A 288,358-nucleotide genomic window follows, 5' to 3' on the forward strand; every position below is an offset into this window, starting at 1 on the left:
GTTCATCTGATCCTTGCAACAACCTTATAAGGTTATATTAGATAACTATTATAACTATTGGTAGTTATAATTTATAGGTAAATATTATTATCCCCTCTGAGGTTTGAAGAGATTAAGTTGTAAGTGACTTGCCCAAACTCACACAGCTTGAAAGTGATGGGGCTTAGATTTGGGTCTAGTTGTTTTTGCAGTCTGACTCCAGAGTCCTTCTAGACACAGCCTTCTAGACTTTTAATATCTTAGCTCTTCTGTTCAAGGAATCTGGTACTGCTCACCAAACATCAACAGACCATGTCCCTGGAGTGATCTTTCTTGGGTGTTGATAGAGTCACATGGATCTATTAATAACTTCTGGTCTGCTCCACTTTGTGGCCATACTTGTGGCCCATGCTTAATACATATAACTTACTTAATTTTTTACCTCGGGCTTGCATAGTTTTGAATGGGACCCAAAATGAGAAAGGGCATCTCAACAGGTCCAGGCTGCTGTGCAAGCTGCTTTGCCACTTAGGCTGTATGATCCAGCTTGTTCAACGGTGCCTGAAGTATCTGTGGCAGATTGGGCTGCTTCTTGTGAAGCCCGTGGCAGGCCTTAATTAGTGGATCACAGCAAAGATCATCAGCATTTTGAGCAGATAGGCCATCTTATATGGGTAACTATTTTCCTTTGAGAAAACAGCTTTGGCTTGCTCCTTGGCCCTAGCAGAAGCTAAACATACTTAACTATGAACCAACAAGTTACCACGTGACTCCAGTGGCCCATTATGCACTGGGTGTTAACTGCCTGATACGTTAAGCCATCAAGTTGGGCATGCATGCATCATTCCATCATCAAATGGAGGTGGTATACATGAAATTAGGTTCAGACAGGTCTTAAAGTACAAGTCAGCTGCATGTTGCATGAACAAGTAGCCCAGATGCCATGGCCCATACTCCTGCTGAGGATCAGCTTCGCGGGCGTGTGATCTGGACATTCTCACAGGGCCTATACTGGTTTAATGTTCTGCTGTCACTGTCTTGAAATTCTTAATAATTTTTGAATAAGGGGTCCTTCATTTTCATTTTGTTCTGGGCTCCACAAATGGTGTAGCCAGTCCTGTTCCTGCCACATTGCCTCCCCTCTTAACATACATCTGTGATTGCATGGGGGAGTTTTCAATGACCAATTGACTGAAGAAGAAAAAATTCAACTTAGTTTATATATGACTCTTGCAAGATGTCGACATTACCCAAGGATGGGTGGCTATAAAATTGTAGCCCCACTCTAGAGTGTCCCTGAAGGACAATGATGAAAAAATATCCTTTCGAGATACAGTTATTCATCTTTCCCGGAAGAAGAGGTTGCCAAAGGTTGGGATCTACACTTATTCATGCATAGTGGATAATGGTTTGGCTGGATGGTCAGGGACTTGACAAACTGGTGACAAGAAGGCCTGGGAAAGGGGTATATGGATTGCCTTCTCTGAATGGGCACACGATGTAAAGATATTTGTATCTTTGCCCACCAAAGAATAACCTCAGCAGAGGAGGAACTTAATAATCTGACAGACAAGATGACTCATTCTAGAGATCAGGTGGCCTCCTTCCTCAGTCACCTTTCCTTGACCAATTGGCTTGTGAAAAATGTGGCCATGGTGGTAGGAATGGAAGTTATGCATGGGCTCAGCAACATAGATTTCCCTTCACCAAGGCTAGTCTGACTATAGTCACTGCTGAGTGCCTGATATGGCCATAGCAGAAACTAACAATGAGCACTTGATAGTATACCATTTCCTGTGGGGCATCAGCCAGCCACCTGATGGCAGGTCAATTATAATGAACTGCTTCCATCATGGAAGGAGGTAGGACTTTGCTCTTACTGGAGTAAATACTTTCCTTGGATGTAGATTTGCCTTTCCTTCTCATAATGCTTCTGCCAAAACCACTCTATGTGGAATTACAAAGTGCCTTATTCACTGTCATGGTATTCAATACAGTATTGCTTCTGACCAAGGAAAGCATCTCATAGCCAATGAAGTAAAGTGATGAGCTCATGCTCATGGAGTTTCCTGATCTTACCCTGTTCTCCATCACTCTGAAGCAGCTGACCTGACAGAATGATGAAATGTCCTTTTGAAGACATAGTAACAGCATAAGCTGGGTGACAATACCTTGCAGAGATGAGGCAGTGTTCTACAAGACAAGGCATATGCCCTAAATCAGTGACCGATATATAGTTGACCCTTAAACAACACAAGGGTTAGTGGTGTCAAGGGGTGCCTACCCCTACGTGGTTGAAAATCTGTATATGACTTTTGACTTCCCCTAGACTTGACTACTAATAACCTACTGTTGACTGGAAGCCTTACTGATGATATAAATAGTTGATTAGCACATATTTCATATGTTATGTGCATTATGTACTGTATTCTTACAATAAAGTGAGCTAGAGAAAAGAAAATGTCATTAAGAAAATCACAGGGAAGAGAAAAATACATTTACAGCACTATACTGTATTTACTGGGAAAAAAACCCATGTGTAAGTGGACCTGTGAAGTTCAGACTGTGTTGTTCAAGGGTCAACTATACAGTGCTTTTTTTTTCCAGTCAGGATTCATGGGTTCTTGAAGCAAGGAGTGGGAGTGTGCTCTCTAACTATTACCACCCTGATATCACTAATGAAGCTTTTGCATTTTGTCCCTGCATATTTGGACTATTCTTGTCTGGAGACCCTAGTTTCCAAAAGAAAAATACATCCACCGCAGCAATGATTCCATTAAACTAGAAGTTGGGACTGCCTCCTGACCTCTTTAAGCTCTTCATGCTGAAGAATCAGTAGGCAAAAGACTACTGTGCTAGCATAAGTGATTTACCTTATCAAGGGGAAATTTGTTGCTAATATACAATGGGGGTAAAGGGGAATGTGCTCATATGCCTGCAGTGTAGGCGGTCCCCTGGGGCATCTCTTAGTTCTCCAATGTCCTGTGACAAAAATCAATGGTAAACTACAGCAACCTAGAACAGGCTGTACTTCTAGTGGTCCAGACCCTTTACGATAAAGATTGGGTCACACCCATCAGGTAAGAGATCTTGGCTACCTGAAAATGCTCATTGAGGCCAAAGGGAACATTGAATGGGTAGTAGACGAAGGTAGTTATAAATACCAACTACAACCACAGGACCAGTTGCAGAAATGAGGACTATAATATAATAGTTCCCCCTTATCTGTGATTTTGTTTTCTGCAGTTTCAGTTACCCATGGTCAACTGCCACCTAGAAGCAGATGATCTTCCAAATGTACCATCAGCCCAATGGTAGCCTAACACTACATCACACTGCCTATGTCATTCACCTCATTTCATCTCATCACGTACCCATTTTATTATCACACGTTATCACAAGAAGAAGGGTAAGTGCAGTATAATAAAGTGTTTTGAGAGAGAGAGACCACATTCATATAACCTTTATTAGAGTACATTATTGTAATTGCTCTATTTTATTAGTAGGTATTGTTGTTAATCTCTTACTGTGTCTAATTTATAAATAACTTTATCATAGGTATGTATGTATGTATAGGAGAAGACATGGCATATATGGAATTTTGTACCATCTGAGGTTTCAGGCATCCACTTGGATGGTCTTGGAACATATCCCCTAATAGTTATGAGAATTTCTTCCTTATTTTTCTATGAATACATTAACCTATTTTTCTCTTTTTCTTCCCCTCTTCCATTTATTTACCTCTAACATAAGATGAGTTAATAGTAGTTAGCTTGCTGTCTTAGTATTTTAGTTACAAGACAGCCCCAGATGAACTTGACTCAACTAGAGGAAGAATGAACATCACCTAAAGACAAGTAAAAGAACTCTGTATCTTCTTTTATAGAGAAAATACCTGTGTTTTTGGTGGTACATGAAAGAGTTGCATTGTGAGGCAAAGTTAATCTTGCTACTGTCTTTATTGAGACATTAATTGTGATTGCAAAAATATGTATGGATGCCAAGTTGTCATGGGATGGACTGTAGTGGCATTGTATTATGTCAACTTAAGTAAGTTGAAACTATGTTTCCCAGAATTCTCTTCTCTGCGTGGTTCCAGGTTAAGGTTGGCTGCAAGAGAAATGTGCATAAGGCTTGACAGGTAGAAGTGAAACTATAGTCATTTTGCTATGCTCTGAAGGTTGTTGTGAGGCAGATGCTGTTGCAACTCAAGTGCCTTGTGACTGATGTGCTGGCTGACCTTGTTGGTGAGAGGTAGAAGCTGAGCACACAGTTCTGCCATCTCCCACTGGGTACCCTCCTTCTTCTCTGAATCCTGAGCTAGGTACATGTGAAGCTGTGTGGTAAAAGTGCCAGCTTATACTGCAGGATGTTTGGGTCATTGAGAACAGAGGTGGTGAAATACAGACATGGTTCTAGTCTGCTCTTCTAAGTTCCAGCTGAATCTTAGTTTCCCCAATTCACATCCATCCTTCCTTTACAGCTTCTAGCTCTGCTGACTTTGGGCCCAACACAAGATATAGAAGTAACAGCCTTAAATAGATTGCATTACCATCCTCCACACTAGGTCTCATTCCTATAATAAATTTCTTATTCTATACCGTGCATAATGGTTCATCTTTCCTGAGTGAAACCTGACTGATACACCTAGACTGATTAAGTCCTCTCTCAAAATCCTTTTATATTCATTATCTACTTAATCTTAGAGTATCCCCTTGAGGTAGATATTACTATTGTTATTTTGAAGATAAGAAATTTGAAATCAGAGAGGTTAAGTAATATTCCTGAAGTTGTATAGCTATTAAATAGCCAAGCTAGGACTCCAAACCAGGTCTCAGCCTGAGTCCAAAATTCTTCTGTTTCCCAAACACTTTGAGTCTATAATTCATTATATAACTGAATTTGTGTTCTGTCGCTGTTTCTGATCCTTGTGGCACCAGAGGTAAAACTAAAAATTAGTTTTCATGAAGGTGATCATGAAATCAACTTTAACTTTGTCTCCTTCTACCCTTTCACACCTGCAACATGGAGGTGTCTTTTCCTGGCTGTCAGATAAAATCTCAGGTCCAGTGCCTTTCTCTTCATTAGTAGGCAACAGAACATTCTACAAACATGTTAGGGGGTAAAACATAGACTTGTTTTAAAGTATCTAATCCCGCATATTAATTGGCAATTTTCATTTATATTTAGAGTAAGACTCTCTTCTTCTCTGACCCCCAATACCCATCTCCTTCCACCTAACTGCCGTCTAACTGCCTATCTTTACTTTTTTTATTTTTTTTAAACCTTATTAAGCATTTATTGTGTGTCAGGTACTATCCTTTTTTTTTCTTTTTTTTTGCCTCAGTGTTTTTTTTACTATGTTATGTTAGTCACCATACAGTATATCCTTAGTTTTTGATGTAATGTTCCATGATTCATTATTTGCGTATAAACCCAGTTATACCTTTAGAGAAAGGATGTGGTTAGCATCCTTCTCTCTTTCTGGCCTGACTCTTCCCCTACTTGTCCCTCCAGGATTGGAGCTGGGAGGAGAGAAGACAGACAGGAAAAGCATTTTGTTTGTTTGTTTTTTAAGCAGTTTTGCATACCATTGTTTATATACCATAAAATTCATCTGTTATAAGTGTATAACTCAATGATTTTCAGTATATATGTAGAGATGTGCCACCACCATAATTTCAACTTTGTTGGAACATTTCCATTATTCCAAAAAGTGTTCTCGACCTTAATTTGCGGTTAAGCCCCATTCCTTCTCCCAGTCAAAGGCAACCACTGATATGCTTTCTGTCTTTATAAATTTGCCTTTTCTGGGTATTTCCTATAGATGGAATCATATACTGTGTACTATTTTGTATCTAGATTCTTTCACTTATCTTTGATATTTATCCATATCATGATATGAATCAGAAATCTGTTCTTTTTTATTGCTGAATAGTATTCTATTATATGGCTATATCATGTTATCTATTCACTCACCAGTTGATGAATATTTGGATTGTTTTGTTTTTGGCTATTATGAACAATGGCTGTTGTGAACATCCACATATGTGCCTTTGTGGATATATCTTTTTATTCTCTTGGGTTTGTTCCTAGAAAGGAATTTTTGAGTCTAATGATAAGTTTATATTTAAGTTTCTAAGAAACATGCCGACTGTCTTCCAAAGAGGCTGCACCATTTTCATCCCCATTAGCAATGTCTGATGAGTACAGGCTCTTCACATCTTCACCAAGTTCTTTATTTTAATACCATCATAGTTAACATACAGTCTTATACTGGTTTTGGGTGTACAATATAGTGTGTAGTCTATCTTCTTAATCCTAGCCACTCTAGGATGTATAGAGGTATCTCATTGTGGTTTTAATTCTCATTTCCCTAATGACCAGTGATGTTGAGTACCTCTTCATGTACTTATTAGCTGTCTGTGTAACTCCTCTCCTATAATGTCTATTCAGATCTTTTGTCCATTTTAAAATTGGGTTATTAGTCTTTTTCTTGTTGAGTTATATAATTTACTTATATTTTTGGATATAAGCCCTTTATCAGATATATGATTCACAAGTATTTTCTCCATATATGGTGTGTCTTTTCATCCCATAATGTCTTTTGAAATGCAAAAGTTGAAACTTTTAATGAAGCCCAATTTGTCACTTTTTTTCCTCCTGTGGATTATATTTTTAGTGCCATATTTAAGGACTCTTTGCTAAACACAAGGTCACAAATGTCTTCTCCTATTTTTATTCTTAGAAGTTCTATAGTTTTAGTTCATTCATGTAAGTCCATGATTCAAGTTAATTTTTTCATGTATATCTCCAATTGATCAGCACCATTTGTTGAAAAAAATATCCTTCCTCCATTGAATTGTTGGAAATCAATTGTACAGAAATGTAAAGTTTTATTTTTGGACCATCATTTCTGTCCCACTGATCCATAATATAGATTGTATGTAGATTCTATATGCCCATTCATCTGCCAACACCATGCTGTCTTGATATTGTAGATTTATAGTAGGTTTTGAAGTCTGATAATGTAAATCCTCCGACTTTGGTCTTCATTTTCCATTTTGTTTCGGTTATTCTAGTTCCTTTGCATTCCCTATGAATTTTAAGATAAGCCTGCCAATTTGTTTTTCTTTGCCAAAAACAAACAAATACACAAAGTTTGGTTAGATTTTTATAGGAGTGCATTGAATCTATACATCAATCTGGAGAGAAATATCATTTAATAATATTGAGTCTTTCAATCCATGAACACTTAGAAGCCTAGGAGTCTGCCCTTATCTGTGGTTTCACTTTCTGTGGCTTCAGTTACCCATGGTCGGTCACAGTCCCGAAGCAGATGATCTTCCTCTGACATATTGTCAATAGCAGCCGAATCCTATGTCATAATGCCTACATCATTCCCCTCACTTCATCTCATCATGTAGACATTTTATCATCTCACATCACCACAAGAAGGGTGAATATGGTACAACTGATACTTTGAGAGAGAGACCACATTCATATAACTTTTATTACAGTATATTGTTATAATTGTTCTATTTTATTATTGGTTGTTGCTAATCTCTCACTGTGTTTAATTTATAAATTAAACTTTATCCTAGGTATGCATGTTTAGGGAAAAACGTGCTATATATAGGGTTCAGCAATATGTGTGTCTTCAGGCTTCCACTAGGGGTCTTGGAACATATCCCCTACAGATAAAGGGGGGTACTACTGTATGTTAATTTCCAAACTTTTGGGGACTTCCCAGATTTCTTTTTGCTGTTGTTTCACAATGTAATTCCTTTGTGGTCAGATATCATACTTTGCATGATTTCAGCCCTTTCAAATTTATTGAAACTTATTTTGCCCCATATATGGTCTTTGCTGAAGAATGTTCCAAGTGCGCTAAAGAGAAATAGTATTAGAGAGGAAGGTAGCTCCTAAGGGTGAAATGGTCACCCAATGGCTGAAGATTATCAAGCACACTTGAAATATTCTTCAGGAAAGACCATACACTAGGCCATAAAACAAGTCTCAGTACGTTTAAAAAAAAAAGATTAAAATTGCACAAAATATGGTGTTTGACCACAAAGGAATTAAATTATCATATCAAAGTGGGCTTTAAGACACACACACATACATACACATACATACCAGATGTTAATTATGTCAAGTTGGTTGATAGAGCTGTTCAAGTCTTCTATATCCTTGTTAATTTACTCTCTAGGGATTTGATCACTATTATTATTGAATTTTCTATTTCTTCTTTCAATTCTGTTACTTTTTACTTTATGACTTTTGAGGTGCTGTAATTCTTTGTATCTTCCTGATATATTGACTGTTTTATCGTTGGAAATATTCTTTGCCCATAATACTATTTCTGGTTTTGAAGTATGGGTTGCCTGACATTAATACTGCCACTCCAGACTTTTTGAGGATGCTGTTTGCACAGAGTATTGTTTTTCCAAGCTTTTACTTTCCACCCGTTTGTGTCTTTGAATCTAAGATGCTTTTCTGGCGGGTCGTGTACAGTTGATTCTACGTGCTCATTCACATGCTATGTACTTATTTTTATGGTTGGATTCACATTGACCATTTTGCTATTCTTTTCATTCTTTTCGGTTTGTTTCCTGTTCCTCCTTGGCAGCTTTTTGCATGTGTTAAATAAGTCTTAAGGAGTATCATTTTAATTTCTTTTTATTTTAACTATGCTATGGGGATTATTTTGCCTAAATTTTTGAAGAATATTTTTGCTGGATTTAGAATTTATTAGTTAAGAATATTTTTCTTTCAGCTGTTTGAATATGTCATTTTACTGTCTTCTGGTCTCCAATGTTTCAGATGAGAAGCCAGCCATTATCCTATTGATACTCTTTGCATGTAATGAGTCTTTTTTCCCCACTTCTTTCAAGATTTTCTCTTTGTCTTGGCTTTGAAGAATTTGACTGTGATATGTCTATGTCTGAATTCCTTTGTGTTTACTCCACTTAGAGTTTTTGAAGTTCTTGGATCAGTAGCTTAAGTAGATCAGTAGATTTTCATTAGATTTTGGAACATTTATGCCACCATATATTCAAATTTTGGGGGAATCTATTTCTATCTTTTCTCTTTTGGGGGTTCCATTTTATGCATGTTGGCACAGTTGATGTTCCACAGGTCTCTGAGGCTTCATTGGTATTTCTTCTTTTTTTCCTCTCTGTTCATCAGATTGGTCATTTCTTTTCTTTTTCTTTTTTCTTTTTCAAAAAAAAGTTTATTTTACTTCTTTTTTTTTTAAGAGAGAGAGAGTGGGGAGGGCAGAGGGAGAGGGAGAATCTTAGGCAGGCTACACACCCAGCATGGGGCCTAACTCAGGGCTCAATCTCACAACCCTGAGATCGTGACCTGAACTGAAATCAAGAGTCAGACGCTTAACTGACTGAGCCACACAGCCACCCCCAGATTGGTAATTTCTATTCATCTATCCTCAAGTTCACTGATTCTTTCTTCTACCCTCTTGAATCTCCTATTGAGCTTTATAGTAGATTTTTCATTTTAGTTGCATTTTTTAAATCCAGAATTTTCATCTGGTTCTTTTTAAAACTATAATATCTACATCCTGATTAAGAATCCCTATTTGTTCATTCATTGTTGTCACTCTTTCTTTTAATTCTTTAAAGATGGTTTTCTTCAGTTCTTTAGACATATTTAGAATAGTTAATTTAAGTTTTTGCTAAACCCAGCATTTGAAGACACTTAGTTTCTATTGACTGCTTTTTTTTCTTGCATATGAGTTACACTTTAGTGTTTCTTTGCATGGCTTGTAAATTTTTTTTGTTGAAAATTAGACATTTTAGATGGGCTTTTGTAGGAACTTTGGATTCTTATCCCCTCCCCCACACTAAACTGTGGCTGTTATATTTGTTTGTTTGTTTTATAACTTGAAACCTGCAGCATATGAACACTAATGTCTCAGCTCAGTTTTGTTTTGAATATTCTTACTTCTATTTATAAATTTGGCTTCCCAAAGTTCACCCTTGTGTCATCTTAGTGCTCAGTCAGTGATTTCACACAGCCTCAAGCCAAAACATCAAAGATTCCCATTATTCTTACCCTAAGTTCATCAGTTTTTGAAGTATAAACACCTCTCAGATTGTCATATGCCTTTAGTTGATTTCCAGAGTGCTTAAATGGTTATTTTTGTCAATTTAATCCAGATTTATAGTTGCTTTGGGGACATAAGGTATGCTAATCTCCTTACTCAGCCATGGTTGGACGTCCCTCCTTTCATAGGGAAGTTTTTACTTGATTGGTATAATTGGGAAATGGCTTTGCATATATCAGATTCTTCTTCCTGTGAACCCTTTGGTGGATTCTTCGGAGATTACTCATTTGGGCCCTTGCAACTCCTATGATATGGGCTGTACATTTTCTTCCTCGATCTGCTTCTCCCCCACTTAGTTTGATTTTCCAATGGTCCACTCCACATCAACTCTTGATATTGTGGCCCCATAATTCTTCCAGGTAGTCCTCTTTGATAAGATCTAAAAAGGGCTCCTGGCTCACTTTCTCTCCCATGTGGCCCACATATGGTCCTCAGGAAACATGTATTAATCCATGTCCTAGCAAGCTTAGAGAATGCCAGCCTTCCCAATAAAGCAACTGCTGTCCTTTGATCCACCACGAAATCGATTCATCATCTGTCTCTTGCCCTCTTGGATTTCCAGGCTGGAGTCCAACACTGTCCACAATTCCCAGCTTGGGAAGCACTTAGTGAGGTCCTTGACTCATCACCCTCAAGCTGTTCTCGTTGTGGGGGTAAAAGGATGGAATTCTAGTGCAGGTCTCTCAAGAAATCCTCCCCATAACATTCTTTCTCAACTTCCACACTTCCAATTCTTTTAATAGGAAGGGGTTTTTGGAGGCATAAAATCAGTACCCAGATATTTCCTTTTGAAAATCTGCTTCTTACTCTGAAACATTATTTTAAAATTTCTTATCTATTGTATCTTGCTGCTTCATTAAAAATTCCAATTCAGCATCCTGTTATACTTGTGTTTATTTTTAGAAATTTCTTACGGTCCCCTTCAGACTAAACAGTGTTTCTTACAGTATGGAATGTTTGTAGATGTTATGTGAAAAATGGTTCCTATGAAGAAATAACTTTGGGGAATACTGTGCTAAGCAAAGATAAGCATATCTCTTTCTCTGCAGGCCTTCTCAGAACCTTCAATATGCTAACATAGAACTTATAATTTTTTTCAAACTTATTTGACCATGAGGAACTCTTCCCCCTACCTTTTTGGCAAGCCATTTAAAGGGATTAGCATTCTGTAGAACACAGTTTGAAAATATTGGCCTGGAAAGTACCGGTAAAGAGGGACAGTATTTTTTTTTCTTCATCCGGAGAACTCCCCTAAGGCAGGAAATGTGTCACTGCCTTTTACCTCCAGCTAATCAGAATTCTGAAAGTTCATTCACTTCTATTTTTTTCTTTTTACCTGAATGTAGTAGATCTTGATTGATAGGAACCCCATCTTGTTCATCTTTGCATCTCCAACGCTTACCACAGTGCTTGGCACCTAACAGGAATGAATGAAACAATAACATTAAAGGAAGATTTCTCCTCCTCCTTGTCCTCTTGCTCCTTGTCTTTCTTCTTCTTCTTTCTCTGCTCCTCCACCTCCCTCTCTTCCTCCTCCTTCTTTTTCCTCTTCTTTAAAGAAAGTAAGAAAAAAGTCTTCTCACCAGAGTCCCAAACCACATAGATACAGCAATCAAACACACCTATTGGGTGTCTATGAAACTCCCCAGTGTGTGAAAATCTGTGCTTCTGCACATTTACAGGAGAATTCATTAAGTATGCAAATGCCCTGTGCTTTTTCCAAGGGCAACCGGGGTGGGGTTTATCTTTCTTTTTATCTGTGTGTCTGATTGGGTACACACAGCTGAAAAGACGAGTTACTGAGAACTTTCCAAAAGAAATGAATGGGCTAAACCAGATTGCCAAGTTACTGAGTGGTAATTAAGAACAGACTCCTAACATCATCACTTTGCCATTTTTAAGATATTTTCCTTTAAAAGACAAAAACCACCGAATGATGAAACATGTCATGATTCTCCTGAAGTCCCTTCGTCTTACACAAGTTCCTGCTCAGTATACACCAGCTCAGAGTCACACGTGCTTGAAGATTGTAAGCAGTCTCAAATTAGTTTTCAATGGAGAAAAGTGTGTGTGTGTGTGTGTGTGTGTGTGTGTGTGTGTGTGTGACCCATCTTCACCCTCAGTAGAGATCAGTGGGAAGATTCCTTTCTCTCACATTTCAAAATACAACTTTACCCTGAAGCTTTACCCAAGCTAAACACTTGGCCCTGAGCATTATTTTTCACAGGGTTTTGAGCTACTGAAAATGGGACTAGAATGGGAGTTTGTATGCCGTTGTGAGTGTGCAAGTATTCTGACTCCAGAAATAACATGAGCAGCTGTGGCTACTAGTGGGCATGGCCTTCCCCAGCCTGGGGACCTCAGACTCTGATCACACATTGTGAAGGATGTTGGGAAGGAATCTCACCCCCTTCCCTGCCCACTCAAGCACTCTGCACACTGTGTGATATTCCATCCTCCATCTGGCCAGGTGCGGTGCCTCTCTAGCCCTGCTCGTGGGCCACATACCAGATTAGACACACGCGTGGCCTGACTCGCCATGGGGGTGGAGGGCTGCCGCCACCATGTCCCAGGATTGTGTGTCTTGTGGTTAAACACTTAGGGTTTTGACGTAGGCAAGGCAGCAGAGCCGACCCTCAAAGCTGCTGCAAACAACCTGAGAAGGCTTCTCAAAAAATGCAGTCCTGAGCCTCAGAAGGAGACAGCTTTTATGGGGCAATTTTCCAATCGCTGCCTATTTGGTGTGGTCATGTCTGATCCCAGGGAAGTTTCTTAACTCTGGGCAAAGATGTTTGCAGAGAACTGGAAACCAGGAACCTGGTGAATTGTACATTAATGTTAAGTGCATTCTTGGTATTAACTAACACAGGAGCCATGTGTGTGTTGGGGGGGGGGCGGGAAATGGGAAAGGACAAAGAGAAGGACAAGCATATAAGAATAATGGCCACCAGTAAGGTACAGTCTGCAATCCAGTTCTCACTGTGCACCATGGAGCTGATGCTCCCGTTAATCTGTGTTGTTCAGAGAAGTCAGGTGATGCTCTTACTCAGCTGTAAAAGCCAGAGCTGGAACTAGAAACCAAGTTTTCCTGATGCTGTGTTTGGAGGCTTTTCTACTGTAGACAACAATGAGGACCTAACCCACCCTTAAGCAATTCGCGTCCTACGGATCCTTCCCAGGAAGAAACTGCGGTAGCTCTGGACTTTTTCTCTCTTTAGTTGTATCCTCGGATATTCCTGTCTGATAATAGCAGGCCAGGAGGCCTGTTCTAAACAATGGAGATTACGTCCCTTATTATAAGTGAGAGAAGCGGGTTGGGGCCTATGATCAAAACTCCTGATGTGCGACGTGTCCCTGATGAACTGGGTCCAGTTTAGAACAAGCTTCTCCTGCCTTCTAGGCATTAACAGTGCCCTTGATACAGAGTTTGGCACTTTCCTGAGCAGAGCCTGGGGGGTCAGTGGGGCAAATCTGACAGCGTACATGGTGGGATCAGAGAAACCTCACAAATCAATGATCCTTTCCTTCTCACTTTCAGAAGAACTCATTGGGGTAGAGATTTTCAATCTGCTTTGCCTCATTTCAACATCCTTTGAGACAATGATCTTCCTCTCATGTTATTGCTGAGGAACATTGTACTAGGGTTCTCCAGAGAAACAAAACCAACAGGATGTGTGGTGTGTGTGTGTGTGTGTGTGTGTGTGTGTGCGCGCACGCTGATGGATAGATGGGTTTATTTTAAGAAACTGGCTCGTTTCTTGGCATCTTCGAAGTATATAAAACGGTGCAGTTGACTATGATCACGATTCTGTGCACTAGATCTCCAGAACTTATCCATCTTCTAACTGCAAGTTTGTACCCTTCGACATTTTTTTAAGATGTTATTTGTTTATGAGAGAGAGAGAGAGAGAGAGATTGAAAGAACAAGTGGGAGGAGGGGCAGAGGGGGGAAAAAAAAGAAATTGGCTCATGGGGCGCCTGGGTGGCTCAGTCAGTTAAGTGTTACATTTGGTTCAAGTCATGATCCCAGGGTCCTGGGATCGAGTCCTGAACCGGGCTCCCTGCAGAGCAGGGAGCCTTCTTCTCCCTCTGCCTGCCACTGCCCCTGCTTGTCCTCACACACTCTCTCTCTCTCCCCACCCCCGACAAATAAATAAATAAATAAAATCATTTTTAAAAAAGAAATTGGCTCATGCAATTGTACAGGGTTGAGAAGTACAAAATCTGATGGGGGAGGATTGCAGGCTGGAGACCCAGGGAAAACTTGCAGTTCAAGTCTGAAGGTCATCTGCTGGCAGAATCCTGGAGATCAATCTTTGTTCTATTGAGGCCTTCCACTGATTGGTTGAGGCCCACCCACCCACATTATGGAGGTTCCCCAATTTAATTGTTAATCTCATCCTAAAACATTCTTATAGGACATCTGGAATAATGGTTGACCAAATATCTGGGCATTGTGCCTGAGCCAATTTGACACATAAAATTAACCATCACAAACACTAAGCTTGCCAGTTACCTGCCATGCTGAGATCACGTAGCATTGAGAGGCAAGGCCGGGGATTTAACCAAGGGCTCTGATTCTAAGGAGTTCTCCTTGGATTCTAAGGGCTCTGATTCTAAGGAGCTCACGTCAGTAAATCAGGGAGAGGGGCATGTTGTCCATAGAGAGACTCATCTTGATTAGATGGCATATTCACAGGCTTCTCATTCATCCTCCAAAAGGTCTTCGCTCAGTGCTGCCAAGGTCCACACAGTATAGACTGGGAACTGTACCCCTGGGGAGTGAGCAAGGAGGGACCTTCATGAAGCTTACTTCTCCCCACGAATAGGCTGAGCCTTGAAAGTACCTGGTCGACTCTGGAAGCCGGGACAAGCTTGGTGAATTATTTGAGGATCTCTCAGGGAAGAGGCAGACTTTTCCAGATGAGCAGTGTGCTGCACAGAGTCTCACTATGTGTTCAGGGAACATGCCTGACACATGCTGATGACTGACGGGTGAAGAAAGATGGGGCTCCCTCCCTGGCAGTCTTGAGATAAGGAGACGCTTCCCTACCTTAGAACTCGAAGGGTTGGGGGTGGGGTAGAAGGTGAATCACATGACCTTGGAAAGGCCCCTCCCACTTTATGGACTCCTCAGGGCTCACCAGCCTCAAAAACAGCTTCTTGGCACTGAAATCTACATGTTTTATGAGCTTCTCCTGCTCCTTTTCCCAACAAAACCTGAGTGAGCTCCCCTGGGCAGAGATAGACTCCCTTCTTCCAGACCTGGAATATTCTGTTACACATGCCTCACTTCCCCTGTTCCCACCCACCACTGCTAAGTGTCTGGCCCTATCCCACCTCATCTTTAATTCCTTCCTTTCTCTCACTTTGCCTGGAATGAGTTAATGAAGATATTGTAAAAGAAATTAATTCTAAAAGGAGTTAATAAGGATATTCTGTTTCTCATTAGGTCTGCCACTTCATTTCTATTTGGACTGCTGCTGTTAATTTCCATGAATTACAGTACATCTCCTTATGACTGTGGACAATTCGATTGGCCTGGGGCATGATTTTCAAGGAAGAATGGTCACATCATAGTTCCTGATACTAGAAATGAGTGAGTCATAAGTCTCTTATGCCTTAGTACTTTCCTGCATCTTTTTTAAAACAATGATAATTAAAAATACATACCATTTATTTAATCATTGCCATGTACTGGGCAATAGGACGATAAAGAGTTGGAAAAGTGAGATCAAAGTTGAAAGGAAAATGGTAGTTGGCATATACATTTAGTTGTAGAAACAATGGTTGACTTTCCCCAAGAGCTTGTGGTGGAATTCACAAGAAAAGATGAAATCATAGGACAGTCTACAACTCTCAGAAGGAGAGCCGCTAACAGATTCTGGGAGAACGTCAACATCTAGGTGAAGGAAGAACCAGGAAGAGAAACCACACAACGAACTCGAAGTGATGGGAAGATATCCCTGAGAGAAAGGAGCCTCAAAAAAAGGGTGGTATAAGCATTTTAAAGGATGTGGGAATGAAGAAGGACAAGACCGATTCATAGAAAAGGTCATTGACTTTAGAAAGAGCAATTGCAGGGATTGAGGGCAGGATGCCAGAGGGGAGCTGGAAGGTGAAGGAGATCCGGGAACTTAATTCCCTAGTGAATGTGGCACTTTCCAGTTCCAGAATTTAGGTTGAAATAAATTGCTTCATCTAGGTTGAAATAAAATTCATGTCAGCTTCATAGGAATATGGATTCTTCATTGGACGTTTTGTTGCATTATTATAAAGATGTTGTGGAAAATCCACAGAATTGGAGTGGGAGGAGCTAGGTTAGTGTTCAAGGTAACTTATTTGCTGACTGTGTGATCTTGGGCAGGACATTTATCAGATCTGGCTTCTCTTATATTAAAAAAAAAATGGAGGTTATAGTGATAGCTCCCTAAATTGTGAGGTTCAGAGGAGATGTATGTGAATAGGCTTTGAAAAAAATAAAGAATTATGTCAGTGCAAATATTCGTGTTAAAAATAATCATCATACCTATAAGCTAATTCTTAGGAATTGTCCCAATATTATATCTCAGTGAGTTGATCAAGATGTATCGGGTAATAATGTTCATAGCAGCATTGTCCACAATAGCTAAATTGTGGAAGGAGCCGAGATGTCCTTCAACAGATGACTGGATTAAGAAGCTGTGGTCCATATATACAATGGAATATTACTCAGCCATCAGAACGAGTTCTCAACATTTGCTGCAACATGGACGGCACTGGATGAGATAATGCTAAGTGAAATAAGCCAAGCAGAGAAAGACAATTATCATATGATTTCTCTCATCTATGGAACATAAGAACTAGGAAGGTCGGTAGGGGAAGAAAGGGATAAAGAAAGGGGGGCAATCAGAAGGGGGAGTGAAGCATGGGAGACTATGGACTCTGAGAAACAAACTGAGGGCTTCAGAGGGGAGGGGGGTGGGGGAATGGGATAGACTGGTGATGGGTAGTAAGGAGGGCACATATTGCATGGTGCACTGGGTGTTATATGCAACTAATGAATCATCGAACCTTGCATCAGAAACCAGAGATGTACTGTATGGTGACTAACATAATGTAATAAAAAAAAAACATTAAAAAAAGTTAAAATAAAAAAAAATTAAAAAAAAAGATGTATCGGGTAAGATTATATTTGGCTGTAAGCAACAGAAGACTCAACTATAATTTAAACACATACAAGTTTATTTTTCTCACCTAACAAGAAGTCAGAGGAAGACACAGCCACTTATGGATGTCATCTAGGGCTTCAACTCCTTCTACCTTCCCGCTCCACCATCCTCAAGTGAGTGGCTTTTGTTCTCAAGGTTACAGGATGGCTGCTGTGTCTCCAGGCATCACATCCACATTCCAAAAGAGGAGAAATTGTGGACGGAGGAATAGGGAGCGTCAAAGGATCGATGGGGCATGCCATCTGAATCTGATCTTTTCTTAAGGAGTTTTTCCGGAAGCTGACTCTTGCCTTCTGCATGCCAACCTCACTGGCCAAAACTGGATTTCTTAGCTATCTCTAGCTACCAGGGAGTTCAGGGCGGTGAATATTATAGATTTCTGGTTTCTTTAGTTGAGGAAGGCAAGGGAGAAGGGGTCTGTCAATGGGTTTTGGAAGTTAATTTTTAATGTCTACTACAGAGCAGAGCTCATCTTACCAGTGGAACCTTGATATGAGGAAGGGGATGGAGGGAGGTGGCAGTGGGATATTATGCTCAGGAGGGCAAACTGACAGTGACCAAACAGCAGGGCTTTGGGCCCTCTGTGGCTTGGACCAAAACATTTTGGCTGTCCCCCACTAGGAGGCTCAGCCCCAAGACTTGGCTCCTTCTGGCAATCAGCCCTAACCAGCTCCTGCCAAAGGGGTAAACACATTCCAACTCCTTGAATCCCTGCTGCACTGTAACTGTGGTTAAGGCATCCCCCCACCTTTACCCCATCTGGGCTAATGGAAAGTTCACCAGAGTTGTGTTTTTTTAGCGATGCTTTGCGGTTATCCGTGCTCCTTCCCATTAACAGGGAGTTGAATACCTACACGTTTCTGTTATTGAACTACACAAGCGATTTGTACAATCATGTGTATCACGTTTATGTTTATTCTCCAGTCCGTGGGAATCATGAAGGGTAAAGTATTATACCTCTTTTTCTCCACTCTTGAAAGATGGCCCTTAAAGCCAAGCCATTTTCTTAAGTCCCTTTAGCTGTCTGGGGTGACAGATGACTGCTGGAACCCAGAATTAAACATCTAGAAAACTCTGCAAGGGTCATCACCTAGTGTGGGCACCGTCTGCTTGCACACTCCTGGGATTGGGGGGTGGGCTACAGAGATCGTCAAACACTCACCTTGACGATGGTGCCGATCATGGCGGACACGGTTGCTTTTGACTGGGGCGATTTCCAGTGGAGTCAAGGAGATGGATCACAATCACATTTACGAAAAAAAAAAAAATTAAAAGTAATTTTAAAAAGTATGAATAAGAGCTATTGTAAATGGTTCAAACTCTGTATATAAGCGGTGAAGCAAGATGAATTGACTGGCACTGCGTTGGAAAAACTATACAGAGGCAGGGAGTGTAGAACGTAATTTAATAAAAATAAACTTTTTTTTTAAATATACATACGCACTCCCAAAGAAGAAATGGAAAAGTTGTCAGGGTGTGGACCAGGGCTTCTAATTAGCTGTTCCGGTCTGCCTGATTTATCTCTGTCCTTGCCTCAGCACCTTCCTGGGACTTCTGTTCCCCAGGAGGGACACTTTGGGGAACCAGAGGCATCCCCGGGCACCTGACCGCCGCAGCCCAGCCGGCTCACACCGGGTCTTCTCGCCCTTTCCCCAGGGGAGGATCGGGCCGAAACACGCTGCCCAGGTCGCCACTCTTGCCCCCTTGACCCTCACTTGTTTCCCAAACAGGGGAGCCCTGAGAAGGCTCCTTGCCAAAGCTGGGAACAGCTACCCTCATTGTCTGCCTCGCCCTGCCGGCCGCGCTCGCCCTTCCTCCCTCCCCTCCTTTCTGTCTGAAAGTGTGAAAATTACAAATCCCAAGGAACTGCAATCAGAACTCTACCTAGGGAACATTCAGAGTATCCTTGCCATAAATATCCCGCTCCAAGACGCCTGACGTCAGAGCGGGGCGGGCGGGGGCGCGGGCCGGCCGGGCGGGGAGCCGCGCCGCCCGCTCTCGGAGCCCGGGGGCGCCCAGAGGAGCCAGGGCGAGCGGCGGCCGGCGGCGGCGGCTTCGGGGCTGCGGGGAGCGGCGGCCGCGCCATGGGGTCCTCGGAGTAAGTGCGCGGCCCTGCGTCTGCTCCGCGCCGGGCCGGGCGGGCCGGGCGGGCCGGGCGGGGCGGCGGGCGCTTTCTGCCGGCACCTCCACTCTTCTTCTCCCCCCGCTTTCTTTGCAGTGCTGAAAGGGGACGGGAGCGGCGGCCGCTGCGCAGGCTGCCTGTTTTGTTTCCGCCGAGGGTTTGCAGGAGCCACCGGTCCTTGAGTGGGCTCCCGGGGCCTGTGTGCGTGTCTGTGCGCGGAGGGGTGTGATTTGCGTGTGGGTCTGCGTCTGTCTGTATGGGCACATCTGGACACAGGAAATGTCTTTGGAAAACTTAGGGGAAAATGTTTTGTGTGTGTGTGTGTGTGTGTGTGTGTTTTTTTTTTGTGGCTTTGAAATCGATTCCTTGTTGTCACAAGTGGACGAACGTAGCCGGTGCCCCCCAACTGACAACTTTTTGGTAGTGTCTTTTCCCGGCTCAGCTTGTGCCTTCATTCGGGTGATTTAACTCTTCCCCAGCCCCAGCTCCCACTTGCAAGCCTGGCCTCTGGCCAGCAGGCAGGGCAGAGGGAGCGGGAGGTTCTTGCTCTCAGCCCCGGTGGGACCTCGGGCGAGGGAAGGAGCATCCCAGCAAGGGGGTCCTGACTCTGGGGACCTCAGCACCTGTGGCGGCTGCCCAGCCTCCTGCTGTGGCCCTGACATCGCCAGGCAATGGGGCTTTGACTTAACTGAGGAAGGAAGGATCCGGTCTGGAGGCAGGTAATTGTAAGGAGGATAAGGAAGAGAAGGCGTTGGTGGCCAGGACACTGAGGTGCGGTGGCCAGCCCTGCCCCAGGAGTGGGAGGGATGCGTCTGCCACATGGGCGCACGTGCCAGATTTTGGGGGAGCGCGGCGGTGCCCCAAACACGATGCAAGCTCCTAACATAAAGAGACATGTCTGAACTGTGGGGTGGAGGAAGGGGGGTGGTGGGGGAGAGGGAGAGAGATTTTTATCAAAATTGAACACAGATTGCTGAGGTCTGGGCTTGATTTAACTCTTCTCTCTCTGCCTGGCCACTTTCCCACAGCTCTGTGGTGGATTTGCAAGTTCCTGGGAAGGTAGGAAGGAAAATCACACCTCTCCAGGAAAGAGTCCCTGGAGGTTTTCCTTGAAGTCTACATGGCAATGAAAGCAACTTCCCATCTTTCAAGAGTTTTGTTTTGTGTTTCCCCTCTTCCGGGTTTGGTGTCAGTTTCTTGGATTTCTCTGAAAAGTGGGCTGCTGGAGGGTGTGGATTTTCCCTAGGAAGCAGAGGGGGATTGTGCTCTTAGAGGGGGGCACAAGGGGGTGCGGGCTGTAGGGCTTGGCTAGCCCCAGATTGCCCCATGTACGGTGGCCCAAGAACAAGGGACCACAGAGAGAGCCCTTTCCACTTTGCCCTCGCTGTGTCTCTGCTTTTATATTTTGCAATAGAGCCAACCTACAAAGCTGGGGTGGGAGGAAGATTGCCGGACTCTCCCTGAGTCCTCGAACAATGAAGAACTGAAGGGACAGGGAGGACATCTGGATATAAGAACGGACCCACAGGAAGTTCGAGATTTGGGGTGGATTTTAGAAATGATACTAATTGACCCCCCCGGGGAAGTGCTGTAAAGGACTGAGCAGACAGTGATGTCAGAAAGACTTCTTTCACTTCAGAAGTTCTGTCTTCAACTTAAATGTTATGAAGAAGAGGGAAACCATCCCAAGGGCAGGGTAAACAAAAGTGCGTGTAAACAAGGCTAGCTGGGCACCACGAGGTGCACGTGCAGGCACATGTTTGTGCCTTCGTGACTGTGCGGGGATGGTCCTGGCCTCAGGCATGAAAAGACAAACAGCCCAGTTCTCTCCCATTTCTTCCTTTACGAAAAACAACTGTGCTGTTACTGTCTTGCTGCCTGCTCCTGCTGCATGCTCTGGCTCCAAACTCCCGAGTTTTCAGAGCTTTGCCTCCAGATCCTGGGATGCTGAGTGAATACTCGTGCCCCCATCAGGACAGAAAGAGGAGAGAAACTTCTCCTGGGCCTTAGCACTCAGAAGAAAGTCAGGAGTTCAGGAAGCGGGAGGCGGAGAGGGCAGGACCAGTAGGAAGGCCTGTGAATGTGTTTTCTTTCGGTGAGTGTGGGGGAGGTTGAAAGCCTACTGCTTTCTGTGGGAACATGTTCTCTCCCCAGTCTGCGTTCCCAACCCCCTGCCCTCAGAGTTTTCGGAACTAAACAGGTTAAACTCTGCCTCTCACGGGGGAGCGCTTTGGATGCAGGGGTAAAGGAGAGGGCGAGCCTAAGGGCAGGTGGTCGGGAGGCTACAAAGATAATCAGTGAGGCAGAGCTCGCTTGGATTTTAGGGGAGCCCATGGAAATACCAATGTTAAATGTTCCCACTCATTCCTGCAAGGGGCAAATAGAAGGCTGAGGACTCCAGGCCACGGAGGACCCAGAGGAGGCGAGCGCTGAGAAATACTCCCCAGGGAGAGCTGGGGGCAAGAACTGGGCTTGCAACTCTTTAATCACGTGGGGTTTCTCTGGAGGGTCCATGGCATTCTTACCTTTCTGAGTTTGCTCTGGGAGACGTTTCACCAACTTAGACCCAGGTCAAGTTCCCAGGCCACGGACGCTTATGGGGATCTCATTGCCTCTTCTGTCAGCTCTGGCTTCTGGCCTGCTCTTGGGTCATCCCTGCGATCAGCATACTTAGAGAGGATACACCCTCAGGCTCTCTCCCGAAGGTCCGAAGGGCAGACGCACCTGGCAGGAAGAACAACTGGCTTTGATAGCAGAGGTGTCTCCACAGACAGAGTGTCTGTGTTTGGGGATCCGGTGTCCCTCAGGTCTGGACTTCAGATACACCCTGCATGGCAGAGAGAGTGCAGACCTCAGACCTCAGAACAGACTGCCCTGGGAGAGAATTCGGAACCTGGGGTATTCAGTACTTATTCCTTCTGAGCCTCAGCTTCCTCATCTGTGAAATGGAGATAATGACCTCACAAGGTTATTACAAAAATGACATTTATGCAAAAGACTAAGAACAGAGCTAGCGATGTTGTAGGTCCTTAATGAAGGGAATAGCGTAATTTTATTTTTTCATTTTTCAGCCGCCAGGAGTCCATGTGTTTTGGAAAGGACCTCTCCCCAAATCTGGCTACACGTTTTCCATTATTAAAGGCCAGTGCGTGGTAGTCCCAGGGCTCCGGTCACCCTTATTTCCTCCCTCTAGAGAAGGTGACCAGTGGGGGATGATCCGTGAGCATGCCTGGTCTGTTGCCCTGGGGTTGGGGGGGCGGCGACAGGCATCCTGGGTATCTGGCCTGGAAACCACTTCTGGTCTGGAGATCTCTCAGGAGGGAGGATGGCAGTGGAGCAGATCGTATGTGTCTGGTGGGAGTGGGACTGGAAGATCGAGAGCCAGGTGTGTCTCGAAGAACCAGCCTGAGGTCCAAGGTCGGTTAGGCAGCCACCGCTCCTCAGGGTGCTCGGGTCAGAGTAAGGGGAGACTGATGGGTTGTGAACCATGGAAGTTTTCGCCATCTATAAGCATCTCCGGCGTGTTATGGGGTGGGCTGACGGCCCCCGACGGACACCATGTCTCGGGGAGTGGGTAGTCCAACAGACAGAAGGAGCATCGGACGCTGGAGAGAGCAGCTGCAGTCTCTCCTGGCCCATCTCAGAGCTTCTAAGTTATCCGTCAAGTTGACAGTTAAGATGTTGAAGATCACGTTTGTTTCTGTTTTGTTCAAGCTCTCTGTTTAACCATGGCCTGGGATGACTTTTCAGCTTTTAAGAGGCTCAGCCAGTGGCCAGCTTCTCTTGAGATGGCCCAGATTGGGGGTCAGTGAATTCCTCACTCCTGGCAGTATCTAGTTCTCCAGCTCCCTTCTCACATTTTTTGGGTTTTTTTTTCCCTTTCATTATGAGGTTATAAAACTGCACTGTCAAGATGCCGTACAGAGATAGAAGGCCTTTTCTTTGGACTCGTGTATGCCATTCTGCCAGTAATGTGCAAGGCTTATCAGACTAAGGGTGTTAGCAGGTGTTGTGGGGTTCTTTCTGGGGCTCCCATCCAAAGGAAAAAAAAAAAGCAAATCAAAGAACAAAAAGAACCCGGAAAATATAAACTTTAGGCAGTTTGGTGTCTCTTTGGGTCTTAGCCAGAGAGGAGCTGAGTTATCTGTAGGCTGCCTTGCGGTTCTGTGGAAGGAGGCTCAGAATCAAGTAGATTCAGTTTGAGTTCAGCACCAGCAGGTAACAAGCTATTCGTCCTTTCTGATCCTTCTTCATCTGTCAAATGAAAACAATGACTCTTCTTACTTCCCAGGCTCGTTCTGAAGATGAGATGAAATAATATATGGCTAGGATCTAGCAAACTGCCCAGTGCTTAGCAAAATGCTAGTGACTTTTCCCCCTCTGGTTCTAAACTTAAGAAAGTACGTGGGTTTGGATATTTGTCCCCGAGTCAAAGCAAATAAGCTACTTATTCAAGGCTTAACAGCAGTGCTCAAAGATCAGCTAATCTCAGGCTGGAGATGGAGACCTTTAATACAAGAGTGGGGCGGCACAGGTCAGTGTTGCCCTTGCCGAACAAATGGCAGCCCCATGTGACCCTCTACGGGAAGAAAGGAAAGTCCACCAACTCACTGACCCACGAACATGGGCTATTGGTGAACACTCCATAGAGTGTGGTCTTGGTTCAAAGAATCAAAGTCAACACTGGGGAGAGAAGTCATTGAGGCAGTGCCTAGCATTGAAACAATAATAATGGCCCAATGACAACAGTACCTTATATTTGCGTAACCGCCTACAGTATGAAAAGCACATGGCCTCATTTCATCCTTAGGACAATCCTATGAGATTGGCATTGACCGTATTTTACAGCTCAAACTCTGAGGGCTTAAAAGATTTACCCTATTTCCCAGGGTACGTAAGTGGGGGAAAGAGGAAGGGAACAGCCCCCAGGCAGGCGGCACAACCCCGGCTGCCCATTCGAATCACCCGGGAAGTTTGTAAAAGTATCAAAACCTGGGCCCACCCCAGACCAATTAAATTAGAAACTCCGGAGAGTGGGGGCTCAGGCATGGATAGTTTTGCCTTGATAGTTCCCCAAGTGATCTGAAGTATAGGTGAGAGCCTAAGGTCTAAGTGAAGAGTGGGGAGTACCAACCTTAAGATTCAGGGTGTCAGGCATGGTTCAAACAGACAAACAAACAAACAGCCAACACTTTGCCTGGATTTAAGCTTCAAGAGGGCGGGCACTTGGGTGGTGTTTCCTGTAGACGCGTAACATGGAGCTGTGCCAGGCACAAGGTAAGTCACTCCGTGAATGTTGGCTACGTGAATGAATGAATGACCAAACTACTATAGATTAGGAGCCAGCAATTTCAACAACCAAATCCAGCCTGTCACCTTGTTTTATAAGTAAAGTTTTATTGGAACATAGCCATGACGTTTGTTGATATATTCTCTATGGCTGCTTTCACACTAAAAGGGCAAGAGTTCAGTGTTGTGACAGAGACTATAAGGTTGCAGAGTTGAGAATATTTACTGTCTGAACCTTTAACAGAAAAGGTTTGATGGCTCCTGCTCTGGATCTCAGACGGGGACAGAGGGTATATCTTGCGGAGGGACAGGACAGCGTGGTGGTCAAGAATAGGGGTTCTAGAATCAGGCAAACCTGTGCTTGCCTCCTGGCACCCCACTTACCTGTTGTAAGAACGTGCGTATTTTTTTTTTTAAGATTTTATTTATTTATTCGACAGAGATAGAGACAGCCAGCGAGAGAGGGAACACAAGCAGGGGGAGTGGGAGAGGAAGAAGCAGGCTCATAGCGGAGGAGCCTGACGTGGGGCTCGATCCCACAACGCCGGGATCACGCCCTGAGCCGAAGGCAGACGCTTAACCGCTGTGCCACCCAGGCGCCCCAGAACGTGCGTATTATTTACATCTCTGAGTCTCAGTTTTCTCGCCTGAAAAATGGGAACAATAATAAATCACACGTCCTTTGAAGGATGGTTGAGAGGATTGTCAGCCCCGGCCTAGAGGAAGAACTCAACCAATGTTAGCCGTTGCTATCATGGTTGTAGTTACTGGCAATTAACCAAGTGAAAGGAAAAGGAACTAGATTAAAGTAAAAATCCAAATCCAGTATTTTGGACAGAAAAGAAGGTTGTGGTGGGCAAAAAGAATCATTGGTGATTCTTCAAAATTCTTCAGATTCTTCAGAAAAACGAGTTTCTGAGGTTTCTGAGGTAACGGATGTCCTTTCAAGACAACAAAGGTCAGACCCCCGGGTGTGTGAGTGCGGTGCTCCTAAATGTCTGTTGTGTCGACCAGCAATCCCCATCACTCCTCCTGGATTCACTTAGTTTAATTCCACCTAATCTGGTCGTGAGCATATCCCATCTCTGCACCCTTGTTCATAGTTCTGTCTACCTGAGAGGCCCTTCCCCAGTCCTAATCTCCCTGCCGGGCTCACTCAGTTGTCTGCTTCTCTCTTTCAAATGCCCTCTGCAAGGCTTCCCCCAATTACTGTTTCCTCTTGACTCCCCCAAGCATGGCACCCAGCTCTGTCAGAACGTCTAACACATTGCATTAGCAGACAAGAACTGAGTCTCCGTCATGCCTTCTCCATTTGTGGAGCTCATAAAAGTCAATTTGCATCATTGACTCCACACCTGGTAGCCAAAAAATGTCAATTAGACCCTTGATTCAACGCAGTGATATCTGAATTAACTCTTGAGGAGTGAGTAGGGCTTACCCAGGCGCTAATGAGATTGCAAGAGCAAATCCCCAAAGCCAACCACATAGAGAAGAACCACCCAGTTTATAGACTATGGGGACCCTTTATGTCCTCATCCCTGTGCTCTCTGCTGTGCTCTCTGGAACACCTCTCCTAAGGGGTAGCCAGGAACAGGGAAAGATGGAAGAAACATAAAACCAACCCTTTGGCTTCTTGTCACCAGATGTGGTGAAAAGTTGGTTTCTGGCTTCTCTGGGCTCTGCATGTGTATGCGCCAGGATAATTGAGAGTTGGCTTGGTATGGTTAGCTTTCGCTAGCGCGATCCTAGAGAGAAGCCTGGTCGTGGATAATAGCAAACAGCGGTAATTGACAGCATTGTCAATTTGACTGCAGAACGTGTTGCATAGTTTTTTTAGAGATTTTAACGGCAGATTTATTTTGATGGCAGATACATATTGTGCATGGAAGAATATTAAAGTTGTCTTCTAATGAATAAGAGGAGGGCACAGGAAAATCATGGCCTTTTGATCAACCCCCAGTGAACCATTCAGAGCAGCCTAATTGAGGTGGGGATGGGGAGAGGGAATGAAATAATACTTTTATATAGGACCCCACTCTGCACCTGGCACTACGCTGATCATTTTATTTATTTATTTTTAAAGATTTTATTTATTTATTTGACAGAGATAGAGACAGCCAGCGAGAGAGGGAACACAAGCAGGGGGAGTGGGAGAGGAAGAAGCAGGCTCCTAGCGGAGGAGCCTGATGCGGGGCTCGATCCCAGAACGCCGGGATCACGCCCTGAGCCGAAGGCAGATGCTTAACCGCTGTGCCACCCAGGCGCCCCTACGCTGATCATTTTAAAATGCATATTCTTTGATTTTTCCTGGTTCTTAGTAATTCTCACTTAAACAAGTGCATCAATATCATGCAGAAAACAAAAAGACAAGTGGAAAATGAATAACATTACCCCCCTCCACACCCTCATCATTCATGTTAGTAGCCTAGAATTATAGCCATCTTATCTTATACTTTGTTCTTACAAATACCTACTGGTGCATTTGCAGGCATAGCGGTACCTGTTGTCTGAATGTTTGTTTTTCAAGAAACTGAATCTGATCTTACACGTTACTCGGCAGCATACTTTTCTTCCCCTTCATCATCCATCAGGTTACCCCCGGCATCAAGCTCCTTTTTATTTTTTCTGATTTCTTTAGGCCGAGACACACATCGCTCTATATATTTGAGATCATGCCTTTCTTGTAGGGATATTTATTTTTCCATCAGTCAGTTATTAAGCATGGTTTCATCCTGGATGGTCACCAATGTGGGTCCCTGCTTCTGACCTAGCAAGCATCCATCACCCAGGACCGCTGCATTCTGGCACTCAGACACAGTGATTGATGTACCTAGCCTGGCGACCATCTGCGATAGGGCTGCATGTTTTGTGTGGTCCTCCTTTGTGCCCTGGGGAAGCTATTGAGCATCAGGCCCTGTGGTGGCCCCACCGCTGTTCTCATCAGATTTAGCCTTCCCTGCTTGGTTCTCCTCCATCACTGACTGCGCAAGATGAAGCAGGAAAAATTAAAGACTGATGCATTAGATGGGAGAATCGTCCTGATGGAAACCCATCAGACAGTATAGTGTAACGGTCAGGTGTGCGGATGCTGCACTCAGATCATGGGACGGGGCCCAGACCCCTGCGTAGTGGACATATGTTGTGCCACCCTGACCCTCGCTCTGGACTGACGCCGGTGGCCAGCCCACTTTGGACCTGCCTCAGCTGAAGAGAGTTGCCCTGCCCATCATCACTCCTGCCCACGCTCCCCTCCTGGGTCAACTGCATCCAGTGATTGGTGGGAGTGATGAAGGCCTGGCCCCTCTATACCAATTCAGGGAGCTTCTAAAGGCATCCCAGCTTCAGGGCTCCATGTGGGGTTGATCAAGGCCTTCACTGAGAGCCCAGCAGCTGCCCTTCTCCCTCTGCCTAGTGCTCCCTCCTGTCCGTCCCTCTGTCCCACGGGGTGGGAGGAGCGGATTCTAAGAGGCCTTCTGAAGAAACCCATGCCTGCTCCAGAAATTTCGACTCTTTCACATGAAATTGTTTTGGAGCAGCCTGTTATTTTCTAGGTAATCATGGGTGGCTGTGTTGGAACACGAAAAAGTGCATTTTTTTTTCTTTTTCTCTATTTTGTGTGTTTTCTAGGTGAGGCCCAACTGATTTCCCTACACATAGCATTGTATCATAACTGGACAGAAGGAACAAGTATGTTGACTTTTATTGCCAAACTCGCATTTGCCCCTGTCCCCCTACCCACGTGGGTGTAGGTGTATGTGGGCAGAAGCAGGACCAGATGGAAAAAGGGGGTTGGACAAGTTGACCTTTGGGAATTCCTTTCCATATTACCAGTGCTTCTGTAATACAGAGGGCGGGGTGCAGTCTCAGAGAGCCCTGCTGGCTCACTGGGGGCTTCCTTCCCCCCTGCAGAGGTATTCACATCATGCCTGCGTGATCTCTGCCCAATCCGCTTCGCCCTTAGGGGTGTTTGTTTCACTCTGCTTTGTCCTAAGCACGGGCAGGCTTTGGTGCTGTGTTGAACCTTCTGTCCTTCGGGTCACATACACTGACAGCCTGCCCGAGCGCCAGAGCAAAGCTTGCCTGCGAGATGGATGCTCAATGTACCAGACTCAGGGACCTAGCCTCACAGCTCGAAGTCTGACCACATTCCTGGGGGGCCGCATCAACCCTCCCTCACTTCCTCCCAGACACCACAGTCCCGGGACTCACCAGCCTCAAGGTCCCAGGACCAGGCTGGGAGGGAAGGGAGTGACTCCAGGTCAGCAGGAAGATGGGTCAGTATTTCCAAACTGCCCGAGGCGGCTTTGAAGTTAGTTTGAAGCAAATTCAGATTTTCTGTGGACTTGGGGCGGTGGAAAGGCCAAGCCATTTTAACCTTCCCCTTCTTTTTTTAATCTCTGTCAATATATTTATCAGTCTGTCACCTGTCATGTGGCAGGGGGCTGGCAGCTGCCCAGAGTTAGGAACTGCCTTTCCAAGACACACAGTTGATGGTTTTCCATCGCTGCCGCCCTGAACAGGGATCACATTATCGATGTGTGCAGCTGTCTAAATGGGAGCTGGGGCTAACAGAGCCAAGAGACTGGATTTCTGAGGAGAATGCCATGGGTCAGAGCACCGGCCCTGGGTTCAGATTCAGGTTCCAGCTCTTACTAGCTGTGTGTCCATGCCCGAGTTACTTCACCTCTCTGTGCCTTAGTTTCCTTATCTGTAAAATGGGTTGTGATGAAGACAAAGTTCATGAATGATTTGATAAAAAGAGAAAAAGTAGAAAGAACGGCTTGAAGCCATGGCTGGCACATAGAGAACACTATGAAATGTTAGCGATGATGATGACGGAGAACAGGGACCCAGTCTCATTAGCTCTGTTTGCCCAGCATCCTGCACAGTGCCTGGCACAGAACGGGCAGGGGTGGCAACACATTTATTCAATGAAATATCCCACTGCTTTCTGCTAAGGGTCTACTGCCTACTTTGATCAATTCTCTACTGCAAAAGGAAATATATTTTGCGTTTTCAAGTTTTAAAAACTTTTTATTGAAGTTCAAGATGATTCAGAAAAATACACAGCTTATAAGGATATAGCTCACTGGATTTTCACCCACTGAACACACCTGCATAACCAGTGTCCAGATCATGAAACAGAATATTCTAAAGCTCCCTCCACTGTCTCTGCACTGAGAAGCCTGCATGCCCTCTTCTGGCTACTACCCTTCCATAATCCTGACTTCCAACACCGTGGGAGAGCTTCGCCGATTCTTGAATGTCCTATACATGGATCATGCGGTGTGTACTCATTTTTGTCTGGCTCCTTTTGCTCAGCATAGTGTTATTGCGTGGAGCACTCGTTCTCACTGTTGCATAGTATTCTGTTATGTGACCGTAACACACTTGATGCGTCCACCCTTCTGTGGATGGGCATGGGTTGGTTTCCAAGTTTGGGGTTGCTGTGAACAGTGTTGCTAGGAGCGTTTGTGCACTTGTCCTTGGTGAACCTATGAATGCATTCCTGTTGGTGTGTCCCCGGAGTGGGAATGCCGGATCCAGGGAATGCGTGTGGTCAGCTTCAGGAGCTACCGTCAGGTTTATGAAGTGATCATGCCATGTGTTCCATTATCTATAAAGATGAAGAAGTAGCTCCCACTTTGGTAGGACAGTGGCCTGAGTCCCAGTAATATACTGGGGTTCCCGAGATGTTCATATCCTCCATGCCCTTTACGTCTGAGAGCTCACGTGTTCCAGGAAGCCTGCTGCAGGTAGGTAGGTCCTGTAGACCAGGCACTGTGCTGGGTGTTTTCACTGCTACTGCTTCCCACAACAGTCCCATGAGGTGAGCTGGGTGTCACTGCCCTCTCTTATAGATGAGGTGACTGAGGCTCAGAGGGGTTGAGGGGCTTGCCTAAGATCACGCAGCAAGAAACTTTCAGAATCAGGCTATAAGACAGATATGCTTGAATCTACAGCTCATGCATTTGGGGATCTGATGGGGAATGGTTTTGGCTTCAGTGCTAACACTGAGTGGAAACGCAGACACCAATGTGGGGGCTGTTCCCCTTGAGCCTGTGCCGGTTGCTGGTTGATGGCTATGAGGAGAAGCTCTGTAAAAAGGAGCAGAAGGAAGGCAACTCAATGACCTTGAGAAGCCAAATTGTTTTCCTGCCCAGGGGCTGTTGGAAAAGGTCATAAATTTCCTGGAAGGCAAGGACGACCATGTAATTTACTGTCTAAACCAGGACTCTTTCAAGAGTGAAAGGGTCACTGGATGGGACACTGGGGAAGCAGGCATCCTTTGGCACTGTCCCAGGTCAACTGGGAGGCTGACTGAGCATTGCTCCCCTGGTCAGTGGGGTCTACAGGTGCTTTTTAACTCTTTCTGAACACTGTCTGTTTGGAGTTTGCCCTGACACGATGTACACTAGTTCTAGTCTCCTGTTTATTTTAAAACAGGGTCTGGCTTTCTTCTTCCCCTCTGCACACCATTTCCTGCTCAGAAGAGACTCTGACAAGGTGAGCTTCCTTTGACAGATCCAGTTATCATCAAGACGCATATGTAACAGACTAGAAGCTCCTAGAAGGCTAGGGCTGTGCTTTAGTCCCTGTAGTATTTGTGGCCCCTAGCTGGGTGACAGACACAGAGTTAGCACCCAGGGAATTGGATTAACTCTATGTATCATTTATCCATGTGCTCATTCATTCACGGTTCATAGAACAAGAGCTTAGTTTAGATTGCTTTCCTCTTTTTTTTTTTTTTTTTGATCTGACTCCTATTCCACTGGTCCAGAAAGAGAAGTCAGTTTTGTGTGCGGGCGTGCATACACACCAAGGACAAAAACTAAATAAGTAACAAGCGATGTTGTGTCATGGGAATCGAAGTCAGGATCTAGGTTTGAATATCAGCATCTGCTAAGTAGCTGAACTTCCTTAGGTCAGGGATTTGGTATTTCTGAGCCTGGAATTTTTGTCATGTGTAAAACGAAAATGTCAGCAGTACCTGTGGCATAGCAATGAAGTGAGTCTGCTGTAGGGTCTACGAAAAGTACAAAGTGCTGTGTAGTTACCAGTGGTGGTGGCTCAAGGATTATCTGAGAAGCACTGGTGCAAGGCGCTGCGTGGGGGAGCGGTGCTCTGTGAGCCACATTCGCTCTGCCTCCAGGCCTCCTTGGCCTCAAGTGAGGCGGACCTGGTGCGTATGTGGCCAGTCCATGTGACTGGGAACTTTCATTAATAAATAAGGAAGGGATCAGCAAATTCTTCAGGCCCTTGGGAATTGATGTGGGTGTCAGAGATAAGGATCCAAGGATAATTAATTTCTCATTGAGCGCACAGCTGCATTCTCACTAGAACAACAGCGAGAAGCATGTGAAGTGCTTCTGTGTGTCTAGCTAGTGGTAGCTTTGGTAGCATATAGCTTTTGGTACAGATCCTGGGTTAAACTTCTAGAATCCAACTTTAAATCCCACCACTTCTGGAACTGTATCCTCCCTGACACTACGTTTCCTCAACTATCAAATGGGGACATTAATAATAGTTACCTCCAAAGGAGGACAAAATTAATACTTGCACTTAAAATTGTGCCTGGAACATGGCATGCACTTTGTAAATCTTTATAATTGCTGTTTGCCAAATAAGTTTCTTTCCATCAGAATACTAAGGACTATGTGGTACTGATGTAATAGACAGAGGAGGCAAGATCGTTTTGAGGTGGGAGAAGCCAAGGAATGGTTCATAGAGAAGAAGATTTCCAAGGTATTTTCTGGAGTTCTACCTCTGAGCAAGAAGGTTTATTTCCATGATTATTCCGGTCTTCAGGCTTGGAAAAGAAGATTTAGTATGGAAGAAATGCCGTCCCTTAAAAAATATAAATTGAACATGTCCTGGAATTTCGATGCTGAATAAGATACAGTCCTGGCCCTTATGCATTTCCAAACTAGTTCATCCATCCTTGTGTCAGGGACAGGAGGCATTCAGATGAGTCCTCAAAGTACTAACAGCATTGTCAAAGAAAGATCTAGAAGTAAAGAGTACTATTCCATGACATCAATGCTATGAGAGGGAGGTGTTCAAAGTGGAGAAACTTAGCTGCCATTGAAGAGTGTTTGGGAATGTGAGGAAGTTGTGAAATCTCCTTCCAGGCTTGTGTTATTAGAGGAGTGATTTTATACGTTGGAATGGTAAATACATGGTGTTTCCTGCAACAGGAAGATGGACAGATCGTTCCTATGGTTCCTTCAGTCCATTCGTGGTGTCCACCTAGTGTGTGTCTTAAAGAGGCCAAGAGCACAGTGAAAACATTCTGAACTTTTCCTGGACAGTGTTGACGAGATCTAAAAAGATGTATTCCCCACATTGCCCAGGGATTGTTGGAATTCCTGCTTCTCGTGCTTGATCTCTAAAGTTAGGGCTCATCTGAAAAATCCCTGACTCAAAGCCAGTATGCAAAAGGATGTCTTCCCTGTGCCTGTATCCACAGCTCTTTCTCCCTATCCCAGTTTTCCAGTGAGGAAGTGATGAAATACCCAAGTTGTTCAGACTTTGATAAATTACAAGAATGAATCTTTTGGGTTTTCAGAGGATGCAAATGTAATTCTAACAGTGAAATGATGCTTTGGAATAATAAACATAGGAAAAGATGTTCAACTTGGAATTGGGGGAATACTATACATTGAAACCACAAGGAGACAATTTTACACTCATCAGATTGGCCCCCAAAATGATACTCCACACATTGGTTGTAGAGCCCCAAATAACTCCTATTCACTAATGGTGGGAGTTTAATTGGCTGCACTCTTTGGAGAGTAATTTGGTACTATCTAGTAAAATTGAAGATGACTTACCCTATGACCCAGCAGTTTCATTCCTAGGTAAATCTAACACCTATGAAAAGGAGCTGTGTTCAGGAATATTCGTTATAGCATGGCTTTTAAGAGTTAGAAAGCCACCCCAATTTCTGTTACCCAGAAGACCGGCTAAATAATTTGATATGTGCATACAATGGAATACTATGGATTACAGAGAAAAAAAAATCGATAGACTTTCTGTTGAGGTAAAATAATATTAAGTGGAAATAATGTTGAGTAGAAAAGCAAACTGTAGAAGGATGTCGTTAATATTGAATTTAAAATCCTACCAAATAACATTCTTTTATTTACAAATATTTACATATACAAGTAAAGTGTGAAAACATGTTTGGAATAACCAGTAAATTCAGAACAGTGTATCCCTCTAGGGAAGGCAGGCAGGAAGACCAGGGAGGGGTACAAAGAGACTCTGTTTAGACTTGTAAGATTTCATTTATTATACTGAGTAATAGCTACACAAATGTTTGTTTTATTACTCTCTATATATTTAGATAGCTAAAATACTATTTCATTTGAAAAAAGGTAGTTTTTACAAATGGGCACAAACCCCTAATGTGTCTCCTCCACCCATTGGCAAGTAGGCATGCTGAAAACCGAATAGGAAGGCACTTCCTCTTTGCACCAGGTTCTTCTGGGAAATTTTAGGTAGATACGATCATCTTCAAATGAGCTGTTCTCTAGACATCTACAGTGGGCCCTGTGGTAATCCCTGTTTTTGAGCAAAAAATCCTGACCTATTTTCCTCTGATATGTGGCTTTGTTGGGATCATATTTTGACATATTAGAAAAATGCAAAATAGGGTCATACTAATAGAAACCAAACACCAACTCTCTGGCTCATTTTCCATATCGCAGATTGCTGGAGCCTTCTCTCCTCCCACCCCTTCCTTGGGAGTTCCTGGGATTTCTTGCAAGTGCTGGCAAGTGGCCACAACCATCATCCTGACATCCTTTTGATAAGGACATGGGACCCACAATCTCAAGTACTTCTCATTGCCCCAGGGTGAAAAACTCTCCCTCTCTCCCCATAACTGCCTGGTTTCGATGAAGTTTGCCATCCTTCTGACTTTCGTTAACACAGCCACTTCTCTGTTCCTCTTGCAAACATCCTGCCCCAAAGTGGGAAAGTGTGCACGCCAGGAATTCCTTCACTTTCTTATACTGGACAATGAAGCCATGCTGGCTTCTTCTTTGGGTGCTTATTGAAATCCAGTTGATTTCAGCCTTACTCTTTGTTACAGCTCCCTCTCCCTTGGAATCTGGTCCAGACCCAATCCAAGTCACACAAACTGTGTTGGCCTTGAGTGCCCCATCCTTTATTATGCAGCCTCTGTCCTTGACCAAGCTCATGAGCCTCAGTGGTCAGTTCTGCAACAGTGAGCCCCTCATCTGGCTGGTATGGTGCTTGCACTGGGGCGTAAACCTGGGGGTGGCTTTCCTCTGCACCTCCTGTTGATTTATACATCATAATAATTCACTTTAATTAAAAGGAAGAAAATCACACAAAATTGGGACTCTTTGGAGCAAATCCTGGGTGGATGGTTGCTCTGAGGACGTACATTGCAATCCTATGTCAGTCAGGCTCTGGGCAGGAAACAGTTGGCACTCCCAAAAGGGTTTAATTGATAGGAATGTAAAGAAAGGACTATTTGCAGAGAGACAAGATCCTAGAGGAGATGTGAGACATGCAGGGATGAGCAACAGCAGGAAGACGTTAACACGCCTGCACCTGAAGGGGCAAGGGGGAGAAATGTTTTATCAGAGCCTTGTGGCAGCTGAAGCTGAGAAGTGAGGGCCTCTTTGCTGGAGCTCTGGCTCTCGAAGAACATCACCACTGTCAGACCCACAGCTAAGCAGAGACGGAATGGGGGAATAAACACCTGAGGTCTCTCTCCTTCTACCCTCTGGTCTCCAGAAAAGCTCCAACAAGTTTTCTGAAAGCTCCCTCCGGAAACTGGATAAAACCATGTTATGTAGTGACCTCAAACTGCAATGGAGTCTAGGGGGAAGCAGAACACTTTTTAATTAGGCATGTTGCTGCCTTACACAAAAGCAGGGACCTGTTAGTATGGGAGAAGGCGAGAACAGACATTAGGGGGCCAGTGCACACTGAACGCTGCATCGGTCACACCTTTGCTTCTCCAGCAGGATGATTCTAAAAGCATCCCATGCAAAAGAAAACAAAACCAAACAAACCAATAAACCTTTGTGGGTTTTTTTAGCTTTCATTTTTTTTAATAATAATTTTTTATTGTATTATGTTAGTCACCATACAGTACATCCCTAGTTTTTGATGTAAAGTTTGATGATTCATTACTTGCGTATAACACCCAGCGCTCCATGCAATACGTGCCCTCCTTACTACCCATCACCAGCCTATCCCATCCCCTACCCCCCTCCCCTCTGAAGCCCTCAGTTTGTTTCCCAGAGTCCGCAGTCTCTCATGGTTCATTCCCCCTTCTGTTTACCTCCCCTTTCTTTATCCCTTTATTCTCCTTCCTACTTCTTAAGTTCCATGAATGAGTGAAACCATATGATAGTTGTCTTTCTCTGCTTGACTTATTTCGCTTAGCATTATCTCCTCCAGTCCCGTCCATGTTGCAGCAAATGTTGAGAAATCATTCTTTTTGATGGCTGGGTAATATTCCATTGTATATATGGACCACAACTTCTTAATCCAGTCATCTGTTGAAGGAGCCATTGTAATCAATAGAAAATACAAATTCTTTTTTTTTTTTTTAAAGATTTTATTTATTTATTTGACAGAGATAGAGACAGCCAGCGAGAGAGGGAACACAAGCAGGAGGAGTGGGAGAGGAAGAAGCAGGCTCATAGCAGAGGAGCCTGATGTGGGGCTCGATCCCATAACGCCGGGATCACGCCCTGAGCCGAAGGCAGACGCTTAACTGCTGTGCCACCCAGGCGCCCCAGAAAATACAAATTCTAAGCAAGAAGCCCTTGGGCTCACAGACTCTATATAGAAGATGCTGTTGGTGTCCTGCCTGGATCCCTGGCTGCTGTGGGTGATCCAGCTAGCTAATGGCTTTCACCCATGTGGATTGTCCTGGGCTTCTTGAAGCTTCTTGTGCAGAAGTGCCTGGAGCTGCACCATGCTTGCCCTGCCCTTCCCCTGAATTCTGTGGCTAATGACTAACAGGGAGAAAGGTACAAAAGCCCCACTCCCTCGCCTGAAGGTAGGGTGCAATGTGGCAATGCAGTTCCCCTCCAGAGCTCCCCACAGGACTGAACTGAAGCCTAGAGCTCTCCAAATGCCACATCCTTGACAGATCATTCCTCTGCCCTCTTCTCTTTTCCTTATTCCCTTCCTGGTTTCTCCCAAGAGCATAGCCTCCATATATGACATCTATACAAATCTCTGTCTCAGACTCTGCTTCTAGGGAACTCAACGCAAGATGTCCAGGGTCAAGCAGGGTGCTCTCTATTTCCTTCTAAGGGGTTCCATCTAAAACCCTTCCCCTCAGTCCTGTTCATGGCCACTGGTGAGCTCTGACTTGGCCTGGGTGTTGTCGGGACAGCTCCGTGTTCCACTCTGGTGATGGCTGCAGGATAACTCCTTCCAAGTCCTGTCAGGTATATTTGGGGAGACAACCCTCAGTGCAAGACACTGAGCAAGGGGAGTCCAGGACTGCATCTTCTCAAGACAGATAGTCTTAGAAACATTGATTTGTACAAACTGTTTGAAGGGACGTGCGTGTGTGTGTGTGTGTGTGTGTGTGATTTTCCATCTTGTGGCAATGGCAGCTGGGTATTTATAGCTGGGTCTGCAGGGCCATTCTCACGTGGCTAAAGAAAATTAAAACCTCCTGTGGATTCTGTTTTGTTTTCCCGCTCTGCCTTTGCCATTGCAAACTCTCCAATCTTACCCTTGTTGTTGTAACTAGAGCCTCGCTGAGCGTCGCTACGATAGTGAGGTTATGTAAATTTACTATTTCAGGCAAAAGTGACTGTTCTTCGTCAGTCAGGCCACAGGGTCGGAGGGGGGAGCTTTTGGGGAGAACTTGTGGTGACACTAAGTGGCAGCCATACCCATTATCACCCTCTCTAGAAAGTCTCCCTGGATTAACCCCATGGAATGTGGATTCCTTAGACCACCTCATGATCCCTGTGCACATATGAGCTCCTTTGAAAGAAAATTATTTTCTTTCCCCCTTGTTTTTCTGTATTCTTAAGTCTTTTATGTCTGTGTTTTGCCTTCTCAGTTAGACTGAGAACACCCTGGGGGCCTGATCTGTTTGCCCAGGTTACCGGAGCTCTTGGCAGGGGGCGTGTGGGGAGGTGGAGGTCGGGGTGGGGGTGGCAGGAACTCAGCTGCTGCGTTCTTCAGGATGCCTTAAGAACTCATGGAGTTCTCTAGACAGCAAGGTTGGGGTGGTTTCCTGATCTTTACTGACAGGCCAGTATGCTTCCTGCCCCAGGACCCCTGTGGACCCTCTACCATTTCATTCTGGTGATCTGGAACCCACACATTCACACTTTGGATTCAAGCAGACCCTCTGCAGGTGGGGTGTGGGGTCAGGTGGCATGGCCCAAACCCACCAGAACCCATGAAGGCTCCTGAGGAGCCTGTGAAGGAAGGAACATAAGCTTACCTGCCATTATCCTAGGGAGCTAGGTCTTTTCACTGCCTGGTTGTCCCCAGGTCTGTCAGACCTTCCGCAGCCAGCCCACTACACAGACAGCTTTATGAATATCTGCTCTCCAAACTTGCCAAACAATACCTACCATTCTGAAGGCCTACTATGTGCCAGGCATGGGGCTCAGCACTTGCACACTTCGGCACATGCCTGTCTCATGGTAGATCTGCAAAGTGGCTGTTACCCCATTTTACAGAAGAGAAAACCAAGGTTCTGAGCGTGTAGGTGCCTTGCCTGAAGTCACATGACTAGTTAGAGGCACAGAGGGCATTCTGAATAATGTGTGCCTGACTCTAAGATCCACATTCTCTGTACTGCACCCCGATAAGTCACAACCACCTCCCACTGTGATAACCAAACAAGCAACTCCCTGACTTCCACCTGCTATAACACTTGAGCCCCAACAAACATTATTCAGTGTCCCCACCCCCCAGCCCACCTGTGCCAGCCTTCTAGTCGTAGGGTGGAAGGTGGCTTCTGACTTGGGAGTCGGTGGGCAGCTCCTGGAGTGGCTGCAGCTTGGACCCTGTGATCCTGTTTCTCCGCCCTGCGTCCTTCTCTCTGCTGCAAACACACCCACAGCCTCTCTCCCTGCCTCCCTTCTTCCCCCTTGCCTGTGAGTTCTAGAGGGTTTCCAAATCTCGGGTAGAGCCAGAAATTCATTAGTCTTTGTCCGGATTCCAAGAATCCCAAATATACAAGAATTGCTCATTGAGAAGTCCAGCATTCCTGGGGAAAGTGTGTGTCACCAAGAGAGAGCAAGGCTCCTCACATTGAGAAACAGGATCCTAGTCCAGTCCGGGAAAATAAGGTTGGATTTCAGAGCCAGGTTGAAGCGGATTGGCTGTGACGCCCCCCTCCCAGCTGCCCACCCTCTCGCAAACCACAACTGGGGGATTTGCCTTCCCAGTTCATCTGAGGGCACTAACCGCATGACATTTTCCTCCAGATATAGAAGGAACACAAGGCAGATTGGGGTGCATGGGTGTGTGTGTGTGTGCACGTGTGCACAGTTCTCACCTGCAGGTGTCCTTTGTTGCTCCTCTTGGCATGAACCATTTGCTTCAAGAAGAAGCATCTAGTGAGCTTGTTGAGGCTGGGAGTGGACGCCAGCATAGGGAATGGCAGGCAGTGAGCCTGCCGCTCTTCCAAGGAGGAAACATCTCCTCCCACTTTGGGGCAGCTCCACCTACCAGAGGATCTCAGGCCAACGCATAGGCAATCCGCTGAAGAACACGGAGAAGGAGCCCTCTCATGAGTACAAGTGCAAACTTACGGGCTAGAAACAGAGGACGAGAGCCAAGAGGCAGCATGTGAGCAGAGTGGACAGAGTGGCTGTGGAGTGGGTTGTAATTTTAAAAAGCTTTGGAAGGATATAAAGGCAAAAACCAAACAAAATAACTTTCCCTCCTTGATTATAAAAGAGATGCAGGTTCATTACAGAAAATGTGGAAAATATATAAAAAGCAGGAATTTTCTGCCCTTCCACCCATGCCTCCCAACTTCCCACCTGCTTACAAACCACACGTGGGGAGCTTGCTTTCCCGGTTGAGTTGACATTTGGTAATTCACATGCCAGTCTTTTCTCTCTGCGAACATTTCAAAGCAAAGTTGAGTCCATATTGTACGTGCAGATGTCAGAGAAGTTTATATTTCGATTTCATCCCCTTTCCTTAGTGTTACTAACTTTGTAAATGAAAGAAGTGTTGACCAAGGTGTGGAAAGGGGTCATTAGACATGATTTGATAGAGAGCAAGCTCAGAAGGAGGGAAAGGCCCTAAAACACTGGAGGGTGTCCACTGGGATGGAAGATCTTTTAAACAATGGACAGTGAGGGGGATCCAAAGTTCAACCTCTCAGCTTGTGAGCAGCCCAGAGCAAGTCTACCTTTGACTGTGGCTGATTCCCTGGCCACAGATAGAGCTCTAATGCCATTATTGGGGCTTGGTGTAGAGTGGGCACTGTCATGAGCATGTCACATACTATCAGTTTTTTGCAACTCTGAATTTTAGTTATGAATTGCTCCATTTTGCAGATTTGGAAACTAAGGCTTAGAATAGTTAAGATCTTTGAGGAGGGTCCATACCGCATAGCAGTAGCGCTGGAATTTGAACCTGTTCATCTTTCTTCTAACCGCCGTTCTGCACGGCTTCCCATTCTGTGAAATAGGTTGCCTGCCAGTTACAGTTTGCTGCTCAGACTTTCTGGAAGGACTCACCAAAGAACAAGGGGGTATCCTCTCAGCAGTTAGAGGGGATGCAGCTAATTGGAATTAATTGAGTTTCCCCTAGAGAAGAGCTCAAAACCTTGACCCCTGCTATCTGGAGTGTGTATCAAATGGTGATGCCAGTGTCACTTCCTCTTGCCTCATGGCTCTTCCTCCAGGAAGCCTTCCAGGTTGAATTCCACTTGACACTCTTTCTTTCCCTCCCTTCTCTCAGTACTAGCCTTCTTCAATTCATAGCTACTTAGTAGTTGATATTGTGACCAGACGTCTCCCTGTCTTTGAGATTCAGCATAAATTAGGTGACTCCAGTCTCCACAAGCAGAGTAAGCCCCACGTCTCTCCAAAGGAGCAGTGGTTCTTGAGGAGGGGTCCTCGGACCAGCAGAATCAGCATCACCTGGAACTTGTTAGGAATGCAAATCCTTGGGCCCACACCCCAGACCCACTAAAGCAAACCCTGGGGAGTGCAGCCCTGCTGTTAGTGTTGTATCAAGACTGGTCACACTCAAGTCTGGGAACCTCTGATCCAGAGATTCCAGAGTAAGAGGCTCATACATTTCTTGTTACCTCCCGCTCTGAGTTCCTATTTCCATCTAATGAGTTATGAGTATTAATTATTGCTGGTCACAAACAGAGGAGCCCAGAAGTGAAGAACATGGACTGTGGAGCTAAACCACTTACATCTGGGTTCAGTCTCTACTGATTGCTCATTGTGTGTCCCTGAGTGAGTGGCTTAAATTCCCCTGCCGGAGACTTCTTACCCCACAGGGCAGCTGGGAGCCTCCAGTGAGACCACACGCCGCTTACTGGCACACAGGAGATCTGAAGCACGTTTCCTAGGCCAACGGTGTTCACATCACAGCCACACAAATGATTTGAGATTGGATATTGGACAGCCTTGTGCTAGAAGCGGTTGATTGCTTGGCCAGAGGTCCTGTTGTTTGGCCTGGCTTCTCTCCTTCCTCTTGGTGCTCACTGCAGCTCACCCCTCTGTTCACGATGCTGGCTTTATTCCCCAGCCTCGCTCTGAACTTTTGCCCCTAACCTCACTTTGCAGATCTCTACTCTGACCCTCATGCTGGCTTCCTCCCTCATCAGAGGAGAGAGAGCAGCAAACCTTATTTCCCTACTGATGGGAACTGTGCTACGTCTCAGAAAGCTTCGTGGTCTAGTCAGTTTACGTGGATCTGTATGTGGATATGGGTATTTACGTAGATGCACATGTATATGACTCTGTACATCTCCCCGCGCCTTGGAGCGTTTCACTCCAGAGCGTGTATTCATGCTCTTTGTTCTTAACCCTCACACCCCACGGGGCGCCTGGGTGGCTCAGTCAGTTAAGCATCTGCCTTTGGCTCGGGTCTTGATCTTTAGGGTCCTGGGATCGAGCCCCGGGTTGGGCTCTCTGCTCAGTGGGGGGTCTGTTTCTCCCTCTCCCCACACCCCGCTCATACTTTCTTCTTGCTCTCTCTCTCTCAAATAAATAACTAAAATCTTTAAAAATAAATAAATAAACCTTCACACGCTAATAACTAGGGACTTCGTCTCAGGCAGGGTTTCTCAACCTTCATACTAGCCTGATAATTCTCTGTTGGGGGTGAGGGGCCATCCTGTGTGTCAGAAGATATTTAGCAGCATCACTGGCCTCTACACATTTGATACCAGTAGCATTGCCTCATCCTGACCACCGAAAAGGTCTCCCGACGTTGCCTCAAGTCCCTGGGAAATGTCCCTGCTGAGCGCCACTAGCCTAAGCTAAATTCTTCCTTGAAGAGTTTAGGTCTGTTATAGCCTTTTTTTTTTTTTTTTAGATTATTTATTTATTTATTTATTTATTTATTTATTTGAGAGAGAGAGCGGAGAGGGGCAGAGGGGAGAGAGAGGGGGGAAGCAGACTCCCCACTGAGCAGGGAGCCCAATGCAGGGCTTGATCCCAGGACCCTGGTGTCATAACTTGAGCGGAAATCAAGTCACAGGCTTAACTGACTGAGCCACCCAGGTGCCCCAGGTCTGTTATATCTTACTGTGTCCCTGAGTTCATCTCTGTAGCATATTTGAAGTTAGGAGACTGGGTTTATCCATTGAGAAGGAGATGCAGAGTCCCAGGAGCCTCTGGGTCACCCTGAGGAGAATCACCAGCACGCTGTGATAGCTTTCCTCAAAGGTCCCCCACTGACCCATCTGCATTCGAGCCAAGGACATCCTGCTCCCTTCTAATACCTTCTCTAATGCGCTTGACTCTCCCCATACAGCAGGAAACCTCACAGGAACCAGGGAATGGCCTTTGGGTTTTGGCTTATAAATACTCATGGTCTCATTTTTCTTACTGAGAAAAGATTTTTTTTTTTTTTTTTAAATCATGTTTAACATTCTTGTTGCCGTAGTGGAAACTTTTGTTCTTTGGAGAATTTCCCATTCAAGGCCCAGGGTCAGATTCCTCAGCCGAACTCTGAACATTTTCTAGGGAAGTTTCTTTCACCAGTGAGATTGTACCTTTGACGCATTTATACAACTGTGCTTGGATTGTGCGTTAAGATGTCCCAGGACCCCAGCATAGACTGTGAAGGAAGCTGTGTAGCTGGGGGGGAGCCATGTGTCTGGGACTCGGTGGCCAGCCAGGAGCAAAACCCTTTTATGATTCCATTACTTTTTTGGATGTCTTTCCTCACACTCCAGCACCTCAAATCTAAGACAAACAGTATAAGTTAAATTATGCTGTGGTAACACACAGTCCCCAAATTTCAGTGACTTCAAATAAGAGAGGCTTATTTCCTACTCATTCTATTGTTTGTGGTGGGTCAACACAGATCTCTACACATTATAGTCATTCAGGAACCCGGGCTGCAGAACAGGCACTTCCTTAAATGTTAATGATTGTTGTGCCAACAAGAAAGGGGGTTGTGTCCTGCTGATTGAACATTCTAGACCACTAATTAGTGACTGTGTTAGTCAGGGTTCTCCAGAGAAACGGAACCAGAAGAATGTATATATATCTCTATATCTATCTATCATCTATCTTTCTTTCTATCTTTCTATCATCTATCTATCTATCTGTCTATCTATCATCTACCCTACCTATCTATCTAGATTTACTTTAAGGAATTTGCTCACTTGACTGTGGGGCTGACACATCCAAAATCTGCAGGGCAGCCCTGTAGGCTGGAGACCCAGAGAAGAGTGCATGCTGCAGCTCTAGTTCAAAGTCAGTCTGGAGGGAGAATTCCCTCTTCCTTGCGGATGACAGTCTTTTCTTTAAGACCTTCAAATGATTAGATGCAGCCCACCGACATTATGGATGGTAATCTGCTTTACCCAAAGTCTATTGACTTCAATGTTTCTCTCATCTGAAAAATACCTTCACAGTGACATCAAGTTTGACCAAGTATCTGGTACCCTGGCCTAACCAAGTTGACCCGTACAATTAACCGTCACGACACTCAGCTTCTGCTTGCAGCTCATGGGCCAGAATTAGAGACGCGGCTGCACTCAAACACAAGTGGCCAGGAAGTACAATCTGCTTCATGCCTGCAGTGAGGGGCGGGGGCCAGTGATATTTGACTAAGTACCAATAACTATCACAACTATAAATAATGTTACTTGAGGATAAAAGAAAGTTATCACTCCATGGTATCCTCACTTCAATGCATTCTGCTAAAGTCAACCCAGAAATAGTTTTAGACTTTGACCCATGGGCCCTCTTTTGCTCATTACTTTCCTCTGTTTTTCCTTCATTAAGTGTTTTCTGTGTGTGGTATTGCGTTCAAATACCATTTGTATGTTGTGTACTTGAAGAATGTCCTACAAAATAATTTGGCCTTTGTGGCTTCCTTTTAATACAAAGTTGTGTTTTCCTTGGTTGGATCAGAGAGGGCTCAAGTGCCAGCCCTCCCTTTGCCACCGTTTCTCTCTGTGCCTCTGACAAGTCCCTCCCCAGTCTGTGCCCAATTTTCCAGGCTGTCTGGAAGGGGGTTGGGCAATGGAATCTCTAAGTTGCCTTCTGGCTCTAACACTCTGGGCACTTTCGGTCCACGCCCTGTCCCAGTGACCCCAAAGCCAGTTTGTGGACTGGCTGCCTGGTTGGGTATAGCCAGGACTGCATGACAGAGTTTTCTTCCATAAAAGTGGCAAGATCATTCTGGATTCTCACTAGAAGCTATGGCCTCATGAGTATCCTGGTGATGCTGCATTCACTCGTCCAGAGAGCATGCGTGCTACTCACCAGCTGGGAAGCATTATCTCCAGGCCCACTGGCCCTCGGGTGCCGCACTGCCTGGCTGATGGAGGAGCCTGGGGCAAGGAGATGTTGGGATGGAGTGCTGGTAAGCATGGGGAGGGCGGAGCAGGAGATGGGAACGGTCTGGCTTAGCTGAGAGTGAGGTGCAGGAGTCAGGCCAGCCCTTCAAGGCCATCTGGGCAAACTTAACCTTCAAAAGGTAGAGTTTCAAGGACCCCAGGCATTACTCACTTCCTTCCTTCCCATCTCAAACCTGTTTTGAAGCTCAAATGAGCTAATGTTGAAGGAAGTACCTGGAAAACTATACTTGCTCTTCAGACCGTATTATTATTATCATCATGTATTGCCGTATCCCATGGATATTTTGGTGCTAGGTGCTAGGGATAGAAAAGTGAGCGAAGACACTAACTTAATTAGAATCCAGTGTGGTGCCCGCTCTAACAGCATGTTCCAGATGAGCAAAGCTTGTGGGAGCTCAGAAAGAAGCAATTAATTCTGCTCGTGGGGGTGGCAGGCTCCATGGGAGCAGTGACAAGTAAGCTGGGACTTTATGGGAAGAAAAGGAAGTGCCAGGCAGGGAAGGCATTGCCTAAGCAAGCGTCAGAGTGCTGGGTAGGCTTAAGGAAAGCCCTGGAAGACTGGCCTGGCTGCTGGGGGTCGGGGGGATAAAGTGAGAGGAAACTGCCGAGGAGGGGGGTGATCAAATTAGGAAAGTTCTGGAATAACATATGAGCTGTTGGTTCTTAACGGAGTTTTGGAAATTACCAGGTTTGAAAACACTTTTTATTTTAGTTTTGGCTGAAAGAAGAAGCGATGGCTTTAATTTGACCCAAAACCAGCTTGTAGATTTATAACGGGCAAAACCGAACTCTGATAGACTTACTCTCAGTATTGCTGCGCTGACCTGCTAATGTCGCGGTTCTCCTTCCTCCTAGAATCCGTGTGGAGCGCTTAAATCGTCCTGCTCTATCTTGGTCATTTGAAATATTTGAGCAGGAAGTACAAAGTGGGATCTTTATTATGTTTTCCTCTTTATAAAAGGAAAGTGTGGAAAATAAAGAAATCTATAAAGATGAGAAAAAGCTCAGCGATACCGCCCTCCAGACAAGTCTCGTGTTACTGTTTGGGGAATTCCTTTTAGCGAGCGTTGAGAGGGCAGACACCTTGTCTCCCATGTTGCCTTTTCTATGGCATGAACCTGACTTCGGCAAGTGCTCCACCTGAAATTGGTTACTGTCATGATGCTCCCATAATCCTTCTAGAGAAAGGTTGGTGGTTGAGTGCGGGTAGAACCACTTCTATTCAGAACCTAACGTTTCCATCCATTACCTGTGAGACCTCAGCGATTTAGTCTCTCTACAGTTTCCTCATCTGTAAAATGGGAACAGTCCTAACATCCTAAACAATAACAATACCTACGTCCTCAAATTTGGGGACCAGAGCTCCTTTGGGCAAAGTACTTAGGACACTGCCTTGTGCATAGTAAGTGATTAATATTTGTTATTGGTTATTGTCCTGTCCTATGGGTCAGTTCAGCCCTGAGGGAGGAGCCACATGCAGGGAACCTTCCCCTGGAGAAGGGTCTTTCTGCATAAGTGTCTCACACATCAGGAGAGGGGACAAGTCTGTCGATCCTCAGAATTAGGCAACCAGTGAGCCAGGATCCTGGTGCTTGTTCACAGCTTTTCCCTGGAGGAAGCTGGCTCGTCCTTGCTCACTCCTTCCTGTCTAGCTTTTCCCCATGGGCTCTCTGGGCAGGCTGTCCCTTTAAGGCTGCCTCCCCTGCTGGGTGCCTCACTGGGCGGCAGCTGGGACCCTCCTGGGCTGGATTTGAGTGCTGGACCCTCCGGAAGAGGGGGGCTGCTTTGAATCAAGCGCACATCTCCCAGGAATCCATGCCCGAGGAAGAACTCCCTGTCATCAGCCCCCATTGTGGCCCCTGCCTCCCACTCCCCAGCCCTGGCTCTGGGACACACAAGGATCATTCTTAAAGACTGAGCTCAGGATCCCTAAAAAGAAAGTTGGAAACTAGCTGGATAAACTTGGTAAGTGAAAGAAACCCACGTTGCATCCTCCTCCTTTCTGTGGATTACAGATTTGGGTTTGAGTTTGGTGATTCTTGCTGGATGGAATCTGATGGGCAAATGTGGGAAGGAGGAGACAGAAGTGGGGTTTGGGATTCCTGGTGGGTAGTGAGTTTTGGATTGGGGATAGCCTCCGCCCCCTCCTCCCACTGCTTGTCACCCTTGAGGCAGGGAGCTGAGGGTTGACATCTGGAAGTATCTGGAGTATCTGGAGCCTGGTGGTTGGGGGGGGGGCAAGGGGGAAGCAGTGAAGATCAAGGAGGGGCTGGGGCTGATGTCAGATTTCTCTCATTTGGGGAAAACAAAGAGTGGCCAATGAAGGCTGTTTGCAAAGATGCCCGAGGCCAAATGACTCTTGCAGCCTGAGAGTGAAGGGAGCGACCCTGGGATTCTGTCTCAGCAGGGAACTCAAGCCAATTCCTCTTCCTCCTGGGGTAGAGGGAACACACCAGGCTCTGAGCGTGTTCTCCAGGCTCCAAAGAGGTCTGTTGGACTGGGGCAGCTGTCAGGAGCAGCAGCAGGCCGTGCTGGAGTGGGAGGGGGCAGGTCTGCAAAGGGCAGGGAAGAATGCCTGTTGTTCTGCAGCCTGGGAAGACCGTCCTGGGGGGAGGCTTACGATGCCCTGTGCTCAGGGCGAGAAGGAATGGGGAGAGAGATCTGTGCAGCGGGCAGAAAGGGTCTGAGCGGGCACCCTGCCTCTGCAGAGCCAAATGACCAGCCAGCCCCCGCATGGGCACAGGTGAGCTCCCTGGCCTTGAATGGCAGGTAGAGTTTGGAGGGCTGGGCTCCGGGCCCAAGGGTGGCCTCCCACGGAGGAGGCCGGATGTAGCAGCAGCCTTCACTCCTGTGCTCACCCAAGACTGTGAGTGAGCTCAGGATCAGAGTAGCTCTGTGCTGAATTCTGCCCTGGCAACTATTTCCTGTGCCCCCACTTGTGCCAGGCTCTAGCTGGGGGGTTGCTGAAACAAAAATGGAAGGATGGAGTCAGGAGGGTGTGAGGGTCGGGAAAGAGGTTTTCAATGTGGGGTTAAAGCCGTCTTTGAAAAGTAACAATAACAACTGCCATTTATCCTGGGCCGTGACTGTGCCTGTCACTGTGCCAGGGGCTTCATGAGCACGTCTCATTTGGTTCGTGCAGTCATTTTTTGAGTCATGAATATAAGCCTACTTCATTGTATTGCACTTTGCGGTTAGTGGCTTTTTTTTTTTTTTTTTTTTTTTTTTTTTTTTTTTTTTTTTTACAAATTGCAGGCTGTGGCAGCCCTGTGCGGGGCAGATCGATTGGTACATTTCTCCAACAGCATTTGCTCACTCTGTGTCTCTGTGTCACATTTAAAAACAATTCACATTTAATTGTCACAATACTTCAAACTTTTATTATTATATTTGTTACGGTGACCTGCAAGCAGTGATTATGACTTGCGGAAAGCTCAGAGGATGGATGGCAGTTTTTAGCAATAAAATATTTTTTAATTAAGGTCTGTACATTGTTTTTTTAGACATAATGCTATCGTATGCTTAACGGACTGCAGTATAGTGCAAGCATAGCTTTTGTAGGTGCTGGGAAGCCGCAGGATCTGCTTGACTCGCTGTATGGCTGTACTTGCTTTGTGGCAGTGGTCTGGGACCCAACTGGTGATATTTCTGAGTTGTGTAATTGGAGGGATTTTTACAAATGAAGAAACAGAGGCTCAGAGAGGTGCAGGGCCTTGCCTGGGGACACAGGGCTGGTAGATTTTGGAACCAGGATGTCTTCATTCAATCATTCCTTCATGCGTTTGTTCAGCAAAGTTGAGCCAATGGTCCCTGTTCGTCCCCTCTTCTGGTGGCACTGGAGACATGGACGGGCATAAGACTGGGGGAGGCCCCGGCCCACCTGGCTGCACAGCCTGGGTCCTCCTCTTGTCTTTCAGATGGGCCCAGAGACCCTGGACAGGAGTGTGTTGAGAACTCCGCTTGAGAGACTTCTTTTTCTTGAGAAATGTTTCCTTTTGTTTTCATTTTAATAGTAATCTAAAAACGGAATGCTTTCATTCCGCCTTGCCTGAATGGCTACCACATAACCTGCCACTGGCCTGCGATTTTAGTTCTGAGTTTGTTTCTGTGCGAGTTGGCACCAAGCGGTTTCCTAAAATGATAGTGTTTAACTTTTACTGCTTTGTTTCTGAAGCTGGGCTCCGCACCATGAGCTTGGACAGAAGAGAGCTGAGAGAAAGAAAGGCTCCATTGATCTAGTGCAAGAAGGGAGAGGTGCGGTCAGTGTGAGCAGGGGGAGATGGGTCTGCCATCCGCCCTCCTCGGGGCGGGGCAAGCCGGGCTCAGCGGCGGCAGCCCAGGGGGTTCCAGTCCACACAGGATCAGGGTGGACCCAGGGCAGAGACTCAGAGAGGAGCATGCAAGTCAGGAGAGTGGGAAGACCCTGAATTGGGAATTGGGACCCCCACTTCCGACACAGTGGCTCTGACCTGCAGTGCAAGGATGCCCCCTCTCAGCCTTGGCAGATGGGACAGGTTGGGCTAAGGCGAGGAAGAGTGTGTGTGGGGCTTCCCGGGGGCACTGTGTGGTCTCCTCTCAGAGAGAGGTCTTCTTGGTTCTTTCTAGAATTGCAGACCTTTCCCAGGATCCAGCTGTTAGGTGAGAAGGCTGAAGCAGCATCCCTGTGACTTGTAGGCACACCATGCTGGCTTGTGCCTTGGCTCTCGGATAGGGCTGGGTAACCAGCCCCCTGCAAGGATCACACATCCCACCAGTGCGGGTGGCTGGAGACAAGAGACCTGGGACCCAGACCTCCTCTTCTTCTTCCATCTCCTCTTCCTCCTACTGCTGAGATTTTGGGTCTGGCCGTAAGGTAGCTTGTGGTTGCGCCTACTTTTAAGTCATGCCCCCGTGTATCGTCACTCTCTGATTACTGTCCCTCACTTGGGTCCTGGACAGTCGTCTGGTCGTCCTTTCTCCAGACTTCTGTGGCCTGTCCATCTTCTGCGTTAGAAGCCATCAAACGTTTTCTGTGAGGGTCCTGAGAGCAAATATTTTGGCTTTGGTGGCCCCCCAGTCTCTGTTGTCATCACTTGACTCTGGTACCAAAGCAGCCCTGACAATATGTGAATGAATAGATGTGCCAGTGACACTGACAGTGGGCTAGACGGGGCCACCCTGGCCCAGATGGAGGTAGCGTCTGCTGAAAGACATTTGCTAGTTCCCCACGGCCTGCTGGACCCCTTCTCATGATGGGCCCACCCCGTTCTTCATCTCCAGGGGCATCTTCTGCACTGAGTCCTTCCTAAGCCCCCAGAAGCCCCACTCTGCAGCCCCCCTGCCCTGCGTGCCCTGCCTCGAACATGCTCTGTCTTTATGCCTCCTGGCCTTTGCCTCCGCTGTCCCCACCCCCTGGTGTGCCCTCCTCCTCCCACTCATGCAGCCTATCTACTCCTGAGATGTTGACTCCTTATGCAGATCAGATGTTCTTCTTTCTGTCCTGCCATGACCCTCTACCCCTCAGTCCTCTCCAACATGCTGAGTTCCTCCTCTGTGACCCTGTCACTTTGTGCTTACCTCGGGAGTGACTTTCCGTGTGCTACACGTCAGTAATTTGTTCCTGGTTTATCTCCTCAACGACAGGAATCAGTAGGACTTGGCCATCTCCCCCAGCCCCAACGCCAGGCCTGCCAGGCAGCAGACATTCAGGAAACTGCCTGGGCATAAACCCCATGACCTCCCCCTCCCCCACCCCCCCCCACCCCCGCAAAGAGCCCCAGCCACAGCAGGTGGCTTTTTGGGGTTTAGCTGAGCCATTTTGGGAAATCAAGATCTCCTTGTGAGTAGGACAATGAAGCCGCCTGGAGCTAAATCCGTCACTGGCCCTGAAACCTGAGCCTGCCCACTCCCTGTGCCCCACGATTGGTGTCCCACTTTGTTTTGACATCCCGTGCGGGGCATGAGGGGAGATGTGAGAGATCCAAATTTCAAAGCAAGAATTTTCTCTAGCAGCCGCTGAAGGGCAGGCCCCTGCCAGCGCCTGGGCTCCCATGTTAGCATTTTCAGTTAAATAAGAAAACAAGCCCCAAATCCCTGACAGAGATGGTTTTGCAGATTCAGGACATAGGGTTCACGTCAGCGTGCAGGAGAGGCCTCCCAGCTCCTGCAGGCAGGATGAGCTGGAAGAGGGGAAATCATGAGCCAGAGAGGACCTGCTCGTGCCTTCTCCTCGAGAGAAGGTGCCACGGAAGTCGTGTCATGGGGAGCCAGCTCCAGTCGGGGCCCAGACACAAATCTCTGCTCCTCCTTCCCCTTCCCCTATGGAGTGAGGCCAGCTGGGTCAGAATCAGAGAGGAGGATCCAAGAGAGTGAAGAAGCGGGTTCTCCAGAACCAGGTTATTCCAACTGCCTGGCTAGTGGGGAACAGTGGCGAGAGGTGACCTGGGCATGGGCTCAGGTGGAGCCCAGGTGGCTAACCTGCAAAGGGGAAGTTCTGGTCAGGGATGCTGCTTCCCCACGCAGAGGCTTGATGGGAAGTTAAAGAGTGTTGTTCCTCAGCGGGGAAAGTAAACCTGCTGTAGAAACAGCCAGCTCACCTGTTCCCATCCACACTCTCCATGTGGCATCAGGAGGTGCTGGGGCTCCACCGACGCCGTTCCCTGATGTGGGTGTTATTGGGCAGGTGGACTTGGACCTGGGCCTCTGGGCGTTGCAAGAGCACAGGTGCGCATGGTGTGGGTGCTAAGTGTCCAGCCTGTGCGTTCCCTCACAGGCCACGCACCCCTCGCAGGTCACAGCCTGAGCACCACATGCAGTGGTCCCAACCCCTCTTGGGCAGATTGCGGTAAGAGAGAGACCTAGTCCTGCTCTACTGGTACCAAATAATCTGGCCTTTGTGAACCTCCAATTTCTAGTGGGAAATAGGGACGAGGCTCACATCGTATGTGTGTCCTAAAGGGTAGGTGTCTTGGGTCCCTATGAGATAAGGCATATACTGGGCCTGGCTCAACGTCTGCCGTGGTTCAGCTTCTGCCTGCTGGCCAGGTGTCTGGTCAGTGGTAGGAAGAAAGGCCTGGGGAGAAAGTGGTTGTAGGGCCAGCTCCCGGGATCCAGTGTAACTGGTCTGAAGAACCAACAGTTGGTAGAGATGTTTTTTGGCTTTTGAGAGCCTTGCCCTTGTGCCCTTGGGAATTTCTGGGCTCCCTGCCTTCTGAAAGTCATTGCTTCATCACTCCCAAGACAGGACATATTCTGTGAGCCATTAGGACCATGTTGGGAAAGCAAGTCTCTCAAAAAGTGAGCATCTCTGTGGCACTCACAAGCTGGAGAGAAGTCATTTGGGGTGAGTCTCAAATCACTGTCTCTCTCTCTGTCTTTTTGCATTTCTACCCAAATCCTCGAGTTGTATAGCTGGCATGACCGATAGCTCTTCTTTTCTGGAAAACCAAAATACCATCTGATCCTCCTAAAATTCCCAAATCCCTGGGCACCAGGCAGGTTTGTTTGCTTTCTGCTGCTGCTGATTTCTCTCCCTGGGGCTTAGGAAGGAGCATACCGATGGCAGGCCGATAGCGATTTTCGCACACACACTTGCAGTTTCCAGAACTTCAACTTGGCAGATCCAAAACTTTTTGATGGACCGTTGCGAGCGCCTTCCCTTATTTAAATAGCATTTCTAAGTATTCTCCAGGCTTCAGAGGGAAAATTTGAGGTAAAGACCAGAAATTGTGAATTTGCTTCTGGAATATTAGGGAACACCATCCAAAGAAAGGGGTGGTATAGCTTGGGCCCTTGCAGGACTCTCAAAATGTTCACTGATGCATCTTGGCTAAGAATTTTGGAGGTTTTGGTTTGTTTTTAATTACACTTTTGTAGTTGTTGTTTCTACTATGGACACTACCTTCAGGAGAAAGCACTTAAGGGGAAGCTAAGAACCAAAGCAGGGTAAGCCTGTATAACTGTCCTCTAGCAGGAAAGGAGAGTTCTGTGCTGAAAATTGGGGGTTGGGGTTCTAGACACGCTCTGTCATGAGTTTGTCCTGGGGCAAGTGGCCTTGCTTCTCAAGCCTCAGTCTTCTGCCCTGTAACATGGTCTTGGTGAGGATAGCTACCCCCACGGCCAACATCCTGTGCCTCCCAACTGCTGTGTGGGAGACACCGATGGGGTACATCAGAGAAAAGTTGGGGCTGAGTTCATTGACACCAGGCAGTGGAAGTGTGGCCATTCAGGAGCAGAGCAGGGTGGTCTGCCCCAGAGTCAGGTGTTTGTACCTGAGCTTGTGGAATGGCCCTTGGTCGCTCCAGAGAGCAGTGGCCCTCTCACTTTGGCTCTCTGAGTGGGTGTCTGTCAAAGCAGCCCTGCGCCTGATGGGATGTGGGGCTTGGGAGAGGCTGCTGAGTTGCCTCTGTCTCTGGGTGTAGTGTGATCCCCCTTGACGTCCTTGGTCTGAAGATAGATTCTCTTAATGGATCAAAGGGAAATTTGGAAAATCCCAAACTCAGTTTCAGCATCCAGGGAGGGTAGTCCCGTCACGACCAAGTGCCGGACCACGTCTGCACACCCCACCTCTCACAGCCTGTGTTTAAACTCTTGCCCTTCCCTCTGTCTGGAGGTTGGTACCTGGTGAATATCTAGCATCCTTCAAAACTTAGTTCAAGCCCCACCACTCCTGTGTTTCTCCAACCCCTCTTCCCCCCACTTTCAGGGAAATGAGGTTCTCCCTCATCTCTGGCCCTGAAGACCTACCCTCATGTAGCACTTAGCACGGAGTGTGAAAACCACTCTTCTCCCTGTCTCTCCCTAGACTCTGAGCTTCAGAACACAGGGATTCTGATAGGACCAACTGTGCATTCCTAGTCCCAGCAACAGGGTCTAGCACATAGTAAGTCCTCATTAAATATTGGTCAAGCGAAAAATGAGGGGAGCCTGTGCTCTTCATCATCTCCCACTGAGAAGGAAACAAGATGGCTGGTGTTTGGGCCATTGGCCCAGGGGCCAGCTCCTTGGTGGTATCTGAACCAAGTGCTCTAATTGGTGTCTTCTCTGTGTATGCCTTCCAAGGCGGGGCTGGGGAGCAGTGTGTACACTGGCCTGCAATGTGCCCATGGCTGAGTATGGGTGGCAGCACCGTGTTTTTCTGTAGAGACCTAGGTGTGGACATTGGTGCCAGTTGCCTGCCCTTTCTGGCTTTTGTCCACATTGGCATGTGATTCTCATAGCTGTGCCCAGGGCTTTTGGAGGGGTATGGCCATGTGGGGAAGCTGGTGGCACTTTGGGAAACAGACAGACCCCACTGTCTATGCCTGGGACCGACACCTATGTTGGAGACTAAGATGGTACCTTGTTTGCACCAGCTAGAGAGTTGCAGCATGTGAGAGATCCAACAACAGAATTTTTGTGAATTCCAGTGAGATAAGAAGGGAGCAAGGGCTTTTCTGGGTCAGTAGCGATCTCACCTTCAGGGAGTTTATTTACTCGCTGGGGCAGTCAGGTACATTTGCCGAGTGCCTCCCACATGCATGTGCACCACTGCTCCAAGCTCTGGGATGCCGACTGACCATGTCCATGTCTCGGAGGGCTTCCCTCCCTCCCTTCCTTCCCCTTAATTTAAATTCAATTTAGTTAACATACAGTGTATTATTAGTTTCAGGGGTAGAGGTCAGTGATTCATCCGTCTTATATAACACCCAGTGCTCATTACATCACATGCCCTCCTTAATGGCCATCACCCAGTTACCCCATTCCCCCACCCTCTCCCCTCCAGCAATCGTCAGTTTGTTTCCTAGAGTTAAGAATCTCTTATGGTTTGCCTCCCTCTCTGTTTTTATCTTATTTTATTTTTCCTTCCCTTCCCCATGTTTCTCTGTTTTGTTTCTTAAATTCCACATATGAGTGAAATCATATGATAATTGTCTTTCTGACTGACTTATTTCACTTAGCATGATACCCTTTAGTTCCATCCATGTCATTGTAAATGGCAAGATTTCGTTCTTTTTGATGGTTGAGTAATATTCCACTATTGGAACATGTATACCCCCCCCCACATCTTCTCTATTCATCCATCTGTCTATAGACATCTGGACTCTTTCCATACTTGGCTGTTGTGGACATTGCTGCTATAAACATTAGGGTGCAGGTGCCCTTTCAAATCACTATGTTTGTATCCTTTGGGTAAATTGCTGGGTCATAGGGTAGTTCTATTTTTAACTTCTCAAGGAACCTCCATATTGTTTTCCAGAGTGGCTGCAAGATTTTATTTATTTATTTATTTATTTATTTATTTATTTATTTGAGAGAGAGAGAGAGCAGGGGGAGGAGCAGAGGGAGAGGGACACTGAGAGCAGAGTCTGAGGCAGGACTCAATCCTACCACCCTGAGTTCATGACCTGAGCTGAAATCAAGAGTCAAACACTTAACCAACCAAGGCACCCAGGCATCCCTTGGAGGGCTTATTTTCTAGTGAAAATCCCTGGAGAGTGAGGAGATGGGAGTGAAGACCACTGTCACCCTGGAGACAGTGTCCCCTGCAGATTCCAAGCCAGTGCCCTTGTGAGGGATATCATTTCTTCATTCATCAGCTCCTGTATTTCCCCCCAAGATGCTGCCTGCCAGACCTCTGTGGTATCATCCTTCCCAGATTCCTGGCTCTGCCTCCTTCCCCAGGCTGGGTTAGAGACCCCTCACCTATTCACCCACCATGCCCTGTGCAGCTCTACCCTGCACTCTACCCCTCCCCGACCTGCTCGCCACTTGCACCTGCTTCCCCAACAGAGAGCACTTTTGATGAGCAGGTCTGTTGTATTCACCACCATATCCCTCGGGGCCGTGCTTGGCACAGGGTGGAATCTCTGTATGTGATTGTGGAATGAATGAATTCACAGGACGGACACTAGTTTTCACTTAACTAATTTTCACCATCCATGCTAAGCTTGTGTGTCTATCTGTTTTCATTTCTTCCTGGGTCAGTTGTCAGAGGGATGGACACTAGGCAAAGTTGCTGGAAAGTTGGGGAATTGTGAGAAATGGGAAAAGCAGGAAACTGCTGGTTGAAACCAGCTCTTCACTGTGTCCCCTCCATGGCTTTGTCTTTGAACACACTCCCTCCCGCAGGCTGGGCAGGCAGGTCAGCTTCAGTGCTCACAGAGCTGGGCTCTAAATTCCACACCCTCCTTATGCTGAGGCCTGTGTCCTCCTCTTCGTGTGTGTGGGGGCGGGGCAGTGCTGAGAGACAGACCTGCCCCTACAGCCCTCGGGTTCAGTGGGCCCAGCTGGGCCGGCGGGAGAGCAGGCCACCCGGGAATGGATGGGAAGCGAGTCCAGGCCTCGGACCCACCTCCTCCAAGGCCAGGATGTGGCGTGGGACCCAGGCGGGTGGAGGTTCCCACCGCTCAGCTCCTGCACTGGCTCCCAAATGCTGCAGGCCCAGGCAGTGCCTCTCAGCAGCAGGGGGTGGGGAGAGACTCCAGCTGCCTGGGTCAAGACCCTGTATCAGGACCAGGGCAGCCCCGCAGGCACCCACCTCTGACATTCATCCTCCACCTGGACAGCTGCCAGTGGTCCTGCCGGCCAGCCTTGCCTCCCATGGGGGGAAGAGAGCCTGGAATTAACCATTGCAGGCTCTGCCCAAGTCAGGCCGAGCCTGTCCTCCGAGATCGGCCAGCACCCATCTGTCATGTATCCAGGGCTGGAGTGGGTATAGTCACAAATGGTATCTCATTTAATCCTCACATCAATTTGGGGATATGGGCACCAAACCCCATTTTCCAGATGAGTAAACTGAGGCATGTAAAGTTCCATAATCTGCCTAAGGTTATAAGTTATAAAGTTTCATAGGAATTCCTTCTTTATTACAAAGACCTACTCTGTGCTAGGCAGTGATTCTAGGCCCTGTGCATACAGCAAGGGATGATGAACAAAAACATCTCAAGGAGAGAGAATAAAAAAGTAGTACTGTCTCACACGGTACTAAGTCTACATGGAAAATGGGAGGGAGACAGTTTATTCAAATGGTCATGGAAATCATCCTTGAGAAAGCATGCCGTTGTCGATGCTGGCACAGTGCTCCCTCGTCACTGTACACGAGCCCCCTATGTAACCCCCATAAACCTTATAAAGCATGTTGCTGTGATTCTCATTCTCAGACGGGGACACTGAGGCACAGGGAGGCACAGGAACTCACCAGAGATGACAGCCGATGAGAAGCAGTGCTGGGACCTGTGCTCAGGCCGCCTGACACCACAGCTCAGGCTTGTGACCATGGCCAGGGGGTTGGCGGGAGTGGAGGGGCCCTGTAGCCCCTACCTCACAGGCGGGTACAGAGGCTAGGGCAGAAGAGTGGACAGATTTGTTAGCAGTAAACCTGGGTGCGAGGGGAGGGTTGACTCATTTGCAGGGAATGAGAACAGGAGAGGGGAAATACTCGGGTGAGGGGTAAGGCCCAAAGGCGGTCCCTTGCCCTTCTCTTCCCTTCCCTGCCCCTTGCCTCCAGCCAGCCGCCCTCAGTCCTGCGAGCACTCAGATCTGACACAAGCAGAGCTGTTTTTGTCCTTGCTCTCATCTTCCCTCCCTCTGTGTCAATCTGAGAATAACATTTTGTTGATGATGATGGTGATGATGATAGCAGCTAATATTGGCCGAAGTCGTACTGAAATGGGAGGCAAAAATATATACAACTCCCACGTGCAGGGAAAACCAATTATTTCCTGTAATCGGTCACCTGCCATAAAAATCTTAGCTCGATTAATAAAGGTGCTTTAACCTGTTCCGATGCGAGACCATGGCTCATGGTCCAGTGAGGTCCCAATTCAGACTCCCTGGGAGGGTGTCTCCCCATGGGGCCACAGGGTCCCTGCCGTTCTTCACTGATGTGTTCTGTGTTCCCCTCTGTGTCTGCTCCTGTGCTGAACCCTGCTGAAGGGGCCACTTCTGGTCTTGTTACCAGGGCTTTTGAAGGCAGACCTGGAACCTGTTGCTGAAGCGTTGGCTTCCCCAGGCCCCCTGGCTCTCCTGGGACCCCCACCTGTCCCTGGAGGGCTTGAGTGTCCAGCTCTTCTCTGGAGGTGAAGACTCTAGACGGGTGGGCCTGAGGGCAGCCCCTGGTCCTTGTGAACCTTCCCGTGGCAGAGCTGTGTGGCTCTGGGCCCCTCTGAAGGCTGGGCTTGTCCAAGGGGCATGGTATTTCCCTGTCCTGGGATTCTCTGAGACACTGGGTCGTTTCTAACGATGTCCCTCTCCCCAACCCCTGGTGGGGATGGGAGTAGTGAAATCCTGGCCATTGACTTCATTTCCCTCCCAGTCCTAGAAAGGTTCCTCCTCAATTCCCGACTAGAGAAAAGAGCATTACCTTTTGGCAGCCATTTCCAATTCTGTTGACCTTTGTGTTCTGGGGGCTCTCTGTGTGTTCTTTGCCTGGGGGAAAGAAGGGCGTGCCTTAGCTCTGATATTAAAACGGTACAAGAGAAAGGAAAGGGAAAAAAAATGAAACACCTGGATTTCCCAGGGACAAAATGTATTAGGAAATATTTTAAATATTTTCCTTGTAAAATACTGTGGGTCAGACATGCAGTGTTATTCCTGAATTGTCAGTTACTCCTCATGACTGTGTTACAGCACACGTCCTGTCATATTCTCTTTGTACAGATGAAAAAGATGAGACTCAGAGAAGTTAACTTTCCCAGGGTCTTCAGCTAGTTAGCAGCAGAGCCAAGTTTAGAAGGTAAAATTCTAGATTCTCAGCCCCATCCTATCCCTGAGGTCTTTGCTGCGTCTCAGAAAGGAGTCTCTGGGCCAAGGTTCTTCAGCCAGCGCTCAGTGAAATAAAATATCGTCCCTTGAATAATTAATAAAAACCCCAGAGAAACAGGGATTGGCCTCAGTCAACTCAACCAGGGGTAAATATCAGGGCAGACCGCTCGCGTCAGAGGAAATCTTGATTCATGTTAGCAAGGGCTATTTGGGCTTCTGGTTCTCTGCTGTTCCTATGCACACGAAAACCTACATCTTTCTGTTCTTCTTCAGTCTTTTTTTTTTTTTTTAAAGATTTTATTTATTCATTTGACAGAGAGAGAGACAGCCAGCGAGGGAGGGAACACAAGCAGGGGGAGTGGGAGAGGAAGAAGCAGGCTCCCAGTGGAGGAGCCTGATGTGGGGCTCAATCCCGGAATGCCGGGATCACGCCCTGAGCCGAAGGCAGACACTTAACGGCTGAGCCACCCAGACGCCCCTGTTCTTCTTCAGTCTTGACAAGAACAGTGATTTTCGCTACCTCTTTGGATCCCTGTGCTTGACCAAAGTGGGGGGGTGACACCTTCCTCCCCACTCTGCTTCCTAAGTTAAAGAGGCCTTTGACTTGCAGCCCAGCTCCTTCTTTGCAGGGCCTGGGCCAGCTCTGGCTCTCAGCCCTACCCCTTTTGGGCTAACAGGAGCCGGTTCCCGCTAGAAAAGACGGTAGTGCCACATTTGAAAACTCCGTTCTGTCCTTCGTTTGCACTGGAGTTGAAAGGCCAAGGCGGGTATCTGGGTACCACCTAAAAATAGCCAGGGGAAATAGCTTCTTGCTGTATAAATTTGGCTTTTATTACATAAGTAGTTCTTGGTATTGTAACATTAAGTCTAAATAAAAGGAGGGAGAAAGGGGCGCCTGGGTGGCACAGCGGTTAAGCGTCTGCCTTTGGCTCAGGGCGTGATCCCGGTGTTATGGGATCGAGCCCCACATCAGGCTCCTCTGCTATGAGCCTGCTTCTTCCTCTCCCACTCCCCCTGCTTGTGTTCCCTCTCTCACTGGCTATCTCTCTCTCTGTCAAATGAATAAATAAAATCTTTAAAAAAAAAAAAAAGGAGGGAGAAAATCCACCCACAATCACACCATTTGCACATGAATTTGTTTTTCCAAAAGCCCCAGTGTCCTGCGCATTCAGAGATGGAGGGGCAAGGAAGGGATGGGAGCAAAGTCAGTGGGAAATGATTAAGGTGGCCAGAAATGGCAGGCACTAAGCCAATGCACAGGCTTGATTTTAGACTTACTGCTTCTCTTGATTGCCTCCTCCAGGAAGCCTCCCTTGGTATCCTCCTTGTCAACAACTGGGATGTGTTAGATGCCTCCATATACTCACATCACAATGTCTTTTTTTTTTTTTTAAGATTTTATTTATTCATTTGACAGAGAGAGAGCCAGCGAGAGAGGGAACACAAGCAGGGGGAGTGGGAGAGTAAGAAGCAGGCTCCCGTGGAAGAGCCTGACGTGGGGCTTGATTCCAGAACTCCAGGATCACGCCCTGAGCCGAAGGCAGACGGTTAATGACTGAGCCACCCAGGCGCCCCTCACATCACAATGTCCATATTGTGTCATGACTGTTGAAGTGCCTGCCTCTCCCACTAGACTTGGATCTCTAGGTGTTCAGGAATATATCTTATTCTTCTCTGTATCTCCAGTGCCTGGGACATCCAAGCAGGTCAAAGAAGTTAAGTTGCCAGATAGAGGGGTCAGGGCTGTTACTGAAGAAGACCTTCACTGAGGCTCAGACAAATTTCTAAAGTCTATAGGATGGACAGCAACATGGAACCATGAAGTGTGTTATCTGTGTCTGATATGGGTGTGTTTTCTTTGGTGTGTTCTGTGTGTGCGAGAGAGAGAGAAGAGGAAGATTTGGCACACCCCGCTAGTGGCTGGGAGACCTCCTCTCACGTTAGAAGAGGGGGTCGAAGAGCATGAGCGCGACTTGAAGAGCATGACAAGAGGCCCCGTTTTCTCCTTCTGACCACACGCGCTCCAGATCTCGTGCTCTCTTCCTCGGCCCACAGGGGGGCAGGAACTGTGCCTTCTTCATGTTGGAATCCCCACTGCCCGGCACGGTGCCTGGTCATGGAATAGGTGGGCGGCGAACACTTGTGGAATGGATGGAAGGAATGGGTGTACACTTGGAGGGAGCAATTCTTGTTATCCCATGAAGTTTGGGGAGATGAGCCCTGAGTCTAGTTGTGAGAAAGGGAAGGGGCATGTGTTGGCGGAGACGGCGGAGGCGGCTTCATGGTTGGATGAGGGAAAGCCGGCCATTGGGGTCCCTGTTGGTTTGGATACTTCCAACCAGACGCTGACTCAAGATGGCCATCTCTTGAGGGAGAGGAGGACTGGGGGGCTGTGGGAAGTCCTACAATGAGGCAGGCCGACAGAGAGCATTTCCCCCCTTTTATTTTGCTTCTTTTCCTCCAGAATGAGAATTGGACACATTGCTAAGATTCCTTGAGTCCCTAGGGCAGGGGTGAGGGGGTAGTTCTAACAAATGAGCCTGGACAGGGGCATGTGGAGTATGGCCCAGAGATGGGGGTGGGGGGTGGAGTAAATTATGAGCTTGAAGAGAAGGAAGTTATATTTTGGGTGCCTTTGAATACCAGCCCCTCTCTCAGCCAGATCTCCAGCCGGCCCCACCCTCTGCCACTTCTGTGCATGGGCTTATGCTCCGTTTCTGGCTCCCCTCCCTGCATCCTCTAAGACTTGGCGCACTCTCTCCTTGGTGTTCTGCCTCTTGGTATTCTTGCCTGCACTCAAAACCTCCTCCCAGTCTTTTCGAAGGAGCCATCCCTAAATAACAATATCTATAAATAATAATTAACATCTACAGTTTATCCCCATTCCTACCATGGGCCGTGTACCACCCGAGGAGCTTTCCATATCCTCTGTCAGTTCCTGAGAAACACATGTGGCCATTGCTGCTGGGATGTCCGTTTAACAAACGAAGAAACAACCTCGGAAAGGTTGAGTGAGTCAGGCAAGGTCATCCTGCTAGTTGGCGGCAAAGCTGAGCCGTGGCTGGAGACCAAATCGGCCTATGTCTTTTCTTCCCACAGCTACACAGCCCTCCTTCTGAATCAGACTCTCAGGGGGTGGGGCTCAGTGAGCTGCATTTTAAGAAGCCCCCCCAGGAGATTCTAGAGCTGCTGCTTTAGCTGATCTGGCTCCCAACCGGCTGAAAACCCCCAAGTCTACCGATATTTGGAGGAAGCAGATCCATTCACTGCCATTACTCCTCCTTACAGTTCCGTCTGCTGGCTCTGGGCATAGGTGAGATATTCCTGAGCACTGGTTTCCCTGGTTGTGAGATAGGAACGCTCCGACCCTTAGAGAGGACATCCCTGGCTTCTCGTTTCCACAAGAGAATCTCCCTTGGGTGGTTACGCAGTCCTAATGGCACCTTAGCATCACCTGTGAGACTTTGACAAAACCTCAGTGCCTGGCCCCTCCCCAGACCAGGCCAGCATCTCTGGGGGGTGGGGGTGAGGACAGGAGTGACTCTAACATGCAGGGACAGAAGGCAGGGGACAGCCCTGGCTGTTTGCTCTCAGACCTCATCCTCTCAATCACTTCCTCAAGGGAGGAGGCGAGGCATCCCTAACCAGTGACTCTAGAAGAAGTTATGAGCTGGGCCTGCCAACACTTCACCCCTTTCTGGGATCTTCTGCAGGGTGGGTGCATCTGGCCGGTTCTGGGAGATGAGGTCAGGAACCGTCTCCTACGGGAGGTCCACAGACCACCCTCCTATTCCAGTGACAGGACCTGGGAGCTGGCCTCATTGGGTGGAATATCAGGCAGTCCATTGGGCCAGAGGCGTAAAGCCACATACTTGGACGGCTTTATCAGAGCATGGCTGATACTGTGACCTCCATCTGTCAGCTTCGTGCTTTAGTTTCTCAAATGGTCCTGAGCTCCAGCAAGATGAGGCAGGTTTTACCCAACACCATGTATTCGACAGTTAGTATTGAATTTAATGAACTGGCATGAACAAGCCAGCTGGTTAGTTAGTGGTCAGTAAACACTTGTTGCCTCTGAATCAAAGCCAAGCCCCCTCTGAGCACCACTGCAGCTCCCTGGGGACTGACCTCCCAGAGTCAAACCACCTCCACCACCAAGCCCTCTCTTGCCTGACAGTTAACTCCTTAAACCTCACTTCACTCAAATCGGTCAGTGCCACTGGCTCTCTGTAGGGGCTTGCCAAGGATCTACTGTTGCTGAGAGAAGAGCAAATGAGTTAGGATTGGCTCCATTTTTTCATTAACCAGTTCCCAGGTAATGGGATGCTGCTGGTCTAGAGACACATCCTAAAATGACCCAAGTTAAATGAAAACAAAAGGCAGGTGAACTCTGGCTTTAGGGAATGCCCCCAGGCAGTTGGCTGAGTGGGAGAGACATCTCTCAACCCAGATGTAGTCCAGTGTTTTGCAAATTAGAATCACCTAGGGAGACTTACAAATGCCAGAACCCTTGGGGTTCCTATTGTTTCAATTTTGCAGGACTGAGAGGTCCCCTGTGATGTAGAACTTTCATTATTAAAACCAGGATAATCTGGGGTAAAGCGGGATGAGCTGCTCACCCTGCTGGCTCCCTGACATCCACCCAGAGATTCTGTTTTAGTTGGTTCTGTCTGGGATCAGGCGTTGATGTTTTCCAGTGTACCCTGTGATTCTACAGGACAATGAGGTGTGGGGAGACCTGGAGGATTTGATCACAAGTTGGGAAAGAAGGGGTGAATTGTGAAGAAAGTTGATACAGATGCTGTTGTAAGAGGAGGTACGAGAACCTAGAGAGACTTAAACTACTTGCATCCTGGGTCACTCGGGGAGCTTGTTAGAATGCAGATTCCTGGGTCCTTGCTGACTCAAACTCTGAGACCAGGGCCCTGGAACTTGCATCTTTGCTAAGCCCCTTAGTATGCGCTGCCATTGGAGATCTGCTGGGAGTGGGCGAACCAAGAGCTAAATTGAGGGAAGATGGATGAGAACCCAGATGTGCTCCTAGCAGGGAGCTTATTGGCGGTTTGGGCCTGAGGCCAAGCAGAGGGTGTGAGCAGGGCGCAGGTGGAATCCCAAAGAAAAGGTTCAGGCTCAGCCTCAGCCTGGCCTGGGGATCAACCACACCTGTAAGAGAGGGTGGTGCCTCGAAGAACCCTTTCCGAGCTTAGAGCGTGTACCTGCTTACTGAGTGAGCGCGAGGCGAGGTCGGAGCTGCCAGCCAGACTCTGTGACCACACAGCTGCACCCTGTGTGTCTGAGTGGGGCCTGAGCGTCCCCATAGCAGAGCAAAGGGCTCATACAGGAAGCATTTCTGGGTAGACTTGACTGGGTGTCGAGAGTGATTGGGTAATGTATCAAGTAGAGAAGAGAGGTGTGCACGCATGTGCTGTGGGGAAGAGCAGGGGCTCTGGACAAATGGTCAAAATCTGCCTTTGATCCCAGCTCAGTGGATTATGTGCTCTCGACCTTGCGCAGGTCCCTTGACCTTGGGCAGGTCCCTTGACTTCTTGGAGACCCCCCCCCCTTGCCTCCTCTGTAAAATCAGGATGCGAATATCCACTTCTAAGGGTTTGTTGTGAGAACTGAGATAAGCCTATAAAATGCCGGCAGGCAGCAGTGCTGCAGACAAAGGAAGAGTTAAGGATGATTCTGTAGTTTTGAACCTCAGGACTGTGGCATCTTGCACAGAAAAAAGCCAGGGTGGTCTGAAGGGAGATGAAGTCCCTCTGAGAGGAAGTTGGTGGGATTGTGTGAGCACAGCCAAACAGAGATGTGGGGAGCTGGGCATATGGAGGCGGAGACGGCAGGGAGGTGGATCTGGGGGTGACCGTCACAGAACTAGTCTGCAATAGGGACACGGAAGGTTTGTCTGGAGGGAGGAAGGCTGAGAGAGAAGGACAGAGATCTGAGATATGAACCTTGGCAAAGTCTGAGCACTTCTGCTGTGTGCCAGGCTCGGTGCACATTCCTGATAAACTGTGTGGCACTGTCCCCAACCCCAAGAGGTCACAGCCCCATGACAGTGACTGTAGCTCAGGAAGCAAGAGCAGCTCTGTCTGATGTTTGATGGTGGGAGAGATGCAGGATGCCAGGGAGGGGTGCCTAAGCCACACCTGTGGGGAAGGGAGCGGGGCTTGCCCTGTGAGTGGCCAGGAGCCTGAGGAGGGCCAGAGACAAGCTGCTCCAGACAGAGAGAAGCAGCTGGTTGAAATCAGAGGCAAGAGAGCAGCCTGGAGTGTGGGGCCAGGTGTCAGCATTTCAGTGTTCTGAAACCCCAGGAGGAGGGCGAACGGGTTAGAGGGCCTCTGGAAGGGTACCCAGAAGTGTGGTTCCAGGGAGAGGTGGGTCATGGGCCTCCATTCCTGGGCACTAAGGGGGCAGATGAGGTGCCCTGCCGAGTCAATAAAGCCCCTTTGGTGGAGAGAATCAGGGCAGAGCTTGCAGGGACGTTAAGGTCAAACAAAGGGAGTTTAGAAATGGGAGAGTCCACACAAAGACTGCTCCCGGGGCTTGTAGCTGTTGGGAGGGGTGGCTTGGCTTCTAGAGCCTCAAGTCCTGGAGCCAGGGTCTCCATTCCCCTGGAAGATTACCATCCCATTCCTCAAAGCATAGAGGGGAAAAACATCTCTTACGCCTTTTATGCAAGATGCCTTTCGTTTGCAGGAAGGAGATGGCGAATAGACACAAACAGAAATGAAAATGTCCTGTGTTTTGTCTGGGAATGCCAAGATGGGATTTAACCACGCGGGTTTATAAAGGCGCATGCCTTTGCCTCTTGTTGAGTGCCACTTGAGACACCTCTTGAGGGTGTCTGGCCAAGGTCTGGATGCCTTTGACCTCCAGTAGACTCCAGAAGAGAAAGGATCGAAGTATCTGAGTTTATTGGGTTTGCCATGAGGATTTACTTCTGGGTGAATTAATAACTTTCTGTTCTTTTTCTACCCTACTTCCACTCGCTGTCATTCAATGTCTTTCCATCGGGGAGAGGACCTTCGGCATACATGGCTCTGTGCCGAGAACCATTCCTGTGGAGCTCAGAGCCTAGATAAGGGGAAAAGCTCACTGGTGTAAAAAATTTAAGTTAACACAAGAAATCAAATAACATGGGGTGCCATGAAGTGGTATATGATGAAGTGTCCTCCCAACAGAGCAAAGAGTGCTCAGTGCGTTTCGGAGAGCTCAAGAAGGTCAGGATGATCAGGAACGCTTCCCGAAGAGGATGGGACCTGCAGGGGGAGGAGAGGAGGGTGAGGATGCAGAGACCGGCTTGGGGACAATGGGATGGGGGAAATACTGTGAGCCCAGATGTAGAAGGAGCAGACTTGGAACTAACACAAGTCTCTTGCGTTTAGTATCTATCCCATTGCAGAAAGACATACAATCTTTGTGTATGTGTAATGTGATATCACACTGATATGTCTTATGATAGGGTCAAGAATTCAGGAAACACTGCAATTTATTTAAACCCATTCACTCTTATCATGTTCCTGCTGCGCGTGCTCAAAGAGCCCCGTGGGGGGGATTGGGGATATGAGTGGAAATGTCCATGCTCTCTGGGAATTTCAGTGAGCACCAGTGAGCCATGGTGCATTTCAGAGGAGAAGGACAACGTGGTTGGAAACCAGGGGACGTGGTGTCATGAAGGGGTGAAGCGGGATACAGAGGAGAGGTGGGGTGAGGAGCAGTCTAGCAGTTACTGAGTTGCCCATCAAGGCCATTTGGGCAGGAAGCCACTCCCGATTAAAGTAACTTGTCTCTGTTCCGTCCTGACCATTCAGGGACTGTGGGTAACATTTTTGGAAACACACAGGGAGTGGCTGGCTGGGCTGCTCTTCCTGGGAAAGAGTCCCTGAGCTGGCTGCCGGAGAAGATGGGCAGGGCCAGCTGCATGATTTGCGGGGCCCAGTGCAAAATGGAAATCCAAGGCTCCTTGTTCAAAACTTATCAAAGATTCAGGACAACAACAGGAGAGCCTTAAGGCAAGAAGGGGGCCCTTCTGAGGGTGCCCAGCTCACGCGCAGAGGAGGGGCCGCCTGGATCCTTCTGTGACTCAGTGTATGTGGTAAGAGAATGGGCCGGGTTGCTGTCTGTGGCTGGGGACAGGGTTTCTCTGTACTAGTAGTGCTGCGTTGTCCCCTGAGACTTGGCATGGGGTGATGGGGAAGAGACGGCACCGCAGGAGGCTGCCGTGGCTGTGGGGGTGCTGACTGTTTACACACCCTGCCATCTCAGTGCCACAGGAAGGCTATATCTGGGTTTCAGAATCAATCACACTGAGACTCACGTGTTTATGAGCTTTACTAACTTGGGCAGCTTGCTTACCATCTCCAAGCCCCAATTTCCCTATATGTAAAAATGCAGATCACAATATCATCTTTGCAGGATAATTAAGTAAAAATAAATGTGAAAGCTTGAGCCCAACCTAGTTTTTGTTAGTGAATGTTAGTATCCTTCTTTCTAGAAATGTATTGGATATCTATCTTATAAAAGTGTGGCGCATGGAACAGTTTGGGGATACATGTCAAATAGCAGAGGCAGAGAGGGTGTATGCCCTATTATAATATATCCCTAAAGGAAACCCAGTTATATCTGCTAGACGTACATATATATGCACACAAACACAGATACACGTATACGTGCATCCACGTGTATGCGTATGTGCACACACCTGGAGCGGAACTGAAACTGGGTTGGAATGAGATGGTGTGTCACAGGAAAGAACCCCAGTTTGGGTGTCATCCCCTCTTGGCCTTGAACCTCAGTGTCCTCTTCAGTCAAAAATCCTGACCACACTGGCTAGTCTTGAGATGAAATGAGATGATGAATGTGAATGTTTGGTCTCTGGTCCCTGGCAGGTACAGGCATCTTTGGAAGGGGTCTCTCCCCCCAGGGCGCAGTGTGGTGCACGGGGAACAGAAGGCAGGATGCTGCATTCCCCACGGTAACACTTCCTGACTAGTAGGCTTGGGGAGCTCCTTATAAACTAAGGGCGCTGATTTTCAGTGGTATTGCTCTTTCCTTTGCTTTGTACTTTGGGAAGCTAATTGGGTCTTCTTTCTGCTGACTCTTGAAAGTCAGTAGATTCCCATGTATTTGTTTCCTGGAGATGAGCACATATATACACACACCAAAAATACACATACACAAAGACATACACCACACATATTGCACATAACCAGCCCACACGGCCACCTCCGCATCACAGAGTCAAACCCTCTCACACACTCACACACATTAATGTCTTCTCTCCTTTTCTTCTTTGGTCAGTTCTGGGCCTTTCCTATCCCTGCTTGTGTAGTGTACAAGGGTCAAGTATCTCCCTCTTCCCACCCTACTCAATCCACATCCCTCCTAATCCCTTGTCCTGAAAACTCCATGTCTTCGCCACTGTTCTCAACCCCCCTCAGCATCTCTTCTGCTTCTAACAAATTCCAGGACTGTAACCAAGGCTTTGAGTGCCCTATTTTTACCCACCCAGAGGTCCTGGGCTGCTATCAACTCAGCCCTCCCCCCCAGAGACTTCCACATGGAATCAGGTTTGCGCCTGTTTGCATTTCACTGGGCTTCTAACCCCTCCTCGCTCAACTCCTGGGAGCCCCTCAGCTTCTCCTGCTTTCATGGTCTGAGTGCTGAACCTTAGCCGCCACTATGGGCAGCCTGGGGCTGGGAGATGAGGAGGGAACAGAATTTGAGGGCTTGGGATGTGCTGAGTGCTGTGCTGAGCACATGATATGTACCCCCCATTTGGTGCTCACAGTGGGTTTCAGCATCCGTGTGCCCACAGGGCAATGAGCCTCTTAGGGACTAAGTAATATAGCCACAGGCTTACTGAGAGCATATACTCTTTACAGTGTACCCCTACCCTGCCTCCTAAAAGATGAGACCAGACCAGCTGAGGTTTGGGTCTGGGGTGGGGGATTCCTTGTCCCCAACCCCAGGTCTTGGGTTTTTCCTAGAATCTTTACAGTAGCATATAATATTAGTAACGTTCTAGAGAGTACCCAGCTGTAGTGGCCAGAGCCGTTGGTGGTTTGATGATCTGAGGCTATAAATGGACCTGTTTTGTTTGTTTTTCATAACTTTATTGAGGTCTAATTGACGTACAATAATCTTATGTAATTGAAGTTCATCATTTGTTATGAACTTTTAACCTATGTATATACCTCTGAATACCCTACCACAATCAAGACTGTGGACGTGTTCGTCAACCCCAAAAGTTCCCTTATGCCCTAAAAATCACCCCTCCCTGCCTACCTTCCACTGTCTCCTTAGGCAACCACCCACCTGCGTTTAGTCACTATGGATTAGTTTACATTTTCTCAAGCTTTAGATAAACAGAATTGTACAATATGAATCCTTTTTTCCTCTAGCTTTTTTTTTACTTAGCATAATTATTTTGTGCTCCATCCTCACGTAGTATCAATAGTTCCTTTTTAATGATGAATAGTATAGTATTGTATTATATGGATAGCTAGACAACTTCTTTATGGATTCACCTGTTGATGGGCCTTTGGGTGCCTCCAGTGTGGAGCTATTACAAATAAAGCTGCTATGAACATCCATGAATAAGACTTTATAGGGGCATATGCTTTCATATCTCTTGGGTGAATACCCAGGATTGGAATAACCAAATCATATGGAGGTGTATGTTTAACATTTAAGACATGGTCAAACTGTTTTCCATAATAGCTATGCCAGTTTACATTCCCACCAGCAGGTGCAAGAGAGTTCCAGTTCTTCCATGCCCTCACTGGCGTGTAGGGTGTAGATCTGATTTCAAGGCTTGGTTGGTATGGAATTTGTGAGTCCCACCAAATGGCCAAACCTAATAATTAAAGCAGGTGGCTTTCAGTTTGGACTGGGGACTCTGAGGGATGCCGAACCGAGAGATGCAGAATCAGGTGCTCCTGGAGGCATTAGTCCAAAACTGTTTGCAGGGTGCTGAGAAGGGGGGAGACATGTGGGGTCAGCACTGGGCCCAGCATGAGACTACATGGGATTGGATCAGGTCTGGAGTGTGGTGTTTGGGAATGAAACACACATACCCAAGGCATTTTGGAAAAGTGGTGGCAAGCATCATTAACAGATAGGGCATAAGGGATGGAAGAGAAGATCAGTGGAAGGAGACCCTGAGCTTGGGAGACCTAGCTCTATGAGGGGAGAAGCTGTGTCTGTCTTGTTAGTTGCCCCTGCACCCTCAGCACCAAAAGCAGTGCCAGGCATGGGGGGGGGGAGGCTGACAACAGTGGTGGTTGAAGGAATGAGCACATGAGTGACTGATGAACTAATGGGAGCTCAGGGGAGAGGATCCAGTTGAACTAGCATCATTTAGCTCTTCATGTAGTCTGTGGCACAGAGCCTAGTGTCAGGGGCAGAAGAAGCTCTGGAGAGCATGTGGTTTGCCCTGCTCATTTACCGACAAGGTTTGGAGAAACTATGGTCTCTTGTCCCAGGTAGCCTGCAAGGGCAGAGACCGGATTCAATCTTTTTTTTTTTTTTTTTTTACTTACATCATCTCACTGCATGCCTTTATTTCTATTCTTTGGGGTTCACAAGAGGAATCTTCTATCAAAACATAGGTGCAGTTCAGATCACAGCACATTCTTTCAAGGTACCCAGTCTGGATACATCCTTTTTAAAAAATATATATCTTTTTATTATATTATGTAAGCCTCCTCTTCTGCAGTCTAGGGTTTATCTTCTTTAAAAAATAACATCATTTTTTTTTCTGATGAAAAGGAGAAATGCTCATTATAGGAAATTTGGAAAAATCCAGAAAAGTAAGAAAAATAACCCCAAACTCCAGCAACCCAAGTATAATCATTTTAGGCTGCTGTGTCTGTGTGTCTCTGTGTGTGTGTGTGTGCGTGTGTGTGTGTCTCTGTGTGTGTGTGCGTCTGTGTGTGTGTGTGTGTGTCTCTGGGTGTGTGTGTGTGTGTGTGTGTGTCTGTGTGTCTGTGTGTCTCTGGGTGTGTGTGTGTGTCTGGGTGTGTGTGTGTCTGGGTGTGTGTGTGTGTGTGTGTGTGCGTGCACATGTTTGGATATGTCTCTATGTCCATCTGTCTATCTAATCAATCCTTTATGTTTCAGTAGTTTGGGTGCCTTCAGTCTTTTATTATATTATGAGCCCTGGGATGGGCATCCGGCCCTGAATCTTGGATGCTCCCTGATTATTCCCAGCATTTACTCTCCTATAGGATGTCCCCGCTAAACCGCTAGGATGAGCAGAGGGCTCAGGGTGGAGTAGAATGCCCATTGGGAAGGAGTTCCACCAATATTCCTCACACTCATGCATTTGTACTTCTAACCATGTCCACGCTTTGTTATGTTGACTTGCTTGATTGTCTCCCTTCCCCACCAAACCGAGCTCTCGTTTACCATGGCATTTTTCCAGCCCTTAGCAAGGTACTTAGGTGCACAACGAGTATTTATTAGAATAAATGAAGGCAAAGAGGAAATTGTATAAACAAGAGTGAGGGGCAGGTGAGGGGTCACCTGGGTGTACATTTTCAATCACACTTGCCCTCTAGGTGTCGGCTCAGTTCCTATTCTCCCCTTCCCCAAGCCCTGTTCCCCGCCCCCTGCCTCCTACCCTGGAGAGATGGAATGGTCCTATGGTCCAGGATTTATGTGCAGCGAAGCCCTGAAGCACGCACAGGGCAGGACCCTGAGAGGGCCTAGCAGGATGACAAGGGGGCACCACGTCTGAGGAAGACTCAGCCCAGGGTCCAGAGTGTGACCATGTGCACAGCCCAGCTGGGGTCCCAGGGCTGACTGGCCCTGGCAACACCTCGGGGTTCTGCCTTCACGAGGGACAGAATGCTTCTGTGCCGGGACCCCAGGAGAAGAGGACCAGAAGGAGTGGACAGTGGGGAGCTTCTCCCCGCCCTGGGCTGCCTCGGGTGGTGTGGCTTCTCAGCATGTGGAGGTGCTCTGGTGCAGGAGTGCGCAGGCAGGATCTGTAGGCCGTTTTCCCCTGCACCCTCTCAGTAAGGACAGCACCATCTGTGTGAACCAGAGGAGGGGCTTGGCTTCCCGGAAGTGGGAGGGGGAAGGTGACCCGTGTCACGTGTAGGGTGGTTTCCCTTTGGCTGGGAGCCCCAGACCTCTGGCTCTAATGGGTAGCAGAGACTTGGTGTTGAAATTCCTTTTTCTCCTTTACTTCACAGCTGTTGCCCAAAGAGCTCCCCATCACTCCCACTCAATCTCAGCCCAAGTCCTTGTTTTCTGTGCCCAGTACATGTCTTGCCAAAGCCCCCTCATCAGCTCACACACGTGCTGGCGTGCACACCCCTCTGTGACATCTCCAGCATCCATCCCCTCCCCTCCATTCTTGGCAGTCCAGGGCCTCATTAACTCTTACTCAGACAGAGCTGCTGTCTACATCTTCTCTCTGATGTCCTTCTTTCCTATAATGCCCTCCATCCAGACCACCAGGAATTGCCTGTATAAATCCCAGCTCTGATCTGAATCCCAGCTCAAGCTCTCCTTCCTATCAGCCAGCCACCATCCTTCAGCAGCTTCCCCCTCCTTAACCCAGCATTCAAGGCCTTCCTTTATCTGGCCCCGATCTAGTTTCCCACTGCACCTCTCTAAGTCCTACATTTCAGCCATGGAAAACAATGGTTAACCCTTGAACAACACACATGTGAACTTCGAGGGTCCACTTAAACGTGGATGTTTTTCAATAAATCGATTGGAAAATTTTTTGGAGATTTGTTGCCATTTAAAAAAACTTGCAGATGAACTACACAACCTGGAAATCTCGAAAAACATTAAAAAGTTAGGTAGGTCAGGAGTGCATAAGTTTTGAAGTTGCTAGTCTGTTTTATCATATGCTGCCATAAAATAGACACAAATCTATCATAAAAAGTTAAAATGTACCAAAGCTTGCACAAACACAGACCATTCGTGGCGCCATTCACAGTTGAGAGAAATGTGAACAAATGAAAGATCCCATATTAAATCAGAACCTCATAGAATTAACGGTCGTGCGTGTTGTACTGCTGCAATCATTTCAAAGCCACCTCCTGTTGCCGTTGCGCTGAGCTCAAGTGTTGTGTCTGCTGAAAACACTGCGACACTAATCTCTGCGTGAGCAATTCCTCTCCTCGGTAAATGGTGAAGAGCAGCAAGAAGTGATCTCTCGTGGTTCTCACTATTAGGAATGACGTTTGGGGGAGTCGAAAGTTGTATGTGGATTTTCTACTGGGGGGAGGGGGGGGAGGAGTCCATGTCCCTAAAGCCCGTGTGGTTCAAAGGTCAGTTGTACTTCCTTCACCTCTTGCTCACCTGGGGTTTTTCTGGACACTCTAACACACCATTCATTGTGAATGACTTTTTGGACCCCCATGAGATGCACCAACATCCTTCCTTCTTCCGAGACTCAGGTTCACTGCCACTGGTGAACGTTGCAGATGACGCTAGCCAGAAGTCCCTTTTCCCTCCCTGCTGTCCCAGGCCTCCTCCTCCTCCCCTCCCTGGTATCCTGGGTGCTTAGGCCCGGGGCCTGTTTATGCCCACGCCTCCCCGGCAAGACTGTAGACCCAGTGGGGCTAGGATTTGATGTTGGTTCATCCAAAGCACCCAGAAAATTGCTTTGTACATGATGGCCAGTCAGGGTATAGATGGATGAATGAATGAACACAGGCTTGACTGGGACAAAGGAGAGCAATGAATTCCCTGTTTTCTACCCTGGTGAGACAAAGAAACCTATGTTCTCTTTATCATTTCTCAAAATAAGAAAAGTGATTGGAAAATCCACAACTGTGCCACAACACCCCCAAGTCAGAGAAATGTCACGCTGGGGAATTTTCAGTTTTGCTTTCCCAGAAAGACCCCTTTTCTCTTCATCCCCTTCTCCCCATCTCTGTACCCCCACTCCTCAGCCTGCACGGAGGGGACCCTAGGGCTGAGACAGTTTACTTTTGCTTTCTTTGCCTTTCCCAGAGCAAAGGGGGAAATCGTAATTTAGGCAACTGCTAAAAATAGCTCCCCCAGTCCTGGAAAGAGAGCTTGCTTATTTTTGAAAGTGCTCCCTGCCCCCTCCCCAGCCCTGCCCGAGGCTCTCATTACAAGTCAGATGCTTCTGAGCACTGTCCTGAGGCTGGCAGGGAAGTCACAGGACAGGGGACAGGGCCCCGTCAACCATGGAGTCTGAGCACTGGGAAATGGACCAGCAGAGAAGGGAGGAAGAGAGGGCCTTTGTGCTCTCCGTGTCCTCTCCTAATTAGATGGGTCTCATTCCCAGCAGCTTCTTGGGGAGCACCGTGTAGGGACAGTGTGCCAGATGTGGGGTCTATAGACCTGAGTCAAGTCCGAGGTTCACACATCGTAACTTTCCGAGCCTCAGATTTCCTTGCCTGTACAAGCGGGGTGCAGTGGTCATATTTACCTTGCAGGGGTGTGGTGAAAGTCTGAGATAACCCTTGACCATGGTAGGCGCTCAATGGATGATGACTGTAACTTCATTATGATTAGAATCACTGGATTTAGAGCACAGCCTTCTATTTTAACAGGCAAGGCAGTAGGACACATAATAAGCCAGTATCGTTCGCTAAATTGAACCACATGAAATTGATTATTTTGTAGACTAAGCATAATTGAATACGGTCACTTACATATGATTCAAGCTAATAACACAGAAATCAGCCAATTTTCTGTAAAGGGCCAGGTGCTGTAGACAATACTTACATGAATGGGTGTGGATGTGTTCTAGGAAAACCATATTTACAAAAATGAGCTGAATTTGGCCCCTAAATTATTTGCCAACCCCTGTCAGAATATGCCAGATTCATTCTTCTGTAGAGTGAATTTTCTGTGATACATACAGTCAGTGTTCAGGGGTCTTCCTAATTGTTACAGTAGCTTATCTGTAGAGTTCTTGCTGGTGTTTATTATTACCAGACACTGTTCCAAGCACTTTACAAATAGGAGCTAATTTAATTCTCATGACAGTTCTTTGAGGTATGTGATGTTGTTATTGCCCCATTTTATGGATGAGGAAAATGAGGCTCAGAGAGGCTGAGTGACTTGTTTGGAGTTCCGTAGTCAGAGCACATAGCAATTGAAAAGAACCCAACCGAGTCTGTAGGGTCAAGTTGGATGTCCACAATTCAGGATGGAAGCAGGAGGAGATAGGGTTATCAAGCCTGTTTGCTGCCCACGAAAAATGGTCATTAGGGCCTTAAAGGGGCAACAGGCATGGTAGAGGTGGGCAGGGGAGAGATGGGTGGGCAGAGGGCCTGGGATGGAAAAGCACAGACTCTTCTTTGGGGAGCTAAGCCCTGGGTCACGGCCCTGTGTCTGGGCTGTTTCCTCGGTGATCTGCAGGGACGCACGAAGGGTCAGTGTATAGGGAGGACTCTCTGGCCTGTGATTGTTTACATTCCTCATGTTCCATGCAGTATCTCTGGGGAGTCCTGGGCCCCATTCCCAGACCTGGGCCCCAGGGGACCTGGTAGAGAGAGGGGGCAAAGGAGCAGGCTCCCCAGAATGCCTGAGCTCTGCTGTCACGCCAAGGTCCTTATATTCCTTGTTGGCTCCCTTTGCCTATTAGTTTAGCCACAAATGAATAGGCCACTGGTCAGGGCCCTGGCCTTGTACACACCATGCTTTTTCTCATTATGCTGTTCCGCTTGCCCAGAAAGGCTTTTCTTGCCTCTGTACCTTGCCTTAGTTCTCTCACCTCTTTGAAGACTGGCTCAGTGCCACCTCCTGGAAGCCTTTTCTGATCTCTTCACAACCCAGGCTACACCAGGTCCCCCTTCTTCGTGCTGCCAAAGCCTTATTTGCTCTTATGTCCTCGCCACCAGAGTGACCCCAGTGTCCAGCATGGCCTCCACAGGCTAGAAGCTGGTTCAAAGCATGTTGTTTGAATGCAACATCATGATCCACAAGGGCCTGTCCCTTCCCCTGTAAGACGTGGCCCTTGGGCAATTTGCCTGAACTTTGGGAGTCTTAATGTCATCACCAGGAAGGGACGGTGATGTGATCTGAGGGTTGGGGGGAATAAAACATAAAGCAGAATGTTGCCAGCACAGTGACTGGCTCCTAGGAGGCACTTTAGAAGTGGCCGTAGCATATCCTTGTCCCCATTACCCCCATGCATGGAGGTAGGGGAAGGGGACAGGAAAAGACAGTTTGAATACTTCAAAGTCACAGCATTGGCCCAAGGTGCTAAAGGCAGGGTTTATGAATCAGCTTTGGTTCTGCAACAAGAGAACTGAGCTTGGAGTCAGAATATTTAGTTGTGAGTTCCTGCTCTGCCTCTTAGCAGTGATGGGCGCCATTGACAAGCCATGTAACTGCTAGTAATGTCATTATAAACCTCAATATTATTATCTGTCAGGGGGGATAGTAATAGTGACTTCACAAAGTCCTTGTGAGGCTGACATGAGATTGCAGAGCTATGAAAACACTTGGCTCAGCTCCAAGGGAATGCTCAATCATGAATTACTGAGTCTGGATCTATAGAACACTTGAGAAAGCTCTGAACAGGGCTAAACTTGTGTTCCTTGGGCATGTGCCATGTGGCTTAGTGGTTTACAGCTTTAGAGTCATGCAGTCATGGGCTTGAGTCCTATCCATGGTACTGACTAGCTGTGTGTCCTTAGGCAAGTTACTTAACCTTTCTGAACCACACATTGTCTTTTAATGACTTCTTTAAGATGATGCCACCTATCACGGGAGTTGTAATGGGGATGAAATGTGAATAGAACCCAGTCTCTGGTCGACACCAAATCTCAAGAATTAAAATTATTCTGCTTTTACTTATGACTTAGGAACAAGCATTGATGATATAGCATTTTTGAAGTCCTAGTTAGTATAAAAACTTGTGTATAGAGGGCCACAGTTTGGGGCTAAGTGTTAGTTTTTCATCCTTACAAACCAAATGGGAGTACTGCACTCACGTGATAGGAAGTACTTCCTGGCTTGGGGTGGAATGTGGGAGGGGCGCTCAGTGCAGATGAGGAGAGCCCCTGGGGAAATCTTTGGGATTGGGATCAAGCCAAACAGTATGGCTGACCCAGCCCTGCCATCGCACAGAGAGGAAACTGAGTCCCAGACAGGCTAAAACCATGGCCCCCCAATCCACATCTACATTGTGCCAGAGCTGGGACTAGCCCCGGTCTCCTGAGTTAGGTATGTGTTCTCCATGATGTGGAAGAATGTAAGAATAAGGAGATGAAGTCTGGCAGGAGCCAGAGGACTGGAGGAGACCCTTGAAGAGGGCCTTACAGTCCTCACAGCTGGGCTATTTCCTCACTGATGGTTTGCTCTTTTAAGCCAGTTAGTCCATGTTTAGGGATTCACAGGCCTGGAAAGACCTTGATCCCACAGGGAGAAGAGGAAGGGGCAAGGAGACAGGATGTGGAGTGCACGGAGGTGTTGGTGTTCAGTGAATTTTCATGGAGAGAAAGTGGGTGGTGGTAGGGGTGGGTTAAAGCCTTCTGCTGGAGTTTAAGTCCACTGGGTTTTGTTCTCTGGTTGCTTCTCATTTTTCCATATTGCTCCTCAATTGTTGTTGAGGTGGGTGCCTCCATTGCTTCTCTTTGTGAAGTGACGCTGCAGAAAGGAACACTCTGGCCCCCTTCACCTTTCCGCTCCCTGCCCAGGGTCAGGGACAAGGGTTTCCCCTTCCAACAAGAGCTAGCTTAGAGCCTGAGGAAAAACCCAGCCCCTCAGGTCCAGACTCACTAGTGGCCAAAGGCAAAACTGGGTGGCTTCTTAAATCAGGCGGGGCAGATTCCTACAATGCCAGGCCTCTGTGATCCCAGCTGTGCCTAGAGAGGGCTTATAGTTACAGGCTCTGTCTGGGCAAGGCAAGCATTGCCAGGCTGGCAGTAATGATAACAAAATCACAGCATCAGTGCTGGCCTCCTTTAGAGAGTGCCCAGTGTGCTCTAGACATCCTATCTACATTACTGCACTGAATCTTCACCACAACCCACTGAGGAAGGTGCTGTGATTATCTTGGTGTCATAGAACCTGAGGCTCTGAGAGGTTAAGACCTTATGAAATGTGCTTAGGGTCACCCAGCTGGGAAGTCAAAGCCAGAAGTCAAATCCCAGTCATCTGACTTGGAAGATTGCTGGGGTGAAGGAGGCCTTAGAATGGGATGTGCAAGAAATGGGGACAGTGGGAGGTGGAAGCCCTTCTCCTCACAGTGGAGAAGAAGGAAGCCTTCAGGATCTCTGTAACCCTCTTCTGGCCCAGACAGCATCTTCAGGACTGGAGATATTTCTAAACGAAGCTGTAGAGATTGGTCTTCTCTGGTGGAGTGAAATAATAGGGGGACTGGGAGAAGATGGTTCCGGAAAGGGGCCGCTGACATGAGAAGATGAGCCCTAGACTGCAGCCTGAACACTGGCATTTTGAGTTTCAATCCTAGCTCTGTCCCTAGCTGTATGACCTCAGATAAGACTTTTCCTCTTTTGACCTCAATTTTCTGATCTATGCTCTAAAGCTGCATGTGTTCCAGCTGAGAGCCTGTGGTTTTAGTCTTGGATGTTCAAGTGGGGCCCTGACAGACTTAAGAAAGGGTCATTGGGAGTAGGGCATCCTCAGGAGCATCAGCATAATGGGGAGCGGTCAGAGAAGCTGTCCCTTAAAAGGGCAAATATGCAGCAGTATCCCTGGTGGTCAGGCCCTTCTCTGTGGGGATGGTACTCCCTATTCGGAAAGTCAGGATCTCCATCTCCCATCCTCCTGAGACCACACCATCTCACTCTCCATACCCAGGGAAGATGTTTAAAGAGTATATAATGACAAGTATTGCATGGCATCAACTAATCAGAGAAGTCATGGTTGTAAACAGCTGGTGTGAGACTGTAATAGGGTGTGCCAACTGTATGCCCATCCTGCCCCCTGCTCCTGATTGTTCCTAGGAACGTCTGGCTCAAGAGCAAAGACAGACAAAGAGGGAGGCTAGGGAGCAAAAAGTTGAGGAGGTGAAGGCAGGAAGCAAGTTCACAAGTCCTCCCAGACATCAGCCCATCCCTCCCCTGAACCCCATCATACTTTTAACTCAGCCTCACTGTGGCCTCTGGGAGTGTCCTTTTCATGCTTTGTCCCCTGAAAAAACAGCCTCTCCACCAGCTGCAGCTGTATATTGGAGGCTGAAGAAACAAAGGGGACTTGGTTTGTACTCTGCAGCATTATCCGAAACTTGACAATGGGCAGATGACCCCAGGATGATTGACCCCAATCTGCCTGCAGAATTCGTGCTTTACTAAGCCTGATAGAGACCAGAGCTTTGTCTCACCTACTCTTGGCTACTGGCTATCAAGTCCCATGGAAAACCCCCAAAGCCTCCTTTCCTCTTTCATTTTTCTCAGCTACCAGCCTATTTTAGGTCTTTACCACCATGTACCAGGATTGCTGAGTTAGCCCACTGGCTTCTTCCCCTATCTCCAGCCTCAGGGTTGTCACCTTATCCCTTATAAATGTTCCTGATTGCTTATCAACTGCTAGGAGTCAGAGATTTCAATTAATATTTCTTGACTGATTGATGAGGGCTTGTCTTTTCTATAAGCACAGGCCATTTTCCAATTGATCTAGAAACACTTACTGAGCACCACAAAGTACAAAGCATTTTATTAGCTACAGAAATGGGAGGGGGATCAAAGAAGCAGGAAGCATGGCCTCTGCCCTCAAGAAATCTTCACTATAACTGTGGAGAGCCAATATATAAACACACACACAAAAAAGATAACCAGTAATAAAAGGCCACCTCAGTGTGTTATTTGAGGCTCTCCTGGGTCTATTAAAAAGCCCATCACAACGTTTATAAAGAAAGATAGAATGGAGCCAATAAAAAGCTCTAGAATGACAATGAAAATCATTATGATTTATGGAGAGGTCTGATCAGACTAGACTGTTACTAGCTAGATTGTTAGGGTTTAGGAAATAAAGCAATGTTCTCTAGAAGTTACCTTGGGTTCACTAAGAACAAGTTATGATCCGTATCCTTTTCTGATAAGGTTCTAGAGCTCTATTCTAAGGAATGCCTTAGATTTAGCATATTTCAAATTCCACAAGGCTTCAGGAAAAATCTCATATGATATCTTTATAGAAAAGAGGGCTAGATAAGAGCATGGGTTCATAGATTCCAAGCTGGTGGAAGGACTGTTCCCTGAAAGTGTTGATGACTAGTTCTTTGGCATTTCCAGATGAGGTGGCTATGTCATCTGGGTCTGTCTATATCTTTGTTGTGGTAAACATTTTTAGCAATGGTATGGGTAAAGACCATGCGTATATTCTGATCATTTCTGTTAATGACCAAATCGAGGAGAAATAGCTTAGAGTCAAGACTCAAAAATATCTCGACCCCTTGTGGGTATGCATACCAAAGCACTGAAAGAGGAAACATAAAGAGATATTTATATACCCATGTTCATAGTGGCATTATTCATAATAACCGAAAGGAGGAAGCAACCCAAGTGTCCATTGATAGGTGAACGGGTAAACAAAATGTATATAAATACAGAGAAATATTATTCAGCCTTAAAAAGAAAGGAAATTCTGACACGTGGTATAACACGAACCTTGAAGACATTATTTTAAGTGAAATAAGCCAGTCACAAAAGGGCAAATACTGTATGATTCTACTCCTATGATTCTACTCATACTACTACTAGAGTAGTCAAATTCATAGAGACAGAAAGTAAAGTGGTGGTTGCCAGGGGCTCGGGGGAGAGGAAAATGAGAAATTATTGCTTATATGAGTACAGAGTTTCTGTTTTGCAAGATGAAAAAATTATGGAGATATATGGTAGGGATGGTTGCACAGCAGTGTGAATGCACATAGTGCCACTGAACTGTACACATAAAAATGGTTAAAATGATAAATTTTGTGTTTTGTGTATTTTATAATTAAAAAAAATCATGACCCCAGACTTTGATAATAATAGGGGAAAAGGCAGAATCCTTTTTATGTTAAAAAAAATTAAGATATACAAATATTGGATGAGGAGAACATGGCTGGGCAGCAGTGTTGTGGGTAAGTTCTCCTGAACCCACCCAGGTTATCTGAAAGCATGTTGAGGAACCAGTAGAGATCAAGGGTGGTTTTAACCATTTTGGGAAGCCTATGTGCGGGTAGTTGGGCTTAATCTATATAGATGCTATGTGGCATCAACGACTAGGGCTGGCCAGTGTTTCTCCCCAGGCTGGGGCACCATTGAACGAGGCTCTCCTAGTGGCAAGCTAAAAACTTAACCCTTTCTGTTACAATGACCACTCAACTGTTGCATGTTCATGAGTTTTGGTCTCTGGCCAAAGTGGTGTCCTCTGTTCTTGGTTGGTATAGAAAACAAATCTGACCAGATTTCCTTCAGTATTGGCTGAACACTGTTCCAATGATCAGCCCCATTTCCTTACTCAGGGTTCACTGTGATGACTTGCCCAGGTTACCTCTCCTTCTGGATAGATGGGTGGTGAACCCATGCCCTACTGATATTTCATATTCATTCAAACATGCTTGGGGACAACAGACAAGACAGAAAACTCTGCAAGTCTCTGAAGACTTCTCTACTCCCCAGGAGCCATGCCATAAAATAAGCTTGCTATCTCTCCTGCCAGCCTACTTCAACCCTTCCCTCCCCACTGGATGAAACCTTTAAACCAGGCATCTGTAAACCTTAAAATGAATCTAGTGATTAAGTTGGCCCTGCTGAAAATGGCTCTGCTAGAGGACAGGGAATAGATACCCATCTGTACAGTCACGGAGAAGGTACAATTCATGTTCTGTGACTACCGCCCTCCTCTGTTCTCTGGGGGCATGGAGGGAGAATCTGAAAGTGTTTGTGGCAGGAAACACTGGAGGGCATGATGGGGAGGGAACACCTCCAGGTGGAAGGAGCTGGAGGGAACAGAAAGAAGCTGTGAGAGAAGGGAGGGTGGGACTGATTGTTGGGTTGAGGGCTCCTAACATTTGGGCAAAGAAGTTATAGTGGCTCAGAGACCACTGTCTCTGCCTACCTGGTTGCCATCGCCTGACCCCTCTGTGCTCCCTGTTCTCCTGCTCAGATCACGATGAGGACCTAGGGCATCTGCCTCCTGACTATCCCACCCTCGCCTGGAGTGACCATGGCCCCCCGCAAGAGGAGCCGCCATGGCCTGGGCTTCCTGTGCTGCTTTGGCGGCAGCGGCCTCCCTGAGATCAACCTCCGGGACAACCACCCTCTGCAGTATATGGAGTTTTCAAGTCCTATCCCGAACCCAGAGGAGCTCAACGTCCGCTTCGCAGAGCTGGTGGTCAGTGAGGGGACAGGGAAGGGAGGGTGTTGACAATGGGGAGGGGGATTCTGGAACAGGCAGAGCAGGACAGAGGGCGGGGATCCATGTGCCGGGATCTTTACCTATGAAACGCTGCTTGGGATGAGGGTCGGTGCCCCAGGACACCTCAGCTGTGAGGGAGAAACAAGTCATTTACTGGTGAGGATACCATGAAATATGTCCCCAGAAGAATGGACTTACCTCATGTCTCCAAGGGATTCTAGACCTCACAGTACAGCAATTAGGCCATCATGAAAGGAGCAGGTCCAGGCTTTTGTGAAATAAGGCAGTGAGGAGCTTCAAAGAATACCAGAACACTTGACACCTTCTCTCTGGAACTTCCCTGGGATTCTTTCAACTCATACAGGAACAAGCGACAAAGTGGGATTCTGCAGGCAGATAGATACCAGGTCCTCAAAGAAGGGGATGATTGACTAGAAATAGGGAGGTAGAGGTGCCTACAGTGCACCTGGTTCAGGGCTGGGTGATTAGATCCCATGTCTAGCTTATGGCAGTTGGAAGCTCTGTCTTTGACACTGATAGCAGCTCTTCCTGACTCTGTGATGCCCGTTCAGACTAGAGCAGCACTACACCTTTGTGAGAACCACTCACAAAGTGAGTGTGTGAAACTCTATACTCTGACCACAAAGAGAATAGGGAAGAAGTGTGATTCTTCTTCTAGGAGGTCTGGTAGTGAGACAAAGCCAAGGAGACTCCCAGATCAGGGATGCAGGGCCCACAGCCAGGACTCAGGGCTGAACCCTGCATAGAGCAATAAGCACAAGTGCTTCTACCATTAGCTCTTGGTCATTCATTCTCGTGGTTGGCCAGTAGTCAAGCCAGCAGAGAAACAATGCTATGTCGTTTGAAATGGGATTTCATACTTGAAATTGATAATGAATGTATTTGATTACGGCAATCTAGCTCTTCAGATAACTGGACCACTATAAGATAAGACCATGCAGGTTATGCGAAAATGTTATCCACCTTCCTCATCACGTCAGGCTCAGGGAAACTCATTGCTGTTCCTGAATTCAGGTTCAGGAAACCCTCATCCTTTCCTCAGGATGGAGCATGGATGGGAGAGAACAAACCGTTTACTAGTATAGAATGACATTTGGAACCTAATCGGTGTTAGAACCACTAAGATCTGTTTTGTTTTGTTCTGTTTTGTCTTTTTTGTTTTGTTTTTGGTTTTGTTTTTTTACTCCGAATACTACTGACACCAAATGTGTGGGTTTTCCACACCAAGCAATTCCCTAGTTTGCTGTGGGCACCAACTGGTGTCCTACAAATTAACTCCATGCTGACACTAACTACCCAGAGTTAACACAGACCCCACAGATGGAAGGCTAGATCCACAAGACGGCCCCCCACCCAGACACCAGTCAGAAGTAGTAGGTCCCCGTGTCACCCACACTTCAGAGAGACTTGGCTACAAGTCGGAACTTCCCATGATCCTCTCCTCAGGTTGGATAATTTGCTAGAATGGCTCACAGAATGTGGGTAAAGACGTCACTTACTGCCACCAGTGCATTATAAAGGATATTACAAAGAACACAAATGAACAGCCAGATGAAGGGGTACATTAGGTAAGGCCCAGAAGGGTAAGGCTCCTGCCCGAGCACAGGTGCTTCTGTCCTGTGGAATTTGTGTGCACCATCCCTCTGGCATGTGAAAGTGGTCACCAACCCAGAGACCCTCTGAGCCTTGTCATTTAGGGATTTTTATAGAGGTTTCATCAGGTAGGTATGATAGGTTTTTAACTTCACCTTCAGTCTCTCCTCTCTCCAGTTTGAGAAGTGGGGCTGAAAATTTTAGGCTTCTAATCAAGGCTTGATCTTTCTGGTGACCAGCCCTGTGAAGGTATTTAGGGTCCCACCAAGAGTTGCTTCACTAAAAGAACAGAGGCTCCTGCCATCCAGGAAATTGCAAGCGATTTAGGAGCTCTGTCTCAGGAACGAAAGATGCTCCTGTCGGTTTTATCACTCATAAAATTCCAAGGGATTTGGGAACTTTATGCCATGAACTGGGAACAAAGATAAAAACTATATTTCCTATATTATCACAGCACAGACATTTTCTTGAACAGAGCACATGAGTTTTGAAAGAAGGACAGGATGAAAAATGTTCCTCTCCTTGGCCCTTTTATTGAGCAAGTACTTATTGAGCATCTGTAGTGAGCAGGACTCCTTACAAAGTACTTTTTTTGTTTTTGTTTTTTTGAATCCCAGCATCCAGATATAATTTGCAATAAAATGTACTTACATATACATATGAATATACAAACATAAATGGCCCTATACTGCATATGCTATATGCTAACAGGCCTTATTCACTTAAAAACACATCATAAACATCTTTCTACTTCAATTAATAGTCTCCCATCTTTCTGATTTTTTACTATATAAACAGTTTTTATAATAATTTTTATTATATTATGTCAGTCACCATACAGTACATCCCTAGTTTTTGATGTAAAGTTCCATGATTCATTACTTGCGTATAACACCCAGTGCACCATGCAATATGTGCCCTCCTTACTACCCATCACCAGCCTATCCCATTCCCCCACCCCCCCCCTCCCCTCTGAAGCCCTCAGTTTGTTTCTCAGAGTCCATAGTCTCTCGTGCTTCATTCCCCCTTCTGATTATCCCCCTTTCTTCTTCCCTTTCTTCTCCTACTGATCTTCCTACTTCTTATGTTCCATAAATGAGTGAAACCATATGATAATTGTCTTTCTCTGCTGGACTTATTTCGCTTAGCATTATCTCCTCCAGTGTCGTCCATGTTGCAGCAAATGTTGAGAATTCATTCTTTTTGATGGCTAAGTAATATTCCATTGTATATATGGACCATATCTTCTTAATCCAGTCATCTGTTGAAGGGCATATCGGCTCCTTCCACGATTTAGCTATTGTGGACAATGCTGCTATGAACATTGGGGTGCATATGGCCCTTCTCTTCACTACGTCTGTATCTTTCGGGTAAATACCCAGTAGTGCAATGGCTGGATCATAGGGTAGCTCAGTTTTTAACTTTTTAAGGGACCTCCACACTGTTTTCCAGAGTGGCTGTACCAACTTGCATTCCCACCAACAATGTAGAACGGATCCCCTTTCTCCACATCCTCTCCAACATTTGTTGTTTCCTGCCTTGTCAATTTTTCCCATTCTAACTGGCGTAAGGTGGTATCTCAGTGCGGTTTTGATTTGAATTTCCCTGATGGCTACTGATTTTGAACATTTTTTCCTGTGTCTGTTAGCCATTTGTATGTCTTCATTGGAAAAGTGTCTGTTCATATCTTCTGCCCATTTTTTGATTTGATTATTTGTTTCCCGTGTATTGAGTTTGAGAAGTTCTTTGTGGATCTTGGATACCAGTCTTTTATCTATAGTGTCATTTGCAAATATCTTCTCCCATTCTGTGGGCTGCCCCTTAGTTTTTTTGACTGTTTCTGTGGCTGTGCAGAAGCTTTTTATCTTGATAAAGTCCCACAAGTTCATTTTTTCTTTTGTTTCTCTTGCCTTTGGAGATGTGTCATGAAAATGTTGCTGTGGCCGATGTCAAAGAGGTTGCAGCCTATGTTCTCCTCTAGGATTTTGATGGATTCCTGTCTCACATCGAGGTCTTTCATCCATTTGGAGTTTATCTTTGTGTATGGTGTGAGAGAGTGGTCACATTTCATTCTTTTGCATGTAGCTGTCCAATTTTCCCAGCACCTTACAAAGTACTTTGACACAAGCAAGGATGAGTCACACAAGTCTTGTCTGCAAGGAGACTGAAACAAACTGAGCAAACTAACATTGATCCAGTTTTGAGTATTGAGCTAGCATTGAGACTAGCATTGAGTAAACAAACGAAAAATATTGCTTGGGAGCCTGCTGTGTTCTGGGCCCTTTGGGGGTCCCAGGGATTTAGTGATGAACCAGAAGTCACAGTCCTTGCCTCCAAGGACGTAAAGTCTAAAAAGAAAGACTGATCTTGAGCAGTAATGACAAGTGTAGTGAGTATTTGGAAAGGCAACATTCATGGGCCTGCAGCAGTATCTACCCTAATTTTCAACTGAGGGTCACGATGGTTGCCCTGAAGAGTGACATTTCCACTGAGATCCAAAAGCAGAGTGATGGCTCGAGAAGTGAATGGGGTTGCATAGCAATGACAGAGGGTTGTCCCCAATAGGAGAAGCAGCATATGTGAAAATCTCCAGTCAGAAAAGAGCTGGGCCGTTAGGGGTTCACCATGGAAGATGAGAATAACTGGATTTCTTACTCACCCTTAAGGGTGATAGAAAGTCACCAAAGCAGGATGGTCTTCTAAAAGACTATTCAGGGTACTGTATTGAAGAAGGGTTATGGGTAGGATGTGAAGAGGGTTTTAGTGCAATCCAAGCTAGGAATAATGGTGGCTTAGACTAAATGTCATTAGTGAGGATGGAGAGGACAGATTGAAGAGCTATTTAGGAGGAAATATAAGACTTGTTGGGCTTGGGGAATGAGTAGGAATCAGGAAACACCCAAGTTTCTGCTGTGAGGAACTGGGTAGATATTGGGGCCCTGTAAAAGACAGGACATGCCAGAGGAAACTCAGGTTTAGGGGACTAGGACGATGAACTTAGTTTGCATATTGTCTCTGTGCATCACTTTCCACATCTGTAAAATGGGTTGTTGTAAGTTTAATAAGTCAACATTAAGCACTTAGAACATTAAACACTTAGACCCTGCACATAGTGATACTACATAAATGTGTGACGTACCTGAGGGACATCAAAATAGATAGGCACAGGAGGCAATTGGGTCCCAGGGTCTGGAGTTCAGGAAGCTGGTGGGCTAGAGGCACAGGTTTGAGAGTTTAGGATAGTAACAGTCCTTGAGAATGGCTGAGAAGTCTTTACTAGGGAAGCATACAGAAAGGAGACCCTAGGACCCAGGATGGTTCCCTGAGGGACCTCAACATTTGATGGTAGGAGAGAAGAGAAGAAGACATGAAGACATCAAGGCAGCCCAAGACAAGCATAAAGCAAAGCAGGAGGGATTGCCAGAGAGTGTGGTTGTCGCAGAAACCAGGGGAGATTCAATAAGGAGTGAATGGTCTGCTGTCAGTCATAGGCTACCTGGGCTGAGCCAAATCACCAAGAAATACCCATTGATTTAGTGACAGAGGTCACTGGTGAGAAAAGACAGGTGCATAAGTAACCAGAATCCAAGTTTGAATGTAACTGTTCTGAAGTTCAGGAAGGGAAAGATGGTCTTACCTGGGAATGGCTATAAAAGTCTTGCTGGAAGAGGCTTACCTTGAGCCTAGGTAAATTAGGCCAGGGTCCATGGGTGGATGGTCAGGGAGGGCAGTCCAGGTAGAACTGTGTAAGCAAAAGAAGAGATCCAGTTTGCACTGGGAAGCGTAAGATGCATTTATCTCTATTATTTTTTTGATTTCTGATTCTGACCATGAAAAAGAAATACTCTAGAAACTTTAGCAGGGCTTTGGGAATCTTGACTAAGTATGTTACTAGGATAAGTAGAGAATGATTCTAAGGAAGAACTTTTATTTAGCATTAGATTTGTAGGAGTCTTTGGTTCCAATGGGTATTGTTTCAAATTATCGTTGTATGTGCTGTCCGAGATGGCTGCTGCATATTTGAGTTGCGGCTGGTCTGAACTAAGAGGAGCTATAAGGGTGAAATATACACCAGATTTTGATGACTTATATACTTTATATTCCTTATTTTTCAAACTCACTGACAATTTTATCTATTGATTACATGTTGAAATGATTATATTTTATATATTTTGGGTTAAATGAAATATATTATTAAATTTAACTTCACCAATTCCTTCTCAATTTTTACTATGACTATAAGTTTTTTAAAAATATATTTGGCTCACATTATATTTCTATTGGACAGTTCTGATCTATGTAAAAGAAAGTCCTCAATGTTCTCCCTTAAATAAAAGTATAGGGAAAAGAGATATTGATATTTAAGACCCTTATACTTTCTTAGATATTACTTTCACTGTTTCTTATTTTTGAAAATATAAAGATTATTAATAGTATTCTTTATTGTCTTAATGCAACTATTGCTTTTGATTTAAAAAAAGAAAACTCTCACAATAATCGAGTCAAAAAGCAGGCTATGTTTCCTGTGGCCCATTAACTATTTCTTTGAGCCTTGGCATAGCTCATGAATCACAGGAGAAAAATCTTCAATAAGAGAGCTTTTTAGAGGCCATCTAGCACAGCCCAACCTATAGTGTCTCTCCAAGCTACCTATAGAACAACCTTAAATTTGATGACATCAGAACTACCCAATTCTACTCCTTGGGAAGTGTGGGTTAGCCTGATGGAGCCCCCAGCCTTGTGTGGGTGGAGAGGCTGCTTCTGACAGGCACACCTCCATGGGAAGCAGATCAGAATGGCATGGCACACTCTTCTTGCCAGGAAAGTTGCACAGCTTCTTGTCCTCACCAGCTCTTCTCAGCCTGTGCTGAGACCATGCTAAGGTTAGGGGGAGCTGGAGAATTTCTCAGGGAGAAACTCAAAGTGCAGGGAGATTTGCAGGATGGGGGCAAAAACTAGATCTGTAGACTGAGTGCTTTGTCTGGCTTTGACTTATGATGTTAACAAGCTTAAGAAGGATAAGGGAAGGAAGACCAGGGACCCGGAGCAAGAGGGTTAGGCACTAGCGAAGCAATGAAGGAAGGGAACAGGGAGCCTGGAAGAGGAGGGTGGATTTGTAGAGACAAGTGGGGGGTGGACAGGAAGTCAGGGAAGCATGGATAGAAGCAGCTCAGTCTTGGGTGGATATAAGGGAATTGGGGTAGGGGTGTAGGGCTGTATTTCTAGCAGAAGAAGAATTGCCCTATCATACCTTGCTACTCTCTGGAGGGAGACAGTAGGCTGAGGGATAGGTTTGGGGGAATTGCAATTTCCTGTAGCACTGAATATTCTGTCAACCATCTCTAGGTTTCAGACATATTTTTTGTCTTTGCAGGATGAATTGGATCTCACCGACAAAAACCGAGAGGCTGTGTTTGCACTACCTCCGGAGAAGAAATGGCAGATCTACTGCAGCAAGAAGAAGGTGCCATGTCTGACCCCTTCCACTGCCACTTCAGGGTCCCCAGCATGGGGCAGCTCTTGCCTCTATGCTTGCTCACTCATTCAACAGATATTTGTTATATACCAGCATTGTTCTAGGTGTCAGAGGCATGATCATGAATAAATTAGGACAAAAAATTCCCTGCTTTCATGGAGCTGACACTCAAGGAAATGGGATTCTGTTTTTCAAAAACCCTTGATGCAGGTGCCCACTGGGTTCCAAGAGTGGAGCTGGGTCAAGGAGATACCAGGATTACAAGTCTATATCCTCTTCCCATGCCAGCCTGGAGGGCATGTTGCCCTGTGCCATACCTAGGGGCAGCTTTGTTGCAATGACTCAGTTTGGGGCAGGAGTGGCCTCTTCCGGATCTTTGGCCCCTACCCATCCCCAGCTCAGTGTCACAAGGTAGCAGGTATATCAAGGTGACACATTAGTCCCCATTCTCCCCACCCTCTCCTCCCTCTCTTCTCCTTCATTAAGAGATGTCATCAGCCTCCCAATTATGGTCCTCCTGAGGAAGGGGTGTGCCAGGCTCCAGTTGGGGATTTCATTAGATCTTACCACCTCCCCTCTGCTTCCCTTGGTCTTTCTCCATATCAGTGTCTCTCTTACACATCTTTCTGTCTATATCTCTCTTGCCCACCTTCTATTTTAGCCTCTCTCTTTCTTGGCCCGCCCATCTTCCTTGTCTACCCTCCACCCTTTCATTTTTCAGGCTAGTAGCTTATTCCTTTGACCTCAGAGTATAGGAGTTTGGGAGTTCGGACCCAGTTATTCTTGCACCTGAGGCTAGGCCCTGTTCTCCATGGGGAGAAGACAGACAGGTCTGGGGCAGTTCTGAGCCATGGCTCCTTCATGTTCCCTGAGCCTATTTGTTCATGGCTCTTTTCTTCTTCTCCTCACCCAGGATATTTGTCTCATCTGGGGCTCCATGGCCTTATAAAATCAGAGGATTAGATGCTATACCATTCTAGATTTGGAAGGAGCTGAGAAGCAATTCAGTCTAGTCCTTTCTTCTGCATATGGAGCAAGGACAGCCTAGGGAGGCAGCAGACTCGCCCAAAAATCCCATGGCTGGTGGCTGCACCATCGCTAGAACATGAGTCCAAGACTCTGTGGCAAGATGCGGGGTTTGTGTACCTGAAGAATACTCTGCACTGTGTCCAGGACTCTCGTTGTGAGAAAGACCTTTAAAAAGTTCAAGTCATATGGGGTGCCTGGGTAGCGCAGTGGTTAAGCGTCTGCCTTCGGCTCAGGGCGTGATCCCGGCGTACTGGGATCGAGCCCCACATCAGGCTCCTCCGCTAGGAGCCTGCTTCTCCCTCTCCCACTCCCCCTGCTTGTGTTCCCTCTCTCGCTGGCTATCTCTATCTCTGTCAAATAAATAAATAAAATCTTTAAAAAAAAAGTTCAAGTCATAGGAGGGAGGACAAAATTAACTTCAGGAGTAGTTGATCATGTCTCATGCTTCTCCACTTTGCAAATGGGTTTACTATGGAGTTCCTATAAGCTGATCTCTTACACAACTAAAATAAAAAAATTTACTGAAATGTAAGGACAGCCTGTTCTGCCTTCCAAACTAAATTAAATGTTATCTCCCCTCACATTTTCACATGCCCCTCTCTTGCCATGTGGTGCTTCCTCTGTCTGTAACACCCTCCCTACCTGTCTTAGCTTCAGTAATCTTTAAAACTCTGTCCTCTCAGAGCCCCCCTCAAGAGTCTTCTGTGTTAGATGCCTCCGCCCTGGGCTTCCACAGCCCACTATGGACAGTTCTACCATAGGGCATATTTCACCCTGCCTCTGGCACTAGACTTTTCTATGGAAGACAGAGGCTGACTGGTTGCTCAGTACTTCCAGGGCTCAGTACAGTGATTGGCATGTAGTAGGTGCTCATTTAATGCACATGGAATGGATAAACGATGAGCTGGCAAAGGCAGGAAAGTATATATTTGATGGTGCATTTGTTTTCGGTTCTATGATCCCTTCCCCAAGGTCAGAAGATAGAATTTGGGAGCTTCAGTCATGAAGAGTTAATACACAGCCATGTGAAATCACAAAGACCAAATCAAGGAAGCTTTCCCACTGGTCTGAAATTTGGATTTTGCATTTTTTTAATGATTTTTTATTATATTATGTTAGTCACCATACAGTATATCCCCGGTTTCCGATGTAAGGCTCGATGATTCATTAGTTGTGTATAACAAAACAAAATTGTGAAGCTTGAGTAGATATAGCTGAGGGATGCAGGGCAAAGTCCAGCTCAGCAGGCAGACAGGTGGTTTGTCAGCGAGCTTCTGGAAGAGGAGGTAAGTTTTTGTGCAGATTTGAAAGCAGGAGATTAGAAGAAGGCAGGTGAAGGGGAACGTCCAAATGGGATGGGGACAGGAGGGAGTAGGGTGTGTGTAATGCCCAGAAGCAGATTCGTCGGCTGGAGGAGAGGGCTAGATCTTCAATCAACATTAATATTTATTTGACTCTCATTTTCTTGCCCATCCTTGGGAAGGAATTGAGCATTTCCCTTGGAAGCTGAGGACTGAGCCAAAGGCCCTGTGCTCTGGGCTCTGCCTCCCAGCTACACAGAGCCCTCCTGAGTCTCTCCAAAACCCAGGGCTTTGGGAGTCTCTTTCCCTCGTTTAGTAAAGTTACTATTCACTGAGCGCCTACCATGTGCCAAGGAACTGCACAAAATGCTTTATATCAGTGCTTCTGACATAAACAATCTGAGAGAAGAAAACAAGTTTTTAAAATTCCAAACTGTCAAAAGCCAACACTTCTGTAAAATACAATGAGAATGGTTTTAGAAAGTAAAATTTGAACAACCAGAAGTATAAGATATAAGCACAGATTTTTAATAGGTTCCACAGGCACAAAATTATATTTTCTTAAGAAGCAAACAAATAAAGAGAGAACAGGTATAATAGGGGGAAGAAAGAATTTATTTTTAATTATATATGTTGTTCATTGAAAGTGCATATAGCAGTGTGATTTCTGCCCGTGTCATTGGCTGGTCGGTGCTCATTCAGTGCTCATTATCTGCATTTCACCAAGGAAGAAATGGAAGCCTGGACAGATTTTGTAATTTCCTCAAAGTTATCCCTGTCTGGGTGGGGCTGGAAAGTGAATCTGCTAACACGAAATGAGCCTCAGGACCTCAGGCCATGGGCCTATCTTGCCAGTTGGTCCATACAGTCTTTCTTCTTGTTCCAGGAGCAGGAGGACCCCAACAAGCTGGCAACCAGCTGGCCTGATTATTACATCGACCGCATCAACTCTATGGCTGCTGTGAGCAATGGCTCCTCCCCTGCCCTCGCCCCCTCCCCGGAAAAGCCATGGGGAAGAGTGGTCCTCCCACATCTTTCACTGCACTTCACACCCCCCTCAGTGGGGATCAGCAGCTTTCCAGTTATACCCGAGATTTTTAAATCATAATCCCTCCCTTCTCTGTGTGACTCTAGAGGTCCCCAACCGTTTAAACATTTATTAACCATTTGTATATCACACAGTCTTGGGAAACAGGCTGAGCTAATAATTCTACCCATTCCACAGATGAGGAAAGTGAAGTCTGGCACTGGAATCTGGGTCTTCTCAGAATCTGACCTTCTTAGTGAACCATTCCTTGAGGCCCCACCCTTCCTGAGTCAAGGGTGGCTCCTGAGTCACACCTGGGCTGGGGGGTGCAGGGAGCTGGGGCTCAGGCAGCCCAGCAGGACCTCCGCCCCTTTCCACCTACCTCAGATGCAGAGTCTGTATGCCTTTGATGAGGAAGAGACAGAGATGAGGAACCAAGTTGTGGAAGACCTGAAGACTGCTCTCCGGACACAGCCCATGAGGTGACTCATTGTGTTTCCCCTCCCACTTCCTTCCACATCCTTTCACTTGGTGGTCCCCCTCAACTTCCTGAAGCTTCACTCAATGCTCTGCTCCCATCCCAGTCCCCTTGCCGGCTCCACCTTCCAGCATCCCCTAGAATTCCCTGCACTCTGCTCCACTTCCTGCCTCCTACAACTCTTTTCTCTGAGGAGGTGGGAGGCTGCCAGAGGTTGGGCATGTGAGGGACCAGGGCAGAGAGCAGAGGAATGTGGCATAAACCTCAGGTCCTGAAGAGCTATCTGGGCAGAAATTGAAGGCAGGTACTTGTTCTTCTTGGGAGAACAAAATGGGAGAGAAGGTGGCCTTATGGACGAGGTGTGTAAGAAAGAGCTCTGATGACTGCCCCGGCCATGAAGGAGAGCGGTGTGGGAGAGAGATACTCCAACCACTAGGGGGAGATGTGGTGTCTGTGGAGGTGATTCCACCACGTGCAGGAGTGATGCAGGCCAGGAAAAGGGAATGATTTTGAGAAGAGGGACCCTTCCCCCTTCCCCGACCACACTGCGCAAACGTCCAAAGTGGACCAAGAACCACAAGTTCTCCTCGTGCCTGGGAGCTGGCTTGTAGCTGCTTGTGGGAGTTGACTATTAAATTATCAGCAGTTTTGCAAGCTGCTTGTTAAACGTAGCTATGATTAGAATATAAGTTATATAAACTTAAAACGAAATAAATCATACCAAAACCAAAAGTAATAAATACTTGAAACTTTTCACTCCCTAATTACCTAATGGTCTTACTACACTTTAGTTTTATGTATGCTCTTGACTGTTATATATGCTCTTGAGTTTATATTCACTGTATATGCACGGTGGATACACAGCTGACCCTGAACAAGGTGGGTGTTTGGGATGCCAACCCCCATGCAGTCAAAAATATACATATAACTTTTGACTCCCCCAAAACCTAACTACTAACAGTCTACCATTGACCAGCAGCCTTACCAATAACATAAACAGTTGATTAACACATATTTTATATGTGATATGTATTATATACTGTATTCTTACAACAACATAAGCTAGAGAAAAGAAACTGGTAAGAAAATCATAAGGAAAATCTGCTCACAGTATTGTACTGTGTTGATTGAAACATTTCCATGTAAGTGGACCTACACAGTTCAAACCTGTTTTATTCAAGGATCAACTGCACTATGAATGTTGGGTCTCTTCCCAACTCCAAGTTCAATGATGTCACTTTGATAGCTTGAAATCAGCTATGCTGGGAATATTTATACTGTGGAAATTGGCAAACACTACAATCAATCCTTTTTTTCTTTCTCCAGAGAACCAGTTGTTAAATGTTTACCAGCATACCGGTCTGCGTGTGTGTGTGTGTGTGTGTGTGTGTGTGGTCTGGGCTGAGCTGCTACTTTGGGAGCCTGGGACTAGAGTCTCAGGAGAATGGGAGCACCTTAATTCCAGTTGTGGTTCAGGGGCTGGGGCGCTTATGGGAATGGGGTGCAGGAAGGATGAGGACATCGAGAAGGAGAGGGATTGAGGGAGGTTTGCCAGGTTTGTCTCCCACTTCAATTTACTTTTCTTTCCCTTAACAAAGTTCTGATTACAAAAGTTACACATAGTCATGGTGGAAATTCTGCAGAATATGGAAAAGCATGTAATAGAAACAAATAATACCTATTTTAACAACTTGAGAGTATATTCCATTTTGTAGACATATTTGTATAATAATATGGAAATACACAAATACACTTGGGACCAAATGCATTAACTATATGCAACAGTTCCCTCAGCTCCATTTATGACATTTCCTTAGGTCATTACTGTTTACAAAATCAAGTGTTCTAAGCCTCTTTGTGTGTATGCGTGTGTGAAAGCCCATGTGCCATGGATGACTTTGGCACCAGATGAAACCTATTGACTGCTTATCAGAATGATGTTTTAAAATAATAAAATAGATAAGATGAAAAGAAAGAACCAACTAAACTGAAATATAGTTACCAAATATGAAGCATTGTGAGATAGCTATTAATGTGTTTCTTTATGCCTTAAGCAGCAAGAACTAGCAACCACCATGATTTTGAAGTGCTGATGAGTGGAAATGATAGTCTGAGACACCTGCAACAACTACAATTTCATATTAAAATAGCTGATTTCTTTGGGTGACAAAGTCACAGGTTCTGCTAATACCACTGTAGTTTATTGCCCACATTCATCATAGGAGCAAATGATACATTTCAGGTAGACGTTACCAAAAATAAAAGTGTGACTTCTTTTTCCCATCCAAGTTTATGGACCCCTGCAAGTTAGCCATTGACTCCTTAGGGGAACACAGACTCTAGGTTAAGAACCCCTGAACTAAATGGTTTTTAATGCTTTCTGTTAATATTCAAGATGACTTAGCTATTTTCTTAAGGGTCTCTTGAAGAGCGCATTCCCCAGCCTTGGTCCCATGACTCAGTGACTCTGATGGTCCCCCTGTCTGGAAGTCTCTTTGTCTTCTGACTGTAATTCTCTTAATTCCCATCCTCTCTGGAGATGAATGTTCAGGTTTAACAGCCATGATAATTATAGTAATAATTACTACGATCATTCCCTTCACGTGTACAGCATCACAGTTATGCACCTGACAGTCAATGACCTGCAAATGCACAGTATTTGAGGTTCAAATAAGGCACGAGTCTCCTGTGAGGGTGATAGGATTTCAATGCCTTAGATAAACTCACTGAATGAACCGAGCGTCTGCTGAGCTGGGACACAGCGTTACACAGGTGCTGGGGTAACTATTTGCGAAGTGTATACAGAATAATATGCAAATTCGGGATACCTGTTGTGCTAATGGCATTGGCCTGGACAGGTTTGTGACACGCTTCATTGAGCTGGACGGTTTGACCTGTCTGCTGAATTTCCTCCGGAGCATGGACCACGCCACCTGCGAAAGTCGCATCCACACCTCCCTCATCGGTTGCATCAAGGCTCTGATGAACAACTCCCAGGGGCGGGCTCATGTGCTGGCACAGCCCGAGGCCATCAGCACCATTGCACAGAGTCTGCGCACAGAGAACAGCAAGACCAAGGTGGCCGTGCTGGAGATCCTGGGCGCCGTGTGCCTGGTGCCTGGCGGCCACAAGAAGGTGCTGCAGGCCATGCTCCACTACCAGGTGTATGCAGCTGAGCGGACACGCTTTCAGGTGAGGGGTCTAGCTGAGGGCTTACATAGAAAAGATGTACGGGACCTTAAGAGATATGGGTTTGCCTGGGAAAATGGACTCCTCACTAGACCATGGGTTCCTTGAGGCTGGATTATCAGTCTATGGCTTTACATCTCTGAGCCCAGTGCCTGGCAAATCACAGCGGCTCAGTCAAAAATTAAATTGAAGGACGTTGCTGGGGCCAAGATTTTAGCCCTATGCCTGGGCCAGCGCTTACTATGGGGACCCCGAGAACAGCGCTGGATACTTGGCCATGCTATTCTCCTTTCTTCTCCCTGAACTACCCCAGAAAAGTAATGAGATAGTAAGTATAAACTGTCTTATGTAGAGAAAGTATCAATAGATCTAAACGGTCACTACAAACGCTATGGTTCATCCACCAGTATAGGGTATTTGTATATTCTGTCATCAAACATTTGTAAGCACTTACTCTGTGCAGAAAGTGGCCCCTGACCCTTTGCGGAACATGCATAAAAGGCAGTGTCCATGCTGTCAAGGAGTGGGGCAGGAAGATTTATGAGCTATAAGCAGCTGGAGCTGTAAACAGCTCTGAAGTGCTGAAGCAGCATTTTGGCACTGCCCTACAAAATAAACTTAAGCCCTGGAGGTGAGTGGCAGGACTGAGACTGAGGTGTGGAGAGGCAAAGGACGCTCCTTGGAAAAGCTGAGCTTTCAGGAAGGTGCAGGGTGCAGGGTAAACTGGATAGATTGGGGAGAGTAAGCACGTGGGGGCACGCTAGGCAGTTGGAATGGTGGGAGCACAGGCACAGAGGCTGGACTTGTAGAATCCTGAGCCCGCCTTTCCTCTCTTGTCCTGCCTTTTCATCCAGACACTGCTGAATGAGCTAGACCGAAGTTTGGGCCGGTACCGGGATGAAGTGAATCTGAAAACAGCCATCATGTCCTTCATCAACGCCGTCCTCAATGCTGGAGCAGGAGAGGTGAGGCATCTTCTCTTTGCTCTTACCATTCCTGGACTTTCTGCCCATGGGGGAGTGTGTGCAAGTGCCTCCTGGGGATGTAGCAGAGGGAAGGGGCCAAGACTTCTGGTTGGCGCTACTGCCACTGCCATCATTGTCTTCAGAATAACTTTATCAACTCTTGCCTCCATCCCTGGGGGCTGAGAAAGAATAGATTGTCACGAATCTTGCTGTCATGAGGGGTTCTTGTGGAGTTTCTTGCATGGGTAGCATTGTGCATTATGTGCTGGCTTAGGGTGGTGGGAGGAGGGCAAGTGTAGGCCCTTCTCTCTAGAGTTTTCTAAAGACCTGCTTCTGGACTGGTTTCTGAGTTGGCTGGTCATGCCCTCTAGCACCTTCTGTGAGGAGGTATGGCTTCTGATTTTCCTTACTGTGGGGTCAGAATGGGATTCTCAGACTGTAAAAATAGCAACAGTTGAAGAAGAGCTTGAAGAGCAGATGAACTCCCCAAATTCTAAGGGAATCAGATGCCTCAATCAAAGTCACTTTGTTCAAGGTCAAAAGGGGCAATTTAATGATCTCTATTTTCTCCCTCTTATCTGCTAGCACACTTTTCTTGCAACCAGTCCTGATGAGTTAAGTTAGGAGAGGTGGGTTGGGAGAGCGATCTGTCCCCGAGATGCTGACATCACCCTTGTCAATACTAGCCATACTAATCTATTCTGATTAGTTGGTAACCATACTTCATCAGGTAATTCTTAATGTAATATCACCCCTGTCAGTAAGTAATATCATTCCCATTTTACAGAAGAGAAAACTAAGGCTTTCCCCAAATCACAAAACTAGTGAGTGTCAGAGCAGGGATTTGAACCAAGATCTGCCTGAAATCAAAGCTACGTTTTACATTACTCTACGCTGCCATTCTTTGATGCCAAAGGCTGAGAAAACTGGTAAGGGACTTGAAGGAAGTGAGGCAGGAGACCTAATGGGAATAAATAACAAGGTCAAGTGTGTCTCCTCCTGCCCTTTCTTGGAACTCTGGACTTGAGGCAGTTCCAGAGGGGTTGCTGCAGGGGATGTAGTGGGACCATGACTGGAGTGGGTCCACTGGGGACTCTTGTGGAAGAGCCACTAGCCAATAAGTCTGGCCTTCCCTTGGTGACCCCCAGGATAACCTAGAGTTCCGTCTTCATCTACGGTACGAGTTCCTGATGCTGGGGATCCAACCTGTGATTGACAAACTCCGGCAGCACGAGAATGCCATCCTGGACAAGTAAGGCTGTGGATGTATGGGGACAGTGCCTCAGCTGGGGATGATCAGGACTTTCAAGGAGGCTGCCCTTCCCACTGGAGACCACCTGCCATACCCAGTATCAACTCAGAATCAGCTCTGGCGGCGGGGAGGTGGACCGCTCTCCCACCCTCTTGTCCCACATCCTACTCATGTCCCTGCCTGCTCTCTTTGCTGACCTGCTTTCTCATCTCTGATGTTATAGGCGGGTGGCCCCAGTAGTCCTCAACCGTGGCAGTACTTCCCCAGGGTGGGGGGCATTTGGAAACATATGGGGGTGTTCTTTGGTTTTCAGACTGGCTGCTTGGGGGACACTAACTGGTATTAGTTGTTGGAAACCAGGAATACTAACCATCCTGAAGGGCACTCTTGCTGAACAAGGAAATTGCCATACTCCAAATGGAAGCCATAAAGGCCTTTGTTAATTAAAGGGCACAATTAAATTCCTATGTATTCCTTAATTCAAATTAAGTTCCTGTCTGTCCCCCCTGGTTCTGTCCCATTGGTACAGACTATTTTATTGCACTGGGTCTTAAGGGAGACAGGATGGGTCCTTTTGAAGTGGAGTTGGGGAGTGGATGGGGTAAAAAATGAGAGAGATTGGCTTTGAAGTTTGACATGGGGACAGTACGAGAACCCTGGTGAAGGCAAAGCACTAGTCCTTGACTGGGTGATTTTACCCCCAGGGAACATTTGGCTAAGCCTGGAGACATTTTTGTTGTCACGACTTGAAAGGTGGGGGCTGCTACTGGTATCTAGTGGGTAGAGATCAGAAATGCCATTGAACCTTCTGCCTCCCACAACCAAGGACAATCTAGCACCAGATAGCAATAGTGCCAAAATTGAGAAAGCCTGATATAATGTGATGGGACTCCAGGCTGGCCTCCCTGAGGAAGGGACATGGGATTATATAAAGGAGGAAAGTGTTGGCCTTCAGACAGGTGGCTTCTTTTCGGTTTTGCCTTGGCCTCACCTGAATGAGGCTTTCAGATTTAGTTCACTGGGGAGTTGAAGGGGCTAACCCTCAAACAAGGACATCATAGAATTAATATCTACTTTCTCTATCCCCCATCCTATCTAGGCATTTAGACTTCTTCGAGATGGTCCGGAATGAGGATGACCTGGAGCTAGCCAGGAGGTTTGACATGGTGAGAAGTCTACAGGGATGGGGCGACTGCAGTGGGGTCCCAGGTGGCCCCACTGCCTCTTCTCCAGATCCCGTGTTGTGGTAGGTCCAGTGTTGGCTGGTTTCCCTGGTGAGTGGCCCTATAACCAGGTCCTACTTCTGCAGCCTGGCAGTGTGTTGGCTCTGCGGGGGCCTCAGCTGGCAGGCCTTACCTGGTAGTGCATCTCCTCTGCTGGGAGATCGTAGCCCCCAAAGGAAAGAGGGCCATCTCTCACACAGGATTAGTGTCAAATGCCTCTCCTGAGCTGCTCTCTTCCTGCCTTCCAGCAATTTCCTGAGTGCCCTCTCCTGTTACCAACCAGATCATGCTTTGCAAACAGGACTGTCTTTTCATTCCAGCCTCAATAACCCTGAAAATACACAATTTTGCTGCTTAAATATTGTATTATAAAATCTCTATTCAAATAGAAACCTACTTCTGGTGGTGTTGCAGTCACCGAGCACCATCCCATTATATTGTCACACAAGCCCTGGATTTATAGTAAGGAGATTGAGATTAGCTTGCCTGTGGTCACACAGTGAGAGAGTAGATCTGGGGTTTAAACCCAGGTTGTGTGGAACTATGCTACGTGGTCCTTGAATCATCTATGCCCTTGTCCCCTTCCCTTAGTTTGAATCAGTAGTTCTCAACCAGGAGTGACTTTGCTTCCTCCTTCCCCTGTAGACAATTTGCAATACTTGGAGACATTTTTTGTTGTCACAACTGGTGCAGGGAGAATGCCACTGGCATCTGATAGATATGGTCCAAGGATGCTGTGGAACAGCTTACAGTGAACAGGACAGCTCCCAATGACAAAGAATGGTCTGGTCCAAGACCCCAATAGTGCTGAGATTGAGAAATCCTACTTCATATGATTAGGACATATCCTTCCTCCTTTTCTCTGTACCTCTCTTTTTAAGCCTGGGCCAGAAGCAGAAGAAGGAACGTCATCTGGGGGAATGGGGCTCAGTGGATAGAAGTAGGGTTTTCTCCCCTTTTCTTTCATGGCTTGCCCCCTCCCCATCCACTGTGCCCTCCACTCCCTCAGGTCCACATCGACACCAAGAGTGCTTCCCAGATGTTTGAACTGATCCACAAGAAGCTAAAGCACACCGAGGCCTACCCCTGCTTATTGTCTGTCCTACACCACTGCCTGCAGATGCCCTGTGAGTAGCCCGCACTTGCCACTTCCTCACCCAGTCTGAGACTTGGCCTGGGGCAGGTTGAGACAAGGTGTCAGGACTTCCCTGGATTGGTGAGTCTGACTGGGTCTCCCTCTGCCTCTGTCCCCAGGAGCCCTGGCCACAGGACTCAGGCCCTTGTTCTTCCCTATCTCTTTTGGGTCAGGACTTCCAATGTCATCCAGGGGTGACACCCAAGCTGGGGACTTAGCCCTGAAGAATGCTAATGTCCTGGCCTACCAAGCAGTAGCATGGTCACTGAAAATCCAAAGAGCCCTGGCTGTCAGCCTATGACAGGGGAGTGATCAGTCCTCTTGGGAAGCTCCAAAAAAGAAGATTTATGTTTGGGGGAGTAGCACAGATGTAGACTGAGCACACCTTTTTTCAAGGTTTTATCAACTCTTCCATCTAGGCCTTGTGAGCGCCACTTTAACACACTTGCCCCTGCCTCTCTTTGCAAATATCAGATGTCAGTATCCAAGCTTAGCAGATGCTAAGCTCTTAAGATCCAGGTGTGCACAGTGACTGAATAAATTACATATAATCACTAATAGCCACCCCAACATACAATTTGAAATGAGCTGTAACTGTAACATTTGATATTTAAGCTCCTCACAAAACTGAATATTTGGAAGATTAGTATGGCCAGCCATCATGGTCAATCTAGGCAGACTCTCTAGTGGTGGTGATGGTGACATTGGTATTCATGGTGATGGTGGTAATAACTACAGTTTACTATGTACCAACTCTGGGCCATGCATGATGCAAGACCCTTGGGCACAGTGTCTCCAAACCTCAAAATGACTTAAGGATTGTGCATTATTACATCAATTTATAGTGGGTGAACTTGAGGCTGGATGAGTCTGTACATATGAAGGAATTTTTGTTTCTTTGGGGTCACAGCCTTAGATGAAACATACTCTACTTCTGTGAGCCAGTGACCTGGCTTTAACCTGTTTTCCTGGGTGAAAGGCAAATGGAAAACTGTGCCACGTTGCAATGCCTGTGTCAGTGAAATGATGTTGGAAAGGAAAACGGACACAGTAACCTACACCAGGAAGCTATCAGTTCTCCAAAGCTCAGTCCAGAGATCTTCATGGAAGACCTAGGAAGTCCCTGAGAAACCCGACTTCTCCTCTCTCAAGTTCTTGTGTGCGGTGCTCCATGGGCAATGTCAACAGGTCTCTTCTGCCTCAAAACGGGGCTTTGCAGACATGACCTTCCACCTTGTAAGCGTGTGGTTTGGCTTTGAGGTCAGCACCATGCTGGTTGACCTTGTGTGGTGGTCAGTTGAGACAAAGTACTTGGGATCAAGAACTGAGGAAGAGGGGCTTGTGGCTAGCACATGAAAAGAAAGTCCACGTCCCACCAAACCATGGTTACAGAGGATGGAAGTGGGACCCCATGAGGTCAGACACTACACACAAGCTTTTGCCTTCACAGTTCAGGGTCACCTTCACTGAGAAATCTGCCTGGATTCCATTAGCACTTCTCCAACCCATTCTGACTCTCTCTTAGTGCATACCTGTAATGAGTTTCCATTCATCTTTCACTATAGAACAATAGCATAGATATTCCTAAAACCTTTTCTTTTTTTAAATTTCCCTGGAGACTTCATTATTTAGCAGGTAATAATTTTGGAGCAGATTTACTTTCTGAAAGGTGATTTTTTTTAGATAATGGAAAAGGCAATTTACATTTGCAAGGCATAGGCTCCTCAGGGTACCTACAGGGAAGAAAGGCAGCCAGGAAGCACTTCAGGGAGTAGAGAATGTGTCTAGAGGATTGACACATTCATAGGAAGTCAGTTGCAGATCACCAAGAAATGACCTCATTTGCGAATCTCCAGCATCAGCATCAGCATCAGTAGCATCATTGCCTCCCCCATCACACTGGGAGCTTGCCAAGGGAGGAAGAGGGCATGCTGCACCAGCTTGGGCCCAGGCAGTGACTCTAGGGCAGGGCCCCAGGGGGTTCAAGGGATCACTAAACTTATGATGCCTGTTGTCCTCACAGACAAGCGCAACGGTGGCTACTTCCAGCAGTGGCAGCTCCTGGACCGCATCCTTCAGCAGATTGTCCTCCAGGACGAGAGGGGTGTGGACCCTGACCTGGCTCCCTTGGAGAACTTCAACGTCAAGAACATCGTCAACATGTGAGCAGTGGCCAGCTCTTACCCGCCTTCCTCCTCTTTCCCTGTCTGTCTCCTGCGTGGACTCTCACCAGTGAAACCTCTGTTCCCTCTTATAAACCAGATGCCTCCAAATGCACCTTAAGTAACATGTCCAATAGAGTCCTCTGAGATAGTGGAAATGTTCCATATCTGCCCTATTCAAATGCGGCTACTGAACACTTGACATGTGGATAGTGTAACTAAGGAACTGAATTTAAAATTTTATTTCATTTTAATAAAATTCAGATAGCCATATGACGTGGCTAGTGACTACCATATTGAACAGCACAGGTTTATAGGGGGTGTACTCAGCTTTTTAAAAAAATTTTTTATTTACTTATTTGAGAGAGAGAGAGAATGAACACACAAGCTGGGGGTTGGGAGGAGAGGCAGAGGGAGAAGTAGACTCCCCACTGAGCAGGGAGTCTGACGTGGAGCTCCATCCCAGGATCATGAACTGAGCCAAAGGCAGACATTTAATGGACTGAGCCACCCAGGTGCCCCTGAACTCAGCTTTTAATGATCCATTGAATGGAGTGGGTAGAGGAAGAATTTAAACTTATTAACAACAGTCTGTGTGCTAACCAGTCCTCCAGCTTGATTTTGCATGACCCATGAGCTAAGAATAGTTTTTGCATTTTAAAAGAGTTTTTAGTCTGAGAAACAAACTGAGGGCTTCAGAGGGAGAGGGGTGAGGGACTGGGATAGGCTGGTGATGGGTAGTAAGGAGGGCACGTATTGCATGGTGCGCTGGGTGTTATACGCAACTAATGAATCATCGAACTTTACATCAAAAACCAGGGATGTACTGTATGGTGACTAACATAATATAATAAAAAATATTTAAAAAATAAAAAATAAAAACAAATGAGAATATGTGACAGAAACTGTACCTCATATATAAAACCCAAAATATTTATTCTACCCCTTTAGAGTAAGTTTGCTGATCACTGAAATAGAGCATGGCAATTTAACTAGAGCTGTTAGATAAAGATGTCAGAGCCTAAGGTCTTCTGGCTTATCCTTGACCCTGTGTACTGAGAAACACAGAGAACCAAGTTTAAAGTCACATCAACTAGTAATCAGATGTTATGTTAACACACTAATTTTTAATTTTAAACTTTTAATTAACTTTATTTTTTTTTTGAGTTTTAGTTTTATTTATTTATTTTTATTTTTTTAAATGATTTTTTATTATATTATGTTAGTCACCATACAGTACATCCCCGGTTTCCGATGTAAGGCTCGATGATTCATTAGTTGTGTATAACACCCAGTGCACCATGCAATATGTGCCCTCCTTACTACCCATCACCAGTCTATCCCGTTCCCCCAGCCCCCTCCCCTCTGAGGCCCTCAGGTTGTTTCTCATAGTCCATAGTCTCTCATGCTTCATTCCCCCTTCTGATTACCCCCCCTTTCTTTATCCCTTTCTTCTCCTACCGATCTTCCTAGTTTTTATGTTCCATAGATGAGAGAAATCATATGATAGTTGTCTTTCTCTGCTAGACTTATTTCACTTAGCATTATCTCCTCCAGTGCCGTCCATGTTGTAGCAAATGTTGAGAACTCGTTCTTTCTGATAGCTGAGTAATATTCCATTGTATATATGGACCACATCTTCTTAATCCAGTCATCTGTTGAAGGGCATCTCGGCTCTTTCCGCGATTTAGCTATTGTGGACATTGCTGCTATGAACATTGGGGTGTATATGGCCCTTCTCTTTACTACGTCTGTATCTTTGGGGTAAACACCCAGTAGTGCAATGGCTGGATCATAGGGTAGCTCAATTTTTAACTTTTTAAGGGACCTCCACACTGTTTTCCAGAGTGGCTGTACCAACTTGCATTCCCACCAACAATGTAGGAGGGATCCCCTTTCTCTACATCCTCTCCAACAATTGTTGTTTCTTGCCTTGTCTATTTTTGCCATTCTAACTGGCGTAAGGTGGTATCTCAGTGTGGTTTTGATTTGAATTTCCCTGATGGCTAATGATTTTGAACATTTTTTCATGTGTCTGTTAGCCATTTGTATGTCTTCATTGGAAAAGTGTCTGTTCATATCTTCTGCCCATTTTATGATTTGTTTATTTGTTTCTCGTGTGTTGAGTTTGAGAAGTTCTTTGTAGATCTTGGATACCAGTCCGTTATCCATAGTGTCATTTGCAAATATCTTCTCCCATTCCGTGGGCTGCCTCTTAGTTTTTCTGACTGTTTCCTTGGCTGTGCAGAAACTTTTAATCTTGATGAAGTCCCATAAATTCATTTTATCTTTTGTTTCTCTTGCCTTTGGGGATGTATCATGAAAAAGGTTGCTTTGGCCAATGTCATAGAGGTTGCTGCCTATGTTCTCCTCTAGAATTTTGATGGATTCCTGTCTCACATCGAGGTCTTTCATCCATTTGGAGTTTATTTTTGTGTATGGTGTGAGAGAGTGGTCAAGTTTCATTCTTTTGCATGTAGCTGTCCAATTTTCCCAGCACCATTTATTGAAGAGACTGTCTTTTTCCCACCGGATGTTTTTTCCTGCTTTATCAAAGATTAGTTGCCCAAAGAGCTGAGGGTCCATTTCTGGGCTCTCTATTCTGTTCCATTGGTCTATGTGTCTGTTTTTGTGCCAGTACCATGCTGTCTTTGTGATCACAGCTTTGTAGTATAGCTCGAAATCCGGCATTGTGATGCCCCCAGCTTTGTTTTTCCTTTTCAACAGTTCCTTGGAGATTCGGGGCCTTTTCTGTTTCCATACAAATTTAAGGACTATTTGTTCCAGTTCTTTGAAAAATGTCCTCGGTATTTTGATCGGGATAGCATTGAAAGTGTAGATTGCTCTGGGTAGCATGGACATTTTAACTATGTTAATTCTTCCGATCCATGAGCATGGAATATCTTTCCATCTTTTTATGTCTTCCTCAATGTCTTTCAAGAGTGATTTATAGTTTCTAGAATATAGGTCCTTTACATCTCTGGTTAAGTTAATTCCAAGGTAACGTATGGTTTTTGGTGCTATTGTAAATGGGATGGATTCCCTAATTTCTCTTTCTTCGTTCTCGTTATTCGTGTACAGAAATGCAACTGATTTCTGAGCATTGATTTTGTATCCCGCCACGTTACTGAATTGCTCTATAACTTCTAATAGTTTGGGAGTGGCTTCTTTTGGGTTTTCCGTATAGAGTATCACGTCATCTGCGAAGAGAGACATTTTGACTTCTTCTTTGCCGATTTGAATACCTTTGATCCCTTTTTGTCGTCTGATTGCTGTTGCAAGGACTTCTAGTACTATTTTGAATAATAGTGGCGAGAGTGGGCATCCTTGTTGAGTTCCTGATCTTAAGGGAAAGGCTTCCAGCTTTTCCCCATTGAGAATAATATTTGCAGTAGGCTTTTCATAGATGGCTTTTATGAGATTGAGAAATATACCTTCTATTCCTACACTCTGAAGGGTTTTAATCAGGAAAGGATGCTGTATTTTGTCAAATGCTTTTTCGGCATCGATTGAGAGGATCATATGGTTCCTGAGTCTTTTCTTGTTGATATGATGTATCACGCTGATTGATTTGCGAATATTGAACCACGCTTGCATCCCAGGTATGAATCCCACTTGATCGTGATGGATAATCCTTTTAATGTACTGTTGGATTCTATTAGCAAGTATCTTGTTGAGGATTTTGGCGTCCATATTCATTAGGGAGATCGGTCTGTAATTCTCCTTTTTGAGGGGGTCTTTGCCTGGTTTGGGGATCAAGGTAATATTGGCCTCATAGAATGAGTTTGGTAGTTTTCCTTCTGTTTCTATTTTTTGAAATAGCTTTAGGAGAATAGGTATTATTTCTTCTTTGAATGTTTGGTAGAATTCTCCAGGAAAACCGTCCGGGCCTGGAGTTTTGTTATTTGGAAGGTTGTTTATCACTGACTCAATTTCTTCATAATTAATTGGCCTGTTTAAGAAATCAATTTCTTCCTGTATCAATCTTGGTAGTTTATAGGTTTCCAGGAAGGATTCCATCTCTTCCAGATTGCTTAGTTTATTGGCATATAGCTGTTGATAAAAATTTCTAATAATCCTTCCAATTTCAATGGTGTTCGTCGTGACCTCTCCTTTTTCATTCATAATTTTAATAATCTGGGTCCTTTCTCTTTTCTTTTGGATAAGTGTTGCCAGTGGTCTGTCTATTTTATTGATTCTCTCAAAGAACCAGCTTCTAGTCCTGTTGATCTGCTCTACTGTACGTCTGGTTTCTGATTGATTGATTTCAGCTCTAATTTTGGTCAACTGCTTCCTCGTGGGTGGATTAGGCCTGTCCCTCTGTTGCTGTTCCAGCTTCTTCAGGTGAGAATATAAAAACTGCATTTTAGATTTTTTATTCTTTTGAGTGAGGCTTGGATGGCTATGTATTTCCCCCTTAGAACTGCCTTTGCAGTATCCCATAGGTTTTGGACTGTTGTATTTTCATTCTCATTGGTCTCCATAAATTGTTTAATTTGATTTTTGATTTCCTGGTTTATCAAGTCATTCCTGAGCAGGATGGTTCTTAGTCTCCAAGTGTTTGAGTTTCTTCCAAAATTTCCCTTGTGGTTGAGTTCCAATTTCAGAGCGTTGTGGTCTGAGAATATGCAGGGGATAATTTCAATCTTTTGGTATCGGTTGAGACCTGTTTTGTGTCCCAGAACATGGTCTATTCTTGAGAATGTTCCATGGGCATTAGAATAGAATGAGTATTCTTTGGTTCTGGGGTGTAGTGTTCTATATATATCTATGAGGTCCAACTCGTCGAGTATGGCATTCAAAGCCTTTGATTCTTTGCTTAGTTTTTGCCAGGGTGTTCTGTCTATTTCTGAGAGTGGAGTGTTGAGGTCCCCTACTATTAATGTATTTTTATTTATATGTCTCTTTATTCTGGTTAAGAGTTGGCTTGTGTATCTTGCTGCTCCCCTGTTGGGGGCATATATATTTATAATTGTCATATCCACTTGTTGAATACTTCCTTTAAGAATAATATAGTTTCCTTCTGCATCTCTAACTATAGTCTGTAGTTTAAAATCCAGTTTATCTGATATGAGAATTGCTACCCCAGCTTTCTTTTGAGGTCCATTTGCGTGAAAGATGGTACTCCATCCCCTTACTCTCAGTCTAAATGCATCTTTGGGTTCGAAATGAGTCTCTTGTAGACAGCAAATGGATGGGTCATTTCTTTTTATCCAATCTGCAACCTTGTGGCATTAAGCAAGAATTAAACCATTAATATTAAGACTGAATACTGAGAGATATGCTTTTAATGATGCCATGTTGCCAGTAAAGTCTTTGTTTGTATTGGCTGTGACTTTCTGTTCTGTATCACTCTTGGGGCCTTTTTACTTTTATAGAACCCCCCGTAATATCTCCTGTAGGGCTGGTTTTGTGGTTACAAAATTGGTTAGTGACTGGCGATTCTGAAATGTCTTTATTTCTCCATCAATTCTGAATGACAGCCTTGCTGGATAAAGGATCCTTGGTGCATGTTTTTCTCTGAAAGAGCTTTAAATATGCTCCCCCAACCCTTTCTCTCATTCCAGGTCTGTGTAGATAGGTCTGACGTAATTCAGATGCCTTTGCCTTGGTACGTGAGAAATTTCTTTGCCCTGGCCACTTTCAATACTGTATCCTTGGATCTAATATTTGCGAATTGCACTATGACGTGACGTGGCGTAGGTTTGTCGTGGTTGAGCTTGGGAGGGGTCCTCTCTGCCTCTTGGACACGAATGTTTGTTTCCCTCGCTAGATTAGGGAAGTTTTCAGCTACAATTTGCTCAAATATCTCTTCTAGACCTCTGGTTTTCTCCACACCCTCGGGGATGCCGATGATTCTAACATTGGATCCTTTCATTGAGTGTGTAATCTCCCGTAACCTACATTCGTGGGCTTGGATTTTTTTAAGACCACCTTCTATTTTGGTTTTTTCCTCTATTAACCCATCCTCCAATTCACTAACCCGTTCCTCTGCTTCTGTGACCCTGGCCATAAGAGCCTCTAGTTTTGCTTGCATTTGGCTCATAGAATTTTTAATTTCTGTCAGATTCGCTCTCATTTCTGTCCTTAGTGATTCTATATTCTCAGTAACCTTTTCGTTAATACTTTTTTCAATTCTACTCATCATTTTGACCATCGTTACTCTGAATTCCATTTCTGATAATTTTGTTACATCCATATCCATTATTTCTGTGGCAGAGGCCACAGACTCACTGTCTTTTCTTTGCTGGGTGGGGGGGGGCTTCTCCTTCTTGTCATTCTGATGAGAGAGGTTGCGGGGTTGTCCAGAGCCCAAATTATTGCCTGGGTCCCAGGCCGTGCCCCTTGTTTTATAGGGATCTTAGGGATGTGGGCTTCTTCTTTAAAGATTTTATTTATTTATTTATCTGAGAGAGAGAGACAGACAGTCAGCAAGAACGGGAACAGAAGCAGGGGAGTGGGAGAGGAAGAAGCAGGCTCCCAGCGGAGGAGCCCAATGAGGGACTCCTTTCCGGAACGCCGGGATCACACCCTAAGCCGGAGACAGGCGCTCAATGACTGCGCCACCCAGGCACCCCGGGTTGTGGGCTTCTTGATTTTTCAGCCTGCCTTCTGTGTTCTGGGGGAGGGGCCTGCTGCTCCGATACTCAGGCAACCCTGTTTGGGTAGAGTCTCCGTGTCACCTGCGAGGGGGGATGGGGACGGGCACGCTGTGAGCCGGTATTTCCAGGCTTTTGTTCTCTGGTGGCTTTCCCTCGCGGTCTGCTGTGCCTCTTCTGAGAGTCAGAGCAGCAGAGGCTGAATTGTCACAGAACAGAGGGATTGTGGCCCATTCTCCACTGATGGTCTGGCCACTTTAACTCCGTTACTGTTGGTGCTGCTCAACCCTGCAGTGTCCCGGGATGTGTGCCCCACACCTGGCGTCCCTGCCCTCACTTCCAGGGCTGGCGCGTCTCTGTCCTTTGTGTTTCTAACGCCGCCAGCTGCCCCCGCGCTCCCGGATCTCCCGGTCTCAGTCTATGCCCGGTGAGCACACCAGGATTCCGGAGTTCCGTGAGAAGCCTGGTGGCGCGTGCACCCGGTTCAGGGTCTCAGTCTGCTGTTTCGTGGGTGCCGACCGCGAGTCCACCCGCTCCCCTGTGCAGGTGGCCCACCAGCCGCCAGCCGCCCTGCGCGCACTCCGGGGGCTCCCGGTCTCAGTCTGGATCCAGTGAGTGCACCAGGATTCCGGTGTTCCACGAGATGCCTGGTGGCGCACGTTCCCGGCTCACGGTCTCAGTCCGCTCTCTCATGGTGCCGGTCCATGAGTCCGCCTGCTCCCCCGTGCAGGTGGCTGCCGCTTCCCGGTGCCCGAATGCAGCGACTCCCTCCCCCTTCCGTATATCTTCCGATATCTGTGCGCGGTTTACAGCTCCCCTCTTCGTACCTCAATACTCAGCGCTGGAGATGTTCATTTGTAGAGATCCAGATGCATCATCCTGCGTCTCAGGCTGATTCCGTGGTTATTTAGGCTGGTCTGGTACCTATCCAGCTCGACTCAGGGGACCGGCTGAAAAAGGGGTCCCCTACTGCTCCGCCATCTTAACTCTCTCTCCTGAGTTTTAGTTTTAATTTTCAGTTAGTTAACATAGAGTGTTACGTTAGTTTCAGGTGTGCAGTGTCGTGATTCAGCAATTCCTACATCACCCGGTGCTCATCATGACAAGTGCACTCCGTAATCCCCATCACCTATTTCATCCATCCCTCTGTCCCCTCCCCTCTGGCAGTTTCTCCTCTATAGTTAAGAGTCTGTTTCTTGATTTGTCCCTTTCTCTTTCTCTTTTTTCCCTTTGCTCATTTGATTTGTTTCTTAAATTCCATCTATGAGTGAAATCATATGATATTTGTCTTTCTCTGACTTATTTTATTTAGCATTATACTCTGTAGCTCCATCCATGTCATTGCATATGGCAAGATTTCATCCTTCTTATAACTGCATAATAGTCCATCGTTTAAATATACCACATTTTCTTTATCCAATCACCAATTGATGGACACTTGGGCTGCTTCCATACCTTGGCTTTTGTAAATAATGCTGCTGTGAATGAAAGTCTGATCCAGTTGCCCTTTGAGGAGATAAATTGGCTCTCAAGGATTCATGGTGTCACTTTCCAAAGCCAGATAGAAAATGATTTTTGAACTATTTGTGCTACTGTTTTCGTTTGCAGAAGTAGTTGGGTATTGATGTAGTTAATCTTATCTGGTATGCTGGACAAGTGCAACTAGCAAAGTAATCAAATGTAACTTTATTTCTGATTTTTATTTTTGTTTTCTACCAATTCTTTAGACTATTTAGTGGGGAAGCTTTTCCTCTGCCAGAGGATGAAAATGCCTCAGGTCCAATGAAGTTTTTCCTTCCTCTTGGGCAATGGAAGTCCTAAGATCATTTTAAGCCACCAACATAGTCTTAAATCTGCAACTAGAAGGACTAGTCCCAGATGTGAACCATGTGAATTCTAGATTTGATTTAGTCTTAAATCTCTCTCTTCCCTGGACTGGGGCTGGAAGGTGCAGTGGGAAGGGCATGTGTGATGATTGGCTTTCTTTCTCTGTTCTGTTTTTCTTCTAACACATTCTACAAACATACCCCCTTCTGTTAGCTAACCAGTTTTTAACCCCCTATCAGAGGCAGTGCAGGGGCAGGAAGGAGAAGTGGAAAAGACCTTACTTGATCAGGTAACTTAGTAAACAGGCTTCTTCCTATTCTCTGGCCTTAGACATGAGTAAAGACATGAATTATTTCTGGGATCTTCTGAAGCTCTTTGCTGCATGCCTCTCGCTATAAGACCCTGGTCAGTGGCCATTTAGGCCTTTTTATCCCCTGGGACTGGTTGGTACCATCCCTTCCATCAGCTCCTGATTCACTAGCAATCTAGTACACAGTGGCACAATGTTCAAGTGTCCTATTTTCTGCTAGGTGGACATTTTGGATAGGACTTAAAATGGCATCAGCCCGATTTCTCCATGATGCTTACATCCAGTCCATGAGAAACCCTCATGCAAACTCTGTGCCAACAAACAGCACCACTCTTCTGGTTAATGTTTCTTCACTCTTTGGACCTGCCTGGCCCCAAGTTGGACCCCAGTCCACCATGCCTCCCTCCTGACTTCAGGGAATGTGGGTCAGAACTCTCTGAATGTGTCCAAAGAAGCCAGTGGATGATGGTGAAGGAGGTAGCACCTCCAAGAAGGACAGCATTGGCTCTCTCCAAAGAACAGTCTTCACAAATTATGTCCCCTTCCATACTCTGTCCCCTCTTTATATCCTTGATCTGATTGAGGAGGCTAAGATCCATGGATCTAACTCTTCCACGTTTCAGAGTTACAAAAGCAAGCGAACAAACAAAAAACCCGATTATTGGGATCTTACTTTGGGATTTCATTTCTATTAAACTTTGGTGTCTAGGTAATAGCTTAATCCCCATTACAAGAGTTTGACATGAGTGAGGACTTCCTGTGATTTAGATACATCCCCTCTTTTCCCTCAACATATTCATTCTGCATTGGTGGGCAATTTCTCTTGCTCTTACACATTGGTCTTTGGAAGCCTGTACCATGGTAGGGCCAACATTTTGATCTCTCTCAGTGCAAAAAACTTATTTTTACAAAGGAGCACAAGTCATCAGACAACTAAAGGAAGCCTGAGATTTAGTCCTAGTTCTACCATTAGTTAAGCTGTTGTCTTCATCTCTGGTCTCAAGAGCTTCAACTATACCACAAGGGGTTGAATCATAAGTTATGTAAGGGTCTTTTCAGTTTTCACAGTGCACAGAGGGACACATGAGAACTGGGCAGGGCTGGGGACCTGGAAAGACATCTAGAGAGTCAAAATCCTAGCCTCCTTGATGTGGCTGAACAGATTGGAGATCACAGAAGCAATGTGGGGAAAAGGGGGAAGATATGTCTTCTGGGAAGTTATGAACCAATAATCAACAGACCCTTCCCTGTACTCCCCACCAGGCTCATCAATGAGAACGAAGTGAAACAGTGGCGAGACCAGGCAGAGAAGTTCCGGAAAGGTAAGGGGCTCTGCCTAAAGCCACTGCATGCTCTGCATAACCCCTCCCCTGCCCAGTCCAGGACCCGTTAGAGGTAGACAGACACATATTCATATTGTCTCTTCCCATTTTCTCTCCTATCCCACCCCCATCCCAGAACACATGGAGCTGGTGAGCAAGCTGGAGAGGAAGGAGCGAGAATGTGAGACAAAGACATTAGAGAAGGAAGAAATGATGCGGACACTGAACAAGATGAAGGACAAACTGGCCCGAGAATCCCAGGAGCTGCGCCAGGCTCGAGGACAAGTGGCAGAGCTGGTAGCCCAACTCAGTGAAATCTCAGTATGTGGACACCCTCCTCTCTTTACATATTGAGCTGAGACCTTCAGAATAAGGTGGGGAGAACAGGTGTGGGGAAGAGCTAAGGACCCCAGGTGAAGGAGAAATTAGAGGAAGACCTCAGGCCAGGATAGAGGGGAACTCTGAGGCTGTAAGAGTGGCTACCTTTGTGTTAATTAGAAAAACAGTGTTCTTTCCCCTGGGTGACACTGTCCCAGGAAGCACACCTGGGGAAACAGAATGCATATATCATTTTGTCCCCTGCCCCTGTGCAGGTGGATGCCCTTGAGCAGGCAATATCCTACACAACTATATGTAACATTCCTGCTATTGCATTGTGATAGCTATGGCTTTGTCCAGTGTTATGTGTGTGTGTTTTACCTAGGTGTAGTGTCTGTTTTTGTGTCTATGTGTATGTTGGATGTTTGGGATACAAAGAGGAAATGGGGGGCAAATTGTGTGTGGGAGGTGAGAGCAGGATTGGGGTTCTAGTGTAGATGAAGAATAAGGATAAGGAAAGGAATAGTGTGGTGGGGACCTGAAAGGCATCATTGCTGATGGCTTTGTCTTTGTGATTTTTCTGTCTTCCCACAGACAGGACCTGTATCTTCCCCACCTCCCCCTGGGGGCCCACTTACCTTGTCTTCCTCAATGACAACCAATGACCTGCCTCCACCTCCGCCCCCTCTCCCATTTGCCTGCTGTCCCCCACCTCCACCACCTCTTCCACCTGGTGGGCCTCCCACTCCCCCCGGTGCCCCACCGTGCTTCAGCATGGGCCTGCCTCTCCCTCCAGACCCCTGCCCTACCAGTGACATCCCACTCAGGAAGAAGTGTGTCCCCCAGCCTTCCCATCCACTGAAGTCCTTCAACTGGGTCAAGCTGAATGAGGTGAGTAACAAAGAAAAGATCACTGGGTCCATTCTCCTATAGCCAGTGCTAGTCAGCCCCATGGATTGCCTGCCCATTGTTTGTAGATCTGCCCTTCTGGGGTCTTTCTTTGGTGGGAGTAAAGGAGGGCACAGTAGATGCAGAAGATGGGACTGCTGATGCCAGACACCTCACTGTCCACTGAGAAGAACATCTATACTGGGAAGAGATAGCTTGGCCTATGCTAAGGCCTACATTGGCAAAGCCACTGGCAGATGGAATTTGTATGTGCTGAGGGGTTAATGGAAAGATGTCAATACTAGAGCATGGGCCAAGCAGGGTCACTTTCTAAACAATACAATGGCTGGGCTAGAATTTTAAGAATAGGGTGTCTTTGAGGAAAAGGGTGGAGGATATAGGCAAAGAACTTGGGCTAAGGTCTAAAAATGGTAAAGATCAGGGCAGTGTGTTCAAAGGACTGAAATGATGAGGCCATGGCAGCGGACAGGACAGCACCCTTGCCATGAAGAGTTTGATGTCAAGATGCCATTTTGGCATCCTCCTGGGGGAAGGTAGACACACTGGGTACTTTTCTAGACTGCTCAGCAGTGAGAGGCCCTCATGAATATTATCCACTAATAATCACCAATCCCAGGTGCACGTGTAGGTGTTGATTCCTCTGTTGAACTCTCATAAGCATGGAGTAGAGATGCCCTGGGTTGCATTAGACTGTTAGTAATTTAAGACCAGTTCCAGCCTGGGCCTAGCCCTGCCTCTGGTCTGTACTGAATCCTATTAGGGCCTGTGGCTTTGTCCTTGAGGTGTAACATACATGGTAACCGAGTTCAGTCAGCCTAACCCACACACATCAGCAGCAGCCATGCAGGTATCATTTTGGAGCTGGGCTAAAGGAGCCCTCTGACTTTGTTGTATGAACCTCGTGGTCTAGCTCCTGGGGAATTCATAACTGTACCATTCTATGCGAGCTCAAATGAGCTCAGATGGAGACTCAAGTGGGAAGAAGCGTGGGATTGTGAAGTAGGCGGCCAGCTCTGTGTTAACTGTCTCTCCTAATAGTAGACCAGCTAGCCAGTCAGTCCGAGGGCTGCTTTGTGTAAAGTTTTTGCTGGGGGTCGTGATGGAAAATTATAAAAGGTGAGACAAACCATTGCCCTGTAAGAGCTTTGAATCTGACAAATTAGGGATTTTGTTCAAGGAAACACCTAGAGATCCTAGGGAGAGTTTGAAGGGGAGGTTTTAACCTCCAATTAAACCAGGTTTGACTCTACTTAACTGTGCAACCTGCATAAATCACCCATTTTGTACCGCAGTTTGCTCATCTGTGAGATTTCTAAGATTCCTTCTACCTCTGGTTTTATAATTGAGGTGGAAAGACGAAGCATGAATATAGCCCATAGTCTCCTGGGCCTCTGATAACATCTCCAAGCTAAGTTGGTAAAATTTTAGAGCCACCTGTTAGCAGAATTCTGAAGCCACATGGTTGACATTTGTGACAACTGCACTGCACAGCTGCGGCCTGTGGGTCCTTCTCCACGGTTATGAGGCAAGTGGACAAATCGCTCTGCAGAACCAAAGGCCACAGGCTGTGTGGGAATGTTCGCTGTTCACTATCAGAAATAATATATATACTTCTTTGTGGTAAAAAACATTATCTCCTGTACTTACAACTTAAAACTTAAAGGGTTGTGGTTTTTTGTTTGTTTTTTGCTTGCTTGCTTTTAAAAAATGTTTAAATTTTATTATATTTGACACAAAATGTTACATTATTTTCAGGTGTACAACATAGTGATTTTGCAACTCTATAGGTTCTGCTATGGTAGTATTTCTATTTTTATTTTTTTGAGAAATCTCTATGCTGTCTTCCAAGTGGCTGCACCAGTTTGCATTCCTGCCAACGGCGCACAAGTGTTCCCTTTTCTCCACATCCTCACCAACACTTGTTATTTCTGGTCTTTTTGATTTTAGCCATTCTGACAGGTGTAAGGTGATATCTCATTGTGGTTTTAATTTGTATTTTCCTGATGATGAGTGATGTTGGGCATCTTTTCATATACGTGTTGACCATCTGTATATAATTATTATATGATTTCTCTCATCTATGGAACATAAGAACGAAGAAGATCGTTAGGGGAAGAAAGGGATAAAGAAAGGGGGGGTAATCAGAAGGGGGAATGAACCATGAGAGACTATGGACTCTGAGAAACAAACTGAGGGCTACAGAGGGGAGGGGGGTGGGGGAATGGGATAGGCTGGTGATGGGTAGTAAGGAGGGCACATATTGCATGGTGCACTGGGTGTTATATGCAACTAATGAATCATCGAGCCTTACATCGGAAACCGGGGATGTACTGTATGGTGACTAACATAATATAATAAAAAAATTAAAAATAAATAATAATAATAATAATAATAAAAGAAAAATGTCTGGTTAGGTCCTCTGCCTATTTTTTAATTGGATTATTTGGGGGTTTTTTGGTGTTGAGTTATGTAAGTTCTTTATATATTTTAGATATTAAGCCTTTACTGAATATATCATTTGCAGATATCTTCTCCCATTCAGTAGGTTGCCTTTTTGCATAATTTAAAATTTTTAAAAGGTAATGAAAAGTTGATTAGGCACCTCAGCAATTAAGGAAAATAGACAAGGCAACTTGCGTATTATAATACGCAAGTAATGAATCATGGAACTTTACATCAAAAACTAGGAATGTATTGTATGGTGATTAACATAATATAATAAAAATATTATATAAAAATAGACAAGGCAACTAATATTTTTGCAACATTTTCATCAAATAGAGCTTCGTACTTAGGATTTTCTCTGAGGTCCAGTAATAATAAAATCTATATAAATTCTTCAGGGACCTAAAGCAGGCCAGAGTTTCATTCCTGGACTGCAAAGTATGGGTCTGATGGAATGGGTAGTGGGGAGGATTCACAGGAGTTATAGACATTTCTCAGCAGGGGTGGGTGGAGGGGATTGAATAATATTTGTGGACCTATTAGCCCACTCCCAAGCTTTTAATCATGTGACCAGGAGTTAATTAAACATTTGGGCTTTAGGTTCCTGATCTATTAAATGGGGTAATTATGACATCTATATCAAAGGATTGTTGTGAGGATTAATTGACATATAAAGTACTTGGAACAGTGCCTGACACAGAAATTCATGATAATATTAGGTGAGTTATTAGTGGTGCAACCATGCATGCCTTTAAGTGTGTTATCTCACCCAGCCCTTCAACTCTGTAAGCAAGCATCACTGAAACCTGCTTCTGTTCATGTGAAATGAGCAGAGAGTAGTACCCCTCTACTTGCCAACGGTCCCACATAGTGATGAGGTTGGGAGTGCAAGCTAGCGTGCTCTGTTGGACCGCAAGTGCTCAGAGAAACACAACGAAAAGTGTTTCTGGAAAAAGATTTCTCTGGCATATAAAGGGTGTCTCTAGAGGGGCAGAAGCCCCAAGGATCTAGACTGGAGGTAATGGAGTTTTGGCCAGAGTGATGCAAAAATTAAAGTCAGGGATGATTCTACACGGTGGGCACATCAGGGTGACTTAGTGAAGTGTGGGATGTGGAGAATACTAGGAAATGGATTATGGCTCCAGAGCTCAGCTGGCTCTAGAGCTCGGCTACACCTCCAGAAGGGCTGCATATGGGATGGGGTGACATTTGTCAAGAAGGGTGGGAGAGCTGGGCACTCAGTCTGTTCTCTCAGGGGAAACTCTCCCCGGTGTTAACCATCCAGCTCTCGCATTCCAGCCCTTTCTTAGCCAGGCGTCACTGGGAGTAAAGAACAGTGGCAAGACGTACCTGTTTGGGATTTCCCGTGGACCCCACCTCCACCCCATGCCTAGACTCAGGTGGCAACCATGGAGAGCTTTTCCTTCCCTGCTTTCCTGATTCAGTTCCCCCTCCCATCTTCTCTCTGCCTCCCACATACGCCATTCCAGGAGCCTGGCTCTTTTCCCCAGTCCCCTTCCCCTACTCCACGCGTGCTCCCGTGTGTACACACACACACACAGAGTGGTTGTTTCTGCCATGAAAAGAATGTGTCTGTGTTGGGTTTGGCCAGTTGCCTGTATCCCTTGCTGCTCTGAGCTTCCCAGCCCGGCATTCCACAAGAGGGTCCCTGGCCTTAGGAAGGCCACAGGAATGTCCCCTCCCCTCCTACTCTGGCCTAGCCTTGCCTTTCCAGAGTTTAAGAAAATAAAAGTGAGTGAAAGGTATGTTTCTCTCTCTAAGCCTTGCTGAGGGGGAGATAGAGGGAGGAGGGGGTGGTGGCCTTAGGAAGGTTCCCCCGCTGCCCCCCAAGCACAGGAAGGTAGGAGATTCCATTTTAAAGGACAGCAAAGCTTGGAATGAGGCAAGGACTCCTGGGAGGACAGAAGTGAGCACCCTGGAAGGGCTGTGCTCTCTGCCCTCTGAGCCATTGTCAGGGTGCTGTGAGAACATTGGGGTGTTCTCAGCTTTGCTGAAGGAGCCTCTCCACGGGGTGGGGGTTCAGTGCCAGGGTCCCACAGAGAAGTGGGGCAGTGCTTAGGTGGAGAGACCTTGGACTGTAAACTCTTGGGCGCATCCCAACCATCCCAATGCTTGGCCACTTTTCCTGGGTCTGACCAACAGGAAGTTGTGGCAGTCTGCTGGCCTGAGCAGTCACTCTAGGGACCAGAGTGTCCCAGGCTTTGGCATTTGTCCACTTTCTGGGAATCTGGGAAAGTGGGAGGAAGACCCCCTGGGAGAGAAAATAACCATCTCAGATACGGGAAATATAGTGCGCACTGAGGATTTGAGGACCTCAAATATGTGTGGGCACTATTCCTTGCAGTGAATCTAGCCAACCCTGACCTTCAGGAAGTATGCCCTGAGAACACTGGTTTGGTTTTGTTTTTCTGGAAGGAGTTTCATACCCTCTTTTTTTTTTGTCATTGTAAATCTACATTTCTTTTTTTTTTTCAATTTTTTATTATGTTAGTCACCATACAGTACATCCTTAGTTTTTGATGTAGTGTTCCATGATTCATTGCGTATAACACCCAGTGCTCCATGCAATACGTGCCCTCCTTACTACCCATCACCGGCCAATCCCAATCCCCCACCCCCCTCCCCTCCAAAGCCCTCAGTTTGTTTCCCAGAGTCCATAGTCTCTCGTGGTTCATTCCCCCTTCTGTTTACTCCCCCTTCATTCTTCCCTTCCTTCTCCTACCGATCTCCCTGCTATTTCTTATGTTCCATAAATGAGTGAAACCATATGATAATTGTCTTTCTCTGCTTGACTTATTTCACTTAGCATTATCTCCTCCAGTTCCGTCCATGTTGCTGCAAATGTTGGGTAATCGTTCTTTCTGATGGCTGAGTAATATTCCATTGTATATATGGACCACATCTTAATCCTCTCGTCTGTTGAAGGGCATCTCGGCTCCTTCCACAATTTAGCTATTGTTGAGATACCACCTTACACCAGTTAGAATGGCAAAAACTGACAAGGCAAGAAACAACAAATGTTGGAGAGAATGTGGAGAAAGGGGAACCCTCTTCCACTGTTGGTGGGAATGCGAGTTGGTACAACCACTTTGGAAAACAGCGTGGAGGTCCCTCAAAAAGTTAAAAATAGAGCTACCCTATGATCCAGCAATTGCACTACTGGGTATTTACCCCAAAGATGCAGACGTAGTGAAGAGAAGGGCCGTATGCACCCCAATGTTCATATCCTCTTTCATACTTGCCTATCCATCACTTCTCCTTCCATTTGATTTCTGGAACACATGTCTATGTGGCCCCGTGAGAAAGGGAGAACAAGGAGGTTGTCTTTGGCCTCTGCCCTGGAAGAGTGTATCGAAGATTTGGGGAGATGAATTTACCCTTTTCTGAAGGCCTGAAAGCCTGACTATTGTAGTTTGTGCAGCTGGGAACAGGTAGAGTTAGGGAGGCATTGGATCTCTCCATCATGGAGGAGTCGAGTCAACCATTGGGTCTTCTCCCTGCCCTGAATCTTAGGAACGTGTCTCTGGCACCGTATGGAATGAGATTGATGACATGCAGGTATTTCAGATTCTGGACCTAGAGGACTTTGAAAAAATGTTTTCAGCTTATCAGAGGCACCAGGTAAGACCCTTCCCTACCCCCATCTTCTTGGGTCTTGACTTCTAGTTTTGACTTTACCTATGCCCCTTGAACCCAATCCTCAACCTCTCCTCTACCCCTCCCTTCCTCCCACATATACTGTATGATTTTATTCCTTCTTAGGTACCATGCTTGTTAGATACATAGATCAAAATTAGAGGTATGCAGTGCAGTAGGGAAATATCCTGTTGTATTACAGTTCTGGCACACAATTGTCTGTCTTTACACACTGGGTGATGAAGTAGTATTTTGTCCATTTCTCTTTCATCTTGGAGCACTGGAGATGGAGTCACAGGCCCTGGCCACTGTTGACCCCTGTTCTCTCTATGACCCCAGAATCTAGAGACTACACCTAGCAGGCATGATAACTGCTTTCTCCATGATACTATCCCAACACCCCCGTGAATCAGTTAGCTAAGGATGTCAATGTTTCCAGGAAGATGGAACTGCTCCAGGTCATGTTAGGGCGTTAAGGTTGGGTCTGGGCCTGGGCAGGGCTGGGAGAGCCCTGGGCTTTGCTCTGCAGACACTGCTTACAAATGGCTGGCCAGTCAGCCTGCTCTTCTAACAGCAGTAGGCGGAGTGGGACGGTGGCAGAATGCAGGGCACTCCCAAGGCGATGTGGTGAGGACTGCCAAATGTGCTGATTCTCACACCTCGTCCTCATATGAATGTGAGTCGGGAGATGAGTTGGGGCCGAGGAATCTGCACTTTAGCTGGCACATCTGGGGGCCATCCCCCCAAGTCCAGTTTGAGCATTCCCAGCCTCGAGGGTTTAGAGTGCATTTTCTCTGGCCTCCCTCTGAGGGTTGTTTCCTCTCCATGCTGTGCCACTTTCTCCAGTCTCCTCTGCTGAGCCCAGGGTGCCAGCCCTGAGGACACTGCAAGTGCCAGTGAGTGGGGTCTGTGTCTTCCTGGACCCTGGGTAGCAGCTGCATGTTATAAGCTCCCCACTGCTTTCTGCCAAGTTCAGACCTGTGGACAATCCTTCCTGAGGGTACATGAGACTCCTCTTAGGAGCCTTGCCAAAGGGACAGAGTTGGGGTGGAGCTCTGACCCTGACTTGGGATTCTAGAAAAAACAGATGGTTATTTAACTTAAATGTAGGTGTTCAAGGTATCTGATTCTTTACCCTAATTCCAGGCAACAATTTTAACCTCTGCCCATATCAGGCTGGCATGACCACAGGCAGCAGCTTTGGCCTAACTGGAGTGGGAAGGAGTTCTTCTAAGCCCTTGGTACTCCTGTGCACCGGTGCTCCCATGTGGGATGGAAGGAGCATGTGCAAGGGGTGTATCAGGCATGGTCAATCACACACCTCCCCCTTGTTGGAGAGTCTTCCTCTTGGCCGGGGTTCCAGGCCATCCCACCCAGTCTCTGGGCCCTGAGGTAGGGCTAGGAGGGGGACCAGTGGGGAAAAAGGGGCTATGGGGTTTAGAACAAACTGGGTTTGGGGCCTCTCAGTTTGGTGACTGGAGAAAAGTTAAGGTGGAAAGTCCTCCTTTGTACCCTGTTACCTCTCTTAACCCCCTATTTCAGGGCTGGTCTCACCCAGACTATTTTCACTTGGTGGGTCACCTAGACTTGGGCTGAATTCACAGCAGCAGAGCTGGAAAGATCCCAGAGGCTGTGTGGCCCTGGTCCCTGGAGGCCTCCTCTTCCTATCTTGGGTCCCAGGGTGCATGTGTTGGTGGGGAGGGGGTGGTCCTATGAGCTGTGGTCTTCCCTCTGTGTCCTATGCAGCTCCTGAGTTAGTGACTTCATCTCCATCAGGGTCCAGAAGGGAGAACTGGGTATGGGCCCTTCCCCCTTAGCTCCCTTGGAAATCAAAAGACAAAGGGAATGGGGTGAAATTCAGGGACACCTGCTTTCCTCTGCCTCAATGAATGTAACTTCTGCATGCTTCTGGCCCCTTCTGGTTGTATCTTCTCTCCTATTTAGAAAGATAAATTCATCCAACAGTAGAGAAATGCTCTCTGCTCTCTGGGCTGTTTCCCAACAGGGAAGAGGGGAGAATAGCAGCCAAGGCCTGGGGTTGGGAAGCTTGGGGGCCTGGCCTGCCCCAGCTGGGGAGTAGTGGCCCCACTGGGCCCAGGGCCTTCTCGCCACTTTGTGGCTTCTCTGTGAGTGCATGTCTGCTAGAAGCACCTCCTGTCCAGGGCTAATTGTTAGTCTCCATATCCAACCATGTGGGTCTCACTGGGATGGGGTGGACAGAGTAAATGCTCAGGGGTCCCCATGTCTCTCCTACTGTCCCTGGGGTCCCTGAACCTCTTGGCTAATATTGTGCATGTTTAATTCTCTGTTGGCTGTGGCTGCTACCTGCCTAGGAGCTGATAACTAATCCTTCTCAGCAGGTGAGTCACTCTTGGGGCTCTGGACACTCTAACTTCTAACCACTGTCCTGGGCTGCTGCCCTGTACTGGTCAAAAGAGAGGGCTTATTCATTCTGCCTTCTATCTTTATGACCCATCCCTATAAGCAACACAGGAAAGGGTTCCCAAAGAGAAAGCAGAAATGTAGGGGAGGGAAGTAATTCAAGCAGACCCCCCTACCAGCAATGGAGGTGAATATCTACTGGAGTAAGGAGAAACTTCCAGGTCTATTATCTTACCTACCTGGCCCAAGGCAAGGCCATCCCCTAAGCTGTACTGCATAATCCCAAGGGTACAATTCACAAGGATAATGATGTGAGTGTCAGCCTCTGGAATTGTGCAATATGGAGCATGTGCTTGGAGGGACCTCCCAGAGTAAAAACTAGTTTCCTGTCTACCTCACCAAAAACCCAACAGAAGGGAGGGAATCTGATTTTTGGGGAATCTGCTGCTGGAACCCCAGTGGAAAGAATTCTTCATGGAATTCTGCTTCAGTTTCCCCGCCTCTGAACTTGTGGATGCCCTCTACTTTGGGCACATTGGGCTGTGCCTGAAGTCCCCAGGAGTCCAGGAATTGTAGCCTGATGGGGATTTGGAACCAGCTTCTCATCATAAGCTTGGGGAAGCTCCCCGGGCAGCGTGGTGGAGTGGGGGCTGATTCTCTGGGATGCTGGGGATCATATAACATTGCCCAAAGCCATAGGGATCTGTCACTCTCCCTCCACTGGAACAGTTCCTTCTCTAGTTTTCCCAGAAAGAGCAGTCTTTAAAACGGGGGGCTGTTCATTTTCCCCAACCCATTCTAGCTCGTGGTAAAGTCTCAGATGCCTCCTAGTAGAGATGGTTATTAACCATCCTTCCTCTCTCTCTCCTGTCTTTTTCTTTCCCTTTCTTCCTCTCACACCAGGAGCATCCCCTGGTTGGTGTGGGAGTGGCTCCTGGGGGTGGGCAAGGAGAGGATTAGGGAACATACGCATACTTCAACATTTTTACTTGGTTTGCGTGGTTTCAGAAAGAGCTGGGCTCCACAGAGGACATCTACCTGGCCTCCCGCAAGGTCAAAGAGCTGTCAGTCATTGACGGCCGAAGGGCACAGAACTGCATCATCCTTCTCTCCAAGTATGTGCTTGTCCTGCCTTTTCAGACCCTGGTGGGAGGGATGGATCCCCCAAGGAAGTAGAGCCCTGAGAGGGCTAGAGCAAAAGCCTACAGTGGAACTGAATGCCTGGGGGACAGGGGTGGCAGGGGAATGGGGTGACAGCTCTGTCTCTGCTTCCCCTGCCCCCGCTGTCCCTTGGGAATGGTAGGAGACCACTGATCTAGAACCCTCTCTTGGGAGTCCATGTGCAGCAGCAGTGTGGGGCTTTGCAGACAGGAAACTGCCCCAGTCATGAGGTCCCTGACCAGCCTGGTCATCGTCTGGCAGCAGAATTACTCTAAGCCCATGGAGGGCCCCGCTAGGCTTAGGCCACAGAGCAACATGATCTCAGCCCCCAAGTATTTCCCGCGGCTGCAGAACAAACAGGGCAGTATCTGCACTAACAACACAGCTTCTATGCGGGGCCTCCCATCTGAGCCAGGGTCAGAGGGCACTGCTACCCATTACTATTCTTAGTGCTGTCCCAGCCATCTCTGGGACATCCATTCCCCTTTCTTCCAATAGGCCCCAGGCCTCAGTTTCTCTCTCTTGAAGGTGAGGGAGAGTTCTGTACCTCCAGGGCTCCAAATGGTGTGCATCTGGATGGGAAAGGGAAGGGCCATGTGTGTGTGTGTGTGTGTGTGTGTGTGTGTGTGTGTGTGTGGAGGGGGATGGCTTGTCCCTCACCCAGACAGCAAGACGTATGGGAACAGCTGTGTGGGAGCTGAGGCACTGTCAGAAGACTGAGAGCTATTCTGTCTTCTGACAATGAAGGAAGCAGGAAACAACCCCCTTCAGGGCCTGCTGATATTCCCATCCTCCCATGGAGATGCAGTAAATATTTTAGGCACGAGGAGAAGGATCAGAAACCTTTCACTCTGCATCTTTATCTACACTAAAGATGGCCCTTTTACTCCCAAATGTTCCTATCAGTTATGACAGACTCAAGCAAGATACCAGATTCAAGTCTATACTTAGAGATAAAATATCTCACTGTTGAGTTTATGGAGTGAACCATATGAGTTAAGTTAGAGAAGGCTTTGCAGAAGAGGTAAGGGGGGAGCACTAAGGAATATATTCCCATGTCCATGTGAGGGAGAGACTGCAGGGGAGGAGAATGGCTGGGGTCTGTCCTGAGCAGAGGAGCCAGGCCGGCTGCTCAAGGGGCAGGGTTTTGCCTTAGGTTGAAGCTTTCTAATGAGGAGATCCGGCAGGCCATCTTGAAGATGGATGAACAGGAGGACCTCGCTAAGGACATGCTGGAGCAGGTGAGGCCCCTACTGGGGAGGGGATGGGAGCTGAAACTAGGGGAAGCTGTACCCCTTCCTGCCCCCAGAGAGGCCAAGACTCTTAGGTCAAGGAGAAATCAGGCTGGAGGATGAAGAGTTGGGGAGAGATTTATAGATACTCCCTGGACCAGCCTTTCTGAGGGGAGGCTAAGAAAGGCTGCATCTTTTCCAGGGGATTGAGGTCCTTGACAGGAGATACGAGCTATGATCCCTCCCTGGGTCTCAAGGCAAAGTCAGAGTGACCCATAGTCGTATATTCCCCCAGTCTCTTCCACCTCAATTTATTGGGTCCTTCAAGAGAAACCTAGAAGACACCAAACAAACCACCATCAGTTGGACCTCATTAGAATTAAAAAGTCTGTTCATCAAAGGGTACCATTACTAGAGAGAAAAGACAAGCCAAACCTTAGAAGACATTTGCTTGATGTACATCTAGTATAGATCTCCTATTCAGAATAAAGAGCTCTACAAATCCAAGAGAGAAAATGACAAACAGCTCCACTGGAAAATGAGCAGAAGCCTTGAACGGGTACTTCATGAAAGAGAATTTCCAAGTGGCTTGACACTCTTAGTCATCAGAGAAATACAGTAAATCACAGTGAGGCAGAACCACACACCCGCAAGAATAGCTAAAGTTGAAAAGACTGACAATGCCAAATGTTGGCAAGGACTTGAAGCAACTGGAATTCTCATTGGGGACAATAATTTGGAAAACAATTTGGCAGTACACACAAAAGCTAAACATACCCTACTGTCTAGCAGTCCCACTGCTAGATACAGAAAAATGAGTGCAAACATTGACTATAAAAGATATATGCAAGAATATTTGTAACAGTTTTATTCATGGAACAACCCAACTGTCCATCAATAAGGAAGTGAATAAATATACTGTGGTATATTCCTACAATAGAATACTGTTCAATGTATAAAAAGCAAACTACCGATACTTAACAGCACGGATGAATCTCAGCCATTATGTTGTGCAAAAGAAATCAGACACCAAAGAAAACACACAGCACAAATCCATTTATATAAAGTTCAAGAACAGGCAAATCTAATCTAAGGTAGTAGAATTCAGTTGAGAGGCTATAATGGGGAGGGAAATGGGTTGGCTTATTGAAGCAATACAAGAGAACTTTCTTTTTCTTTTCTTTTTTTTAGATTATTTTTCATTATTTTTATTATGTTAGTCACCACAGAACTTTCTAGGGACTGGAAATATGTATCTTAATCTGGATGAGGATTCAGTGGGTGGTTTTGTCAAAACTCATTGAATTGCACACTTAAGATGATGCATTTTGGGGCACCTTGGTGGCTTAGTCAGTTAAGCATCTGACTCTTGATTTTGGCTCAGGTCATGATCTGAGGGTCCTGGGATTGAGCCCCATGTGGGGCTCTGTACTCAACGTGGAGTCTACTTGGGATTCTTCCTCTCCCTCTGCCCCTCCCCATGCTTGTGTGTATGCTCTCTCTCTAAAATAAATAAAATCTTTTAAAAAAAGATGGATGCATTTAATGTAAATTATACCTCAACAAACTTGGGTTTAAAAGAAAAAAGGCTGGTGATGGGTAGTAAGGAGGGCACGTATTGCATGGTGCACTGGGTGTTATACGCAAGTAATGAATCATGGAACTTTACATCAAAAACTAGGGATGCACTGTATGGTGACTAACATAATATAATAAAAAATATTATTATATAAAAAAAGAATCAAAGGAAATTCCACCTGCTGGGAGCTTAGATTTTGATAAGGAATTTAATCTATTTCTTACATTAAGTCCCATTTCAATATATGGTTGGAAGCTCTCAAAAAAAAAAGTCATTGAGTTGTGCACTTAAGAACAGAATACTTCACTATGTATTAGGTGCATCTCAGTTTTAACAAGTGAAAAAAGTCTAGAGCTGGGTGCCCTGTGGCCCCCTTTAGGCAGATGAAGCATAAACCCACCACATGAGAATGCCTCTCTCTTTTAAGGGCCCCTCCCCATCTGGAGCACGGTCAGTGTATGGGCATCCATGTATTGCACCACCATATCAGCTTCTCACCAGTTTCCTATCTGACCTTCATCTGCTCCTTGCAGCTCCTCAAGTTCATCCCAGAGAAAAGTGACATCGACCTCCTCGAGGAGCACAAGCATGAGATAGAGCGGATGGCCCGCGCTGACCGCTTCCTCTATGAAATGAGCAGGTCAGGGCAATGGGCATGGAGGAGGGGCTGGAGCTAGCGCCTGGGGCTGGAGGGAGCTGCCTCACCATGGAGCTTGCCCTGTCCACAGGATCGACCACTACCAGCAGCGACTGCAGGCTCTGTTCTTCAAGAAGAAGTTCCAGGAGCGGCTGGCTGAGGCCAAGCCCAAAGTGGAAGGTATGGTTGCGGGTGTGGGGAGGCCTAGAGTGAAGAGGCATCTGGGAGAACCCAGAGGGAGAAATCAATGAACAGGGTTGGAGGAAAACTTTCTCATTCTCAATCCCCGCACCCCCCCCAAACCCAAAGCCAAGGACAAATTTAAAACTATGATTATTGTAGATATATGCACTTGTTTATATTAGCACATGTTTCCTATGCCTCAGCCTGTATACTCTCCAGGGTGGGGTGTCTGTTGACATTTGTCCCAGCATGGGACAGAAATGCTGAACAGATGATGATAAGAGCAAATACCTAGAATGGGGTCTGGCATGTGTTGAGCTCATCAATCTTTACCCTGCCCAAGCAGGACTAAGTTCATAGAAGATCTCTGGGCACATTATTTTAAGTGTGAGCTATTCAGAAAAGTAGGAAATTAGCAAGGTAATCCCTGGACACATCTGGTTTTCTGGGTTAGGGAACCCTTCCTATTCAGGCCTTTTATAGATGGGTACTTTGTATTTCAGTGAGAACCATGTAGCAAGCAGTGCATGAAACGTTCCTCATGGATGGTCTCATTGGTTTTCACAACACCCCTGTGGGTGCATCCATTCTCTCATGTCTAAAATGGGGACATGCTGCCTCAGGCCATGTTTTAGGGAGTGGTGGAGCCAGGATTGGAACACAGATGTTGTTCTTCAGAATTCATCCCTCATTCTTGTCCTGTAGTATTTCTTAGATGATGGCAGAAGACAGAGAGGCAGGCAATCGGGGGAAAAGGCAGGCTGGTCCATGAAGACCCACGAGCAGAGAAGCAGGAGAGGCTGTGAGGCTCATTTGTGGGGAGGACAGGACAGCAGAGTGGAACAGGAGAGCCTGAGTCCAGGAGGGGGACAGGCTGGGGGCAGGGCAGGCTGGGGGCAGGGCAGAGCATGGGCCCCCTCTGCTGGACACCAGGGATGGCCAGCACTCCCTGGGATGCCCAGTCCAGAGAATGGCCCTTCCTGGAGTGGCTTCAGGGAGGTTTGGGGGTGGGGGTAGGTGGTGTGTGACAGAGCTGGAGGCAGACATTTTCTGCAATCTGGGCCCCCCTCACACACATACGCATTCACATACACAAGGGAACTGCAGGCTGGGTGTAATCATAAATATTAATTGTTCTGAGGGAGAAGGGTCAAGATCAGCAGTGACTCTATAGGTCTGAGGTCTGGCAGTACCTTCTGTGCTGGTGATGGGTGAATCCCTACCTTCATACAACCTTCTTTGTCCTCCTGCAGACTGCCTTTGGGGCATGAGGCACAGATAAAGGGATCGGCCAAGACATTTGCTCAACCATTTGTGTGTCTTGGGTCAGTGGAGCAAATGTGAGCAATTGCCATTTGGAGTTGTGGAACCAGAGTAGCTTAGCCACTGGGTAGGGTTAATCTCAGATAATCTTATAATATAATAAAAAAATTATTATTGAAAAAAATCTCAGATAATCTCAGCCCACTCCAAAACTCTCCCTAAGAGTTAGTCACTGAATGCTCAGGAGAGTCTCCCTTTAATATCAAGCTATGCAGAGCGAGTCATGTTTTGCATGGCGAAATCTGCTGGGGAGGTAATGATTGCTCTGCCATAGCAATGGCTACTAGCTATTCTAGAATGGGTTGGATGTCTCCTTCTGAGAGTCAGAAGGAGGTGGCTGAAATTGTATCCTACAGAATCGGGTCAGTGGCTTGACTAGGGGTGGAGACGAGAGGATTGTGCAGGAGTCAGAATTCATATTTTTCCTTCCAGTTCTGGGAAATATTCCTGATAAGCTAATATTTGGCCTGTCCCAGCTGGTGATTAGCTATTGACACCCTCCCCTCCCCACTTTCCAGCACGGCCTCTGGGCCAATTTGCCAAAAGCCAATTCACCAAATTTGACAGACTTACCAATTCTATGAATATATTCATGAAACATATTTTTCTTGAATATATTCTTACGAATATGTTCATTGCTGAATATACCAAATTTACTGATTCTCATTTTGAATACATTTACTGAATATAGTCAAGATGAATATGGTTTCAAATATAAACATTCTTATGAATATATTCACAAATATATTATTCTTATGACTTTATCTAGAATGTCTGCATTGCAATGGGAGTTTTCCCATTTATACTGATTTCCTTTGAACTCTTGTCAATTTCTGTTTTTGCCAACATTTTAGCATTTTTAGAAGGATTCTTTTGCAAACTTCTCAAATAGCATATCAACCTTAGAAAAACTATCCCAACCAATATGAATTGCCAAAAACTTTTAAAAACTACTTATAAAAGTAAACTTTCTATTCAAATATGCATATAGACATGTACATAAATCACAAGCGTCCTACTTGATGAATTATCATAAACTGAACTCACCTGTGAAATCAACACCCACGTCAAGAACTGGAATGTTGCCAGCCCCGAACAGCCCTTCCTCATGTCCTCTCTCAAACTTTTCCCCCTGCAACCATTGCTCCATCCATCTTCTCTAAAGGTTTTGTCTGTCTTGAACTTTATATAAACAGTATACTATAGTATGGATAATTTTATGCTGGTTCCTTTTGCTCAGCATTATGCTTATAAGTTACCCTATTGTTACATGTAGCAGTGAGTTATTCATTTTCAGTTCTGCATTTTATTCCATTGTATGAATACCATAATTTATTTAACCAATCTGTTTGTAATTTAAGGGGAAAAAATGACTAGAAACCACTCTAATACCCATCAAAAGTAATGCCGCTATTAGGTCATAGAATCTGTACTGACAAAACTTACTTATTCATTTTTATAGCTCCTTTTTTTTCAATTGAAACTTATACTTTTATTTTGTTGCTAATTTCATGACGGATATATAAAGTATAGTTGACACACAATGTTATCAGTTTCAGATGTACAATATAGAGATTAGACAAGTCTGAATATTATGCTATGTCCACCACAAGTGTAGCTACACTATATAAGACTATTATAATACCATTGACTATATTCCCCATGCTGTCCATTTTATCTCCATGATTTATTTAATGGAATCATTACTGGAAGCCTGTATCTATCACTTCCCTTCACTAATTTTGCCCATCCCCTCACCTCTCTCCCTTATGGCAACCATCAGTTTGTTCTCTGTTTTTATGAGTCTGTGTCTGGTTTTTGTTCATTTTGTTTTGTTTTTATTTTTTAAGTCTTTTTAAATTTAAATTTAATTAGCCAACGTATAGTACATCATTAGTTTTTGATACAATGTTCAATGATTCATTAGTTGCATGGAACACCCAGTGCTCATCCCATCACGTGCCCTCCTGAATGCCCATCACCAAGTTACCCCACCTCTCACCCACCTCCCTTTCTGCAACCCTCAGTCATTTTGTTTTTTAGGTTCCACATATAAGAAAAATCATATGGTGTTTGTCTTTCTCTGTCTGACTTATTTTACTTTAGCATTATACTCTCTAGATCCATCCATGCTGTCACAAATGGTAAGATCTCATTCATTTTCATGGATGAATAATATTCCATTGTATGTATCTTCTTTCTTTGTTGTGTACTGAAGAATTTCCACAGCTTTATTGAGCTATGATTGACAAATAAATATTGTCTATATTTAAGGTGTACAAGTGTGTATACTTAAGATTCACAATTGTATATATTTAAGGCAGTGGCTTTTTATTTTCTAAATTCCAGTATAATTAACATACAGTGTTATATTCAGTTTTAAGTGTACAGTATAGGGATTCAACAATTCTATACATTACTCAGTGCTATTCACAATAAGTGTACTCTTAATTCCCATTACCCATTTCACCCACCCACCCCACCTCCCCTCTGGCAACCACCAGTTTGTTCTTTATATTTAAGAGTCTGTTTTTTTGTTTGTCTCTTTTTTTCTTTGTTCATATGGTACTGGCACAGAAATAGACACATAGATCAATGGAACACGATAGAGAGCCCAGAAACAAACCCACAATTATATGGTCAATTAATCTACAAGGGGGTCAAGAATATACAATGAGAAAAAAGTCTCTTCAACAAATGGTGCTGAGAAAACTAGACAGCTACATGCAAAAGAGTGAAACTGGACAACTTTCTTACATCATACACAAAAATAAACTCAAAATGGATTAAATACCTAAATGTGAGACCTGAAACCATGAAAGTAAGAGAAGAAAACATAGTCAGTAATATCTTTAACATCAGCCTTAAACAACATTTTCCTAGATATGTCTCCTTTGGCAGTGGGAACAAAAGCAAAAATAAGCTATTGCAACTATACCAAAATAAAAACCACATTTGCACAACTGTGTCTTCTTTATCCATTCATCCCCTAGTGGACACTTAGGTTGCTTCCATATCTTGGCTATTGTAAATAATGCTGCAGTAAACATAGGGGTGTAGATACCTTTTTGAATAACTGTTTACATTTTCTTTGGGTAAATACTCAGTGGAATTATTGGATCATGTAGTATTTCTATTTTTAATTTTTGAGCAACCTCCATATTGTTATCCACAGTGGCGATACCAATTTACATTCCCACCAACAGTGCACAAGAGTTCCTTTTTCTCCACATCCTTGAAAACAGTTAATATTATTTTTTTGATTTTAGCCATTCTGACATGTGTAAGGTGATATCTCATTGTGGTTTTGATTTGCATTTCCTTCATAATCAGTGATGTTGAGCAGATGTGTCTGTTAACCATCTGTATGTCCTCTTTGGTGAAATGTCTGTTCAGGTCTTCTGCCCATTTTTAAATTGGATTGTTTTTTGATGTTGAGTTATATAAGCTCTTTATATATTTTGGATATTAACCCGTTATCAGATATCATTTGCTAATACCTTCTATTCAGTAGGTTGCCTTGTTGTTCTGTTGATGGTTTCATCTGCTTGCGAAAGATTTTTGTTTTGGTGTAGTCCCAATAGTTTATTTTTGTTTTTGTTCCTCTTACCTAAGGAGACATATCTAAAAAAAATGTTGCAAAGGCCAATGTCAAAGAGATTACTGTCCATGTTTTCTTCTAGGAGTTTTATGGTTTCTTTCTCTTTTTTTTCTGTTATAATCTTTTTTATTTTTGATGTAAAGCTCTATGATTCATTAGTTGAGTATAACACCCAGTGCACCATGCAATACGTGCCCTCCTTACTACCCATCACAAGTCTTACATTTAGGTGTTTAATCCATTTTGAGTTTATTTTTGTGTCTGATGGAAGAAATGGTCCAGTTTCCCCAGCACCATTTATAATCTTTTCCCCATTGTAAATTCTTGCCTCCTTTGTCATAGATTGACCATATAATTGTGGGTTTATATTTGGGCTCTCTAGACAATTCTATTGACCTATGTGTCTATTTTTGTGCCAGTATCATACTGTTTTGATTACTACAGCTTTGCAGGATATCTTGAAATCTGCAGTTGTGATACTTCCATCTGTGTTCTTCTTTCCCAAGATTGTTTTGGCTACTTGGAGTCTTTTGTGCTTCCATACAAATTTTAGGGTTATTTGTTCTAGTTCTGTGAAAAATGCTATTGGTATTTTGATAGGGATTGCACTGAATCTGTAGATTGCTTTGGGTATTATGGACATTTGAATAATATTAATTCTTCCAGTCCACAAGTGTGGAATATCTTTCCATTTGTTTTACTTTCAATGTCTTTCTTTCTTTTTGTTTGTTTGTACAAATCAAGAATGTTGATTAGATTTTTTTAATAATATTTTTTATTATATTATGTTAGTCACTTTCAATTTCTTTCATCAATATTTTATAGTTTTCAGCGTACAGATATTTTACCTCATTAGTTTATTCCCAGGTCTTTTTGGTACAATTGTAAATGGAATTATTTTCTTAATTTCTCTTCCTGCTTCATCATTAGCATATAGAAATGCAACCAATTTCTGTGTATTAATTTGAATCCTGCTACTTTATTGAATTCAATTATTCTAATAGATCTTTAGTGGAGTCTTTAGGGTTTTCTCTGTATAATATCATGTCATCTGCAAATAGTGGTAGTTTAACTTCTTCCTTATCAATTTGGATTCCTCTTATTTCTTGTCTGATTGCTATGGCTAGGACTTCCACTACTATGTTAAATAAAAGGGGTGAGAGTGCACATCCTTGTCTTATTCCTGATCTTAAAGGAAAAGCTTTGTTTTTCACCATAGAGTATGATGATAGCTGTGGGTTTTTCATATATGATCTTTATTATGTTGAGGTATGTTCCCTCTAAAACTACTTTGTTGTGAGTTTTTATCATGAACAGATGTTGAATTTTGTCAAATGCTTTTTCTACATCTACTGAAATGAACATATGGTTTTTATCCTTTCTCTTGTTGATGTGATGTATCATGTTGATTTATAAATATTGAACCATTGCCTCCCTGGAATGAAACCACTTGTTTGTGAATGATTTTTTAAAATGTATTGTTGAATGCAGTTTGCTAATATTTTGTTGAGGATTTTTACATCTATGTTCATCAGGGATATGGGCCTGTAGGGTGTTTTGTTTTGGTTTTGGTTTTGGTTTAGTTTGGTTTTTGTTTTTGTAGTGTCTTTGTCTGCTTTTGGTATCAGGGTAATGCTGTCTTCATAGAATATATTTGGAAGATTGCCTCCCTCTTCTATATTTCGAAGGAGCTTGAGAATAGTTATTAACCCTTCTTTAAATGGTTGGTAGAATTTACCTGTGGATCAGTCTGGTCCTGGACTTTTGTTTATTGGGGAGTATTTGGATTACTTATTCAATTTTGTTACTAGTAGGTGGTCTGTTCAGATTTTCTATTTCCTTTTGATTCAATTTTGGAAGATTATATGTTGCTAGGGCTTAATGCATGTCTTTTAGGTTGTGCAATTTGTTGGCATATAATTTTTCATAGTACTCTCATAATCTTTGGCATTTCTGTGGTGTCAGTTGTCACTTCTTTCTGATTTTATTCATTTGTGTCCTTTTTTTCTTGATGAATAGGACTAAAAGCTTATCAATTTTGCCCGTCTTTTCAAAAAATCAGCTCTCAGTTTCATTGATACTTTCCATTCTTTTAAAGGCTCTATTTCATTTATTTCTGCTCTTTTATTTCCTTCCTTCTATTCACCTTGGACTTTTTTTTCTAGTTCTTTTAGGTATAAGGTTAGGTTGAGATTTTTTTTTTTTAAATTTGAAGTATAACTGTACTGCTATAAATTTCCCTTTTTGACCTGCTTTTGCTGAGTCCCAAAGATTTTGGATAACTGTGGTTTCATTTTCACTTGTCTGCATGTATTTTTGTTATTTCCTGTCATTTCTTATTGACCCATTCGCTGTTCAGTACATGGGTTAGCTTCCATGTGTTTGTTTTTCCAGTTTTCTTCTTGTGATTGATTTCCAGTTTCATACCATTGTGTTCAGAAAAGATGCATGATATGATTTCAATCTTGAAATTATTAAGACTGTTTTGTGGCCTAACGTGATCTATCCTGGAAAATGTCCTATGTGCACTTGTAAAGTGTATTCTGTCATTTGGGGATGGAATGTTCTGTGTATATCTAAGTCCATCTGGTCTGATGTGTCACTGAGCAACACTATTTCCTTATTGATTTTTCTGCCTAGATTATCTATCCGTTGATGTGCGATGTTAAAGTCCCTGCTATTATTGTATTATTGTCAATTTCTCCTTTTATGTCTGTTAATATTTGCTTTATGTATTTAGGTGCTCCAATGTTGGGTGCCTAGATATTTACAATTGTTATATCCTCTTGTTGGATTGATCCCTTTATCATTATGTAATGCCCTTCTTTGTCTCGTATTGCAGTCTTTGGTTTAAAGTCATTTTGTGTAAGTATTGCTACCCTGGCTTTCTTTTTCTTCCATTTCATGGAATATCTTTTTCTATCCTTTCATTTTTAGTCTGTATGTCTTTATGTCTGAAGTGAATCTCTTATAAGCAGCATATAATTTTTTTAAATCCATCATGCCACTCTATGTCTTTTGATTAGAGCATTTAGACCATTTGCCTTTAAAGTAATTATCAAAAATTATATACTTATTGCCATTTTGTTATTTGTTTTCTGGTTGTTTCTGTAGTTTTTCTCTGTTCCTTTCTTCTTCTCTTGCTCTCTTTCCTTGTGATTAGTGACTTCCTTTAATGTTAATATCAGCTTTATCTTTGTTTTTTTGTGTGTGTACCTATTATAGATTTTGCATTTGTGGTTACCGTGAGGTTCATATATAACATCCTAAGTATATAGCAGTCTGTATTAAGCTGATGGTCACTTAAGTTTGAACATATTCTAAAATAATTTTTACTCCCCCCTCCACATCTTATGTATATGGTGTCATATTTTACATCTTTTCATTCATCTATATCTATCTATCCATATCTTCTAGATATATATAGATATAGATATAGATAGATATAGATAGCTTCTATGTGTTTGTGTTTGATATATATATAGCTTCTAGTTATGGCCTTTTCTTTTCCAGTTAAAGAAGTCCCTTTAACATTTCTTGTAAGGATGGTTTAGTGGTGATAAACACCTTTGGTTTTTGTTTGCCTGGGAAACTCTTTTCTCTTTCTATCCTGAATGATAATCTTGTTGGGTAAATTATTCTTGGTTATAGATTTTTCCCTTTCAGCACTTTAAATATATCCTGCCACTTCCTTCTGGCCTGCAAAGTTGCTGCTGAAAAATCAGCTGACAGTCTTATGGGGGTTTCCCTTGTATGTAACTTTCCTTCTGTCTCGCTGCTTTAAACTTCTCTATCTTTAATCTTTGACATTTTAGTTGTTATATGTCATGGTGTAGACCTCCTTGGGTTCATCTTATTTGGAACTCTCTGTTCTTCCTGAACCAGATGTCTGTTTCCTTCCCTAGGTTAGGGAAGTTTCAGCTATTATTTCTTCAAGTAAGTTTTCTACCCCTTTTCCTCTTTTTCTGGAACCCCTATAATGTGAATGTTTGTTCACTTGATGTTGTCCAAGAGATCCCATAACCTGTCCTAATTTAAAACCTTTTTCTTTTTGCTGTTCAGCTTGGTTGTTTTCCATTACCCTGTTTTGATTGCTGATCTCTTCTTCTTCATCTCCTCTCCTCCCTCTAGTGTATTTTTCATTTACGTTCTTTAACTTTGATTTTTTTTCCTATTCTCTCTTTGTTAAACTCTTTATTAGGCATATTGCTTATCTCCATTTCATTTTGCTCTTTTTCTGAGGTTTAGTTTTGTTTAGAGCATATTCCTCTGTCTCCCCATTTTGCTTGACTTTTAGTCTTTATTTCTATGAATAGGCAGAACAGCTACTTCTCTAAACCTTGAAGGAATGGTCTTGTGTATGGTCATCCCCTGTGTAGGCTATGTGTGTCTGGTGACTTTGGCTGGCTGGGGCTGTTGCTGTGTGGGCTGGGGTCACCCTGGTGGGATGGCCGGAGCTGAAGTGGTTGCAGGCCAGGGTGGTCATGGGGCTCTCTGCACAGAGAGTGTCCTGGAAGGACAGCTGACACTGAAGTGGGTACAAGCTGGGAGGTCCTGGGGAATCTCCACATTACAGCTGCTTTTTTAAAAATTACTTACTTTTAACTGCTTTTAGGATTTATGCAAACTTTTGGTCTGATGGTTCTCGTTTTAGATCCATAATAGCATCTTAAGGAATGTTCAATTTGGCATAAGCTGAAAATCATGGGATGGTTTGGTGTTCCTATCACCACACTAATAATCAAATAGCATATTCCATACTTAGTAGCCAAAATTTCAGTGTAGGATATGTATCCCAATTTTGTGCATCTGCCATAAGTGCATAATACCTGGAGATGGGCCAGAGCATCCACATTGGAATGCAATACTGAAGTTTCAATTACTGTTAACCTTAGTTTATATTTCTAGCAAATGTATCATTTAAGGCATTGGGGGGAAATTGTTTAAATGCCCAAAAGTTGGGGGGAAATGTAATGATATTCAACAAGATGTCAAGTAAACTATTAAATCAAAGATATCATCAACTACAAGGCATACCATCATCTTATAGAACAAAAATATAGGAATATTGGTGACATGTTATAATTTAATTGATAGGGATTTTTTCTTTCAAGAAAATAAAACAGCATTTCAAAAGAGGCAGAAACAGTCCCATAATATGTAAAATGCTGAAATTTAAAATTTTAATTGTTAAAAGAGTGAAAGTATTATATTCTTGCGTATATCCATAGAAAGAATTATTAATAATCTTTGGATATACGCAAGAAAAGATATTCTTACATATATTAAGAAGAATTGGCACCTTCTGAGAATGGATTATTTGTTGAATTGGCTTTTGGCAAGTTTACCTGCTTTGCCTGGAAGTGGGTGGGTATGGAGTAGATCATGAGGTGTGGGTATAGTCTCTGCCCCTCTGAGAGTTGAAGACTGGACTTTGTGGTGGCATCATCCTGGCATTCAAGGGGACCAGCTGCCCTGGCCCAGTTTCTGTGGGGTTCTGACCTGTCCTTCCTCTCTTAGCCATCCTGCTGGCCTCCAGAGAACTGATCCGCAGCAAGCGTCTAAGGCAAATGCTTGAGGTTGTCCTGGCCATTGGCAACTTCATGAACAAAGGGCAGCGTGGGGGTGCCTATGGGTTCCGGGTGGCCAGCCTCAACAAGATTGCAGATACCAAGTCCAGCATTGACAGGTGGGAACCTGTCTGCTTCCTTATCTTCCATCTCACCCCACCCTGGCCTCTCCCCTCCTCCTCCCATTTCCAACCCTAACTCCTTGCCTTTTCCCCTGCCCCTCCCCCTAGTTTCCTCTTGGCCCTCATTCCTTTACCCCTGACCTTTCATCCACAGAAACATTTCTCTGCTCCATTACCTGATCATGATCCTGGAGAAGCACTTCCCTGACATCCTGAACATGCCCTCAGAGCTACAGCATCTTCCAGAAGCTGCCAAAGTCAAGTGAGGGGCCCTTCCAAGTCTTCTTTCTCCCTGTGATCACAGCACTCTTGTCTAAATTTCCTTTCATCGCTACTATAGGATGACTAGGAATGGGCAGTGTCTCAGGGTCTGCTTTTAGGAGAACCAAATGAAGACTGGCTACTTGATCTCAAATCCTTATTTCAGAGATGCTCCTAGGAAACGCAGTGGGGAAGTAAGCCAGGGGTGGGAAGAATACCAATAACAGAGGACCAGCTACCCCTGGGACATCCCTCCAGGGAGGTCTGTGAGACAGCATAGGACATGTATTCAACTTATCCCAACTGAGAAGTGAGGGAGCTAGGATATCATACCCCATCTCCTGTCAGTCATTGGCTGAGTGTCTCTGGGCAGGGCATAACTCTGGCCATAGGTACAGGCAGAGGGAGCTCTGGGCTCCAGAGAAAGTGCTCACGTCATTGGAAGTCAGGATTGTACACTACAATGGGTGGTCCAAGGAGATAAGGATGTGGCACCAATGATATCTGCCTCAGGCAAGAAGTCAGACCTGAACAGCCATAGGCTGATAGAAGCATCTCCAATAGAAGCAGAAATGCAGTGGAAAATGGTTAATATGCAACATATGCTTACTGTATGCGGGACACCATGTTAAGAGTTTTAAGTGTTACTTGCTGGTATTAAAAATAATTCAAGTCAGAAGCCATGTGTTAGAAACCCAATATTCAACATAACATTTCTGATCTGGAAGGATCTTCAGAACATAAGTTTTATCCCTGTTATTTTATAGAAACACAGACAGAGCACAGAGGGGAGGTGATTTAGCAGGGCTGGAGCATGGGTACACTGACTCCAAAGCCATTGTGCTTTGCACTGCCATCTGCCTGAACCACCCTCAGCAATTCTCCCTTCCTGTGTGTCTCCCCACAGCCTGGCAGAGCTGGAGAAGGAGGTGGGCAACCTCAGGAGGGGCCTCAGAGCAGTTGAGGTGGTAAGTACATCATCTGTGCCTGCCTGGGTTTGAGGGGGTGCTGCCTGTGTCTGTGCTGTAGGCCATACCCTGTGCCAGTTATTCTAGCACCCCAGACAGGAACTTTGGGACACAGAAATGAATCAGACAGGGTCTGCCACCTGCGGGCCTGCTATCTGGGGGTCTATCATTTGACCAAGTGATAGGCAGCAACAGAGCTAGCCCTCAGGAAAGGGTGACTGGATTACTTAGGCTTAGACTCTCAATGAAGGGACATCTGAGACTAGCCAGGTCACTGTCCAGCATGTCTACTGGGTACCAGAGGAGAACGAATCATAAATTGGTCCCATGCTTAAGTCTAATTCAAGTGGATAGGAAAGAGTATCCACATCCCTTGGAAGCCAGTTAGGCACAGGTAGCACATAGTATGTGACACTGGGCACAGCTATCCCCAGAAATTCCTGCCTTATGTCTCTTCTCCCTGGGTCAGTAGAGGACCCAGGGGCTGCACCCAGGTGTCTAGTCATCACCATTCCTGCTCTGATGGCTTCTCAGATGATATGGTCTCTGGCCCTAGGCTAGACTAGTCCCATATGGCAATGGCCCCAATCCTTTGTCCTCCACATTTGGGAACTCAAGACCCTTCCCATCTTCACTGGGGGAAAGGGGAGGTAGGCAGCTAAAGGGAGAATGAGTTAGAGAATGAAGGTAAGTATGAGAAAGAACTTTTCATTGCCGCTATGGTGGGGGTGGGGTGGGGGCAATTTCCAATTTATAGCCCTTTAAAGTGCTACGCAAAGAATGGCCCATGACTAGCAGCATCCATATCGGCTAGGAGATTTAGCAATGCATCCCACACTCGAATCTGCACATGCATTACCTGCAGGTCTTACTAAAATGCAGATTCTAATTCCCTAGGTCTGGGCTAGAGCCTGAGAGTCTGTGTTTCTTCAGATGTCCCAGGTGATGCTGTTGCTGGTCCCAGACCACACTGGGAAGCAAGGATCTAGAGAAAGAAAGATGGCAGTGGTACATGAGGGATAGCTCTCAAATCTTTGCCGCCCTTAGAATTGTATGAGACTAGGCAGGTAAGGGTGGGAGATGTGGTGACCCTCAGAAGTCCTGACTTTTATGCTGGTGCCCGTCTAACCAGCACATCACTCTCCCTCCTCAGGAGCTGGAATATCAGAAGCGCCAGGCACGGGAACCAAATGACAAGTTTGTCCCAGTCATGAGTGACTTCATCACTGTCTCCAGCTTTAGCTTCTCAGAGCTGGAAGACCAGCTGAATGAGGCCAGGGATAAGGTAAGTGTGGCCCAAGGTCCCAGTCTGATCCCCATCCTAACCCCACCCCCCACTTTTTACATAGACACAGTTCCTTCACCCATTCCTATCCCAGATGGTCCAAAGGGATAAACTCAGAGTCATGGAGCTTTGAGGAAAAATAATTTCCTCATTCCCTTAAGAAAAGCAGTAGCAAGTCTGTTGCAAAGACCATAATCCATTTACCAGGTATAGGTACATGTAGTGTTTGATATTATTTATCTCATGACCTACCTTCTGGGCATCTTATAGGTTATTACCCCACTGTACAAGTATGTACACTGAGATCCAGAGAGGTTAAGAAACTTGCCCAAGGTTTCCCAGCTGTCATAGGCAGAGCTGGGTTAGATTCCTGACTCCAGAGCTCAGCTTTGGTCACAGAAGCTACGCTTCTTCCTGGCTCCTCACACTAACATCCCCATGGACCCCAGTGGGAGGGGTCCTCACTCAGGAGGTCTTGGGTGGGCCCGAGATGCCCATGCTGGTCCAGGCAGCACACTCTAGATTGAATTAGAGATGGTAGCTGTCAATAAAAGTCAGAACAGTGCCTGACACATATAATTAGAAGTAAGGCTTTACATCTATTAACTCACCTCACCCTCACAACACCATGAGGTAGAGTCTATTTTCCCCATTTTACAGCTGAGGAAACTGAGGCACAGAGGAGTTAAATTAGCCCAATAACTATGTGACCTCAGGGTCCTTTTGAGTTTGTGACCTTAGGAAGTACTTCCCAAGGTCTGCAGCTCCTGATTCCTTAACAGACCCAATGGTCGCTCTGGGCAGCCTCTGTCAGCCAGCTTGGATCCCCTACCTCCCCATGGTGTCAGCCTCAAGGTTTTTCTTCAGCTTTGTGCCTGCCCTGATGATAGCAGGCGTCTCCCTCTCTCCAGCCCTGCTCCCCTCTGTCAAAGGTCCCCGGTCTTGGACCAGACTCTGCTCTGACTGGAACCCAGCTCACTACATGGGCCAAACTCACCATTCTTGTGGAGGGGGAGGCAGAATCTCACCACCCCTTTCCCCCTAACAGTTCTCCAAGGCCCTGATGCACTTTGGGGAGCAGGACAGCAAGATGCAGCCAGACGAATTCTTTGGAATCTTCGACACCTTCCTGCAGGCCTTCTCAGAGGCCCGGCAGGACCTGGAGGCCATGAGGAAGAGGAAAGAGGAGGAGGAACGGCGGGCACGCATGGAAGCCATGGTGAGTGGGCTGGGCTGAGTGAGGTGCTACCAGGGGGAGAGTGGGAGGAGGCGGGGAGACACAGGGTGTCTTAGGAAGGAGGAAAATGGGGCCAGCTGGTCAACACAGGCATCAAGGTGCACAGCCTTGGTGTTAGTGCCCAGTTGGGAGGCCATTCGTTTGACAGTTGGCCTGTGGGTGGCTGCTGTGGCCTGAGCCCACCTCTCACTCTTCCTCCTCCTCCAGCTGAAGGAGCAAAGGGAGCGGGAGCGGTGGCAGCGGCAGCGGAAGGCCCACGCGGGCAGCGCGCTGGAGGAAGGCGGCGAGTTTGATGACCTGGTGTCAGCCCTGCGCTCAGGGGAAGTGTTTGACAAGGACTTATGCAAGCTGAAGCGCAGCCGCAAGCGGTCGGGGAGCCAGGCCCTGGAAGTCACCCGGGAACGGGCAATAAGCAGGCTAAATTATTGACCTGGGGACCGGCCACAGCAGGAAGCGGGAGATGGGGGTGGGCCAAGGGGCTGAGCGGCGGTAACCGCGATCCCTAGACAATTTGGTGCTCGGTTTAAACGAGCCCTGGGCTGGGCCCTGGGGTGGGGGCAGTGTGTGGGAGGACCAGGGGTCCCCACACTTACCTGAAGGGGCTCCTCACATCTCCTGTTCCGTTATCCTTTCTGCATCCTGGCCCCCCGGGGTCACTTCAAGGTGGACTTGGACATCCCTGGCAGGCCCTGCTGAAGGAGCCCTGCCCCCCACTCCCCCCACCCCCAGCAAGGGCACCTACATGTCGGCACGCAACTGTTCCAGATCTAGACTGGACAGGCTCATGGGCCTTCTCCAGATTTCAGGTGCAGTAGGGAGTTCATGGTGGGGTGGGCGCCCTGAGAGACAGGGTGACAGAATGCAGGCCCCCATTCCCCAAGAGGAGGCTTAATGGAACATGGATCTGGCGGCAAACTTTCTTCTTGGATGGAAAAAGAAGAGGCATTAGTCTAGCTAGATAGGTTTCAGAAAAAGTGCTAGGAGGACGATGCAGGGACCAAGTCATCAGGACACAGAGTAGCAGTGCCTGTTTCCTACGTCACAAGTCCTTTGGCCCCTCTCTCGCATGTTTTAAGTCCCTCTCTCTTCCTTCCCTCCTGCCATCTCCCTCCTATCTACTAATCCTGAATCTCAGAACTCACCTTTGGGCTCCCACAACTATGGCTCATGATCAGGTACTTGATGAATCTGGTAAGGGAAGGGGTTCAAGAAAGACCCCGATCATCACCACACCTCGTGCCTTGGGCCTAGGTACCCTGGAACAAAACTCTCCTCATACCTCCTCTGTACAACCCAACCATTGTTTTGAAGTGAGACAGTGACCACACGCGTTGGCTGGGAATTCTGATAGCCCCTCACTAGAGGGCAGCACTTGAACGCCTAGCTCCACTCCGGTGCTTCCCTGGTTGACCGCTTCCCCACTCTCTAAGGTCTGCCTCAGGGCAGAAGCCACAGGGACGTCCCCCTCTATCCAGCTGCAGAAGACCACTTTAAACCAAGTGGACCTGGCTAAGGCTGGCCTGGGGTGTCCATTCCTGAGATGGTCCTAAGGGCCAGAGCTGCCCTCTGCATTTACATGCGATCTCTGAGGCATTCAGACTGGGCACCAGAACAGGCGGGGGAAGCTAGAGAGATGGAATAATGTGGAGAAAGGCCAGTCTCCCTGGGGGTGCACTGCCTGAAGGAACCAAGGGCCGAAGGCTGGGTATCAGAGATGGGGGCTGGGACCCACCCCTCAATTCATTTCTTCAATCTGACTTCCAAGGGGTCCATTCTGGTCCTTCCATCCACTCCCACCTTCCATTCTGTCCATCTTGAGCTGTCCTTGAAGGGGGTGGGGGTGAGGGGGGGAAATGGCTGTGTCTGAACAAAACTTCTGTCTTCTAAAAGAAGGAAGGAGAGGTCAACTCCATCAAGGCTCTTCTTTCAGTCCATTTCTTCCCACTAGAGTTGACCTATCATCCTCGGATTTCAGCCTGCCTGACCCTCCATCAACCAGCTCTTTGTCATTCTATCTTCCGGCCCTTCTCGTCGTTTCTCACCTTCCAACCTACTCCTCCAGCTCAGGGTTATTGCCAGTGGCCACACTGGTGGGCTAGGCCCACTCTTCAGCTGCTTATCTTTTCCCTACATCAGATTCCTGGGGTAGGGCCAGAGTAGCTGTGGGGGGGGGGGGTGGACGACACATAGGGTTGGTGAGCCCAGCATGTGTGTTGGTTTGCGGGGGGAGGGATGTGCGTAAATGCAAGCCTGGCCAGGCTAGAGGGGAAGAGACCATCCTGGAGTCCAGGTGAAGGCAAGATGAAGGCTTCGAGGAAGAACAACTGCAGAGGGCTTTGTTATACTCATCTGTCTACCCGACAGCCCCCACTGCCAGACGCTGGCATTGGGATGATAGGAAGGTCGTGGGTGAGGTCTCTGAAGGTCCTCTCCCAGACTGGCTGGGCTGAGGTCAACCTCCCCTGCAGGGGTCAGGGGAGGGCTCCACTTCTATAACCAGCATGTCCAAATTGTGGCATTCCCACTCGCCATGGAAGACTGGATAGGCACCAGGAAAGACAAGGAATACAGAAGTTGTTCAAGACATTTGGGATCCACAGAAAAGCACACTTTGGTTTAACTGTTTACAGAGGACACATACCTTGTTCCAGGTCTCAGCCTTCTCACCCTGAAAGATTTTTTCCTTCTCTATTTATTATTTTCTAGCTCTGGCCAGTAGAATAGCCAGATCTACAACAGTGCCTTGGACCATGCGCCATCACAGTTGCTTCAGCAAGAAGGGCTGGTGCCCTGTGGAGATGGTGAAGTTGGTCCTGGATATGCTAAATGTTTACGCCTATTATATTTGTTCCTTAGTCTTTCCCCAGTGTCCTTCTCACCCCTCCTGCTTCCTTCAGGTAAATTTCTCCAGCTGTCTAATTTTGTGTCCAGTGTAAAATTCAGTTAATCTAACCTGTCCCCTTCTCAGCAGCAGCACCCACTCCTCCCCGGTGAGGGAAGTCAGGTGTGTTTGGGGCAGCAGGAGGGAAAAAAAATGCTCCAGGTGGAGAGGGAAGGGTCTAGTCCAGGCTCTCCCACCCCCATCCCACTTTTACCAACTGGGGTGCCATGACTGTTCCTCCAACCTCTACCAGGGACGTCTCCATGCCACGGCTGCTTTCACCAAGCTGTCTCAGATGACGTGATGCTGACGTACGAAGTCTGCAGCGTCCTTTTTACCTGCACCATTTTTCTAAGAGTATATTGTACTACTAAAAACTATTAAATCCATACCATCCCCATCCAGCCTGCCTTGAAACCTGTGCCTCCTTTCCGTGCGGGGACTTGAGGTGTGCTTGGGAGCAGTCACAGCTAGTGGGGGGTGGAGCCAGCTCACGTATACCCTGAGAGTACCAATCGTCACATTTTCAAAAGTTTTGCCAGCCAGTTCACATTGTACGGGTAGCTTGAAACTGGCCACGGAATTTGGCTTTTTCTTTTCCCAAGAGCTGGTTGCCAAACATTCGCCAACCCATGGGTGTAGGGCAGAGGGGAGGCAGGCAGGCAGGGGGTACCACTGAGGATAGACCCAAAGACGCCTATCCACAGGGGCAAACCCAGCCAACCAGCCCAGGGTTTGGGGATGTGCAGACCAGGAACCATCAAGTGCGTGCACCCCCTTGATCTCTAATAGCCAGCAAAACCCGTGATGAGCTTGGGACACCCCCAATGGATACTCACAGCAGGTGGTGCATTTCTAGGCCTCCCACTCCAGTCCTACCTTCTCCCACAGGGAGGATGGGGGAGCTACAGAGAATGTGCCCCTTTGGCTTTTATAGCATCCTTCCTGCTCCTCTTTCCCCGGGGGTGAGGGCGTGGGCATGAATTCATGGCAGCTCAGTGCCCTCTGCACAGACAGTCCTCATTTCTGCATCTCCAAAGTTGGCATCGTGGCTTTATTTTGTGCGCTGTGAGGGTGAAGGCAATCTTCAACTCTCTTCTTTCCCTGACATGTTCCGGAATAAAGGGGTGTGGGCAGTGGGTTGGACAGCAATGCACAGGGCCAGGTGTGGGATGTGTGCTTGGGGAAGGAGTCCTAAGGGCTGCTGCCTGTGTGTGTCCCATTCAAAAGGAAAAGGCTCAGGAAAGGGAGCTGCTAGCAGGACAAGAGCAATGGTGAAGCCAAATCCCTGCAAGTTTGGTGGGACCCAGACTCAGGCAAAAGGAGGGGAGGACTGGCCCTTTCAGAAGGGTGGCAGGGGGGTGGTTCCCCAACCCCGGGAAGGCAAAACTGCTTTAGAGAAGTAGTGGAACATTCTTAATGCAAACCATGCTCTTCCCTCCTCAAAGTGGGTTCCCTCTGCTTCATGAGCCCTTATTCTCTCCCAAGGCAGAAGAGGAAACCCAAAACAAGGAGTAGAAGTTATGGACCAGGCCGTTTGAAACTGCATGTGTTCTCTGGGGACTATTTCACACAATGGGATTTTTCGGTTCTGCAGCGCTGCTCCTGGTGACCCCCTCCCACGACTGGAGTGTCCAGGAAGGCTGACAGGAGACTGTGCAGCTCATTAGAGATAGTGTAGCGGTAAAGGGGGGGAGGGCTGACCTCAGGCTCCTACTGGCGGAGGTAAACAGGGACAGGGTTACAGGAACTTGCCGGAACTGCATCCCATCTTGACCTGGCTGGCTGGGCCGGGGGTGAGGGGCAAGAGCTCTAGGTCCGCTGGAAGTCCCCCCGCTGACCGCCGGTCTTGCTCAGGAGCTTGATCTCCCCCAACACAATGTCTCTGCTGACACCCTTGCACATGTCGTACACGGTGAGGGCGGCCACGGCAGCCGCGGTCAGGGCTTCCATCTCCACCCCAGTGGGGCCCCGAGCCCGGCAAGATGCCTGGATCCCCACAGCATGGCGTGTGCTGTCCAGCTCCAGCCGCACGTGGACGTGGCTCAGGGCCACGTGGTGGCAGAGAGGAATCAGCTGGCTGGTCAGCTTGGCCGCCTGGACTCCGGCAAGCTGGGCTACCACCAGGGCGTCACCCTTCTTTAGCTGGTTCTCCCGGACGAGTCTGAAGGCCACGGGCCCCAGCAGGACCACAGCTGAGGCCACAGCCACCCGCTCCGTGTCTGGCTTCCTGCCCACATCTACCATAGCTGCCCGTCCTTCCGTGTCCACATGGGTTAATTGGTCCGAGGGTGGCAGGGGTCCTGAGGGGGTGGCAGGAGCCTGGGACACTGAGCTAAGGCACTTCGGGTTGGCATTTGAGTCTAGGTGGGAACTGCAGTGTCTCTGAGGGCAGCCGGACCCCAGCCGCCACTGGGCAAGGACAGGGGTCCGGAGGAGCCAGCCTCCTTTCCACAAAGTTCCCATCTGGTTGGAGAAACTCACTCTGTGTCTTATACCCTGAATTTGAAAGGGGTCCTGGGAGGAAATGCTTGGAATGGCTGGTGGGGAATCTTGCAGCATCAAAAGTAACTCTGGAAAGCAAGAAGGAAAGAGAAAAAAGACTAAGCCCAAAAGGGGAGTTTTTTTCCCCACCTCTTCTCCCACCCCTTCCCTGCCCACCTCAAGTTCTCACTTCTGCACTGGGGAGAGAGAGGGGTGAAGGGCAAAGAGCACAGCAAGAAGAGAAAAAGCAGGAGGTATGCAGACAGAGGGTCCCAGGATACAGGAGTGCCACCCCTCACGGCAGGTGGTGCTCAGGGCACAGCCCCACCAGCATCTCTGGGCCCGCAGGGGGGGGGGTGGGGGCACTCCTGGGCTCCCCTCCTCACCAACTTCCTTGTCGCCAAAGTTCTCTTCAGAAACACCAACGGTCCGAAGACTGCAGCCCAATCACATGACCTCTCCCTGTCCCTGCATTTTTCTGGAAGCTACAGTGAGGTCTCAGTCTGAACTACCAATCACTACCAAACTCCTCTTCACATCCCCTATGAAGAGTTAATAGTAATTACCGAGTATACAGTGAAGATAGTAAGGGAAATATTGTATCTATTTCAACAATGTCTTTGAAGCCCCCTCAAGGACATCAGAAGTACCCGCAGAGCGACAGGCTGATCCAAATGGTGCCAAGGGCCTTGGGAGTCTTGCAGGCTTTCTTGTTAACCAAAGGGTGGTCCGATGCAGAGCCCCAGCCCAGACCTCCCAAACCTGACTCTGAAATGACAAGATCCCCAAGTGATTCATGTGCACATGAAAGTCAGAGGCCCTGTTCTAGGCAACTCCTAGTTTTATAGAAACCAAACCAGCTTATTACTCTATGTCCTTGAGAGGAATATTATACCTTATGAAGCAAATAACCCTCCCAAATTCCAGCTTCCCAGCTCTGGGCCCCCATCTGGCCAATGTCAGAGGCACAACCTCCCTCCTAGGGCGCCCAGGAAGGCATCCCCACTCCTTGCCATCAAGGTGTGTCAGCATGGATCAAGGCCCAACTGTAGGACTATGATACTGGAAAGGAGGGAAGAAGAGAGATGTTTTCTTCCCAGTGGAGAAGCTTCCTTCCCTTCTTGGGGAGGCTGGTAAGGGAGGTAGTCCTTGGGCTGTCTCTGGCCCACATCAACCTGCCTTCCTCTGGGCACCTGCACTCACTTGGCTCCAATCCCTGGAGAAGAGAATCCCTTCCCCTGGTTTTTCTCACTGCTTTCTCTTGCCTGCTGGTACACTTCGAAGCCCAGACATGGCTATGGCCAAGAGGGGCAAGGTGCCCCCTGATCTAGTTGGGATATCTGGTGGAGGGGTAGCAGCAGCCCTAAAGCTCCACGTGGACCAGCCAGTTTCCCAGAGAACACACAAGGCTTTATGCATGTAAGTTCCCAGGAGTTAAGGAGTTAGGCAGTTGAGATCCTGGCTGCCTCCTCCCTGAAAAGCACGAACATGCTTAGCTGGCCGCCCTAAGCTCTGCCCAGCTCCTGTAATGGCATCTAGGCTGGGAGGTCCCAGAGCCAAGGAAGGGTGTCCATCTTAACCAGGAGTTGCATTTTTAGGGTACAACCACCTTAGTGATAAGACAGAATGATGGTTTCTGTGGTACGTAGAGTGAGGGGGAGCAATGGCCGGGAGGAGAAGACAGGAAAGCTGGAGGGGCGAGAGAAGGTGGAGGATGAGCAGAAGAAACACAAGGAGGCGACCATCAGGATGAAATGCAGGATCTGGGGGGAGCCTTGGAGCAGGGCCCACCCGGCGGGATCCCCCAGGGACAAGGGTGAGCGGTTACGTACAGATGGGTCACCCACCGATGAGGATCATGGGCCGGTTCTTCATCTGGGCAATACTGAACATGCCTGGGGCAAGGGAAAGATGGGGAGGGAGGGGCGGGGAAAGGAGAGTGCACTGAAACCACGGTGGACACAGTGGTATGACAACCCGGGGACATGCACTCACCTAGACGCACCCCCGACAAAAAGCCCCCACTGCACACTGGAAGGTCACTCACGACAGAGCCAGAATGGGTGCCCTTGGGGGACACAGTGGATGCCCAGGACCCCACCCTCCCGACAGAAGGCAATGTGTGGGATGAGAGAGGTGCAGTGCCCCCCTCTTCCCCTCTACCCGCTAAAACAGCCGAGAGAATCCAGGGCACCCTCTCCTGCATAGGCTCTGCTGGGCCCACGCCCCCAGGGAGGAGAACCATTGCCACACCCTGGTCTACAGGCACCATGGGAGGGCCTGGGCGCCAGGACGGGCCAGAGTCCTGCTGGCTTCCTGCCAAGCTTTGCTCTGTCCCCTCCGCCCCTCGGGGCCACTCAGGAGCCAGCCCGGCCTTCCCTGTGCCCACTCCTTACCTGCATGCTGCCGCTTCTTCCTGCCCACAGCGGCTCCGACGATCCTCAGCAGCTCCTCCTCGGAGGCCCCTGCCCGCAGGTGATCCCGTAGAGACACCTCCGAGTTCCCGAAGAGGCAGACCTGGGACGGTCCCCGTGGGGGAGAGGAGAACATTCATCCCTTGGCCCCGAGCCTTGGCCCCCGTCCCTACCATTCCTGTGGGCTGAGCACCAGCACCCAGGCCTCCTGTGGCTGGGCCACACTCAAGGCAGGACTTCCTGGACAGTGAGGGACAGGAGCCAGGCAGTGAAGCCAGAGAGGCCGGAAGGGCAGGAAGCAAACTCAGACATCCCAAAGCCTGTGTTGGATTTACGGTCATGCTCCCCTCAGCTTATAGAGCACACCATCAAAAATTAAACAGCTGCCAACAGAGACAGCACATAAAAATCCAGCTCCATACCTTCTCCTGAGACATTCCACAGAGTATCCTCTTTGGTACCTTGAGAACAGACCCCATCAGCTGAGTCTCGGCAGTCTCCCCAGATGCGGCATGAACGTCCCATTTCACCTGTTCCCCCTTGGTCCCTGCACTCACGGACATTACCCACCTGCCTCTGCACCCTCTCCAGTTTGTGACCTGGACTGATGGCTGAACAGCACAGGCCCGGTGGAGGGGGCATCCTGAGGCCATTCAAACTCCACCCATCCCGGCTTCTGAGAGAGGCTGGCTGCTCTGGGGGCTCAGGGCTGGATGAGATGGTCCCAGCACGTGAGATACCCACCCTTCTCCCACAAAACTTTATAAAGCACCTACTACGTGCCAGCCTGTAGAAGGCACTGTGGACACAGAGGACAGAGGGCTGTCTGAGAACCCTCTGAGGGCAGAGAGCTCTAGAGGAGTCACAGAATCTAAGTGGAAGGTACACCTACTTCACACTACTGGCCATTCCCCATCCCTCGCTCCCCCACAGGCCCACAGGGCCCACCCTCTGCTCCCAGGGGCTCCACCTTCTGAGAGCCCCTCTAGCTGGCTCCTGCCTCAGTTGGCTGGTGGGAGATTGGAGAGTAAGGGGAAAGAAAGATCGGCCATTTCTGCCCTGCTTCTTCCAGGCTCTGCCATCTGAGGGGGTGACTGCTCCCCCCACAGCTGCAGCTCCAAGCAGGTGTCCGCTCCGCCGGGCTACAGTTCTCTGGGCACCCCGGGGACGCTGCTTCCTCCCCTTCCCCAGGGTCTCGGTATCCCTCTAAGTCCCCTTCACCCCACACTAGAGATAGCCTCTCTTCAGAGCCCCACCTTCCATGTCCTGCAGGAGCCCTGACTAGACTGATGCCACCCATATTTCATGGCAATTCCACATCTCCGGCCCAGAAAGATCGCCGGCTTTTGAACAAGAGCAGGATGGTCCCTTCTGGATGTCCAGCTTATGCCTCTGATCTCCTATCTCCCTCCTCCCCAATGCTAAACAGCTCCCAAAGCCGACTGGTTCCCCCTGGACGCCTTCTCGGGGCCCCCACATGCCTTTCCAATCTCCTTCATTCCTCCTTCCTAACCTTATTACCTCATACTCTTACCTGCACGGAATACTGTTAAAGGGCCAGCTGACTAGTCTTCCTGTTTCCAAATTCAACCAGTGGGTTATTCTTCCTCAAACATGAACAGGAGTCATGTCTCCCCTTGTGCAGAAACCGCACAGCACCCTACTGTCCACAGTACACACGCTGTACCTTTTACCTGGGCATTCAGGCCCCTGACCACATGGTCCCCCTGTGTCTGGCATTAATCTGCCCCAGCCACGTTAGTATGAACTCCAGACAAGTGTCACCCTCCCTCCTCCACCCTTCAAGTTCACTAGGGTCCACAATGTGCTCCCTCAAGGCCCACCACCCTCACAGGCTGTCTGGCCATGCATCTGACACAGAACAACACATGGCCACACATCAGCTCTCTGTTCGGTCTTATCCGTGAGACTTCACCTCTAAAGGGAGTGGGTATGTCAGCGCCTCACAGTCATTCCCCACAGGGCTGACCAGGTATGAGTAATGGACGCTGCTTTCAGAGCTGAGCCACTGGCCTGGAAAGGGGCCCATCCGGTGGGGGCTGGGGCCCAGTGCGCGCTGACCCTTCACCTCTCCCCTGCCCATCCTGGTAACACCGAGTCCCGGCAAGTGGCTCCCATCCACCAAAGCTACTTCAGGGGCCCCAGGAAGGAAGGCCATGAACCCCACTTTCACCTTCTGCCCCCACGCTCCCCCCACAACAGACCCTATTTTGCCAACCACGCCAGGTGTCCCCCTAGTCTCCCCCCCCCCGAACTGGGGGCACACGTGGGAAGAGAGATTCACAACACGGAAGTGGCAAGGGGGCCCTTGCAGGGAAGGGACGCTTACCTTGAGGTTCCCGTCCGCCGTGATTCGCAGTCGGTTACAGGTGCCGCAGAAATGCTCAGACATGGACGTAATAAAGCTGAGCTGGCCTCGGAAGCCAGGGATTTTAAAGGTCTGGGGGGGGGGGGGCCGGAAAAGAAGGGCAGCAGAGGGGATGGTGCTGCATGGGCCACCGAGGGCACTGGAGCCCCCACCCCACAGCCCTCTCAGGAGGACCCCCGGCCCCCAGCCACCAGAAGACTGACACGACGCATGACCTACAAGCTCTCTGCCTGCACCTGGCCTGCCCGACAGCAAACCTGCTATGGACTCGGAGGCCTGCGGGCCCTATGGCCAGAGCACCTGTCCACCGCTCACTGAAGCGCGGCCTAGGACGAGGTACAAACAGTCGCCCCATGCCCAGCCTGCTGCTCTGCCCGTGAGCAGGGAGGCAGCTGTGAAGGCACCACCCTGGCTCACTGCGTTCTAACCTCAGTGCCCACTCTCCCACGCTCCTCCTCCCAGCTCGGCCCCACCCACCCGCCCCCAACCTTGGCTGTACTGGATTCCTCCTCAGGCAGCTTCTCCAGCTCTGGCCACCGCTGCCGGAGGGTGTCCAGCATCTCCTTGTAGCTCACCAGCTTCTTGAAATTCCACCTGTTACCTGTATCGGGGTTGGAAGCCACTGCGTCAGAGTTGCAGGGGCCTGGGGTCTTCAGGTCCATTCTCCCACAGAACCCAGGAATCAGTTCCATCCCTTGGATGGGAGGTCAGGAGGCCTGGCCTAACACAGGTGGGTCAAACCGCACCAATGCTCGACTTGGAGGTGCCTCTGATTCCCCATCATAGCCCTAGCCCTGGCGCCTGCCCAGGCCCCTCCCCATCATCCTTGGAGAAATTCCTACACACACAGCAGCTCCCGGGGTCAGCAGCACCCACAGGGTCAGCCAGACCTTGTCCACCCCACTCAACCCTTCCCAGGATCCTCAGCATCCCCACACCATGCTCTCAGCATGGTGCTGAACCAGCTCTGCCTCTAGGCCCAAACTTCTCTTCCCTCCCTGTCTCAGGTCACTGACCATCAAAGGGCATGTACTCTATGAAGCGCACGTCCAGAGGGAGGCCCTCAGTCAAGGCCACGAAGTCCAGGAGCTCGTCCTCGTTCAGACCTCGCATCACCACACAGTTTACCTGGCCAGGGACAAGAGGACCACAAGGGCTGATCTCCCTGCATTCTTTTTCAGCAATGACCTTTGGGGGGTCTGGCGCCTGCCTAGGCTCTTCACTGGAGGGCCCATTCCTGATCTCTCTCCCCGTTCTTAAGTTGGGGATTCCAACGGGATCACTGGTTTTCTCCCCTCCCTTGTAGGGGGGTCAGGGGCACACTGGATGCAGGGGGCAAGGAAGGGTGGGGGTACAGTACAGTTAGCTGCACTGGCCAGGGCAGGGGGCTGCCATGGGCCCAGACACTGTCAGCGAATGGCCTAGCCAGGGTAGAGGGGCAGAAGTCAGAGGTCAAAAGCAGTAGCATGTGCTCACCTTCACAGGGCTATAGCCCAGCTCGATGGCCTTGTAGATGCCCTCCATGACCTTGTGGAAGCCTACAAGGAGGGAGAGATAGGTCTGGAAACTTTTTCCCTCTCCCCTGTCTCCCTTACACCCAGAGGGAAACACCAGAGCAATAGAGAGCCTCAGGGACCACCAAGTCCAGGGACCAGATAGTAAATATTTTAGGCTTTGTAGGCTAAGAGGTGAAAATGAGGACATTATTAAGTATATCCTGTAAAGACTGTATTGACTAATTTCAGAATCTGATAATTGAGTACATTTTTTTTAATAACACAGCTCTACAAATAGAATAGAATACAGCTCTTTTTGCTGGGATAATATTTTGCTTAACCGAGGGTTCATAGTTAAAGTTTCCTATCATTACGTTGATTATAAATACTATCTGTAAAATTCATTCTTGGCTCCCAGGCTATAGAACAAAAAACAAAAAACAAACAAAAAAATAAGCAGGGGGCTGCATTTGGCTGCTGGACTGTAGTGTGCCAACCCTGACCTAGATGACCCCTCTCATTGTTCAGATGGGGAAACCGGGGCCCTAAGGAGAGGCAGTCCCCAGCTGGAGGCCTCGTGCCGTGGGCCTTAGAATGCAGGTTTCTAGACTCAGTCCAGTCACTCCCTCTGTCCACGCTCACCATGCACTTACTATGTGCAGTGCCAGTGAGCGATTAGAACACATGTGGTTCTCCCATCTCTGTGGTTAACCCATAGTACCTGTGATCCCAGGTCGGCTTCCCCTCACTGTCCGGCTCACTCTCCCCTCACTCGTACGCCCAAACACTTGAGCGCCTCCCATGCGCTGGCCCACACCCACCCCGCACAGCCTGGTGGTTGTGGTGATTCACAGCTAGGCCAGCATCCTGGGAGAGGGTGACCACATGATGGCCTCCATGGTTTCCCTGCGGCATTGTTAGATTGCCCAGTGAGGGAGGGAAAAGGGAGGAAAGTGCGGCTTTCATAGAAAATGCTGTTATGATAATCTAGAAGTTTCTTCCTTTCTAAATCACTCTACCTCCAAAAGGAGGTGGTGGACACAAGAGTATAAACAGGAAGGCAGATCTGACGTCAAGATCTACTGTCTCCAATCCTCGTTCCAGGAAATGAGACAAGGAGGCAGGGGAGATGTGGATGTCAGGCAGGGAGGTGAAACCCACAATACAGTTTCCACTTTCCCGCCTCAGAGCCCTTGCAGGTTCCCGACTGACATTTCCTTTCCAAGTAAGCTCCTTTGATCCGACTCTTCTCCCCACTCCCCATTACTCAAGGCCCATGCCTCCCCCATGGAGCCCTCTAGGTCTTCCCTGGTAGGAGTTCTCTCTCCTTCTCTGTAGCACTTTATCGACACTACAAGACAGACAAAGATGGTCTAATGGCATCACACATTTGGCCTGTAAGGCAGAGCAATGTCGGGTGTGTCTTTCCCCACAGCACCTGGAACGGTTCTTTACAGAGGGCAAGGAATCCATGAGCTCGTCCTCAGCACATGGTTGGTATAAACAGGGAGTTACCACATGGAGCAGGGGAAACAGTGGGGCTGCAAGCTAGAAGCTGTTTCCAGAGAAGGGGAAGGATTGCTGAGTCTCTGATCCTGCAGAGAAGTCTCAGTTATGGACCACCCTCCCCAAATCAAAGGGTATCTGATCCTGGATGCTTCCTACCCCAAACTGAAGCCCATGGCCCGAGACACATCGGGGGCTGGTCTAATGAGACCTAGTGCTCAGGGCTGCTCTACCTCCCCGCCTGTGCCCTCCCTGATGAAGCCTGGTAGGGGAGGCCATGGCAGTGTTGATCTTGACCCTGGTACCCCAAAGCAGCTGCTTCCACCCTGGGCTACCCCACATTTCCTCAGAGTTCATTATAGAGTAACCAACTTGTCCCATCTGCCAGGGACTACCTTGGTTTTAAGATGCAAAGGCCTGCACACTAGCAACCCTCTCATTCATGGGGACACTGGGGGAAGGGCAGAAGGAGATTGGTCACCACAGGTCTTAGCATTTGATCCCCCAAATCTCCCAAGGGTGTGGTGATAGAGACAGAAGACATTTGGTGAAGGTGAGGGGTGAGGAATAAATGCCCATGTTTATCTGAGGCTCAGACACCAAAAGGGAGCAACCAGGCCCCTTGCCAGGGCTCCACCACTATGTGGGCCCTTGGAGGGCTACCCTCCACTGCAAACCACACTGGCTCACCTTTCCTGCGAACAATGAACTCAAATTTGGCTGGCACCAGCGTATCCAGGCTGATGTTGATGGCACTGAGACCAGCTTTCTGAAGCTGAGGGAGCAGCCGGGCTAGGTTGATGCCATTGGTGGTGATGCCAATGGTCCTCAGCCCTTCCAGCTGGTGGAGCTGAGCTGTAGAGAGAACAGGAGGGGACAGTCAGTCTGTTTATTCCTGGTGAGGCCAGGAGAAGGGCTGGAAGAAGAAACTCCAAGTTCAAATAAGATGGATGGAAAAGGGGTTCTCAGCACTCCTCTATTAACTGGGCTTAGCTTAATAAAAAACAGAAAAATAAAAACTCTGATAAAAATAACCAAATGATTGGGGCGCCTGGGTGGCGCAGTCGTTAAGCATCTGCCTTCAGCTCAGGGCATGATCCCGGTGTTCTGGGATCGAGCCCCACATCAGGCTCCTCCACTGGGAGCCTGCTTCTTCCTGCTTGTGTTCCCTCTCTCACTGGCTGTCTCTCTCTGTCAAATAAATAAATAAAATCTTAAAAAAAAAATAACCAAAAGAATAAACACTGAGTGCTCACTCTGCCAGAGGCCCTGCCAAAGGCTTTGCATGCCTTAGCTCACTGAAGCCTCACAACAAGGATTATCCCCATTTACTACACAAGGCAAGAGAGACTTGGAGAGAGGAAGAAAATTGCTTTAAAGTCACACAACTAGTAAGAACAGCTTAGATTCAAATCCCTGCGTACTTGACTCCAAGACTATGCTCTCAGTTAACCAACTCACAGGTGCTCATTCTCTGCGCAGGAGAAACAAAGAAGAGTTTGGAATTTTTGCTAAACCGCCTCCTCCATTCTACCCCAAGTCCCTAGACATAACAGAAGGATGAAAAAAAAGAGTCCACAATAGCATCAGAAAGCAAGACAGAATGCCTTCAATGGCCCAGACAAGTGGCGAAATCCTGAAAGATAGAAAGCAGATGGGCTCATGTGGATTGAAGAAACCATAGCCCAAAGCACATACAGAAGGTTCTGTACAAAGTAGGAGGGGGACTAGTGTGCCCCAAACTTACCAGTCACCTACGTAGGGTGTAGGAAGGACCCTGGGCATGTCAAGGAGATTACCAGTCTGGGGAACTGTATTTGCCTGAGCTGGGTAAGTTGGTCTCCCTCCATCCCTGCATGCAGGGGGAAGGCTGAGCTTCTACCCCAAGGCTAGAGTACTTAAGCTAGCTGGAGGGGGTGGGGGAAACCAGCATGAACAGAAACAGCACCGGCAGCCAGGCCAACAGAAGCCTTGGGCACTGACGTGAGTATAGAGCCAAGAGTCAGCACACATTTAAGGAGAATGTTGCAAAAGAAAGATAAATTCCACAAACAGAATTAAAGAGGAAGGAAAAGTGACAGAGATAACTAGAGGATTCTTTTAAAAATCAGTTAGTGCCCATGACCGTAATTTATTGAACAGTACATCTGAAATGAATGATGTGCTATCAGTTGGCTCATTGAATTAAAAAAAAATCAGGGTTAAATGAATATAGATGCAAAATTCTCAACAACATACTAGCAAATCATATTCAACAACATACTAAAAGGATCACACATTATGATCAAATGGAATTTATTCCAGGGATGCAAGGATGGTTCAACATTCACAAAATCAATGTGACATATGTCACATAAACAAAAGGAAGGATAAAAATCAGACGACCATCTCAAAAGATGCAGAAAAACACATGACAAAAATCTGACATCCTTTCATGATGAAAACTCTAAAAAAAATTTTTTTTTAAAGTGGGTGTAGAAGGAACATTCCTTAACATAATAGAAGCCATATATGACAAACCTACAACTAACATCTTAGTCAATGGTGAAAAGCTGAAAGCTCTTCCTCTAAGATCAGGAACGAGACAAGGATATCTGTTCCTGCCACTTTTATTCAACATAGCATTGGAGGTCTTAGCTAGACCTTAGTGGGGGAAAAAGAGATACAAGGCATCAGACTGGAAGGGAAGTATACAGAGAAAACCCTAAAGAAGTACCAAAAAAACGTTAGAACTAATAAACGAATTTAGAATAGTTACAGGATACAAAAATCAATATACAGAAATTTGTTGCATTTCTATATAGTAATACCAACTTATCAGAAAGAGAAATAAAGAAAACAATCCCATTTATAATTGTATCCAAAAGAATAAAATACCTAGAAATTAATTTAACCAAGGAGGTGAAAGACCTCTACACTGAAAACTCTAAGACATTAATGAAAGAAATTGAAGAAGACACAAATAAATGGAAAGATATTCTGTGCTCATGAACTGGAAGAATTAATATCATTAAAATGTTCATACTACCCAAAGCAATCTACAGAATCAATGCAACCTCCACCAAAATTCTGGCATTTTTCACAGAAATAAAACAAACCCAAAATATGTATAGAACCACAAAAAACTCTAAGTAGGCAAAGCCATCTTGAAAAAAAGAACAAAGTTGAAGGCATCATACCCCTTGATTTCAAACTGTATTATAAAGCTATAGTAATCAAAACAGTATGGTATTGGATAAAAACAGACACATAGCTCGATGGAACTGAATACAGAGCCCTTGCGTAAATCCATGCATATATAGCTAATGAATTTATGACAAAGGAGCCAAGAATATGCAATGGGGAAAGGAGAATCTTTCCAGTACATGGTGTTGGGAAAACTGGACAGCCACATGCAGAATTGAAACTGGACCACTACCTTACACCATGCGCAAAAATTAACTCAAAATATGATCTGAAACTGTAAAACTCCAAGAAGAAAACACGGTGGTAAGCTCCTTGACATCAGTGTTGGTGATGATTTTTTGGAGTTGACACCAAAAGCAAAGGCAACAAAGGCAAAAATAAACAAGTAGAAAAACATCAAACTAAAAAGCTTCCGTTTACAAAGGAAACCATCAACAAAACAAAAAGGCAACCTACTGTATGAAGGGAGATACTTGTAGATCATATATCTGGTAAGGGGTTAATACCCAAAATACATAAGGAACTCATACAACTTGACAACAAAAACCCAACAATCTAATTTACAATAGGCAGAGGATCTGAACATTTTTTCTAAAAGAGATATACATGATGGCCAACAGGTATATGAAAAAATGCTCAAAATCACTCATCATCAGGCAAATGCAAATTGAAACCACAATGAGAAATCACCTCACACCTCTTAGGGATGGCTATAATCAAAAAGACAAGAAATAACAAGTGTTGGTAAGGACATGGAGAAAAGAGAACCCTTGTACAATGTTGGTGGAAATGTAAACTGATGCAGCCACTATGGAAAACAGTACAGAGTTTCCTCAAAAACTTAAAATCAGAACTACCATATGATCCAACAATTCTACTTCCAGGTATTTATCTGGGAAAAAAAAAAACCCACAACAAAAACACTAACTCGAAAAGATATATGCACCCCCATTGTTCACTGCATTATTTACAAAAACTAAGACATGGAAACAACCTAAATGTCCACTGATGACGAATGGATAAAAAATAATGTGGTATATATATATATATATATACACACAGTAGGATGTTATTTCACCATAAAAAAGGAAGACTTGCCATCTGTAACAACATGGATGGACCTTGAAGGCATATGCTAAATGGAATAATTCAGACAAAGACAAATACCATGTGAGCTCACTTATATGGGGAATCTAAAACCAAAGAAAATGGAATTCACAGATAAAGAGAACAGAATGGTGGTTGCCAGAGGTGAGGAATAGGGGGTGAGTGAAATGGGTAAAGGGGGTCAAAAGGCACACTCATCATTTATAAAATAAATAAGTCACGGGAATGTAATGTACACCATGGTGACTATAGTTAATAATACTGTATTGTATATTTGAAAGGTGCTAAGACAGTAGATCTTAAAGGTTCTCATAATAAGGAAAATAATTATAATTATGTGTAGTGATAGATATTAACCAGATTTGTCGTGTTCATTTTGCAATATATACAAATATTGAATCACTGTGTTGTACACCCGAAATTAACAATGTTATATGTGAATTACAGGTCACAAAAATCAAAGTTAAGATCCTCAGGAGAATAACTATTGCATCCTGGAAACAAGAAAAGAATTAGAACTCTTGAAAATAAAAGTATATATCTCAAAAAAATAATAATAAAGGTATAGTTATAGAAAGAAAAAAAAAATTAGGGTGCCTGGGTGGCTCAGTCAGTTGAGCCTCCAACTCTTGATTTCAGCTCAGTCATGATCTGAGGGTCCTGGGATCGAGCCCCAAGTTGGACCCTGTGCTCAGTGGGCTGTCTGCTTGAGATTCTCTCTCTCCCTCTCCCTCTGCCTCCCCCCCCCCCCCCGCTTGTATTCTCTCCCCCTCTCGAATAAATAAATAAATCTTTAAAAAGAAAAAAAAAACAGGTAGAAAAACAGAATGGACACCTGTGAAGAACAAATGAGCAAGCTGGAATTGAGCAAAGGAATTCTCCCATAGTTGTATACAATAGTAAAATACCAACGGAATGGAACTAAAACAAAACAAAAAACCAAAGAGCTTTTATTTAGATGTAGAAAAAAGATACTGTGTAAAAATGTCCACGGTAGTTATCTTCAATAAGGAAGATTACAGGTGATTTTTATATTCACTTATCTAAAGGTAAAATTTATTTCAAACTACTTGAATGCATGAATCTTGGTGAACAAGCAGCTTAGCTCTACATGGAGTGCAGAAACCAGAAGTAAAGTGCCCAAGACAAGCTGGCTTGAGAAAAAGACAACAAAGTTAACATCCAGTTTAGGCAGGGGTGTGTGGAAATGCACGCGCTCATGATGAAATACTATAATTATATAACTTTTCTGAAGATAAGTTCTATAACTGGAGAGTAGCGTGTGGAACCTTATAAAGCCTGTGACCTGAAATTTCACTTCTGAGAATTTAACCGAAGGAGATAATTAAGGACGTGAACAATATTTATCCACAAGAATGTTTATTAGAGAACAATACATAATAAAAGGAAGAGGGAAACCATTCATATAGCCAACAACAGAAAACCGCTTAAATTATGCTTCGTCTGGATGATGGAATATTATATCACCAAAAATGACTGTAAAATCAGGTTAGGGATGTTGGGAAATAGACATGTGGAATTATAGTCCAGGTTGAAAACAGTAGTTAGAAACCAGATGCAAAGCAAAATGACAGGCAGGTCAAACCAAAATGTTGACAGTTGTTGTAATGGGGCAGCAGTGATATTCTTTTTTCTTATTTGAAATAAACATGCACTATTCTTGTAACAAGAAAATAAAAGTTTAAAAATAAGAGTTGTTTTAAAGTGTGAAAATTAATCATGGGAAGCCCCACTACAGTGAAGTTGGGAGGTTTCCGCAGGGGAGCTCTCAAGCTCTACCACTCAGAGTCACTTGCAGACCTAACAGGAAGAGGGACTTGACCTTGCAAATGGATACTTTACTTTGCCAGCTAGAGAAACACCTTCCTTTTCCCCCTGGCAACAGCTCAGCCAATGAGAAGCCACTATACTTCCAACTCCCTGTTGATTCCAATGGACTTTTCGGTTTATAGCAGCCTTCCTGACTTAACCGTTTTCTCCATAAAAATTAGCCTACCTCTCACTTTGTTCTCCAGACTCGCCTCTGGTTTTGCCACAGCTTGTCTGTCCCACATTGCAATTCTCTTTCATCCCCGAGTAAACCCATTTCTGCTGGTAAAATAACTAGCAGTTTTTATTTTTAATGTTAAAAAAAGAGAGAGAAGAGCTTTACTATGGGAAAGTAAAATATGGCAAATTAGCAGTAGTTGGCTCCCTTTAGCAAATCAGCTCTGAAGAAACACAGAATCTAGGAACTTTACAAAATGAAAATCTCAAGGAACACCAAAAGAGAGTGCTTTTGAACGGGGTGTGGGGGAGGGTGTTTGTAGCCTGGGGTTGAACGCAACTGGCAGAGAAAGCAAGCAGGTTAGGGAAAAACAAGGCCATTCAAGCTCGGTTCTTGCCTCACGCACTAATGCCTCAGAACAATCATCGTGTGTCCCTTCACTGAAGAAATCGGTGTCAACCACCCCAGAGCACTGCTGGGGAATCCACTGGAGGTAAACTCAGGGAATCTGCCAGGACCCTTCAGGAAGAGGAGTGGAAGACGACAGCCTTAGGCATTCATTCCTCCATCTACCCCCTCCAAAGCCCCAGAACTGGTGGATTAAAATCAAGGGTAACTGCCTCCTTCCAAATCTGCTTCTCCCTGCGGGGTTGCCATATTACAGAATGGTAGGGGTGCTGTTATCACCATCATCTGAATGAATACTAAGTCCCGGAGTCGGGTAGTCTACCATTCATGCAGTCATTCATGGCAGGGCCAGTTGGTGTGGAGATTACAAACACGAGTGGGTAACTGTGATATTCTCAGTTCTTTAGCCCTGTGGGCCTATCAGAGACTAAGATCTGGCCTTAAATCTTTTTCCATTCAGAAGTGCCATACAGAATAGCGAATATCCTCAGGAGACCAAATTCACCAGCCAAACTAAGGAGACTTTTGAGAAGGACAGCTAGGCTCCCTGAGTTCCACCCCCCCCAAAAAACTATAAAATATATACCAATAGAAGGAAAATGATTAAAATAGAATGATGTAAGAGAAACATAATACAGTAAAAGAAGTAATGAAGGATATTAAACATGTGAAAAAATTTTCATCATAAAAAACAAGGGTAAAGAAATAGTAGGTAAAAGCATAATCATGAAATAAAAAACACAAGAAATAAGATATACAGTAATATGGTGAGCTAGAAGCCAAGATTTAGGGCTCTCCCAGGAAAATATGGAAAAGAGGGGTGCCTGGGTAGCTTGGTGGGTTAAGCATCTGACTCTAGATCCAGTGGATCTCAGGGTCGTGAGACTGAACCCTGAGTCAGGCTCTGTGCTCAACGCGGAGTCTGCTTGATATTCTCTCCCTCTCCCTCTGCCCCTAGCCCTGCTTGCTTGCTCTCTCTCTCCAAAATAAAATAAATAAAATCTTTGAAAAAAAGAAAAGAGGATGAGAATAAGAAATCGCAATATAATTTAAAAACTGTGGAGGCTGTAAGTAGAAGGGACAACATCCAGATAACAGAGGTCCCAGGAAAAAAATTAAGCTGGCAAGGAGGAACTATCTGAAGAAATAGTGGAGAGAATTTCCCCAAATTTAAAACAAATGGCTTAGTACTGAAAGAGCAATTTCACTGAATGTCAACAGGACAAATGAGGAAAAACCTATTCTAGGGATGTTATAGTAAAATTTAAGAAAATCAGATACAAAGAAAACACTCTAATAACTTCCAGAGAGAAAGAATATAGCATCTAGCAAGAGCAAGAACCAGACTTTTCCTAACAGCAATACTGGCTGTCAGGGGACAATGTAGTGACATTCTTAACAGAACAAACAAATGAAACTTGAACCTAAAATTTTATATACATTCAAATAACATTATAAAACTACTACTCTACTAATTTAAAACATTATAAAAACTACTTGCCAGATTTAATTAGATCCACCACCAAAATTAGATTCACCATTAGACACACATCAAACAACTTGTAGAGAGAATACTCAAATAAGATGAGAAACAAATTCAGCAGATGCTGCAGGAATTATGGGACTATGGGATGAGCAAATGCCTTGGTAATTCCTTAAAAAACAAAAAACAAGAAAAACACTTTCTTTCTTTAACTCTTTCTTTCTTGGTTTTTTTGTTTTGTTTTGTTTTAAGAAAAACCAAAGGGAAGGGATCCTGCTCAGACCACCCACAGGGGAAATCTGCTCTTGATTAGGGTGGCCAGGACTGAGGGAGCAGAGTAGTAACTGCTGGGATAGACCAGTGTGAGACCTTGTGGGATCAGTAGGGGAGGATTGGGGAGAGCCAGGTCACTGGGGTTCCAGCTACGGCTGGCACAGGCCACACCCTCCCATCTCCTAGGGACTGTGCATTAGGGGAAAAAGAGAAACAGGCAAACCACAACACAGAGTCAGGAAGCGATGCAAGGATTTTACTAAACTGTATTACACAACTTCCTCAGGCCCCTGTGAGTGTCAGCATCCACTTGGTTTGCTGTTATCTTAAAGAACAGAGAGTGCTTACAAGAGACACAGAGGGGGGCGCCTGGGTGGCTCAGTCGATGAAGCATCCGACTCTTGATTTCAGCTCAAGTCATGATCTCAGGGTCATGGGCTCGAGCTCCACATCAGGCTTCATGCTCAGCGTGGAGTCAGGTTGTCCCTCTCCCTCTATTCTTCCCACTTGCTCTCTCTCTCCCCCAAATACATAAAATCATTAAAAAAATTTTTTTTAAAGAAGGGATGCCTGGGTGGCTCAATTATTTTTTTTTTTTTAAGATTTTATTTATTCATTCAACAGAGAGAGAGACAGCCAGCGAGAGAGGGAACACAAGCAGGGGGAGTGGGAGAGGAAGAAGCAGGCTCATAGCGGAGGAGCCTGATGTGGGGCTCAATCCCGGAACGCCAGGATCATGCCCTGGGCCGAAGGCAGACGCTTAATTGACTGAGCCACCCAGGCGCCCCTCGGGTGGCTCAGTCAATTAAGCATCTGCCTTTAGCTCAGGTCATGATCCTGGAATCCTGGGATCGAGCCCCATGTCAGGCTCCCTGCTCAGCGGGGAGTCTGCTTCTCCCTCTGTCCTTACCCCCAACTCATGCTTGCTCTCTCTCTTTCTCTCAAAAATAAATAAATAAAATCTTTAAAAAAGAGAGAGACACAGATGGGCAGCCTAGTCCTAATAACCTAAAGATAAAATGCTAGAAAATATCAACAGTAAGGGTGGAGCGAGGGGTGACAAAATCAAGGACCTGAGACTGTGCTACAGTTCTTGTCTTGTTAGGAGGGAGGAAGAAGGAGGCTTTTATTTAAAAGCCAAAAGAGAGGAAAAAGAAACATAGAAAAAGTATGACAGATAAAAGATTATAGAAACAAGTCCAAATATTTCAATAGTTACAATACAGTTACCTAGAATCAACTCACTTGTTGAGGGAGAGATTGTCAAATTTGCTAAAAGAAACACAAGTAATAGCTATGGGCTGTTATAATAAACAGATCTAAAGCATAAGAACATAAAAAGGTTTAAAGTAAAAAGGTGAAACCAGATACAATGGTCTTACTAAAGCCAAAAGCAAGCTGATATAACTTTAGTAAAATAAAATACATACAACTTAAAGACCCAAAGTATCATTATAGAGAGAGCTACTACATAGTGAAAAAAGATCCAGTTCATGAAGAAGACATAACAGTTCTAACCACATATGAATCTAATAAAATCACCTCTACCATATATAAAATAAAAAGAAATGGTGACCTCTGGGAGAAATTAACAAATCTACCCACTTGTTTATTACTGGCAGGCCAAACAGGTAGAAAGCCAGCAAATGGAGATAACCAAAGGTTTGAACAATAATAACAAGCTGGATCCAATGAACAAATATAGATGTCTCCATCCAAAAATTAAATAACCATTCTCTGTAAGCCCACAAAGAACATTTATAAAAAATGTCAATACACTAGGTCATAAAGAAAGCCTCAATAAATTTTAAAGAATTATCATACAGATAAGATCTGACTACTACATAATTAAATTATAATTTAATAAAATATACATGAAAAATCCTCATATATTTAGAATTAAAAACAGTACATAAATATGTCATAGACCAAAGAACAAATCAGAATAAAAGTTACTTATAACCAAATGTTATGAAAGCAATAGGCTACACCAGGATGGAAGGCAGAAATAATAAAACAGAATACAAATATACAATAAGATTCCACAAATCCAGAAGTTGGTTTGTTGAAGACTAGCACAACAGACAAACCTCTGGCAAGATCGATCAAGAAACAGAAAAGAGAGAAGGTACAAATAAAACATATTAAGATTAAAAAAAAAAACCTACAAATAAAACAGATTAAAAAATAAGAAAATACTATCAGCAATTTCATATCAATATATTTGAAATCAGAAATAATTACAAATGTCTTAAAAAAAAGAATTACCAAAACTGACTCTAAAAGAAGTCAAAAATTTGACTAGTGCAATAACTATTAAAAGAATTGAAGCATCAGTTAAAAATCTCCCTGCAAAGAATATACCAAGCACAATTTTACAGGTGAGATCAAATTTTCAAAGAAGTGATTATCATGGATTAACACAAACTCCTGCAGACGGAAGTATGAGTGCTATGGTTATATGTTTGTCCCCTGCCCCTCCCCCCAAATTCACATGTTGAATCCTAATGCTCAATGTGATGGTGTTAGAAGGTAGGGCCTTTGGGAGGTGACTAGGTCTTGAGGGTGGAGGGAGTAGTGCTCTGGTAAGAGAGATCCCACAGACCTCCTTCTGCCATGTGACGATACAACGATAAGATAAGAGAGCTTTCACCTGACCATGCTGGCACCTGATCTTGGATTTCCAGCCTCCAGAACTGTGAGAAATAAATGTTTGCTGTTTATAAGCTACCTAATCTATATTTTGTTAGAACAGCCTGAATGGACTAATACGCTACCCAACTCATTCTTTGAAACCTAATATCACAATCATTTAAGGCAGGCATGAGGAAGGCAAATTACATGCCCATTTCACTCATACATATAGATGCAAAAACTTAGAGTATCAACAAACTGAACCTAATAGTAGATGATAAAAGCACAGTTTACCATGACTAGGTTGGGTGTAGTACAGGAGTGATGTAAGAAAAGCCATAATGTCATTTAGAGTAATAGCTTACAGAAAACAAAAATCATAGATCACCCTAACATACATAAAAACGTATATAATTTAAAAAAAAAAAACTTAAACTAGGACGGGAACTTCATTACTTGATTAAAGTTACTTGTGGAGGAAAAAAAAGAAATATCATTCTAAATGGGGAAACATTAGGAGCATTCTCGTACTACTACTACTACTATTCAAAATTATATTTGCGATCTTAGATATTGCAATAGGACAAGAAAAGGAAATTAAAGGCAATAGATAAGGGAAAAAAATTCCCTTAGTTACCGCTGATATGACTGCTGGTATAGAAAACTCCAAAGAATTGAAATAGACATATTTTCTTAACTTTCCTATCAATGCTATTATAAATCAAACACAATTAGAAAATATAATTTTTTTTTTTAAAAAATGACACTATCCATCAGGATCCTAGCATAAAACAGAATTAATCCCAGATGGTTAAAATGAAAACTTTAATGAAAGGACTACTTGCCATGGTATGGACAGAATTAAGGGCTCCAACAATGAATAGTATAGCATTCAGACTAGCAACACTGGGGATTAGTTACCAAGCCTAGGGCCAAAGGCACATGGAGAAGAAATTAAGTCAGGAGTCCAACTAAGTCACCATGGAGGCAAGAAAGCCCTGTGGGAGTTTTAGTCCTGGAGAGAATTCAGCTACTGTCAAAAACCCAGTGCAGAAACCCAAATGCTTCAGAAACCCAACAGGCAAGGAGACCCTAGGGGTCAGCCACCCAGAGCAAAGAGAAGAGCAAAGGAAGGAGATGGCTGTGGGAGGGTGGGGGCATGAACAAAAAAGATGTTAATTCTCCCCAATTTGATATATAGGTTTTATGGCATTAAAATTCCAACAGATACACAAGCAATGAACCCTCTTAAAAAAGAAAATTACAAAAACAATTCCATTTACAATATCAAAAAGAATAAAAGATACAGGAATTAACTTAACCAAGGAAGTGAAAGGTTTCTACAATGACAACTATAAAACATTGCCAAAAGAAATGAAAGTTAAATGGACATGCATCATGGATTGGAAGACTTAATGTTGTTAACATGACAATACTACCTCAAGAAATCTAAGGATTCAATGCAATCTCTAACAAAAGCCAATGACATTTTTTATGGAAATAGGAAAAACCACCCTAAAATTCATATGGAATCCCAAGGAAGTCCAAATAGCCAAAACAATCTTAAAAAAGAAGAACAAAGGGAAGACTCACACATTCCCTGGTTTCAAAACCTATTATGAAGCTACAGTAATCAAAACAGGGTGGTATTGGCCTATACATATACACCAAAGGACTGGAGTCCAGAAATAAACCCCTGAGGATCTGGCCAAATGGTTTTAAGGGTCCCTAAACCATTCAATGGGGGAAGGACAGTGTTTCCAACAAATGGTACTAGGAAAATTGGGTACTTACATGCCAAAGAATGAAGTTGGACCCTTATCAAACATCATGTTCAAAAATCAACTTGAAATGGCTCAAGGACCGAAATGTAAGTCCTAAAACAATAAAACTCTTAAAAGAAATCATAGCATAAAAGCTTTGTGACACTGGATTTGGCCCTGGTTTCTTGGATGTGCCACCAAAGGCAGAGGCAACAAAAAAATAGACAAACTGGACTTCAGGAATATTTAAAAATTTTGTGTGTCAAAAGACACTATTTACAGAGCAGCCGCAGAATGGGAGAAAATATTTCTAAATCATGGATCTGATAAGGGGCTAATATCCGGAATATTAGAGAATTCCTAAAATTCAGCAAAAACAAAACAACCCAATTCAAAAACGGGTAAAGGATTTAAATAGACATTTTTCCAAAGAAGATATATGAATGGCCAATAAGCACATGAAAAGATGGTCAACATCACTAATTATCAGAGAAATGCAAATTGAAATTACAGCGAAATACCACCCTATACCCATTAGGATGGCTACTATCAAAACAAAGAAACAAAACAAAAAACAAAAAGAAGTGTTGGTGAGAATGTGGAGAAAGTAGAACCCTGTGCACTGTTGGTGGGAATGTAAAATGGTACAGCTGCTGTGGAAAACAGTATGGGTGTTCCCCAAAATTAAAAATAGATTTACCATATGACCCAGCAATTCCACTTCCACAATCTCTTTGAAAGCAGAGTTTCAAAGAAATATTTCTACATCCATGTTAATGGATAGCAGCATTATAGATGAACCTTGAGGGCATTATGCTAAATGAAATAAGCCAGACACAAAAAGACAAATACTGCATGATTCCACCACACAAAATTCTTAGGGTAGCCCAAGTCATAAAGACAAAGCATGACGGTGTTTGACAGGGGCTGGGGAGAGTGGAGAATGGGGAGTTATTTTTTAAGGGGTACAGAGTTTCAGATTTGCAAGATAAAAAATAATGGGTAGGGATGGTGGGGAGAGTGCACAACAGCATGAATGTACTTAATACCACTGAACTGTTTACTTAAAAATGGTTAAGACAGGGGTGCCTGAGTGGCTCAGTCGGTTAAGTGTCTGACTCTTGATTTCGGCTCATGTCACGATCTCAGGGTCATGAGATTGAACCCTGCATGGGGCTCCACGCTGGATGTGGAGTCTGCTTAAGGTTCTCTCCCCCTCTCCCTTTGCCCCACCCTGCCTGTCCATGTGCGCACGTGCACGGGCGTGCTCTTGCTCCCTCTAAAAAAAGAAAAAAAATGGTTAATATGGTAAATTTCATGTTATGCATATTTTAACACAATAAAAAAAAGAAAAGAAAGAAAAAAAGAATCCAAGCTGAATTTTCCACGGAACTTGCTAGGCTGATTCTAAACTGTCACGGACAAGGCACTGCTAAGAATAAAAAACCTGCTCAACCCGAGAGTGGCCTGTGAAGCTGCAGTGATTTCAGGCTGCATGACACTGGCACTGACACAGACAAGCTAGCCGACACCATGGCCCCCAACACACAAATGCACACAGGGCAGATTTATCGAGGAAGCAGAGGCTTCAATAAGAAGGAACTAGAGAAAATGACTATCACATGGAGGAAAAAAATGAAATTAGAACCCCAAAAACCAGCCACAGATGAACTAAGGACTTAAATATGCAAAAGGCAAAATTGTAACTGTTTTAGTGGAAACAGAGGGAGCTGTTCTGACCTTGGGTGAGGTGTTTCCCTAAAAAGACATAAAAAGCACCAACCATAAAGGACAAAACTGATCCACTGAAGAACCACTGCTGATCAAAAGAATTATAATACAAAATGTTGCTTATTTTTTCAAACTGGGAAGAGACATTGCAACATAAGTACAGAACTTTAACAGGGGTGCCTGGGTGGCTCAGTCGTTAAGCGTCTGTCTTCGGCTTGGGGCGTGATCTCAGAGTCCTGGGATCAAGCCCCACATTGGGGTCCTCCGCTGGGAGCCTGCTTCTTCCTCTCCCACTCCCCCTGCTTGTGTTCCCTCTCTCGCTGGCTGTCTCTCTCTCTCTCTGTCAAGTACATAAATAAAAATCTTTAAAAAAAAAAAAAAAAGAAGAACTTTACCCAACCAATATGAAAGAATAAAAACAGAAAGAAGAGAAACAAGGGCAGAAGACACGAGGTGGTATTACACAGGAAAAAGGATATTTGGGGCTGATAAACATGTTGAGAGATGCTTGACCTCATTCTTCAACAGAGAAATACAAATTAAGACCAAATAAAATACCATTCTATCCTCGTTCAACTGGCAAAAATCTGGAACGGGACTACCAAGCTCTGAGGAGGACGTGGGTCAGAGGAAGCTGGAACAAACGCTTTGTAAGATAATGTTTCCAAAGTTAAACATTCACCATTCTACCAGGCAACGATTCCACTCCTACAGGAAGTGCACTCCAGGACACACAAATGAGAATAAAAATGTTCTAAACAGTGCTACTTGAAACGTCAAAACACTGGAAACAGCCCAAACGCTCACTAGCAGGATAAAGGGGGCTACATTCACATTAACGGAACAGCAGAGAAAAGGAACGAAATGCAACTCGGGAGGATGCGTACCAAGTTCAGTTGCATCGAAAGAGGAAGCCCTGAAAGACACATGGCACGATCCTCATTAAGTTCAAAAATACTGTCTCTCATTTTTTAAAATGAGATATGGAATGATAAATACAAAAATCCCAAAACTTCACTGGCCGACATGACAGCCGTTGGCCACATGTGGCAATTTCAATTAATTAAGATGTACTGAAGTTACACCAATTCAGTTACGGTTCAGTTCCTCTGTCAGGCCACAAGTGCCCAAGGCCACACGTGCGTACTAGCAACGGCGTCACACAGCACCCATAGCGAACACTGCCAACAGCCAGAGAGTTCTGGTGGGCAGTCCTGCTCCAGACAGCTCTGCTGAAAAAGAAGGGGTAGAGGAACTCGTCCACGCACAAGCCAGGTGGGAGAAGCGCTGGTGAGTCTGGGTTGGCGCAGGGGGATCACAGTAATCGCAGATGGGGAGCCAGGGCGGGCCGGGCGGTCTTCCCCTGGAGAGTTCTGCAGCACCAGGCCCAAGACTGACAGTGCTTCGGGCAGGGGATCCAAAGTGATCGGGACAGCAGGCTCTGACAAACCTATAATCCTTTCGCTCTGCACCCCTGGGTAGGGTCCCTCGCTACTCCCACCTGGGAGAGTGGGGACAAGTGTTGGTGAACATCCCAGCTCTGGGCATTATTTATTCCCTCCCCTCCCCTCAGCCCTGCTTCCCCACCAGCACCCACCTGCCCTGCCGTTCAGGGCAGCTTTGCTCTGAGGAAGTCCCTCTGGGGAACACCAAAGAAGCTAGGCTGAGAGATGTCAGAGTGTTAGCAAGCACAGTGCCACAGCAATCCATGGCCTAGCAGCTGTCATCTTTTGCAGCACTGGGGGCAGGGGCGGGGGAGGGCTGTCTTTCCCAGTCAACCGGCACCCTTGGGGGCGGGAGGTAAACCCTCCTCAGCAGGTCACCTGCGGTTGGGGTCGTGTCCTACCTCACACCCATGTGGTGATCAACTCTTAGTAGTCAGCCAGGACCCATACCCTTGGGCCGACACAGCAGGACAGGCCCTTGAAGTGGCCAGTGCACAGATGAGGACACTGAGGCTCAGGGTGGGGAAGGGATCTGCATAAGTCCCCATAGCCGGGCAGCGGCAGAGGGGGAACAGGGCTGCCAACTTCCCTGGTTTCCGTTCCTGCCACTATGCAGGTCAGCGGCTTCTGTAGAAAGGTCTGTGTGTCCTTGTGTCTGTACTCAGTCATCCCTCTGACCAGCAGTGATCCTCACCCCCTCTGCTCTCCCATAGGCCTTGGCATGGAATACAGGGGTTTAAGACGGAACCCACGCCAGAAGGCAGATGGTGTGACACGAACGAGGGGGCTGGGCCTCGCAGTCAGCCAGGCTCAGCGGGCGCATCTCCTTCCTGGAACCCAGGCTGCTTTCAGCTCTGGGGAGCCATCAGGAACACGGGGTCAGCTCCCCTGGACCAGCTCATCCAGCACTGGAATGATGGCAGGATTCCAGGTCATGGGACTAGTGGCAGCTGGAGTCAGCTGGCCACGGGGAAGGAGGGAAGAAAAGGCTGTCAGGGGCACCTCCTCTGGGCTTCCACGGGAGCTGGGCTCCCTTTGCTCAGTCCTTACCAGACACCTGGCTCCGCAAGGGGCTGAGGATCCTCACTGGCAGGGCCTGGAGCTCATTCACCTTTGTGCCCCCAGCACAGTACCAGGCATGTAAGAAGCCTCCAGAGAACAGTCACTGAACCAGCGAATGAGGCAGAGGACGGAGGCCTGGGAGATCCCGCCCAAAGCAGCAGGGGTGGGGGCTCAGAACCAAGAACACAGAGCCTTATTTTCCTCTGATTTCATCATCTATAACTATAGAAGCTAAGGTCTCTCTCTTAGAAGCAAGCCATGGCAAAAGGCCCGCCGGGGTGACCCCTTACAGACCCCTTTGCCATGTGCTGGGTGTTTCCTGCTCATTTCCTACCCAGGTCAACTTTATCTCTGGCTGGAGACTTCGAATGGATTTTAGAAGTTGCGCAGGGGCCCCTGGGTGGCTGTCAGTTAAGCGTCTGCCTTCAGCTTAGGTCCTGATCTGAGGGTGCTGGGATCGAGCCTCCTGTAGGTTCCCCGCTCAGGAGGGAATCTGCTTCTCCCTCTCCCTTGCCACTCCTGCTCATGCTTTCTCTTCCTCGCTCTCTCTCAAATAAATAAGTACGTAAATAAATAAATAAATAAATAAATAGAAATCTTAAAAAAAAAAAGCTGCCCAAAGGTATGCTGCCAGTAAGAGGCACAGCCAACATTCACATGCAGGAATAACCTACTTCAGAGATTGCAACCCACAAGTGTAAGCAAACACCAGCTACGGGTCAGGCATGCACTCACATGCTGGGAACACGGCTGGGAACCAAAGCTGCCTGAGCTCCGAGAGCTTTCATGCCAGTTAGTGGGAGGAAGAGACAGTATAAAGGAAACAGAAACACACAACCAAGTAATGTAACCTCAGAAGACACAAATGCTATGAAGAAAAAATAAGATAGAACAAGGGGACAGAGTAGGGCTCGCCACACTTTTTCTGCAAAAGGCCAGAGAGTAACTACTTTGGCTTTGCCAGTCACATGGTCTTTGTGGCAAGTCTTCAACTCTGCAAAGGCAGCCCTGGGAAATATGTACGTGAGTGGGTGCAGCTATGTTCCAATAAAACTTTATTAACAAACAGTGAATTTCTGATTTCATATAATTTTCATGCATCACAAAATGTTATTTTCTTTCAATTTTTTTTTAACCATTTGACAATATAAAAACCATTTTTAGGGGCGCCTGGGTGGCACAGCGGTTAAGCGTCTGCCTTCGGCTCAGGGCGTGATCCCGGCGTTGTGGGATCGAGCCCCACATCAGGCTCTTCCACTATGAGCCTGCTTCTTCCTCTCCCACTCCCCCTGCTTGTGTTCCCTCTCTCGCTGGCTGTCTCTATCTCTGTCGAATAAATAAATAAAATCTTTAAAAAAAAACAAAAACCATTTTTAGCCTGCAGGCCATACAAAAACAGGTGGTGGCCCAGTAAGCCTGTGGGCTCTAGCTTGCCAACTTCCGGGACAAAGAGTGGCTGGGCTGTGTATGTGGAGATATACTTTGGAGAGAGTGGTCAAGGAGACCTCCCCAGGAAGAGGACATGTGTGCAGACACCTGAACGAGGCAGGCAGCGTGCCCTGTGCTCCTGGCTAGGAGAAGAGTGAGTCCAAAGGCCTGGCGGTGTGCATGGAGGGGCGGGACAGAGGCAGAGGGGCAGGCAAAAAGTCTCAGAGGTCAGCAAGAGCCAGACCATGTGGGCCTCAAGGCCCCAGTGAAGACTTTAGTCTAAATGTGACGGCAAGCCACTGGGCTCTGGCACTTACCAGCTTTGCGACCTTGAGCAAGTTACTGAACTTCTGTGCCTCATTTCCTAACAAGATGAGAATAATAACGGCAGCCGTCTCAGAGGGTGGCAGGGCCAAGTGAGCAGTATGTTCTGAACGAGTGTCAGCTGCCAATACGAACACCAAAGTCCAGCTGGATGCGGCAGGAGTTGGGAGAAGTGGCCGTGGCTTTTGTCAAACTTACCCACAATGTCCACCACGTCCGGCCGGATGAGCGGCTCTCCCCCCGTAAGCCGGATCTTGTCTACGCCTTCCTTCACAAAGAGCCGTGCAAGAGTCAGAATCTCCTCTGTGGTCAGCAGGTCGGCCTTGGGGGTCAGTGGGACGCCCTCCTCGGGCATGCAGTACTGACCTGAAGAAGGGAGGGGACACGGAGGTAGGCCATGACCATAGCACTGGGGCCCACGGTACTTCCAGACCCCCACTCCCCCACCAGGCCAGAAGTCTCTCCTGAACCCCACCTGGATGGTGAGAAATGACCTCACCAAATCTGAGCTGGTACAAAGGCTACAGACTCTCTCCAGGCCTTGCCTTTCTCATCTATGACATGTTAACACCACCCCTCCACTCAGAGGGGAGGCTGAGGGAACTGGTTAGAGAGGATGAATCAGGGGGGGAGCAGAGTGCGGCCTGATGTGGGGGGATGCCAAGGTGTCGATTCTCTCAGTGTGTGGGGCCGCTAAGCAGGGTGTGCCTGGCAGGCCCAGGCCTTGGGCCCATTCCTTCTGGCACTGGTCACCCTCTTTCATTCCATCCAGTGTGGCAAAGAGTGACCCCTGTGTGCTTGGGTCCTGAAGCCGGGAGATACTTTCTGACCTGTGAAAAGTCACCCTCCTCTGTAGTGACAAGTGCTCTCATGTCCAGCCTATTTCAAGGTCATCAGTCCCATTTCACAGGTTGGAAAACTGAGGTACTACTTGTTCAGGGGGGAGGTAGCAGAATGGGGCAAAAAATGCAGGGAGCCCTGGAGGGGGGGTAAGGGGCACCAGCCCCTCCCATCGGCTCCTGTGGGAGTTTTATCAAGGACTGGGTCAAGATCTAGTATAGGGTCATTTAGTCAAAGTAGCGAAGGGTCCAGAATTGGTCTTTTAAGATAGAACAGAATAGGTAAAGAACATCAGAAGTGCATGCAGCGAGTGTTGTTTGGTTAAACATTTACTACATACGCACATGTATTTATTGGGTCACGAAGTAAATACATTTCTTATTGGGAGCACCCATGGAAAGCAGGAGAGAGGGAGAGAGGCAAACTTTGGAAGTCCTTCCAGCAGCGGCCACACCCCCGCAGTACTCCGTGAATGATTATGAAATGAATACTCTATGTATCAGCCTGGCCCCAGGCAACTTCTGTCACAGGTCTGGGGTGTCTCAGGCACTGCTGTGTACCTCACGTGTTTGCAGCGTCCAGCACCCCCACGCCTGCCCCTGGCCACATTCTGAATGCTGGGAACCATATGAAATGGGAGGGAGGAAGAGCCCTGAAGCCTGAGATTTAGGTCCAATCTCCATTGCAATTCTGTTCCAAGTAGAGCCCAGCTCCCAGAGGTCAACCCTGACCCTTATCTTGCCCCACAACCGCACCTGGCGAGCAGGAAAGAAGGGTGGGAGGAGACACTGGGAAGAAGAATGGGGAAGGTTGAGGAGGCTGCCTGGCGTGGGGAGATTTCTGAAGCTGCCTCAGCAGGGGGCAGGGGGGCAGGGGGGCAGGAGGACAGGAAGGGGACTCACATCTGAGGTTGCACTTCTCGGTGAGGGAGATCCTCAGGTAGCTGTGCTGCCGGCCGAAGCTGTCGGTGAGGAAGGCAGAGAAGGGGGCCCCGTGCTCCCGCAGGAACTGTCTCCTCCTGGACAGCCCCTGCAATGCCGGGCAGAGGAAATGTGGGCCTCTGGGGGAGGCCTGGCTGGGGGAGGGGGGCATGGAGAGCCCACCTCCGGGACATAAGCCCCCTCCCATCAGGCATCCCCTCTCCCCCCCCCCCATCTCTGCAGTCCTGGGGGAGCTGGGATTCTCCCTATCATTTACAGACTGCGAAACAGGCCTGCAGGGTAGGACCTGTCCCCAAGGCCCCAACTCAGCCCCAGGGAGCAGGACCTCTATAGGGACACAGCTGCCCCCCCCCCAGCCCCCTTTCTCCCCATATCACCATCCTACCGCCCCGCCCCCCCTTCAAAGGAAGCCTGTCCAGGAACAAACATCTCCAGTATTTCTTGGATGGGTCAGTGGGAGAGAACATGCCACACTCAGCAACTGGAAACTATGCCAACTGGCAAGCAGTCCAGAACGGAGGAGAAAGGAAGTGGGTAACTAAGTGGGATGGTGGCTGCCTAGGAGACAGTGAACCACTTCTCCAACTCAGACCTCCTATTCCCTCCCTTTACAATGGGAGACAGAAGGAGCTCAAAGTGAACTCACTAACTCTGGGGCGTGAGGGTCACACAAGTTGCCTCTCCACAGCTATTCCCCTGTCAGCTGGGCTCCCTGGGGCATCAGCACTGCCCAGGACAACCCAACAAGTCATCGGAAGCAGCTGAAGGCTACACCCAGCTGGGGAGGGGAGGGTACACTCATGGGGAGGGCTCCCCTCATGCAGAAGGCTTTTGGGGCAAGGACAGCACAACCAGGGAGGCCTGCAGAAGGAAGGAGGCCACCAGCCTCTAGGAAGGCAGAAGGGAGGGCCAGGATGATCACCCATAACCCCCTGCAGATGACTCTAGTCTTCCTCCTTCACCCCACCCATTGCTGGAAGGAAGGATTAAGCACCCACTGTCCGGGGTCTCAGAGCAAGGAGATTGCTGGAGCCTCTCTGCAAGGCCCACCCAAACTCCTCCTGGGGAGAGGAAGGAGGCGGCCAACCTCAGCGTTTTCTCCCAGTCTGATCTAGTCTGATCTCCTGCCTTGAGCGTACAACCCTCAATCACAATAGATGCTAATGTGATACTGGCTCCATAGAAGCAACATTTATAAAACATCTTCAAGCTTCCAAAGAATGTTCTCTGTTCAATTCCCACACCTACCCCATAAGGGATTACTGTAACTGAAGTTTGGATGGGGTTCAAGAATACCACTGGCAGAACCAGTATTTAAATCTAGGTCTTCCGAGTCCAAGGTCTGAATTCTTCCCTCTAATTGCAAAGAGCGAATCCAAGAAGGTATATGGGATGATGCACGGGGTGGGGGGGAAGTCCTTTCTTTAGAATCTTTTTAACAGAGGCAAGAGGTTGATCATAAGGTTGTTCATGAGGTCTCCGGACGGGGCTCTGGACTGGTTTCTCAGCCACGTGTGACCGGACATCCTGAGAAAGCTCCCAACTTCTCCAGGCCTGCTTTCCCCGTCGTAAAATAAGAACACAGCTATGGGCTCAGGTAAGTCAAGGGAAGGGGGCCACATGATCTTGTAACCTAAGAGAGCAGAAGGCCTCAGGGCCCCTGAGGCCCAGGGTAACTCTTTGGCTGCGCTCAGCAGGAACATTTCCTTTAATGACTTCTTCTGCCTGGCTACACGTCAGAACCATGCGGCAGCTTAAGAAAAAACTTCCACTGGAGAGCAACTCAGTTTGGATCTCTGAGCACTCACGTTTTTAGTCTGTCTAGGTGATTCTAAAGTATAGCCAAGGTCAAGAGCCATTGACTCAGGAGATAGAAGGGGTAGGAGTGAAAGTATGTGGGGGGTGCTTCCAGGATTTTCCTGGGTGGATAAAAGTGACCTCACTCTGCTCACCCAAAGACCAGTGTTCCCCCATCCTCCAAAAAACCCTGCTTGCAGTCCCATGACAAGCAAGCAGCGGTCATTTCTATGAACTGCTGCCTGCTACAATCCTAACAGTGCTCCCTACCTCCCTACTCACCCCACTGCCTTTCTACCCATAGCCTTGGGGGTGGGGCACGGGACACAACAGTCAAGAGCTCCCCTGGTGACCACAGTCCAAGAGGTCAGACACCTGGAAGTCTGAACTTCCAGCAGAGTTGCACCCAATCCTTCATCAACAGCTCTTTGCAACTTAGAAATCTGGTAGGCACCCCAGACACAAGCCCCTCAGGAGTCACCCTCACCCTAATCTCAACATATTGGGGTTTGTTGGCTGGGTGAAGGAGGAGTCGAATTGCACCAACTGGGAACAAGTGAGAGGACTAAGGAGCATGACTCAGCAGAAACCAGGGAGCAAGAGGCCTAACCGGATCAGACGCTGGGGGTGTGTGGCAGGCTGGATTTCAGCGCTGAGGCCTGGAGTGACTTTATCTAGATTCATCCAGACTCTGTACTGGCAGACCCACACACACGCACACACAGTCTCATACCCCGCCAGCCTTGCAGACTCATCACTGGGAGGTTAACAAGCTTCATCCCTGCTTCTTCTCTCCTCCAACACTGCATGTCCTACTTTCATTCTTCCATCGCTCCCTTTCCTTTAAACCCCCTGGAGGAAAAAATACCAGCATCAGTCAGAGGAGCCCTGGACCCAGAGGGCATGACCGACCGGGCAGGGTGGACAGTGACGCCTCTCACCCAAGAAGGGCTGGGACATCTCAGAAGCTGCTCATAGTCTCAGAGCCTGGCCTGGACCAGGCTGTTGCCCAACACTCCCCATGTGGGAATCCCTCCTGCCTTATTCAGAATCCCAGCATCTGTACTGTATGGTGACTAACACAATATAATAAAAAAAATTATTATAAAAATAAAATAAAATAAAAATTCTTGGATTTAAAAAAAAAAAAAAAAAGAATCCCAGCATCTACACGGTATGTCACTGACTGTGTCAAACTACATAGACTGGTCCTTAATCGGAAGAGAAAGGTGGTAAGTGCCAAACCAGTCACACTGAGGTCATCATTCATTTCCCGGCTGGTCTCTACTGTCAAAACAGTTTCACCTAGGACAGTGGCTTTCAAGGGTTTGCACATCAAAACCGCCAGCAGTGCTTCTAAGAAGTGCTGAGGCCCGAGCCCCACTCCAAAGATTCTGACTCCATTGCTCTATGATGGGGCCCTGGCCTTTTTTTTTTTTTTTTTAATTATGTTTCAACTCTTCACTCTGCAGCTTGGCTGAGAACCACTGGGCCAGCGACACCAGGATCAGGAGCTATTTGAATCCAGGGGTAGCTGTGGTACAGAGCACAGGCTCTGGCAGTGGGTAAACCTGAATTACAAGCCCGGCTTTATTACTAACTAGCTAGAGAGCAAATCACCCAAAATCTTTAAGCCTTAGTTTCCTCAGCCCTAAAGGGTGGAAAATAATTCTCCCTGACCCAGTTGGAGGAATTCCTGGCACACAGCAGGTATTCAATAAGTGATCTCTGCCCTTTTCTTAATAGCATTCCTATTTCCATATATTCATGGGGGAGCACCAGCTGTGTGTGCTGTGACTAGTTTTCCCGCTCTCGCGAGCTCCCCCAGTCAGTCCCACAAGGCCCAACCCTACTTAATGGCAGATGGGCCAAGGCTGGGGTTTCAGACCTGCTGTCACACCCCCCAAAGCAGGGCAAGTAGAGCCTAAGCTCCACAGGACCATGGATGACCAGGCATGAGGCAGCCTACCATCTGCTACTGGTTGTGTCTTGTCTGCCTGCCCAGGGCAGACTGGGGCACGGGGTGCGGGTGGGGAAGGGTGGTGCAAAGGAGTTAGTTAGGGAAGGGATGCTGCCTCCAAGTAGTCACTAACAGGGCATTTGTTTTGAATGATAAAGGCCAGACCCCAAATAGCTCTAGAATATAATAAGGAGGGTTATTCAGGAGAAAAAGAACACATTCCAAACCCAGAGATCAGTGGCTCTGATTTGGGATCCTGGCCATTTGGGAGGACATATACCGGGGGGGGGGGCCTCAAAATTAATGTCTATTAAACAAGAAGACCAGCAAGGTGCCTAGCCCCAGGTCTGGATCCCCCTCTCCCTCCATCCCTCCCTAAGTGTGGGGTCTTTATACCTATGGATCCTGGCACAGACAGTCACACTTCACTGAAGCAAAGATTCTGAAGGAAAGATTGGAATTCAAGATACCCCCCCGAAAGTTGTTTTTCCCTTCATGTGTCACTGTTCCAGGCCAGGGCCTACTGGGCCCTCCTCCCTTCTCCCACACCTACTTCCTTCCTGCATAACACCCTCTCTCCAACATCTGTTCACTGTGACCCTCTGAATACTGGGTGCCTCTGCCCTGCATATGGTCCCAGCAAAGCCTGCATGGAGCCTGGGAAGAAGAGGGGTGTCATGCTCCTGGGCTGGGGTAAGCCCTGCAGAGGTTATGTGGGCCTCCCCAATCAGGACAGCAGGTAGCTGTGTCTCCCCTCCCCACCTCCCCACTTAACCCATGCTCTACCACCTCCCCTTCCCACCTGCAGGAGCTGCTCAACCTGTCCTCGGCGCAAGCCCGAGGCCCACTTTGCACTGTCCTCACAGCCAGCTCCCATTCCACACCTCACATCTCCCTCACACCCACACCCTGACACAGGAACAGATAACACTCAGTGGCTTTTCCCTCTGTCTCTCCAAGCCGCTCCCAGGATGGAAGGAAAGGTGCCCTGCAGGCAGGGAGGCGGGGACAAGGATTCCCAATGCCCCACACCTGCTCTTGCCAACTGGCAAGTTCTGTGAATAGGCTGACCATGGAGATCCGGATCCAGACTTGCCTCACCTCGGAGATTTTCTTAAAAGACATTGTGTCCTCCCCCATGGCGTAAAGTGGTCCAACCCTGCGTTTGGAGGGAGGGGAAGTGACAGCCCCAGGAGCCAAGTGAAATGGGAGACAGAGTAAAGGTGAAAACCTGGGGCTCCCTGTCCAGTGCTCTACCATTCCACATGTGCCCCTCACTAGCTGAGTTTCAAACAGCCAAAAATATCTGCTCACTCCACTGCATGCAGAGCACCATGTTCAGCACCACGTAGAAATACCTAGAAAGGTGGGGGGCACCCTACACTCGAGGAGCAACCTGCCTACTGAGGATAACCCTAGCAGAGAATGCCCAGCATAGGAGGTCTAGGACCAAAGAGTTGACAGAGTGGCTATCCTGAGTGTCCAGTGGGAGGGGACTCATGGCACATAGCAGGTGTCAATGGTGGCAAGGCTGACAATAACAAATATGACAGCACCTACGTGTGTCAAGTTTTGTTCTAAGTACATATATCAACATATACTAACTCGCTTAATCTCTAGAACCACCCTATGAAGTAGACACTTATTCTCATTTAACAGACGAGAAGACTTAGGCACTGGGAGGCAAAGGGACTTGCTGAGGTTCACATACCTACTCAGTGGTAGGGCTGGGCTTCCCATGCCTGCCGGCATTCTGCTCCAGAGTCTGTGTTCTCACCTGCTAATCACATTGCCCCCCCCCCCCCCGCCCCAATAGGATAAAGGAAAGGGCAGGACAGCCTCTCATCTTACTCTCCCTGAAAGGAGGAAGTGGGAGCACAGGTGCTAGAGTTTGAGTTCCTACTCCCTTATTTTCAGCTGTGACTCCAGGAAGTTAACTTCAGTGAGCCTCCTCACCTGAAAATACAAACTCTTGACCTCACGTGGTTTATTGTGAGGACTAAAAGAGACCAGAGATGAGGACACCTGGGTGACTCAGTTGGTTAAGCAGCTGCCTTCAGCTCAGGTCATCAGCCTGGCATCCTGGGATCGAGTCCCGCATCAGGCTCTTTGCTCAGCGGGGAGCCTGCTTCTCCCTCTGCCTGCCGCTCCCCCTGCTTGTGCTCTCTCTCTCTCTGACAAATAATTAAATAAAATCTTAAAAGAAAGAAAGAAAGAGATCTGCCACTTGGCACAGATCCCTTCCTGAAGGGCACGAAGGAAATTAGGGGCAGGAGGAAGAAGAAACTTCCCTTTTCCTGAATTCTTTAAAGCTCTCTCAGCAGTCCTTGCGTTCCTATTTTTTCCCCTCAATGAAGTTCGAAGTCCAAGGAAACTGAAAAACTTCCAGCAATGAGGCCTGATTATGTGAAGATCCAGAGGGGATCGGAGCAGGGAAAGCTAGTTAGGCCAAGGCCCTCCCCCTGGTTGAGCAATAGTTGGGGGGAGGGGGCATGATCTGATGATTCCCAGGGTGTGAAGCCCTGTGCTAAGACATAGGAAAAGAATGACCGGGTGGGTTTAGAAAAGAGGTTTCACCAGATGAAAAAGACATGCTTCTCCCAAAATTATTCCCTGACCACATGGGCAAAAGAACACCAAACTTAACACTTGTTATGACATGAATAACTCTGTGGGGCGCTGTTAACGACTGAAGGGGTCTATCCCAAACCTTAAGGAAAACTGGAATTCCTAATCTGGGCGGGGATCCTGCTCCTTTCTGCTCGAGAATGAGGCTGAGCCCTCCGAAGAGACATGAAGACGAAACTGACAGAGTGAAGGACAAGCCACAGAGCCCTGTAACTACAGACGTGACCAGTGACTACCCGTGGCACCAAGGTGACATTTTTAACCAGTGTCACACTATGAAGCGGGGTGTCCCAAGAACACCTGGTCACACACAGACAACCTTCACAGGGCAGGGGGAGAGGAAAATGTTCAAGAAACAGGGTGGGGGAGGCAGGGCTGAGCAGGGCACAGTTAACAATGCACCGGACCCAGAGTCCGACCTGCCCGCTCTCCCATGTCTGGGCGTCACTCAGACCTGGAAGGGGGCTGCACGGCTGCGCGGGAAGGGAGGTGGTTGGTTAAGCAGCACCCCAAGGAGCGCCCGTTCCTCGGGGTATCAGGTGAGACTGGGCAGCTTAGAGAGCATCCCTCCACTCTTCTCCCCACCCCCAATGAAGCGCTGAGGGGTCCCTTCCAGAAGCGGCCATCGCAGCCCGGCCTGGGTGCTTCTCGGGGTGAGGAACAGCTAGCCGGCCGCCCCTTCCCGAGGAAGGCGGGGATGTGCGCGGGCTCACCTCCGCAGCAGTCCGGGAGGGCTCCCCGTGGTGATGCTGCGTCACTGGGGCCCCGGAGCTGCAGCTCCGGACGCTTGACCTCAGCACCCGCTGCAGCATCCGGGACACCGGCCTAGCCGCCATGAACCCTGCAGGCCTGGCGAGATTCCTGGGTAGCTGGCTTCGGAAGCGCACCAGCCCAGGGCTCGCCGCCCTACGTCCTCGCGGTAGGGGCGGGGCGGGGGCGGGGCCCGTGCAGCCAATCCGGCGAGGGCGCTGCGCCGCGCGGCCTTCTGGAAGTTGTAGTCCACTCCTCCTGCTCGTTTCCTGGCCAGTATGCGTTCTAGGGCTTGGCAAGCACTAGCTCAAAGTCGGCTGAAGATTCTGGGTCTTTTCTACAGGCTTCTCTGCCTGCGCTAGTCCAGGACCTAAATCTTGGTGTGACTAGCACAAAGTGCTGTCGGCAGGGCAAGACTAGGGCCGGGTGAATGAAGCATTGCCTTGGGCACAAAATTGAAAGGGGTGCCAAAAAAGTAGGTTATCAAGATAAATAATATTTAATGCAGTATTTTTAAAAGTCAGAATCAGGGGCGCCAGGGTGGCACAGCGGTTGAGCGTCTGCCTTCGGCTCAGGGCGTGATCCCGGCGTTATGGGATCGAGCCCCACATCAGGCTCCTCCGCTAGGAGCCTGCTTCTTCCTCTCCCACTCCCCCTGCTTGTGTTCCCTCTCTCGCTGGCTGTCTCTATCTCTGTCAAATAATAAATAAAATCTTTAAAAAAAAAAGTCAGAATCAATGTAAAAAAAATCTATGATTAACAAAAGATCAATATTTTATATAAAAACAAGCTCTGGCCCTGCACATTTATGACTTCTCTCACTCCCTTCGAGGTAGTCTAGGCCCTGGTTGAAGTCTGGTCAGCTCCCCCTTTTTTTCCCCCATCAAAAACAAAGAGTTATAGGCCTCTAAGATTTTGGATGGTAACACACTCAACAATGAACTTATGGTACTAAGAATGATGATGTTCAAACTAGCCTACCTGGTGTATCCAAAACCCCATGGCCCATAGAATCAAACATTGACTGGAACATTCTAGATGCCAAGTGTATATTAGAAACTGGAGGTCTTGATCTCCTGGTATGGAAGAATTGACAGTTTAATGGAGAGGAAAGCATAACTGTCACTGATTTGCATAAATGCAGCGAGACTGTCAAAAAAGCTGGGATAATTCTAGCCTCAGACTCAGGGTGAGTTTCTTACATTATTCAGAGTTTAGACAATACATTGCAGGGCTAAGGGTGTGTCTGGGTATGTTTGAAACTAGTGGGAGAGACTTGACAGAAGGGTACTTGCAAAGGGCCTAAGGCACACTAAGAACTGTTCAAGCTCTGTCCACTGCTAAATTTGATGTGTGGATTTGTCAGGGGAACTGGGCGTAGGGGTGAGGATGATGCCTGAAGAGCTTCCAGGAGCGAATTCAACCTCAGGGAAGAGGGCATCTGACGTAATGAACTTGATCCAGGAACAAGTTTTAGAATTTGGAGGAAGCAGAGATTCTGAGTTTATGTGTTGGTTCTTTTTTATTTTATTTTAATTCAATTAATTAACATATAGTGTATTATTAGTTTCAGAGGTAGAGTTCAATGATTCATCAGTTGCAATAACACCCAGTGCCATTACATCCGTGCCCTCTTTAATGCCCATCACCCAATTACCCCTTCGCCCCACCCACCTCCCCTCCAGCAATCCTCAGTTTGTTTCCTATAGTTAAGAGTCAATTATGGCTTGTCTCCCTCTCTGATTTCATCTTATTTTATTTTTCCCTCCCTCCCCCTATGATCTTCTGTTTTGTTTCTTAAATCCCACATATGACTGAAATCACATAATTGTCTTTCTCTGATTGACTTGTTTCAATTAGCATATGTTCTAATTCCATCCACATCATTGCAAATGGTAAGATTTCATTGTTTTTGGTGGCTGCGTAATATTCCAGCATGTACGTGTGTGTGTGTGTGTGTGTGTGTGTGTGTGTGTGTGTGTACCACATCTTCTTTGTCCATTTGTCTGTCGATGCACATCTGGGCTCTTTCCACAGTTTGGCTATCATGGACATTGCTGCTATTGGGGTGAAGGTGCCCCTTTGGATCTCTATGTTTGTATCTTTTGGGTAAATACCTGGTAGTGCAATTGCTGGGTCATCAGTAGCTCTCTTTTTAACTTTTTGATGAATCACCATACTGTTTTCCAGAGTGGCTACACCAGCTTGCATTCCCACTAGCAGTATAAGAGGGTTCCCCTTTCTCCACATGCTTGCCAACATTTGTTGTTTCCTGACTTGTTAATTTTAGCCATACAGCTGGGAGAAGATATTTGCAAATGTCTTTTCAGATAAAGGGCCAGTATCCAAAATCTATAGGGAACTTCTCAAACTCAACACCCAAAAAACCAAATAACCCAGTTAAGAAATGGGCAGAAGACATAAACAGACATTTCTCCACTGAAGACATGCAAATGGCCAACAGACCCATGAAATAATGCTCAACATCACTTGGCATCAGGGAAATACAAATCAAAACCACAATGAGATATGTGTTGATTCTTAATAAGCTCTGTCCCCAGCTTTATTAATTTCTTATAACTGCTGGAACAAATTGCCATATGCTTGGTGCCTTAAAGCAAAATTTATTCTCTTACAGTTCTAAATGTCAGACTCACTCCCTCTGGAGGCTCTAAGGGAGAATCTGTTTCCTTTGTCTTTTCCAGCATCCAGAGCTACATTCCTTGGCTCATGGTCCCTTTCTTTATCTTTAAAACCAGCAGCATAGCATCCTCTCTGTGACTCTGCTTCCATCCCGTGGCCTATTTCTCTTCTGTCTTAAATTTCCCTCTGCCTCCTTCTTATAAGGATATTTGTCATTGTATGTAGAAACCACCTGGATAATCCAGATGAGTGTTTCAGTGTGGATTCTTCATAGGGAGGGGGAGGGGGTGAGTGACAGAAAACAGGTAGATAGAGAAGGGTGGTAGGATAGGGAGAGAAGTATTTAACAGTTGGTCAGAATCCAGATCCCTAGAGATAATTAGATTGAAGGGTATTAAATCTTTTAAGTGATTCCCTAAAGATGATCTTGTGCCCTTACCCAGTATCCCTACTCTTTGAGCCCATCTGAAATGTCACTAGTTGCATGAAACATTTCTAGAGTCTGCCCTCTTCCTCCAAATTATGGGTGACTGTTCCTGCACTTGGGCCTTGTCACTTTTATTAGAACCTTGGAATGCCAACACTAAAAGACCTCACAGCTTATTCAGTTTAGCTTGTATGTTGAAATCTTCTCTATCCCGCCACATTACTGAATTGCTCTATAACTTCTAATAGTTTGGGGGTGGATTCTTTTGGGTTTTCTGTATAGAGTATCGTGTAATCTGTAAAGAGAGACAGTTTGACTTCTTCCTTGCCGATTTGGATACCTTTTATCCCTTTTTGTTGTCTGATTGCTGTTGGAAGGACTTCTAGTACTATGTTGAATAATAATGGCAAGAGTGGGCATCCTTGTCGTGTTCCTGATCTTAAGGAAAAGGCTTCCAGCTTTTCCCCATTGAGAATGATATTTGCTGTAGGCTTTTCATAGATGGTTTTTATGAGATTGAGGAATGTACCCTCTATCCCTACACTCTGAAGGGTTTTAATCAGGAAAGGATGCTGTATTTTGTCAAATGCTTTTTCTGCATCTATTGAGAGAATCATATGATTTTTGGCTTTTTTCTTGCTGATAAAGTCTATGACACTGATACAAAATCAATGCTCAGAAATCAGTTGCATTTCTATACACAAATAATGAGACTGAAGAAAGAGAAATTAGGGAATCCATCCCATTTACAATAGCACAAAAAATCATACGTTGTCTCAGAATTAACTTAACCAGAGATGTAAAGGGTCTATATTCTAGAAATTACATATCACTCTTGAAAGACATTGAAGAAGACACAAAAAGATGGAAAAAGATTCCATGCTCATGGGTCAGAAGAATTAACATAGTTAAAATGTCTGTGCTACCCAGAGCAATCTACACTTTCAATGCTATCCTGATCAAAATACCGATGACATTTTTCAAAGAACTGGAACAAACAGCCCTTAAAATTTGTGTGGAACCAGAAAAGGCCCCAAATCACCAAGGAATTGTTGAAAAGGAGAAACAAAGCTGGGGGCATCACGTTGCTGGATTTCAAGCTATACCACAAAGCTGTGATCACAAAGACACCATGGTACTGGCACAAAAACAGACACATAGACCAATGGAACAGAATAGAGAACCCAGAAATGGACCCTCAGCTCTTTGGCAGCTAATCTTTGATAAAGCAGGAAAAAACAACCAGTGGAAAAAAGACAGTCTCTTCAATAAATGGTGCTGGGAAAATTGGACAGCTGCATGCAAAAGAATGAAACTTGACCACTCTCTCACACCATACACAAAGACAAACTCTAAATGGATGAAAGACCTCGATGTTAGACAGGAATCCATCAAAATCCGAGAGGAGAGCATAGGCAGCAACCTCTACGACATCGGCCAAAGTAACATTTTTCATGACACATCTCCAAAGGCAAGAGAAACAAAAGAAAAAATGAACTCGTGGGATTTCATCAAGATAAAAAGCTCCTGTTCATTCTTTTTTAAAAGCAGTTTGGGGTTCCCACAAAATTTAAGTTTTTATTTACAAAAATCCATGATGGATTTCCGACCATATGGCCATTGCTTCTCTCTAGTAATAGGAGTATCCAGTATCCAGCCCTCTATAGTCCTTCAAATCCCTCCCCTATCCCATCAGTAGCCATGGACATTCTTTGCAAATTTAGGTACTTTATTTAATCAATGAAATAAAATGTTTGAGAAAATATTGTTTCAGCGATTCCTACAATTTCTCTTTAGGGGGCCTCATCAGGATATTCTCCATTTGCCTCTTCAGCCCTGCTCCTTGAACTTCCCCATCCTGCTCTGACTACTAGGAGACTGTCCTCTTCCTACTGCTTTGACAGTATCACCCAGGCACCCTTGTCTCTAGTTTCCAGACAGATCTGGCCAGTAGGAGGTACAGCAGGAGATTGGAAAGCAGGAGAGAGGTCAGAGTATTTCTCCCACTCCCTGCCTGTTTTGCTGTGTTTCTAGCTGGTGTTATACCGCCCCTCAGCCATGAGTCCAGCTCTCACCAGGCCCAATTACACTATTTCTAACCCTTGTTCCTTCAGGCTTGGTGGGGGGAGGGTTGACTTTCTTGTTGATGGCCATGGATGCTCAACATCCCTGCTGGCCACTTTAACCCTGCCCACATCTAAAGAATGGTCTCTTTAGTAAAATGTCCCTTCAAAAATTCCAGCTAAGGGAGCACCTGGGTGGCTCAGTCGGTTAAGCAACAGACTCTTGGTTTCAGCTCAGGTCATGTTCTCACAGTGTGAGATCAAGCCCTGTGTTGGGCTCTGTGCTCAGCATGGAGTCTTCTTCAGATTCTCTCTCTCATAAATTAAATTAACTAACTAACTAACTAACAGACAAACAAATATTCCACGTAAGTCTGCTGTGTGTTTCTTGCTGGTTCCATGACTGATACAGGATTCAAGGACTTGTCCCTTCCACAGTACCTTAGAATCACCTTTTTCACAGTGTAATTACAACAGAGTAACATAGTTTGTTTATTTATATGCCTTCTGTACTATGAGCACTTTGAGGGCTGGTGCCAAATATAAATCATCTGTAATCATCGTACCTGGGATGGTGTTTAATGCACAGAAAATTCCCAAGAAATGAGCATTAAATGGTGTGTTCCACATCTTTGGCTTGCCTTTCAAGTGAAGTGTCTGTGTCAGTCAGGATGGGTTAGATTGTGCAGTTATAACAAACAATCCCAACATCTCAATGGCTGAAAACCACAAATGTTTCTCATTTGTGCTACACATCCAGCCAGGGTTAGCTGGAGATTGTGTCTCATCAGCGTTGTCCTCATCCTTGGCTCCAGGCTGATGGGGCAGCTAATATTCACATAGAATACTCGTGATTGCCAAGAAGGAAGGAGTGTGATACAGAACAAACTACTCTTAGAGCTTCTTCCTGGAAATGCCACACATCACACTGCTTCAAGCAAGTCATGTGGCCACATCTAATTTCAAAGGGAAAAGAAGTTTAGCCCTCCCACCAGAGAAGTGTATATTGGCAGAACAGTAATCTCGCCAAGGGACAAAATCCCCTTGTGCTCCGATGTATCATCCAGGCTTTTTCATTCCCAAGTCGACTTTTCCTTTTATTCATTCCTGTCACTTCCATTGCATACTGAAAACAGCTATGGTGGTCTTATGTGTCTGCACAGCCATAGTCCCAGAACCATGAAGCACTGACTCCAGCACTGTCTTGTTCAGAGTCCGCCATCAACAAAAGTAGGAGGAGAATCTGTAATACCTCTTTAATTCAATGGTTCTCAAAGTAGGGGTTACCCAGGTCAACTATTTTCACACTACTACTAAGATATTATCTGCCTTTTCACTCATATTCTAGTGACTATACAGAGGAATTTTCTACTGCCTATCTGATTGTGATTTCATATCAGATTGAACACAAAAGCAGACAGGTGAATTCAGCTGCCTTTTGCTAAGCCCAACATTACAGAGATTTACAAAAATGAAACACAAGTCCACTTTTCTCCCTATTTCTTTTGAAAATGGTCATTTTATTTAAAAGTGTTATGCTAACATGATTTACCGACTTTGTTATTTTTAAATGAGTTAAATATTTAAAATTTTTCTGTTTTAATTTCTAATATGGTAAATATAAATTAAATTGATATACTGAATAAGTATTAAATAGATATAACACACAAAAGCAAAAATTCTTTGGGGTCTTTGATACTTTTTAAGAGTATAGGTAGCTACTGGCAAAAAGTTTGAGAATTGCTGCCTTAATACATATTCCCTCATCTTTTGCAGACCCAGAGGCACCCTAGAGTGTTTTATAATTGCTCTGTGTCTACATCAACCTCCCCAAACCACTGAAAATAAAAGAAATTCATCACAACTCCCTTACTTCCCTGGACTCCTGGAGTGGGCTACCTATTTTGCTAAGGGGATAGTGGTAGGATGATGGCTTCAGGGGTCCTCCCTAACAGATCAGGTCCAACAACGAAGCCCCACGCTGAGAACTAACCCCACACTTCCATTTGGTCACTTTCTCTCTACTGGTTTAGGTTCCTTGTCACTTAGTAGTCATAAACTTGTCTTCATTTTTGTTGGGATAATTAAGTCATATAATGTGTTATAGGATTGTTTGGGAGCAAGGAGAGTCTTAATAGTGTCACTGAAACCATCCTTTCCCCACATGAAATAGATTATAGAGATTGATTCCTTTGGGTTTATTAAGCTTCCAGGAGAGCATTTATTAGAATTAGGTAACCCCTGTAAAGGATTTGTGGGTCCATTATAAACTGTGAATACCTCAAATTAGTGTAACTATTTTTTAAGAATGGGTAGCCAAGAGCAGTAAAGGGGAATGGGGTAGGTATAACAATGAGTTGGGAAGATTGAGAAGGCAGAAGGATTCCCAGAATGCTGGGTCCTGACAGGGCCCCAACTCTCAGGGAGCCCTGAGACCCTGGTGTGTGGGGAAGAGGAGGGCTGGAAGGGCATCAAGAGCTTTCTGAGATCTTCCCAGATCTTTTTTAGACTGGTCCTTCATTACTATTCTGAAATCATCCTGAAATATTTCTCCTCCGAACCTCCTCCTGAGTGTATGTTGTTTTATTTTTTTTTTTTATAATGATTTTTTTATTATATTATGTTAGTCACCATACAGTACATCCCCAGTTTTCGATGTAAGGCTCGATGATTCATTAGTTGTGTATAACACCCAGTGCACCATGCAATATGTGCCCTCCTTACTACCCATCACCGACCTATCCCATTCCCCCACCCCCCTCCCCTCTGTAGCCCTCAGTTTGTTTCTCATAGTCCATAGTCTCTCATGTTTCATTCCCCCTTCTGATTACCCCCCCATTTCTTTATCCCTTTCTTCCCCTACTGATCATTCTAGTTCTTATGTTCCATAGATGAGAGAAATCATATGATAGTTGTCTTTCTCTGCTTGACTTATTTCACTTAGCATTATCTCCTCCAGTGCCGTCCATGTTGTAGCAAATGTTGAGAACTCGTTCTTTCTGATTGCTGAGTAATATTCCATTGTATATATGGACCACAACTTCTTAATCCAGTCATCTGTTGCAGGGCATCTCGGCTCCTTCCACGATTTAGCTATTGTGGACATTGCTGCTATGAACATTGGTGTGCATATGGCCCTTCTCTTCACTACGTCTGTATCTTTGGGGTAAACACCCAGTAGTGCAATGGCTGGATCATAGGGTAGCTCAATTTTTAACTTTTTAAGAGACCTCCACACTGTTTTCCAGAGTGGCTGTACCAACTTGCATTCCCACCAACAATGTAGAAGGGATCCCCTTTCTCCACATCCTCTCCAACAATTGTTGTTTCTTGCCTTGTCTATTTTTGCCATTCTAACTGGGGTAAGGTGGTATCTCAGTGTGGTTTTGATTTGAATTTCCTTGATGGCTAATGATTTGAACATTTTTTCATGCGTCTGTTAGCCATTTGTATGTCTTCATTGGAAAAGTGTCTGTTCATATCTTCTGCCCATTTTTTGACTTGTTTATTTGTTTCTCGTGTGTTGAGTTTGAGAAGTTCTTTGTAGATCTTGGATACCAGTCCTTTATCTGTAGTGTCATTTGCAAATATCTTCTCCCATTCCGTGGGCTGCCTCTTAGTTTTTCTGACTGTTTCCTTGGCTGTGCAGAAACTTTTAATCTTGATGAAGTCCCATAAATTCATTTTATCTTTTGTTTCTCTTGCCTTTGGGGATGTGTCATGAAAAAGGTTGCTTTGGCTGATGTCGTAGAGGTTGTTGCCTATGTTCTCCTCTAGAATTTTGATGGATTCCTGTCTCACATCGAGGTCTTTCATCCATTTGGAGTTTATTTTTGTGTATGGTGTGAGATAGTGGTCAAGTTTCATTCTTTTGCATGTAGCTGTCCAATTTTCCCAGCACCATTTATTGAAGAGACTTTTTCCCACCGGATGTTTTTTCCTGCTTTATCAAATATTAGTTGCCCAAAGAGCTGAGGGTCCATTTCTGGGCTCTCTATTCTGTTCCAATGGTCTATGTGTCTGTTTTTGTGCCAGTACCATGCTGTCTTTGTGATCACAGCTTTGTAGTACAGCTCGAAATCCGGCATTGTGATGCCCCCAGCTTTGTTTTTCCTTTTCAACAGTTCCTTGGAGATTCGGGGCCTTTTCTGGTTCCATACAAATTTAAGGACTATTTGTTCCAGTTCTTTGAAAAACGTTCTCGGTATTTTGATCGGGATAACATTGAAAGTGTAGATTGCTCTGGGTAGCATGGACATTTTAACTATGTTAATTCTTCCGATCCATGAGCATGGAATATCTTTCCATCTTTTTATGTCTTCCTCAATGTCTTTCAAGAGTGATTTATAGTTTCTAGAATAAAGGTCCTTTACGTCTCTGGTTAAGTTAATTCCAAGGTAACGTATGGTTTTTGTCGCTATTGTAAATGGGATGGATTCTCTAATTTCTCTTTCTTCGTTCTCGTTATTCGTGTACAGAAATGCAACTGATTTCTGAGCATTGATTTTGTATCCCGCCACGTTACTGAATTGCTCTATAACTTCTAATAGTTTGGGAGTGGCTTCTTTTGGGTTTTCCATATAGAGTATCATGTCATCTGCGAAGAGAGACATTTTGACTTCTTCTTTGCCGATTTGAATACCTTTGATCCCTTTTTGTTGTCTGATTGCTGTTGCAAGGACTTCTAGTACTATGTTGAATAATAGTGGCGAGAGTGGGCATCCTTGTCGTGTTCCTGATCTTAAGGGAAAGGCTTCCAGCTTTTCCCCATTGAGAATAATATTTGCAGTAGGCTTTTCATAGATGGCTTTTATGAGATTGAGAAATGTACCTTCTATTCCTACACTCTGAAGGGTTTTAATCAGGAAAGGATGCTGTATTTTGTCAAATGCTTTTTCGGCATCGATTGAGAGGATCATATGGTTCCTGAGTCTTTTCTTGTTGATATGATGTATCACGCTGATTGATTTGCGAATATTGAACCACGCTTGCATCCCAGGTATGAATCCCACTTGATCGTGGTGGATAATCCTTTTAATGAACTGTTGGATTCTATTAGCAAGTATCTTGTTGAGGATTTTGGCGTCCATATTCATTAGGGAAATCGGTCTGTAATTCTCCTTTTTGAGGGAGTCTTTGCCTGGTTTGGGGATCAAGGTAATATTGGCCTCATAGAATGAGTTTGGTAGTTTTCCTTCTGTTTCTATTTTTTGAAATAGCTTTAGGAGAATAGGTATTATTTCTTCTTTGAATGTTTGGTAGAATTCCCCAGGAAAACCATCCGGGCCTGGAGTTTTGTTATTTGGAAGGTTGTTTATCACTGACTCAATTTCTTCATAATTAATTGGCCTGTTTAAGAAATCAATTTCTTCCTGTTTCAATCTTGGTAGTTTATAGGTTTCCAGGAAGGATTCCATCTCTTCCAGATTGCTTAGTTTATTGGCATATAGCTGTTGATAAAAATTTCTAATAATCCTTCCAATTTCAATGGTGTTCATCGTGACCTCTCCTTTTTCATTCATAATTTTAATAATCTGGGTCCTTTCTCTTTTCTTTTGGATAAGTCTTGCCAGTGGTCTGTCAATTTTATTGATTCTCTCCAAGAACCAGCTTCTAGTCCTGTTGATCTGCTCTACTGTACTTCTGGTTTCTGCTTGATTGATTTCAGCTCTAATTTTGGTCAACTGCTTCCTTGTGCGTGGATTAGGCCTGTCCCTCTGTTGCTGTTCCAGCTTCCTGAGGTGAGAATATAAAAACTGCATTTTAGATTTTTCTATTCTTTTGAGTGAGGCTTGGATGGCTATGTATTTCCCCCTTAGGACCGCCTTTGCAGTATCCCATAGGTTTTGGACTGTTGTATTTTCATTCTCATTGGTCTCCATAAATTGTTTAAATTGATTTTTGATTTCCTGGTTTATTGAGTCATTCCTGAGCAGGATGGTTCTTAGTCTCCAAGTGTTTCAGTTTCTTCCCAATTTTTCCTTGTGGTTGAGTTCCAATTTCAGAGCGTTGTGGTCTGAGAATATGCAGGGGATAATTTCAATCTTTTGGTATCGGCTGAGACCTGTTTTGTGTCCCAGAACATGGTCTATTCTTGAAAATGTTCCATGGGCATTAGAATAGAATGAGTATTCTTTGGTTCTGGGGTGTAGTGTTCTATATATATCTAAGAGGTCCAACTCGTCGAGTATGGCATTCAAAGCCTTTGATTCTTTGCTTAGTTTTTGCCAGGGTGTTCTGTCTATTTCTGAGAGTGGAGTGTTGAGGTCCCCTACTATTAATGTATTTTTATTTATATGTCTCTTTATTCTGGTTAAGAGTTGGCTTGTGTATCTTGTTGCTCCCCTGTTGGGGGCATATATATTTATAATTGTCATATCCACTTGTTGAATACTTCCTTTAAGAATAATATAGTTTCCTTCTGCGTCTCTAACTATAGTCTTTAGTTTAAAATCCAGTTTATCTGATATGAGAATTGCTACCCCAGCTTTCTTTTGAGGTCCATTTGCGTGAAAGATGGTACTCCATCCCCTTACTCTCAGTCTGAATGCATCTTTGGGTTCGAAATGAGTCTCTTGTAGACAGCAAATGGATGGGTCATTTCTTTTTATCCAATCTGCAACCCTGTGGCGTATAAGCAAGAATTTAAGCCATTAATGTTAAGACTGAGTACTGAGAGATATGCTTTTAATTCTGCCATGTTGTCAGTAAAGTCTTTGTTTGTATTGGCTGTGACTTTCTGTTTTGTATCACTCTTGGGGCCTTTTTACTTTTATAGAACCCCCCGTAATACCTCCTGTAGGGCTGGTTTCATGGTTACGAAATTGGCTAGTGACTGTCGATTCTGAAATGTCTTTATTTCTCCATCAATTCTGAATGACAGCCTTGCTGGATAAAGGATCCTTGGCTGCATGTTTTTCTCTGACAGAGCTTTAAAAATGCTCCCCCAACCCTTTCTCTCATTCCAGGTCTGTGTAGACAGGTCTGACGTAATTCTGATGCCTTTGCCTTGGTATGTGAGAAATTTCTTTGCCCTGGCTGCTTTCAATACTGTATCCTTGGATCTAATATTTGCGAATTGCACTACGACGTGACGTGGTGTAGGTCTGTCATGGTTGAGCTTGGGAGGGGTCCTCTCTGCCTCGTGGACACGAATTTTTGTTTCCCTTGCTAGATTAGGGAAGTTTTCAGCTACAATTTGTTCAAATATCTCTTCTAGACCTCTGTTTTTCTCCACCCCCTCGGGGATGCCGATGATTCTAACATTGGATCGTTTCGTTGAGTCAGTAATCTCCCGTAGCCAACATTCGTGGGCGTGGACTTTTTTAAGACCCTCTTCTATTTTTATTTTTTCCTCTATTAACCCATCCTCCAATTCACTAACCCTTTCTTCTGCTTCGGTGACCCTGGCCATCAGAGCCTCTAGTTTTGCCTGCATTTGGCTCATAGAATTTTTAATTTCTGTCAAATTCGCTCTCATTTCCGCCCTTAGGGATTCTATATTCTCAGTAACATTTTCCTTAATATTTTTTTCAAGTCTACTCATTATCTTGACCATTGTTACTCTGAATTCCATTTCTGATAATTTGGTTACATCCATATCCGTTATTTCTGTGGCAGAGGCCATAGACTCACTGTCTTTTCTTTGCTGGGGGGGGGGGGTTTCTCCTTCTTGTCATTCTAATGAGGAGAGGTTGCGGGGTTGTCCAGAGCCCAAATTATTGACTGGGTCCCAGGCCGTGCCCCTTGTTTTATAGGGATCTTAGAGATGTGGGCTTCTTCTTTAAAGATTTTATTTATTTATTTATCTGAGAGAGGGAGACAGACAGTCAGCAAGAACGGAACAGAAGCAGGGGAGTGAGAGAGGAAGAAGCAGGCTCCCAGCGGAGGAGCCCGATGAGGGACTCCTTTCCGGAACGCCAGGATCACGCCCTAAGCCGGAGACAGGCGCTCAATGACTGCGCCACCCAGGAGCCTCGGGTTGTGGGCTTCTTGATTTTTCAGCCTGCCTTCTGTGTTCTGGGGGAGGGGCCTGCCGCGCCGATACTCAGGCAACCCTGTTTGGTTAGAGTTTCCGTGTCCCCTGCGAGGGGGGATGGGGATGGGCACTCTCTGAGCCGGTATTTCCAGGCTTTTGTTCTCTGGCAGCTTTCCCTGGCGGCCAGCTATGCCTCTTCTGAGAGTCAGAGCAGCAGAGGCTGCATTGTCACAGAACAGAGGGATTACGGCCTGTTCTCCACTGATGTTCTGGCCACTTTAACCCTATTACTGTTGGTGCTGCTGAACCCTGCAGCGTCCCGGGATATGCGCACCAACCCGGCGTCCCTGCCCTCACTTCCAGGGCCGGTGCGTCTCTGTCCTTTGTGTTTCTAATGCCGCCAGCCACCGGCCGCCCCGCACGCTCCCGGGTCTCCCGGTCTCAGTCTATGCCCGGTGAGCACACCTCGATTCCGGAGTTTTGTGAGAAGCCTGGTGGCGCGCGCACCCGGTTCAGGGTCTCAGTCTGCTGTTTCACGGGTGTCGACCGCGAGTCCGCCTGCTCCCCCGTGCGGGTGGCCCGCCAGCCGCCAGCCGCCCCGCTCGAGCTCCGGGAGTTCCCGGTCTCAATCTGGATCCCGTGAGCACACCGGGATTCCGGTGTTCCGGGAGATGCCTGGTGGCGCGCGTTCACGGCTCACCGGTCTCAGTCCGCTCTCCCGTGGGTGCCCTCTGTGAGTCCGCCCGCTCCCCCGTGCAGGTGGCTGCCGCTTCCCAGCGCCCAAACGCGGCGGCTCCCTCCCCCTTCCGTTTATCTTCCGATATCTGTGCACGGTTTACAGCTCCCCTCTTCGTACCTCAATACTCAGCGCTGGAGATGTTCATTTGTAGAGATCCAGATACATCATCCTGCGTCTCAGGTTGATTCCGTGGTTATTTAGGCTGGTCTGGTACCTATCCAGCTCGACTCAGGGGACCAGCTGAAAAAGGGGTCCCTTACTCCTCCGCCATCTTAACTCCCTAAATAGGCCCATAAATTCTTAAATACTTCGTACTTCAAAAGATGGACCTAGTTCTTCACCTCTTAACTGTGGGCTGAACTTAGAATTCTAACAAATGGAATGTGGCAAAAGTGATGGTATAAAGTTCAGAGACAATGTGGTTCCCTCCTTGCTTTCTCTCTTGACTCGCTCACTCTGGGAGAAGCCAGTTGCCATGTTCTGGCAGCTCTTTGGAGAAGCCAGCATGACCAAGAACTGATGAGACCTGCTGACAGATGTGAGGAACTAAGGCCTCCAGCCAACAGCCTTGTGAGGGAGCATCCTGAAGGCAGGTCCTCCAATTCCAGGGGATGCTTCAAATGACTGCAATCTCATGTGATACCCAAGCCAGAGCCACCCAGCTGGTCACTGCCAGATTCCTGACTCTCAACTGTGTGAGATAATAGATATGTATTACTTTAAGCTGGTTTCTAGTGGGGTAGACTTGTTACACAGTGATGGATAATTAATAAGTGTGTGAATTCTTCCTGTGACTATTTCTTTTAAAGATATTATCTGTCCCCACTGCAGGAAAGGGATGTCTTTTGATATCTGGATTGGTGGAATTCTGGGCTCTTTGTTCTCTATTTGCCCTACTCTTACCTGGGGGATCCTTTTCTACCTCTCTCTGCCCTCTGCTATGCTTTAAAAGATTGATTCCGTGGCCTCCCTTGTGCCCAGGTTTCTGTTTGCTTCCCATCTACGGAAAGCACAATAGGGAGCAGAGGGAAGGACAAGAGAGTGGTCTGGACGCCTACCCCTCTGACTCTCCTTTTCTTCCCAACAGGCCTAGGGAGGCAAAAGATGATTTTACACATGACTTTATTTTACTCACAACTCTGGAGTTGAAGTTCACTGTTTTAAGGCCCATGCATTTAGAAGAAAAACAACTTACTTTTTGTTCCTCCTTTAAACTAGAAACTGGCCTCTAATTTGCCTAAGACAATCAAATCCACTTATTCAAGCTTGATCCCTCTGCAAGCAAAATCGGGTTTCACTGTCTGGATTATTCAATTGCTGCTTGTTAAATCATCAGGGTGGAGATGTAACACAAAGAATATCAAAAGACTGATACTTCTGGAAACACCCCAGAAGTTCTTCCTGCTTGCTTGAGAATTGGCTGGGCCAAGAAACACCAAGTGACATGTTCTCCTCCTGGAGCAGTCAGGGAGGGACAAGTCTCTGTGAATTAGGCAGGTGGGGAATTGGAAAGATCCCTTGCTTGGCAGTGGGGAGATCTGACTGCCAGTCCTCACTTGCCACAAATTTACTGCCAGACCTTGGGCAAATAACTTCTCTGGTTTCCTCATACGGGAAACTTGCCTGTCCTACCTACTTCACAGGATGGTGGTTGTGAAAAATCAGTTAAATGGGATTTGATTGTATTATTAAAATATAAGATGAAGCACAAAGAGGTTAAGTAAGGAGTCCAAGAGCATGTAGCTAGTAAGTGAGAAAGCTGGGATTTGAACTCTGGAAGTCTGGCTCTAGAATCTATGCTCTTAAGCACTAACTTCATTAGTGCCTTTGATGCTAACCATACCCCTCAGTCTGTTCCAAAAATCTGAGCATCCCTTAGTTCACTCCTCTCTGTCCTCCTAGGTTTCTGTACCATAGTCTATTGTCTTTCACATTTGTATATAACATTCAAAAGGGGCAAGGAGATAAACTAATTTTGAGTTAAAAGAACTTTATATCCTATCCAAGTTGAAGTCCAAGTCAAGAATCTATTAATTATAAATGAAGAACGTAACATTCCCTCTCTCTTTTCTAAAGAATATTATGGAGCTAAAGTGGATGAGAACACAAGTCCAGAATCTTTTATCTGAAGGTCTAGGGGCCAGATAGATTTTGGAATTTAGAAATGTTTCAGAGTTTTGAAAAGGCATAGACTATACATTATATACATTTCATGTGTATATAAAAATATATGAATATGTTATGTAACACAGGATCTAGGGAAGTCTTCAATAATCAAACAATTGTTCTGCAAGAAAATAGACATTCTAGCTAAGTAGAATAGTAGTTATAAATACTTCGTGTCAGTAGGTTGCATTTTGCTGACAAAGTACGAAAAAAAAAACAACCACTTTGTTTCCAGAAGTAGTTTGGATTTTGGACTTATGGATAAATAATTGTGAATTGAGGTAATACAGAATTGGGAAGGGGTAACTTAATAATAATCTTTGCAATGTTTCATCAGAGGGAAGAGTACACACTTCCCCTTCTAATTCTAGTTCCCTCCTTGGGGAAGAGGATAGAGTTCTAAGCTCTGTTTCCGCCCCTGGTTAAGATCAAAGACATTATTTTCCTCTTGAGGTTTGGTAGACTGGGGGAGTCCATATACTATGCAACACTGACCCTAAGAAGGAAATCAGAGTTTTTGCTTTTGGTGGGGGATGTCTTCTCTTTGCTCCTCTAGACCCCTTCTCTATCTTCTCCACCTTGCTCTGGGCCTTAGAAGGCTGCCTGTGGAGGTGAAATTTCTGACTGGGTTTGTCCAATGGGAAACCCTGGCGATCAGGGTGGGGAGAAGAGTGGAGTCTGGGTGCTAGTCCCTCAGTTCCTTCCCTGTGTGACTACCCTGGGAGAATAGATTGACTCCATGCATGGTCTGTTTTAAATCCTTTCTGGTACAAGGTGGGATACAAGCATGGTGTACCGTGAGCCCTACAGTGATCTAAGGGCTTGTTGGTGGCTCCAGGAGACATCTGGGAAACTAACATTTGTTGTGCTTCAAAAGTTCTTACTACAGGAAAGTAGTGTTTAGACCAGGCTGTACTGTCACACAGAGTCTGAGGGTGGTGCTCCATCTGTATACAGCATTTCCAACAATCATACATACTTTATATCACCCCAAGAAAGATAAGGCACGCTTGGCCAGGGGAAGAGTTCTGCAGCACATGTACAGATTATAAGTGTGTAAGGGCTAACCTGGCCTGGTATGTATAAGGCTGGCACTTGGAATGGAACAATTTATTCTTCTAGATTATCTGAGAGGGCCCTTACTCCTGGCAGGGCTTTGTATGACAGGGAGCTTGCAACCCTTCCAAGGTAGAAAAGCAGTGATTATGAGCATGGACTCTGGAGCCAGGGTGTTGGTCAGATCTGTTCCCACCACTTGCCAGCTAACTTTGAGCAAGGTAGTGGTCTATGCCTCCATTTCTTCATCATTAGAAGGAAACAGGACTTCCCTGGGATGTGTGAAGGTCAGACGAGTCAGTACAGAGAGCTTGGGCTTACAGTCATGCATGGCACTTGGACAGTCAGGATTGTTACCTACTTTATTGGAATTGGTTGCTGACCTCTCTGTGGTGTATCTTGGCTGCTAGCTTTCTTCTCTATTCTCTAAGTAAGTGCACCTGGGGGTGGCCTTTCAGCCACTCCAACCTACCTCTGACATCCATTGGTCTATCTGCCATCTATCTTCCGACCCCTCATCGCATCTGTGTCTTGTACCACCAGACCCTTCATGACGTCTGTGCAACACACCGCCAGTGCCTAAGCAGGGCTACTCATCACTGTAGTTATAAAAATGGGCATTTCCCATGTGGGATGCACAAACCAGAGAGAATGTAAAAAATAATAATAATAACGCAGAGACCTCAAAAGAGCTCTCAGGGAGGGTAGAAGCCATTCTGGAGGATAGTAAGTGGAGAGAAGTGACAATGGATTTGCTCTCCTACAAACACATAGTTCCCACATTCCTGTCTGCTTTTGCTGGCTCATCAAGGAAAATTTCAGAGCTGAAGTTTGAGTTTCTTCATGCAGACAGGCAGAGAGATTGGAAAGCTAGAAGGAGCAGACATTGTGAGCCTGGAAAAAGCTGCAAGGCCACACCTGAGCAAATGAGCAGGGCTGTTCCCTGGAGAAAGGCAGGCAGGAAGGCGGCTTCAGCTGGAAGCTTAAGGGAGGAGAGGAGCGTGCCCTTGAGCAGGGAGTGGCACCATCCCAGTCACAGGTGTGAGAGTGTGACAATAAGAAAAATGTTTGTTTCCAACTTGAACCACAGACCTCAGTCCTGGCATAATCTTCCACACTGCTTTTAAAACAAGTCCACCATTAAGGCCTCCTAAATGTTCGTGATTCCCCTTTACTATTTACCAGCATTTGTAACTTTATAAATATGCATGCTTCTTCCCCATATGTTGTTATCTATAGGGCCTTTTTTTCGCACACAAGAGGGACCCCAGAAATGTGTAAGGGGCTAGTGATTAGTCAAAGATAGCCAAGCTGAGGTCATCTAGGAAAGACCCAAGGTCACAGGTGTCCAATTTTTCAGTTTTCTTCCTGTGGCCACCCATAGGGATCACTCTTCCTAAAAGTTTACCCTTAGGTCACCTGGCTTTTCATTCATTGGCTGTTTCCCCCTCCGCCGGACCATGTGTCCAGGAGGCATGGATGTGCCCTCACAATTCTGCCTCTACAATACAATGGAAGGGAGACATAACGTGGTGCAGCTGGAGGTTCTTGGCATCACTCACATCTGCACCAAACTTCAGCTCAGCTTTGGCACCACCAGTCTCTTCCAGCCCTCTCAATTTTATTCTTTCCCCAGGACACCTTGCTTTCCTTCCATCCTTGACCTTTGGAGAAAAGGCTGAGAGTGGAGGGGAGAGGAGGAGTCGTCATTGCCTACTGGGTCATCTTATGTCCATGCTTGCTTCAAGACTGCCCGGTCACAGTCCTGTAGCCAGCCATTTCTTGGCTGGGTCTAAGGTTCATTGCTCACCTTAAGGGCAAATTATTTCCCCAGCTCCTAGCACACAGTGCATGATCAGTAATTGTTGAGGAACAATGATGGTACATGCAAGAAAAGAAAGGTCAAGTCATTGGGCCATTTTAATATAGAGTATATAGAGCTCAGTCAGAAAGGAAAAATGTAGTAAGATGACCTAACAAGGGGTTGGCTACATCCCTCTCCACCCTTCTATAACAAAGGGTCCAAGGGCAGTCTTTTTTTTAAGATTTTATTTATTTATTTGACACACAGAGAGATAGCCAGTGAGAGAGGGAACACAAGCAGGGGGAGTGGGAGAGGAAGAAGCAGGCTCGCAGCAGAGCAGGGAGCCTGATGCGGGGCTCGATCCCAGGACCCTGGGATCACACCCTGAGCCAAAGGCAGACGCTTAACGACTGAGCCACCCAGGCGCCCCCCAAGGGCAGTCTTTTGATACCAGCTGCACCTTTCCCCACTCCTGCCCCTAATTCTGGCCCTCATTTCAATAATAGAACATGCGGCAGGGAAACATTTTTATCTACAACTCAATTGGACCTCTCCTACCTCTGCCAGGATCACTCTCCTGCTCACATAGTGCATTTTTTAAAATCTACTCTCTCATGCTTGCTTCGAGTTACATTTCAAAGGCCCCCTCTTTTATTACCTTAGATATGTGACTTGGTGAAGGGGTCATGGTGGGGTTGGTGCGGCAGACAATGGGCTGATGCCCTACCCCACCCTCCCTGAACCCTTCAGCCTTCATAGCAGCTGTGGTTTTTCAGGTCCAGCACAGTGAATTCTTCCCACCTGGAGTCTGAGGGTTTTCTCAGATGCCATAGGAGCTTGTTTGACAAGAGTGAGGGTGTGAGTGTTGGTGGGGAAGATCCCTCCAGAAGCATCCCTAACTAATAGGGCATGGAAGTCCATGAATACACATCCAGGAGAACCACTCTGAGGCCTTCCTTGCCAATTAGTGCCACTTTTACTGTCTTTTCTCCCTTACCTGTCTCCCCTTTGCCCTACTTCACTTGCATTTGCAGGGTTCATTTCCCAAATATACTAACTGTGCCTATGTACTAATCCAGGGTCTTTTCTTGAAGAAATCTGAACTAAGACAGTTGGAAAGGGGGAAAAATCATATGTAGTTGTTCTTTCCTCCTTTTACCTCTCATTTATTCTCCTACCTGACTGAAAGCTGGCTTCTGTTCCAGTCACTTTGAAACTCTAGATACTGCCAAATTCCATGATTCTGTTCTATCATGACTTCTTGGTAGCAGTTGACTGACAATTTCCTCCTTGGAGTATGCTTTTCTCTTGGCTTCCGGAACAGCCTTTTTTTCTTATTTTCCTCTTACGACTGAGCATTTGTCATGATCTCAGATGCCTTCTCCCACTTCCCCCCAAAGCATCCATGTCCCCCAAAGCTCCACCTCAATTCTCCTCCTGTTCTTACTCTTCATACTCACTGGGAGGTCCCATCAACTTCAGTGAGCCTCCAATCTATGTCTCCTGCACAGGCTTCTGTGTTAAGCCACCTCTCATTCTTCTATGCAAAACTGTCTACTAGGTGGAAACCCTGTCCCTATTTGAGGATGCCCCCAACTGAAGTTGCTACATTTTCCCCCCAAGAAATTTGGCAAAGAGGGATAGAAGAGAGACAGGGACATGACGAGGTGAGGTTGAGAAAGGTTATGACCATTTTTACAATGGGAAGCACTCTCAACTGGTTGGAAGGCAAGTGGAAGGAACAAGTGGAAAGAAATAAGTCAGAGATATAGGAGAAACTGAGTTTCTGAGCAGGTGGAGAGAAAGATTAGAAGAAAGGAGTAAGATAGGTTCAGATTCAGAAACACTTCCAGGTGACAAAGAAATTAGCTGATGGCCTTCCTGCTAGTTGGTCTCTGTTTCCTCCTTGAACCAGGAGACAAGATTATTTGCTGGTGGTGGAGTGAAATGGGGGATTTGGGAGGAGTAGGGGTCCCCTTTTGCAGCTGGTCCCCTGAGACGAGCTGGAAAGGTACCAGACCATCCTGAACATCCACAGAATCAGCCTTAGACACAGGAAGATACATCTGGATCTCTACAAATGAACATCTTCAGCGATGAGTATTGAGGTATGAAGTGGGGAGCCGTGAAGCCGCACACAGATACCTGAAAATAAACGGAAGGGGGAGGGAGCCGCCACGTTAGGGCGCCGGGAAGTGGTAGCGGGCGGACTCCCGGACCGGCACCCACAAGAAAGCAGACTGACACTGTGAGCCAGGGAACGCACGCAGCCAGTCTGAAAACTGGAGCTCCAGAGTGCGCACGAACCACACTGAAACGGAGCTCCAGAGCACGCAGGGGTGGCTGGCGGCTCGCAGCTGGCGGCTGGCGGTGTTAGAAACACAAAGGACAGAGAAGCACCAGGCCTGGAAGTGAGGGCTGGGACACCGGCTGTGGGACGCACATCCCAGGATGCTGCAGGGTTGAGCAGCACCAACAGAAACAAAGTTAAAGTGGCCAGAACACCAGTGGAGAGCAGTCTGCAATCCTTCTGTTCTAAGACAGAGGCTGGGATTCAGCTACTGCTGCTCTGACTCTCAGAAGAGGCACAGCAAAACACCAGGGAAAGCCGCCAAAGAACAAAAGCCTGAAAATACCAGCTCACAGTGTGCCTATCCCCATCCCCCCTTGCAGGGGACGTGGAGACTCTACCCAAACAGGGTTGCCTGAGTATCAGCATGGCAGGCCCGTCCCCCAGAAGACAGGCTGAAAAATCAAGAAGCCCACATCCCTAAGGTCCCTGTAAAACAAGTGCACACTGCCTGGATTATGGTCAATATTTTGGGCTCTGGACAACCCCGCAACCTCTCCTCATCAGAATGACGAGAAGGAGAAATACCCCCCTGCAAAGGAAAGACAATGAGTCTGTGGCCTCTGCCACAGAACTAATGGATATGGATATAACCAAATTATCAGAAATGGAATTCAGAGTAACAATGGTCAAGATGATGTGTAGATTGAAAAAAAGTATTAATGAAAATGTTAATGAGAATATAGAATCTCTAAGGGCAGAAATGAGAGCAAATCTGGCAGAAATTAAAAATTCTATGAATCAAATGCAGTCAAAACTAGATGCTCTGACGGCCAGGGTAAATGAGGCAGAACATATCAGTGAATTGGAGGATGGGTTAGTAGAAGACAAAGCTAAAGTAGAAACTTAGCTCAAAAAAATCCAATCTCAAGAATGTAGGTTATGGGAGATTACTGACCAATGAAACGTTCCAATGTCAGAATCATCGGCATCCCCGAGGGGGTGGAGAAAAACAGAGGTCTAGAAGAGATATTTGAACAAATTGTAGCTGAAAACTTCCCTAATATAGCAAAGGAAACAACCATTCCTGTCCAAGAGGCAGAGAGGACCCCTCCCAAGCTCAACCACGACAAACCTACACCACGTCATGTCATAGTGCATTTCGCAAATATTAGATCCAAGGATACAGTATTGAAAGTGGCCAGGGCAAAGAAATTTCTCACGTACCAAGACAAAGGTATCAGAATTAAATCAGACCTGTCTACACAGACCTGGAATGAGAGAAAGGGTTGGGGGGCCATTTTTAAAGCTCTTTCAGAGAAAAACATGCAGCCAAGGATCCTTTATCCAGCAAGGCTGTCATTCAGAATTGATGGAGAGATAAAAACCTTCCAGAATTGCCAGTCACTGACCAATTTCGTAACCACGAAACCAGCCCTACAGGAGATATTAAGGGGGGTTCTATGAAAGTAAAAAGGCCCCAGGAGTGATACAGAACAGAAAGTCACAATCTATAGAAACAAAGACTTTACAGACAACATGGCATCATTAAAATAATATCTCTCAATAATCAGTCTCAATGTAAATGGTCTAAATGCTCCCATAATGCCACAGGGTTACAGATTGGAAAAAAAAGACATGACCCATCCATTTGCTGTCTACAAGAGAATTATTTTGAACCTAAAGATACATCAAGACTGAAAGTAAAGGGACGGAATACCATCTTTCACACCAATGGACCTCAAAAGAAAGCTGGGGTAGCATTTCTCTTATCAGACAGATTGGATTTTAAACTAAAGACTATAGTTAGAGACACAGAAGGGCACTATATTATTCTTAAAGGATGTATCCAACAAGTGGATATGACGATTATAAATATATATGCCCCCAACAGGGGAGCAGCAAGTTACACAAGCCAACTCTTAACCAGAATAAAGAGACATATAGATAAAAATATGTTAATAGTAGGGGACCTCAACAGTCCTCTATCAGCAATAGACAGATCACCTAAGCAGAAAATCAACAAAGAAACAAGAGCTTTGAATGCCATACTAGACGAGTTGGACCTCATAGATATATATAGAACACTACACCCCAGAACCAAGGAATACTCATTCTATTCTAATGCCCATGGAACATTCTCAAGAATAGACCATGTTCTGGGACACAAAACAGGTCTCAACCGATACCAAAAGACTGAAATTATTTCCTGCATATTCTCAGACCAAAATGCTTTGAAATTGGAACTCAACCACAAGGAAAAATTTGGAAGAAACTCAAACACTTGGAGACTTAAGAAACATCCTGCTGAAGGATTCGATAAACCAGGAAATCAAAAATCAATTTAAACAATTTATGGAGACCAACGAGAATCAAAACACAATGGTCCAAGACCTATGGGACACTGCAAAGGTAGTCCGAAGGGGAAAATACAAAGCCATCCAAGCTTCACTCAAAAGAATAGAAAAATCTAAAATGCAGTTTTTATATTCTCACCTCAAGAAGCTGGAGCAGTAAGAGAGGAACAGGCCTAATCCATGCACGAGAAAGCAGTTGATCAAGATTAGAGCAGAGATCAATGAATTAGAAACCAGGAGCACAGTAGAGCAGATCAACAGAACTAGAAGCTGGTTCTTTGAAAGAATAAATAAAATTGACAAACCACTGGCAAGGTTTATCCAAAAGAATAGAGAAAGGACCCAAATTAATAAAATTATGAATGAAAAGGGAGAGGTCACAACCAACACAAATGAAATTGGAAAGATTATTAGAAACTTTTCTCAACAGCTTTATGCCAATAAATTAAACTATCTGGAAGAGATGGAGGCCTTCCTGGAAATCTATAAACTACCAAGACTGAAACAGGAAGAAATTGATTTTTTTAAATAGGCCAATTAACTATAAAGAGATTGAAACAGTGATTAAAAACCTCCAAAAAACAAAACTCCAGGCCCAGATGGTTTTCCCGGGGAATTCTACCAAACAGTCAAAGAAGAAATAGTACCTATTCTTCTAAAGCTATTTCAAAAAGTAGAAACAGAAGGAAAGCTATCAAACTCATTCTATGAGGCCAATATTACCTTGATCCCCAAACCAGGCAAAGACCCCCTCAAAAGGAGAATTACAGACCGATTTCCCTAATGAATATGAATGCCAAAATTCTCAACAAGATCCTTGCTAATAGAATCCAACAGTACATTAAAAGGATTATCCATCATGACCAAGTGGGATTCACCCCTGGGATGCAAGATGGTTCAACATTTGCAAATCGATCAGTGTAATAGATTTTATCCAGAAGGAAAAAGCCAAATATCATATGATCCTCTCAATAGATGCAGAAAAAGCATTTGACAAAATACAGCATCATTTCCTGATTAAAACCCTGCAGAGTGTAGGGATAGAGGGTACATTCCTCAATCTCAAAAACCATCTATGAAAAGCCTACAGCAAATATCATTCTCAATGGGGAAAAGCTGGAAGCCTTTCCCTTAAGATCAGGAACACAACAAGGATGCCCACTCTCGCCACTATTATTCAACATAGTACTAGAAGTCCTTGCAACAGCAATCAGACAACAAAAAGGGATAAAAATTATCCAAATGGGCAAAGAAGAAGTCAAAATGTCTCTCTTCACAGATGACATGATACTCTACATGGAAAACCCAAATGAATCCACTCCCAAACTACTGGAAGTTATAGAGCAATTCGGTAATGTGGCGGGATACAAAATCAATGCTCAGAAATCAGTTGCATTTCTATACACGAATAATGAGACTGAAGAAAGAGAAATTAGGGAATCCATCCCATTTACAATAGCACCAAAAACCATACGTTACCTCAGAATTAACTTAACCAGAGACGTAAAGGACCTATATTCTAGAAACTACAAATCACTCTTGAAAGACATTGAAGAAGACACAAAAAGATGGAAAAATATTCCATGCTCATGGATTGGAAGAATTAACATAGTTAAAATGTCCATGCTCCCCAGAGCAATCTACACTTTCGTTGCCATCCTGATCAAAATACCAATGATATTTTTCAAAGAACTGGAACAAAGAGTCCTTAAATTTGTGTGGAAGCAGAAAAGGCCCCAAATCACCAAGGAATTGTTGAAAAGAAAAAACAAAGCTGGGGGCATCACAATGCCGGATTTCAAGCTATACTACAAAGCTGTGATCACAATGACAGCACGGTACTGCACAAAAACAGACACATAGACCAATGCAATAGAATAGAGAACCTCATCTATGGAATATAAGAACTAGGATGATCCGTAGGAGAAGAAAGGGATAAAGAAAGGGACAGTAATCAGAAGGGGGAATGAAGCATGAGATACTGTGGACTATGAGAAACAAACTGAGGGATTCAGAGGGGAGGGCGGTGGGGGAATGCAATAGACTGGTGATGGGTAGTATGGAGAGCACGTATTGCATGGTGCACCGGTTGTTATGCGCAACTAATGAATCATCGAACTTTACATCAGAAACCAGGGATGTACTGTATGGTGACTAACATAATAAAATAAAAAAAAACATTAAAATGAAAAAAAAATAGAGAACCCAGAAATGGACCCTCAGCTCTTTGGGCAACTAATCTTTGACAAAGCATGAAAAAACATCCGGTGGAAAAAAGACAGTCTCTTCAATAAATGGTGCTGGGAAAATTGGACAGCTACATGCAAAAGAATGAAATTTGACAACTCTCTCACACCTTACACAAAGATAAACTCCAAATGGATGAAAGACCTCGATGTGAGACAGGAATCCATCAAAATCGTAGAGGAGAGCATAGGCAGCAACCTTTACGGCATCAGCCACAGCAACCCTTTTCATGACACATCTCCAAAGGCAAGAGAAACAAAAGAAAAAATGAACTTGTGGGACGTCATCAAGATAAAGAGCTCTGCACAGCCAAGAAAATAGTCAAAAAAACTAAGAGGCAGCCCACGGAATGGGAGAAGATATTTGCAAATTACACTACAGATAAAAGACTGGTATCCAAGATCTACAAAGAACTTCTCAAACTCAATACACAAGAAACAAAGAAACACATCATAAAATGGGCAGAAGATATGAACAAACACTTTTCCAATGAAGACATACAAATGGCTAACAGACACATGAAAAAATGTTCAAAATCATTAGCCATCAGGGAAATTCAAATCACAACCACACTGAGATACCACCTTATGCCAGTTAGAATGGAAAAAATTGACAAGGCAGGAAACAACAAATGTTGGAGAGGATGTGGAGAAAGGGGATCCCTCCTACATTGTTGGTGGGAATGCAAGTTGTTACAGCCACTCTGGAAAACAGTGTGGAGGTCCCTTAAAAATTTAAAAATTGAGCTACACTATGATCCAGCCATTGCACTGCTGGGTATTTACCCCAATGATACAGATGTAGTGAAGAGAAGGGCCATATGCACCCCAATGTTCATAGCAGCTCTGTCCAGAATAGCTAAATTGTGGAAGGAGCCGAGATGCCCCTCAACAGATGACTGGATTAAGAAGATGTGGTCCATATATACAATGGAATATTACTCAGCCATCAAAAAGAATGATTTTACATCATTTGCAGCAACATGGATGGGACTGGAGGAGATAATGGTAAGCGAAATAAGTAAGCAGAGAAAGACAATTATCATATGGTTTCACTCATTTATGGAACATAAGAAGTAGGAAGATCAGTAGGAGAAGAAAGGGATAAGGAAAGGGGGGGTAAACAGAATGGGGAATGAACCATTAGAGACTCTGGACTCTGGGAAACAAACAGGGCTTCAGAGAGGAGGGGGGTGGGGGATCAGGTTAGGCCAGTGATGGGTATTAAGGATGGCACATATTGCATGATGCACTGGGTATTATACACCAGTAATGATTCATGGAACTTTACATCAAAACCTTGGGATGTACTGTATGGTGACTAACATAACATAAAAAAAAAAATTAGTATAAAAAATATGGCCAAAGGCAAAAAAAATACCAATTCTTTTTAATAAGATAAAGTTTAAAAAAATCTACATATAAAAAACTCACATGGTGCATAAGGTAGTACCTATAGAGAAACTTACAGCCTCATTCTCAAAGAAGTCAATTTATGAGTTAATCATCCAACACAAATTAGGAAGAGAACAGAGTCCAAAGTAATTAGATGGGGGATAATAAAGATAAAATCAGCAATTAATTGAAGTAGGTTGAATTACTGGTCTCAGTTCTTCAGTTTCCTGTAATAGGATTATACACCCACACCCTTTACCCACAATGGGAGAATACTACAAAGTTATCAGGCAGAATATACTTCCTTGCACCAATTGAAAAGGGGCTTCACCATCAAAATTTGTTTAGCCAGGGGAATGTTAGAAAATTTGATAGGAACAGGAGACTTACATATGTTTGCCCAATTTAGTTTGGTTTCTTGTATACCTGCCATTCACCATGAGAAGAGCATTCCTGGACAGCTGCAGGTCTGGTCCAAGGAAGATATGGCCTGAACAGAACTGCAACTTGGAGCATAGAGACTGGATTTCAGCCTAGTCCAGCTTAGAGCAGCTGACTCATACCTTCTTCAGTAAGAAGTAAATGCTTCTTGTTTAAATTCTGAGTTTTGGTTTGTTATAAAGCATTATGGCAGCAATAACTAATTCACTCACAAAACAAAGGTATAGCAGAGTATTACCAAGCCTAAAATCCAAATTTCTGAAAAGACAACTATCACAAACTTTTGCCAAACATAATGAAGGGAGGTGGGAGTGGGGGTGGGGGCGCAGGGAGGAGAAGAGAGAGAGGGGAACAAACAACCAAAATGATGAACAGAAAAAGAACTGTAACCATAGATATATCAGAGAGCTTTGAAAAGAAAGAATGCTGTGAATAGTTCCATGCCAATGAGTTTGAAGACTTAGAATATGCCCTAGATCTGTAGCATCATTTGCAAATATATTCTCCCATTCCGTGGGCTGCCGGTTACTTTTTTTTGACTGTTTCCTTGACTGTGCAGAAGCTTTTTATCTTGATGAAGTCCCACAAGTTCATTTTATCTTTTGTTTCTCTTGCCTTTGGAGATGTGTCATGAAAAAGGTTGCTTTGGCCGATGTCGTAGAGGTTGCCTATGTTCTTCTCCAGGATTTTGATGGATTCCTGTCTCACATCGAGGTCATTCATCCATTTGGAGGTTACTTTGTGTATGGTGTGAGAGAGTGGTCATGTTTCATTCTTTTGCATGTAGCTGTCCAATTTTCCCAGCACCATTTCTTGAAGAGACTGTCTTTTTTCCACAGGATGTTTTTTCCTGTTTTGTCAAAGATTAGTGCCCAAGGAGCCAAGGGTCCATTTCTGGGTTCTCTATTCTGTTCCATTGGTCTATGTGTCTGTTTTTGTGCCAGTACCATGCTGTCTTTGTGATCACCGCTTTGTAGTACAGCTCAAAATCCGGCATTGTGATGCCCCTAGCTTTGTTTTTCCTTTTCAACAGTTCCTTGGAACTGGGCCTTTTCTGGTTCCATACAAATTTAAGGACTATTTGTTTCAGTTCTTTGAAAAATGTCATTGGTATTTTGATCGGGATAGCATTGAAAGTGTAGATTGCTCTGGGTAGCATGGACATTTTAACTATGTTAATTCATCTGATCCATGAGCATGGAATATTTTTCCATCTTTTTGTGTCTTCCTCAATGTCTTTCAAGAGTGATTTATAGTTTCCAGAATATAGATCCTTTACGTCTCTGGTTAAGTTAGAGGCAGCCCACGAAATGGGAGAATATATTTGCAAATGATGCTGCAGATAAAAGACTGGTATCCAAGATCTACAAAGAACTTCTCAAACTCAATACGCGAGAAACAAATAAATAAATCATAAAATGGGCAGAAGGTATGAATAGACACTTTTCCAATGATGACATACAATTGGCTAACAGACACATGAAAAAATGTTCAAAATCATTAGCCATCAGGGAAATTCAAATCAAAACCACACTAAGATACCACGTTACGCCATTTTGAATGGCAAAAATTGACAAGGCAAGAAACAACAATTGCTGGAGAGGATGTGGAGAAAGGGGATCCCTCCTACATTATTGATGGGAATGCAAGTTGGTACAGCCACTCTGGAAATCAGTGTGGAGGTCCCTTAAAAAGTTAAAAATTGAACTACCCTATGACCCAGCCATTGCACTACTGGGTATTTACCCCAAAGATTCAGACATAGTGAAGAGAAGGGCCATATGCACCCCAATGTTCATAGCAGCATTCTCCACAATAGCCAAATCGTGGAAGGAACCGAGATGCCCTTCAACAGATGACTGGATTAAGAAGTTGTGGTCCAGGGCGCCTGGGTAGCGCAGTCGTTAAAGCGTCTGCCTTCGGCTCAGGGCGTGATCCCGGCGTACCGGGATCGAGTCCCACATCGGGCTCCTCCGCTGTGAGCCTGCTTCTTCCTCTCCCACTTCCCCTGCTGTGTTCTCTCTCTCGCTGCCTGTCTCTCTGTCACATAAATAAATAAAATCTTTAAAAAAAAAAAAAAGAAGTTGTGGTCCAGGGGCACCTGGGTGGCACAGCGGTTAAGCACCTGCCTTTGGCTCAGGGCATGATCCCGGCGTTATGGGATCGAGCCCCACATCGGGCTCCTCTGCTGGGAGCCTGCTCTTCCTCTCCCACTCCCCCTGCTTGTGTTCCCTCTCTCTCTGGCTGTCTCTATCTCTGTCAAATAAATAAATAAAATCTTTAAAAAAAAAAAGAAGTTGTGGTCCATATATACAATGGAATATTACTCAGCTATCAGAAAGTATAAGTTCTGAACATTTGCTGCAACGTGGATGGCACTGGAGGAGATAATGCTAAGTGAAATAAGTCACATCTATGGAACATAAGAACAAGGAAGATCGGTAGGGGAAGAAAGGGATAAAGAAAGGGGGAGTAATCAGAAGGTGGACTGAAGCATGAGAGACTATGGACTATGAGAAACAAACTGAGGGCCTCAGAGGGGAGGGGGGTGGGGGAATGGGATAGGCTGGTGATGGGTAGTAAGGAGGGCACGTATTGCATGGTGCACTGGGTGTTATATGCAACTAATGAATCATCGAACTTTACATAAAAAAAAAGAATTCCAATTTTGGTAGTAGCTATTTAAGTCTTTATACTATGTAGTTAAGATATCCAGGCTGCAGAATCTTGGAATCCCTAGCCAGATGACATACTTCAGACTCTCAGAGACCCCAGCCCCCGTATCCGGAGGGATGAACTAAGTGTAGTCCTGAGGGGTATTTGGGGTGTCTAGCCACATAGGTACACTGCCTGCTACTAATATGGAAGTTGAAAGGCTTTGTATTGCATTGTGCACAATAGCCAAACTGTGGAAGGAGCCAAGATGCCCTTCAACAAACGAATGGAAAAATATGTGGTCCATATATACAATGGAATATTAGCCATTATGCAACATTTGCATCAACATGGATGGAGCTGGAGGAGATTATGCTAAGTGAAATAAGTCAAGCAGAGAAAGACAATTATCATATGGTTTCACTCATTTATGGAACTTAAGAAATAGCAGGGAGATCGGTAGAAGAAGGAATGGAAGAATGAAGGGGGGTGAACAGAGGGGGAATGAACCATGGAGACTATGGACTCTGGGAAACAAACTGAGGGTTTTGGGGGGGGGAATGGGCGAGCCCAGTGAAGGGTATTAAGGAGAACACGAATTGCATGGAACACTGGGTGTTATATGCAATGAATCATGGAGCACTACATCGAAAACTAATGACATATCCTAAGAGAAAGAAAGGAAGAAAGAAAGAAAGAAAGAAAGAAAGAAAGAAAGAAAGAAAGAAAGAAAGAAAGAAAGAAAGAAGAAAGAAAAGGAAGGAAGAAAGGCTTTGTATTTCCTCTGGAGTTGATGTTCACCATGGGCTTATGGTCAATATCGGTAAACTTTTCTATAAAACGACAGATCCTAAATATTTCAGGATTTGAGGGCCACGTTTTCTCTGTCTTCACTATCCAATGCTTCTATTGTGGAACTCCATGGAAGCCACAGACAATATATAAACAGTCCTGGGTGAGCCAGGATGAGTTGGTCACCATAGCCAGGGGTGTGTGTGTCAGCCACCTTGGGAGCAGACCCTCTAGACCACATGATGCAGTCCCCTGAGACGTCCTAAGCCAGAACCACCCAGCTTAGCTGCCCTCAGATTCCTGATGGGCAGAAGCTATGATAGAATGTTAAGCTGCTAACTTTTAGAACAATTTGTTGCACAGCAACAGATATCAAATACAAACACATAAAGAAATAGCTTTCAGCTAACTCTTGAAAATGAGCTCTGATGGAGGCACATACTTATTAAATGAAAAGAAAATTAGGAAAACTCTACCAGATAAGTTCTACTCTCTGCTGTGGGAGGCTGAGCTGGATGAACAGGCTCTTCTGCTGCCCTCTGGTCCCTGGTTGAGTTCAGTCCCTGAGGAGGACAGGTAGGATATCAGCATAGGGTAGGGGAACAAAGGAAGGACAGGATTTATTCCTGTTGGGAGGTCACTTCCATCTGGTTGTTACCTCTACCAAAGGACACTGCTACTCTCAAGGTGATCTTTTTCTTCAGGACTTGCTCCTTGATTTCTGGTAATCTCCCCTCCTTCTCACTCTTTGGGCCCCAAGGTGAGGAGGACAAGTTTGCTGCTTATTATAGACTACTTCTGTTTTTCCCCTATACTTCACTCCCAGCTTTGAGGAGTTCTTTTGGAAATAAGCCCTCACTGAATGATCCAAATTTAAGTGAGCTGCCTATTTCTTGTTGGGACCCCACTGGCAAAGATCCAGAGAGGTGAGACACTGCAGAGCTCTATTAGCCTCAGCATCAGCAGTACCACATGTCAGGCAGCTCCCTTCTCTGATAGAGGTTGCAGGAGGCAGGTTTTGGGAATTGGTTGTTTTTCTACTGACAGGAGCCTAGAGTGAACGAGGAGTAGCTTTAGTGTTCACCAGCATCTGTTTCACCAACCCTATTTTGATAAGCAGTATTTTAGGCCATGGAAAGAGCCCCTAACAAGGGACCATACCCTGAAAGGTGGCATATGGCACAGCCAGATTCAGGTCTTTGGAAAGAGTGGCTCTTGGGGCCAGAGCCTGGGCATCCCCAGCCAGGTAGGATACTGAGAGTTGGTGAAGTTTGACCCCAGTACCAATAGGAATGGGCTTAGCTCAGTCCTGAGGGGTGTCACACCAGCACTCCTCCAGTTGCCTTTCCAGCTACAGCTAGGCAGAAAGCAAGGCAAGACTCACTTTTCCAGACAGCATCTTAGGAAGATAAGTGACAAACAAATGGCTACAACTGGGGTCAGGTAGGGGATAAAGGCAAATGGGCCCAGGGGTCTAGCCCTGCAACAGCATAGCCTTCAATCAACTATCCAAAAGTGAAGAAAGAGTAGATTTATGGGAAACCTTAGGGGGCTGCAACTGCTCTAGAGCCATTCCCCAGCTTCTGGACCAGACAGGTGGCCTGAAATGGTTATCCTGCTCTTGACACTCAAAAGTGAGAATCCATGGGGGGCTGGGAGATGGCTTATAGATGAAGGACAGACAAGGCCCTTCAGTTCCTCCAGCTCCAGAACAGCAGAACTACTATTCTAGATGATCATAAAGGGGAAAAATTATCCCAAAGAGCATTCTCCCCTCAGGAAAATACAGTGACTTTGCTAACTGAATTAATTACTGGTGTTTATCTAATTATCTAGCTCCTTAATGCATTTACTTTTCTGTAATCACTAGCTCTGCCCAAGGAGGATTCCCATGAGTCTCTGTCCTGCTGTCTCAGTTTGATATGGCTGCTTAGGGAAAGAAGGAGGTGGAGGTGCTAGAGGCAGCTGTGAGTCTAGTTCTAGCCCAGACTTTCAAGAATAGCTCAAGTTGCATATAGACCCAGACCACATGAATCCCACATCTAATAGGACTACCATGATCCCTTATGGGGTCCCACCTGCTTCTTTCTCAGGGACCCAGGCATTGTTATCTTTCCCATCCCTTGTCTGGAGTCAACACAGAATTGGCAAGAAACAGGCTCATCTAAGAAAACGTCAGACATGGAAATGCTCCACTGAGACATCCATCAAGAAGGAACCTGATGCCCTGACTTTCTGGGGAAGTTTATGCCCAGTAATAGGAGTGTGGTTATAAAGGCCTAGTCATTTCTGTCCAATACTGATGGGCTCCAGTGGTTGCAGACCTTCCTGTAGGGTTCCTCCAGACTTTGTCAGAGTCTGAATCTCAATTCTTTCTCTGCCCCATCCTGCTTTCTCTCTCTTCCTTTCATAGTTGTTGATCCCTAATCAACACCTGGTAACTCAAGATCTGTTTCAGCATCTCCCTGCAACATGGAGAAACATGACACAAAGAGGGTATAATCCCATCCTTAAAGGAGCTCCCCATGTGATGGAGATGGGATTCAGAGTAGAATCAAGAACAAAAACAACTGTTCAAATGCAAAAAAAAAAAAAAAAGTCAATGAAATACAGAATTACTCAAAGGAGCCAGAGGGGCTAAGAACAAATGATATAGTAGTGAGAACAGACTCTGCTTTAAGCTTACTTCAATCCAACAGCTCTCCATCCTAGAGACTGCTCACTGCCCCCAGGTACATGGCTCAATCCCAGGACAAGGGGCATTCACCACCCCTGTGGGTTATCAGCCAGCCACTTTCACTAGAACCCCATTCCAACTCACTCAGGCATGTCCTCAGAAGCCTCCTCCTATCCCTGGCAGATGCTGTCACTGAACTGCTTAATCACCTCACTTAGAGCTGCATCATTTAGCATCATTGTAGGGCTTTCTTTTACAGCACACAGTGGGGAGTGGCACACAGGGCTGACATGCATGCATGCGTGCCACTGGAGACATGGTGACAAAGCGTACAGATTCTCACACACACGGTGTGTGTATGTGACAGGGATGGGATGTGAGGGTATGTATACTTTACTACAACTCCCTAGTCCCCGCACATGTCCTCAAACTGCCTAGGCTCCCTCGGATCATAGGGCACTGAGTTCACTTTAATTCTACACTTTAAGGGAAGGGATAGAGCAATTGAAAGCAAAGGAGTAGAATTAAGTGTAAGTTTATTGGTTATTTATTGGTTATTCTGTTTACCTCTCTGGAGCTATTCTCTGTCTTGCTGTGTACACAGGAGGCTGATCTATGTGGATTGCAGCACCCATCCCCCTTGCTGTCATGGGTTGATTTCTTTAGGAGACACTAAAATCGAATTTGTTTTTTTTTTTTTTAAGATTTTATTTATTTATTCGACAGAGAGAGAGACAGCCAGCGAGAGAGGGAACACAAACAAGGGGAGTGGGAGAGGAAGAAGCAGGCTCATAGAGGAAGAGCCTGACGTGGGGCTCGATCCCAGAACTCCGGGATCACGCCCTGAGCCGAAGGCAGACGCTTAACCGCTGTGCCACCCAGGCGCCCCTAAAATGGAATTTGTGATGCAAAATATTTACTAGGTATCAACACCTATGAGAGGGAGAGGACGAAGCAAGATTAAGCAGAAAGAAACCAAACTGAAACACAGGCTCAACAGACTTTGACCAGCCTGGCTGGAATTTCTGAAGCCTTGTCCATTTTAGTGTCCTTTGAGTGGATGGCATAACTGGGCCTTTATAACCCACCTTGCTCAGTCACTGGATGTGGGCTGTCCAGTCAGGCATAACTTTAACTGGGTTTCTGCAGCTGGGCAATGAGCAGGTCCTTGGAATGAATTACAGATGTGCCATCCACGCTTGCCTTCTGACTTGAATACTCAGCTAATGGAAGGACCCACAGGAGTTCAGAGGGTGAGAAGAATGAAAGGATAGAGTGTTTATTCCCCCATTCTTACTTCCTTACAGACCATGTTTAGCAGTGGCTTTGTTGCTTTACCAAAAGCCACGACTCCTGTGTGATTTCTCCCATGACTACAGCTTGCACTAAGTTCCAGTTATAACTTCCTCCCCATATCCTTCCAGGTCCTGGCAACAGTAACAGCTCAATCTGTTGATGGTTTCTTGCTGATTTACTATTCTGTTATTTCTCTTGACTTTCTTCTACCTCCTTAAATTGTCCCTTTATTAATTACTCTTTAGTTAAATCCATGAAATGTACAATATCCTTCTGCTAGGGATCTGATTGGACCAGTAATCAAGGGATTTTCTCCTCCATGGTAGTTTCCCTTGTCCCAAATTCCTGTGCAATTACACAGGAGCTTAGGAAAAACCTACTCAAAATCTATAATGACATATTTAAGGTAGAGTAGCATGCAGTTTTTGTTTTGATTTTAATCTTCATACCCTATAAGTTGCTATTTATTGAGGAATAAATGCAATATATACTTTGGATCATCCCCAGAAACAGACCCTGACATGAGGATATGTACACGTGATTTATTAAAGAAAAGTTCCAAGGAGAATAGCAAAGTAGTTTGGGAAGCAGGACAAGGAAAGGGAAGAAATCAAAGCAAGTATAGGGTTCAGACAAAGTCCCACAGAAGATCGGCTACAGCCTGGTTCTACAAGGAAACTCTAGGGTAAAAGCTAGGTCTCCAAATTTTATGGGTACAAAGATAGGAATACCCAGCTTCCTTTGCCTCAGGTAGGGATGGTCATAAGCTAAGGACTGCTTCAGGGAGACAAACTCCCAGGTTCCTCTGACTCCCTGTACCTGCAGGTGAGATGGTTCCAAATTTGAGGGCAATCCTCCAAACAAGAGGTAAAGATGCAGGCTATTGGAGGCAAAAGTTCAAAGCTGGGATGTACAGAAATGGTAAAAAGAAATTGGGAGTACCACACTAAATAAACAATATGTGGGCCAAAGTCCCTTTGTAAGAACCCCAGAACCCACTTAAGAAGCTGCGGTAACCAAGGTAAGAACAAAAAGCTGCACTTGCAACAGGGCAAAACTGGCATTTTGCTACCCTTGCCCCACCTGATCAACAGTTGAGAAAAATTGCCCAATTCCAGGTTCTTGGGAAAGAAGGAAAAGAATCAAACTTACAATATGCTGATTCGTCCTTCTGCCTCATTCACCCTGGCCGTCAGAGCATCTGGTTTTGATTCATAGCATTTGATTCATAACATTTTTATTTTCTGCCAGACTCACTCTCATTTTTGCCCTTAGAGATTCTATAGTGTCATTAATATTTTCATTAACAGTGTTTTCAAGCCTACACATCATCTTGACCATTGTTATTCTGAACTCCATTTCTGACAATTTGGTTATATCCATATCCATCTGTTCTGCGGCAGAGGCCACAGACTCATTATCTTTTCTTTGCTGGGGTATTTCTCCTTCTTGTCATTCTGATGAGGAGAGGTTGCAGGGTTGCCCAGAGCCCAAATTATTGACCAGGACCCAGGCAGTGTGCACTTGTTTTATTTGAACCTTAGGGATGTGGGCTTCTTGATTTTTCAGCCTGCCTTCTGGGGGAGGGGCCTGCCACGCCAGTACTCAGGCAACCATGTTTGGGTAGAGTCTCCCTGTCCCCTACGAGTGGGGATGGGGATGGGCACACTGTGAGCCGGTATTTCCAGGCTTTTGTTCTTTGGTGGCTTTCCCTGGTGGTTTGCTGTGCCTCTTCTAAGAGTCAGAGCAGCAGTAGCTGAATCCCAGCCTCTGTCTCAGAACAGAGGGATCGCAGACTGCTCTCCACTGGGGTCTTCTGGAGATTTTAACCCTATTTCTGTTGGTGCTGCTCAACCCTGCAGCATCCCTGGATGTGCGCCCCACACCCGGCGTCCCAGCCCTCACTTCCAGGCCTGGCACAACTCTGTCTTTTGTGTTTCTAACACCGCCAGCCACCAGCCACCCCTGCGCACTCTGGAGCTCCATTTCAGTGTGGTTTGCACACTCCGGAGCTCCGGTTTTCAGTCTGGTTGCGCGCGTTCCCGGGCTCATGGTCTCAGTCTGCTCTCTTACGGGTGCCGGTCTGCGAGTCAGCCCGCTCCCCAGTGCAGGTAGCTACTGCTTCCCGGCGCCCAAATGTGGCAGCTCCCTCTCCCTTCTTTTTATCTGCCAGGACCTGTGAGTGGATTCACGGCTCCCCACTTCATACCCCAATACTCATTGCTGGAGATGTTCATTTGTAGAGATCTAAATGTATCTTCCTGTGCTCACATTGATTCTGTGGGTGTTCAGGATGGTCTGGTACCTATCCAGCTCGACTCAGGGGGCCAGCTGACAGCAAACCTATGCCATGTCATGTCATAGTGCAATTCACAAATATTAGATCCAAGGATACAGTATTGAAAGCGGCCAGGGCAAAGAAATTTCTCATGTACCAAGGCAAAGGTATCAGAATTACGTCAGACCTGTCTACACAGACCTGGAATGAGAGAAAGGGTTGAGGGGGGCATTTATAAAGCTCTTTCAGAGAAAAACATCCAGCCATGGATCCTCTATCCAGTAAGGCTGTCATTCAGAATTGATGGAGAGATAAAGACCTTCCAGAATCGCCAGTCACTGACCAACTTCGTAACCATGAAACCAGCCCTACAGGAGATATTAAGGGGGGTTCTATGAAAGCAAAAAGGCCCCAAGAGTGATACAGAACAGAACGTCACATTCAATAGAAACAAAGACTTTACTGGCAACATGGCATCATTAAAATCATATCTCTCAATAATCAGTCTTAATGTAAATGGCATAAATGCTCCCATAAATGACACAGGTTTGCAGATTGGATAATAAGACATGACACATCCATTTGCTGTCTACAAGAGAATCATTTTGAACCTAAAGATACATCCAGAATGAAAGTAAGGGCATGGAATACCATCTTTCATGCCAATGGACCTCAAAAGAAAGCTGGGGTAGCAATTCTCATATCAGACAGATTAGATTTTGAACTAAAGACTATAGTTAGAGATACAGAAGGACACTATATTATTCTTAAAGGATGTATCCAACAAGTGGATATGACAATTATAAGTATATATGCCCCCAACAGGGGAGCAGCAAGATGTACAACCCAACTCTTAACCAGAAAAAAGAGACATAGAGATAATAATACGCTCATAGTAGGGGACCTCAACACTCCACTATCAGCAATAGACAGATCACCTAAACATAAAACCAACAACAACAAAAAAAGAGCTTTGAATGACATACTGGACCAGATGGACCTCATAGATATGTATAGAACACTACACCCCAGAACAACATTATACTCATGCTTTTCGAATGCACATGGAATGTTCTCCAGAATAGATCATATGATGGGCCACAAAACAGGTCTCAACTGGTACCAAAAGACTGAGATTATTCCCTGCATATTCTGAGACCATAATGCTTTGAAATTGGAACTCAAACACAAGGAAAAATTTGGAGGAAACTCAAACACTTTGGAAACTAAGAACCATCCTGCTTAAGAATGATCAGATAAACCAGGAAATCAAAAATCAATTTAAACAATTCATGGAGACCAACGAGAATGAAAACAGAATGGTCCAAAACCTATGGAACTGCAAAGGCAGTCCTAAGGGGAAACTACATAGCCATCCAAGCCTCACTGAAAAGAAGAGAAAAATCTAAAATAAATTTTTATATTCTCACTTCAAGAAGCTGGAACAGCAACAGAAGAACAGGCCTAACCAAAGCACAAGAAAGCAGTTGGTCAAGATTAGAGAAGAGATCAATGAACTAGAAACCAGGAGCATAGTAGAGCAGATCAACAGAACTAGAATCTGGTTCTTTGAAAGAATAAATAAGATCGATAAGCCACTGGAAAGACTTATTCAAAAGAATAAAAAAGGACCCAAATTAAAAAAAAAATATGAATGAAAGGGGAGAGATCACAACCAACACCAATGAAATAGGATCATTAGAAACTTTTATCAACACCTTTATGCCAATAAATTAAACAACCTGGAATAAATGGATCCCTTCCTGGAAACCTATAAACTGCCAAGACTGAAACAGGAATAAATTAATTTTTTAAACAGACCAATTAATTGTGAAGAGATTGAAGCAGTGATCAAAAACCTCAAAAAAACCAAGAATCCAGGGCCTGATGGATTCCCCGGGGAATTCTACCAAACATTCAAAGAAGAAAAATAATACCTATTCTCCTAAAGCTGTTTCAAAAAATAGAAACGGAAGGAAAACTACCAAGCTCATTCTATGAGACCAGTATTACCTTGATCGCTAAACCAGGAAAAGACCCCACCAAAAGGGAGAATTACAGACCAATATCCCTGATTAATATGGATGCCAAAATTCTCAACAAGAACCTGGCTAATAGGATCCAACAGTACATTAAAAGGATTATCCATCATGACCAAATGAGACTCATCCCTGGAATACAAGGGTGGTTCAACATTCACAAATCTATCAGTGTCTTAGATTTTATCCAGAAAGAAAAATTCAAAAATCATATGATTCTCTCAATATATTCAGAAAAAGTATTTGACAAAATACAGCATCTTTTCCTGATTAAAACCCTTCAGAGTGTAGGGATAGAGGGTACATTCCTCAATCTCATAAAAACCATCTATGAAAAGCCTACAGCAAATATCATTCTCAATGGGGAAAAGCTGGAAGCCTTTCCCTTAAGATCAGGAACACGACAAGGATGCCCACTCTCGCCACTATTATTCAACATAGTACTAGAAGTCCTTGCAACAGCAATCAGACAACAAAAAGGGATAAAAGGTATCCAAATCAGCAAAGAAGAAGTCAAACTGTCTGTCTTCGCAGATGACATGATACTCTATATAGAAAACCCAAAAGACTCCACCCCCAAATTACAATAAGTTATAGAGCAATTCAGTAATGTGGCGGGATACAAAATCAATGCTCAGAAATCAGTTGCATTCCTATACAAGAATAATGAGACTGAAGAAAGAGAAATTAGGGAATCCATCCCATTCACAATAGCACCAAAAACCATATGTTACTTTGGAATTAACTTAACCTGAGACATAAAGGATCTATATTCTAGAAAGTATAAATCAGTCTTGAAAGACATTGTGGAAGTCAAAAAAAGATGGAAAAATATTCCATGCTCATGGATCGGAAGAATTAACATAGTTAAAATGTCCATGCTACCCAGAGCAATCTACACTTTCAATGCTATCCTGATCAAAATACCGATGACATTTTTCAAAGAACTGGAACAAATAGTCCTTAAATTTGTATGGAACCAGAAAAGGCCCCGAATCTCCAAGGGACTGTTGAGAAGGAAAAACAAAGCTGGGGGCATCACAATGCCGGATTTCGAGCTGTACTACAAAGCTGTGATCACAAAGGCAGCATGGTACTGGCACAAAAACAGACACATAGACCAATGGAACAGAATAGAGAACCCAGAAATGGACCCTCAGCTCTTTGGGCAACTAATCTTTGACAAAGCAGGAAAAAACATCCGGTGGAAAAAAGACAGTCTCTTCAATAAATGGTGCTGGGAAAATTGCACAGCTACATGCAAAAGAATGAAACTTGACCACTCTCTTACATCATACACAAAGTAAACTCCAAATGGATGAAAGACCTCAATGTGAGACAGGAATCCATCAAAATCCTAGAGGAGAACATAGGCAGCAACCTCTACGACTTTGGCCAAAGCAACCTTTTTCATGACACATCTCCAAAGGCAAGAGAAACAAAAGAAAAAATGAACTTGTGGGACTTCATCAAGATAAAAAGCTTCTGCACAGCCAAGGACACAGTCAAAAAAACTAAGAGGCAGCCCACAGAATTGGAGAAGATATTTGCAAATGACACTACAGATAAAAGACTGGTATCCACGATCTACAAAGAACTTCTCAAAGTCAATACATGAGAAAAAAATAAAGGAATCATAAAATGGGCAGAAGATATGAACAAACACTTTTCCAATGAAGACATACAAATGGCTAAAAGACACATGAAAAAATGTTCAAAATCATTAGCCATCAGGGAAATTCAAATCAAAACCACACTAAGATACCACGTTACACCAGTTTGAATGGCAAAAATTGACAAGGCAAGAAACAACAATTGTTGGAGAGGATGTGGAGAAAGGGGATCCCTCCTACATTGTTGGTGGGAATGCAAGTTGTTACAGCCACTCTGGAAATCAGTGTGGAGGTCCCTTAAAATTTAAAAATTGAGCTACCCTATGACCCAGCCGTTGCATTACTGGGTATTTACCCCAAAGATACAGACGTAGTAAAGAGAAGGGCCATATGCACCCCAATGTTCATAGCAGCATTGTCCACAATAGCCAAATCGTGTAAAGAACCGAGATGCCCTTCATCAAATGAATGGATTAAGAAGTTGTGGTCCATATATACAATGGAATATTACTCAGCTATCAGAAAGAACAAGTTCTCAACATTTGCTGCAACATGGACGGCACTGGAGGAGATAATGCTAAGTGAAATAAGTCAAGCAGAGAAAGACAATTATCATATGATTTCTCTCATCTATGGAACCTAAGAACCAGGAAGATCGGTAGGGGAAGAAAGGGATAAAGAAAGGGGGGTAATCAGAAGTGGGAATGAAGCATGAGAGACTATGGACTCTGAGAAACAAACTGAGGGCTTCAGAGGGGAGGGGGTTGTGGGAATGGGATAGGCTGGTGATGGGTAGTAAGGAGGGCACATATTGCATGGTGCAATAGGTGTTACGTGCAACTAATGAATCATCGAACTTTACATCAGAAACCAGGGATGTACTGTATGGTGACTAACATAATATAATAAAAAAAATTTAAAAGAAAAAAGAACCTTGTATCAAATCCATCTTTCAGCCCACATCACCTGCCTTGAAGATGGAAGCATTTGCAAAGGTATGTGAGAAAACATAAGTAAAGTGGTGCCGTATACTGCACTCTAAGAAAGAACACTCTAGAAAGAAGCTTGCATCTCACACCCTCTTTCCTGATCATGGAAGCATTTCAAAAGTGTGTATAAAAGCCTAAAGGTAGTGCCCTGTGCTTACGCTGTGTAAGAAAACTGTATAGAAACTATCCCTCAGCTCCTATCACCTGTCATGAAGAGGGAAGCATTTACAAAAGGGGGTGTTAGAGGGTGAAGGAAGTGCCGTCTACTTAATTCCGAGAACCAAGTCTGTGTAGACAAAATACAATATCGAACCCACATGAGTTGGGAGATGCTGTCTTTCTATTTTTCTGACTCTGTGTGTTAAATATATGGCTCTTTCCATGTGCTTTCATACACACAATTGAGAATCCTTCCATCTTCATGACAGAAGATATAGGAGGAGGAAGAGTTCTATATGATGTTCCTACTGAGAGTTACATGTACGGCACTTCACTTAAGGTTCAACACACAGACGGGGGAAACACGTGTATCTTTAGGAGTCACAGTTTTAGTTAGGTATTGCATTCTATCTACACCACCTTGGTTCTCAGCATTAATTAGATAGAACTCTCCGCATGCTTTCGCCAACACTTGCGCAAATGCCTCCATCTTCATGACAGAGGGTGTGAGTTGGAAGTGGGTTTTGATACGGTTTTCTTACTTAACGTTTTCTATATGGCACATCACCTATGGCTTTCGTCCACACTTTTGGAAAATTCATCCATCCTCATGAAAGAAGATGTGATTTGGAAGGGTGCTTTTAGAAAGTGTTCTTACCTAGTGCTAATCTATGAAGCCACTTTCATTATCGATAACACAGAAATTTGAAAAAGCTTGTATCTTCATGAATCAGGATGTCCGAAGTTCCTTCCCTATCTGCAGACGTTCTTCTCAGAATTAAGTTGATGGCACTTTTCTTTAAGCGTTCACTCACACTCTTCACAATGCTTACACCTTCATGACCCAAGATGCCCCTCGAAAGATGTTTTTGGTACAGGGTTTCCTTAGACTCAAGAATACGGCACTTCCTTTTTCTCTCAGGCACCCTTTTTGAGAAAGCTTCCATCTTTACGACGGAGGACATGAGTTGAAAGATGCTGTATATCTAGTGTTCTGACTGCGTATTAACTATTTGGCGCTTTCTTTAAGGTTCAACACACACACGCACATGCACACACACACACAGGCACACACAGGAAACACTTGTTACATCGAGCATCAGGACGTTAGGTCGATGTCGCGTTCGGTCTTCACAGATTTGTTTCCCAGAATTAAGTAGATGGCACTTTCTTTACGCGCTTGCACACACTCTTGCCAAGGCTTCCATCTTCACGACAGAAGTTGTGAGCTGAGACATGGTGTCTATACAATGTTCTTCTATAGAGTTTAGCAAAGTGCTTTATGTTTATGTTTTCATACACACTTTTGCACATGCCTCCATTTTCATGACAGAATGTGCGATGCAAGATGCTTTCTCTATGGTGTTCTTTCTTAGACTTCACTATATGGCACTTACCTTGTGTTTTCTTAGACACCTGTGTAAACGATTTCATCTTCACAACCGAAGACGTGAGTTGAAAGATCACTTTGATATAGTGTTCTTTCTTAAAGATTGGTTAATGGCCCTTTCTTTATGCTTTTGTTCCCACTCTGAAACATGCTTCCATCATCATGACAGATGATGGGAGTTGGAAGACCCTTTCCAAACCCTCTTCTTACTGAGAGTTATGTCTATGGCAGTTTCCTTAAGGTTCAACACACATATTGGGAAACCCTCGTCTCTTCACTGATCAATGTTACCGTCTCTCTGCAAAAACGTGGTTCACTGAATTGACAGATAGCACTTTCTTTTCCTTTTCACACAAACTTTTCAAAAGGCTTTCCTCCTCATGACAGATGTGAGTTGAGAGATGCTTTCTGTGTAGTGTTCTTATGTAGTTAAATGAAGGGCATTATCTTTAGGCTTGCAGACACAGTTTTGCACAATGTTCCCACTTCATGACACCAGATGTGAGGTGCAAGATGCTTTTATATAGAGTGTTCTCTCCTAGCGTGAAGTAGGTGACACTTTCCTTATGCATTTGTAGACACTTTTGAAAAACTTGCCATCTTACTAACAGAAGATGTGACTTGGAAGATAGTGTCCATTCCGTGTTCTGACTGAGATTTGTGTATATTGCCCTTTCCTTAAGTTTCCACACATGTATTGGAAACCGCGTGTATATTCATGGGTCACGATGTTAGTTCGATGTTGCCTTCTATCAACACAGACTTGGTTCACACAACTACGTAGATAGAACCTCTCCTTATGCTTTCACTCACACTTCTGCAAGTACTTCCATCTTCATTACAGAAGATGTGAGTTGGAAGATCTTTTCCAAAGGGTGTTCTTACTTGAGCATGTAGCATGTTCCTTAGGTTTTCATACACACTTTTGGAAAATACATCCATCTTCATGAAGGTAGATGTGATTTAGAAGGTTGTCTCTAGATGGTGCTCTTTCTTAGTGTTAAGCATATGGCACTTCTCTTACCGTTCAACACAGATATTTGAAAAAGCTTGTCTCTTCATGCATCAGGATGTTTGAAGTTGCATTCTCTATACAGAGGCTTGGTGCTCAGAGTTTCGTAAATGGCATTTCTTTACACGTTCCCTCACCCTTGAGCAAATGCTTCCAGCTTCATGAGAGAAGATGCGAGTTTCAGAGGGTTTTCTACGGAGTTCTTTCGTAAAGTTAAGCATAGGATAATTCCCTTATGCTGAGAAACACACTTCTGAGAATGGTTCCAACTTCATGAAAGAAAACGTGCCTTGAAGGATGGATTCTGTAAGGTCCTTTCCTGAAGCTAAGTCTCTGCCACTTTCCTTATGCTTTCAGCACAATGTTGCAAAAGTTTCTGTCTTCGTGACAGAAGTTGTGTGTTGTAAGATGCTATCTACTCAGTGCTCTCACCTACTATTAAGTTTATGGCACTTTCCTTAAGTTTCAACACACAGGGAAGAAAACCCTGGTTGGTTCATTCATCAGGAGGTGGGATCGATATTGTATTCTATCTACAAGATTTGGTTCTCAGAATTAAGTAGATGGCACTTTCTTTACGTGCTCACACACACTCTTGCCAAGGCTTCCATCTTCTCAACAGAAGTTGTGAGTTGAGACATGGTGTCTGTGCAGTGTTCTTCTATAGAGTGAAGCAACGCACTTTATGCTTCTGTTTTTGCACACACTTTTACACATGCTTCCGTTTTCATGACACAAGACTGTGAGATGCAAGATGCTTTCTCTACGGTGTTCTTTCTTAGACTTCAGTATATGGCGCTTTCCTTATGTTTTCTTAGACACCTGTGCAAACGGTTTCATCTTCATGACTGAAGACGTGAGTTGAAAGATGGCTTCAATACAATGTTCTTTCTTAAAGATTGGTTAGTGGCCCTTTCCTTACGCTTTCATTCCACTCTGAAACATGCTTCCATCATCATGACAGATGATGGGATTTGGAAGACCCTTTCCATACCCTCTTCTTTCTGAGAGTTACGTCTATGGCAGTTTCCTCAAATTTCAACACACGTATTGGGAGACCCCGGTGTCTTTACTGATCAATGTTGCCGTCTCTCTACACAAACTTGATTCACTGTATTGACTGATGGCACTTTCTTTTCATTTTCACACAACCTTTTCGAACAGCTTTCCTCCTTTTTCTTTTTTTTTTTGGAAATTTTGTTTGGAAATTTTAATATGCCTTTCTCAATATCTGATAGGAAAAGCAGACAAAACATTGTTAATAAATGTGACTTAATTGACGTCTATGGAACATTCCATAATAAGTGCAGAATACTTCATTTTCCAGTGGTCCTAGACTATTTACCCAAACAAATGATATATTGGGCCATGAATCATCTGTACATTTTAAAATCCTTAAAGTAACTAGATTCTATTTTTAGGCCACCAAGGAATAGAGCCTTAGTCCTCATGAAAAGAAGACCAGGATGTCCCTCCATGTTTAAAAATTCAATGTAACTTTGCTGCATATCCTAATGGTCAGAGAGGGAATTGTAATGGATATTTTCCACCTTTTCTACATCAGGGCTCATGCACAATGGCCCTTTGTGTCTGAAGAGCACTGGCTATCCTAACATAGACAGGAGTTAAGCCTCCTATCAGAGTTCTGCATGTCCCAGCCACACCTGGCAGCCTTGGCCTGTGTCCCCCCCCCCCACCTCCCTCCAGCTGTCCTTTATGGTGGCCCTGAGTTAAGGGAGTCAACATTGCCATATGGAAATGGGAAGCTCCCCACTCCTAGTGATGATGGTGCTATTGTCCCCACCAGTCTAACAACATGATTTCTGAGAGAAGTATGACACAATAGCAGCTTCTTGACCTTCCTTAAGGTTTGAAAATCATCTTGTGAGTCATCTTTTAGAAAAATGGGTTCAACATGTGTTCTTTTCTCTGGAAAAGAAATAGACCCAATGGTAATTATGGCTTCCTGAGCACCTGCTCTTGGGAGACTCCATACTGGCTCTGTGTAGCATTCTGCCTCTTAAACTTCTAAACTAGGGTGTAGATAGAATGAGTCCCATTTTCTAGATGGTTAGATAAGGGCTCAGAGATGATATGAATTACAGAGGATTTTAGTGTCAGAAACCTAAGTGGGATCTCCAAACTGACTCCAAATCACTTGTTCTTCCATACAGGGTACCATTTCGCTCTTACCTCTGGTCTTCTTGATCTGGAAACCTAGGAAGTATTAGGATTTTCTTGTTGTGTGGCCAACTGGAATGAATTCGGCTGCCCTTTTTCTCCTCTGCCCATCATGATCATGAAGATAATTATCTCAGTGGAGGACCTTTGAGTTAGAGACTTAAAGATCCCTAGGAATAGAGATACTATAATATTTTTCTGATATTAAAGTGACTGAAAGAACTCTCTTTTTAATTGATGGAGGCTCTGATCTGTTCAGAGTGTGCTGTAAGATCAGAAATAGTATTTAAAAACACTCAGCCTCTTCTACAGAATGAGACAATGCTTCTAAAGATTGCTAAAATATTCCCTTACCTCTGATTATTTACTTCCCAACCATTGTAGTGTTTCTATGTTAGGATTATGATTTCCATGAGGCAAATGTTGCAGAGAAAGAACTTAGTGTATCCAGGGGCACTTTCGTGTTGTGACAGTGAGCTATTCTGTTGTATTCTGTAGTCCAAGGGAATGGTGCCAGACATCTCTAAGATGTCCAAAATTCTTTTTTTAAAAAGATTTTATTTATTTATTCAACAGAGATAGATACAGCCAGCGAGAGAGGGAACACAAGTAGGGAGAGTGGGAGAGGAAGAAGCAGGCTCCTAGCGGAGGAGCCTGATGTGGGGCTCGATCCCATAATGCCGGGATCACGCCCTGAGCCAAAGGCAGACGCTTAACTGCTTTGCCACCCAGGTGCCCCTCTAAGATGTCTAAAATTCTGATTGTAAATTATTTCTATGCTTCAGAGATTTGGGCAGGACAAGGGGAGGAGTCCAGAGACCGTGAACGCCTCTGTTACCTGTGTTGACCATGGAGCAGGTAAGCTTCTGTGGGGGTCCTTTTGATTTCTCTGTACTATGTGAAAGGTGCTTTCATCTCAAGTTCCTCCATTTGGTAGTGATCATAAGGATAAGAGTAATTTTTATCTCATCCCATCCATAGGCCCTGATCTTGGCCTCCCAAGGAAGCTCTCCTTTAACATTTTATCCAGCTCAAAATGACCGGGCAAACCCTCAAAGCATGGGCCCTATTTCTGCCCCCAGCACATATTGTCCATCTGCTTCAAAAAGAAAAAGAGAACCAAAAAAATGCGTTTGCCAACATCAAGGTGAGAACACAAAAGAACCTCTCTGTCTCCTGTAAGATTAAAGTCATACTGACTTGTACATATTGAAAACATAAGAAAAAGTCTGTCAGTTTCCGGAATCTTCTTCCTCATCGTGATGTGTAACTGTACATAACACAAAACAGAACAAATACATAACCCTGCCCTAAATGTTCCTTCCCTGGAGCACTCCCTTCTTTGTGAAGATTGTGTCTCCCAGGCAGCTGTCCTGACTTGGGTTTGAATAAAACTCCCTTTCTTTCTCTCTAAAATGTTTTAAAAGTTTCCTTCATTTAGTGTCGACAATAACACTATGTTTTTTTTTCAATTGAAAAATAAATGTTACTGGTTCACAACCGCGACAGCACAGAAGGCCGGCTGTTCCTCCTGGCCCCTTCCCTGCAGAACCAAGCATGTGTATATAAATTCCAGCACAAATGGGCTCATCCTAGAAGGATGCTTTGAAGGTCTGAGAAGCACTATCCACTCCATGGGTGAGACAAGAAGGCAAAGCTATTCCTGCACGGAGCATTCCTTTTGGGGCTTAAAATTACCTTGGACATGCATGAAAGCATTGTGTTTCCTAAAGCCCAAGGCTGGAACAGTCTGAGAGCAGCTGACCTTGCCAGGAACCAGGCACACCCCTGCAGGGAGGGTTGGTGCAGAAGGGAAGGGGCAGGGCTCTGAGGGTGGTCTGCAGCTAGAGGGGTCCACAGAAGGGGCCGTGTGTGTGTGTGTTTGGGGCCCTGCCCATGATCCCAGTCACGCCTGCGCAGGGCATTGAGCCAAGGAGGCGCCTCCTGGACCCCCTGTGCTCCCAGAGTTGTGAGTCATGGGGGCGGTTGCCTGGCAATCAAGGGGCTGGAAGCACCACGCTCCCCAACCAATCACCCCATGGGGGTGGAGCTACATCTCTGTGGGCGGACCCAGAGCAGCCAGAGGATGCAGACCAGGAGCCAAGGAAGGGGAGCTCTGAGAGAGTTGACCTGTGGAGTTCCTGGCTGAGTGAGTGCGTGCTGTGTGCCCACGGAGGGGGCGTCTGGGAGTAGGGGCACCCCGGGTGAGAGGCAGGGTTCTGGAAGGGCATGTGGAGAGAGTTCATCGTGAAGACTCAGTTGGGTTTTCTTTTTCCCTTAAAAGTCTCTTTTGCCCAGTCTCCATCAACTGGCCATACGCCCCAGACCCAGGAACTCCAGGGCACCCGCTCAGCAGAGCTTTTGTGGGATGGGTTGCAGACATTCCAGGGTTTCCCATGTTCCCCAGCAAGAGCGAGAGTAAGGACCACACGGTCCCCAACTTCAGTGGGGTGCCCCCTGTCCCCCGATACAGTGCAGGTGATGGACCTTGAGCAGTTCCCCGAGTTCAGCAGGGTGTTCCCTGTTCCCTCAGGCACAGGTGTGGCGCTAGGAAGCCCCAGAGCTGTTACCTAACTTCAGCATTGTGCTCCCTATTCCCTGGGAATGGTGGCAATGGGCTGGAAGATAATTACTACTAAGAGACAAGTCTGTGTTTCCCCTTCTCCCAGAAACCGCAGCAGGTGTGCAGGCTTTAGGTCCAAGGAGCCGCCTTCTCCCCAGCTGACAACACTTCTCTGCTCTGGCTCCACGAGGCCCGAGGTTTTGAACATCTGCATCTGAGTCAGTGAGGCAGCTTGACACGGGACGCCAGCGTTCAGAGAAAGCTGCAGGTCCATTTGGAGAAATGTCATATCCACATCAGGACTGGAGGTAAACCTCTCATTAACCCACCATCTCCTGGGCTTTTCTCTTTTCTCTAGTTGAGCCATGAAGTAAAACTTAAGTAATAGTTGTCAGCGTTCTGGATTTGGTGAAGGAGGTACTTAGTTTCTGAGCTTGGAGCACTTTGCAGGGGATCCCATTTTCTCTGTTCATTGACTGCTTATGAATGTATTTTGAACAGCTGTTTCCTAGAAACACTCTTTCATTAGAAAGGGAAGGTGAGATTTACTCTTTGTGTATTTTTAAGATATATATCTAACAGTGTTTATTCAGTTGGGCCTAAGATATGGGTGAGTGGCCACCATTTAGAGTTAGATGGCTTTTTGTCATCAGATACAGATATGGATGATGTCTTATCATTTGTCAAAGGTGATGTTTCATCACTGATTAGTCTTTTCATCCAAAGAGTTACAATGAGAGTCGAGGAAAAATTCAAAATTATTCAAAGCAGCCTTTCCCTGTTTAAAAGTTGAGCTTGACTATCTAGCTTTACTAGATGTATCATCTCGATATTTTGAGGTGCCATATTCTCTCTGTCGTTTCTTTGGTGGTGGAGTCAGGAGAGTCTTTGGGAATTCCTTTGGATAGAGGCATGCTGGTGGCTTCAAGGGGCTTGGAGACAGGAGTCCTGGGCTGAGTTCTGGAACTGCTTGCCTGACGCTGGGTGAGTCAGGTTATCCCACAGAGTTTCTGTTTCCTCCTTATGAGATTGCTGGAAGGTGAAATAAGTCAAGCAGAGAAAGGCAATTATCATATGGATTCACTCATTTATGGAACAGGAGAAGTAGCAGGGAGATCAGTAGGAGAAGGAAGGGAAGAATGAAGGGTGGGGTAAAGAGAAGGGGGAATGAACCACGACAGACTATGGACTTTGGGAAAAAAACTGAGGGCCTCAGAGGGGAGGGGTGGGGGATTGGGATAGGCCGGTGATGGGTATTAAGGAGGGCACATATTGCATGGAGCCCTGGGTGTTGTACGCAAACAATGAATCATGGAACACTATATCAAAAACTAAGTATGTAGTGCATGGTGACTAACATAACATAATAAAAATTTTTTTTAAAAAGAAAAAGAAAGGAATTGATGGAAGGTCATATCTGTGGAAAGTCTTTTTACACAGAAACTGTTCTGCCTAGTGAAGAGCAACTAAAAACGAGGTGATTTGGACTGTATTATTCCATAAATAATAATTTTAAAACTCCCTGTCCTAGGGATACGGTATTTTATTGCATAAGGAGGCCTGAGAAGGCTGCAATGAAAGATTGAGATCTCAGAGCACGTTCATGTTCCATGGATATGTCACTTAACAGTTTGCACAGGTAATAAGGTAAGTGGAGAGAAATATGAGATAAAGGGAAAGAAGGTGTGAACCATTCATTAGGTAGCCTTCTCCCTTTCTCAGGAAAGCCTTGGGCCAGTGTAATTTTGGAAGAAGAGGGGGAATCCTGGAGCTTTGCGGCAGACAGGGGAGTTCCAGGTCTGGGTAGAGGTGACAGGTCCCAGAGGAGAGCTGAGTGCATTCTGCAGCAGGGTGTGGGCAGGGCGGGGTCCCGGGTTGGCTGTGGGTCTCCCGTGTGACCATTGTGACAGGTGAGGGCTGCGAGTTGGTTCCTGGCTGAGGACAGGTGAGGCACAGGTGGAGAGCTGGCCGAGCCCCTTCTTCAGGGCCACCAGCCTCAGCCAGCACACACAGCCTCATTGTTTGTCCCTGTCACTCCAATTCAGACTGTCAGAGTTGCCAGGCCGAGATGTTTGGTGGTGCTTCTTTCCTTGCATGTGTGTGAAGTTTCAAACCTGAGGTGATGGACATTATGGGTCCCCAGAAAATCTGTTACTCTTTTATTTCCTGCCCTTATTTCGATCAGTGAAGTGAATCGGACCTGCTAGTAGAAGGGGCTATCTGTGCGTTTTTATTTCCGGGTTTAATTAAACAATGGGAAAACAGTCTTGTGAAATATTAAAAGAATCCTTTGTGGGTGTTCATGTTTCCCCCTCTCCTGGGGTGGGGGTGCTTACCTGGAGGCCCATCTGGGGCTCCGGAAGCTTGCCCCGGTGAGTCACTTGCAACTTGAGCTGGGGAATTGATGAAGAAAAGAGAATGAATGCTGGAGGTTGCCCGTATCGTTTGGACTCAGACAACTCCGTGTAACATCGGAACTCTTCACCCGTGAGGCATGTTGGGATCCCTGAGGGTGTTGGCTTTGCTTCATGGGCTGAGGCTGTGTCTTCATCCTTATCTGGACCAGAGCCATGTTGTCTGGTAAGGGAGATCCAAATCCTTAGGTAACCATATCATCTACTATTATTTTAACAAAGCAAGAGAGACATTGACTTTGAGATAAAATTACCGAAAGGAACAACACAAGGTCAAATATACATGTGATGATTGAACTTGTGGTATCTGTCATTGGTGTGGGTCTTGTAGGGCTGCCTGAATGAGAAAGACCAAGGAATTCTATGTGGATAGAAGTGTGCTGTACACAGGGAGTGTTTTATTCCATCATTTGACCTCTCTCTCTGAAGGGAAAATAGAGTGGTGACTGGAGCTTCGTTCTGATTGGAAGGCCTGGGAGGCCAGTGAATCGAAAGAGCAGTGTTCATGCTGACATGGTGCTCAGTGCCCAGTGAGCGAAGGTTGGAAGCTTGGACTCGGAAGCGTTGGTGTTCAGGGAGGATGTTGTCCGAGTTTGCAGCACGAGTCACTTGGCTGGTCTGCCTAATCGGGCCAGTTTCTGCCTTTCTTAGGGTAGCTTGAAAGTGGCTTGCAACCCTAGGGCATTTGCAGAGTGGTCTGCACGGGACCCCTGTGTAGACACAACCCGGGGATTTCCAGAGCTAATGATGAGCACGTTTGTGAGGCTGGAGTTTGCTTCTCTGTGAGAAGGATTGAGCTGGAGTGGAAAGAAGTCTCTGGGTCTTAGGACTCACTGAGCGGTTCCAAGCCTGGCAGGGTGGTCAGATCAGATGTCTGTTTCCCAAGATTTTGGCCAGAGGGAGATTTGGGCTCTGGGCAGCGTCTCTGCTCAGCTTTCTTGGATGAGCACCTCAGGGAAGAAGAGTAAATGTGTGTGCTCACCTGTCATCGAGGAAGGTGTCTGGTTTCAGGTTTTGTGTGCAGGTGGATGCCTTGTATGGCTCCCTTACCTGATGGTGTTCAGGGTGCAGGAGGTGGGTGGACCCCCTTGTCCCAGGCATCCTGGCTGTGTAAGAGTCTTGGGGTACCTTTTCCCCCAGGGCTTTGGACCAGGAAATTGGGGACAATAGGTGGTGAAGCCATCAGTTTATGCCTCAGTTTCTTCCCTGCTAAGATGAACTGGAGAGTATAGTAAGTGCTATGGAAATATAAAGCAGGAGACAGGGCTGGGGGTGCTGAAAGGGAGGTGGGGGTGGTGTTTGGTATTCACATAGGGGTCAGGTGGTACTTCACTAGGAGGGTGATACTTGAGTCAAGATCTAGGGAAGGTCAGTGATATCACATGAAGAGCATTCTAAACAGAAGGGAAATCATGTGCAAAGGCCCTGGGCAGGAGCATACCAGGTGCATCGATGAGCTGCCAGATGGCCCTGTGGCCACAGGCGACAGCTTAGGACTTGACATCAGCGAGGTGACAGAGTGTGACAGAAAGCCATTGCAGGGCTGTGACCCCATGGGACCCTGTTTCACTGGGCCATCCTGGCTGCAAGGTTGAGAACAGATGACAGAGGGTTAAGGATGGGCAAGGGAGGTCAATGATGACTCTTTTCCAGGAACTCAGGCAAGAGATGGGCTCCAGTGTGGACCAGACAGGTGGCCTTGGAAGGAGTGGTGAGTCCTATTGTGGGTACGTCTTGAAGATGGAGCTCACAGGATTTGCCGATGGCTTAGATATCGGGGATGGGAGAAAGGAGGAAATGGGGTAACTCCCAGCTATTGTGGGTTGTCCTGAGCTAGGGGAAGGAGAAGGTTTCTGGGGGTAGGAGGTAGTCCGTGTTCGGCATGCTGAGGAAGGTGTCTTTCCCGGTGGATCTGCTGAGGTTTGTGTCCAGGAGAACCTTTCACATCTCCTCCCTCAGCACCATTCAAGTACAAGTGTCCCCACTTTTTAAAAGTTCATAGAAGACACTTGGCTTTTTTGAAAGATCTCTGTTATCACCTGGTTTCACTAATGGGAAGAAACCTGAAGAGGATTTTCCTCATGAAAAAAGCTGAACGGTGAGCTTTGAGTTCAGCATCTGTTTTGGGGAGAAGCACAACAGAGGCAGCGTGCACCCTAACCAGCTCCTTCCTGGGAACCACTCTCCGTGTCCAGCCACCAGCGCTTTGAATTGTGTCTGTGAGCGTCTGCTGTGCTTTATCTCCATTTATTTTCAGCATCCGCTAGGAGTTGCGTCCTGGGGCCTAAGAAATGCCAACAATAAGTAAATTTAGGAGTCTGAGCATGGTCACTAATTTTTCCATATTAATTAATGGTCATTCCTTCTTTACACCCTGTTTGCTGTGAAAGGTTTCCTAGGAATACTGCACTTTCAAAGAGCTGGGGAACCTGTACCCCATCCTGCAGGGTTCGCTTTAGTCTCCATGCTGCACAGAACATTCCATGGCTGTCGGATTTTAACACTCAAACACTATATCTTTGACCACCTTCCCTGTTCCACCCCCTTCCCCTGAATCAGGAACCCACCAATCTGTTCTCAGTATCTACGCATTCAGTATTTTTTCCCCCATGTGGTATGTACATGAGAGCATCTGTAATTGCCTTTCTGTGTCCGAGTTCATCAGGAGGGAGCCCCATCAGTCGCCTGATAGAACACTTCCATGGATCCCCTGTGAGGTGAGGATGATGCCCTGCCCTGGAGGGGGGCCACAGGTCCGCCCTCAGGAGCCATGTCTCCCATTCCAGCCTTCTCAGAATGGACCTCTCAAAACCAAAACTAGGGTTAGTGGTAAGGCGTAGGAGAATGGGAGTTCTGATAGGGTGGATGTGTCTAGAATTTCCACACTGGGGGGGTTGATGGCATGGGTTGGGGTAAGTGTCAAGCAGTGGGTTTGTGGACAGGGGCCAGTGAATGTGGGGGATGGAGGGAATCAAGTACAGAAGACATTAGGATTTCTCCCCCTCGACCTCCTTTCTGGAGTCCCAAATGAAACGGTTTCGCTTTGGGTGGCATGCTGAGGCCTCAGGTATGACTCAGGCTTCTCCATCTCCATATCTTTGGAGCCAGACCTCTGGGAGTGGACCACTCAGAATCCAACCTACGATTAGTGTCATGGAGGGGAGGATGGAAAGCCCGATCGACCGGCTCTAACACTGACCTGGAGGCTGAAGGGCGGGTGTGGGTTGAGGAGAGTGCCAGTGTCATGGATGAGGGCCCAGAGTTCTGCTGAAAGTGGGGGTTTGCTGGGCTTAGGTCAGGTGTTCACTTAGGTTTCTTCTCGCAAAACTTTCTGGAGTCCCAAATGGCACAGTTTAGTTCTGTGTGGGAGGCTACTGTCTTGACATTGCTCAGTGGTACCCGATCCCTGTGCTTCAGAGACACACGTATGGGAATAAACCTAATAGACCCCAAACTAAAGTTAAGGTGTGGGTCTAGGGGCATGGCTGTACAGATCAGCCAGCAGATGCGACCTTCCAGGGGCCTAAGAGGGGGGCGTGGTTTGGGTTGAATCTCAAACACAGCAGTTGCAGGCAGGGGAGCTTTGAACGTGGGGGATCATTGGGATTGGAACAGCTGGGAATTCATATTTCTTCTGCTCTGCATTCCTTCTGCAGGTCCAAATGGCACAGTTTCCATCTGTGTGGCATGCTGATTCGCAGGTATGGCTCAGGTTTCCCCAGTCGCTGTGTGTTTGCCTCCTGGAATGACCTCTGAGAACCCAACGGAACATGTGGCTTAGGGCTCAGGAGCATGGGAGGGACCATCTCCTGGTTTTGAGCTCACCATTCCCATGTCCTGATTTGAGTAGGTGGGTTGTGGAGAAGGGAAGGCTCAGGGTTTTTGTCCAAGGGGACCCTGAATGTGGGAGCTGGCTGGAATTGACTCCGTGGGATATGCAGATTTTTCATCCCCTGAATACCCTCAGCATCCCAGATGGCACGTTTTCTTTCTGTGTGGTGTGCTGAGGCCTCAGATAGGGCCCGGGTTTCCCCAATCCCTATATCTTTGTGCCATGTCTCTAGGAGTGGACCCCTGAGTACCCAAGCTACGGTGAGTGTCACGCCCTAGGAGGTTGCAAAGCCCAATCGACTGGCTCTGCCACCCTCTCAGGGCTGAGGAGAGTGGGCTGGAGAGACTGTCGGCACAGTGTTTAGGGGTCAGGGATATGCTGGAAGTGGTTTTCTCTGGGCTTGGGTCAGGTGTTCCCTGAGGTTTCTCCTTCTCAGAGTGCTTTCTGGAGCCCCAAATGGCACCCTTTTCTTCTGTGTGGCAGGCTTTGTGTCCTGACATTGCTCAGCAGTCCCCATTCCCTGGTCCTTGGAGCCAGACGTCTGGGAATGGACCTCACACTACTCAACGTGGAGTTAGAGCTCGGGTCTAGGGGCATGGCTGTTCAGATGAGTCAGCCGATGTAACATTCCAGGGGCCTAAGAGGAGGGCATGCTTTGGGTTGAATGTCAGACACAGCAGTTGCCCACAGGGGGTCTGTGGAAGTGGGGGCTCGCTGGGATTGGATCAGGTGGGCATTCTTATTTCTCTTGCTCTGCATTCCTCTGCAGGTCCAAATGGTATGTTTTCCCTCTGTGTGGCATGCTGATTCATAAGGGTGGCTCAGGTTTCCCCAGTCCCTGTGTGTTTGGTGCTGGCTCCTGGAATGATCTCTGGGAAACCACCCGAGCATTGGGGTTAGGGTTTAGGAGCCTGGGAGGGACCATCTCCTGGTTTTGAGCTCACCATTCCCATGTCCTGATTTGAGTAGGTGGGTTGTGAAGAAGGAAGGCTCAGGCTTTTCGTTCAAGCCTCTCCTGAATGCAGGAGTTGGATGGGATTGACTCTGTGGGATGTGCAGATTTCTCCTGCTCCTAATAGCCTCTGGCATCCCAGATGGCATGCTTTCTTTCTGTGTGGCATGCTGAGGCTCCATTCCAGCTCAGGCTTCCCCAATCCCTATAACTTTGTGCCATGTCTCTAGGAGTGGAGCCCTGAGAACCCAACCTAATGTTAGTGTCAGGCCCTAGGAGGATGGAAAGCCCAATCGACTGGCTCTGCCACCCTCTCGGGGCTGAGGAGAGTGGGCTGGAGAGACTGTCGGCACAGTGTTTAGGGGCCGGGGATCCACTGGAAGTGGTTTTCTCTGGGCTTGGGTCAGGTGTTCACTGAGGTTTCTCCTTCTCAGAGTGCTTTCTGGAGTCCCAAATGGCACCCTTGTATAGTGTTGTGTCTCAGAGATAAGTGTTTGTCATTTTTGTCAGGCTTCCACAACCAATTTGGTTAATGCTTCCATATTCATGAATGATGATGTTAGGGCTAAGTGGGTTCCTGTACACTGTTCTATCTTACTGATACGTTTATGGCACTTTGGTTATGTTGCCACAACCACTTACAATAGGGATTCCACATTAACCAAAGATATTGTACGTTGTAAGATGGTTCCTGTACACTGTTGTTTTCCCAGTGATATGTTCGCAGGCCTTACCCAATGGTACCATAACCACCTTGATTCATGCTCCCATCTTCAGGAAGGCTGATGTGACTTGAAGGGCATTATCCTGACACCATTGTTTCTTAGCTATAAGTATGTGGGCCTTTCCCTAGGCCTACACACCCAATGTTGAATAGGGATCAGTATTGAGGAGGCTGATGTTAGTTGAAGGTGTTTTCCTATACACGGTGATTCATTACCAATAAGGATGGGGCACAGTCCTCGAGATTCCAGAACCTTTGATTAATGCTTCCATATTCGTGAAAGATGACGCTAATTGTTAATGCTATTCTGTAAAATGGTATTTTCTAGGGATAGTTATGTGGTCCTTTCCTTCTGATTCCACCTCCACATTGGTTCACGTTTCCATATGCATGAATGGTGATGTCCGTTGTAAGGGGTTCTTTGCTGTACACCGTTGTTTCTTAGATATATGTATGCAGTGCTTTGGTGATTCATACACCCCCTATTTTCTGAAGGGATGTAGAATCATGAAGGTGGTGTTAGTTGAGGGCGGTTGCTATACACTGTTGTTTCTTACAGATATGTACGTAGACTTTCCTAATGCTTCCACAACCACTTTGAGTCATGCTTCCCTCTTCATAATCGATGATGTTACTGGTGGATATTATCTTGACACCGTTGTTTCTTACAGAAAAGGGCGTGGACTTTTTCCTAGGTCTGCAAACCCAATTTTGCGAAGGGATACCTATGCATCAGGATGCATTAGTTGGAGGACAGTTCCTCGACACTGTTGTCTATTACATATAACAATGTGGCACAATGTTCATCTTTCCATACCACTATGGTGAACGTTCCTTACTCATGAAAGATGATGTTCGTTGCTCTTTAGTTTTATAGCATTGTTCTCAGAGATAAGTGTTTGGCACTTTCATCAGGATTCCACCACCACTTTGGTTAATGCTTCCATATTCATAAATGATGATGTTAGGGCTAAGTGGGTTCCTGTACACTGATGTTTCTTACAGATAAGTTTATGGGACTTTGGTTTTGTTGATACAACCACTTACGATAGGGATTCCACATTAACCAAAGATATTGTACGTTGTAAGATGTTTCCTGTACACTGTTGTTTCCCAGTGATATGTTCGCAGGCCTTACCCAATGGTACCATAACCACCTTGATTCATGCTCCCATCTTCAGGAAGGCTGATGTGACTTGAATGGTATTATCCAGACACCATTGTTTCTTAGCTATAAGTATGTGGGCCTTTCCCTAGGCCTACACACCCAATGTTGAATAGGGATCAGTATCGAGGAGGCAGATGTTAGTTGAAGGTGTTTTCCTATACACGGTGGTTCATTACCAATAAGGATGGGGCACAGTCCTCAAGATTCCAGAACGTTTTCATTAATGCTTCCATATTCATGAAAGATGATGTTAATTGTTAATGATATTCTGTAAAGTGGTGTTGTCTAGGGATAGGTATATGGTCCTTTCCTTCTGATTCCACCTGCACCTTGGTTCATTTTTCCATATGCGTGAATGGTGATGTCCGTTTTATGGGGTTCTTTGCTGTACACTGTTGTTTCTTAGATATATGTATGTGGTCCTTTGGTGATTCATACCCCCCTATTTTTTAAAGGCATGTAGAATCATGAGGGTGATGTTAGTTGAGGGTGGTTCCTATGCACTGTTGTTTCTTACAGATATGTACGTAGACCTTTCCTAATGCTTCCACAACCACTTTGATTCATGCTTCCCTATTCATAATCGATGATGTTCCTGGTGGACATTATCTTGACACCCTAGTTTCCTAGAGATAAGGCTGTGGACGTTTCCCTAGGACTGCAAACCCAATTTTGAGAAGGGATACCTATGAAGGAGGTTGCTTTAATTGGAGGACGGTTCCTAGACACTGTTCTCTATTACATATAAGAAAGTAGAACATTGTTCATGTTTCCAAACCAGTTTGCCGAACCCTTCCTTACTTGTGAACGATGATGTTCTTTAGTCTTTCCTTGTATAGTGTTGTGTCCAGGAGATAAGTGTCTGGCACTTTTGTCAGGCTTCCACGACCACTTTGGTTAATGCTTCCATATTCATGAGTGATGATGTTAGGTCTAAGTGGATTCCCGTACACTGTTGTTTCTCACAGATAAGTTTATGGCATTTTCATTATGTTGCCACAACCCCTTATGATAGGGAGTCCACATTAACCAAAGATATTGTACATTGTAAGATGGTTCCTGTACACTGTTGTTTCTCAGCTATATGTTCGTAGGCCTTACCTAATGGTACCATAACCACCTTGATTCATGCTTCCATCTTCAGGAAGGCTGATGTGACCTGAAGGGCATTATCCTGACACCGTTCCTTGTTCGGTATAACTATGTGGACCTTTCCCTAGGCCTACACACCCAATGTTGAATAGGAACCAGTATTAGGAGGCTGATGTTAGCTGAAGTTGTTTTCCTGTACATGGTGGTTTATAACCAATAAGGATGGGGTACAGTCCTTGAGATTCCAGAAACTTTTCATTAATGCTTCCATAGTAGTGAAAGATGATGTTAATTGTTAATGCTATTCTGTAAAGTGGTGTTTTCTAGGGATAGGTGTGTGGTCCTTTCCTTCTGATTCCACCTCCACATTTGTTCATGTTTCCATATGCGTGAATGGTGATGTTCGTTGTAAGGGGTTCTTTCCTTTACACTGTTGTTTCTTAGATATATGTATGCGGTCCTTTGGTGATTCATTCCTCCCCCTATTTTCAGATGGGATGTAGAATCATGAGGGTGATGTTAGTTGAGGGCGGTTGCTATACACTGTTGTTTCTCACAGATATGTATGTAGACCTTTCCTAATGCTTCCACAACCACTTTGATTCATGCTTCCCTATTCAAAATCAATGATGTTACTGGTGGACATTATCTTCACACCCTTGTATCCTAGAGATAAGGGTGTGGACATTTCCCTATACTGCAAACCCAACTTTGAGTAGGGATACCTATGCAGGAGGTTGCTTTAATTGGAGGACGGTTCCTAGACACTGCTGTCTATTACATATAAGAATGTGGCACAATGTTCATGTTTCCAAACCACTTTGGTGAACCCTTCCTTAGTGGTGAAAGATGATGTTCGTTCGTCTTTCCTTGTATAGTGTTGTGTCTCAGAGATAAGTGTTTGGCACTTCTGTCAGGTTTCCATGACCACTTTGGTTAGTGCTTCCACATTCATGAATGATGATGTTAGGGCTAAGTGGGTTCCCGTACACTGTTGTTTCTTACAGATAAGTTTATGGCATTTTCCTTACGTTGCCACAACCATTTACGATAGGGATTCCACATTAACCAAAGATATTGTACGTTGTAATATGGTTCCTGTGCACTGTTGTTTCTCAGTTATATGTTCATAGGCCTTACCTAATGGTACCATAACCACCTTGATTCATGCTTCCATCTTCAAGAAGGCTGATGTGACTTGAAGGGCATTATCGTGATGCCATTGTTTCTTAGCTATAACTATGTGGACCTTTCCCTAGGCCTATATTTGCATGACTACACTGCTCATGTGAGGTGGAGACAGTATGCTAAAGTGACTGGATGGTAGCACCATAAATCTGAAATGATCTACACACCAAGTCATCCATAAACATGGTCCCTGGAAATCTTTGACATTCATGTTCCTCTGATAAAATCATTGCTTTGGAACCCATCTTGTCCATGGTCTTCTAACGTTTACTTACCCTCTGTTTGCCTGATATTTTGCCTGATTGTTTATGGAGAAATTAGATCCCATCTGGCAAAAGCTGAATCTGAATCCTCTGCTCACCCCAAGTTGGAAGAGAGCATGCACAAGCCCGCACCCCTCTTCTCCTTCTCCACCCTGTCAGAAGAAGATGTGGCCCTTCCTCCTTCTGTCCAAACCCAAACCCAAGATAAGCCTTAGATATAAAGGAAACCAGAGTACTGTTTCGAATGATAGACACTTCTAAAAAGCAGCAGCGGCGGCAGCAGCAAACACACACACAAACAACCCCCCCTGCAGGTGCAAGGAGGGTGCGCTGACTCTCCCCCTTTTCTCTCCAGAAGCATCCCCCACCCATCCCCCTGGAAGATGTCTTCCCTATGCCAGAAGGGGAGTGAGAGACATTCTTTTTTTTTTTAAGTTTTTAAAAAGATTTTATTTATTTGAGAGAGAGAGAAAGAGGAGAGAGAGAGCATGAGAGCCCACGCATGAGTAGGGGGGAGGGACAAAGGGGGAGGGAAAGGCAGACTCCCCGCTGGGCAAAGAGGCCAAGGCAGGGCTCCATCCCAGGATGCCGGGGTTGAGAGACCTGACCTGAGCTGAAGGCAGCCACTTAACCTTAACAGACTGAGCCACCCCGGTGCCCCATGAATAACATTCTGATCTTCAAGGACAGGAAGTTCAGAATGAGAATGAGAATTCTGGACAAACAGATCTTGCTTTTTTGTTTGTTTTGTTTTGTTTTCTTTTCTTTTCTTCTGTTTTTTTTTAAGATTTTATTTATTTATTTGACAGAGATAGAGACAGCCAGCGAGAGAGGGAACAAACAAGCAGGGGGAGTGGGAGAGGAAGAAGCAGGCTCATAGTGGAGGAGCCTGATGTGGGGCTCGATCCCAGAACGCCGGGATCACGCCCTGAGCTGAAGGCAGACACCTAACCACTGTGCCACCCAGGCGCCCCTTTTTCTTCTGTTTTAAATCCTTAACATTCCTTTAGCCTCACCACATAGTTGAATTACTCTCCCACAATTGCCTCTCCTTGTTCAACCCAATATACAAGCATTTAGGGTTTGCTCCTTCTCAGGATCTTCGTTTCCTCAGGAGGGCTTTTTCATGTGACACTTGTAGGAAACAAATTTGTATGCTCCTTTTCCTGGTCAACTGTCTCATGTCAATGTCATCCTCAGGGTCAGCCACAAACCCTATGAGGATGGAGGTAAAGGTCGTGCCTTGGTGACATCTTCCTTTCCAGCATCTTTGAATTCTACCTCCTTCATGACCTTGTTCCTTCAGTGTGCTGCCCTGCTCTCAGCTATCATCCAACAAAATGCCACAAATATGGGCGATGCCTTTCCAAGCTAAACACACTCTTACCGTACGACCCAGCAATCCCACTCCTTGGTATTTATCAATGGCCCAAATGAGTTGAAAACTGATGTCTGCACAGAAACCTGCACACAGACGTTCACGGTAGCTTCATTCATAACTGCCTGACCTTGGAGGCAACCAAGAAGTCCCTCAGGAGGTGAATGGATATAGAGGCTGGGGTACATCCAGGCCATGGAATGTTTTTCAGGAGCACTGGAAAGAAATGAGCAAGCTATGGAACTATGGGTAGCTGTGGGGAGCCAGGTGGGGGAACCGTACATGTGTATTCCTGACTGAGAGAAGCCAATCTGAAATGGTGAACATAACTCATGGTTCCAACTAAATGGGACATTGTGGAGGAAGCAGAACTGAAATCAGTAGGCTGGAGAGCAGAGTACAAACTGCAGCGGATGGCGTTATGGCCGGACAGGCGTTTAGAGAGGGTTTCTCCCCCTCTTTGACCGGGTTTTAGGTCAAAGGAGTGCAGCCAAAATTGTAACCAAAGGAGGCATTATGCTCCCATAAAAATCTCCAGGACAAGGACTGCAAGCGACAGGAGTAGCTATTGGATGAGGCTCTAAAGGAAAAGGGTGGAGAGACTCAACCAGTTGGCATGAAAGTTGGCGAGAAATTTCTTCTCCCAGAGTATGGAGGCATCGAAGTAGTTGTAGGTGACATGGATTGTGACATTCTCAGAAAAGATGTAGCCTGAAATAAATCATTATTGAAATGGCATCATGTGAAACTACCCAGTCCACTGAAGTTGTGCAGTCCTGCATTACGTAAATAATTTCCGTGTCTCTTTTTTATAATAAACGAATGATATTCAAACTAATGATAAGAAAGATGAAGGGAGGGAGGGAAGAAAAAAAAAGATCTGTAGGCTGCCAGGGGTTTTGGCGGGGTTGGGGGTGGGGGGGTGATGAATAAGCAGAACACAGAGGATTTTTAAGGCAGTGGAACTACTGAGTATGCTACTATGATGGTAAGATACCTTTGTCAAAACCCATACAATGGACAACACCAAGAGTGAACCCTAGCGTAAACTCTGGACTCTGAGTGGGTGATGATGATGCCTCAGTGTGGATTCATCCATTGTAATCAACACACTGGCTCTGGCACAGATGGGGGAGTGGGAAGCTCTGAGGGAGCACACCTGCACCTCTGCATGTTGGGTGGTGGGGCGAGGAGCAGTGAGCAATGGCAGAGCAGGTGGCATATGGGTACCGTCCATATTTGCCAGTTTTGCGGTGAACCCAAAATCGCTCTAAAAAAATAAATAAAGCCCCACTAGACAGACGGACAGATACACACACACACACACACACACACACACACACACACGAACGAAGGAACAAACACAAGAACAGACAGACAAGCAGACCTGATGTGGAGCTGCCAAGCACGCCGTCAAAAAAGAATTCTTGAGATGTTTCTGGTGCAACAGGTGCTTTTTTTTTTTTTAAGATTTTATTTATTTATTTGACAGAGATAGAGACAGCCAGCGAGAGAGGGAACACAAGCAGGGGGAGTGGGAGAGGAAGAAGCAGGCTCACAGTGGAGGAGCCTGACGTGGGGCTCGATCCCGTAACGCCGGGATCACGCCCTGAGCCGAAGGCAGACGCTCAACCGCTGTGCCACCCAGGCGCCCCAACAAGGTGCTTTTATTATAGCATGGGGACAGGACCTGTGGGTGGAAAGACCTACGCTGGGACTGTGAGGCGTTAACTGGTGATACAGTTTCTAGTGAGTGGGGGTTAGGGCTAAGGTAAGTCTCTAAGGAATTTGTGTATACTGAGAACAAGGTCTCCAAGACCTTGCAGGTCTAGCTCTTGTCAAGGTAAGGTCAGTCCCTATTGTTTTAGCAAAGCACGAGTCATGAGGCCCTTTAGATGTGTGTCAGTGGGCTGCAGGTTGATAGAGGGGTGTTAGCATATCCCGGGTGTCTGTGGTTATGAGAGTGAAGTGACACTACAGCAAATCTTCATTGGTAAAATGTTTAAAAAAAATCCTTGAGAGAGTTGTAGGGGTGTTACACCCTGTATGTCTCAGGGATTTATCAGCGGGCTGCAAGTTGTAAGGAGACCTCATTGTCACTTCATTTCTCTTGCCTTCGCTCTCCTCATCAAGTCCAACACCAACCTTCCAGTTGGACACTCTAGGCCCTGGGGGGGGGCGGGGAAGGAGAGATTCTCCTCTACCCTCTTGGGGGTCTCTGGCTGGGCCTAGGATGGCGACCAACACAAGAGATTCATGGGAGAAGGGCATACGACAGCCAGTGGATGTTTACATGGACAGGCAGGAGAGCCTTCACACGAGAATAAAGACAAGGCATCAGCCAACTTGTGAAGAATGGAGAAGACAAAGGGGTTTGGGCAAGGGGCAGGCAGGCCGGTAGGCCATGGTAAGAGGTCCCCGGGAAGACAGGGGCTAGTCGAAGAGGGTTTATTGATGTGGATTGTTCAGACCCTAATTCTCCCGGTCTCCTCCCCTTGTCTCTGGTGATGAAGAATGTCTGTCTTCTTCCTGGTTCCAGGGCAGGTACCTTTCACACGGGAGTTCGATCTCTTGCTCTCACGAAGAAAAGAAGCATCAGAATATCCTTCTTGCAGCTGCTGTGTCTCCAGTGAGTTGAATTCATAGTAAGCCACGTACCAAAGTGGCACCTTTTAGGGGTGACACGTTCTGGTTTCCTTGAGGGCAGTCTGGGTAAGTGGCTCACTGGTTCTTGTTCCTTGGGAATCTCTCATCCCCTCTGTGGTTCCTGACAGCCGGTGATGTCTTGCTCCTGTCGTTCCTACCATTCCTGATGGTCCTCCTCCGCAGCGGCAGTGTTCCTCAGCATGGGCTCCTTAGGCTGGGTGTTAAAATGTGAAGGGTCCCCCCACCCCCACCCCCACCCCCGCTGGCTGTAGTTCGACCCTGGGCCCTACAGAGTCTATTGTCGCTATGGTTTTTCTCTGGGTTTAATCACCTCTGGGTGATCGATTATGGACTTTCTGCTTATAAACCCCAGACTTCATGTCCATTCGGAATTAGACATAAAACTGCCTAGCTGATTTTCTGACTCGGTAGCCTCATGGACACGACCTGTTCAAAGGGACTTAACCCTAAAATCTTTGTCTTCTTCCTTGCCTTGGCCGTGTGCCAGACCTCCCATCTGAACAGATTGTACCGCTGTTCACCTGGTGACCCTGATCCAACCTCTGGGAGCCTTTCCTCATTTTGTTTCTCTCTGAGCCACAAGCCCCCCACCCACCCACACACACAAATCCCCCAGGCCTCTGTGTGTCCTTTGTCATTTGGCCCTCTTGAGAGGGTGTTTCACAGAGCCTAGGTTTTTAATTTTGATGACTTCCCACCTCTCCATTTCTTTTTCATGGATCACGCCTCTGGTGTCAAGTCTTAAACTCTCTTTGCCTGGCCCTAGTTCCTCAGTTTTTCTCTTCTAGTCACCCCCCCTTCCCCCCCAGGTGTGTTCCAGTTTAATATTTCCCATGTCAGTGTGTGATCCATTTTGTGTTCACATTTGTCTGAGGGATGAAGTGTGACCGTTTAAGTCAAAGCTTGCTTGCTCGCTTTCCTTCTTTCTTTAATTAAAACAATTTGGGGGGCGGGACAAGTGGGGAGGAGGGTCAGAGAAAGAGAGAGAGAGAGAGAGAAGCAAACTCCCTGGTGAGCAGGGAGCCCCCGATGGGGGGGGCTTGATCCCAGGACCCTTCGATCATGACCTGAGCCAAAAGCAGATGCTTAACTGACTGAGCCACCCGGGCGCCCCAGCTTTTTTGTTCCTTTGTCTGCCTGCCTGCCTGCGTGTTTGGTCTGTGGATGTCTGATTACCATCCTCTGATGTCACAGGAAGGTGGGTCATCCTTCCTCCGAGTGGCCTTTGAGAATTTGTCAAACTTCTGTTGGGCTTGGGCGTATCTGTTTGGGTATCTGTTCTGTGTCATTGATCCACATGTTTCTTTGTCTGGCAACCTCACAGGGTCTCTGTCTCGCATCTAGAAATTAGTATTAAACCAGGGACGACTTTATTTCCGAGTTTTGTTTTGTTTTCGTTTGTTTTGTTTGAAATCACTGTAGCGATTCTTTTTTTTTAATGTTTTTTTTTATTATATGATGTTAGTCACCATACAGTACATCCCTGGTTTTTGATGTAAAGTTCGATGATTCATTAGTTGCGTATAACACCCAGTGCACCATGCAATATGTGCCCTCCTTACTACCCATCACCAGCCTATCACCGTAGCGATTCTAATTCCTTTTGCCCGTCTGCTCGTTTATGTAATCTCCACACCCATCCAGTGTGGTGCTGGAACTCACGACCCCCCGCAGATCAAGAGTTGCAGTCGCGTGGTCCTCCAACTGACCAAGCCAGCCTGGTGCCCTGAAATATGTGTACTTGAAAAACAAATGTGAAGACAACACCTGCAAACTTTTTACCACAAAACCGCCTTTGGATTGTCGCACTCTTGAGTTGAGGAAATACCCATAAAGAACGTAGGTAGTTTAGCCCACTAAGGAAGAATCAACTTTAAAGGAAAACCTTCTTTTCAAGTTTCTGATGTTTGGTCAATTCTCTCCACTCAGTAGATGTGCAGCCTTCAGAGTTACACTATTTGCTTGATTTCTCTCTTGTCTGCATTTCCTCATTTACGTTCACAGTGCTCAGGATGTATGGTGTACAGAAAACAGTTTTCATTGGTGTGTGTGTGTGTGTGTGTGTGTGTGTGTTCTCGTAGGGGGGGATGTTGTGACGTGGGATCAGGGATTCACACAGGTAAGAAGAAGGCAAAGAGAAAGGCTTGGAAAGGAAACCATTAAAAGTCCATGTTCAAATGGTGAAGGTGAATGTAATAATAGATCCCTTTAATCAAAGGAAGTCTTTTTTAAAATATTTTTTATTATATTATGTTAGTCACCATACAGTACATCCCTGGTTTTTTATGTAAAGTTCGATGATTCATTAGTTGCGTATAACACCCAGTGCACCATGCAATACGTGCCCTCCTTACTACCCATCACCAGCCTACCCCATTCCCCCACCCCCCTCCCCTCTGAAGCCCTCAGTTTCTTACTCAGAGTCCATAGTCTCTCATGCTTCATTCCCCCCTCTGATTACCCCCCTTTCTTTATCCCTTCCTTCTCCTACTGATCTTCCTAGTTCTTATGTTCCATAGATGAGAGAAATCATATAATTGTCTTCCTCTGCTTGACTTATTTCACTTAGCATTATCTCCTCCAGTGCCGTCTATGTTGCAGCAAATGTTGAGAAATTGTTCTTTCTGAGAGCTGAGTAATATTCCATTGTCTATATGGACCACAGCTTCTTAATCCAGTCATCTGTTGAAGGGCATCTTGGCTCCTTCCACGATTTAGCTATTGTGGACAGAGCTGCTATGAACATTGGGGTGCATATGGCCCTTCTCTTCACTACGTCTGTATCTCTGGGGTAAATACCCAGTAGTGCAATGGCTGGATCATAGGGTAGCTCAATTTTTAACTTTTTAAGGGACCTCCACACTGTTTTCCAGAGTGGCTGTACCAACTTCCATTCCCACCAACAATGTAGGAGGAAGCCCCTTTCTCCACATCCTCTCCAACAATTGTTGTTTCTTGCCTTGTCAATTTTTGCCATTCAAACTGGCATAAGGTGGTATCTCCGTATGGCTTTGATTTGAATTTCCATGACAGCTAATGATTTTGAACATTTTTTCATGTGTCTGTTAGCAGTTTGTATGTCTTCATTGGAAAAGTGTCTGCTCATATCTTCTGCCCATTTTATGATTTGTTTATTTGTTTCTCGTGTATTGAGTTTGAGAAGTTCTTTGTAGATCTTGGATACCAGTCTTTTATCTGTAGCATCATTTGCAAATATATTCTCCCATTCCGTGGGCTGCCTCTTAGTTTTTTTGACTGCTTCCTTGGCTGTGCAGAAGCTTTTTATCTTGATGAAGTCCCACAAGCTCATTTTATCTTTTGTTTCTTTTGCCTTTGGAGATGAGTCATGAAAAAGTTTGCTGTGGCTGATGCCGTAGAGGTTGCTGCGTACGCTCTCCTCTAGGATTTTGATGGATTCCTGTCTCACATCGAGGTCTTTCATCCATTTGGAGTTTATCTTTGTGCATGGTGTGAGAGAGTGGTCAAGTTTCATTCTTTTGCATGTAGCTGTCCAATTTTCCCAGCACCATTTATTGAAGAGACTGTCTTTTTTCCACCGGATGTTTTTTCCTGCTTTGTCAAAGATTAGTTGCCAAAGAGCTGAGGGTCCATTTCTGGGTTCTCTATTCTGTTCCATTGATCTATGTGTCTGTTTTTGTGCTGGTACCAGGCTGTCTTTGTGATCTCAGCTTTGTAGTACAGCTTGAAATCCAGCATTGTGATACCCCCAGCTTTGTTTTTCCTTTCAACAATTCCTTGGCGATTCAGGGCCTTTTCTGTTTCCATATAAATTTAAGGGCAATTTGTTCCAGTTCTTTGAAAATGTCATTGGTATTTTGATTGGGGAAGCACTGAAAGTGTAGATTGCTCTGGGTAGCATGGACATTTTAAATATGATAATTCTTCCGATCCCTGAACATGGAATATTTTTCCATCTTTTTGTGTCTTCTTCAATGTCTTTCAAGGGTGATTTGTAGTTTCTAGAATATAGATCCTTTATGTCTCTGGTTAAGTTAAATCCAAGGTAATGTATGATTTTTTTGTGCTATTGTAAATGGGATGGATTCCCTAATTTCTCTTTCTTCGTTCTCGTTATTCGTGTACAGAAATGCAACTGATTTCTGAGCATTGATTTTGTATCCCGCCACGTTACTGAATTGCTCTATAACTTTTAGTAATTTGGGAGTGGAGTCTTTTGGGTTTTCTGTAAAGAGCATCATGTCATCTGCGAAGACAGACAGTTTGACTTCTTCTTTGCTGATTTGGATACCTTTTATCCCTTTTTGTTGTCTGATTGCTGTTGCAAGGACTTCTAGTACTATGTTGAATAATAGTGGCGAGAGTGGGCATCCTTGTCGTGTTCCTGATCTTAAGGGAAAGGCTTCCAGCTTTTCCCCATTGAGAATGATATTTGCTGTAGGCTTTTCATAGATGGTTTTTATGAGATTGAGGAATGTACCCTCTATCCCTACACTCTGCAGGGTTTTAAACAGGAAAGGATGCTATATTTTGTCAAATGCCTTTTCTGCATCTATTAAGAGAATCATATGATTTTTGGCTTTTATCTTCCTGATAAAATTTATGATGCTGGTAGATTTGCAAATGTTGAACCACCCTTGCATCCCAGGGAAGAATCCCACCTGGTCATGATGGATAATCCTTTTAATGTACTGTTGGATTCTATTAGCCAGGATCTTGTTGAGAATTTTGGTGTCCATATTCATTAGGGAAAGCGGTCTGTAATTCTCCTTCTTGATGGGGTCTTTGCCTGGTTTGGGGATCAAGATAATATGGCGTCATAGAATGAGTTTGGTAGCTTTCCTTCTGTTTGTATTTTTTGAAATAGCTTTGGGAGAATAAGTACTATTTCTTCTTTGAATGTTTGGTAGAATTCCCTGGGAAAACCATCCGGTCCTGGAGTTTTGTTTTTTGGAAAGTTTTTTTTTAATCACTGTTTCAATCTCTTCATAATTAATTGGCCTATTTAAAAAATCAGTTTCTTCCTGTTTCAGTCTTGGTAGTTTATAGGTTTCCAGGAAGTCCTTCATCTCTTCCAGATTGCTTAATTTATTGGCATAAAGCTGTTGATAAAAGTTTCTAATAATCCTTCCAATTTCATTGATGTTGGTTGTGACCTCTCCCTTTTCATTCATATTTTTATTAATTTGGGTCCTTTCTCTAATTTTTGGATAAGTCTTGCCAGTGGTTTCTCAGTTTTATTTACTCTTTCAAAGAACCAGCTTCTAGTTCTGTTGTTCTGCTCTACTGTGCTCCTGGTTTCTAATTCATTGATCTCTGCTCTAATCTTGATCAACTGCTTTCTCATGCATGGATTAGGCCTGTTACTCTGTTGCTGTTCCAGCTTCTTGAGGTGAGAATATAAAAACTGCATTTTAGATTTTTCTCTTCTTTTGAGTGAGGCTTGGATGGCTATGTATTTTACCCTTAGGACTGCCTTTACAGTATCCCATAAGTTTTGGACCATTGTGTTTTCATTCTCGTTGGTCTCCATAAATTGTTTAAATTGATTTTTAATTTCCTGGTTTATCAAATCATTCTGAGCAGGATGGTTCTTAGTCTCCAAGTGCTTGAGTTTCTTCCAAATTTTTAGTTTTGTTTGAGTTCCAATTTCAAAGCATTGTGGTCTGAGAATATACAGGGAATAATTTCAGTCTTTTGGTATCGGTTGAGACCTGTTTTGTGTCCCAGAACATGGTCTATTCTTGAGAATATTCCATGGGCATTAGAATACAATGAATATTCCTTGGTTCTGGGGTGTAGTGTTCTATAAATCTCTATGAGGTCCAACTCGTCGAGTATGGCATTCAAAGCTCTTGTTTCTTTGTCGATTTTCTGCTTAGGTGCTCTGTCTATTTCTGATAGTGGAGTGTTGAGTTCCCCTACTATTAACGTATTTTTATCTATATGTCTCTTTATTCTGGTTAAGAGTTGGCTTGTGTTATCTTGTTGCTCCCCTGTTGGGGGCATATATATTTATAATTGTCATATCTACTTGTTGGATACATCCTTTAAGAATAATATAGTGCCCTTCTGTGTCTCTAACTATAGTCTTTAGTTTAAAATCCAGTGTGTCTGATATGAGAATTGCTACCCCAGCTTTCTTTTGAGGTCCATTGGTGTGAAAGATGGTATTCCATCCCTTTACTTTCAGTCTGAATGTATCTTTAGGTTCAAAATGAGTCTCTCATAGACAGCAAATGGATGGGTCATGTCTTTTTATCCAATCTGCAACCCTGTGGCACTTTATGGGAATATTTAGGCCATTTACATTGAGACTGATTATTGAAAGATATGATTTTAATGATGCCATGTTGCCTGTAAAGTCTTTGCTTCTATAGATTGTGACTTTCTGTTCTTTATCACTCTTGGGGCCTTTTCACTTTTATAGAACCCCCATTAATATCTCCTGTAGGGCTGGTTTTGTGGTTACGAAATTGTTCAATGACTGGCGATTCTGGAAGGTCTTTATCTCTCCATCAATTCTGAATGACAGCTTTGCTGGATAAAGGATACTTGGCTGCATGTTTTTCTCTGAAAGAGCTTTAAAAATGCCCCCCCCCAACTCTTTCTCTCATTCCAGGTCTGATGTAATTCTGATAACTTTGCCTTGGTACGTGAGAAATTTCTTTGCTCTGGCCGCTTTCAATACTGTATCCTTTGATCTAATATTTGTGAAATGCACTATGATGTGACGTGGCGTAGGTTTGTCACGGTTTAGCTTGGGATAGGTCCTCTCTGCCTCTTGGACACAAATGTTTGTTTCCCTTGCTAGATTAGGGATCTTTTCAGCTACAATTTGTTCAAATATCTCTTCTAGACCTCTGTTTTTCTCCACCACCTCGGGGATGCTGATGATTCTGACATTGGAATGTTTCATTGAGTCAGTTATCTACCGTAATCTACATTCCTGAGCATGGATTTTTTTGAGTCCAGATTCTATTCTAGCTTTCTCTTCTACCAACTCATCCTCCAATTTGCTGATGCGTTCTTCTGCCTCATTCACCCTGGCCGTCAGAGCCTCTAGTTTTGACTGCATTTGGCTCATAGAATTTTAAATTCTGCCAGATTCACTCTCATTTCCGCCCTTAGAGATTCTATATTCTCATTAATATTTTCGTTAATACTTTTTTCAAGTCTGCACAACATCTTGACCATTGTTACTCTGAACTCCATTTCTGATAATTTGGTTATATCCATATCCATTAGTTCTGTGGCAGAGGCCACAGACTCAGTGTCTTTTCTTTGCTGGGGGGGGGCATTTTTCCTTCTCATCATTCTGATGAGGAGAGGTTGCCGGGTTGTCCAGAACCCAAATTAATGACCGGGACCCAGGCCGTGCACCCTTGTTTTATAGGGATCTTAGGGATGTGGGCTTCTTGATTTTTCAGCCTGCCTTCTGGGGGAGGGGACTGCCGCGCCGATACTAAGGCACCCCTGTTTGTGTATAGTCTCCGTGTCCCCTGCGAGGGAGTATGGGGATGGGCACACTGTGAGCCGGTCTTTCCAGGCTTTTGTTCTCTGGTGGCTTTCCCTGGCGGTTTGCTGTGCCTCTTCTGATAGAGCAGCAGTTGCCGAATCTCAGCCTCTGTCTCAGAACAGAGGGATCACGGACTGTTCTCCACTGATGTTCTGGCCACTTTTATTCTGATTCTGTTGGTGCTGCTCAATCCTTCAGCATCCCAGGTTGTGTGCCCCACACCCAGCGTCCCAGCCCTCACTTCCAGGGCCAGTGCATGTCTGTCCTTTGTGTTTCTAACACTGCCAGCCACCAGTCGCCTCCACGTGCTCCCGGAGCTCCCAGTCTCAGTCTGGTTCCAGTGGACACACTGGAGTTCTGGTTTTCAGTCTGGTCGTGCCATTTTCTGGCTTTAAAATGGGCAGCAGTCATGGGACTCCATCAGTGAAAGCAACCAAGGGCACATGTGGGTGCATTTCTTCAGCCAACATCAACTGAGACCCCACTGTGGGCCACGTTCCATGTTAGATGCTGGGAACAAGTTGGCTCTATCCTCGAGGTTCCCAGTGCAGATGACACATGACAAGCCACCCATAGAATGGCTCTGTCTTATTCATCCCTGTATCCCTCATGCCTCACACAGAGCCCAGCATATAGTAGGAGCTCAATAAATAGCAATTTCCTTGGAGAGTGGGACAGTGTGGCAGTGAAATCTCTGGCATTTGGAATCTGGGAATTGGGTTTGAATTACAGCCTGTCCAGTTATGTGCTGTGCAGCTCTGGGCAGGTCACTTCATCTCTCTGAGACCCAGTTTCCTTGTGGGTAGGATGGGAACTTAGATCACAGGGCCTGTGGGGGGTTAAGGAGCTGATTTGTGAAAAGAGCCTCGCCTGTGCTCAGCGCTCAGATTACACCTACTGGAGTTAATGTGGTCACCGTAATGTCAGCGAGCTCTGGCAAACAATCCAGTCTCCATTTACTTTCTGGAAAGTGAGAAGGGCTGACAGACCGCCTCTGTGTCATCCACACTAGGAACCACAAAATCAAAACTGGTGGTTGACCTTCCTTCCCTTCATCTCTCCTTCTTCCCTCCCTCTCCTCTGCCTTGCTCTCCCATTTCAACTCCTCTCTCTGCTTGCTGCCCCCTCCTCCCAAAGAGAGCTACATTCAGGTAGGAATCCAGGAAGGAGGTTTCCGGGAGCAGTCTGGCTCACTGGCTGCTTTGCAGACTGAGGTGGGAAACTGGGGTTGTGAAATCAGAGAGAAGTAAATATGTGTGATGTTTGTCTTGTTTTCTTCATATATCAATGACAAAATAGTAGGAGATATTATGTGGATGGGTTTCAGGTGTGCTCTGCTATTTAAGATGCTCTTTCCCCGAGACCTGCTCTTTTCTGCTCTGCGTCTGCCAAGCAGCAAACCCGGCTCATGTTTGAATCTTGTGTGTTGGGAACTGAGCAGGGGAGTTACCGGGTCGAGTGTGGTATGACCCCTGCCAGAGGCGGTCTGGTGGCACACAGTCTGTCCCGCACACTTGAGCTGGAGACAGAGCACTTCCCTGCGAGCCAGGTGCGGGGGGCGCCGGGGACCCTCTCCCTATGCACCTTCGGGTCTCGGACCGGCCCCTGCAGGGGCCGCCCTCAGGTCTGCCCTGGGGGAAAGGGCACTGCCAGGGAGGGCGGCACAGAGAATGTTCCCTGTGGGGCTCCCACACTGCTCCCGGGTCCTGCTGCAGAAGTGAGGTGGGTGGCACACCCTGGAGCACATCTCTCTCCTCCTCTCCTCGCCCACATCCCCGGTCCTGGGATCAGAATAAAACCTGCACTTGGCTCCGTGGGAGAGAGGCCTGGGTGCAGTGGCCCGTAGACCCTCCCCGGCTGGCGGGAATTCTAGAGGCCTGTGTGAAGCCTGCTGGGTTGGCTGCACACAATGGCTCTCACGGTCCCACTGAGCTCCTGGGACTGGCCAGGCCCAGGACAGAGGCTCTGAGCACCAGAGCCAGAGTCCCTGCTCCTGTCAAACCTGCTGCTCCAGATACACAGCGATGGGCCTGCTTCCCACCTCGTGGTCACAGCCTACCCTGGGTCCTCCCCTCAGGCCTGCCTGGGGCCTCCCCAGTCCTTTCAGGGCTCGGCTCTGGGGGCAAACGCTGGCAGGCACGGGTGTTGGTGGGGCCGCACCTGCTGTAGAGCCCCTGTCACCCCCCTGACAGAGGAGAGGAATTTGGACAAGTTAGTTTCCTTTCTTGCCTCTGTGGAGACGTGTGGAGGGCCTGGGTCACCTCGTGGCAGCGTTTCTCAGGCTCTGGAGATGACTCGTGTACATGAGAACCAAACAAAGCACTCAGATGGGAAGGAAATTCCATGCAGTGCGAATTCATAATATGTTAAGCAGTTAGGATTAAAATTGCATACATTTCGCTTTCCACTTTTGTAAAAAAAATAAACCAAATACAACTTGTATTATAGTTGAAAAAGCAGTGTCTTCTGTCCCCTCTTCTTGCGGGAATATATAAAGGCATAAAAGTAATGACGCTAACATGAGGTGTACTGATTGGCTTTTACCTGAAAGTCACTGGCAGGGTTTGATGATGGGTGAGGAAGAAGAAGGAATATGAGCAAGGAAAAGAGGGCACTTTCAGGTCTCTGTCCATTGTGCAGGTGCCGGAGTCAGGATGGGTCGTACTGCAGGTGGGGTGGGGGCAGGGTCCCCACTCTCAGCCTCTGTCATCAGACTCCCTCTCCTCACAGGCCCAGAGGGCGGGACTTAGCCTTTCTCACCTGGGGTTATGTACATTAACTTCCCCGGTGGGAGCTTTGCATAGAGAGGAGCTTCCCTGCCTTCCCCTGGGACCGTGGTGAAGCTTCCTTGCCCACAGGATAGTTTCTGGACTGGAAGGTTCGGTTGGACTCTGTGTTTCAGCAGCTCACTTAGCAGGGCCCAATTCCTTCCTCTTGTCCCTGGATGCGCGTTCCAGAACCCAGGACTCCAGATCCCTGATCTTGGACACCAGCTCCCCCAACTGACCCTGTGACTTGATCTCATTCTTCTGAGTGACCACGGAGCAGAAGGGACACGACAAACCTTTCCCATGGGGCTCCTTCTGCCATGAATTGATGCACTAGTGGCCGCGGATATAAGCATAGTTCAGGTACATAGCTTTTTCTAGATAACCTAGGCAGATGAGACATTTGCTTCGTTCTTTACAATGTTCGGCCAGACCCACTCTCGGGAATAAGAAGTATACTAGAGTTTCCTAATGACCCAAATGACCACGAGGGCTTGAGGTTTTATCCTCTTTGCTTGCATAGACCTGTCATGTACCTAGTATTTCTCATCCCTCTACAAGGATATGGCCTATAGCATAATACAAATATGAATATGAATATGAATATAAATATAAATAAATGACTCTTGGCCCGGAACTTCTGATATCTGAGATGCTATTTAGGATAAATGGTGCAATTGGTCATTCAGCTTTGACCTGAGCTGGTGAAATGAACCAGATCTGCGGTGTCTGATATCGTAGCCACCAACTACCCGTGGCCTTCGAGCACCTGGAATTCAGCTCACCTGAATTGAGATGTGCTCTGAGTGTAAAATATACACTGGATGCTGAAACAAGAATAAGAAAGAGAACTTAAATTATTTTATTGAGATTTTTAAAACACTGTCTCATTGACGTAAATGCATGTTGGAGTGATACCATTTTTCCAATTACAATTCTTTTGACTTTTCTCCTTTTACTGTGTGTAATGTGGCTACTAGAAAAGTTATGATTGACACAGGTGGGTCACATTAGACGTCTGCCAGATGCTGCCAGACTCGGCTCAGAGAGCCTCCAGCTCGGGGAGCTGGTCCCACCTGGCCGCCACTCAGACCCGGAGCAGCAGACGAGGGGTGGAAGCAGTCAATGGGGAGCTCAGTTCAGCATCTCGTGGGACAGTCCAAGCTATGATCTAGTTAAGGAAAAGGAAGACTTGGTCATCTCTCCAGCGTGGGTATTGAAAATCTAGTCCTGCCCACAGCTCCGGGAGCAGAGAGCCCGAGTGCCCCCAGTGTCTCTAGGTGCGCACGCTGTGCTTGGAATTTAGTTGGGCTCAGAAACACTTGCTGTATTAGTAAAATACTTCATTCCCCAGACTTTGCTCTCTCATATTTGCCTTTTGTGGAACCCTCAGAAGTTAAAACAAAATTGCACAAGATTGGGTGTGTCCTCTGTGAGATTCTTCTCGGGTTTCCCACTCCCTCCAAAGGTGACTCGGTTCTGGAACAAGAATGATCCACAAGGGGCACTTTCTGTGAAAGGGTTCTCTTCCCACCTACCATACCAGCATTCATCTCTTGAATCTGATTCATTTTAATTGAATTCTAGGAGAAAAGCGATTTGCTTATGACAGAAAGCTTGTGCCACAAATGGTTTTGTGGCACATTGACCAAAATTTCAAAGGGAGCTACACGTTCAGAAAATTTGAATTTGAGTATTTACAAATTTCAAGAATTGCCTGTGGCCAATAAGTATAATTTTTTTCTTGTCTTCTGGACAAAATCAGTCATGTATTTAACTTCATCAACATTACTCCATATATATTACTCCATATATATACTTGTAAAAATTCATGCTTCATCATTAATCCACACCATGGAAGGTAAAATTCCAATTTCAACTCGACTCATATTTTCTTAAGATTAAAGTCTTCAGCTTTACTAATTAATAGTCACCCATCACTAATATCGGTACAAATTCTCTTTAACTTTAGCTCAGCTATTTAGAACACGCAGGTCCAGACTGATGGACATACAACCTATTTGCTAAGGAATCATGGGGAACCAAGCAAGGGGGATGGCATTTGGCTCTGCTTCGTTCCCATCCTCTGAGATGGATTCTTCACGTTGATTTTATTGCCACTCAGTGACGAAAAAAAAGAAATCTCTTATTGCTACCATGTTTTATTGCACAGTGAAATATAAAAATACAGGTGTATCAAAACCATGAAGCCAAATATATGTGAGATTCAAAATATGGGAAGGTCATAACAACGGTTCATAAATTATACATATTTTAAATATCCTTTTTGGCAAACCCTCAGAGAAATTTGAGGGGTTTTTGTTGTTGTGCCTCACTTATTTTGTGTTTTTCTCTTCAAATAGAGAAAGCCCTGGTGGATTTTCAGGCTTGAGTGACACCTGAACTTTTGGTGAGTCCAGTGGTCGCAAACACAGCCGGCCGCTAGGTGGTGCTGCATCGGAAACTATGCCAGCTCTTCCCTCTTCCCTGTCCCCACCCAGGCTTACCCCCTCCTCCATTCTACTATCTGAAATGCCCAGCAGAGGGCAAGGACCCATCTGATTCCACAACTGCTCAGTTTAGTAAACATTTCTGTCTCTTGATAATGAGGGGTATCTTCACCACCAGCTCCTCACAAGACTACTAAAAATTAGAGCAGTTTAAACTCATAGGTAAATGTTCAGACTGCCTTCTTTCTGGAAACCTTTATCCTTTTTATAGGGAGGAGAGTGGCAGAGGAAGAGGGAGAGAGAGAATCTTTTTTTATTTTGTTTTATTTTAAAGATTTTACTTATTTATTTGACCCAGAAAGAGACAGCCAGAGAGAGAGGGAACACAAGCAGGGGGAGTGGGAGAGGAAGAAGCAGGCTCCCAGCGGAGGAGCCTGATGGGGGGCTTGATCCCAGACCTCTGGGATCACACCCTGAGCCAAAGGCAGACACTTAATGACTGCACCACCCTGAGATCATGACCTGAGTCAAAATCAAGAGTCAGACATTGAAGTGACTAAGCTACCCATGCGCCCCATTAAACCTTAATGACATGGCAAAACTCGGCTAAATCCAGTCTCCCCTCAATTATTCCTACCTGTAGGAACCTTTCCTTTTGTCCCAAGACAAATCATTTCTTTATGTTGCTCTCCCAGAACAACTTATAAATGCTGCTGCTTCTTCTTTCTCCCTTCTCTCTTTTTAAAAAGATTTTATTTATTTATTTTAGAGTGAGAGCACTCACAAGCAGGGAGAGGAGCAGAGAGAGAGAGAGAGAGAGAGAGAGAGGAACATACTCCTTCCTGAGTGTGGAACTGACACAGGGCTGGATCCCAGGACCCTGAGATCATGACCTGAGCTGAAACCAAGAATCCAACGCCCATCCGACTGAAGCACCCAGGTACCCAACTTATAAAGATTTCTAATAGAATCAGTTACTATTCTTTTCTTTTTGGATGGGTGTGGTCTTAATTCTTTTTGAATGAGACAAATTTAATAGCTGGGTCTGTGGTCTTGATTTTGGATATCAACTACAAGGAGTATCCAGCAAAAAGTAGACAACAAATAGCTATTACTGGATTGATGTAGAATTTAATTTTATAACTTGAAATCAATCTGATTTCCCTTATATTATCTCTTGATTTTCATGCTCCCTACGCTTTCCTGCTTATCTAAGAGTAATGTAATACAATATAACATAATTGAAGGGAGAAAACTTGATTGGACATTATGCAAAGAATAAACCAAAGGCCATTTACCTAAGTTGTGGTACGATGTCAAGAAGGGAAATATGAAGATGTTATGAAAATTATTTGTAATTTCCCATCTCAGAAGTAAAGTCTACAATTCTCATTATTCTTGGACATTTTCAAATGTATCCAAACTTGTGGTGAACAAAAGAAAGCAAATATGAAACTCATGAGTTGCAATATTTAGAAATGGTGTTTGAATTTGACTGAGTCACACAGCCTTCTAACAGGCTATACATGCTGTGGGGTCACACTTTGGTCAGCCACCCGCAGATTCAAAACTCATACACTTTATTAGCATTAACAAGCGGTGAAAAATTGTGTGAAATGGATGATCAGTAATAATTGTTCTGCGAATATGAATTTTAGTTTGGATAAAAGACACGATATGATTTACTGCAGCTTTAGATATCTTGTTTCTATTATGCTCTCTTGCAAAATTTTCAAAAAGGAAAGGCTGTTGTCCAATTTCGGGTGGTCTGGGGCCCGTTCCAGTTTGTCTAATAATGCTTGAAAATACATATTTGCAATCATGGAGAAAAACAGTTGGGGAGAAATGACTGGGTCCAGAGAGGGAGCTTTGAGAGAACACTTCCCAAAACACTTTCGCTACTTTGAAAAAATTGAAATATAAGAATAGGTGTATTCCTTTTTACATCAGTGGGGTCTGTGACTAATTCCATAGAGATAGATATTGGCCGTTTCATATTGGGTTAAAAGAGATCAGGAGGAATCCCCATTTTTCATTCTTTTTTTTTAAATGATTTATTTGTATATTTTAGAGAGAGAAAGAGACAGCGTGAGTTGGAAGAGCAGAGGGAGAGGGAGAATCTCAAGCAGACTCCATGTTGAATGCAGAGCCCAATGCGGGGCTCCCCTAGGAATCCCCATTTTTCTTAAAGGGGGTTAGCAGACATGGCTTAAGACAGGGCTTCTCAACCTTGGCTCTGTTGACATTTGGGGCAAGGGAACTCTTGTGGGAGCTGCAGGGAGCCTGGTAGCGTGTGGAGCAGCATCCCCGGCCTCTACCCACCAAATGCCAGTAGCACCTGCCCCACAGTTGGGAACCTTCAATGTACCCAGACATTGCCAAGTGTTCCCTCGGGGCCAAAGCACTACCTGCTTGGGGACCACTGGAAGCCAATGTAATGTGTCCAGAGAACTGGGAAGATACACCCTCTGGGTATAATATTCTATTATGTACCCCTTAATGGAGTAAAAATAATCTCAGACCGAAGAGACATTGATGGGATGTGAATACAGGGAGAGCGAGAACGCCAATGGAAGCCTCATCACCGTGTAAATGCCTGGAGAACAGGAGTCAAGGCGAGTAGAGAGGAGCCCTACATTAATTTATTTTCATTCATTAAAATGATTGATAATCACTCATTCCATTCATGGGTTTCTCACATTCTCCAGAGGGTGGCTAAGGAGAGAGCAAGATGGAGAGTTTAGATGAGGTTGATTAAACTGTTACTGAGCCACTACCACCCATGCCTGGCAACATGTACGTAATTTTGTCCCACATTGACTCTGGGTTTGAGAATCCCAGGCACAGATGTGAGTCTCAGCACTCAGTCTGAAGAAGTGGATTATTTCAGGACGTTCATAAATCAAAGTGCAGTATAGCCTGAGACAGCTTGAACAGCACTGGCCAATAGGATTCTGTGATGTAAACGATCTCTGTCTGCCCTGTCCAATATGGTAGCACCAGCTCAGAGTGGCTCTTGAGCCCTTGAAATGTGGCCACCTTTCTTGTGTCACATGTGGAAATGTGAACATTTGGGGGATAGTGAATTAAAAATACATTGTTTAGTGTGCCTGGGTGGCTCAGTTGGTTAAAAGACCATCTCTTGATCTCAGCTCAGGTCTTGATGGTTGTGTGTTCAATCTCTGCCTTGGGCTCCACACTGGGCAGGAGCCTCCTTAAAAAACAAAACCAAACCCAAAACATCATTTACATTTACTTCACCATTTTCATTGCTCTTGTTTCCAGTCTGTGTCTTGAATTAGGTTTTTATCAGAGAGCCCTGATCTAGAAGGTGGAGAATTCTGCTCTGTCACGACACCTTAAACTCAACCCTGCTCTGGGTTAGTGTCTGGGCCAGGCAGGACGGGGAGGCAGAGCTGGGGATCCGCCTAAGTTCGGATCCTTCTCCCGTCTCAGCTCAAAGTCCAGTGAAGATTCTAGACTTGGTTTCCAATCGGCATTTCAGATCTCTCTCGGTTTGGACTATGTGCCCTTGATTTTGTGTGTTCATTCCTTAGCACTAGAAAGGACATTTAGTTAGGACCCACTAGGTATTTCCACTTTAGGGATGAAAGGATTTCAGGAAACAATAGCATTTAAATCACAGATGATCCTGCTATTCAGCTGTCCAGGTGATCTCCCTCTGGGAAGCCACCATGAAGTAGTTTGAAGAGGCAAGCCAATGTTCTGTCTGCCTAGCCTTTCTGGAGAAGTGCTTTGTGGAAAATTTATAAATAAATAAATAAATAAATAAATAAATAAATAATAAACAAACAAACAAATAAATAAATAAATAAATTTCTAGTTCCTGGCACAGGACTCCTAAAATCCTTGCAGTTTCCTGAGGGATAGGAGAGACTTTTCTTAGTCATAAAATCTCCAACAGACCTCTCCAGAGTTTAGGCTAAAGAGCTGACATAGGGCGGGGCCCAGAAATGGCATCACAGTGGGGCTGGTCACCAGAAGGACCAAAGTGGGAGTCAAGGACTGGAAATTTCAGCCCCAGCCACTGGCCTTCTGTGAGGGGAGGGGGCTGAAGATTGGGTTATAAAAAGTCTTGAACAAGAGGTTGGTGAACACATTAATATTCTGGAAAGGTGATTTTCCCCCAGAGAGGGCGTGGAAGCTCTCCACTACTCCCCACCCCCTTTAGACCTTCTTTGCTATAGGTATCTCTTCCATTGGGCATTTCCTGAGTTGTATTCTTTATAATAAACTGGTCGATGTAAGTAAAGTGCTTTCCTGACTTCTGAGTCGATCTTTATTTCCCCTTCATTCACATAACTTTTATTACAGTGTATTTATAATTGTTTTTTCCTTTTTTAAAATTTAAATTCAATTAGGCAGCATATAGTACATCATTAGTTTCAGATGTAGTGTTCAATATTATATTATTTGTGTATACCCCCCAGTGCTCATCACATCACGCACCCCCCTTAATGCCCATCACCCAATTACCTCATCCCCCCATCCACCTCACCTCCAGCAACCCTCAGTTTGTTTCGTATACTTAAATGTCTCTCATGGTTTTTCTCCCTCTCTGATGACCTCCAGTTCAGTTTTCCCTCCCTTCCCCTATGATCCTCTGCACTGTTTCTTAGAGTCTACCTATGAGTGGGAAACCATATACTTGTCTTTCTGACTGCTGTGTTTCACTCCGTATAATACACTCCAGTTCCGTCCAGGTCGATGTAAGTGGTAAGAATTCATCCTTTCGGGGGCGCCTGGGTAGCGCAGTCGTTAAAGCGTCTGCCTTCGGCTCAGGGCGTGATCCCGGCGTACCGGGATCGAGTCCCACATCGGGCTCCTCCGCTATGAGCCTGCTTCTTCCTCTCCCACTCCCCCTGCTGTGTTCCCTCTCTCGCTGGCTGTCTCTCTGTTAAATAAATAAATAAAATCTTTAAAAAAAAAAAAAAAGAATTCATCCTTTCGAATGGCTGAGTCATATTCCTTTGTATACATGGAGCCCATCTTCTTTATCCATCCACTTGTGGATGTGAGTCATTCTAGTGAAATTATCAACCCTAAGGAGGGGGTCTGAAGGAGTACCTGACCTTGTGGTTGGGCAGAAGTGTGGGTAGCTTGAACGCCCCATTTGTGACTGGCCTCTGCAGTGGGGACAGACTTGTGGGACTGAGCCCTGAAATCCGTGGAGTATGAATTGAATTGTTGGAGAACTTGGCGAGTTGGTTGTGGTTGGTGTCAAGAAATAAGAGCACACGGGTGTACTTGAAACATGAACACATCTCCTCCCTCCACTGCACCAATTGACTGCATAAAGCCCCCCCCATGGGGGTCCTCTGTGCTCTGTGGTCTCTTGGAAGAATGGAGTCAGGTTCAACTGGCAGTAGGGGAAGTTGGTTTCCAAGATCAAAGATCTGGAGCCTAGCTGAGAGCTATTCCCTAGGTGAAGCCATGGATGCCGAAATGACCCCACTGCCCCCTTCCTCACTAAGGACTCAGAGATTGTGATATCACAGTTGGTTCCCCACGAAAGGTGGGAATTATCTGACTTTGGGCATTTTATGGGCCTGTGCCCCTCAGTCCCAAGTGCAGAGTAGAGTGACCTGGTAGGTCTCTGATAAAGACTGATGGTTGAGTCCTGCTCTGGATACAAGTGAGCCACCCGACAGAGTCCATTATCAGGACAGATCGGTTTCTTGTGAGACATCTATTCTTTGGAGGAGCGATCACCTCATACACTCTTCCTTTCCCGTTGCTTCCCCACCTCCTTTGGGCTCTTGATTGGTGCCCTTGTGGAAGGTCTCCCTGCCATGCCAAACCTCAGGTGGAATCTATTCCCTATATAAAGCACCTGCCTCGACTCTTGATTTCCCTCGAAAGACATGTAACACAGTCCTGTCCTTTTTCTTGGCTTTGTGGGGGAAAAATGATAATACTAATGTGTGTCTTAACCTTTTGATATGGAAAAGGATGTGGCTACCCCAGAGTGCAAAAAAAAGCAAAGGCTTCAAAAATCATACTGCCCCCTATGTCTGGTCTTGCTTATTTCCCTCCTTAACAACATTTTTACTGATTCACTGCTTAATGATCGTGAGACAAGGTCTCTCTTATAGGCACCATTAATTGAGTCCTGAGTTCGATGTTCAGGACAGATTTCTGTGGGAAGGTTTATTGACTGTGGAAAGAGCAGAGATAAGCCACTGAAATGCAAAAGGAATACGTGGGCCTCTTCTATGTCCAGGCTCTGCATTCTGACCAGTGGCTGAATTTGTTTTTTCTCTCCAATTGGTATGACCTCAGATGTAGATACACCCAATGACAACCTCATGATTTCTGCTACCCTGAAGAGTGTTCAAAGTGGGCATTCGGTTCAGATAGAATCCGAAAGAGGTGCTAAGAGGTTCAGCTACACACTTGGCATCATGGACTCCCCTTGGTTGCCCTCTGGCCACCCTACTGGGAAGTAGATCCAAGGAACATGCAAAGAATAGATGTGGGCATTTGCAAAGAATCTGTTCACTAACAGGAAGTTCCAACTGCCTGCAAAACTTGGATTCTGGATTGTGGATTTGAGAAATAGAAAGCCCTCGTTTATTTATTGGCACTGGGCCTAGGGCTGCTCTTTTCATGGACCCCAAGTTCTACCTAGTGGGGATCATCCTGAGTGTGGATATTTGAAACCTTTCATTTTCTAACGTCAGCATTGTGTCCTGGATGAATTCCTAACCTTGTGACCAGGTTTACCAAAGTAGTACTTTACCAAAGTAAAAGGGTTGTTTTATGCCATTATTTCCTGGGGCTTGATCTCACGAATCTGAGATCATGACCTGAGCCAAAATTCAGAGTCCAAGGATTCACCAGGTTCCCCGACTACATACACTTTTTTTTTTTTTTTTTACCATGTATTGCAGTTGCTTGGTTAAGTCCATGGCACTTGGTTTTGTTCTAAAAGGTTTCCTTCTTTATGTATATTTGGAGCTGGTTCCTTCCGTTTCCATTGCTACTTTTCATGAACTGATCAAAATCCTGTGTCTATTGAGTGCCCATCCATGAGCCAGAACACACACTGAACCCTGCATTTTGGGGAGTATTTAAAGTACTTCATTTAGAAAAGTACTAGTTGTATGTATTGCCCTCAACCCGTTCACTATTACAGAAATGCAGTGGTGAAAATACAGTGATATTTCCCCCCTCATTATTCAGGGAAGAGTCTGCTTTACATACCCATACTGACCAAGAAATTCACAAAGGTTGAGAGGTAACTAAGTATGTCCTCTCAGCTACACACAGAGAAAAATCAGGTAGTATGCATAGATGGTGAGAGAATGACATAATTTCATTAGTATGTGCTTAGAGAAATATGATTTGAAGAATGGAATTTCTGTGAACACTGCTCTTCATTTCATCTGGGACCCATTTTAAACTTTGTTCTAGAAATGTCTGGTGAGTCCGGAGGATAGAATGGGTGGGGATGGTGTTTTAAATCAAGAGTGGGACCTCTATTTATTCTCAATCTGTTTTTCTTTTCCCTCTTCACCCTGAAGTTTGCCTAGTGATGCTATTTGGGGGAGGGGTGGCAGGTCATCCCCATGTCATTTATTTAAAAAAAAAAAGAGTGAGAATGTGTGAGACTGGGGTTCACTTTCGAAACAAAACGTTTACTCTCCCATGCCCCCCTTGTCTGTGAAGACAGGCCCCTGTCAACACCAGAAGTTGGCCGCTGTGCAGCTGCATTGACTCTGAAAGGTCTATGATGACACCGTCGCCATGGTGACTTGAGCCACACCTCTGCTGTCCTTTCCAGCTGGGACTCTTTGAGCTGACCCATTCCTAGGGATTGGTGTTTGCTCTGCTGCTCCAACTCAGAATGGGAAATTGCTGTGGTTCCTGCTGTGGTTCCTGCTGTGATGGTATGTTCGTAATGATCTTCTGAATGCTGTTTGCTATGACTCAGTTCACTCTTTCTCAAACTATTTTTCTCATCATTGAAAATTTCCTCTCTCCCAATTTCATCTACACATGTTTTATGGTTTTGTTTTATCCCTTGATTTCTACTGTTGGTGGTTCTACTGAGCTAGCAGCCTTGGTTTTTGTCCTCCATGGAGAACAATGGACTACTTCCTATGATATCCTGCACCCCTCACTTGTCACCCCTAGGTTCTCAAGGGGGGAAAATACAGCAGTGTCTATGTTCGTTTAAGTTTTTTTAAGCATCCTAAATTCCATATTCACATTATGCATTTCTGAAATTTAGAGTGAACCCAGAAAGGTTGATATGGAGGACATTTATCATTGTTTTCTCAGTGTCTTACAATGTCTGCCCTGTACCGTTCATCCCCAAAGGGGTATGGATTTCAGGATTTTGGGGACATGTGGGGACAACTATCAATAGTTGCCCCAAAGAGATCCTCAGAATATGAGAGTCTACGTTTCAATTTATGACCCCCAAACACACATTTCCATTTCTAAGAACTTTGGGTGTTATCCAAAATGACATTTTCTAGAGATTTCAATGGTATGCTACCACCCTTCCCATTCAGCACCCCAGACATATGTATGGTGACAATAGCATGACCTTTTTTTCTCGGTGGCTCAATGAATAGCCAGCCTTTAATGTATGGTGAAAGATGGGTAACTGGTTAATGGATCGAGTTAATGAGTGATCGATAACCAAGTACACAGATTATTAGTGATGCACAAAGGAAATAGGTGATGTAGACACAAGAGCAGAGACACACACATTATATATATATAAGTATATATGTATATATAGATGATTGCATTCGTTTGCACATAGGATTGTAGCTTGAAAACAGAATGTGTCTACATTAAAGTGGTTTTGATGTAATGTGTTTCTTAGTTCTCCTGAACTTTCATCCAGATCTCTTCCCAAAAGCTAAGCTATGTTTTTTTTTTTTCTATGAGTTGACAAGGGTCTCAGGAACTCCTAGTTTGTTTGGAGGCACTTCTATTTGTGTGAGGAATAAATAATGCAAGATGGCATTGTTTCACATGTTTGAAAACACAAGACTTTTAACAGTGACCCTCCCTTCCTTTACACTGGGATTCATCTCATTTGATCTGCTGACCTTAAGACAGGCAACTGGAACATTCTAGAGAACAGTCATGGATATTTGTGGACAAGGGCCCCAGAGAAAGGATTCAGGGAGACAGCAATAGGTTTGCTCGTTTGCTTTTTATTGTTTTTGTTGTTGTTGTTGTTTGCCTCTGATTCTGTCCAAAGGAAATCGTGTTGGGGTACAATGCTTGTATTTAGGCAAAGCAGCTGTGTGTCACAGAGCAATGGTCTGGGAACTCAGACTCCCAGATTTGAATCCAGCTCTGGAACTTGTGAAATTGTGAGATCTCAGACAAGATCTAGACCCTCTATTTCACCTTTCTGACCACGTGACAGGTGTTCATTCATTCAATGCTCATCACACACTTATGTGATGATTTGTTTCCTCTCCCTATTCCTCAGGAGGAGGAACGGAGGCACAGAGATGAATGTGACCAGGTTCATGAACTCCTCTAAGTAAAGGAGCCAGGAGGTAAACCCAGGCCTGCAGTCCAGTGCTTGTGCTCTAACTACTGAACCGAACTGCACTTATGACTCAGCCATGGGATCAGTAGTTACTGTGCAAAGAAGCTTTAGCATCCGCATGGATGTCAGGAATTCCCTGAGCCAAGGGGAATCCCAAACACTGTTTGTCATTATGAGGTCAGCTTGGTGGTCACATAGCCCAGGGAAGCTCTTGAGCCATAGAAGTCCAGATCTTGCCACAGTCATTCATCTGAAAAGGACATAGAAAGCCTGGTCCATTTGAAGCCATGATTGTGTTCAGTTCAAAGATTCTGAGGGTTTGGAGGCACCATTTAGGAGAAGCCAGTCAAACTCTGTTTGAACGCTGGGCTACTTCTCAGCACCTGACCTCAATCTGGTCAGAATGGAGGAGACCCTTTCATGGTATTTGATGGCATTGTCAGTATGAGTAAGCCCTAGTTATGTCGACATCCTGTGAGCTTAGGGACATTCCTGGGACAAGGAAAAATAAGACTCAAAGAACCAGTTCATGATTAACCTTCTGTCCAGAGCTGGTCAGTTCCTGGCCAATCAGTGTCATGGCATGGTCACTCTTCAGGGCATGGCACAAATAGAATAAGAATAGGGAGCATGCTGGGCTGTGCCTGGCTGGCTCCGCCAGTGGAGCATTTAACTCTTGATCTCAGGGTCATGAGTTCAGTCCCCATGTTGGGCATGGAGCTTATTTTAAAAACAGAGAAAAGAATCGGGGACATAGTGTTGTAGATTTGATAACATTCTCCCCATGAGCCCTAAAAAAATGCTTGAATGCCATGAACTACACACTTGACCAACAAGAACTCAAACACTCATAACAGCCTGCTGCCCATCATCCTTGTTTGTACGCGCTTGTCCAGCTGGGCCAGGGAGTGTCCATGCTCCAGTGGGGGCCTTTGCTCCTTCCGGAGCTCTCCCATTGTTGGCTAGTAAGTGCAAGCATGGAGAGAGGCCATGCTTCATGACTATATACACATAGCCTTGCAAAGCAAGACTAGAAGTCAAACAGCATCAAATGAATAATGGTGCTTGGTTTTCAATGATAGAACTTCATTATTAACAAATCGTCAACAATTGATGAGCTTCCTCACAAAGGATGTGAGATGAAATGCAACAGAAAGTCATGCTTAGATCTGAATCTAAGTCTCTCAATAAAAGGTTGCTTATTATCACGTGCAAAATAGTATACAGCAGATGATAGATTTAAATGCAAAAGCAGGTCTGGGTGATCCTTACGGAGAGTCGTGATGGGGGAGCTTCTCCAGGGTGTGGGTATGGAAGGGTCCCTCTCTATGTGTCCTGTGTACATTCCCTGATTTTTTTTAAAGATTTTATTTATTTATTCGACAGAGATAGAGACAGCCAGCGAGAGAGGGAACACAAGCAGGGGGAGTGGGAGAGGAAGAAGCAGGCTCCTTAGCGGAGGAGCCTGATGTGGGGCTTGATCCCATAATGCCGGGATCACGCCCTGAGCCGAAGGCAGACGCTTAACCGCTGTGCCACCCAGGCGCCCCCATTCCCTGATTTTTTTAAAAAAGATTTTATTTGAGAGAGACTGAGAGAGCAGAAGTGGTGAGTAAGGGGGAAATGGGGGGGGAGGAGAGGGACAAGCAGGCACCAAGCTGAGTGCAGAAACAGAGGCCCGGCTCTATCCCAGGACCCTGAGATCATGACCTGAGCAAGGTCAGACACGTGACCCACTGAGCCACACAGGCGCCCCTGAGGGGTCCCTCTCAAAGGAGGTGGGGCTTGGTCCCCTCCCACTTCAGGGTCTAGAGAAGGATGAGGAGTCTATAAAGACTGGATCTGGGGGAGGAAGGAAGGAACAGGGAAGGTGCCCATTCAGAGCCAGTGCAGTCCCAGTTCACTCTTAGCCAGGCCTTAGCCCAGGCAGTTTGGAGACTTACTTAGATCAATACCAGTGAGATACTAGAGGTCATAGGCTTAATTTATTAAACCAGCAAAGCACTAGCCCAGGTGACCATTTTCCCAGTTAATTCACAGGAACTGCTCAGCCAGGGTTGGTCAGTTGAAGGGAAGCTAATTCTTGGTAGAGCTGTCATGTGACAATTAGTTTGGAAAGTCCTGGGTTCTGAATCAGCTTGGGAGCCCCGCAGGCCACTGGTCCCTGAGGGTGCTCAACTGGTCCCAGGGAAGGCTCCACGTCAGGCAGCTAGTAGGGTGAATGCTGTGGGAGGATGGCCACAGTTGGGCTTCCCCTGGCCCTTCAGAAGGGCTTGTCAAGGGGCATCTGCACTGTGTTCTGGGTCAGGGGTTGAAACCTAGATGTGCGAAGGTGAGCTAGGATTTGGACTTTGCTGTTGGCTCAGGCACCTCCCCCAGGGCATCCACTGTCTCCCACAGATAGCTTGGGGCTGGAGGATATGAGAAAGAGATGAGGGAGCCCTGGTTCAGGGCTGCAGGGCTTGATCTCAGGTGTCTGGGCAGGTGTCAGGTGTTCTGGGACCTCTCTCCCCAAGGAACCAACTCCATTCCTGTCCCGGCTCCCCCACTCAACATTAAGTTGTCTCTATAGCTTGGCTTTGGTAAATAGTGCTGCCGAACACGGGCAGATATTTCTCTGAAATCTAGACTTGAATTCAAATGGATTTCTTATCCAAGAGTGGGATTGCTGGGTGTAATGGTAGTTCTTTTGTGATTTTTTTTGATGAAGTCCCATATTGTGTTTTCATAGTGACTGCATCAGTTTACATTCTCTGTGGGGTATTTGAAGGCTATATGAACCCTAAGACATTCCTAAAGCCCTCTCTGACTCAGGTGGCTTTGCTAGGCAAATGATGAACCATGGGATCAAAAGTTTGAACTCTGATGAACTTATCACTCCTTTTTCTATGGTCTTCTGATAGCAAGATGTCAACAGCTCTTTCTGTTGTCATGCATTTCCCACGGTCTCTGAGAAAACAAAAAACAAAAGTGAAAAAAAATCCATATTTTCTCTAGGTCTCCGGAAGCTGGCCGGGAGAATAAAGCCGAAGGTTCACCCCACTTCTGACCCTGTCAAAGGTACCATGGAAATTCATTCATTAAGTTGATTCAAGAATAATTATTCTAGGGGCACCTGGGTGGTGTCCAACTCTTGATTTTGGCCCAGGTCATGATGTCAGGGTCATGAGATTGAGCCCCGTGTTGGGCTTTATGCTGGGTATGGAGGCCGCTTCAGATTCTCTCTCCCTTTCCCTATGTCCCTCCTCTGCTCACACTCTCTGTCTCTAAAAGAAAAAAGAAGAAGAAGAATCATTACACTAGTTTTCAGTGTCCCATACTTAAGACAAAAATGCCAAGCCATATTATTTTTGTTTCACGTGTGAAAATTTTAATTTAGCTTGTCACTCATTAGTTTATAACCACAGTAGTCAAATGGCATTTGCAACTCAAGTCTGTTCACATTTCACGGTAGGTATAGTGAAGCTAACGAATGGACATTAGTCTGTTATTAAATATTGGGAAAAATAGATCTTTTATTATTTTTAATGAATAGATGTTATTACTTCGAATAAGTTTAGATTAAGATAATAATTGAGCAGATAATATAAAAAGTTTCCCTATCATCCTTATCCCTTGGTGCACAATTTCCACAATCCTTATAAGCTTCATCAGTGTGGAACACATGTCACGAATCACAAACCAGTGTAGCGATATTAATACTCATTGAAGGACAGCATCGCTAGGAAGGTCTGCTCTGTGTTGTGCAGCAGTATGGGTTTTGACAAATGCGTAAAGTCGTGTATCCACCATGTACAGAGTTACTTCACTGCCTTGAAAATCCTGTGTTTAACCTATTCATGCCTTTGCACTTTCTCTAGAAATCGAGCAACCATTGACCTTTTGTCATCTCTATAGCTTTCTTTTCTCCAGAATGCCATCTAGTTGGAACCGTAAAGCATGTTGCTTTTCCAGACTGACTTCTTTCATTTTTATCTATGCAGTTCACATTCGTCGATGTCTTTTTGTGACTTGATAGCTCAATTATTTTTTTTAATCTCCTTTTTATTATTGTTTGAGAGAGAGAGTGAAAGTGTGTGGGGAGGGGCGGAGGAAGAGGGAGAGAGAATCTTCAGCAGCCTCCACGCTCAGCAGGGAACCCGTCTGACGTGGGGCTGGATATCATGCCCCTGAGATCATGACCTGAGCCCAAATCAAGAGTTGGATGCTTAACTGAGTGAGCCAGCTATGTGCTCTGGTAGCTCAGCTCTGTTTATTACCAAATCGTATTGCATCGTAAGAGTGTATTTCCGGTTGTTTCTCCGTTCACCTAGTGTAGGACAGCTTAGTCGCCTCTAGATTTGGTGTTCATAAATCAAGCCGATAGAAGCACTCCTGGGCCAGTTTTCATGTGGACACATTTTTCAACTCAACCAGGTAAATACCTAGGAGTGAGATGGCTGGATGACACAGCAAGACTGTGTTTTGCTTTGTAAGATTTGATAGGATTCACCAGTCAAACCATCTGGGGCCGGCTCTTCCTTTCTGGGAAATGTATTAACTATCAGTTAAATGTCTTTGATACATGCCTGTTCAGATCATCTATTTCCTTTCAGTGGGTTTTGGTAGTTTTGTGACTTTGAAGGAATTGGCCTCTTTCCTTTCAGGAATCCTAGAATTTTTCCATGTATTCCTTTAGAATCCTTTCAACGTGACGTCTCCTCTTTCATCTGATGTTAATGTGTGTCTTCCCTCTTTCTTCATGGTTAGTCAGGCTAGAGCTTTATCCATTTTACTGATATTTACAAAGAACCAGCTTTTGTCTTGGTTTGGTTGATTTTGTCTGAGAGTTTTTTGTGTTCCATTTCATTGGTATCTGCAATTATATGATTTTTTTTCTCTTACTTGCTTTATATGACATGACTCTTTTTTTGCCTTGTTTTCTAAGGAGGAAGCCTATTCACTTTGAATCTTTCTTACTTTCCAACACGATGACATTCAGTAGTATAAATTCTCCCAGGCACTGCCTTTGCATACATTTTTGTCAACGTATGTTTTCATTTCGTTTAGTTCAAAATCTTTTCAAGCTTCTCTTGAAACTTCCTCTTTGACCATTTTTTAAAAAATTTCCAGCTATTTGGGGATTTCCCAAGATTTCTTGCTGTGGTTGAGCTCTAGTTTAATTTCATAGAGGTCTGAGAGCAGCTGTTGTATTGCTTCTACTCTTTGAGATGTGTTGGGGTGTGTTTTATGGCCCAGCATGTGGTCTCTTGCTGAATGTTCCAGGTGAGCTGGAGAAACAGTATATTCTGCTAGAGAGTCTGTGCTCCAGGAAACCTGGATTCCCTGTGTTCCCTTTCCTGTCTCCTCAGGGCCATGGTTTGTCCTGTGTCCTCCCCTCTCCATGGATCCGAGAGTGGTTGATTTCTCAGTGTCTTCAGGCTTTTTCTTGTTCATAGGGTGGACAGTGATTGCCATGATCCTTGCATGTGGAGCCCTCTACTTTTGTCTTCATGTGCCTTCAATCTCCCTTCTCCTGAAATGTGTCTTGACTTCAAGATATTTGGGCACACGCTGCTTCCATTCATATAACCAGGTCTCCAAAAACAGCCGAGAAGCCTGTGTCTAGTTGTCAGCTTACGTAGCAAAACACACGTTTTCTTTGATGTTCCACCTTTTACATTGGCTGTTATCCTAAGTTAGAGGTTTACAAAATATCAGCCATATGCTTTCACTCAATGTGTTACCCTCCCAGAGGTATGGACTAGTGAAAATATAGAATATATGTGTTTTTACATATATCCATTGAGTATCCAGCCTTTCATACACAATGACAGACCAAGAAACCCATTGACAGAGATGGATAGATACGCATGTACATAGGGAGTTAGTAACATAGAAAAAAGAAAAGGTAACATTTTGAGATGAAGAGACGTATGAATTTCTGTATGTAGACAATTGCATCCTTGTGCACATAAAGCTCCAGCTTTAGAAAAGCACGAGCCTCTATTCATGTGGTTGTGAGGTAATGCACAGGTCAGGTCCCCTGAGTCTGCATCCAGCGCACTGTGCAAAGGCGAAGCTCTGGTCTTTCGCATGGCTGGGCAACAGGTCTTAGCTTGAGGCGCTCATGTGTAGGAGGAGGAAATCACACAAGATGATAGAGTTTCACACGTTGTAGAACACGAGTATGTTAGGTACATAAGCTCTCTTTCCCACCAGTCAACTGGTGTTCATCGTGTTGGACCAGATAGCTGTCAGGTCAGTCAACTAATTCATTCTGGAAGCATCATGCACATTATTTTGGGAGATGGCCACTTAGTGTGTCCTCAGGCAGTCAGCAAAAGCATTTCTGAGACCTTTATGTGACTCCTTAAACACCGGGTCTGGCTTAACATAAAGGAGTCCTTTTTAGGCAAAGCAGGTGTGTGTCGTGGGGAAAGCACTGGCCTGGGAGCTTGGACAGCAGAGTTTGACTGCAGCTCTGAGTTTTGTGGAGTTATGGCATCTCAGATGAGACATTTCACCTCCAAGGAACCTTCCTGAGCATTTCCATGGCATGCTTTACTTACACTAACCATTCAACCCTCACCACCAATGCAGTACTTTGCTAAGGGCACTCTTCAGATGGAGAAACTGAGGCACAGAGCTGAATGCGCCCAAACACACAAGCTCTTAAGTGGAAATGCCAAAATGTGCACCCAGATGGCTGGGCCCATGCTGCTACTCTGAGATACTGAACTGCACTTCCCACACTGACAAGCATAGCTCTGAGCCATGGGTTCAACAGAAACCATGCAGGATCTTTCCAAGGCCAATATATCTGAACTGCATGAGTCTACAGAGATCCCAAGTACTGTCTACCATTATGAGGTGGCCTCAGTGGTCACATGGAGGGCAGACTTAGGCATAGCTCTTAGTGTGAAAAGCACACAGAAGGTCCAAACTATCTGTCCAGCTCACAGATTTTGAGACTGGGAGGCACAACATTGAAAAACCTGGTAAATCTCTCTCAGTGTTGGGTCACTTCTCAGCGGCTGGCCCCGAACGGGAATCAAGAGATAGTTTAATGCTCTTTGATTGCATGATCCCCCTGAGCCCCAGAAAGCCTCCAGTGCTGGCAATGACACACCCAAGCAACAAGGACAAATAAGAACTCCAAGTAACATTTGGTTCCTAACCCAGGGTCCACTCTTTTTCCTGCACCTCTCTTACAGAGCTGGGGTACAGGACGTCGGGAGGAACCCAGGCTTCCCACTGTAAAGGACCATACCATTAGTGGATGATTACTGCTAGCACGGAGAGCCACCCGAGTCAGTGAACACATACATGAGACACACACTGGACGGGAAAATACCATAAGATTAATGATGTTATTTTTATTTATTTCATATTTTTTAATTTTGGACTATCTTCTGTCTTTAGGGTGTCTTTATTTTTCATCATTATTATCTTTTAATGGAAGTAGTTGAGTTGACACACCATATTCCATTCATTTCAGGTGTACCTTTGCCTTCAATGGCAAAGCCAGAACTCTGTTTCTCCCTTCTTTGCTGCTTCTGTTCTCTGCATCTCCTTCCATGAAGAAGGGGGCTCACCAATAGCCAACTGCAGGCTTTTCTTTTTTAATGTAAATTCAAATTAGGTAACATATACTGTATTAGTAGTTTCAGGGGTAGAACTTAGTGGTTCATCTGTTGCGGTAACAGCCAGTTGTCATTCCATCAAGTGCCCTCCTTAAGGCCCATCACCCAATTACCCCATCCCCCCACTTCAGCAGCTTCAGTGTGTTCTCTAGATATACGGGAATATTACTCAACTGTTGAAGGACTCAAATCTTGTCATTGGCAAGTGCATGCTGTTAAACCAACCACATCCCTCACCAACCCCCCCCTTCAGCAGCCCTCAGTTTGTAATATAGATACACTGTAAATTACTCAACCATCAGAAGGAATCAAATCTTGCCATTGGCAACTGCATGCTGTTTAACCAACCACATCCATCTCCACTGTTCTGTCGTTCAAGTCAAGCAGAGCACTCTGAGTCATTCATGAGATAGAGCACCGTGGCGGGAAGGTACTGTGTGTCCTCTAGTCTGTCTCCTATTCGGATGGCCAGTTGGAGGAGCTTTGTCCTGGCAGAACAAATAGAGAGACTTCGCTACGGGCAGAGGGAGGGGTGGGGCTCCTTCACGACACCACAGTGTGCAACCAGGCGACCTCTTTGTAGACTAACTGACTCACATCGACCAGGTTGCCTTAAGCTAGAAAGATCTGTTTCTCCTTCGTTTTCTCATCCTCTTGTTTGCTTTTCCTCACCCACTAAGGAGAATGGCCCAGCAGCAGCTCAGCCCATGCTTCTTAACCAGTCACTCCCATACAGTCTTGTCCCGTGTCCATGTCAACAGTGATCACAGAGTAATTCCCAAGTAGGACCAACAATGGACTGACACTTACTCTGTGTCCTTTCAGAGTCTACCAAGGAGGACCTTGGCAAGAAAGCACCGTGGCCCAACACATCGAGGGTAAGCTTGGCTGTCTTTGCCTGAGAAAGAAATGTTTCTTACTTGAGTTTCGTCTTTTTGAAGTGAGTTCAGCTATGACAACATGACAGTGTAGTTTTTAGACGTGAGGTACCATTTTCTTGGGGTGTTGGGAGGGGAGGTTGTAAACTGTGTGGTAGGGGACCTTTTACTCAGAAGCGGTTTTTCCTCCCTGAATTAAGAGTTTTGTAATTGTGCTTCAGGGAATTTGAAAGATCCATCCCCCAGGAAAAGCTCATGCCTTTTCCATGGGTGCACACTGTGCTTCCTTTCCGGGCCTTTGTCTTTCCTGCTGTTTCTCATTTGGTTTTCAATAGTCACCAAGAGAACCGGTGATGACACAGTATGCATATGACCTGACTCTCAGGGTGTGTTCTTTTCTGTAAATGCAGGTGGCCCCAGAACCATGTGGAGGTGGTACGTATTCTGGAATCAGTCCCTTGCTGAGGAAAAACTCTAGATGGTAAGGCAGGTTGGGGGGATGTCCTCACTGTCCTCAGTCTGGAGAGCCATCTGATTCCAGGTTCCTGGTAGGACTAAGGCTTGGGAGTGTGGGGAAAAGCAGACTCCAGGTGAGAAACTATGTGCATGTGTCTCCAGTCCTAGGAAACCAATTCATTCCCCCTGGGTGGTGTGGGTGTGTGTGCATGAGGCTTGGAGGTTAGGTGTCTTGTGTAGTGTGATTGTGAGTGTGTGTGTGTGAGAGAGAGAGAGCAAGAGAAAGAGAGACAAAGACAGAGACAGAGAGAGAGAAGACAGAAACATAGAGAGAGAGAGACAGAGAGAGAGAGAAACGTGTTTCTCCAGGAGATATGTCAGACAGATACTGCATGATGTCATCCTTCTCCAAAGCCATGTTATCACACTGCGCACTTTAGAGCCTTACTGTGGTGGGTGGCCCAGCAGGGGCTCTTCAGTCCATGCTTGGAAACCAGCTGGCTCCATACACCCCAGCCTCGTGTCCATATCCAGCAACATTCCATGAATATTCTTGAGCAACAAGAGGAATGTGCTGACGGGTACTCTGTGTCCTAGATGCCTTGGAGGAAGACATCGATCCCATCAAAGGAGACAGCGCCGGAGGCACACCTCTCACCATGGTGAGCTAGAAGTTCTTTGTCCGAGGAACAGATGTTGCTTTCTTGGTTTCTTTCCAATCAAATTCAGATGAAAATCAGACAATGTATATTTGAGATTATACATATAGATCTCATACAATTTTCCTTTTTGGGAGAGCATTAAGTGGTTGTCTCTGCCAACCGTTAGCTGATTCGAGAGGACATTTACCATTGGTGACACCAAACATGGTTCTAAATGCTATGGTAGGATCCTGTCCCTCAGTAACACTTTCTCCTGCTTGGATGAAGCATTTTGTAGTCACCATCCTGAATGGACTGGACAGACATGTCCCCGAGGAAAAACAACTTCCTAAGGCATCCAGTTCACTTACTTTGGGGTCGTTGGACTCAACCACTGTGTTCCATCTGGGTTCCTAAAGTCATTGAGGGAAATAAAGCTCATGCAGACAGACAGTGTGTAACATGACCTGAGCCTCACGGTGTCCTCTTTTCTGTACCTGCAGGTGACAGGAGCATCCGGTGAATGCGGTACATATTCTGGAATCAGCGTCTTCCTGAGATAAAACTCTAGATGTTAATGCAGGTGGGGCATCTTTGCAATCCTCAGTCTGGCGAGCCGCCCTGATTGGGTTGTGGGGGTGTGGAGTACCAGAGATTCCCCAGGTGAAAAAGTGTGTCCCTGTGTCTACACTCCTAGGAAGCCATTGTATTCCCTGTGTGTGGTGTGTGTGTGTGTGTGTGAGGCTTGGGTTTGGGGTGTCTTTTGTGGCTCTATGTGATATGATTGTTTGTATTTTTTTGTGGGAGACAGGGAGAGTCAGACACAGAACGAGGGATGCAGAGAGGGAGAGGGAGAGATGGAAAGAGCGAGAGAGAGATTGCATATTGCTCCGGGAGGTGTATCCCACTGCCACTGCACAATGGCCATTGTCCACATTCTCAAAAAAAAGAAAAAAAAAAAAAGAAAGAAAGAAAAGAAATTAAAAGAAAAGAAACGAAACGAAAAGACGAGATAAAGAAATCTCGTCACAGAGCACACATTATAGCCCTATTACCGTGGGAGGCCAAGCGGTGGCCCTCAGCTCATGCCTGGGAACCTAATGCCTCCATATGCTCTAACCCCATTCATAGCGAGCAATACTCCCCGAGGCATTCTGCTGCAGAGGTGAGGTGAGAGGCACATCCTGGAGCACATTTCTCTCTTCTCCTCACCACATCCCTTATACTGGGAGCAGAGCAAGACCTTCACTTGGCTCCATGGGAGAGAGGCTCATATGCAGCTGCCTGGAGACCCTCCCTGGCTGACGGGAATTCTAGAGGCCTGTGTGAAGGCTGCTGGGCTGGCAGCACACACTGGCTCTCACGGTCCCTCTGAGCTGGTCTCCTGGGACTGACTGGGCCCAGGACAGAGGCTCTGGGAAGCGGGGCCAGGATCTTTGCTCCTGTCAGATTCCACTGACAGCGACGGGCCTGGTCCCCACATCGTGGTCACGGCCCACCCTCGGACCTTCCATCTGCTCGGGGCCTCCCCTAGTCCTTCCAGGTCTCAGGGTCTTTGGTGAACACTGCAGGTACTGGTGTTTATGTGGCCACACCAGCTGGAGAATGCCCATCACCCCACTGACAGACTAGGGGAATTCGGACAAGTACCATTACCTCTACTGTCACATTCATCTCCTCTCTGGGCTAGGACACTTACGGGCTGTCATCAATAGGAAGTGTGTGTCAAGTGCCCAAGATGAGCCCAGGCATGGGGCAGTCTACTTGATTGCCCAGCTGATGGTCACTCTCATGGCCCAGCATCACCCCAGACCCGTGGCAGCTGCCTCCATGTTAGCTGCATTGGCTCATTGATCAACTGATTGACTAGGGAGCGTGTCAGTAAACCCATGATCGTTCCTCCACTGTTCCCATTGCAGAGAAAAGTCTGGTTGTTGGAGGTGACAGGAGAAGGGAAATAAGGAATTAATGATTCAGGGAGAGAGGAGGGAGGGTAGCAGGAGGGAGCAGAGGAAGGTAGGAAATCATGGGGACAGAAAGTCATGGGCACCACCGTGGCTGCCTCTTGAAAGAATGGGCTGACAGGCACTGCTTCCTGGTCCCAGTTATGAAATCTGAGGGCTGGGAAGGGCCCAGAGACCCTGGACGCCTTTCTCATCAGTGAGGTAAAGGGATCACGGCCCCATGGGTGGTGAAGTGGGGGGACTGTGGAGCTGAGGGCAGCATTGAGTTTTGGGGTCGGGGACACAATCCCGGGGGCAGTGGCCTGAGTCCTCACTTCACCCTGATTGTCCCCTTTCCTTTCCCAAGACCAGGCCATGACAATGCCCACTGTCGTCCGTAAGGAAGACGACTTCGCAGGATGCGAAGACTCGGACCCATAGATCCACCATCCGCATGTAATTTATTTCCTCTTTCATTTTTATACTCTTTTTTTTTGTAAAGATTTATTTATTTTATTTTGGGAGAGACTGAGATGGCACGAGTGGGGGAGGGACAGAGGAAGAGAGAGAGGGAGACCCCAAAGCAGAATCCCCACTGAGGGCAGAGCCTGACATGGGACTTGACCCCAGGACCCAGAGATCATGACCTGAGCCAAAATCAGGAGTCACATGCTTACCCGCCTTTGCCACCCAGGCACCCATCTCCTCTCTCTTATTGAGAAGGTCCTTTTTGTAGCTTTGGCCAAGTTCCTCTTTCCTGCTTTTTATGATCCTCCTCCTGCAGAACCTGGGCTCCTCCCGGCACTTGATGTTCTTGGATCTTCAAAGCTATCATCTCTCTCTTCAGCCCTGTCATTTTTGGGGCCCAAGGCATGAGATGCACAAATGTTCTATTTCTACCAACTGTCACCAGCTCTCTTGGGAATCCTCTAAACCTAACCCCTCTCCTCTTCCAGAAAAAAATGTCTGATGCTCATGTGTACATTCATCACAATCCGAATTCTTGTTCCCCACCACTTCACCAATGATGACTTGGCTTTTCAAGGCCAACTCTAGACAAACTGATTGGAGCAAAATCATTCATTTGAGAAGCATCATCAGAAAGGAGGAAGCCCAATGGGCAGCACATTTTGGATGCTATGTTGAGGCCTCCAAAAGAAATTCTGAATATAAAGTTGTTTCATTAAGAGACCAGAAGGGTATATCCTTTTTGTTCTCTCCTGGACAGAACAGTGGCATACCTGGACAGTCATGGCCCAGGAGTTCACTGAAGGCCCCTCTCCTTTTCCCATGTGCTCAATCAAGACTGGAAAAGGAAATCTAAGTTTCCCTTGTAATTCAGTTCTTATATAACGTGTGAATGATCTCCGACTTTGTCCAGAAAACAAAAAAGCCTCTAAAAAGGGTTCTCTTTACTTGCTCTCAACCTTGGCCAAAAAGAAATATCGAGTTTCACAAGAAATTACAATTTTGCTGGAACACAGTTCATTATTTAAGACATAAACTGTTTCAAGTGGGCAAAACATTTTCATCCTTCCATTAAAAGTAGCAAAACTTTTAGAAACCTGTGAGCTCCCTGGGTGCAAATACACACTAGTGATGATGGCTCTCCAGTCTATTCCCTTGGGAACACACGGGCTCTCCCACTAAATGAGTAGCTGGAAGTTCCTTATCTCTAGGAATTTCACTACACAGACTAGATTGCACTACCCTACTACGTGCAGACATGGCAGCATATTGCAAAGAGCTCTTGTAATAGTGCCCAAGGTTTTCACCAACAGCTTCAGGCCTCCATCCCTGAAATCTTCCTGGAAGCCTCTTCATGATCTTCAACCTCAGGAAGAGACATCAGAGAAAAACTGCCCTTACATATCCCCTGAAGGGACCCCTTCAGGTACTGTTTAAAAACAAAGCAGTGTAACTCCTGGGAGTTCACCCTTGGCTTCACATGTCTCCACTAAAATAAATAAAATAATTTAAAAAATCAGAATTTCACACAATTAGAGGGCTACTCAAACTGAGGCTTCTCAGAGATCCTCTGGAAATAGCCATTCTTCAGAAGCAGGCAGCTGCCCCAAGATTTTCAGAACAAATTGTGATGGCTAGTGGGCAGTTTCCACACAAGATATTGGGTCAAGACTCCCATTTAATTCCTTTTCTGTTTTGTATCTGCTCAGTTAAAATAATTCTTCTCATTTTCCATAAACCCTTGTTGCCATTCACCCAGAATGACCCCTTTACTCCCATTTTCTTATTCTAATCATTCTACTAATTATTACCCTTGATAGGTCAGAACATCCCTGACGTCACTCCTGGGTTTCTGACTGCTGGATGTGCCATCCGTCCGCGGACCCCCCATGGTATGTCCCTCTGGGAACTTCGATTTCATCAAATGAAATGAATCACCAAGGTTGGACATTCCAACTCCTGTGTCAGCTCCAAACCGAGGCCACTTGTAATGATTCAGGCACACGACTTGGAGGAATTGCTACGTCTGCCCCAAATGAGAACAGTGTTCCCTTTGGTGGGAAGTGCATAAATAGAAAAAGCCTGTAAGAAATCTATCTCTAATGTTGGCAAAAGTGACTGGTAACTCTTGGCATGTCACTTAATCTCTCTACGTTTCAGTGCCTCCCACTAGAATATGGCTTACAGCCCCTGCTCTGCCCCCACCCACCTCAATAGGGCTGACCTGAGGATTACAGGAGATGGTAACAGGTATTGTCCACGAGCAGTAAAGCATCCTCCCCATGCAAAGCTAAGAGTGAGCGTCCATCCTCTCTTGCTGTGGAGCCATCCACGTCCCCTCTCTGGATTCCACCACCACCAAGTGTCTACCTTATTCTTGCAGTTGCTCAGTGATTGAACACTTAGGGTGATTATGAAACACCAGTCATTTATTTTATTTTTCTTAAGGCTTTCCTTGTGTTTAATTACTTTTAGCCTCATAACATAATTCTAATAAGTAGGCCACAGTCACATTTCAACATCTCAGAACAGGCAAATGAGACACAGAGGGGTGTACGTAACTTTCTCAGGTGCTCGCGGCTCCTGCCTGAAGTCAAGAGTATCACCTGACCCGAAGCAGTGATTCTGAAAACTCTGCTTCTGGCCAAACAACAGGGGGCACCCTACCAATGACCCAGTTGAAGGTACTGTGGGAATGGACTCATTAGGTTCATTCAAGAAGAATGATGCTACTTTATTCAGTGACCCGTATGTAAGAGAAAACCATCAAAATGTGAAGCCACATTCTTCTCTTCTGTATGTAAAGGCAAATGATCAAGTCAGTCAGTATCGCTGTAACTCCAGCAGTCAACGGGCATTTCTAACTCAAGAATGGGCTCACCTTTACCTGTAAACAACATCTTTAGCTAACGTACAGACCTTTAGCTGATGTTCGAACCAATATTGGCTGACACAGATCGCTCCCTGAAAGAGTGTTCTCGGATTTTAAAAAAATTAATAGGCATTATTGACAACAGGAGGTTTAGACAATCTAAGAGTTGAACAGATAACATAGAAAGTTCCCATAACCCACGCCCCCGACCCCAATTCCTCCACTAATAACATCTTATATGGATGTGGTGCATTTGTTATAATTAGCAAACAATATCGATACACTTTTATTAACTGGAGGTCTATAAAGGAATTCAATTTTGAAATATGCCCCAACATGGACGGACCTTGAAAACATATTATGCTCTGTGAGATAAAGCACGGAGAGAAAGACCAATATTGCATGATTCCACCTCAGGGCCCTGAAACCCTGCCACTCCAAAGACTTTGCGGGGAGGCCAAGACAGATGCCTTCCAGGTATCCAGGGAGTCCAGGGTCTCATCAAGGCATGTGGCCTGTAAGCAAGCAGGTGGTGAGCAGAACAGAGAGTGGAGGGCACTCCTCACAGTTTGAGGGGCTGAGGAATTTTTCCTAGGTCGGCTCTGGGATGGCAGGTCCACCAGGAGTTGGCTGGATGGACCCAAACAGGCTCCTGCCTGTTGCTGATGAACAGAAGGGAGGACAGTGCAGAGCAGAGAGGCCCAGGGGAGGCAAGCTGCTGCGGGTCCGACTGTGGAGCCATGGTCCTCAGGAGGGGCAGTGTGTCCCCCAGGGGACATTTGGGAGGGACTGACTGTGATAGGTGGCTGCAGAAAGGGACCCGGGAGGCCTGGAGGCTGACTGAGCACAGTCCATGGGGACAGTAACCGTTGTCACCACTCTGCCCTTGCTGTCACAGACCCAAGAAGCCCCTCTGCTGATCCAGAGCTTTCTGGGTTCGTGGGGCACACATCTATTGAGTAAACACAAGTTCTTTCTCGACCCCACGACTTCCCGACTTTGAGGCCCACGTCATCTGTCAATGAGCAGGTTGGCTGTCTTCTGTGTTTGTGGATGCCACCGCACCCCACCAGCTCTGGTTTTAATCAGGGCAGGAGCACAGCTGGGTCCCGGGCTGGGTCTGACAGTTGGCATTGCCTCTTCAGACCTGCGTGGAGGCGGTCTGGCACAGCCTGGTTGGGAGGCTTGGTCATTCATAACATCTCATCAACTGCAATCCCTTGAAAACCAAGGAGTTTTAGGAGCCATTCAGAGCTGCGGAAGCCCCCCAGAACTGAGAACATGCACCCCACTGCTTCCTTGGCAGGGGGTTATTATTTGCAGGGGAACCCCCAGGATGGGGGCCATGCTGGGGTTTCCTGGGGGTGGTCGCAGAGGAGGGGCCGACAGCAGGGGTCAATGCTGAGCTGGCACCAGCTCCCATTCCCAAAGCTGGGATCTGTGGACAGACAGGGAGGATGACTGAGAGGAAAGACATGTAACCGTGGGAGAAGGGCACACTTGAAGGAACATTCTAGGAGGAGGCACTGCCCTGGGCCCTTGGGAGGATAAGGGGGGGTGGCAGGAGGGGTGAGGAGGAAGAGAAAAAGCAGGGAGCACTGGGCCTGCCCCTCAGGAGCACTGGTTGGTTCCTGCCATGTTCTCTCAGCTCCAACAGCCCTGGGGAAGATGAAACTGTGTCCACATCTTGGTGGCGGGAAGGATGAAGGGGAACGAGGGTCATGGGGGCCCAGCACTCAGAGTCTCCATCCATCACCACGGCTGTGCCCTCCCTCTCAGATGCTGGCAGAGGAGGAAGAATGTCGGGAAAAGAAAGCAGAGCGGTGGTGGCAGGGTGGCAGGAATGTGGGGTCTGAGAGGGGGACGTGACCAATGTGTGGTCCTCCTGCCCTGCCCACAGGGTACCAGATCCCCTACCGCCCGGCCAGCAACAGCCCCAGCACGTTCACGACAGTGGAGGTGGGGACCACGGTGAGGCAGTTCACAGCAGCCAAGCTGGCCCTGGAGTCGGCATACATCTTCAGGCTTTTGGCCAAGATGAAACACCACTATGGGCTGCTGCAGGTGGCCACCGTCATCACCACTGAGAAGAGACGTACGACCCCGGGGCCCAAGTCCACTGTTGTGGTGCTGTGGGGAGGAGAGCTGGGCCTAAATGGGAGCCATGAACTTGCTGGGTCCATGGCTTCCTGGGTCAGGCCCTGCACTGTCGCATGTCTGCACAGCCCGACATTTACCAGAAAGACAGGAATGTCCCAGGTTTAAAGCTGGAGACGTGGCTCAGCGAGGTTGTGTAACTGGCCCAGGGTGGCTCCGAGTCATCCTGTTGGAGTGCAGCTCCCTGAAGCCAGGCACTTGATTGCTGATGGTCAAAACCAGGTGCCCAGCTCAGCAGGGGCTCAATAAACAAGTTTTCTACCCAGCAGTCATAGGGAGATCTTTCTCCACGGACACTGCTTCTGTTCCAAGCACTGGTGAGATGTTTATTGTACATTGTCTTGGTTTATCCTCACAAAGGCCTGGGGAACAAAGTGCTGTGAGCCCCAGTTCTACAGAAGTGGGGCCCAGACGGATTCAGTCATTTGCCGGGGACACAGCTGTGAGGCCGTGACGTGGACACCCTCCACAGACACTCAGTCTCCTCCACCTACAGAAATCTGCTGTGGGTTCCCATCTCAGCGAGCGCCTGACATGCCCTCCAGCCTCACTCTGGAATCTGCCTCAGCAGGCTCCCTCCCCAGGGCCGCCCCAACTCCAGGTTGGGAGATCAGGGCCAGACCCAGAGGTCTCAGGGAAGAGGATGACAGGAAGGTGCTTGCGCACAGAGTAAATGGGTGGGCTCTGGGATTCCCCAAGCATCAGGCTCTGGAGCTGAGTGACCTTAGGCAAGGCCCTTCCCCTCTCTGTTCCCTGCACTCACCAGGTGGCCTGTTGGGAAGCCTGAGGGCCAGCATGGTCCGCAGAACTCTGGGGACAGAGCTGGTGCCATGGCTGCACTCAGAATGTGAGCCAGTGTCCCCGTGGCCTGCGGGATCACTCTAGGAGAAGATCTAGACAGTCTTAGGGAGGCATGAATTGAGCCCAGAGTGCTTGGAAAACCATCCCAAGGGCCGATCTGAAACCTACAAAAGGTAGAAGGCAAAGGAGCCTAGCGTGCACTGAGCCTGTACCACGCTCTGGCCACCTTCCAGGCACTGCGGCTTACTGCTCTCTCAAATTCCCTCACAAGCAGGCTGAGCAGCTGGGGAAGCTGAAGCCCCACAAGGTGGAAGGGCCCACTGAGCTCTGGCACCTGCTCGGAGGCTGCCCCGGCTGGAAGACCCAGCTGCTCAGGACAGGGCTGCTCGGCCCAGGCACACGGCTGACCCTTGCGATGGCCAACGGGGGGACTCTGGTGTCCCCCATCTGTGGCTTCGGAGCTTCCAGGGCTCCACACATTCCAGGGGAAGGCCATAGCCTGCTGTGAGTCCCCTGACCTCAACCGCCGAGCCTCAGTCCCCCAAGGATGCAGAGAAATGCACAGTCCCTCCTCTGACAAAGGTTACCTCTACTGCTAACTGGAGGAAGGAAGCCTTGAAGACACTGGAGATGCCAAAGCTTGAGGTGGGTGGAGAGACAGCCATGCATATTTGGCCCCTGGCTTTTGGCACATAGCGCTGTCTGACCTGCAGCTGCCAGCGCAGGGGTGGGGTTGGCGAGACCGGGGACAGGCGCCAGGAGAACCCCTCCTGCAGCTTTGGC

The 288,358-nt window shown here is 45.9% G+C and overlaps 2 protein-coding genes and 1 long non-coding RNA gene across 10 annotated transcripts; 1 reads left to right on the top strand and 2 right to left on the bottom strand.

Annotated features, from left to right (window-relative positions):
* Positions 1 to 4,007: 4,007 nt before the first annotated feature.
* On the bottom strand, positions 4,008 to 18,553 carry LOC130542239 (uncharacterized). The gene is made up of 3 exons (XR_008956656.1): positions 18,482 to 18,553; positions 11,445 to 11,525; positions 4,008 to 4,089 (listed from the first exon to the last, which is right to left on the bottom strand). It is a non-coding gene; the product is annotated as an uncharacterized LOC130542239 (long non-coding RNA).
* A 754-nt stretch (positions 18,554 to 19,307) lies between these two features.
* On the top strand, positions 19,308 to 144,891 carry DAAM2 (dishevelled associated activator of morphogenesis 2). Of its 4 annotated transcripts, XM_057305089.1 has the most exons (26): positions 20,195 to 25,338; positions 28,358 to 28,417; positions 81,576 to 81,803; positions 88,816 to 88,905; positions 92,134 to 92,208; positions 92,662 to 92,756; positions 95,611 to 95,944; positions 96,796 to 96,906; positions 98,055 to 98,158; positions 99,258 to 99,324; positions 100,391 to 100,508; positions 102,540 to 102,678; positions 112,678 to 112,736; positions 112,873 to 113,057; positions 113,649 to 113,945; positions 119,943 to 120,050; positions 123,456 to 123,562; positions 124,765 to 124,849; positions 126,953 to 127,059; positions 127,148 to 127,236; positions 137,684 to 137,852; positions 138,010 to 138,117; positions 139,024 to 139,084; positions 140,238 to 140,369; positions 141,418 to 141,588; positions 141,814 to 144,891. In XM_057305089.1, exons 3-26 carry the CDS (start codon positions 81,636 to 81,638, stop codon positions 142,033 to 142,035), a joined length of 3,201 nt encoding a protein of 1,066 aa, XP_057161072.1. In that variant the 5' UTR covers positions 20,195 to 25,338; positions 28,358 to 28,417; positions 81,576 to 81,635; the 3' UTR covers positions 142,036 to 144,891. The 4 variants fall into 4 exon arrangements, with proteins under 4 accessions (XP_026338631.2, XP_048081610.1, XP_057161072.1 ...); XM_026482846.4 differs by lacking the exons at positions 20,195 to 25,338; positions 28,358 to 28,417 and adding an exon at positions 19,308 to 19,417; XM_048225653.2 differs by lacking the exons at positions 20,195 to 25,338; positions 28,358 to 28,417 and adding an exon at positions 19,550 to 20,160.
* A 619-nt stretch (positions 144,892 to 145,510) lies between these two features.
* Positions 145,511 to 182,709, bottom strand: MOCS1 (molybdenum cofactor synthesis 1). Of its 5 annotated transcripts, XM_044378290.3 has the most exons (12): positions 182,508 to 182,611; positions 177,940 to 178,058; positions 175,371 to 175,497; positions 173,827 to 173,994; positions 155,467 to 155,631; positions 153,251 to 153,312; positions 152,791 to 152,902; positions 152,263 to 152,375; positions 151,736 to 151,846; positions 149,368 to 149,488; positions 148,819 to 148,866; positions 145,511 to 147,060 (listed from the first exon to the last, which is right to left on the bottom strand). In XM_044378290.3, the coding sequence occupies exons 4-12, from the start codon at positions 173,981 to 173,983 to the stop codon at positions 146,300 to 146,302; spliced, it is 1,650 nt and encodes a 549-aa protein (XP_044234225.2). In that variant the 5' UTR covers positions 173,984 to 173,994; positions 175,371 to 175,497; positions 177,940 to 178,058; positions 182,508 to 182,611; the 3' UTR covers positions 145,511 to 146,299. The 5 variants fall into 5 exon arrangements, with proteins under 5 accessions (XP_044234225.2, XP_026338633.2, XP_057161073.1 ...); XM_026482848.4 differs by lacking the exon at positions 177,940 to 178,058 and having other exon boundaries at positions 182,508 to 182,709; XM_026482851.4 differs by lacking the exon at positions 177,940 to 178,058 and having other exon boundaries at positions 147,006 to 147,060; positions 148,804 to 148,866; positions 182,508 to 182,688.
* Between the last annotated feature and the right edge of the window lie 105,649 nt (positions 182,710 to 288,358).

Source organism: Ursus arctos, unplaced genomic scaffold, assembly GCF_023065955.2.
Source record: "Ursus arctos isolate Adak ecotype North America unplaced genomic scaffold, UrsArc2.0 scaffold_31, whole genome shotgun sequence".
Taxonomy (NCBI): domain Eukaryota; kingdom Metazoa; phylum Chordata; class Mammalia; order Carnivora; family Ursidae; genus Ursus; species Ursus arctos.

Coding starts and splice junctions, on each gene's coding strand:
- MOCS1 (XM_026482848.4), bottom strand. CDS start 182,630: ATGGCGGCTAGGCCGGTGTCCCGGATGCTGCAGCGGGTGCTGAGGTCA. Junction 153,313..155,466: donor GTTCATTGTTCGCAGGAAAG/GTGAGCCAGTGT, acceptor CCCTCCTTGTAG/GCTTCCACAAGGTCATGGAG. Junction 152,903..153,250: donor TGGGCTATAGCCCTGTGAAG/GTGAGCACATGC, acceptor GTCCCTGGCCAG/GTAAACTGTGTGGTGATGCG.
- DAAM2 (XM_026482846.4), top strand. CDS start 81,636: ATGGCCCCCCGCAAGAGGAGCCGCCATGGCCTGGGCTTCCTGTGCTGC. Junction 92,209..92,661: donor GCATCAACTCTATGGCTGCT/GTGAGCAATGGC, acceptor CACCTACCTCAG/ATGCAGAGTCTGTATGCCTT. Junction 141,589..141,813: donor GGGCACGCATGGAAGCCATG/GTGAGTGGGCTG, acceptor CTCCTCCTCCAG/CTGAAGGAGCAAAGGGAGCG.